Source organism: Pristiophorus japonicus, chromosome 4 (genome assembly GCF_044704955.1).
Source record: "Pristiophorus japonicus isolate sPriJap1 chromosome 4, sPriJap1.hap1, whole genome shotgun sequence".
Classification (NCBI taxonomy): Eukaryota; Metazoa; Chordata; class Chondrichthyes; family Pristiophoridae; genus Pristiophorus; species Pristiophorus japonicus.
The window spans coordinates 10,079,907-10,368,264 of NC_091980.1; the positions used below are offsets into that span (position 1 = coordinate 10,079,907).

Consider the following 288,358-nt stretch of genomic DNA (forward strand, 5'->3'; position numbering starts at 1 on the left):
GCAGAATTCCACCATATTATGGTCACTCTTCCCCAAGGAGCCTCACACAATGAGATTGCTAATTAATCCTCTCTCATTACATAACACCCAGTCTAAGATGGCCTCCCCCCTAGTTGGTTCCTCGACATATTGGTCTAAAAAACCATCCCTTATGCACTCCAGGAAATCCTCCTCCACCGTATTGCTTCCAGTTTGGTTAGCCCAATCTATGTGCATATTAAAGTCACCCATTATAACTGCTGCACCTTTATTGCACGCACCCCTAATTTCCTGTTTGATGCCCTCCCCAACATCACTACTACTGTTTGGAGGTCTGTACACCACTCCCACTAACGTTTTTTGCCCTTTGGTGTTCTGCAGCTCTACCCATATAGATTCCACATCATCCAAGCTAATGTCCTTCCTAACTATTGCCTTAATCTCCTCCTTACCCAGCAATGCTACCCCATCTCCTTTTCCTTTTATTCTATCCTTCCTGAATGTTGAATACCCCTGGATGTTGAGTTCCCAGCCCTGATCATCCTGGAGCCACGTCTCCGTAATCCCAATCACATCATATTTGTTAACATCTATTTGCACAGTTAATTCATCCACCTTATTGCGGATACTCCTTGCATTAAGACACAAAGCCTTTAGGCTTGTTTTTTTAACACCCTCTGTCCTTTTAGAATTTTGCTGTACAATGGCCCTTTTTGTTCTTTGCCTTGGGTTTCTCTGCCCTCCACTTTTCCTCAACTCCTTTCTGTCTTTTGTTTTTGCCTCCTTTTTGTTTCCCTCTATCTCCCTGCATTGGTTCCCATCCCCCTGCCATATTAGTTTAACTCCTCCCCAACAGCACTAGCAAACACTCCCCCAAGGACATTGGTTCCGATTCTGCCCAGGTGCAGACCGTCCGGATTGTACTGGTCCCACCTCCCCCAGAACCGGTTCCAATGCCCCAGTAATTTGAATCCCTCCCTGCTGCACCATTGCTCAAGCCACGTATTCATCTGAGCTATCCTGCGATTCCTACTCTGACTAGCACGTGGTACTGGTAGCAATCCCGAGATTACTACTTTTGAGGTCCTACTTTTTAATTTAGCTCCTAGCTCCTTGAATTCATTTCGTAGGAACTCATCCCTTTTTTTACCTATGTCATTGGTACCAACGTGCACCACGACAACTGGCTGTTCTCCCTCCCTTTTTAGAATGTCTTGCACCCGCTCCGAGACATCCTTGACCCTTGCACCAGGGAGGCAACATACCATCCTGGAGTCTCGGTTGCGGCCGCAGAAACGCCTATCTATTCCCCTTACAATTGAATCCCCTATCACTATCGCTCGCCCACTCTTTTTCCTGCCCTCCTGTGCAACAGAGCCAGCCACGGTGGCATGAACTTGGCTGCTGCTGCCCTCTCCTGATGAGTCATCCCCCTCAACAGCACTCAAAGCAGTGTATCTGTTTTGCAGTGGGATGACCACAGGGGACCCCTGCACTACCTTCCTTGACTACTCTTCCTGCTGGTCTTCCATTCCCTCGCTGGCTGTGGACCCTTCTCCTGCGGTAAGACCAACTCGCTACACGTGATACTCACGTCATTCTCAGCATCGTGGATGCTCCAGAGTGAATCCACCCTCAGCTCCAACTCCGCAACGCGGACCGTCAGGAGCCGGAGGTGGACACACTTCCCGCACATGTAGTCATCAGGGACACTGGTGTTGTCCCCGTGTTCCCACATGGTACAGGAGGAGCATATCACGTGACCGAGCTGTCCTGCCATGACTTAACCCTTAGATACACTTAAATTGCCGACAATGTTAAAAGTTACTGACTAATAAAGAAAAAGAAAAACTACTCACCAATCAGCAGCCAATCACTTACCACGTTGGCTGTGACGTCACCTTTTGATTTCTTTCTACTTCTTTTTTGACTTCTCTCAGCTGGAGCTGCACAAGTACGTCTTTTATAGGCCGCTGCCTCTCTCGACTCCCGCCTCTCTCGATGCTCCCCGGACTGCTGAGCCTTTTATAGGCCGCTGCCTCTCTCGACGCTCCCCGGACTGCTGAGCCTTTTATAGGCCGCTGCCTCTCTCGACTCCCGCCTCTCTCGACGCTCCCCGGACTGCTGAGCCTTTTATAGGGTAAAATGATGGAATCAATTATTAAGGATGTCATAGCAGTGCATCTGGAAAATGGTGACATGATAGGTCCAAGTCAGCATGGATTTGTGAAAGGGAAATCATGCTTGACAAATCTTCTGGAATTTTTTGAGGATGTTTCCAGTAAAGTGGACAAAGGAGAACCAGTTGATGTGGTATATTTGGACTTTCAGAAGGCTTTCGACAAGGTCCCACACAAGAGATTAATGTGCAAAGTTAAAGCACATGGGATTGGGGGTAGTGTGCTGACATGGATTGAGAACTGGTTGTCAGACAGGAAGCAAAGAGTAGGAGTAAACGGGTACTTTTCAGAATGGCAGGCAGTGACTAGTGGGGTGCCGCAAGGTTCTGTGCTGGGGCCCCAGCTGTTTACATTGTACATTAATGATTTAGACGAGGGGAATAAATGCAGTATCTCCAAATTTGCGGATGACACTAAGTTGGGTGGCAGTGTGAGCTGCGAGGAGGATGCTATTAGGCTGCAGAGTGACTTGGATAGGTTAGGTGAGTGGGCAAATGCATGGCAGATGAAGTATAATGTGGATAAATGTGAGGTTATCCACTTTGGTGGTAAAAACAGAGAGACAGACTATTATCTGAATGGTGACAGATTAGGAAAAGGGAAGGTGCAACGAGACCTGGGTGTCATGATACATCAGTCATTGAAGGTTAGCATGCAGGTACAGCAGGCGGTTAAGAAAGCAAATGGCATGTTGGCCTTCATAGCGAGGAGATTTGAATACAGGGGCAGGGAGGTGTTGCTACAGTTGTACAGGGCCTTGGTGAGGCCACACCTGGAGTATTGTGTACAGTTTTGGTCTCCTAACTTGAGGAAGGACATTCTTGCTATTGAGGGAGTGCAGCGAAGATTCACCAGACTGATTCCCGGGATGGCGGGACTGACCTATCAAGAAAGACTGGATCAACTGGGCTTGTATTCACTGGAGTTCAGAAGAATGAGAGGGGACCTCATAGAAACGTTTAAAATTCTGACGGGTTTAGACAGGTTAGATGCAGGAAGAATGTTCCCAATGTTGGGGAAGTCCAGAACCAGGGGTCACAGTCTGAGGATAAGGGGTAAGCCATTTAGAACCGAGATGAGGAGAAGGGGATTTGAGTACAGGGGCAGGGAGGTGTTGCTACAGTTGTACAGGGCATTGGTGAGGCCACACCTGGAGTATTGTGTACAGTTTTGGTCTCCTAACCTGAGGAAGGACATTCTTGCTATTGAGGGAGTGCAGCGAAGGTTCACCAGACTGATTCCCGGGATGGCGGGACTGACCTATCAAGAAAGACTGGATCAACTGGGCTTGTATTCACTGGAGTTCAGAAGAATGAGAGGGGACCTCATAGAAACATTTAAAATTCTGACGAGGTTAGACAGGTTAGATGCAGGAAGAATGTTCCCAATGTTGGGGAAGTCCAGAACCAGAGGTCACAATCTAAGGATAAGGGGTAAGCCATTTAGGACCGAGATGCGGAGGAACTTCTTCACCCAGAGAGTGGTGAACCTGTGGAATTCTCTACCACAGAAAGTTGTTGAGGCCAATTCACTAAATATATTCAAAAAGGAGTTAGATGAGGTCCTTACTACTAGGGGGATCAAGGGGTATGGCGAGAAAGCAGGAATGGGGTACTGAAGTTGAATGTTCAGCCATGAACTCATTGAATGGCGGTGCAGGCTAGAAGGGCCGAATGGCCTACTCCTGCACCTATTTTCTATGTTTCTATGTTTCTAAACTTCTTCACCCAGAGAGTGGTGAACCTGTGGAATTTTCTACCACAGAAAGTAGTTGAGGCCAATTCACTAAATATATTCAAAAGGGAGTTAGATGAAGTCCTTACTACTCGGGGGATCAAGGGTTATGGCGAGAAAGCAGGAAGGGGGTACTGAAGTTTCATGTTCAGCCATGAACTCATTGAATGGCGGTGCAGGCTAGAAGGGCTGAATGGCCTGCTCCTGCACCTATTTTCTATGTTTCTATGTTTCCATGTTGCCTCCTGACCATATGGATGGTCCATGGGCCCACCATCGTGACCACTGCCGGTAACTGCTGAATGCGGCAGACCGCACTCCTGCAAGAACAGCAGGTCTGCTTTGACCTTGGCGAGGTACCCCAAGGTAGAAACACATCACGTAGATGATTTTACGCTACACACGTTAATAGATGCAATTTTTAAATCCATTTTAAAGTTACTGGTTACAGTTCAAAACATTACATTACAAATAAACCGTCCTTTAAGTCGGAGACCTGCACAGTGGCCAGTTCCTGCATACATAGATTAACACTATAAAAGTCTACTTCACCTGGGCTGGGATACAGGTCATCCTCTGCGGTGGGGGTGCTGCGACAGGGGACTGGTGCAGTGTTGTCAGAAAGTCCGATATGTCCTCTGCACTGTCCTCGCCTGGTGGTGGTGGTTCCGTCTTTTCATCACTCACAATGTTCTCGAGCTGGGGTGCTTCGATCGCTGTGTCGCTCCCGGTATTCCGGAGGTGGGGTGTGCTGGGCACTTCGCTGCTCCCGTTGTCCCGGAGCTGGGCTGCGCTGGTCACTTCTTCGCTCCCAGTATTCCGGAGCTCGTGTGCGCTGAGAGCTTCGCTGCTCCCGGGTTCCCGGAGCGAGGCTGTGCCGGTCACTTCACTGCTCCCGGTCGCCTGTGGCTGTGGGTTGGCGTATTGACTCTTGTTTTGATGGCGGTATTGAGGGGCTTTGTCTCGCCTTTCCTCATCAGACGAGCTGCCGTCGCTGCTGTCTGTCGTGGACGTTAGCCGCCTCTTCCCTGTCGTTCCCGCAGGGGCCCTTGCTCGCCTGTTCCCCTTACGCTTGCGGGCCTTTTTCTTGACGGTCTCCCATCCCGCTTCATCGTCCGCTGTCTCCTCGTTCCTGGACTCGGTGCGATGGGGGAGAGCTTCGCTGCTGGCTGCTGGTGTCTCGCAGCTCGCCATGGCCGGCTTCTCTCCCTCCCTGACCTGTTCCGAGTCCACGAGGGCGGTTGCTTCTTTGCCCAGGGCGTTGGTCGGGGGGAGGGTGTGGGTCTCCTCTGGAGCGTTGTGTTCCCCAGCTTCCTCCTCCTCTGGTGCAATGTTCTTTGCTGCCTGCACATAGCTGAAGTTGCGTTTGGGGCAGTTCTTGTAAAGATGCCCAGCCTGACCACAGAGGTTGCAGCACTTGGTCTCCTTACAGTCCTTTGCCTGATGGCCTTCGGTCTTGCAGTTGCGGTAGATGACAGTTTTGCAGCTTGCCGCCACATGGCCTGCCTTCCCGCAGGTCCGGCACACGTTGGGTTGGCCAGCGTACACCATGTAGCCCCGACTTCCTCCGATGGCGAAGCTGGAGGGGGGGGGTGCAAGATGGTTCCGCTGGCGTCCACCTTCGTGGTGACCTGGATCTGGCGCTTGCTGGTCCAAATCCCGTGGAAGTCTTTCAAGTCGCTGCTGTTTCCTGCCCCATCGACATACCTGGCGAGGAAAGTCAGCACATCAATGACCAGGATGTGGGGGTTGTACACGTGCACTGTGATAGTGAGTCTTCCCTGTAATAGGAGGGTGAACAGTGGCTCCCAAGTCAGCATTGACCGCAGTGGTTCACTCCTTCAATCCCGTCAGGAACTTCAGGCATAGCGTGACATTTCTCAAGGTTACATCAAAGTAACCTCTCTTCGGGAGGTCCTGCAAGGCGAAGGCATCCGCGACTTTCATGCCATAGGTTTCGAGCAGGATTTTCTTCACCAAGAGGTCCCAGTTGATTGTCGTCTGTCCTTCCACTTTCTTTACAGTCACTCGGATGGTGTTTCTGACGCCCTGGTTTGCCGCTCGGTTGGCCGCCATCCGGGTTGCACATTCCTCCTTTGGGCTAATGTTTTGGCCGAAGCCTTCAATCTTTCGTGGTGCCAGCCCGGCACCTTGGCGGACCTCCTGGTCTGCCCAATGGTCGGTCGACATGCAGATTTCTTCTTCTCTCCAATTGGTGCTTGGCTCAAGCCAAAAGGCCAGACCCAGCGAAACTGGAAAGACGAGTTTCTGCAATTAGTCAATTAGCATATGAATGGGAGAACGATCTTCTTGATCAGGGTTACTCCACTGCCACACGAGAGCGAGAGAGAGAGAGAGAGCTCTCTCTAGATACAAACTGCAAGCTCCAAGCTATAAGCTACAAACTTCACTCAAAGTAAAGTGGAAAGACCCTGTCTTTATGGGAGTCGTGCTACCCCCTATCTTTCCCGCCAATCTTTAAAATCCTTTTGTTTCTAAGCACGGGTACTGAGTCAGTGATGAGCCATCTAACCCATGTGTATTGGCCCTTAGTCTGGGCATCTGTCTCGGTCTTTGTGTTGGGAAAGACTTGGCTCCACTTTGGCTGGCCAGGCTGGTGGGTTCATTGTTCTGCTCTTCATCTGAGGTGGAGGTGAGAGGTACTTTTGCATATTAGAGTGGCTTTGTTAATGGCTCCCCTTCCTGGCCGACAGCTCTTTTGTCAATATTCACGGTCCCCTTCCTTTAGCTGGGACTGGTGGGCGAACCCGTTCTGGATGACTGACAGGTCTTTTGTCACAGCTAACTGCCACGCGGTCCCTGGAGTTTTAACAAAACCAGCTTTTTCACATATCTGCACAGATTGATCCCATCACAGGGGAAAATACCCTCAGAAAAATAAAATCCACAACATATTCTCGACTCAGTTCATTCTTTAAACAGAAACATTGCAATCTATTCACTTCCCTGCTTTTATACTCCATCACCTTTGCAATAAAGGCCAAGATACCATTGGCCTTCCTGATCACTTGCTGTACCTGCATACTATCTTTTTGTGTTTCATGCACAAGTACCCCCAGGTCCCGCTTTACTGCAACACTTCGCAATTTTTCTCCATTTAAATAATAACTTGCTCTTCGATTTTTTTCTGCCAAAGTGCATAACCTCACACTTTCCAACATTATACTCCAACTGCCAACTTTTTGCCCACTCACTTAGCCTGTTTATGTCCTTTAGCAGATTTTTCGTGTCCTCCTCACACATTGCTTTTCCTCCCATCTTTGTATCATGGCTACGTTATACTCGGTCCCTTCATCCAAGTTGTTAATAGACTGTTTTGTGGCGGAGGAGTGGCGAGTGATCGTGGCGGAGTTGTGGTGAATGAGGGTACGGGGCCCAGGAGAGGCGAGGGCCCAGGGGCAGCACGGGCCAGCCCACACTGCGATATGTGTGCGCACTCGATCCGTGCAGCAGAGCAGGTCTCCGGTCATCCTGGTTAACCCTAGCCACTTGATAAAGGACTAGCTCTGTCAAGCCCGTGTGGTGGCTGATGTGCAACGGTCACCACGTAGAAACATAGAAATTTACAGCGCAAAAGGAGGCCATTCTGGCCCATCGTGTCCACGCCGGCCGACAAAGAGCCGCACGGCCCTTGGTCAGCAGCCCTAAAGTTTACATATAAACCTATGAACAATGACCGAAAGGCAAAGAGCACCCAGCCCAACCAGTCCGTCTTATCACAACTGCGACACCCCTTATACTAAAACATTCTACACTCCACCCCAACCGGAACCATGTGATCTCCTGGGAGAGGCAAAAACCAGATAAATTTAGGGAGAAAAAATCCGTGAAAATTCGTCTCCGACCCATCCAGGCGATCGAAACTAGTTCAGGAGATCACCCTGGCCATATTGTATTCCCTGCAGTACTTACCATGTTAAAAAATCCACGCACAGGCATCTTCCACCCCCTCAATTGGAGTTCAGGACTGGAACATCGGGTCCTTCATTGAAACATCTGTGAATTCGTGTGGAAGCAAGTCATCCTCGTTCGAGGGACAGCCTATGATGATGATCAAGTCGCCCATCGCCCCTTTTGTCTCTCTAATCTCTCCTGCCTTCCACCCTATCACAGACCTTCCCTTTTGCTCTTTCTTCCCCTCCCCCTATCAGTGCTCCTTGAGAATTTGTTCATTTAGAACATTCGCCAGTTCTGACGAAGGGTCATCGACCCGAAACATTAACTCTGTTTCTCTCTCCACAGGTGCTGCCCGACCCGCTGAGATTTCCAGCATTTTCTGTTTTTAGTCCAGATTCCAGCATCCGCAGTATTTTGGTTTTGTATCAGATCAGCCATGATCTTATTGAATGGCGGAGCAGGCTCGAGAGGCCGAATGGCCTACTCCTGATTCTAATTCTTACGTTATGTTGTTTAGATTTTGTCCCCTCTTTGCTGATTGCCCCACCAGAGGTTATAGTCTCTCCGTATCTATCCTATCAAATCCTTTTCAGAATTTAAATCTTGGTGCAACCTATCCACTTCTTCTTCAGCAGAACCAAAGAGTCAGGACTGAAGCCAAACACGTAAACTTCCCACTAAGCCTTCTTGGTGGGACATCTGGAGGTTTACCGCAATTAGCCTTGCATGGCAAGCACCCAGCACAAATTTAAAGGGATGCAGCCACTTAACGTCAGCCTTGGATAGTGTCATGTATTCAACCATCATTGTAACCCATGTATAATCTGACCTAAGTTGTACACCGTGAGAACAATGACCACTAGGTGGTGAACTTGTGGGAAACACTCCTAACCTGGACCTTCAGGTATAAAAGGGGAAGCTCCACCCACTTCCATCACTTGAGTGCTAAGGAATAAAGGACAGGTCACAGACTGACCTTCTCTCAAGCATGGTCCTCGTGTGCATTTATACTGTGTAGTAAGGACGTATCAATGGGACGAGAAACTGGGATTTAAACCACGTGAGCATGGCCACTAGCAGAACAGGCGAGAGGTACTGTGTTAAGGAATGGTTGGGACAGAGATTCAACATTGTTAAAGCAGCACACAGTTCTCCAGGCAGACAAGGGCAGTCAGGCATGCCTCAACATGTAGTCGAACCCAGAGGGGGAGTTCGACAGAGACAATGGCAAGCTGAACAGCGATTCACGCCATTGCAAGGGACAATGCGGTCAGTAATGGGGCCATCAACACCTGTTAATGGTGCACTCAAGGACAGTCACAGGGGCAGTCAGGGACGATCGACTGGTAAGGGACCTTTTGTTTCCAACAACAGCTCATGTTGGAGGCATGGAGGCACACACTCAGCCGGAGTTTGCAGAGATGAGCAAAATACCTGCAGAAATTGCAGAAATGATCGCTGGGGGAAATCGCTGGAAGCTGAAGTTCAGCGAGTTCATGTGGAGCACATATACAGTTCATACACCAGGACGCCACCGATAATGATGAAAGTGCTCCTCAGTGGCATCCCAGTATCAATGGAGCTAGACACGGGGGCCAGCCAGTCCCTGATGGGTATCAAACAGTTCAAAAAGTTGTGGGCGTCCAAGGCCAGGAGGCCAAAATTATCGCCGATTGACGCACAGCTACGGACATACACAAAGGAGATCATTCCGGTGCTAGGCAGTGCCACGGTAGTCGTGACCCACAAAGATTCGGAGAACAGGTTGCCACTCTGGGTTGTCCCGGGGGACAGTCCCGTACTACTGGGGAGGATTTGGCTTGCTGTCATGAACTGGAAATGGGGCGATGTCAATGCAATTTCCTCTGTGGAGCGAATATCATGCTCACAGGTCCTGGACAAATTTAACTTATTATTTCAACCCCGCATTGGCACTTTCATGGGGGCCAAGGTAATAATTCACATAAACCCGGCCGCCAGGCCAGTACACCACAAGGCCAGAGCAGTGCCGTACGTGATGCGGGAAAAGATTGAAGGCGAATTGGACCACCTGCTGAGGGAAGGCATCATCTCACCAGTTGAATTCAGTGACTGGGCGAGCCCGATTGTGCCGGTGCTCAAGGCGGATGGGTCAGTCAGGATATGTGATGATTACCAAGTCACCACCACTGAGGGGGCTACCGAGCATGCTGCTGAGATGGTCATGGCTGTTGAAGTTTTCGGAAGCGAAGGCTCACCCGTGACAGCCCGTCAGATTAAAGTCTGGACAAATAGAGACCCGCTATTGTCTCTAGTCAAGAAATGTGTCCTGAATGGGGACTGGGCAGCCATGTACAGGGCATGCCCTGAGGAATTTAAACTATTTCACAGGCGCAGGGATGAACTCTCGATTCAGGCCGATTGCCTACTGTGGGGAAACCGCGTAGTCATGCCCCAGATGGGCAGAGAGGTGTTCATCAGCGAACTCCACAATGAGCACCCAGGCATTGACATGATGAAGGCAATTGCCAGGTCACACGTTTGGTGGCCAGGGATAGACGCAGATCTGGAACTTTGTGTTCGCAGGTGCAACACGTGTGCCCAGCTGGGCAATGCGCCCAGGGAAGCCCCCCTTAGCCCTTGGCCATGGCCCGCCAAGCCTTGGTCACGCATCCATGTGGACTACGCAGGTCCTTTCATGGGAAAAATGTTTTTGGTTGTAGTAGGCGCCTACTCCAAATGGATCGAGTGTGACATTTTAAATTCAAGCACATCCTCTGCCACGGTAGAAAGTCTACGGGCAATGTTCGCCGCCCACGGTCTACCGGACATGAATTCCAGGACTTCATGGCAGGCAATGGAATTAACCATGTCAGAACGGCACCATTCAAGCCGGCTTCAAAGGACCAGGCAGAACGAACAGTGCAGATAATCAAATAGGGGATGCTCAGAATCCAAGGGGGTTCCCTACAAAGCCGCTTATCACGCTTCCTGTTGGCCTACAGATCCCGACCACACTCCTCACAGGGGTTCCACCAACAGAGCTACTAATGAAAAGGGTGCTCAAAACCCGGTTATCCCTTATACACCCCACCATGAAAGAAATTGTCGAGAGCAGGCGCCAGTCACAATATCACTACCATGACAGGAATGCGAGGGCGCAATGTATTGATGTAAATGATCCTGTTTTTGTCCTCAACTACGCTGTAGGGCCCAAATGGCTCGCAGGCACAGTGGTTGCCAAAGAGGGAAATAGGATTCTGGTAGTTAAACTTACCAACGGACAAACATGTGGATCAAACAAAAAGGAGGTTCAGCAACCCCATAGAAGAAGCAGAGGAAGAACACGATATAGCGTTCACTCCACCACAGGTGACCGAACATCGGAACCAAAGGGAGGAGAGCCCAGTCACTGTGGGCAGTCCGGACAGGCCTGAGGCACTGCAAACAGCAGACACTCAGGCCAGCGCCCAACAACCGGAGCCCCAACTCAGGCGCTCTACAAGGGAGTGTAAACCACCAGAGAGACTCAACCTGTGATCCCAATAAGACTTTGGGGGGGAGGTGATGTCATGTATTCAACCAGCATTGTAACCCGTGTATAATCTGACCTAAGTTGTACACTGTGAGAACATTGACCACTAGGTGGTGAACTTGTGGGAGACACCCCTAACCTGGACCTTCAGGTATAAAAGAGGAAGCTCCACCCACTTCCATTACTTGAGTGCTAAGGAATAAAGGACAGGTCACAGACTGACCTTCTCTCAAGCATGGGCCTCGTGTGCATTTATACTGTATAGTAAGGACGTATCAGATAGAACTCCCGCCTCTGAGTCAGGAGGTTACTGGTTTAAGTCCTACTCCAGAGACTTGACCGCATAATCTAGGCTGACGCTTCAGTGCAGTGCTGAGGGAGCGCTGCACTGTCGGAGGTGCTATCTTTTGGATGAGATGTTAAAGCGAGGCCCCGTCTGCTCTCAGGTGGAAGTAAAAGATCCCACGGCACTATTTCGAAGAAGAGCAGGGGGGTTCTCCCCAGTCTTTTGGCCATTGTTTATCCCTCAAGCAACATCACTGCGACAGATTATCTGGTCATTATCATATTGTTGTTTGTGGGAGCTTGCTGTGTGCAAATTGGCTGCTGCGTTTCCCACATTACAACAGTGACTGCACTTCAAAAGTACTTCATTGGGAGATAATGACTGGGAGATCCTGAGTTCATGAAAGGTGCTATATAAATACTTTCTTTCCCTTCTCCACGCCAGAGTGGGTTCATCGTGCTCCCGTGGAATCTGGGCCTGACCGACATGTCTGTTGCCACTGCATCACACACGTTTACAAGCCATACCATAAATGAAGCATGAACTATGGATGGGAGAGAGTTCATTACAAAGCTCAGGCTGAAAACAGAGACCTTAATGGTGAGACATCAGGAGCACTGGAGGAGCAACGGGATTTATTCAGGTGTCCGTGTGCACAAACCATCAGAAGCTGTGCTACAGTTGCAAACGGTCATCTTAAAGGCCGACGGAATGTTGGTTTTTATCTCAAAGCGATTGGGATTCAAAAGTGAGGAAGTACTGCTTCAGATGTACAGAGCCTTGGTCAGATCACATCTGGAGCACGGCGTTCAGTTCTGGGTACCACACCCTTAGGCAGCATGTATTGGTCTGGAAAGGGGTCTTCATCACAGGCAGTCCCTCGAAGCGAGGATGACTTGCTTCCAGGCCAAAAAGGGATGAGTTCACAGGTGTTTCAATGAAGGACCTAATAATCCAGGTCCCGAACTACATGTTGAAGGGTGGGAGATGCCTGTGTGTGGATTTTTTAACATGGGGTGGCCGTTGCACACCAGCCACCACACGGGCTTGACAGAGCTAGGTCTTGGTCCAGTGGCAAGGGTTAACCAAGACTAACTGGAGACCAGCTCTGCTGCACGGGCCTAGTGCGCACATATATCGCAGTGTGGGCTGGGCCCGTGCTGCCCCAGGGCCCTCGCCTCTTCTGGGCCCCAGATTCACGCCTCTCCTGGGCCCCGATCACTTCCCTCCACGGACTCTTGCCGCTCCTTCGCCCCTCCTGCTGTGCCTGCCCGCACTGCAATCAGTGACCTGGCTTCGCAGCTGTCGCCCTCCTGCAGCAGCACGCGCTGCTCCCTGCAGTGGTATGCCACCGCACGCTGCTCCCTCCAATGGCCCCGGCCTGTTGATGGGCTACAGTAAACATAAGCATAAGGGCATAAGAAATAGGAGCAGGAGTCGACCATTTGGCCCCTCGAGCCTGCTCCGTCATTCAATAAGATCATGGCTGATCTGATCATGGACTCGGCTCCACTTCCCTGCCCGCTCCCCATAACCCTTTACTCCCTTATCGCTCAAAAATCTGTCTATCTCCACCTTAAATATATTCAATGACCCAGCCTCCACAGCTCTCTGGGCCAGAGAATTCCAAAGATTCACGACCCTCTGAGAAAAGAAATTCCTCTTCATCTCCGTTTTAAATGGGTGACCCCTTATTCTGAAACTATGCCCCCTAGTTTTAGTTTCCCCCACGAGGGGAAACATCCTCTCTGCACTCACCCTGTCAAGCTCCCTCCGAATCTTATATGTTTCGATAAGATCACCTCTCATTGTTCTAAACTCCAATGAGTATAGACCCAACCTGCTCAACCGTTCCTCATATGTCAACCCCTTCATCTCTGGAATCTACCTAGTGAACCTTCTCTGAACAGCCTCCATAGCAAGTATATCCTTCCTTAAATATGGAGAACAAAACTGTACACAATACTCCAGGTGTGGTCTCACCAATACCCTTTACAGGTGCAGCAGGACTTCCCTACTTTTATACTCTGTCCTCCTTGCAATAAAGGCCAACGTTTGCCTTCCTAATTACTTGCTGTACCTGCATGCTAACCTTTTGTGTTTCACGCACAATGCAGATGAACTAGAATTATACCGGGCCTTAAAGGGTTAAATGATGAGGACAGGTTGCATCATCTTGGCTTGTATTCTCTCTGAACAGTGACCTGATCGAGGTGTTTAAAATAATTAAAGAATTTGAAAGTGTTGAGATAGAGAAACTATTTCCTCTAGTGGGGGGAGTCCAAAACAAGGGGGCAGAACCTTAAAATTAGAGCCAGGACGTTCAGGGTGATGAAGTAGACCGCATGGATGAAGTACAACAATTGTACATTCCTGTCTGGCGTAAAAATAAAAAGGGGAAGGTGGCTCAACCGTGGCTATCTAGGGAAATCAGGGATAGTATTAAAGCCAAGGAAGTGGCATACAAATTGGCCAGAAATAGCAGCGAACCTGGGGACTGGGAGAAATTTAGAACTCAGCAGAGGAGGACAAAGGGTTTGATTAGGACAGGGAAAATGGAGTACGAGAAGAAGCTTGCAGGGAACATTAAGGCGGATTGCAAAAGTTTCTATAGGTATGTAAAGAGAAAAAGGTTGGTGAAGACAAACGTAGGTCCCCTGCAGTCAGAATCAGGGGAAGTCATAACGGGGAACAAAGAAATGGCGGATCAATTGAACAAGTACTTTGGTTCGGTATTCACTAAGGAGGATACAAACAACCTTCCGGATATAAAAGGGGTCAGAGGGTCTAGTAAGGAAGAGGAACTGAGGGAAATCTTTATTAGTCGGGAAATTGTGTTGGGGAAATTGATGGGATTGAAGGCAGATAAATCCCCAGGGCCTGATGGCCTGCATCCTAGAGTACTTAAGGAGGTGGCCTTGGAAATAGCGGATGCATTGACAGTCATTTTCCAACATTCCATTGACTCTGGATCAGTTCCTATGGAGTGGAGGGTAGCCAATGTAACCCCACTTTTTAAAAAAGGAGGGAGAGAGAAAACAGGGAATTATAGACCGGTCAGCCTGACCTCAGTAGTGGGTAAAATGATGGAATCAATTATTAAGGATGTCATAGCAGTGCATCTGGAAAATGGTGACATGATAGGTCCAAGTCAGCATGGATTTGTGAAAGGGAAATCATGCTTGACAAATCTTCTGGAATTTTTTGAGGATGTTTCCAGTAAAGTGGACAAAGGAGAACCAGTTGATGTGGTATATTTGGACTTTCAGAAGGCTTTCGACAAGGTCCCACACAAGAGATTAATGTGCAAAGTTAAAGCACATGGGATTGGGGGTAGTGTGCTGACGTGGATTGAGAACTGGTTGTCAGACAGGAAGCAAAGAGTAGGAGTAAACGGGTACTTTTCAGAATGGCAGGCAGTGACTAGTGGAGTGCCGCAAGGTTCTGTGCTGGGGCCCCAGCTGTTTACATTGTACATTAATGATTTAGACGAGGGGATTAAATGCAGTATCTCCAAATTTGCGGATGATACTAAGTTGGGTGGCAGTGTGAGCTGCGAGGAGGATGCTATTAGGCTGCAGAGTGACTTGGATAGGTTAGGTGAGTGGGCAAATGCATGGCAGATGAAGTATAATGTGGATAAATGTGAGGTTATCCACTTTGGTGGTAAAAACAGAGAGACAGACTATTATCTGAATGGTGACAGATTAGGAAAAGGGAAGGTGCAACGAGACCTGGGTGTCATGGTACATCAGTCATTGAAGGTTGGCATGCAGGTACAGCAGGCGGTTAAGAAAGCAAATGGCATGTTGGCCTTCATAGCGAGGGGATTTGAATACAGGGGCAGGGAGGTGTTGCTACAGTTGTACAGGGCCTTGGTGAGGCCACACCTGGAGTATTGTGTACAGTTTTGGTCTCCTAACTTGAGGAAGGACATTCTTGCTATTGAGGGAGTGCAGCGAAGGTTCACCAGACTGATTCCCGGGATGGCGGGACTGACCTATCAAGAAAGATTGGATCAATTGGGCTTGTATTCACTGGAGTTCAGAAGAATGAGAGGGGACCTCATAGAAACGTTTAAAATTCTGACGGGTTTAGACAGGTTAGATGCAGAAAGAATGTTCCCAATGTTGGGGAAGTCCAGAACCAGGGGTCACAGTCTGAGGATAAGGGGTAAGCCATTTAGGACCGAGATGAGGAGAAACTTCTTCACCCAGAGAGTGGTGAACCTGTGGAATTCTCTACCACAGAAAGTAGTTGAGGCCAATTCACTAAATATATTCAAAAGGGAGTTAGATGAAGTCCTTACTACTCGGGGGATCAAGGGTTATGGCGAGAAAGCAGGAAGGGGGTACTGAAGTTTCATGTTCAGCCATGAACTCATTGAATGGCGGTGCAGGCTAGAAGGGCTGAATGGCCTGCTCCTGCACCTATTTTCTATGTTTCTATGTTTCTATGTTTCTATGTCAGGAAGCACTTCTTAACATAGAAACATAGAAAATAAGTGCAGGAGTAGGCCATTTGGTCCTTCGAGCCTGCACCAACATTCAATATGATCATGGCTGATCATGCACTTCAGTACCCCATTCCTGCTTTCTCTCCATACCCCTTGATTCCTTTAGAGGTAAGGGCCACATCTAATTCTCTTTTGAATATATCTAACGAATTGGCCTCAACAACTTTCTGTGGTAGAGAATTCCACAGGTTCACCACTCTCTGAGTGAAGTTTCTCTTCATCTCGGTCCTAAATGGCTTACCCCTTATCCTTAGACTGTGACTCCTGGTTCTGGACTTCCCCAACATTGGGAACGTTCTTCCTGCATCTAACCTGTCCAATCCTGTCAGAATTTTATATGTTTCTATGAGATCTCCTCTCATTCTTCTAAATTCCAGTGAATATAAGCCTAGTCGATCCAGTATTTCTTCGTATGTCAGTCCTGCCTTCCCGGGAATCAGTCTGGTGAACCTTCGCTGCACTCCCTCAATAGCAAGAATGTCCTTCCTCGGATTAGGAGACCAAAACTGTGCACAATATTCCAGGTGCAGCCCCACCAAGGCCCTGTACAACTGCAGTAAGACCTCACTGCTCCTATACTCAAATCCTCTCGCTATGAAGGCCAACATGCCATTTGCCTTCTTCATCACCTGCTGTACCTGCATGTCAACTTTCAATGACTGATGTACCATGACACCCAGGTCTCGTTGCACCTCCCCTTTTACTACTCTGTCACCATTCAGATAATGGTTGGTGGGAATCTGGAACTCTCTCCCCCAAAAGGCTGTGGGTGCTGGGGGTCAATTCAAATGACCAAGACTGATATTGATAGACTTTAATTGGGTAAGGGTATTGGGGGATATGGAACAAAGGCGGGTAAATGGAGTTGAGATACAGATCAGCAATGATTTAATTAAATGGCGGAACAGGCTCGAGGGGTGGATTCACCTAGCTCTGCTCCTATGATCTCTAATGCAAAGTTATTTCACACAACTGGAGCTTTATTATGTATTTAACATATTCATGGCAGTCACACTATAGGGGGAGGCTAGGCTAATGGCAACAATGATTGGACGAGACATTAAACCGGGGCTCCATCTGCCCTCTCACGAGGACGTAAAAGATCCCAGGGCTCTATTTTGAAGAAGAGCAGGGGAGTTACCCCGATGTCCCTCAGTCAACATCAGTAAAAACCGGATAATCTGGTTATTATCACATTGCTGTTTGTGGGAGCTTGCTGTGCGCAAAATGGCTGCCGCGTTTCCTCCATTACAACAGTGACTACGCTTCAAAAAGTACTTCATTGGCTGTAAAGCGCTTTGGGATGTCCTGAGGTTGTGAGAAATGCTATAGAATAAGAACATAAGAAATAGGAGCAGGAGTAGGCCATTCGGCCCCTCGAGCCTGCTCCACCATTCAATAAGATCATGGCTGATCTGATCTTGGCCTCAACTCCACTTTCCTCCCCGATCCCCAAAACCCTTGACTCCCCTGTTGTTCAAGAACCTATCTATCTCAGCCTTGAATATATTCAATGACCGAGCTTCCACAGTTCTCTGGGGCGGAGAATTCCACAGATTTACGACTCTCTGAGAGAAGAAATTCCTCCTCATCTCAGTCCTAAATGGGCGACCCCTTATTCTGAAAATATAGAAACATAGAAACATAGAAACATAGAAAATAGGTGCAGGAGTAGGCCATTCAGCCCTTCTAGCCTGCACCGCCATTCAATGAGTTAATGGCTGAACATGCAACTTCAGTACCCCCTGCCTGCTTTCTCGCCATACCCCTTGATCCCCCGAGTAGTAAGGACTTCATCTAACTCCCTTTTGAATGTATTTAGTGAATTGGCCTTAACTACTTTCTGTGGTAGAGAATTCCACAGGTTCACCACTCTCTGGGTGAAGAAGTTTCTCCTCATCTCGGTCCTAAATGGCTTATCCCTTATCCTTAGACTGTGACCCCTGGTTCTGGACTTCCCCAACATCGGGAACATTCTTCCTGCATCTAACCTGTCTAAACCCGTCAGAATTTTAAACGTTTCTATGAGGTCCCCTCTTATTCTTCTGAACTCCAGTGAATACAAGCCCAGTTGATCCAATCTTTCTTGATAGGTCAGTCCCACCATCCCGGGAATCAGTCTGGTGAATCTTCGCTACACTCCCTCAATAGCAAGAATGTCCTTCCTCAAGTTAGGAGACCAAAACTGTATACAATACTCCAGGTGTGGCCTCACCAAGGCCCTGTACAACTGTAGCAACACCTCCCTGCCCCCTAGTTCCTGATTCCCCCATGAATGCAAGTTCTCTCTTGAATTAGTAACCCATAGGTTAGGAATTCAAATCCCAACCTAGCATGTTGGGAGATAAAAATGTTATTAAAGATGCTAATTTGTGGATTTAAAACCCTTACATTTCATGGACTTTACAGGTCCCGGAAATCAACATTTTGAAACCACAGAAAACGATGAAACAAATTGATATTTCAGCCGTAAAGTCATAACTCCACTCACTTATGAATCAAATCCTGTAAAATCATTAATAAACTGCTGATTCTGTGGGGGTGGGGGGGCATCTTGTATCAAGTTGCGACTCCATATTTTTCTCTAACCCCGCTCTGCTTGGCAGCAGATACTCTGCCTCAAGCCCTGGCGTCCCCTGGGTCCTGCAGTTGCTCTGGTTGCCTGGGAAACAAGGCCCATTAGCGGCGCCCATGATTCAACAGGATACGGTAACATCTGGGAACGATTTACAGCTCACAAAGTGGTGGTAGGAGAAGAAGATTTGCAGCTTGCCAATTAGCATGAACTTTGACAAGTCTTGTGCCAGCGTCCTTTGGGGCCCTCTTCGAACTGGGTGGAGTTACTCAGAAACTGGCTGGATTTAGGCCTGTGCTCGGCGCCTCAACACTAAAGAATTAGAGCAGTGCTTATTGCCAAATTTTACGCCAGAAACCATTGCATCGAACGTCTGTTGGTCATGATCGTTTTTGTTAGAATGGCACAGAATTTACAGCAGGTACAGAAACATGACATTCGGGCCACCAGGCTTCTGTTTAACGCAAAAGCAAATACCGCGGATACTGGAATCTGAAATAAAAACAGAGAATGCTGGAAATCTCAGCGGGTCAGGCAGCATCTGTGGAGAGAGAAACAGAGTTAACGTTTCAGGCCGATGACCCTTCGTCAGAACTGGAGAATGTTCGTAAAGAACACCTTCTTAAGCACTGAAAGGGGGAGAGGAGGAAAGAACAAAAGGGAAGGCAGGAGAGATTAGAGAGACAAAAGGGATGATGGGCCGAATTGAGATGGTAATGGCAGGAGTTAGAAAATGGTTAGCCTGGAATAGGGTGTGAATGGCGGGGTAATGACCAGCTGCCATTGGAGACAAAGAGGAAAAAAACATAAGCTCGAGGGGGAAAAGGGAGCCAAAGACGGCCAGAGGTTAGTTTCTGAAATTGTTGAACTCGATGTTGAGCCCAGAAGGCTGTAATGTGCCTAAACGAAAGATGAGGTGCTGTTCCTCGAGCTTGTGTTGAGGAGCGTTGGAACAGTGTAGAAGTCCGAGGATGGAGGTCAGAGAGGGAGTGGAGCAGGGAATTAAAGTGACAGGCGACCAGAAGCTCAGGGTCACACTGACGGACTGAACGGAGGTGCTCCACAAAGCGGTCACCCAATCAACGTTTGGCCTCCCCAATGTGAGCAGTGTGAGCAGCGAATACACTATACTAAATTGCAAGACGGCAAGTAAATCAGTGCTTCACCTGGAAGGAGTGTTTGGGGCCCTGGATAGTGGGAAGGGAGGAGGTAAAAGGGCAGGTGTTGCATCTCCTGCACTTGCACGGGAAGGTGCCGTGGGAAGAAACCTACGTTTAAAACCTGTACAGAACCTTGGTCAGACCACACTTGTGCACAGTTCTGGTCTCCATTTTATAAAAAGGATTATCATCATCATAGGTGGTCCCTTGTATCGAGGATGGCCTGCTTCCACGCCAAAAAAAAAGGAGGAGTTCACAGATGTTTCAATGAAGGACCTAATATTCCAGATCCCGAACTATATGTTGAAGGGTGGAAGATGCCTGTGCGTGGATTTTTTTTAACGTGTGGTGGCCTTTGCACACCAGCCACCACATGGGCTTGACAGAGCGAGGTCTCGGTCCAGTGGCAAGAGTTAACCAGGACGACTGGAGACCTGCTCTGCTGCATGGACCTAGTGCACACACACATATCGCAGTGTGGGCTGGGCCCGTGCTGCCCCTGGGCCCTCGCCTCTCCCGATGACATCGCTCCACGATCACTCACCGTTCCTACGCCCTGACCTCGCCGCTCCTGCTGTACCTGCCCACGCTCCAATCAGCGACCTGGACCTTGGTGACGTCCAATTCAGTCGCCCTCTTCACGGCCGTCGCGCTCCAGCATGCACTGCACCATGAAGTGGTATGTTCCTTTGAAGGCCCAGACCCGCTGATGGTCCTTGCAGGTCGGGGCCGCCACTCTGGATGCCGGGTCGGGTCGCGTGCTGCACGGGCCTAGTGCGCACACACATATCGCTGTGTGGGCTGCCCCGTGCTGCCCCTGGGTCCTCGCCTCTCCTGGGCCCCGATCGCGTCCCTCTACGAACTCTCGCCGCTCCTTCGCCTCGACCTCCCCGCTCCTGCTGTACCTGCCCACGCTCCAATCAGCAACTTGGATTTGGGTGACATCCAGTCCAGTTGCTCTCTTCGAAGCCATCGCCCTCCTGCAGCAGCAAGTGCTGCTCCCTGCAGTGGTATACCGCCGCACGCTACTCCCTGTAATCGCCCCGGCTTGCCGATGGTCTTGCAGGCCGGGATCACACCGATTTCCGGGCCGGGCTGCCGCACATTGCTCCCTGTAATCGCCCCGGCCTGCCGATGGTCTTGCAGGCCGGGATCACACCGATTTCCGGGCCGGGCTGCCGCACATTGCTCCCTGTAATCGCCCCGGCCTGCCGATGGTCTTGCAGGCCGGGATCACACCGATTTCCGGGCCGGGCTGCCGCACATTGCTCCCTCTAAGGATATAGAGGCACTGGGGAAGGTGCAAAAAAGTTTTACTTAGAAGGATACCAGAACTGAGAGGTTATACCGATCAGGAGAGATTGAACAGGCTGAGGCTCTTGTCTCTGGAAAAGAGAAAGCTGAGGGATGACCTGATAGAGGTATTTAAAATGATTGAAGAGTTTACTAGGGTAGATGTAGAGAAGATGTTTCCACTTGTGGCAGAGACCAGAACTCGGGGGTCACAAATATAAGATAGTCACTGATAAATCCAATAGGGCTGCATCTATCGGTCACTAATTTCACTGAGAAGATCATTCCTCTCGCACTTTTTTGCCAAAAGTCGACACTCGCCCAGCACACTGACAGACCTGGAAGCACATTAGTGAAAAGTCCCCGAATAAAGCCAGTCTGTTCGTGGCTCCTGTTGCCCTCACCTCCCTCTGTTTGTTTTGGCTGCTGGACCCAAACAGTGAACAGTAACTGGAGACGAGAGGCCAAACAAGAGAGTGTTTGAGGAGGACCAGTTAGCAGACGTAGACCAGGCTGCAGCTCACCGAAGAGGTTCTGCCTCTCACCATTTTATAGAATCCCATTATCGATTCGAAACCAGCATGAATTAATATTCCTCCTTTTTATTTCCCCCGTCCCGTTGCTATTTCATTTCAGCCGTGGTTCAGCAAGCATCACTCTTTTGCCCCGAGTCAAAGTCGTGGGTTCAAGTCCCACTCCAGAGACTTGATCTAGGCTGACACTCCAGTGCAGTGCCGAGCGAGTGCTGCACTGTCGGAGGTGCCGTCTTTCGGAGGAGACGTTAAACCGAGGCCCCGTCTGCTCGCTCAGGTGGGCGTAAAAGATCTCACGGTGCTTTTCCGAGGATGTGCAGGGGAATTCTCCCTGGTGCCCTGACCAATATTTATCCCTCAACCAATACCTTAAAAAAACAGATTACCTGGGTCATTATCATATTGCTGATTGTGGGAGCTTGCTGTGCGCACATTGGCTGCTGCGTTTCCCACATTACAACAGTGACTGCACTTGGAAAGTAATTAAGTGTCCGTAAAGCGCTTTGGAATGTCCTACTGAAACCCTCATCCATGCCTTTGTTACCTCCAGACTCGAGTATTCCTGGCCGGCCTCCCACAAATCACCCTCCGTAAACTCCATGTAAACTCCCCAACACGTATTCACAGCCATCCCCTCGACCTTGCCATCTCTTGTGGCCTCGCTGCCCCCATCATGTCAATCGCAGATAAGGCCATCTCTGACCACTTCCTCAATTCGCTCTCCCCCACATCCCCCTTCCAACTCCTCCCCTCCAACCCTACCTCCTTCTGTGTCCGCCCCTGGAAAAAAACTCTCCCCCGACTCATACAACTGTACTGATGAATTCCTAACTGTCCAGCCTTTCACCGTGACATTTCTTCAGCTACCGATCAAGAAAGACTGGACCAACTGGGCTTGTATTCACTGGAGTTCAGAAGAATGAGAGGTGATCTCATAGAAATGTTTAAAATTCTGACGGGTTTAGACAGGTTAGATGCAGGAAGAATGTTCCCAATGTTGGGGAAGTCCAGAACCAGGGGTCACAGTCTAAGGATAAGGGGTAAGCCATTTAGGACTGAGATGAGGAGAAACTTCTTCACCCAGAGAGTGGTGAACCTGTGGAATTCTCTACCACAGAAAGTTGTTGAGGCCAATTCACTAAATATATTCAAAAAAGAGTTAGATGTAGTCCTTACTACTAGGGGGATCAAGGGATATGGAGAGAAAGCAGGAATGGGGTACTGAAGTTGCATGTTCAGCCATGAACTCATTGAATGGTGGTGCAGGCTCGAAGGACCGAATGGCCTCCTCCTGCACCTATTTTCTATGTTTCTATGTTTCTATGCTCAATCACACCCTCAACACCACCTTTGATGCCCTAGTCCCTGTTGAAACAATTACTCTGGTACAGCCTTGATCTTCATTCCCTTAACTCCGAGGGCCGCAGACTTGAATGGCTATGGCGGGCAACTGGTTTAGCAATTCACCGCCAGTTATGGCTGCACCACATAAAGCATGTACGACTCTCGTCTGCCAAAATCGCTCACTATTCCGAAATCATTTTGGAATGTAAAGATAAACCCTATTCTCCACTGCTAACAGTCCCCAGTCCCCACCCTCACCTCCGACAATAAGTGTGAGGAGCTCATGGACTTTTTTGTCTCTAAGATTGAGACCATCCGTTCGGCCAACTCTGCCTCTTCCTTTCCTCCCCCTAGCCCACCAGACCAAACCTCCTCTGAAACTCCCCCCTGCCCTAGCCCTGGCCTCACATCTTTCTCCAGTTTTTCTCCGATCTCTCCTCATGCCCTTTCCAAGCTCACCCTGTTCATGAGAACCACTTCCTGCTATTCCCACCAAACTGCTGACCAAACAACTTTCTTTCCTGACTCCCACGTTAGCCGACATTGTTAACGGTTCTCTCTCCTCGGGTACTGTCCTCCTCTCCCTCAAATCTGCCGTCATCACCCCTCTCCTCAAAAAGCTAACCCTCGACCCCTCCGTCCTTACAAACTACCGCCCCATCTCCAACCTGCCTTTCCTCTCCAAAGTCCTTGAACGTGTTGTCATCTCCCAAATCCGTGCCCATCTTTCCCGGAATTCCATGTTTGTATCCCTCCAATCCGGTTTCCGCCCCTGCCACAGGACCGAAACGGCTCTCATCAAAGTTCTCAAATGTTATCCTTTATGACTGTTACAAAGGCAAACTATCCCTCCTCGTCCTTCTTGACTTGTCTGCAGCCTTTGACACAGATGACCATGCTATCCTTCTCCAACGCGTCTCGACCATCGTCCAGCTGGGTGGGACTGCACTCGCCTGGCTCCATTCTCATCCATCTAATCGTAGCAAGAGAATCACCTGCAACGGATTCTCTTCCCGCCCCCGCATCATTACCTCTGGTGTCTCCCAAGCATCTGTCCTTGGCCCCCTCCTATTTCTCATCTACATACTGCCCCTTGGCGACATCATCCGAAAACACAGCATCAGTTTCCACATATACGCTGATGACACCCAGCTCTACCTCACTACTACTTCTCTCGACCCCTCCACGGTCTCTAAATTGTCAGACTGCTTGTCCGACATCCAGTTGTGGATGAGCAGAAATTTTCTCCAATTGAAGCCATTGTTTTCGGTCCCCGCCACAAACTCCATTCCCCAGCCACTGGCTCCATCCCCCTCCCTAACTCCTGTCTGAGGCTGAACCAGACTGTTCGCAACCTTGGTGTCATATTTGACCCCGAAAGGAACTTTCGACTACATATCCGCAGCATAACTAAAATCACCTATTTCCACCTCCGTAACATCGCCCATCTCCGCCCTTGCCTCAGCTCATCCGCTGCCGAAGCCCTCATCCATGCCTTTGTTACCTCTAGACTTGACTATTCCAAAGGTCCTGGTGTTTCCCACCACGTCGGGAAACACCGGAACAGAGCGCGAGCCATTCTGAGAAAGCGCCGAAATTAAAGAGGGAGACAAAACCGGCGTCACGGGAACCAAGGTAACTTGGAGCAAGTTGAGCCCAGCAGCGGGGTCGGCAAGGAGTGGAGGTCGGGACCGTCAAGGTCGAGGTCCAGGAGCGGCGAGGTCAGTGAGGAGCGGGAGGTCGGTGAGGAGCGGGAGGTCAGTGAGCGGGAGGTCGGTGAGGAGCGGGAGGTCAGTGAGGAGCGGGAGGTCGAGGCCCAGGAGCGGGAGGTCGGTGAGGAGCAGGAGGTCAGTGAGGAGCGGGAGGTCAATGAGGAGCAGGAGGTCGGTGAGGAGCGGGAGGTCGGTGAGGAGCAGGAGGTCAGTGAGCGGGAGGTCAGTGAGGAGCGGGTGGTCAGCGAGCGGGAGGTCAGTGAGGAGCGGGAGGTCAGTGAGCGGGAGGTCAGTGAGGAGCGGGAGGTCGGTGAGGAGCAGGAGGTCAGTGAGCGGGAGGTCAGTGAGGAGCGGGAGGTCAGCGAGCGGGAGGTCAGTGAGAAGCGGGAGGTCAGTGAGCGGAAGGTCAGTGAGGAGCGGGAGGTCAGTGAGCGGGAGGTCAGTGAGGAGCGGCGAGGTCAGTGAGGAGCAGGAGGTCAGTGAGGAGCGGGAGGTCAAGGCCCAGGAGCGGGAGGTCGGTGAGGAGCAGGAGGTCAGTGAGGAGCGGGAGGTCAGTGAGGAGCGGGAGGTCGAGGCCCAGGAGCGGGAGGTCAGTGAGGAGCAGGAGGTCAGTGAGGAGCGGGAGGTCAATGAGGAGCAGGAGGTCGGTGAGGAGCGGAAGGTCGGTGAGGAGCAGGAGGTCAGTGAGCGGGAGTTCAGTGAGGAGCGGGAGGTCAGCGAGCGGGAGGTCAGTGAGGAGCGGGAGGTCAGCGAGCGGGAGGTCGGTGAGGAGCGGGAGGTCGGTGAGGAGCGGGAGGTCAGTGAGCGGGAGGTCGGTGAGGCGCGGGAGGTCGGTGAGGAGCGGGAGGTCGGTGAGGAGCGGGAGGTCGGTGAGGAGCGGGAGGTCAGCGAGCGGGAGGTCGGTGAGGAGCGGGAGGTCGGTGAGGAGCGGGAGGTCAGTGAGGAGCGGGAGGTCAGCGAGTGGGAGGTCAGTGAGCGGGAGGTCGGTGAGGAGCGGGAGGTCGGTGAGGAGCGGGAGTTCGGTGAGGAGCAGGAGGTCGGTGAGGAGCGGAAGGTCAGTGAGGAGCGGGAGGTCAGTGAGCGGGAGGTCAGTGAGGAGCGGGAGGTCGGTGAGGAGCGGGAGGTCAGTGAGGAGCGGGAGGTCAGTGAGCGGGAGGTCAGTGAGGAGCGGGAGGTCAGTGAGGAGCGGGAGGTCAGTGAGCGGGAGGTCAGTGAGCGGGAGGTCGGTGAGGAGCGGGAGGTCAGTGAGCGGGAGGTCAGTGAGCGGGAGGTCGGTGAGGAGCGGGAGGTCGGTGAGGAGCGGGAGGTCAGTGAGCGGGAGGTCAGTGAGGAGCGGGAGGTCAGTGAGCGGGAGGTCAGTGAGGAGCGGGAGGTCGGTGAGGAGCGGGAGTTCGGTGAGGAGCGGGAGGTCGGTGAGGAGCGGGAGGTCAGTGAGGAGCGGGAGGTCAGTGAGCGGGAGGTCAGTGAGGAGCGGGAGGTCGGTGAGGAGCGGGAGGTCAGTGAGGAGCGGGAGGTCAGTGAGCGGGAGGTCAGTGAGGAGCGGGAGGTCAGTGAGGAGCGGGAGGTCAGTGAGGAGCGGGAGGTCAGTGAGCGGGAGGTCAGTGAGGAGCGGGAGGTCGGTGAGGAGCGGGAGGTCGGTGAGGAGCGGGAGGTCGGTGAGGAGCAGGAGGTCGGTGAGGAGCGGAAGGTCAGTGAGGAGCGGGAGGTCAGTGAGCGGGAGGTCGGTGAGGAGCGGGAGGTCGGTGAGGAGCGGGAGGTCAGTGAGGAGCGGGAGGTCAGTGAGCGGGAAGTCGGTGAGGAGCGGGAGGTCGGTGAGGAGCGGGAGGTCAGTGAGGAGCGGGAGGTCAGTGAGCGGGAGGTCAGTGAGCGGGAGGTCAGTGAGGAGCGGGAGGTCAGTGAGGAGCGGGAGGTCAGTGAGCGGGAGGTCAGTGAGCGGGAGGTCAGTGAGGAGCGGGAGGTCAGTGAGGAGCGGGAGGTCAGTGAGCGGGAGGTCAGTGAGGAATGGGAGGTCAGTGAGGAGCGGGAGGTCAGTGAGCGGGAGGTCAGTGAGGAGCGGGAGGTCAGTGAGGAGCGGGAGGTCAGTGAGCGGGAGGTCAGTGAGCGGGAGGTCGGTGAGGAGCGGGAGGTCAGTGAGCGGGAGGTCAGTGAGCGGGAGGTCGGTGAGGAGCGGGAGGTCGGTGAGGAGCGGGAGGTCAGTGAGCGGGAGGTCAGTGAGGAGCGGGAGGTCAGTGAGCGGGAGGTCAGTGAGCGGGAGGTCAGTGAGGAGCGGGAGGTCAGTGAGGAGCGGGAGGTCAGTGAGGAGCGGGAGGTTAGTGAGTGGGAGGTCAGTGAGGAGCGGGAGGTCAGTGAGGAGCGGGAGGTCGGTGAGCGGGAGGTCAGTGAGGAGCGGGAGTTCAGTGAGCGGGAGGTCAGTGAGGAGCGGGAGTTCAGTGAGCGGGAGGTCAGTGAGGAGCGGGAGTTCAGTGAGCGGGAGGTCAGTGAGGAGCGGGAGGTCAGTGAGGAGCGGGAGGTCGGTGAGGAGCGGGAGGTCAGTGAGGAGCGGGAGGTCAGTGAGGAGCGGGCGGTCAGTGAGCGGGAGGTCAGTGAGCGGGAGGTCAGTGAGGAGCGGGAGGTCGGTGAGGAGCGGGAGGTCAGTGAGCGGGAGGTCAGTGAGGAATGGGAGGTCAGTGAGGAGCGGGCGGTCAGTGAGCGGGAGGTCAGTGAGGAGCGGGAGGTCGGTGAGGAGCGGGAGGTCGGTGAGCGGGAGGTCGGTGAGGAGCGGGAGGTCAGTGAGCGGGAGGTCAGTGAGGAGCGGGAGGTCAGTGAGCGGGAGGTCAGTGAGGAGCGGGAGGTCAGTGAGGAGCGGGAGGTCAGTGAGGAGCGGGAGGTCAGTGAGCGGGAGGTCAGTGAGGAGCGGGAGGTCAGTGAGGAGCGGGAGGTCAGTGAGCGGGAGGTCAGTGAGGAGCGGGAGGTCAGTGAGCGGGAGGTCAGTGAGGAGCGGGAGGTCAGTGAGGAGCGGGAGGTCAGTGAGCGGGAGGTCAGTGAGGAGCGGGAGGTCAGTGAGGAGCGGGAGGTCAGTGAGCGGGAGGTCAGTGAGGAGCGGGAGGTCGGTGAGGAGCGGGAGGTCAGTGAGCGGGAGGTCAGTGAGGAGCGGGAGGTCGGTGAGGAGCGGGAGGTCAGTGAGCAGGAGGTCAGTGAGGAGCGGGAGGTCAGTGAGCGGGAGGTCAGTGAGGAGCGGGAGGTCGGTGAGGAGCGGGAGGTCGGTGAGGAGCGGAAGGTCGGTGAGGAGCGGGAGGTCAGTGAGCGGGAGGTTGTGAGGAGCGGGAGGTCGTTGAGGAGCGGGAGGTCGGTGAGGAGCGGGAGGTCAGTGAGGAGCGGGAGGTCGGTGAGGAGCGGGAGGTCAGTGAGCGGGAGGTCAGTGAGGAGCGGGAGGTCGGTGAGGAGCGGGAGGTCGGTGAGGAGCGGGAGGTCAGTGAGGAGCGGGCGGTCAGTGAGCGGGAGGTCAGTGAGGAGCGGGAGGTCGGTGAGGAGCGGGAGGTCGGTGAGCGGGAGGTCAGTGAGGAGCGGGAGGTCGGTGAGCGGGAGGTCAGTGAGCGGGAGGTCAGTGAGGAGCGGGAGGTCAGTGAGGAGCGGGAGGTCAGTGAGGAGCGGGAGGTCAGTGAGGAGCGGAAGGTCGGTGAGGAGCGGGAGGTCAGTGAGGAGCGGGAGGTCAGTGAGGAGCGGGAGGTCGGTGAGGAGCGGGAGGTCAGTGAGGAGCGGGAGGTCGGTGAGGAGTGGGAGGTCGATGAGGAGCGGGAGGTCAGTGAGAAGCGGGAGATCGGTGAGGAGCGGGAGGTCGGTGAGGAGCGGGAAGTCAGTGAGCGGGAAGTCAGTGAGGAGCGGGAGGTCAGTGAGGAGCGGGAGGTCGGTGAGGAGCGGGAGGTCAGTGAGCGGGAGGTCAGCGAGGAGCGGGAGGTCAGTGAGGAGCGGGAGGTCGGTGAGGAGCGGGAGGTCGGTGAGGAGCGGGAAGTCAGTGAGCGGGAGGTCGGTGAGGAGCGGGAGGTCGGTGAGGAGCGGGAGGTCAGTGAGCGGGAGGTCAGTGAGGAGCGGGAGGTCAGTGAGGAGCGGGAGGTCGGTGAGGAGCGGGAGGTCAGTGAGCGGGAGGTCAGCGAGGAGCGGGAGGTCAGTGAGGAGCGGGAGGTCGGCGAGGAGCGGGAGGTCAGTGAGGAGCGGGAGGTCGGTGAGGAGCGGGAGGTCGGTGAGGAGCGGGAGGTCGGCGAGGAGCGGGAGGTCAGTGAGCGGGAGGTCGGTGAGGAGCGGGAGGTCAGTGAGCGGGAGGTCAGTGAGGAGCGGGAGGTCGGTGAGGAGCGGGAGGTCGGTGAGGAGCGGGAGGTCAGTGAGGAGCGGGAGGTCAGTGAGCGGGATGTCAGTGAGGAGCGGGAGGTCAGTGAGGAGCGGGAGGTCGGTGAGGAGCGGGAGGTCAGCGAGGAGCGGGAGGTCAGTGAGCGGGAGGTCGGTGAGGAGCGGGAGGTCAGTGAGGAGCGGGAGGTCGAGGCCCAGGAGCGGGAGGCCGAGGTCCAGGACTGGAGCAGCGAGGACCAGCAGTGGGGTCAGGGCCCAGCGAAGGTCGTGAGGCCACCAATGCTTCCTATGAATCCCATGGAGAGAGGACCTGTGGGAAGGAGAAAGGAGGACAGTAAGAGTATGTGTGTGTGTATGTACTGCACCCATACAGCAGAGCCTGGCCTCCAGTCATCTTGGATCCCCTTGCCATTGGACCAAGACCTTGCTCTGTCAAACCCATGTGGTAGCTGTAGTGTATGAATAAAGAGTCTGACCAGATACTGTGAGCTCAAAGTAAAGTGTGACCTTAGTCTTTTATTGCAGCTCTCCAAAGGGCCTTTCCAGCCTGTGAAGCCTCCTTAAGAACAGGTGCTCCCAAGGGATTGTGGGATCCATAGTTCAACACAAATACAGGATCATTGATCTCAATTTCAGATGACACATTTGCGCGATCATGATATGTACTTTTGTTGAAGCCGCCTGCTCTCTACCTTTTCGTGTAGATCAGGGTGGACTAACGAGAGCCTTGTCTTAAGTGCCCTTTTCATGAGCAGTTCAGCGGGTGGAATCCCAGTGAGCGAGTGGGGTCTCATGCGGTAACTAAGCAGGACTCCGGATAGGCGAGTCTGCAGGGAGCCTTCAGTTACCCTCTTCAAGCCTTGCTTGATTGTTTGCACTGCTCTCTCTGCCTGACCGTTGGATGCTGGTTTGAATGGGGCAGATGTGACATGTTTGATCCCATTGCGGGTCATGAACTCTTTGAACACGGCACTGGTGAAACACGGCCCGTTGTCACTCACAAGGACATCAGGCAGGCCGTGCGTGGCAAACATGGCCCGCAGGCTTTCAGTGGTGGCAGCGGACGTGCTTGCCGACATTATCTCACATTCAAGCCATTTGGAGTACGCATCTACAACCACGAGGAACATTAGGCTAGACTTTCCACTTCACATCGCCCATCTAAGGCCCATCTATCGCCCAAAATGGACCTCTATCGCCCATTTTGAGCAAAAAGTGGAAACTAGGCCTGAAACATCACCGGAAAAATAGGCCCCCAAGTTTCCACTTTGATCGCCGAGATGATCGCCCAAATGATCATCCACACAAGGCCCATCCCAACTTTCGGCACCTAACATGCACTTCGCTGGGCCGATGCAAGGCCCAATAGAGTGCTCAAAAATAGTTGCTTTTTCAGGGCCTTAGAGAGGGAAATGGGCACTACGGACGCCATTTTTAGCTTCTGAGGAAGGGTGGAGAATTGTTCTGAGTTATTTAGAGAGTAAAATTGAAGCAAATTGTCCTCAGAAATTTGGGACAGGGAATATAAATAGGTATTATCACCTTATTTATGCTAAATAGATCTCATATATTGGTAATTATTTAGTAAATAGCTTTTACGTAGTGAAGTTATTTAATGATATTCCGTGGGGAAACAGAATAAACAAACAAATCTGCATGCAGAACTGTACGTTGTAAAACTTATGAAAGTAAGAGAGAAGGTACAAAAGTTATAGAAAACATTTTTTTTATTAAGAAACAACATTTTTTTTAAGAACTAATGAACAACACCCTCCCTCCAACCCCCCACCCCTGCACCAACCCACCCTTCCCTCAAAACGTTAGAAGAAGAAGAAATTGAACATTTTAAAGATCAAGTGGTCATTTAAGTCATGATAACAAGTGACCATTTCAGTCACGCTAACAAGTGACCATTTCAGTGATGACAACAAGTGACCATTTCAGTCACGCTAACAAGTGACCATTTCAGTGATGATAACAAGTGACCATTTCAGAAAGAATGGAAAGTGAACAGTTAAGTAATGATAACAAATGAACATTTAACTATTGAATACAATTGGGCAATTTAGTAACAATAACAAGGGAATAATAAAGTGATAATAACAAGTGAACATTTTAAAACAAGTGAACTATTGAGAAGTACTCCCCCCTCCCTACCTGCAGCCACGTTTCCCTCCAGATCTTGTCCCACACTGTGTTCGCACCCCACCCGCCCGTTTTGGTCTACGCAGACCGTTGTGCAGAGTGGGATGTCAAGACTTCCTGCCGTGGTGGAGGTGACAGAGAGGAAGTGGAAGCCTGAGGCTCTACTTCCGAGTCCGGAGGAACTGTGTCCTCTGTACTCGCTTGCGTGCTCGGGGTCTCGCTGCGAGCAGACACGACACCTTGGGGTGCAGCGCCGTGTCCAGCCAGCAACGCATGCCGTAGGGCATTGGTTGCGGCTGTCTGCTGCCGAATAGCCTCCAAGGTCTCCCTTGCAGTCTGTGACTGCTCAGAAGACCAGTTGGAGAAGTTCTGGCAGAACTCGCTCCAGGATGCTGGGAACTGGCTCCAGTTCGCAGAGAATCCGGCGAACCCCTGGATAAGGTCGCGACCAATCGCGACCCTCTCCCTGCACAGGGAAATCAAGCTCTCTGCCTGGCCCTCCAAGGCAGGCGATTGCTCACTACGCTGACCAGATCTCCGTGGGGGCGGCGTTTGCAATATGACGTGCCTTGGCGTCGCCACCTGCACACCGCTTGGCCCCGGTGTTTCTTCCATCTCAACTGAGATGGCCGCAGGTTGTTTCCCCCCCCCGCAAAAAAAATCTCTTCTTCTTCCGTCTCCGTCTCCTCCTCCTCCTCCTGCTGAAGCACAGCAGCAGGAGTCTGCAGTGGCTCCTCTTCTTCAGGCTCCTGCGATGTTGGAGATGGTTCAGTGGTAGTGGACTCCAATGACTCGATGACCACTTCACCTTTAATTTGATAAACAACGATTAACTATTCAAATCATTGCATTACAATTTTTCTCGAACTCAAAACATTGCAATGCTTTCCATTACCCCATATGCACAAGTGATCACAAGGTTTAACATGACCTAACATAGAAACATAGAAACATAGAAAATAGGTGCAGGAGTAGGCCATTCGGCCCTTCTAGCCTGCACCGCCATTCAATGAGTTCATGGCTGAACATTCAACTTCAGTACCCCATTCCTGCTTTCTCACCATACCCCTTGATTCCCCTAGTAGTAAGGACTTCATCTAACTCCTTTTTGAATATATTTAGTGAATTGGCCTCAACAACTTTCTGTGGTAGAGAATTCCACAGGTTCACCACTCTCTGGGTGAAGAAGTTCCTCCGCATCTCGGTTCTAAATGGCTTACTCCTTATCCTTAGACTGTGACCTCTGGTTCTGGACTTCCCCAACATTGGGAACATTCTTCCTGCATCTAACCTGTCTAACCCCGTCAGAATTTTAAATGTTTCTATGAGGTCCCCTCTCATTCTTCTGAACTCCAGTGAATACAAGCCCAGTTGATCCAGTCTTTCTTGATAGGTCGGTCCCGCCATCCCGGGAATCAGTCTGGTGAACCTTCGCTGCACTCCCTCAATAGCAAGAATGTCCTTCCTCAGGTTAGGAGACCAAAACTGTACACAATACTCCAGGTGTGGCCTCACCAAGGCCCTGTACAACTGTAGCAACACCTCCCTGCCCCTGTACTCAAATCCCCTTGCTATGAAGGCCAACATGCCATTTGCTTTCTTAACCGCCTGCTGCACCTGCATGCCAACCTTCAATGACTGATGTACCATGACACCCAGGTCTCTTTGCACCTCCCCTTTTCCTAATCTGTCACCATTCAGATAATAGTCTGTCTCTCTGTTTTTACCACCAAAGTGGATAACCTCACATTTATCCACATTATACTTCATCTGCCATGCATTTGCCCACTCACCTAACCTATCCAAGTCGCTCTGCAGCCTCACAGCATCCTCCTCGCAGCTCACACTGCCACCCAACTTAGTGTCATCCGCAAATTTGGAGATACTACATTTAATCCCCTCATCTAAATCATTAATGTACAATGTAAACAGCTGGGGCCCCAGCACAGAACCTTGCGGTACCCCACTAGTCACTGCCTGCCATTCTGAAAAGTACCCATTTACTCCTACTCTTTGCTTCCTGTCTGACAACCAGTTCTCAATCCATGTCAGCACACTACCCCCAATCCCATGTGCTCTAACTTTGCACATCAATCTCTTGTGTGGGACCTTGTCGAACGCCTTCTGAAAGTCCAAATATACCACATCAACTGGTTCTCCCTTGTCCACTCTACTGGAAACATCCTCAAAAAATTCCAGAAGATTTGTCAAGCATGATTTCCCTTTCACAAATCCATGCTGACTTGGACCTATCATGTCACCTCTTTCCAAATGCACTGCTATGACATCCTTAATAATTGATTCCATCATTTTACCCACTACCGATGTCAGGCTGACCGGTCTATAATTCCCTGTTTTCTCTCTCCCTCCTTTTTTAAAAAGTGGGGTTACATTGGCTACCCTCCACTCTATAGGAACTGATCCAGAGTCAATGGAATGTTGGAAAATGACTGTCAATGCATCCACTATTTCCAAGGCCACCTCCTTAAGTACTCTGGGATGCAGTCCATCAGGCCCTGGGGATTTATCGGCCTTCAATCCCATCAATTTCCCCAACACAATTTCCCGGCCTGACCTCATTCGAAGATCCATAGTACATCACAATTATATATCAGATTATATTATAATTGCATAACATTACATTGTAATTGCATAACATTGCATAACATCAAATTACAATTTAACTGCATAACATTACATGTGTAACTACGATATTTTCAGTATTTACTAATGATTCACACATTGCACAATGCACATTTCTCATTACTCACATGTCTCAAGGGTGGGTTCGGCCACACCACGGAATGTCACCGAACGGCTTTCTGGACTCACCAAGGCCACCGCAAGCTCCTCGTAAGCACTTAAACATGGCAGAGCCCCTGCCCGTCCTGCGTTGTACACGATTATTGATCGAGATCTTCTTCTGTAAATGATACGATAACATTGCATGGCATAAGCAAATGGATCAGGCAATTTGAAGACATTGAAGACTGACAGATTTAAATGTTCTATTACAAATTAGCATTTATGCTGGGTTGCATAAATTTATTCATAATTTAGTTATGTTTAAATGTAACCAAATAACATTGCAGATTCTAGTTACTATTTAGATCATTAAATAATACATAAATATAAATTTCAACTTACTCTCGCAGCTACCAGTAGGCTGTTCCACCGTTTGCGGCACTGGTCCGGTGTGCGCGTTTCATTAGAGGCCGACGTGACCATGTCGGCAATGTCAGACCAAATCCTCCGATATGCACAGGGTGGAGGTTTCCCCTGCCCACCCCGTGTCAGATCCTCCCACCTGGTGCTGACAGCATTCACGAGGGCCTCATTGGCCTCCTCGCTGAAGGGCTTGGCCCTACGCCTCTCAACTGATCCCTCCATGTCGATTAATATCAGATAAATCAGACCACAAAATGCTTTCTCCGCTCTCTCTCTCTCTCTCTCTCTCTTTCTCCCCGACCCTCACAGAGCTTCTGAGCATGTGTGATGACCCCTGACCTCCCAAAACGCGGGAAGGAGCATCAACCTGAAAAAAAAAATCAAGTTACACATGCGCAGTATAGCTTTGCTAGGGAAGCTTTTTTTTTACATTCACTTCTGTTTTCTTTGGGCGAGCGTGAGATCACCGAGAAATCACATCGCCCATTTGACATTGCCGGGGTAAGGCCGAGTGGAAAATCGCTTAAAAAAAATGGCCGTTGTGCCAGCGATCAGCACGGACAATACGTCCTAGATCGCTGCAACAAGCTCCATTTTTTTGGGGCCTTAGCCACCAAGTGGAAAGTCGAGCCCATTTTTCCCAAGAACGGGCCTGCATAGTCGACATGGACCCTAGACCACGGTTTGGAGGGCCAAGACCATAAACTTAGCGGCGCCTCCCTGGGTGCATTGCTTAACTGTGAACATGTGTTACATTTGTGCAAGCAGGACTCTAAGTCCGCATTGATACCGGGCCACCACATGTGGGATCTGGCTATCGCTTTCATCGTTACAATGCCTGGGTGGGTACTGTGGAGATCACTAATGAAAGTGTCCCTGCCCTTTTTTGGGTACCACTACCCGATTATCCCACAGAAGGCAGTCTGCCTGTAGAGACATTTCATCTTTGCACCGCTGGTACGGCTTTATTTCTTCCTGCATTTCTAATGGGACACTGGACCGGCTCCCGTGAAGCACACAGTTTTTTACTAAGGGCAGTAAGGAGTCCTGACTCGTCCAGGTTCTAATCTGTCGGGCGGTAACAGGTGATTGCTCACTCTCAAATGCTTCCATTACCATGACTAAATCTGCAGGCTGTGCCATCTCCACCCCCGTGGTGGGCAATGGCAGTCTACTGAGAGCATCGGCACAGTTTTCTGTGCCAGGCCTGTGGCGGATGGCGTAGTTGTATGCGGACAACGTGAGTGGCCATCTCTGGATGCGGGCCGATGCATTCGTATTTATCCCCTTACTTTCAGAAAAGAGGGCTATCAGTGGCTTATGGACAGTTTCCAATTCAATTTTGAGCCCAAACAGATATTCATACATTTTCTTTACCCCGTAAGCACACACTAACGCTTCTTTTTCAATCATGCTGTCGGCCTTCTCAGCCTTCGACAGACTTCTGGATGCAGATGCAGCCAGTTGCAATTTCCCAGATTCATTCGCTTGTTGCAACCCGACACCGTATGACGACGCATCACATGCTAGTACCAAAAACTTACATGGATCATACAACACAAGCAATTTGTTTGAGCTTAACAGTTTTCTAGTTTTTACTGTGGTGTCTCTGCACCTTACTACAAATTCACACGAGGCATGTATAGCAGACACGGTCACTCTGTGACCTTAACCTTTATTCCCAGGACCAAGGAGTGCTGACCCTGGGTGGAACTTCCCCTTTTATACCTGGAAACCCAGGTGAGGAGTGTCTCCCACAAGTTCACCCCCTGTGATCATTTCTAGGGTATAAGTACAATGTACAGGAGTTGCATGAAGGTTACAGTTACATGAAGGTTATCGTTGCATGATGGTTACATACATGACATCACCTCCCCCCTTAAGTCTTTTTGTCTCAAAGGTGAAGTCTTTCAGGTGGTCGACGCTCTCTCGTGGAGCGCCGCAGTTGTGGCTCTGGTGGCTGAGCCTCAGCACGCGTCTCTGTCACCTGAGGTGATTCCGGCCTGTCCGGGCTGGCCGCAGGGACCGTCAGTGCATGCCAGTGGATTGTCCTAGTTGCTCATGCACTGGCAGTGGTGTGGGTGCTATCTCATGCTCCTCTTCAGGTTCCTCCGTGTCCATGCTGAATCTTTTCTTTACTTGGCCCCAGTGTCTGCGGCATATCTGCCCATTGTTTAGTCGGACCACTATGACTCTATTCCCCTCTTTGCCAATTACAGTGCCCTCAAGCTACTTGGGTCTCAAAGCATGGTTCAGAACAAATACCGGGTCATCCATTTCTATACACCTCCTCCTTGAGTTTCGACCATGGAGCTCGGTTTGGGACTGGCGCTTGCCCTCAACAATGTCTGCCAGGGCTGGGTGAATGAGGGACAGCCGTGTCTTGAGCGTGCGTTTCATGAGTAGTTCCGCTGGCGGGACTCCCGTGAGCGAGTGCGGGCGGGACCTTTAGGCCAGCAGGAGGCGCGATAGGCGGTACTGAAGGGAGGGTCCTTGGATACGGAGCATGCCCTGTTTTATGACTTGGACCGCACGTTCCGCCTGGCCATTGGAAGCCGGCTTGAACGGCGCTGTCCGGACGTGCTTGATACCATTGCCCGACATAAACTCCTGGAATTCATGGCTGGTGAAACACGGGCCATTGTCGCTGACCAGGATGTCCGGCAAACCATGGATCGCGAAAACCGTACGCAGACTCTCCACGGCGATGGATGTCGTGCACAAGTTTAATATGATGCACTCAATCCATTTCGAGTATACATCGACAACGATCAGGAACATTTTTCCCATGAACGGGCCCGCATAGTCCACGTGAATACGTGACCATGGCCTGGTGGGCCAGGGCCACGGGCTGAGTGGGGCCGCCCTGGGGGCATTGCCCAGCTGGGCACACATCGTGCACCTGCGAACCCAGTGTTCCAGGTCTGAGTCAATCCCCGGCCACCATACATGTGACCGGGCAAAGGCCTTCATTAACACGATGCCAGGGTGCTCGCTGTGGAGTTCCCTGATGAACGCTTCCCTTCCTTTCTGGGGCATGACTACCCAGCTGCCCCATAGCAGACAGTCGGCTTGGATGGAGAGCTCATCTGAAACGGTCTGACCTCCTCGGGGCACGCCCTCTGTGCGGGCGCCCAATCCCCAGTCAGGACACATTTCTTTATCATGGATAGGAGGGGGTCGCTGTTGGTCCAGAATTTGGTCTGGCGGGCTGTGATGGGGGAGCCTGTGCTATCAAAAGCCTCAACGGCCATGACCATCTCAGCGCTCTGCTCCGACGCCCCCTCGGTGGTGACCAGTGGGAGCCTGCTGAGCGCGTCAGCGCAATTTTCGGTGCCTGGCCGGTGTCGTATGGTGTGGTCATACGCAGCCAGCGTGAGGGCCCACTGCTGTATGCGAGCTGACGCATTGGCATTGACAGTCTTGCTGTAGGACAACAAGGATGTTAACGGCTTGTGGTCCGTCTCTAACTCGAACTGTCTACCGAAAAGGTACTGGTGCATCTTTTTCACACCGTAAACACAAGCGAGTGCTTCCTTCTCGACCATGCCATTCCCACGCTCTGCCTGGGAGAGTGAGCTGGAGGCATAAACCACCGGTTGGAGTCAGCTGTTGTCATTACCCTGCTGCAACACACACCCAACCCCGTATGATGATGCATCACATGTTAAAACCAGTTTCTTACAGGGGTCATACAAAGTCAACAGTTTGTTAGAACACAGCAGGTTCCTCGCCTTACAGAAAGCCCGTTCTTGACAGTCCCCCCAAAGTCATTCACAACCTTTATGCAGGAGCATGTGTAACGGCTCCAACTATGTGCTTAAGTTCGGCAGCAATTTCCCAAAATAGTTCAAAAGTCCCGGGAATGATGCAACTCCGACGTGTTGCTGGGCCGGGGCACCCGGCAGATCGCCTCCGTTTTTGATTCGGTAGGCCGGATCCCGTCCTCGGCAACCCTCCTGCCCAAAAACTCGACCTCTGGGGCCAAAAACACACACGTGACCTTTTTCAGCCGCAAGCCTACCTGGTCCAGTCGGCGTAGCACCTCCTCCAGGTTGTGGAGGTGTTCCTCGGTGTCTCGACCCGTGATAAGGATGTTGTCTTAGAATACGATCCTCCCAGGAATGGATTTGAGCAAGCTTTCCATGTTTCTCTGAAAGATAGCTGCCGCCGAACGAATGCCAAATGGACACCTGTTGTAGATAAATAATCTCTTGTGCGTCGTGATGGTGGTCAGAAACTTGGATTCTTCAGCCAGTTCCTGAGTCATGTAGGCCGAAGTGAGGTCCAGCTTCGTGAACAGCTTGACACCTGCCAGCGTGGCAAAAAGGTCCTCCGCTTTCAGGAGCGGTTATTGGTCCTGTAGTGACACTCGGTTGATGATGGCTTTGTAGTCGCCACAAATCCTAACCGAGCCATCTGCTTTAAGGACAGGAACGATGGGACTTGCCCAGTCGCTGAATTCAATGGCCGAAATTATGCTCTCTCTGAGCAGCCTGTCCAATTCACTTTCAATTTTTTCACGCATCATATACGGCACCGCTCTGGCTTTGTGGTGCACTGGTCTGGCGTCCGGAGTGATGCAGATCACTACTTTAGTGCCCTTGAATGTTCCGACACCGGGTTGAAACAGTGATCCGAATTTTTGTAGGACCTGTGAGCATGAAATGGCGTGCACGTCTCCCCATTTCAAATTCATCTCAGCTAGCCAACTCCTCCCCAAGAGCGCAGGGCCATTTCCCGGGACAATCCAGAGTGGCAGCCGGTTCTGTTATCCATTATGTGTTACCACCAAGTTTGCACTGCCCAGCACTGAGATGATCTCTTTGGTGTCTGTCCGTAGCTGCATCTCAGTGCGTTCCAGTTTGGGCCTGCTAGCTCTGTGTGGCCATAGTCTCTCAAATTGTTGGGCGCTCATAAGTGACTGGCTAGCTCCAATATCCAGCTCCATGAGCCCCGGGATGCCATTCAATAAGATTTTCATCATCATGGGTGGCGGTATGAGCTGTGGACGTCAGCCACATGAACCCGCTGAGCTTCAGCATCCATGGCTTTTCCCCAGGCCTCATCCTGCATTGCAGACCCCTCGTCTGGTTCCTCTGTCTCGCAGATTAACTTCGCTGCAGCCTTTTTGCACATCCTGGCCAAGTGTCCACTGACGTTACAAATCCTACAGGTATATTGCTGGAACCTACAGCTTTTCGCAGTGTGTCTACCCCCGCACCTTCAGCATGAGCTGAGATTGAGATTGTTGTTAACAAAAGGACTGTTACCAGGCATTCCTCTCTGAGCCCATTTGGTTGTGTCTAAGCACTCTGATGGAGGGTGTTAATGGTCCCATCGCGGGACGCATTGTTCCTTGTGATGGCGTGAATTGCCGATCCCCTTTCCATTGTCCCTGTTGCGGGCCCACCCTAGAGTCTGTTGCTGCCTGGGCGGTTTCGAAATGCCCTTGCCTGCCTGCGGGGTCCCGAGCCGTGTTCACCATGTTAACTCCCTGGTCCGTCGCCATGTTGGGACCAGGGCTGCGCGCGTAAATTAGCTTGGTCTCCTCTTCTCCTGCCATGAAGATCTGAGCTATCAATGCCGCCCCTTCTAAAGTCAAGTCCTTGGCCTCTATGAGCTTCCTGAAATTCCCGGCATGACTAATGCCCTCGATGAAAAAATCCCTTAACATTTCCCCCCTGCAGGCGTCTGTGAACTTACAGAGACTGGCCAAGTGCCGCAGGTCCGCAACGAAGTCCGAGATGTTTTGTCCCTCCCGACGCCGGTGTGTGTAGAACCGGTGCCGGGCCATGTGTACACTACTCGCCGGCTTGAGATGCTCACTGATCAGCTGGCTGAGCTCTTCAAAGGACTTGTCCGCTGGCTTTTGGGGTGCGAGCAGGTCTTTCATCGGCGCATATGTCTGTGTTCCGCAGCTGGTCAGTAGATGCGCCCTCCGCTTGTCAGCCGCTGTCGCTCCCAGCCAGTCCTTCGTGACAAAGCTTTGCTGGAGTCTTTCCACGAAGTTGTCCCAGTCCTCACCCACACAGTAACGTTCCTCTGTGCTACCGGTGGCCATCCTCGTGGTTCGGTGATTCCCGTTTCCTCATCGCCAAATGTGGTGTCCCTGCACCTCACTACAAATTCACACGAGGCATGTATAGCAGACACGGTCACTCTGTGACCTTAACCTTTATTCCCATGATCAAGGAGTGCTGACCATGGGTGGGACCTCCCCTTTTATACCTGGAAACCCAGGTGAGGAGTGTCTCCCACAAGTTCACCCCCTGTGGTCAGGGTGTACATTTCTAGGGTATAAGTACAGTGTACAGGAATTACATGAAGGTTACAGTTACATGAAGATTACCGTTGCATGATGGTTACATACATGACATTTACAAAGGCATTTTCTTAGATTTTATCCCATACCCATTTGTCTCCTTAACGCAGTAAAGCGTGCAGTGGTTCTAACAGTGTGCTGAGACCCGGTAAGAAGTTACCAAAGTAGTTCAGGAGTCCTAGAAATGACCGCAGCTCCATCACATTCTGTGGCCTCAGTGCGTTCTCGATTGCCTCCGTCTTCGAATCGGTGGGACTGATGCTGTCCGCCGCGATTCTTCTCCCCAGGAACTCCACTTCAGGTGCCAGGAAAACGCACTTCAAGCGTTTTAACCTGAGCCCCAAGCGATTAAACCGACTAAGAATGTCCTCCAGGTTCTGCAGATGCTCGACTGTGTCCCGACCTGTAACCAAGATGTTGTCCTGGAAGACCATGCTGCGCGGGACCGACTTCAGTAAGCTTTCCATGTTTCTCTAGAATATCGCCACGGCTGATCGAATCCCAAACGGGCATCTGTTGTAAATGAAGAGACCTTTGTGCGTGTTGATGCAGGTGAGGCCCTTCGATGATTCCTTCAGCTCCTGCGTCATGTAGGCTGAGGTCAAGTCCAGCTTCGTGAACTTCTTTCCTCCCGCCAGCTTCGCAAAAAGATCGTCTGCTTTTGGTAGTGGGCATTGATCCTGCAGGGAGAAATGATTGATAGTTACTTTGTAATCACCACAGATTCTGACGGTGCCATCTCCATTGAGGACTGGAATAATCGGACTGGCCCACTCGTTGAATTCGATCGGCGAAATGATGCCCTCGTGTTGCAGCCGGTCCAGCTCGATCTCTACCCTCTCTCTCATCATGTATGGTACTGCTCTCGCCTTGTGATGGATGGGTCACACCTCCGGAATTAGGTGGATCTGCACTTTTGCTCCTTGGAACTTCCCGATGCTTGGTTCGAACAGCAAGGGGACCTGGGCACACGAAGTGTCGTCGGCGGGCGAGAGCGCTCGGATGTTGTCCCAGTTCCAGCGTGTCTTCCCCAGCGAGCTCTTGCCAAGCAGTGTGGGGCCATTGCCCGGTACCACTCAGAGTGGTAACTTTTGCACCGCTCCATCGTCAGAGACCTTTATAGTAGCACTGCCAATTACGGGAATCAATTCCTTTGTGTAAGTTCTCAGTTTAGTGCGAATGGGAGTCAGAACTGGCCTTGAGGCCTTGCTGCACCACAATTTAGCGAAAGTCTTTTTGCTCATAATGGACTGGCGAGGGCCCGTGTCCAGCTCCATTGACACCGGGAGTCCATTTAATTCAACCTTCAGCATTATTGGGGGACACTTTGTGGTAAGTGTATGCACCCCATATACCTCTGCCTCCTCGGTCTGAGACTCTGGTTTGTCGTGATCCGCCGTGGATCTGTCCTCCTCTGCAACGTGGTGGTTTGCAGGATTAGCAGGGTTTGCAGCTCACCTGCACATACGTTGGAGATGTCCCATTGTTCCACAGCCCTTGCAAACGTATCCTTTGAAGCGGCATGAATGGAAAAGATGATCACCCCCGCAGCGCCAACAAGGTGTTAATGGCCTTGCATTCATCACCCTTGATGGTGGACTCTGAGACATCTGCGAACGTGCAGCTGCAGGTATGTGTGACCTGCCCTGTACGTTACGATTCAAAAACAACATCACTTTGTTCAAAGTACTTGTAGCAGCACTCATGTGCTGAGAGATTTGCTTCGTATTGTCACTGGTGGCGATGAACACCTGGGCTATCGCTATGGCTTTACTCAAGGTTGGGGTCGCTACAGTCAAAAGTTTGCAAAGTATTACTTCATGGCCAATGTCAAGTATAAAAAAGTCCCTGAGCATGTGCTCCAAATGTCATTCAAATTCGCAATGTCCTGCAAGGCGTCTTAGCTCGGCAACATAGCTCGCCAATTCCTAGCCTTCAGACCTCTTGCACGTGTAGAACCGGTACCTCGCCATCAGAACGCTTCCCTTCAGATTAAGATGCTCCCGGACCAGTGTGCACAAATCATCGTACGATTTCAGTGTGGGTTTCGCTGGAGCAAGCAGATTTTACATGAGGCCATACGTTGGTGCCCTGCAAATGGTGAGGAGGATCACCCTTCGTTTGGCAGCGTTCACTTCTCCTTCCAGCTCGTTGGCCATGAAGTATTGGTCGAGTCACTCCACAAAGGTTTCCCAATCATCTCCCTCCGAAAATTTCTCCAAGATGCCCATTGTTCTCTGCATTGTTGCGGTGGGATTCATCATCTCGTCGCCAGTTGTAGTGTATGAATAAAGAGTCTGCCAGATACTGTGAGCTCAAAGTAAAGTGTGACCTTAGTCTTTTATTGCAGATCTCCAGAGTGCCTCTCCAGCCTGTGAGGCCTCCTTAAGTACAAGTGCTCCCAAGGGATTGTGGGATCCCATGGGACTCCAGGGGATGAGCCCTCTGGTGGTTAAACAAGGTAGTTACAGGTTTACATACATAACAATAGCTGCTGTGCAATGGCCACCCCACGTTAAAAGAACTGACGCACAGGTATCTTCCACCCTTCAAAATGAAGTTCTGGACCTGGAACGTTAGGACCCTCATGGGCAACCCCAACAGCGACAGACCGGAATGCTGCACTGCTATTGTTGCCCGGGAACTCAGACGTTTCAACGTAGACATCGCCACCATAAGTGAGACCCGGCGGGCAGGGGAAGGCCAGCTCAAAGAACAAGGCGGTGGTTACACCTTCTTCTGGACCGGCAAACCAGAAGCAGAACACTGCCTCCATGGGATAGGTTGTGCCATAAAGAATGAGCTAGTTGGCCATCTCAGAAACTCCCGCTGCTGGATAAACAAACGTCTCATGACCCTTCGGCTCACTCTAGCCCGGAATCAGTGCGCCACGGTCATCAGTGTGTAAGCCCCAACACTGGATGCTACAGACGAGACCAAAGCGGAATTCTACTCCAGCCTTGAACAATCCCTGTCCCGAGTCCCAACGGGCGACAAGCTGATCCTCCTTGGTGACATTAACGCCAGAGTCGGAAAGTACACAGACCTCTGGGGAGGTGTGACCGGCAGAGAGGGAGTAAGGAAAGCCATCTCCAATGGCACCTTCCTCCTGACGAAATGCTTAGAACACGGCTTCATCATAACCGATACCCTGTTCCATCAGAAAGGCAAATACAAGTCTTCATGGCAACTTCGCTCCAAGCACTGGCATCTGTTAGACTACATCATTGTCCGAGCGAGGGACCGCAAGAACGTGCGCATCACCCGTGCCATGACAGGAGCTGACAACTACTGGACGGGCCACTGCCTAATTTGCTCCGTCATCACCATCAACATTGCCCCAACATTGCGACGGCAACAGCAATAATGCCGCAGGAAAATCAACGTCGGTGCACTCAAAGATCCTGCTAAGAAAGCCCTATTCAGCCAGCGCCTCGCTACCAACCTGACGACTCCCAGTGACCCAGAGATGCAGAGTGTCCACGGTACCTGGTCTGCCCTCAAGGCTTCCATAACCAGCACCTACCTGAGAAGAGACACTCGGTCACTCTATCAGGAAACACCAAGACTGGTTCGACGAGAATGACCAAGAGATCCAGGAGCTAATAAGCCGCAAACATAAGGCATTCTTGGACTGGAAACAGCAACACAACTCGAGAGCAAGAAAGCAGCTCTACAGACGTCTGAAGGCCGAGGTCCAACATAAAACTCACAACCTAAAGAACAGATGGTGGGTGGAGAAAGCGCAGGAGATCCAGCAACTAGCCGACAACCACGCAAGGTTCTTTAGCGCTGTCAAGACCACCTACGGCCCAAGCACCCAAGGCCCTACCCCACTGTTGGCCAAGAACGGAGAGGTGCTCATCAAGGACAGAGAAGCAATCAGTTCCCGCTGGAAGGAGCACTTTGAAGATCTCCTAAATCGAGACTCTGTCTTCGATGTGAGTGTCCTCAACGCTATCCTACAGCATCCCATCCGCCACCATCTCAGCATCGAAGCATTGACCATGTTCCAACAGCTCCATTAGATGGGCCACATCGCCTGCATGCCCGATATGGCTCTTATGGCTAAAGGGATCAAGGGGTATGGAGAGAAAGCAGGAAAGGGGTACTGAGGGAATGATCAGCCATGATCTTATCGAATGGTGGTGCAGGCTCGAAGGGCCTACTCCTGCACCTATTTTCTATGTTTCTATGTTTCTGTGATACGAGATTCCCAAAGCAAGCGCTCTACTCAGAGCTTCGACACGGCAAGCGAGCCCCAGGTGGGCAGAGGAAATGCTTCAAGGACACCCTCAAAGCCTCCTTTAAAAAATGCAACATCCCCACCGACACCTGGGAGTCCCTGGCCCAAGACCGCTCAAAGTGGAGGAAAAGCATCCGGGAGGGCGCTGAGCACCTCGAGTCTCATCGCCAGGAGCAAGCTGAAGCCAAGCGTAGAGAGCGGAAGGAGCGCACGGCAAACCAGGCACCTCACCCACCTTTTCCCTCAACCACCATCTGCCCCACCTGTGACAGAGACTGTAGGTCCCGCATTGGACTCTTCAGTCACCCGGGAACTCACTTTTAGTGTGGAAGCAAGTCATCCCCGACTCGGAGGGACCGCCGAAGAGAAGAGGAGAAGATTCCAACGCACTCCTGGCTGGCCTCCCACATTCTACCCTACGTAAACTAGAGGAGATCGAAAACTCGGCTGCCCGTGCCCTAACTCACACTAAGTTCCGTTCACCCATCACCCCTGTGCTCACTGACCTACATTGGCTCCCGGTTAAGTAACGCGTCGATTTCAAAATTCTCATCCTTGTTTACAAATCCCTCCATGGCCCTCGCCCCTCCCTATCTCTGTAATCTCCTCCAGCCCCACAAACCCTCGAGATGTCTGCGCTCCTCTAATTCTGCCCTCCTGAGCATCCCTGATTATAATCACTCCACCATCGGTGGCCGTGCCTTCTGTTGCCTGGGCTCCAAGCTCTGGAACTCCCTCCCTAAGCCTCTCCGCCTCGCTACCTCTCTTTCCTCTTTAAAACCTACGTCTGTGACCAAGCTTTTGGTCACCTGCCCCAATTCCTCCTGATGCAGCTCGGTGTCAATTTTTAAATCTCATCATACTCCTGTGAAGCACCTTGGGACATTTCACTATATTAAAGGCATTATATAAATATAAGTTGTTGTTGTTGTTGCTGAGTCAGAAGGTTGTGGGTTGAAGTCCCACTCCAGAGACTTGAGCACAAAAATCTAGGCTGACTCTCCAGAGGGAGTGCTGCATTGTCGGAGATGTCGTCTTTTGGATGAGATGTTACAGAGGTCTGCTCCCTCAGGTGGGTGTAAAAGATCCCATGATGCTTTTCCGAAGATGTGCAGGGGAGTTTTCCCTGGTGCCCTGACCAATATTTATCCCTCAACCAATACCTAAAAAAACTGATTATTTGGTCATGATCACATTGCTGTTTGTGGGAGCTTGCTGTGCACAAATTGGCTGCTGTGTTTCCTACATTACAACAGTGACTACACTTACACTTTGGGATGTCACACTGAAACCCTCATCCATGCCTTTGTTACCTCCACACTCGAGGATTCCTGGCCGGCCTCCCACCTTGCACCCTCCGTAAACTTGAGCTCATCCAAAACTCTGCTGTCCGGGTCCTAACTCAAACCAAGTCCCGTTCACCCATCACCCCTGTGTTCGCTGACCTCCATTGGCTCCACTCCACGAACGCCTCGATTTGAAAATTCTCATCCTCGTGTTCAAATCCCTCCCTTGCCTCCTCGCCCCTCCCTATCTCTGTAACCTCAGGATACGGGGTAGGAAATGTAGGGCCGAGATGAGGAGAAATGTTTTCACTCAGAGGGTGGTGAACCTGTGGAATTCTCTACCACAGAAGGCTGTGGAGGCCAAGTCACTGAATATATTTAAGAGGGTAATAGATAGATTTCTAGAAACAAAAGGCATCAAGAGGTATGGGGAAAAAGCGGGAATATGGTGTTGAGACAGAGGATCAGCCACGATCATATTGAATGGTGGTGCAGGCTCGAAGGGCCGAATGGCCTACTACTGCTCCTATTTTCTATCTTTCTATGTTTCTAACCTCCTCTCACCTTACAACCCTCTGAGATCTCTGCGATACTCCAACTCTGCCCTCTTGTGTGTCCCCCACTTCCTTCGCCCCACCATTGGTGGCTGTGCCTTCGCGCGCCCCAAACTCTGCAATTCCCTCCTTAAACCTCTGCGTTCCTCTAATTCTGCTCTCTTGAGCATCCCTGATAATAATCGTTCAACCATTGGTGGGCATGCCTTCTGCTGCCTAGGCCCCAAGCTCTGGAATACCCTCCCTAAACCTCTCTGCCTCTCCACCTCTCTCTCTCTCAGCCACGATCATATTGAATGGCGGTGCAGGCTCGAAGGGCCGAATGGCCTACTCCTGCACCTATTTTCTAGATTTCTATGTTTAAGGTGCTCCTTAAAACCTACCTCTTTGACCAAGCTTTTGGTCACCTGTCTCTAATATCTCTTCCTTTAGCTCGATGTCAATTTCTACACTCCTGTGAAGTTTTTTGGGACATTTTACTGCATTAAAGGTGCTATATAAACGTGCGGTGTTCATGCTGTTCGGGTAGTTTGAGAAGTACCACTATGAGTTGCACCTAATCTCCCGAACATGAATGTTGCTTGTTTAACCCAATCATCATAGACAGTCCCTCGAAATCGAGGAAGACTTGCTTCCACTCTTAAAATGAGTCCTTAGGTGACTGAACAGTCCAATACGGGAATTACAGTCTCTGTCACAGGTGGGACAGATGGTCACTGAGGGAAGGGGCGGGTGGGACTGGTTTGCCGCACGCTCCTTCTGCTGCCTGCGCTTGATTTCTGCACGCTCTCGGTGATGAGACTCGAGGTGCTCAGCGCCCTCCCGGATGCACTTCCTCCACTTAGGGCAGTCTTTGGCCAGGGACTCCCAGGTGTCAGTGGGGAAGTTGCACTTTATCAGGGAGGCTTTGAGGGTGTCCCTGTAAGGTTTCCTTTGCCCACCTTTGGCTCGTTTGCTGTGAAGGAGTTCCAAGTAGATACCGTCCGCTATGAAAACAGGACAGATGTGCTTGGGAGTAAAGTGAGCTGGTTTGTGGGGACCTTGTTTATACTTTGGTTCCTCTGTTGCTATGGGTAACTGGTTGATCTCCCGGACAAACATACATTTCACATTAACATTTATCTAAAACTAATCCAGTTAGATGATCCCACTTAGCTTGTGTTAAAGGTTCTCCACATTCTTTACAAGGTTTTTTTTATAAACTGCTGCCAAACTCCACATAACCAGTAGGGAAGGGATTGGGAAGGGGAAGAGGTGGAGGGGAGGGGGTTGAGGGAGGGGAGGGGGAGGGGATGGGAGGAGGTGAGGGGAGGGGGGGAGGGGAGGGGGAGGGGAGAGGAGGGGATGGGAGGAGGGGAGGGGAGGGGAGGGGAGAGGGGAGGGGCAATGGGGAGGATGGCAGAGGGAGGGGAGGGTGGAAGGGGAGGGGGAGGAGGGGAGGGAAGGAGGAGGGGAGGGGGAGGGAGAGGGAGAGGGAAGGGAGGGGGAGGGGAGAGGGAAGGGAGGGGAGGGGAGGGGAAAGGAGAGAAGGGGATTGGTGGGAGAGGGAGGAGCGGCTGGAAGGAGGAGGGGAGGAGGAGGGGAGGGGGAGGAGGGCGGGAAGGGAGAAGAGGGAGGGGGAGGAGAGGGGAGAATGGAGGGGAAGGAAGGGGAGGGGAAGGAAAGGAAAGGGATTGGGACGAGAGGGGAGGGGGGAAGGGGAAAGAGGGGAGGAGAGGGGAAGGGAGGGGAGGGCGAGGGGAGGTGAAAAGGGAGGAGGGAAGGGGAGAGGAGAGGAGGGGGAGGGGAGGGCGGAATGTGAGGGGAGATGGTGCAAAGGGGAGGAGGGTGCGAGTTGGAGGGGGAGAGGGAGGGGGAGGGGAGGGGTGTGGTAGGGGAAGGGGGAGGGGAAGGGGAGGGAAGGGGATTGGGAGCAGAGGGCGAGGGGAGGGGGAGGGGGATTGGGAGGGGGGGGAGTGGACGAAAGATCGGCTGACTTGCATTTAAATAGTGCCTAGTACAACCTCAGGACGTCTCAAAGCACTTCACAGCCAATTGATCATTTTGAAGTGAAGTCACTGTAGTAATGTAAGGAAACACGGCAGACCATTTGCGCACAGCAAGCTCCCACCTTGTGGTACTGCATTTCAGAGCTTCATAAAGCTCTGTGTAAAAAAGTTCCTCTATTGCTCTCTGTTGGAACGATCGCTATCAAGTCACCCCATAACGAAAGCAGGCCCTATTTGAAGTCTTTATTCACATTTCCTTATAACAGGCAGCATCCCAGTGAATCTGTGCTGTACCCTCTCCTTTACCTCAGCATCCTTCCTATAGTGTGGAGTCTAAAACTGTGCACAGTCCTCCAACTGTGGCCTTACCAAGGTTTTATATTGGTTCGCCATTACATCGTGATTTTAGATTCTATACCGCTAGCCATAAAACCCAACATTCCCTTCAAACAAAAGCAAGATACTGCGGATGCTGGAAATCTGAAATAAAAACCAAAAATGCTGGAAATACTCAGCAGGTCAGGCAGTGACTGTGGAGAGAGAAACTGCGTTAATGTTTTGGGTTGATGACCCTTCGTCAGAACGGGAAGATGTTAAGAGATGAGCAGCTTTTAAGCAAGTACCGCGCCAGGGGGAATGGGGCCTGTGATCGAAGGGAGGACAGAAGCTATCAAATGAGGTATGTGATGATGGTGCAAGGCAAAAGGAGGTGATAATGAGAAGAAGTAAAGAAACAAAAACTGGGTCCTGAAGAGGTGTAAATGGTTGCAGTAGAATAGCAGAATTATGGAAAATCTGACAAAGAGAAAGCTTCCATAGCAAGGGAAGAAAGGCAGGGATCCAAGGTTGTTCCAAGCTCTGTCATTGAATTACAATATTCAGATGACGCTTGTGTTTGTGCACACTCGGAGGCCGAACTCCAAACCATCGTTGACACCTTCACTGAAGCCTACGAGAGTCTGGGCCTCACATTAAACATCAGCAAGACAAAGGTTCTCTACCAACCTGCCCCTGCCACACCGTACTGCTGCCCGATTATGAAGATTCATGACGAGGCCTTGGACAATGTGGACCACTTCCCATACCTCGGGAGCCTACTATCAGCAAGGACAGACAGCGATGACAAAGTCCAACAGCGCCTTCAGTGTGCCAGCGCAGCATTCGGCTGCCTGAGGAAAAGAGTGTTTGAAGACCAGGATCTCAAACCCGGCTCTGAGCTCATGGTCAACAGAACAGTACTGATACCCGCCGTTCTATATGGCTCAGAGACATGGACTATGTACAGCAGGCACCTCAAAGCACTGGAGAAGTAACACCAACGCTGCCTCCGCAAAATCCTGCAAATTCACTGGCAGGATAGGCGCACCAACATCAGCTTTCCCTCTCAGGCTCAACATTCCCAGCATTGAGGCATTGACCACGCTCGACCAGCTCCGATAGATGGGCCACATTGTCCGTGTTGTGTTCATAATAAGGTAACGTAACTGAGTACTGTAGACATGAGTAAGTGTGACCTTAGCTCCTTTATTCAAACTCCAGAGTGTTGGTACAGCATGGGAGGCGTGCTTATATACAGTGCTCCCAAGGAATGCTGGAATTCCATGGGACTCCAACAGGTATGCCCTCTGGTGGCGGTATGATACAGGTTACCTAGGGTTGCATACATAACAGTCCGCATGCCCGATGCTAGACTCCTGCAACAAGCGCTCTACTCTGAGCTACGTCACGGCAGGCGAGCCCCAGGAGGGCAGAGAAAATGTGTCAAAGACACCCTCAAAGCCTCCTTGAAAAAATGTGACATCTCCACCGACTCTTGGGAATCCCTGTGTAACTTTGTCACTGGTCAGCACAAAGTGGAGGAGGAGCAGCTGGGAAGGCGCCGAACACCTCGAGCCTATTCGCCGGGAGCACGCGGAAGCCAAGTACAAACAGCGGACGGAGCGCACGGCAAACCAAGCCCCCCCCACCCACCCGCCCCTCCAACCACCGTCTGCCCCACCTGTGACAGAGACTGTAGGTCCCGTGTTGGTCTCATCCGTCACCAGAGAACTGATCTTAGTGAGGAAGCAAGTCTTCCTCGACTCCGGGGATCTGCCTGCGAAGAAGAAATATTTGCAGCAGAATATCAGAAATGTGGAAAATCTCACAAACGGAAGGCTTCCATAGCAAAGGGAAGAAAGGCAGGGAGACCACACGGTGGGAGTGTTGCCACTGAGCCACGGAAAGGACCACAAAAGCAGGTAGGTAATTTTTAATTTATATCGAACCTGGGTCAGAGCACACTCAGAGTACTGAGTGCAGTTCTGGTCTCCGTATTACAAAGCAGGGTATTGAAGCAAGTGTCGGAAAGCTTTCTAAGGAGGGTACCAGATTTTACGAGTAAGCAACTATCAGCAAAGATGGAGCTGGCTGGGGCATTTTTCCTCTGGAAAAGAGGTGGTTGGAGGGGCGGGTGGGTGGGGGGCTTGGTTTGTTTACGCTCCTTCCGGTGTTTGTACTTAGCTTCCGCATGCTCCCAGCGAAGACAGTCGAAGTGTTTGTCGTCTTCCCGGAGGCTTCTCCTCCACTTGGAGCGGTCTTGGGCCTGGGATTCCCAAGAGTGGGTGGAAATGTTGCATTTTTTTTGAAGGAGGCTTTGAGGGTGTCCTTGAAGCATTTTCTCTGCCTTCCTGGGGCTCGCTTGCCATGATGTAGTTCAGAGTAGAGCGTTTGTTTTGGGAGTCTAGTATCGGGCATGCGGACAATATGGCCCGCCCACCGGAGCTGGTCGAGCGTGGTCAATGCCTCGATGCTGGGGATGTTGGCCTGAAAGAGAACGCTGACGTATCCCGCCAATGGATTTGCAGGATGTTGCGGAGGCAGCGTTAGTGGTGCTTCTCCAGTGCTGTGAGATGCCTACTGTACATACTGTACTGGTCCTCGACCTAGCCAACATCCCCAGCATCGAAGAACTGACCACACTCGACCAGCTCCGCTGGGCGGGCCACATTGTTCGCATGCCTGACACAAGACTCCCAAAGCAAGCGCTCTACTCGGAACTCCTGCACAGCAAGCGAGCCCAAGGTGGGCAGGGGAAACGCTTCATGGACATCCTCAAAGCCTCCTTGATAAAATGCAACATCCTCACTGTTGTGCATGCAATAACTGTTAGACTGAGTACTGTTTAACTCCAAGAGATATAACCTTGGCTCTGCTTCATTAAGGCCCAAAGTAACTAATATACAAAATGGCTGGCCTTTTATACTTGGGCTGCACACACGTGCGTGCAGCCCAATGGCCTCCAACAGTGACGTCATCTAGTGGCTAGTGATCCCAAAAGTACATACATGACACCCACCGACACCTGGGAGTCCCTGGCCAAAGACCGCCCTAAGTGGAGGAAGTGCATCCGGGAGGGCGCTGAGCACCTCGAGTCTCGTCGCCGAGAGCATGCAGAAACCAAGCTCAGGCAGAGGAAGGAGCGTGCGGCTAACCAGTCCCACACACCCTTTCCTTCAACCACTGTCTGTCCCACCTATGACAGGGACTGTGGTTCTCGTATTTGGGACTGTTCAGTCATCTAAGGACTCATTTTTAGAGTGGAAGCAAGTCTTCCTCGATTTCAAGGGATTGTTTTAGGAGAATCGACTGGGCTTATACTCACTGGAATTTAGAAGGATGAGAGGGGATCTCATAGAAACCTATAAGATTCTGACAGGACTGGACAGGTTAGGTGCAGGAAGAATGTTCCCGATGTTGGGGAAGTCCAGAACCAGGGGTCACAGTCTAAGAATAAGGGGTAAGCCATTTAGGACCAAGATGAGGAGAAACTTCTTCACCCAGAGAATTGTGAACCTGTGGAATTCTCTGCCACAGAAAGTTGTTGAGGCCAGTTCATTGGATATATTCAAGAGGGAGTTAGATGTGGCCCTTACGGCTAAAGGGATCAAGGGGTGTGGAGAGAAACATAGAAACATAGAAACATAGAAAATAGGTGCAGGAGTAGGCCATTCGGCCCTTCTAGCCTGCACCGCCATTCAATGAGTTCATGGCTGAACATTCAACTTCAGTACCCCATTCCTGCTTTCTCGCCATACCCCTTGATCCCCCTAGCAGTAAGGACCTCATCTAACTCCTTTTTTGAATATATTTAGTGAATTGGCCTCAACAACTTTCTGTGGTAGAGAATTCCACAGGTTCACCACTCTCTGGGTGAAGAAGTTCCTCCGCATCTCGGTCCTAAATGGCTTACCCCTTATCCTTAGACTGTGACCCCTGGTTCTGGACTTCCCCAACATTGGGAACATTCTTCCTGCATCTAACCTGTCTAACCCCGTCAGAATTTTATATGTTTCTATGAGGTCCCCTCTCATTCTTCTGAACTCCAGTGAATACAATCCCAGTTGATCCAGTCTTTCTTGATAGGTCAGTCCCGCCATCCCGGGAATCAGTCTGGTGAACCTTCGCTGCACTCCCTCAATAGCAAGAATGTCCTTCCTCAGGTTAGGAGACCAAAACTGTACACAATACTCCAGGTGTGGCCTCACCAATGCCCTGTACAACTGTAGCAACACCTCCCTGCCCCTGTACTCAAATCCCCTTGCTATGAAGGCCAACATGCCATTTGCTTTCTTAACCGCCTGCTGCACCTGCATGCCAACCTTCAATGACTGATGTACCATGACACCCAGGTCTCTTTGCACCTCCCCTTTTCCTAATCTGTCACCATTCAGATAATAGTCTGTCTCTCTGTTTTTACCACCAAAGTGGATAACCTCACATTTATCCACATTATACTTCATCTGCCATGCATTTGCCCACTCACCTAACCTATCCAAGTCGCTCTGCAGCCTCACAGCATCCTCCTCGCAGCTCACACTGCCACCCAACTTAGTGTCATCCGCAAATTTGGAGATACTACATTTAATCCCCTCATCTAAATCATTAATGTACAGTGTAAACAGCTGGGGCCCCAGCACAGAACCTTGCGGTACCCCACTAGTCACTGCCTGCCATTCTGAAAAGTACCCATTTACTCCTACTCTTTGCTTCCTGTCTGACAACCAGTTCTCAATCCATGTCAGTACACTACCCCCAATCCCATGTGCTCTAACTTTGCACATCAATCTCTTGTGTGGGACCTTGTCGAACGCCTTCTGAAAGTCCAAATATACCACATCAACTGGTTCTCCCTTATCCACTCTACTGGAAACATCCTCAAGGCGGGAGTGGGGTACTGAAGTTGCATGATCAGCCATGATCTTATTGAATGGCGGTGCAGGCTCGAAGGACCGAATAGCCTGCACCTATTTTCTATGTTCCTCTATTTCTAAGTCTGTCTGTGATTTTATGTCAGGGGAGGAGTCTTTTGCTGGCCAGCTGACACAGCAGGCGGGGTGAATGATGGGCACAATCCCTCCCACCCTGCAGTGTAGCAGCAAGGTGACGCGGCTGAGCTCCCGGGTTATAAACCGACGCTTGCGTGGCTATTGCGAGGGGGGACGGACTAAACGCTTGGGAGTCAGTTTCAGTGTCAGGCAATTGGGAGAAATTAACAAGATATTAAACCAGCGCCGCCCCCTAGTCTCAGTCTGCCATTCATCCGACTGAGAATTTGAGCAATCAGTTGCTCGTCTTGGGTAAGAATTTTTCGTGATTTTTATTTTCCAATGCATTATTTTTTTTAACTTGTGTTTATTAGGGATTTGGGTTTCGCTCTTTTGGGGAAAGGGACGTCAGGAATTGCTGCTTTTATTCTATATTTTTAATCCGCTCTTTTAAGAAATTGCAGTCGAGTTTAAGAATTGACCAGAAGCTCTGGCCTGGGTTCTCATGAGCTCGGCTCCGCTCTCATTCATTGGGTTTCGCGGCGCTCCTGTTCATCATCCAGGGCAAGGCTCGATCACCGAGAGTGCAGACTGCTTCCAGCTTGGCCCCTGCTCCCGAAATCCCCCCAAATCCAGCCCCTCATCAATCTCCCCACTCTCCTTGTTGGGAGTTATCTATTGAGTGGATAGGGAAGGGGAGTTCGGAGCCCCTTTGCCGTAAATAACTCAACTTGTTAAACCTACAGACAATGGCCTCTGCTGTAAGACGAACTATCTGTGGGTTTGAAGGAAAGGGGGAGGGAGGGAAGGAAGGAAGGGAGGGAGGGAAGGAAGGAAGGAAGGGAGGGTGGAATTGAGTGAGGAGGAGGAGGAGGAGGAGGGGGGGGAGGGAGTTGAGTGAGAGAGGGACTGTATCTACCAAAACTCTTCTATTTAAAAAAAAAACATTCTGAAGTTGGACTTGACTTCTGGGGCCTAACGTTTGAATCCAGCACTCATTGAAATAATGCATTTGTATAGCATCTTTCATCACCCTCGGGAGGTTCCGAAGTGCTTTACAGCCAATGAAGCACTTTTTGAAGTGTAGTCACTGTTGTAATGTGGGAAACATGGCAGTTAATTTGCGCACAGCAAGCTCCCACAAACAACAGTGACCCGATAATCTGTTTTTAGTGATCATAAGAACATAAGAAATAGGAGCAAGAGTAGGCCATACGGCCCCTCGAGTCTGTTCCACCATTCAATAAGATCATGGCTGATCTGATCATGGACTTAGCTCCACTTCTCTGCCCGCTTCCCATAACCCTTTACTCCCTTATTGCTCAAAAACCTGTCAAGCTCCGCCTTAACTATATCCAGTGATCCTGGTTGAGGAATGAATATTGACCTGGATACCAGGGAGAATTCCCGTGCTTTTGTTGGAATAGTGCCCTGGGATCTTTTGGGCCTCAGATTAACGACCCATCTGAAAGACGGCACCTCTGACTGTGTGGCGCTCCCTCAGTACTGCACTTGATGTGGTCCCGGCCTGCAAGACCATCGGCAGGCCGGGGCCATTGGAGGGAGCAGCGTACGGTGGCATACCACTGCAGGGAGCAGCGCGTGCTGCTGCAGGAGGGCGACGGCTGCGAAGCCAGGTCACTGATTGCAGTGCAGGCAGGCGCAGCAGGAGGGGCAAGAGTTTGTAGGGGGAAGTGACTGGGGCCCAAGAGTGGCGTGAATCTGGGGCCCAGAAGAGGCGAGGGCCCAGGGGCAGCACGAGCCAGCCCACACTGCGATATGTGTGCGCGCTGGGTCTGTGCAGCAGAGCTGGTCTCCAGACGACTTGGGTAACCCTTGCCACTGGACTAAGACCTATCTCTGTCAAGCCCGTGTGGTGGCTGGTGTGCAACGGCCACCAAACGTTTAAAAAAATCCACGCACAGGCACCTTCCACCCTTCATTGAAACATAAGAACATAAGAATTAGGAACAGGAGTAGGCCATCTAGCCCCTCGAGCCTGCTCTGCCATTCAACAAGATCATGGCTGATCTGGCCGTGGACTCAGCTCCACTTACCCGCCCGCTCCCCATAACCCTTAATTCCCTTATTGGTTCAAAATCTATCTATCTGTGATTTGAATACATTCAATGAGCTAGCCTCAACTGCTTCCTTGGGCAGAGAATTTCACAGATTCACAACCCTCTGGGAGAAGAAATTCCTTCTCAACTCGGTTTTAAATTGGCTCCCCCGTATTTTGAGGCTGTGCCCCCTAGTTCTAGTCTCCCCGACCAGTGGAAACAACCTCTCTGCCTCTATCTTGTCTATCCCTTTCATTATTTTAAATGTTTCTATAAGATCACCCCTCATCCTTCTGAACTCCAACGAGTAAAGACCCAGTCTACTCAATCTATCATCATAAGGTAACCCCCTCATCTCCGGAATCAGTCTAGTGAATCGTCTCTGTACCCCCTCCAAAGCTAGTATATCCTTCCTTAAGTAAGGTGACCAAAACTGCACGCAGTACTCCAGATGCGGCCTCACCAATACCCTAGACAGTTGCAGCAGGACCTCCCTGCTTTTGTACTCCATCCCTCTCGCAATGAAGGCCAACATATCATTTGCCTTCCTGATTACCTGCTGCACCTGCAAACTAACTGTGAACTCATCCCTTTTGGTGTGGAAGTAAGTAATCCTCGCATCGAGGGACTGCCTATGATGATGACGACTGCATTGGAAGTGTCAGCCTAGATTATATGATAGAATCTTCTGACTCGGGTGAGGGTGCTACCCACAGAGCCATGGCCAACACTACGTGATTTAATGATGAAAGTCTATAATTAATTTTGCTGGCTGTAAGTATTGTGAGTAGGCATGCTCTGTCCGGTCCCTAGTCCCTCCATTCGGTGTCTAATTTGAGACAGTCACTCAGTGTCAGCGTTTGGAGTGGCCAGTTTAGGAAATGTGGGGTCCTCTTAAAATTAGAACAAACTGGAGAGAGCTTCACTCTAGCTAGCCATTCCCTAACGGAACTGGGAGTACTTCATAGCAACGTTCAGTGTTGCAAACAGAGATTGTTTTATTCCCCAGCACTGATACCTTTTCCTAAAACAGATTATCGGGTCATTATCACATCGCTGTTTGTGGGAGCTTGCTGTATGCAAATTGGCTGCCGCGTTTCCCACATTACAACAGTGACTACACTTCAAAAAGTATTTTGTTGGCTGTAAAGCACTTTGGCACACCCTGAGCTTGTGAAAGGCGCTATAGAAATGCAAGTCTTTTGTTTTGCAGCAATCAAAAATAAATTCCCAGTCCCACAACAGAAGTTAAAGTACAACATAATAACAATTATGATGACACTTGGTAACTTGACTGACCAATATGTCAGTTCAGTAATGTGAATGTTGTTACTTAATAACTCCATGGCTACTTCCGGATAAATTATATTCTTCAGTTTCATAGAATGAGCAGCTCAGAAACCGGCCATTCGGCCCAACCGATCCATGTTGACGTTTATGCTCCACATAAGCCTCCTCCCACCCATTTCATTAATACTTTTAATCCTGTTTCTTTCTCCCTCATACTCATCCAACCTCTCCTTGAATGCATCTATGCTATTCGCTTCAACCACTCCTTGTAACGAGTTCCACATTTTCGCCATTCTCTGGCATCGCCCCACAAGTGGAAGTATCTTCTCTACATCGATCATATCAAACCCTGTCATAATTTAAAGACTTCTAATCAGGTTACCCCTCCGCCTTCTCTTTTCTGGAGAAAAGAGCCCCAGCCGGTTCAGTCTTTCCTGACGGGTATAAACTCGTCTGGTATCCTCCACGTAAATCTTTTTGTACCTTCGACCGAAGGAGACCAGATCTGTGCACAATCATCCAAGGAAGAAAAGTCGTGTGACATTAACTCAGTGAAGCAAAGTTCATGGGGGAGGGGAGGAGAGGAGGGAGTAAGGGGAAGGGGAGGAGGAGGAGGAGGAGGAGGAGGTTGCGGGGAGAGTTAGCAATGCTCTGAATCAAACCGCACTGCTGCAGCAAGTGTTTGTTAAACTTGTTTACCAATGTTCAACACCGCCCAATTTTTTTTTGTCCACCTCTAAAACCAGGTTGCGAAGATGGTCGCCGTCAACAAGATTTGCTGTATCGGAGCCGGGTATGTCGGCGGTCCGACATGCAGTGTCATCGCACAGATGTGCAAGGACATCACCGTGACGGTGGTGGATGTAAATGCTGAGCGAATTAGGGCCTGGAATTCCAAGCATCTTCCTATCTTTGAGGTGAATCTATTGACTAAATTCCTTTTGCAGGAGCAATGTGCAAAGATGATCTTTGGACGTGGGAGGGATAAGTGCTCCTGTCTTTAATTTTTGATTCATGACTTGGAAACCAGTTTAATCTGGTGCTCCGTTCCTGTGGAGGTTGGGGGAGAGGGGGCAGCGTATAGGTGCAGATTCGTAGAAAACTAGTGATCTGTGAGGTCATTGTTGGCATATCATCATAGGCAGTCCCTCGGAATCGAGGAAGACTTGCTTCCACTCTTAATGTGAGTTCTTAGGTGGCTAAACAATCCAATACGAGAACCACAGTCCCTGTCACAGGTGGGACAGACATTCATTGAGGGAAAGGGTGGGTGGGACTGGTTTGCCGCACGCTCCTTCCGCTGCTTGCGCTTGGTTTCTGCATGCTCTCGGTGATGAGACTCGAGGTGCTCAGCGCCCTCCCGGATGCGCTTCCTCCACTTAGGGCGGTCTTTGGTCAGGTACTACCAGGTGTCGGTGGGGATGTTGCACTTTATCAGAGAGGCTTTGAGGATGTCCTTGTAATGTTTCCTCTGCCCACCTTTGGCTTGTTTGCCGTGAAGGAGTTCCGAGTAGAGCGCTTGCTTTGGGAGTCTCGTGCCTGGCATGCGGGCAATGTGGCCTGCCCAGCAGAGCAGGTCTGTGAGGTCGTTGTTGGGATAACAGAGCAATTTGTAGCAGTGTAAATGCTAATCTCTCCACATTCAAATTAAAATGGTGCCTGAATGAACAACAACAACTTGTATTTATATTGCATCTTTAACATGGTGAAATGTCCCAAGGCACTTGGCAGGAGTGTTATGAAACAAAACATTTGACACCGAGCCATATAAGGAGAAATTAGGGCAGGTGACCAAAAGCTTGGTCAAAGAGGTAGGTTTTAAGGAGCGCCTTGAAGGAGGAAAGAGAAGCAGGAATTCCAGAGCGTGGGACCCAGGCAGCTGAAGGCACGACCACCAATGGTTGAGCGATTACAATCCTGGATGCTCAAGAGGGCAGAATTGGAGGAACGCAGATATCTCGGAGGGATGGGTTGTGGGGCTGGAGGAGATTACAGAGATAGTGAGGGGCGAGGCCATGGAAGGATTTGGAAACCAGGATGAGAATTTTGAAATTGAGGCGTTGCCTCGAAAGCAAACCACCAAGTGTGAAGTAAAGGGAGAGTGGGAGGGTGGGGGATGGAGGAAAATGAAAATGAATGAGGGAGTGAGGAAAAGATGATGGGAACAAGAGGCGGGAATGTTTATACAGTGGGAACTTGGCAAAGATTTCTAGTTTCTGACGAAACTGAACCCCAGTAATATGTTTGGCAAACTGTAACCTGAGTGAGTTGAGAGCAAGCGGGAAGGTGAGTCCACAAGAATAAGGAGTAGGCCATTCGGCCCCTCGAGCCTGCTCTGCCATTCACTGAGATTATGGCTGACCTTCGACCTCAACTCCACTTTCCTGCACTGTCCCCATATCCCTTGATTCCCTTAATATCCAAAAATCTCTCGATCTCTGTCTTGAATATACTCAACGACTGAGCCTCCACAGCCCACTGGGGTAAAGAATTCCAAAGATTCACCACCCTCTGAGTGAAGACCCCTGGTTCTAGACTCCCCAGCCGGGGTAAACATCCTCCCTGCATCTACCCTGTCAATTGTATGTTTCGTTGAGATGAACTCGCATTCTTCTAAACTCGAGAGAATACATACGCACGCACATGCACCATCCAAGGTGCCACCCCTCGGGTGAGACACCAAACCCGGGGACCTGTCTGCTCCATCGGGTAAAGGCACAAAGTCCTGTGGCACCACCTCACAGAGCACCAATCGCTGAAACAGGCCATTCGGCCCATGTTGGGGCATTAGCCATCACCTGAGCATATAGTCCTCGCCTGTTTACTCACCCCATCCTATCCCTGCAACCCCTTTTCCTTCATCCACCTATCCAATCTAATCCAGAATGTTAACTAGGAACATGGGAATTGGTAGATTGAGAAAAGACCATGGTCCATCTATTTCGCCTTCCAACCAAAGGATTAAGAGCATAGAACATAAGAAATAGGAGCAGGAATAGGCTATAGGGCCCCTCGAGCCTGCTCCGCCATTTAATAAGATCGTGGCTGATCTGATCATGGACTCAGCTCCACTTCCCCGCCCGCTCCCCATAACCCTTTACTCCCTTATTGCTCAAAAATCTGTCTATCCCCGCCTTAAATATATTCAATGACCCAGCCTCCACAGCTCTCTGGGGCAGAGAATTCCACAGATTTCCAACCCTCTGAGAAGAAATTCCTTCTCATCTCAGTTTTAAATGGGCGACCCCTTTTTCTAAGACTATGTCCCCTAGTTTTAGTTTCCCCTATGAGTGGAAACATCCTCTCTGCATCCACCTTGTCGAGCCCACTCATTATCTTTATATTTTTCAATAAGATCACCTCTCATTCTTCTGAACTCCAATGTGTATCGGCCCAACCTACTTGACCTATTTTCATAAGTCAACCCCTCATCTCCAGAATCAACTAGTGAACCTTCTCTGAACAGCCTCCAGTGCAAGTATATCCTTCCTTAAATACGGAGACCAATACTATACGCAGTGCTCCAGGTGTGGCCTCAGCAATACCCTGTACATTTGTAGCACGACTGCTCTGCTTTTATACTCTATCCCCCTTGCAATAAAGGTCATCATTCCATTTGACTTCCTGATTACTTGCTGTATCTGTATACTAACTTTGTGTTTCATGCACAAGGAACCCAGGTCCCTCTCTACTGCAGCACTTTGCAATTTTTCTCCATTTAAATTATAATTTGCTTTTCTATTTTTCTGCCAAAGTGGATCACCTCACCTTTTCCCACATTGTACTCCACATGCCAAATCTTTACCCACTCACTTAACCTGATTATATCCCTTTGCAGATTTTTTGTGTCCTCACAATTTGCTTTCCCACCCATCTTTGTATCATCAGCAAACTTGGCTACATTACACTCGGTTCCTTCATCCAAGTCATTAATATAGATTGTAAATAGTTGAGGACCCAGCACCGATCCCTGCGGCACCTCACTAGTCACTGTTTGCCAACCGGAAAATTACCCGTTTATCCCGACTCTGTTATCTGTTAGTTAGTCAATCCTCTATCCATGCTAATATATTGCCCCCAACCCCATGAACTTTTATCTTGTGCAGTAACCTTTTACATGGCACCTTGTCAAATCCATCCTACTCATTACATCCTCAATGAACTCCAGCAAATTTGTCAAACATGATTTCCCTTTCATAAAACCATGCTGACACTGCTTGATTGAATTATGCTTTTCCGAATGTCCCGCAACTGCTTCCTTAATAATGGACTCCAGCATTTTCCCAACAACAGATGGGCTAACTGGTCTATAGTTTCCGGTTTTTGTCTGCCTCCTTTTTTAAATAGGGGCGTTAATAAATGGTATGGCACTGAAAAGTGTTGAGGAACAAAGGGACCTTGGAGTACAGATCCACAGATACCTGAAGGTAGCAGGCCAGGTAGATAAGGTGGTTAAGAAGGCATATGGAAAACTTGCCTTTATTAGTCTAGGCATGGAATATAAGAGCACGGAGGTTATGCTTGAACTGTATAAAACACTGGTTAGGCCAAGCTGGAGTACTGTGTGCAGTTCTGGTCACCACATTACAGGAAAGATGTGATTGCACTGGAAAGGGTGCAGAGGAGATTTACAAGAATGTTGCCTCGACTAGAGAATTTTGGGTATGAGGAAAGATTATTGATGCTGCGTTTGTTTTCTTTGGAACAGAGGAGGCTGAGTGGAGACTTTATTGAGGTGTATAAAATTGAGTCGATAGGAAGGACCTGTTTCCCCTTGGCAGAGGGGTCAACAACCAGGGGGCATAGATTTAAAGTAATTTAGGGGAGGTTTAGAGGAGATTTGAGGGGAAATTTCTTCACCCAGAGGGTGGTGGGGCTCTGGAACTCACGGCCTGAAAGGGTGGTAGAGGCAGAAACCCTCACCAAGTGCACATCCAAGTATTTTTTAAATGTGAAGTGCCGTAACCTACAGGGCTACGGACCAAGAGCTGGCAAGTGGGATTAGGCTGGATAGCTCTTGGTCGGCCGGCGTGGACACGATGGGCCGAATGGCCTCCTTCCATGCTGAAAATTTCGATGATTCTATGATCTCATTGAAGTCTATAAAATTCTTGGCAGGGCTTGACAGGGTAGATGCAGGGAGGATGTTTCCCCCAGGGAGTCCAGAACCAGGGGTCAAAGTCTTAGGATAAGGGGTCGGTCATTTAGGACTGAGACGAGGAGAAATTTCTTCACTGAGGGTGGTGAGTTCAGTCTTTGAGTATATTCAAGACAGAGATCGATTAGATTTTTTTGGATATTAAAGGAATCGAGGGATAGTGCGGGAAGGTGGATTTGAAGTAGAAGATCAGCCATGATCTTATTGAATGGCGGAGCAGGCTCAAGGGGTTGAGTGGCCTACTCCTGCTCCTATTTCTTATGCTCTTGTGTAAAAATGATTTATTTGGTTATAAAATGTCCTATTTCCTTTTGTGCTGACCGTGATCCAACCTCCCAGCACGAGGTTTACTCTTTCTGGTTTAACTATTGTGTGACTTGTGCTATCTTGCGTTAACCGGTGCAAGGTCTGACTTATCTGTTGTGTGGGAACTTGTTCCGAGTTATCTGTTGCTTAAATTCGGTGCCTCCATTAATAGAGACAGTCACCTTAACTTGGAGTGCCTGGGTGAGCTGCTGTTTAAATTCTAACAACAACAACTTGTAGATATATAGCGCCTTTAACGCAGTGAAGCATCCCATGGAGCTTCATAGGCGTATTGAGATAAAACTTTGACACCGAGCTGCGTAAGTAGAAATTAGCGCATGTGACTAAAAATTTGATGATGGTTAAAGAGGTAGGTGTTAAGGAGTGTTTTGAAGGAGGAAAGAGCAGTGGAGCGGTTCAGGCAGGGAGTTCCAGAGCTTGGGCGTAGGCAACAGAAGGCACGGCCACCGATGGTTGAGCAGTTATAATCAGGGATGTTCAAGAGGGCAGAATTAGAGGAGCACAGACATCTCGGTGGCGGTGGGGGGGGGGGGAGAGAGCTCTTTTGCTCTTCTTCGAAATAGCACCATGGGATCTTTTACGGCCACCTGAGAGGGCAGACAGGACCTCGGTTTAATGACTCATCTGAAAGACAGCACCTCCAACAGCAGCCTGGATTATGTGCTCAAATCTCTGGAGTGGGATTTGAACCCACGACCTGCTGACTCGGGAGGCAAGTGTGTTACCCACTGAGCCACGGGTGACACTTGAGTCAGTCATTAGGACATAGGAGGCGGCCATTCGGCCCGTCAGGTCCACGTCGGCTCTCTGCAGAGCAATCCAGCCAGTCCCATTCCCCCGCTCTGTCCCCGGAGCCCGATACTTTTACCACCCTCAAGTGCCTATCCATATATATATATTATATATATGTGTGTATATATATAATTAGTATCTCAGCAAATATACATCTAAGAGCAAGAGGATTTATTCAGCCCCCCTCTCTCCCCGAAACTCCATAAGGAGTTGTCTGTGATTTATCGCTCGGCCTGTGCCTAGATTGAATGTTGCCCTAGTTTGGTTCTCTAAACGCTCTTGTCGCCCAGTTTGAACCGAGTTCGCATCACCAACCCTCCCTGAGTATACCCACAAATGACTGAGTTTAGTGAAATAACCCTTTTTTGTCAAATCTTCAAAGAAGTCAGACAACAAGCCACGTGCTGCAAACTATTTATTGACTTTGGAATCCTGATTCACGATGGTCATTAATACATCTAGTAGGGAATTCAGGAGAAACATCTTTACCGAGATACTGGTGAGAATGTGGCACTCACCACCACAAGGAGTAGTTGAGGCGAATAGCATTGATGTACTTGAGGGGAAGCTGGAGACAGGAATAGAAGAATATGCTGATGAGGCGGGGAGGAAGCTCATGTAGAGCATAAAGAAAGGTAGACTTGGATTTATATCGTGCCTTTCAAGACCACCGGATGTCTCCAAGCACTTTACAGCTTTTGTACTTTTGGAGTGTAGTCACTGTTGTAATGTAGAAAATGCGGCAGCTAAATTGCGCACAAACAGCAATGTGATAATGACCAGATAAATGTTTACAGTCGTTTCAGTTTCCAGATGTTGTAATGAATCCAGCTGTTGCAATGGATAAGATAAGCGCCGACATAGACCATTGGGCCAAATGGCCTGTTTCTGTGCCATAGACTCTGATTAAACATTAAGTCTACCAATGAGTCGATATCATTAGCTGTAGATTGACAAATAATTAATAGACAGATGGTTAATGTGATTCTTGTACCCAATTTCCCTCGGTGGGGACAGGACTGGACCTGGGGCGGGCGAAAAGCCTATGGGTGAACCTTTTTTATGAAATCGCAAATGAGTTTAAAATGCTCATGATTGGATAATGCTCCATGGAATCTGTTATAGACAGTGTGATAACTCATTCGCTTTCTCCATTGCTGAGCTTGTTTCTGAGGTTCAAAAATAAAACGCAGAGCAAAACAGGGACAACTAAAGGGGCTTCCACACCTTGCATCCATCACTCTCGCTCTGTAGGGGGGGGGGAAGAAGGGGGGGGCACAGTCCCACTGTACTGGGTCCTGAGAGAACTGTGTCGAACTTCAAAGTTGCAAATCATTTTGAGGTTTGATTACTGACTGGTAAACATTTATTCAAGCGAGGGCTGGACTCGTTTCTGGCTGGGGCGGATATCGCCTCTTGCAGAAGGTAGTTACTACAGGGCATTCAGGGCCAGAGTGATCTCCAAGTTTGGATCGCCCAAGTGGGTTGGAGAGGAATTTCTATCTATCTATCTCGCTCTCGCTCTCGCTCTCCCACTGGGTCTATACGGAATGTGTACGGACCTGGTGAGGCCTCGCAAAAAGCTGGTTTTCGGCACGCAATGCACATGCGCCAAAAACCAGCTTTTCCGATCTGTCCAGTTTAGGCTTGACCGATTGAACGCGTCCCCGCAGACAGGTCATTCGTGCGGGAGAGATTGGGCTACTTGCCCAGCAAATGCCCTTGAAACTTTGACATCTGGTGAAAGCAGGCACATAGTCTACTTTTACCAGCATAAGAGTATTAAAACACACACAAATTAAATTTAAACACACATTTTTAGAATTAAAAATCCTGTCCATTAAGGTAAGTTTATTTTAAACCCTATTAAAACACAGTTTAAAAAATAAAATCCCCAAAAAATTTTTTATTCTCAAACATTTAATTAACTTTAATTTTAAATATGTGAGGTGTTTTTTTAAAAATGTATTATGTTGTGTTTGGGTGTTTTAGTGGGTTATTCTCATTGATAGTAATGGGAACTCGTAAAATCGGAGTTCCCATTACTATCAATGAGAATACTGTACCATGATTGGTTGTCCAGGCCCACGTAACTCCAGCTTCTCCGTCCGTGCCTCGAAGACGGGCGTGCTGCAATGCGCGGGAAAAGAAGACCTCCGACCGGAATCGAAGGTGCCTCTGGGACCGCCAGATACTTACGCAAAAAAATTTTGGGTCGGAGGTGTTCATCCGAAGGAAACCTCCGATGGGAATTTCAGGGCCAATAGTTATATACAAAAACATACAATAGTAACGGATAGTTGATACCGATCCCGATCCAACAAATGGCTGGTGCACATGAGCAGTTCTCTGGCTTGCAGTCTCTTTCCCTGTCTAGAGCTTCCTTCGGTAAAGCATGGAATCACTCGAAGAGTGTTCGACCAGGTAAACTTCTGTTTCTCTCTCTCCCCTCATACTGTTTGTGAGAACAATGTTGAGGAGGCTAGGCTACATTTATTCTCTTTTTTTTAGGGGGTGGGCCTGACATGGGACATTGACGAGACCTTTTGACCTAATCGAGGTTTCCCTAAAAAATGTGCTATCCAATAAGGCTCCTAATTCTCTGTCTCGATTTCTTGTTTCAAGAACCTGCCCTAAAGATGTCTCCTGATTTTCTTGGCCACATGTCTTTCTTGTTCACACTTCCCAGGGTTTGTTTTTTGAAATTTGTATCTTATCTCTTTCGTCCGTATCCTGCCTTTGATGCCATGAGGCCAAACCAGAAAACTGCTCACTTCAGAATGTTACCTGCTTTATGAAGTAGCAAATGTTTACATTAACTGTCACAACTTCCATCCATTCTAAATCTTTCTATAACAAATTGTCTTAAAGATACAAAAACAAAGTTGAAGTCTTAACTTGTCATCGTGCAGAATGCTATAACATCTCAGCAGGGTACCAAAACATTAGCATGTCTCAACATGTAACACCATTCTGAGGAGACATTTCGGCTCCAGTTCAGAACAATGATTTAAATACAGTATCTTCCGTGTTCGTTTTTATACTTTTTGAACCTCTGATTTCTGACACAAGGTATCACAATTGTGTGGGACAGGCTTGATGGATCAGATGGTCTTTACCTGCCCGTCATTGTTGGTATGTTCATGTTAAATGAAACTAGTCTTTTCCTTTTTTGTTTAAAAACAAATCTTCTCTCAAAAGTTTAATTTGAAAGATCCTGTTATCCTTGGATGCTCTAATAATGACTCCATGAGGCAGTGTGTTGTGCTTGAACTGTAGTGACCTTAGTCCATTTAATGTGACTCCAGAGTGAGGATCACACCTGGGGGCCTGCCTTTTATGCTAGGCCAGGCAAACCTGTACAGGTAACCTACAAGTCTCCCACTGCAGTGCCCTCTTGTAATAGTACAAGCAGTAACCATGTAGGATATATGACACATCCGATATTCGAGAATGCTGGAATTTGAATTGAACTGATCCAAGCCTTGACTAGATTTTGGTATGTCCACTGTCAGTTTGAGGGGTGTGTGCTTATATGGACGGTGCAGGCACGATAGGCCGAATGGCCTCCTTCTGGGCTGTATCATTCTATGATTCTTGAGGACGAAGGGAATTAATTTCTGTCTCCGCTGTTTTAACACTGGCGTTAACCGGGATAAATAAATAACAGAAAAACTATCCTGTGCTGTTTAAAGCAAGCTCCAGTTATGTGCTGTCTATTGTGAAAAATTGTCGTCTTTTATTCCAGCTAGGCTGCACGTAATGAGCCGCCTTGAAATATTCTCGGATTGTTTAAAAGGCTTTATTATTAACTCCATAACTGAACAAGATCCTGGCTGTATCCTGTCGGACTTTGTAATTGGGTTGCTCAACCAGAAGTTCTACAGTGGATTGGGCAGGTTCAGCTTGATAACGATGGGTTTTAAAGGCAACTATCCAAGCTGACAGTTGAAGCAGTGACTGTACATACTAATGTCAGCTGTGGCTCAGTGGGTAGCACCCTCGCCTTGGAGTCAGAAGGTTGTGGGTTCAAGTCCCACTCCAGAGACTTGAGCATGAAACTCTAGGCTGACACTCCCAGTGCAGTGCTGAGGGAGAGGTGCACTGTCGGAGGAGCAGTACTGAGGGAGCACCGCACTGTCTGAGGGACAGTACTGAGGGAGCACCGCACTGTCTGAGGGACAGTACTGAGGGAGCGCTGCAATGTCAGAGGGGCCGTACTGAGGGAGCGCTGCACTGTCGGAGGTGCTGTCTTTCAGATGAGACGATAAACTGAAGCCCTGTCTGCCCTTTCAGATGGACGTAAAAGATCCCATGGTAATATTTCGAAGACGAGCAGGGGAGTTATCCCTGGTGTACTGGGCTAATATTTATCCCTCAATCAACATACATCACAAAAAAAAGATTTTCTGGTTGTTGTCACATTGCTGATTATGGGAGCTTGCTGTGCACAAATTGGCCGCTGAATTTACTACATTACAACAGTGACTACACTTCATTGGATGTAAGGCACTTTGGGATGCCTGGTGGTTGTGAAAGACACTATTTAAATGCATGTTTTTCTTTCTCTCTCATTCTCGCACTCGCTCTTGCTCTGGTTCTCACTCTCGTTCGCTTTCTTTCCACATGTCTTGGCATTGGGACAGTTACTATACCAATCGAGTCACTGGGAGATATTGAGTGCTTATAATCACTAATGTAAAAATAACCCGTGATTTTTAGAATGCGAATTAATACGTGTGTCTTCCAATGTTACACGCAGCCAGGTCTTCAGGAAGTGGTGGAGTCCTGCCGTGGGAGGAATCTCTTCTTCTCCACTGACATCGACAGTGCAATTAAAGAGGCTGATCTGATCTTTATATCGGTGAGCACGTTTAATATTTTTAATGATTGTCCTTGGGCGTGTTTCCAGTTCCTGGCTCAGAGGTTCTGAACTTCCTCTCCTCGTGCTGCTGCTGCTCTCTCTCTTCCCCGTGAGCCAGGAGTGAAGTAATACTGGAGGTCCAATTACCTTTGTACTTGTTCTGGGGACAGTTAACCCTGTTTACTTCCTCTCACCCCATCAGCATATCTTTCTATTCCTTTCTCCCCTTAAATGCATCCATGCTGATCACCTCAACCACACCTTGCAGTAGGGAGTCTCGCCACTCTCTGGGTGAATTTCCCATTCGATTTATTAGCGACGACCTTATATAAGAACATAAGAAATATGAGTAGGCCATATGGCCCCTCGAGCCTGCTCCGCCATTCAATCAGATCGTGGCTGACCTTCGACCTCAACTCCACTTTCCTGCACAATCCCCATATCCCTTGATTGCCTTAATATACCAAAATCTATTGATCTTTGTCTTGAATATATTCACGGACTGAGCCTCCACAGCCCTCTGGGGCAGAGAATTCCAAAGATTCACCACCCTCTGAGTGACGAAGTTTCTCCTCATCTCAGTCCTAAATGGCCGACCCCTTATCCTGAGACTGTGACCCCTGGTTCTAGACTCCCCAGCCCAGAGGAAACATCCTCCCTGCATCTACCCTGTCAAGCCCTGTAAGAATTTTGTATGTTTCAATGAGATCACCTCTCATTCTTCTAAACTCTAGAGAATATGGTTCTAGTCTACTCAATCTCTCCTCCATAGGAACCCCCCCACGCCCCCCCATCCCAGGAATCAGTCTGGTGACCTTTGTTGCACTCCCTCTATGGCAAGTATATCCTTCCTTAGGTAAGGAGACCAAAACTGTACACAATACTCCAGGTGCGGTCTCACCAGGGCCCTTTATTTATTCCAGTTTTAGTCTCCCCCACGTCCTCTCTATGTCTACTCTTCACAATCTTGATCAGGTCACCTCTCTGGCTTCTCTCTCCCCATAGCCCTGTAAAATGTTTCCCCTTCAAGTATTTATCCAATTCCCTTTTGAAAATTACTATTGAATCTGCTTCTACCGCTCTTTCTTTCAGGCAGTGCATTCCTGATCACAACTCACTTTATAAGAAAATAGGTTGCCTCTGGTTCTTTTGCCAATCACCTTAAATCTTTGGTTACCCACCCAGCTGCCAATGGAAACCGTTTCCCCTTATTTAATCTTGGCAAAACCATTTGTGATTTTGAACACCTCTACCAAATCTGCTCCAAGGAGAACAACCCCAGCTTCTCCAGTCTCCACATAACTGAAGTCCCTCATCCCTGGTACCATTCTAGTAATTCTCTTCTGCACCCTCTCCAAGGCCATGACACCCTTCCTAAAGTGTGGTGCCCAGAATTGGACACAGCACACCAGCTAAGACTTAACCAATTGCTGAGGAAACGCACCTTCATTGGGAACATAGGAACAGGAGGAGGCCTTTGGGCCCCTTGAGCCTGTTCCTGCCATTCAATGAGATCATGGCCGATCCATGACCTACCTTTGGCTTTGCTCCATATCCCTTAATGCCTTTGTCCATGTCAATCATAGAAACATAGAAATTTACAGCGCAGAATGAGGCCAGTCCGGCCCATCGCGTCCGCGCTGGCCGACAAAGAGCCGCACGGCCCTCGGTCAGCAGCCCCGAAGGTTACATATAAACCTATGAATGATGGTGGAAAGGCAAAGAGCACCCAGCCCAACCAGCCCGCCCCCCACACCACTGCGACACCCCTTACACTAAAACATTCTACACTCCACCCCAACCGGAGCCATGTGAATTCTTGGGAGAGGCAAAAACCAGATATAAACCCAGGCCAATTGGGGGGAAAAAAATCTGGGAAAATTCCTCACCGACCCATCCAGGCGATCGAAACTAGTCCAGAAGAACGCCCTGGCCGTATTCGATTCCCTGCAGTACTTACCATTTGCGTCTGCGCCGGCCAACAAGTGGTTAACCCAATTACCAGCTCGAGGTCCGTAACCCTGCAGGTTACGACACTTCAAATGCCCATCCAAGCACCTTTTTTAAAGGTGCTTGTTAAATCGTCTGATCTTTTCCCTTCCCTCCTATGGTGGTTCCAAATAGGTAAATACTCCCACAAAGACCTTCGGGATTGGCAAGGGCCGTGCTGCGGACCTGAAGTACATCGAGGCTTGTGCCCGGCGGATAGCGGAGGTGGGCAACGGCGGCAAGATAGTGGTGGAAAAAAGCACGGTGCCGGTGAGGGCGGCCGAGAGCATCCGCAGGATATTCAACGCCAACACCAAGCCCAGCCTGAACCTTCAGGTAGGAGAGCACGTGCGGACAGGGTTTGTCTCGCGATTCACTGCCGCAGAAACTCCTGAGCCCTGGTCACCGGTTGCATTTTGACGCCCGATTTATTTTGTCCGTGTGTGTGTGTGTGTGTGTGTGTGTGTGTGTGAGGAAAAAGTCGTTTCATGGCCTCAGGATGTCCCAACGCGCTTTACAATCAGTGAAGCACGTTTTGAAGTGTCGTCCCCATTTGTTTATGATGTAGGAAACTCAGCAGCCAATTTGCGCACAGCAAGCTCCCACAAACCATCATCCATCATAGGCGGTCCCTGAAACGAGGATGACTTGCTTCCACACCAAAAGGGATCAGTTCACACATGTTTCAGTGAAGGACCCGATATTCCAGTCCTGAACTCCAGAGGTGGAAGATGCCTGTGCGATGATTTTTTTAACGTGTGGTGACCATTGCACACCAGCCACCACATGGACTTGGTCCAGTGGCAAGGGTTTACCAGGACGACTGGAGACCTGCTCTGCTGCACGGACCTAGTGCGCACACATATCGCAGTGTGGGCTGGGCCCGTGCTGCCCCTGGGCCCTTGGCTCTTCTGGGGCCCCCGTACCCTCATTCGCCGCTCCTCCGCCCGCGATCTCGCGAACAGCAATGTGATAAATAACACACAATCTCTTGGGTTTTTTTTTTTGGCTGAGGGATAATTATTGACCAGGACACTGGTGAGAACTCCCCCTCCTCCTCCTCTTCGAAATAGTTCCATGGTATCTCTTGCCTCCACCTGAGAGGGCAGGCGGAGCCTGGGTGTAACTTGTCATCCGAAAGACGGCACCTCCGACAGTGGCGCACTCCCTCAGCACTGCAGTGGGGTGCCGGCCTAGGTTTTGTGCTCCACTCTCTGGAGCGGGAGTTGAATCCACAACCTTCTGACTCCCGAGGCGAGAGCGCTGCCCACTGAAACTCTGATCACTGATTCTGTTCACCGGCTTCACTCTTGGGGATTATCAAGATGTATTGGCACCTCTTCCACACTAGAGTAAACTCTACTCCCAAACCTACAACTCCTCAGTGGCTCAGTGGGTAGCGCTCTTGCCTCTGAGTCAGAAGGTTGTGGGTTCAGGTCCCACTCCAGAGACTTGAGCACAAAAATCTAGACTAACACTCCCAGTGCAGTGCTGAGGGAGTGCCACACTGCCTCTTAGGTGCCAGGCCACTGGCCCGGCCGAAGCTTTTTTAAAAAAAAAAAATCCCCGATTCTTTCCCCTTTTAACGGAGGGGAGAGAGCGTGATGACGCACGCGTGCTGTGACGTCACCACCGCTGCGTGACAGCGGCGGACACTCGGTCCCGCCCCTCAGCAGGACTTGCCGCCGCATTTCCGCCCCCACGACAATCGACTTCCGGTCCGACATTTTTTTTAAAAAAAAAAGTACAAAGTCCCGAAAATCGCTCCTCGCTCCCGGCGGTGAAACCAGGCAGGAAAACATTGGTGCGCCAGCTTCCTGGCGTGCCTGAATTTCGGTCCCGTGGTCTCCGGAACTGAACACAGCACTTCCAGGTGTAGTCTATCCAGGGCTTTGTATCATCATCATCGTAGGCAGTCCCTCGGAATCGAGGAAGACTTGCTTCCACTCCTGAAGTGAGTTCTTTGGTGGCTGTACAGTTGTATAGCTGCAGCATAACCTCTACCCCCCCCCCCTTGTATTTCAGTCCTCTCGATAATAAAGCCCAGCTTCAGCTGGTCATCTCGGGAGAATTTATCCGGTTACAGTAGATTCTAGGCACCAGAACTTGTGTACAAAGTTCTCGGAGATGAAATTCCCTTGATGACGCCGGCGACGGACGGGCTGCAAAGGCCTCCGTGGAAATGGAGTTGTTGGAGGCACCAAGAGGTAACGCTGTGCCCTCTAACGCCACCCACGTGGTGATGTCATCCAACGCGCAACGCCCCCTCAGTGCCGCTGCCACAATATTTGCTTTGTGCGGTGGCCTAACGGGCAGGCGTTCGAGCTGCCTGCCAAGAGCAGTCATAACACCGGGGGGATCCCGGATCGTTCGGCGAGCAAGGTAAGTTTTTCTCTTTCTTTATCATGGCATGTATTTATTGGCCGCACCAGTGGGGCGTGTGGGCGTGGGACGGAGAAGTTTTTTTTTTTCTCCCCGTTTTTCCAGCTCGCATGCCGGCAGCCTTCCGTCGGGAAATTCGGTCTGCGTCCTGAGCGCCCACCCCGTTGGTGCCCAAGGATGAGTGTGCAATGTCACATTTTAGCGCTGCGCTCTCATTGGGCGTAAAAACTGAATTTGGCAGTTTGAGGTGGCACCCATCGCCCGGCGCTAAAATCAGCCCTCGGGCGGTGACACCACCTCAAAAACGGCCATAATGAACATACGGACAATGATGGACGGGTAAAGTGGACAAGTTAGATGCAGGATGAATGTTCCCGATGTTGGGGAAGTCCAGAACCAGGGGTCACAGTCTAAGGATAAGGGGTAAGCCATTTAGGACCGAGATGAGGAGAAACTTCTTCACCCAGAGAGTGGTGAACCTGTGGAATTCTCTACCACAGAAAGTTGTTGAGGCCAATTCACTAAATATATTCAAAAAGGAGTTAGATGTAATCCTTACTACTAGGGGGATCAAGGGGTATGGTGAGAAAGCAGGAATGGGGTACTGAAGTTGCATGTTCAGCCATGAACTCATTGAATGGTGGTGCAGGCTCGAAGGGCTGAAAGGCCTACTCCTGCACCTATTTTCTATGTTTCTATGGTTCTATGTTTCTATGAATGGTGGTGCAGGCTCGAAGGGCTGAAAGGCCTACTCCTGCACCTATTTTCTATGTTTCTATGAATGGTGATGCAGGCTCGAAGGGCCGAATGGCCTACTCCTACACCTATTTTCTATGTTTCCATCTCCTGGGAGAGGCAAAAAAAACAGATTTAAAAAAAAAAACCCAGGCCAGTTTGGGGAAAGAAATCTGGGAAATTCCTCTCCGACCCATCTCGGTGATCGAAACTAGTCCAGGAGATCACTCTGGTCATTAAATTCCCTGCAGTATCGACCTTCTGTAAGAGGTGATCTCTGCTGCAGCCAGAAACAAATCCAGCTTTCGTTCGAAGGAACTCAGTGAGTCTGCATCCACCACTTGGAACGGCAGCGTGTTCCAGAGGTCTACTGTTCTCTGGAAAAAGAACCACCTCCTGACCTCTAACCTAGATCAAGCCCCATACAACTTTCATTTGTGGCCCCTGGTCCTGCCCAACCTATTTCGACCCTGAGAGAGAGTTCAATGTTGCTCTGTGTACTGATGTGTGTGAATATTTGTACCTCAAGGTGCTCTCCAATCCAGAGTTTCTGGCTGAAGGAACGGCGATTGCTGATCTCAAAAATCCGGACAGAGTTTTGATTGGTGGAGACGAGACGCCTGAAGGTCAAAAGGCCATTCTGGCCCTCAAAAGTATCTATGAACATTGGGTCCCGGAGAACAAGATCATTACAACCAATACCTGGTCATCGGAGCTCTCGAAACTGGTACGTCGTCTGGTGCTAGGGCATATGTGGCTTTTAAACTGGGGTCCCCGAGGGATCGGACTGCTGTCTTGTCTTGGGGCTGGAATCTGAAACCCCATCATAGAATCTAGAAAGGGGCCATTCGTCCCATCGTGCCTATGCTGGCTCTTTGGTAGAGCTATCCAATTAATCTCTTTGCTCGTAGCCCTGTAAATTTCTTCCCTTCAAGTTTTTATCCAGTTCTCTTTCCGGAGCACAACAATCTATTTGTTGTCCTGTGTTCGCCAAATGATTTCGTAGGGTAGAAAAAGCAAAATTCGGTCAGGCAAAGTCAGCATGGATTTATGAAGGGGAAGTCATGTTTGACAAATTTGCTGGAGTTCTTTGAGGATGTAACGAACAGGGTGGATAAAGGGGAACCAGTGAATATGATGTATTTGGACTTCCAGAAGGCATTTGACAAGGTGCCACACAAAAGGTTACTGCACAAGATAAAAGTTCACGGGGTTGGGGGTAATATATCAGCATGGATAGAGGATTGGCTAACTAACAGAAAACAGAGAGTCGGGATAAATGGTTCATTCTCTGGTTGGCAATCAGTAACTAGTGGGGTGCCGCAGGGATCAGTGCTGGGACCCCAACTATTTACAATCTATATTAACGACTTGGAAGAAGTGGACTGAGTGTAACATAGCCAAGTTTGTCCTTCCTCCCATCTTTGTATTGTCAGCAATATGTGAGGAGGCTGCAGGAGGACACAGACAGGCTCAGTGAGTGGGCAAGAATTTGTCAGATGGAGCATAATGTTGGAAAGTGTGAGATTATGCACTTTGGCAGAAAAAAAATCAAAGAGCAAGTTATTATTTAAATGGAGAAAGATTGCAAAGTGCTGCAGTACAGCGGGACCTGGGGGTACTTTTGCATGAAACACAAAAGGATAGTATGCAGGTACAGCAAGTGATCAGGAAGGCCAATGGTATCTTGGTCTTTATTGCAAAGGGGATGGAGTATAAAAGCAGGGAAGTCTCATTACAGCTATATAGGGTATTGGTGAGGCCACACCTGGAATACTGCATACAGTTTTGGTTTCCATATTTACGAAAGGATATACTTGCTGTGAAGGCAGTTCAGAGAAGGTTCACTAGGTTGATTCCGGGGATGAGGGGGTTGACTTATGAGGAAAGGTTGAGTAGGTTGGGCCTCTACTCATTGGAATTCAGAAGAATGAGAGGTGATCTTATCGAAACATTGACAAGGTGGATGCAGAGAGGATGTTTCCACTGGTGAGGGAGACTAGAACTAAGGGGCATGATCTTGGAATAAGGGGCCGCCCATTTAGAACTGAGATGAGGACGAATTTCTTCTCTGAAGGTTTTAAATCTGTGGAATTCACTGCCTCAGAGAGCTGTGGAAGCTGGGTCATTGAATAAATTTAAGACAGAAATAGACAGTTTCTTGAGCGATAAAGGGTTATGGGGAGCGGGCGGGGAAGTGGACCTGAGTTTATGATCGGATCAGCCATGATCGTATTAAATGGCGGAGCAGGGTCGAGGAGCCTTATGGCCTACTCCTGCTCCTATTTCTTATGTTCTTACACGGGGCATGCGTGGGCGGGGTGGAGGGGCGACGGAATCCAGTAAAAGGAGGCACATCTTAAAACCGAGTCACTCCGTTGAGGAGTGAAATCAGGAAGCAAGGTACAAGGTAGTGTAAATCTCCCTCTTCCCCAAAGGCTGGGGGTCAATTGAAAATTTCAATACTGACATTGATAGATTGATTTGTTGGCGATGGCTATTGGGGGATATGCAGCAAAGGCAGGTAACTGGGGTTGAGAGAGCGCTCAGCCATGATCTAACTGAATAGCGGAGCAGGCTCAGAGGGGCCGAATGGCCTATTCCTATGTTCCTTGCGTTTCAAAACCATGCAGACTTGGACTTTACATCAACAACTTGTATTTATATAACGCCTTTAAAGTAGCGAAACATCCCAAAGCGCTTCACAGGAATATTATGAGATGAAAAAATTTGACACCGAGCCGCATAAGGAGAAATTAGGGCAGGTGACCAAAAGCTTGGTCACAAAGGCAGGTTTTAGGAGCGTCTTCAAGGAGGAGAGAGCGGTAGAGAAGTGGAAAGGTTAGAAAATAAGAACATAAGAAATAAGGAGCAGGAATCGGCCATTTGGCCCCTCGAGCCTGCTCCGCCATTCAATAAGAACATGGCTGATCTGATCTTGGCCTCAGCTCCACTTCCCTGCTCGCTCCCCATATCCCTCAACTCCCCTATCGTTCAAAAATCTGTCATCTCCACCTTAAATATATTCAATGACCCAGGTTTAGAGAGGAAATTCTGGAGCTAAGGGCCGAGGCGACAGAAGGCACGGCTACCAATGGTGGAGCGATTAAAATCAGGGATGCTCAAGGGGGCAGAATTAGAGGAGCACAGACACCTCGGAGGATTGTGGGGCTGGAGGAGATTATAGAGATAGGGAGGGGCAAGGCCATGGAGGGATTTGAAAACCAGGATGAGAATTTTGAAATCGAGGCATGGCTTAACCAGGAGCCAATGTAGGTCAGCGAGCTCAGGGGGTGATGGGTGAGCGGGACTTGGTGCGGGTTAGGACACGAGGCAGCGAGCACGGGGTGATGGGTGAGCGGGATGCAGTGCGAGTTAGGACAGGGGGTGATGGGTGAGCGGGACTTGGTGCGAGTTAGGACACGGGGCAGCGAGCACAGTGGGTGATGGGTGAACGGGACTCGGTGCAAGTTAGGACACAGGGCAGCGAGCACAGGGGGTGATGGGTGAACGGGACTCGGTGCAAGTTAGGACACGGGGCAGCGAGCACAGGGGGTGATGGGTGAACGGGACTAGGTGCAAGTTAGGACACAGGGCAGCGAGCACAGGGGGTGATGGGTGAACGGGACTAGGTGCAAGTTAGGACACAGGGCAGCGAGCACAGGGGGTGATGGGTGAACGGGACTAGGTGCAAGTTAGGACACAGGGCAGCGAGCACAGGGGGTGATGGGTTTACAGATGGGATGAAGCTTGGTATTCAAGGTGGAATTGCATTTGGGTGTCGGAGTACGTTGAGTTGGGGTATTGTAGGCCTTGTTTGCTGGATGTGTCAAATGATCAGCAGCGAGGTCCAATCCCCTCGAGATAAAGGCCAACATTCCATTCTCCCTCTTGATTAATTGTTGAATCTGCGCACTAGCTGTTATTTATCGAGACCAACTCGCTGTGCGAAATGTCACGTTTAATCAAAGATCCTTGTGTTTCCTCCTCCCCTCCCAACCCAACCCCCGACCATTACCCGCCCCCTTCCCTAGGCTGCCAATGCGTTCCTCGCCCAGCGAATCAGCAGCATTAACTCCATCAGTGCCCTCTGCGAGGCGACGGGTGCCGACGTGGAGGAAGTGGCCCATGCTATCGGCACCGACCAAAGGATTGGAAGCAAGTTCCTTAAGGCCAGCGTCGGTAAGAATCTGGTTACACGCCATCTACAACACAGAAACGGGCCATCCGGCCCAATCGCTCGGTGCCGGTGTTTATACTCCACTTGACCCTCCCTCACACTCCTCTTCATCTCGCCCTTGACGTCTAGTTCTATTCCTTTCTCCTCCATGTGTTTACCTCCTCCATCATGGGTAGTCCCTCGGAATCGAGGAAGACTTGCTTCCACTCCAGAAGTGAGTTTTCAGGTGGCTGAACAGTCCAATACAGGAAATGCAGTCCCTGTCACCGGTGGGACAGACAGTGGTTGAAGCCTCCCCTTGAATGTATCTATGTTGTTCATCTCAACCACTCCCTGTGGCAGCGAGTTCCACATTCTCACCACTCTCTGGGTAAAGAAATTTCTCCTGGGTTCCTTATTGGTGACTATCTTATATTGATTGGTCCTAGTTTAGCATGCCCCACAAGTGGGAACATCTTTTCTCTGTCTACACTATCAAACCCTTTCATAATTTTAACAACCTGTATCAGGTCACCCCTCAGCCTTCTCTTTTCTAGGGAAAAGACCCTCCAGCCTGTTCAAATTTTCCTGATTGGTTATTACCTCTCTGTTTTGGTATCATCTTTGTAAATCTTTTTTGCACCCAGTGTGTCTCTCCTTTTTATATAAGCATAAACAAATTTGAAGCAACTTAACTGAATTTCTATAGCGCCTTTCATGACCTCAGGCCATCCCAAAGTGCTTCACGGACAATGATGTACTTTTAAAAAATGTAGTGTCGGAAACGTAACCATTTATGTTCAGCAAGATCCTATGAACATCAATCAGCAATGCCATTTTAGCCCATGGACACATTTTTAGTAGCAAACGCCTTGCAAGCAATGCTTCAGGAGCAGTTACCCTGCTCTTCTAGTAGTGGCCACGGGATCTTTTACGTCCACCTGAGAGAGCAGACGGAGTGTCTGTTTAACGTCTCATCCGAAAGACAGCACCTCCAACAGTGCAGCATTCCCTCGGTACTGCAGTGTCGGCCTGGATTTCTGTGCTCAAACTCTGGAGTGGGACTTAAACCCCACGACTTTCTGACGTGGAGGCGAGAGGGTGCTACCCACTCATCATCACAGGCAGTCCCTCGGAGTCGAGGAAGACTTGCTTCCACTCTAAAACTGAGTTCTCCGGTGACTGAGGAATCCAATGCGGGACCTACAGTCTCTGTCACAGGCGGGACAGACAGTGGTTGAAGGAAAGGGTTGGTGGGGAGTCTGGATTGCCGCACGCTCCTTCCGGTGTCTACACTTGATTTCTGCATGCTCTCGGCGATGGGACTCGAGGTACTCGGCGTCCTCCCGGATGCTCTTCCTCCACTTTGGGTGGTCTTGGGCCAGGGATTCCCAGGTGCCGGTGGGGATGTTGCACTCTGTCAAGGAGGCTTTGAGAATGTCCTTGAAGCCTTTCCTCTGCCCTCCTGTGGCTCGCTTGACATGTTGGAGCTCTGTGTAGAGCATTTGCTTTGGGAGTCTCGTGTCGGGCATGTGGATGATGTGGCCCGCCCAACGCAGCTGATCGAGTGTGGTCAGTGCTTCGATGCTGGGGATGTTAACCTGGTCGAGAACACTGATGTTGGTGCGTCTGTCCTCCCAGTGGATTTACAGGATCTTCTGGAGACAGCGCTGGTGGTACTTCTCCAGCGCTTTTGAGGTGTCTGCTGTATATGGTCCATGTCTCTGAGCCATATAGGAGGGCGGGTATCACTACTGCCCTGTTGAGACCATAAGCTTGATGCTGGATTTGAGGTCCTGGTCTTCAAACACACTCTTCCTCAGGCGACTGAAGGCTGCGCTGGTGCACTGAAGGCGGTGTTGGACCTAGTTGTCCATGTCTGCCCTTGTTGACCATAGGCTCCCGAGGTATGGGAAATGAGCCAGGGCTGGCGCTGGGATTGATTTTTGTATCAATCTACTAACTTTTAACTTGTGTACTTGGACTCCCAAGTCTCTGTGTTCCTCTACAATTCAGTTCCTAGTTTCTCACCATATAGAAAATACTCCGATTGTATCTTTCTTGGGTCCGCAGTGGATGACGTCATACTTGGCCACATTGAACTCCATTTGCTACAGTTGTGCCCACTCACGTGATCCGCCTCAGCCCCTTCAACTTCCTGCTCTCACCTACACTACTTGCTGTCACTCCTAACCTGGTGTCATCTGCAAGCTTTCTATCAAATTCTATTCCTTCATCGAAGTCATTAATAAATGTGGTGTAAATTTGAGGTCTCTGAGCAGATCCCTGGGGGAGCACTATTCATCACATCCTGTCAATCAGACTGTCTGCCCTTTAACCCCACTCTCCATCACCTAGCTCCCAACCCAAGTCAAAAGGTATTTTGTTTGCCAACAATTCCTTGTGTGAAATCTTATCGAATGTCTTTTGCAAAGCCATATCACTAATTTCCACAGATATACTCCCTTAACTATCTTAGAGACCTCCTCAAAAAATTCAGCTGGATTAGTCAGTCGTAACTTGTCTCTAACAATGCCATGCTGGCTTTCTCCAATCAGCTCATATTTGTTCACGTGCTCAGTTGCTCTGTCCCTAATGACTGATTATAGCAGTTTCCCCACAACTGACATTAAACTGAAAAGCCTGTAGTTACATAAGAACATGATAGGAGCAGGAGTAGGCCATTTGGCCCCTCGAACCTGCTCCGCCATTCAATAAGATAATGGCTGATCTGATCTTGGCCTCAACTCCACTTCCCTGCCCGCTCCCCATAACCCTTGACTCGCTTAGTGTTCAAAAATCTGTGTATCTCCCCCTTACATATATTCAAATTTATTCAGTTACCTGATTTCCCCTCTCTCCTACCCTTTTATTCCAAAAAATATATATATATTGTACTGATATTAGCAAATTTACAATCAAATGGCTCAACTCCTGAATCAAGAGAGCTTGGAAAGATTATGACTAGCATTTCTGCAATTTCCTCACCTATATTTAATACCTTGGGATGGAAACCATCATGTACTAGAGATTTATCTATCCTATGTCCCATTGTTGTCGCCATTAACATTTTGTTACTTGTTTTGAATCACGCAAGTTCCTCCCCATTGAAGTACATTTAGTTTCAGTATTTTATGCTGTCACTTTTGATTCAGTCTTTGTGTCTTTCGATTGCAGGCTTTGGAGGCAGCTGCTTTCAGAAGGATGTCCTCAATCTGGTTTATCTCTGCGAGGCCCTGAATTTGCCAGAAGTGGCAAGGTACTGGCAGCAGGTGAGAGTTTGCTAACTGAATGAGATCACCACCGCAAAACTATTGGTGGAAGATTTCCGAAGAAGGCCGCGTGTAAATGAGGTGTCTCAGCGGTTTGACTCATTCAAACTTGAATGTTTCTCCACCACCTAGTCACATCCCCAGCACCGCACAAAGCATTTCACGTAATAATTCAATACGTTCCATGGGAACGCCATCGCCTCCAAGTTATGACTATCATAAGAGCATACCTAACATAAGAAATAGGAGTCGCCCATATGGCCCCTCGAGCCTGCTCCGCTATTCAATAAGACCATGGCCGATCTAATCATGGCCTCAACTCCACTTTCCTGCCTGTTCCTCATAACCCTTGACTATGTTCATCAATCTGTCTATCTCAGCCTTGAATATATTCAATGACTTGGCTTCCAAGCTCACTGGGGTAGAATTGTTGGTTTGTTTTATGAGGTGATAGAACTTTGTTATGGTGCTGTGAATCAATTGCTGAGCGATCTGTACAGACCATATTGGACGTGATAGTCCCCCTGTTGATTTAATTAAGTTGTGCTTGTCACTCCAAATCGTCTCGCCAATTCACACAATCTTAGCAGTTTGGAAAGTCTGTCAATGAAAAAGTTATTACAGTAATTGAACTCCAACTTATCATCATCATAGGCGGTCCCTCCTATCAAGGATGACTTGCTTCCACGCCAAAAAGGGATGAGTTCACAGGTGTTTCATAAGAACATAACATAAGAACATAAGAATTAGGAACATGAGTAGGCCATCTAGCCCCTCGAGCCTGCTCCGCCATTCAAAAAGATCATGGCTGATCTGGCCGTGGACTCAGCTCCACTTACCTGCCCGCTCCCCATAAACCTTAATTCCTTTATTGGTTAAAAATCTATCTATCTATCTGTGATTTGAATATATTCAATGAGCTAGCCTCAACTGCTTCCTTGGGCAGAGAATTCCACAGATTCACAATCCTCTGGGAGAAGAAATTCCTTCTCAACTCGGTTTTAAATTGGCTCCCCCGTATTTTGAGGCTGTGCCCCCTAGTTCTAGTCTCCCCGACCAGTGGAAACAACCTCTCTGCCTCTATCTTGTCTATCCCTTTCATTATCTTAAATGTTTCTATAAGATCACCCCTCATCCTTCTGAACTCCAACGAGTAAAGACCCAGTCTACTCAATCTATCATCATAAGGTAACCCCCTCATCTCCGGAATCAGCCGAGTGAATCGTCTCTGTACCCCCTCCAAAGCTAATGTATCCTTCCTTAAGTAAGGTGACCAAAACTGCACGCAGTACTCCAGGTGCGGCCTCACCAATACCCTGTACAGTTGCAGCAGGACCTCCCTGCTTTTGTACTCCATCCCTCTCGCAATGAAGGCCAACATTCCATTCGCCTTCCTGATTACCTGCTGCACCTGCAAACTAACATTTTGTGATTCATGCACAAGGACCCCCAGGTCCCTCTGCACCTCAGCATGTTGTAATTTCTCCCCATTCAAATAATATTCCCTTTTACTGTTTTTTTTCCCAAGGTGGATGACCTCACATTTTCCGACATTGTATTCCATCTGCCAAACCTTAGCCCATTCGCTTAATCTATCTAAATCTCTTTGCAGCCTCTCTGTGTCCTCTACACAACCCGCTTTCCCACTAATCTTTGTGTCATCTGCAAATTTTGTTACACTACATTCTGACCCCTCTTCCAGGTCATCTCTGTATATTGTAAACAGTTGTGGTCCCAGCACCAATCCCTGTGGCACACCACTAACCACCGATTTCCAACCCGAAAAGGACCCATTTATCCCGACTTTCTGCTTTCTGTTAGCCAGCTAATTCTTGATCCATGCTAATACATTTCCACTGACTCCACGTACCTTTATCTTCTGCAGTAACCTTTTGTGTGGCACCTTATCGAATGCCTTTTGGAAATCTAAATACACCACATCCATCGGTACACCTCTATCCACCATGCTCACTATATCCTCAAAGGATTCCAGTAAATTAGTTAAACATGATTTCCCCTTCATGAATCCATGTTGCGTCCGCTTGATTGCACTATTCCTATCTAGATGTCCCGCTATTTCTTCCTTAATGATAGCTTCAAGCATTTTCCCCACTACAGATGTTAAACTAACCGGCCGAGAGTTACCTGCCTTTTGTCTGCCCCCCTTTTTAAACAGAGGCATTACATTAGCTGCTTTCCAATCCGCTGGTACCTCCCCAGAGTCCAGAGAATTTTGGTAGATTAAAACGAATGAATCTGCTATAACTTCCGCCATCTCTTTTAATACTCTGGGATGCATTTCATCAGGACCAGGGGACTTGTCCACCTTGAGTCCCATTAGCCTGTCCAGCACTACCTCCCTAGTGATAGTGATTGTCTCAAGGTCCTCCCTTCCCACATTCCCGTGACCAGCAATTTTTGGCATGGTTTTTGTGTCTTCCACTGTGAAGACCGAAGCAAAATAATTGTTTAAGGTCTCAGCCATTTCCACATTTCCCATTATTAAATCCCCCTTCTCATCTTCTAAGGGACCAGCATTTACTTTAGTCACACTTTTCGGTTTTATATATCGGTAAAAGCGTTTACCATCTGTTTTTATGTTTTACGCAAGTTTACTTTCGTAATCTATCTTTCCTTTCTTTATTGCTTTCTTAGTCATTCTTTGCTGTCGTTTAAAATTTTCCCAATCTTCTAGTTTCCCACTAACCTTGGCCACCTTGTACGCATTGGTTTTTAATTTGATACTCTCCTTTGTTTCCTTGGTTATCCACGGCTGGTTATCCCTTCTCTTACCGCCCTTTTTCACTGGAATATATTTTTGTTGAGCACTTTAAAAGAGCTCCTTAAAAGTCCTCCACTGTTCCTCAATTGTACCACTGTTTAGTCTGTGTTCCCAGTCTACTTTAACCAACTCTGCCCTCATCCCACTGTAGTCCCCTTTGTTTAAGCATAATACGCTCGTTTGAGACACGACTTCCTCACCCTCAATCTGTATTACAAATTCAACCATACTGTGATCACTCATTCCGAGGATCTTTTACTTGGAGATCGTTTATTATTCCTGACTCATTACACAGGACCAGATCTAAGATAGCTTGCTCCCTTGTAGGTTCTGTAACATACTGATCTAAGAAACAATCCTGTATGCATTCTATGAATTCCTCCTCCAGGCTACCCCGTACGATTTGATTTGACCAATCGATATGTAGGTTAAAATCCCCCATGATTACTGCCGTTCTTTTTTCACATGCCTCCATTATTCCCTTGATTATTGTCCGCCCCACCGTGAAGTTATTATTCGGGGGCCTATAAACTACGCCCACCAGTGACTTTTTCCCCTTACTATCTCTAATCTCCACCCACAATGATTCAACATTTTGTTCATTAGAGCCAATATCATCTCTCACAACTGCCCTGATATCATCCTTTATTAACAGAGCTACCCCACCTCCTTTCCCTTCTTGCCTATCCTTCCGAATTGTCAGATACCCCTGTATGTTTAATTCCCAGACTTGGCCACCCTGCAACCACGTTTCTGTAATGGCCACCAAATCATACCCATTTGTAATGATTTGTGCCGTCAACTCATTTACTTTATTTCGAATGCTGCGTGCGTTTAGATAGAGTGTTTTAATACCAGTTTTTAAACCATGATTTTTAGTTTTGACCCCTCCTGCAGCCCCTTTATATTCATACATATTGTCCCTTCCTATCACCTTGTGGTTTACACTTACCCCAGTGCTACTCTGCTCTGTTGCCTCCTGCCTTTTGCATTCTTTCTTGGGGTCCTGTTCATCTGAGCTCTCACTCACTCTAAATAGCTCAGAGCCCTCTTCTGGGTTCTGAATACTCCTCGCATTGAGGCACAGAGCTTTCAGGTTTGCCTTTTTATTACACTTTGACCCTTTAGAATTTTGCTGTACAGTGGCCCTTTTTGTTTTTTGCCTTGGGTTTCTCTGCCCTCCACTTTTCCTCCTCTCCTTTCTGTCATTTGCTTCTGTCTCCATTTTGTTTCCCTCTGCCTTCCTGCATTGGTTCCCATCCCCCTGCCATATTAGTTTAACTCCTCCCCAACAGCACGAGCAAACACTCCCCCGAGGACATTGGTTCCAGTCCTGCCCAGGTGCAGACCGTCCGGTTTGTACTGGTCCCACCTCCCCCAGAACCGGTTCCAATGCCCCAGGAATTTGAATCCCTCCCTGCTGCACCACTGCTCAAGCCACGTATTCATCTGAGCTATCCTGCGATTCCTACTCTGACTAGCACGTGGCACTGGTAGCAATCCTGAGATTACTACTTTTGAGGTCCTACTTTTAAATTTAGCTCCTTAAATTCGTCTCGTAGGACCTCATCCCGTTTTTTACTATATATCGTTGGTACCTATATGCACCATGACAACTGGCTGTTCACCCTCCCTTTTCAGAATGTCCTGCACCCGCTCCGAGACATCCTTGACCATTGCACCAGGGAAGCAACATACCATCCTGGAGTCTTGGTTGCGGCCACAGAAACACCTATCTGTTCCCCTTACAATCGAATCCCCTATCATTATTGCTCTCCCACTCTTTTTCCTGCACTCCTTTGCAGCAGAGCCAGCCACGGTGCCATGAACCTGGCTGCTGCTGCTCTCCCCTGATGAGTCATCCCCCTCAACAGTACCCAAAGCGGTGTATCTGTTTTGCAAAGGGATGACCGCAGGGGACCCCTGCACTACCTTCCTTGCACTGCTCTTCCTGTTGGCCTTCCATTCCCTATCTAGCTGTGTACCCTTTACCTGCGGTAAGACCAACTCGCTAAACGTGCTATTCACGTCATTCAATGAAGGACCTAATATTCCAGGTCCGAACTACATGTTGAAGGGTGGAAGATGCCTGTGCGTGGATTTTTTTAACATGTGGCTGTTGCACACCAGCCACCACACGGGCTTGACTGAGCTAGGTCTTGGTCCAGTGGCAAGGATTAACCAAGACGAGTGGAGACCAGCTCTGCTGCACGGACCTAGTGCGCACATATATCGCAGTGTGGGCTGGCCCGTGCTGCCCCTGGGCCCTCGCCTCTCCTGGGCCGAGATCAAGTCACTCTACAATCTCTCGCCGCTCCTTCGCCCCGACCTCGCCGCTCCTGCTGTACCTGCCCACGCTCCAATCAGCGACCTGGACCTTGGTGATGTCCATTCTAGTCACCCTCTTCAAAGCCGTCACTCTCCAGCACGTGCTGTACCTTGAAGTGGTATGCTCCTTTAAAGGCCCCGAACTGCAAGGACCATCAGCCAGTTGAGGGCTGCCTTAACACCAAGACCCTAGCATCGGTCGAGCAGATGGGATTTAAAAAAAAAAAATTCATTCATGGGATGTGGGCGTCGCTGACAAGGCCGGCATTTATTGCACATCCCTAATTGACCTTGCAAAGGTAGCAGTGAGCCACTGCCTTCACAACCTGGAGTATTGTGTACAATTTTGGTATCCTTACCTAAGGAAGGATGTACTTGCCATTGAGGGAGTACAAGGAAGGTTCACCAGACTGACTCCTGGGATGGGGGGATTGTCCTATGAGGAGAGATTGAGCAGACTAGGCCTATATTCTCTAGAGTTTAGAAGAATGAGAGGTGATCCCATTGAAACTTACAAAATTCTTACAGGGCTTGACAGGGTAGATGCAGGGAGGATGTTTTCCCCGGGCTGGGGAGTCTGGAGCCAGGGGTCACAGTCTCAGGATAAGGGGTCAGCCATTTAGGACTGAGATGAGGAGAAATTTCTTCACTCAGAGGGTGGTGAATCTTTGGAATTTTTTACTCCAGGAGGTTCAGTCTTTCTGAGATATTAGACAGAGATCAATAGATTTTTGAATATTAAGGTAATCAAGAGTTTTGGGGATAGTGCAGAAAAGTGGAGAAGATCAACCTTTATCTCATTGAATGACAGAGCAGGCTCGAGGAGCCACATGGTCTACTCCTCTTATTATGTTCTTATGCACTTGAACTGCTGTAGCCCGTGTGGTGAAGGTAGTTCCACAGTGCTGTTGGGGAGGGAGTTCCAGGATTTTTGACCGTGTCGATGAAGGAACGGCCTATATATTTCCAAGTCAGGATGGTGTGCGACCTGGAGGGAAACTTGGAGTGGTGGTGTTCCCATGCGCCTGCTGCCCTTGTCCTTCTCGGGGTAGAGGTCGCGGGTTTGGGTGGTGCTGCCGAAGAAGCCTTGGCGAGTTGCTGCAGTGCATCTTGTTGATGGTACACACTCCGAATACTCCTCGCATTGAGGCTTGTTTTTTTAACACACTTTGCCCCTTTAGAATTTTGCTGTAATGTGGCCCTTTTTTCTTTTTGCCCTGGGTTTCTCTGCCCTCCACTTTTACTTTTCTTCTTTCTATCTTTTGCTTCTGCCCCCATTCTACTTCCCTCTGTTTCTATAGATGAAGTCCTTACTACTAGGGGAATCAAGGGGTATGGTGAGAAAGCAGAAATGGGGTACTGAAGTTGCATGTTCAGCCATGAACTCATTGAATGACGGTGCAGGCTAGAAGGGCCGAATGGCCTACTCCTGCACCTAGTTTCTATGTTTCTATGTTTCTATGTCTCCCTGCATAGGTTCCCATCCCCCTACCATATTAGTTTAACCCCTTCCTAACAGCACTAGCAAACACTCCCCCTAGGACATTGGTTCCGGTCCTGCCCAGGTGCAGACTGTCCAGTTTGTACTGGTCCCACCTGCCCCAGAACTGGTTCCAATGTCCCAGGAATTTGAATCCCTCCCTTCTGCACCACTCCTCAAGCCACGTATTCATCTGAGCTATCCTGTGATTCCTACCCTGACTAGCACGTGGCACTGGTAGCAATCCTGAGATTACTACTTTTGAGTTCCTACTTTTTAATTTAGCTCCTAGCTCCCCAAGTTCATCTTGTAGGAACTTATCCCGTTTTTTTACCCATATCATTGGTACCTATATGCACCACGACAACTGGCTGTTCACCCTCCCCCTTCAAAATGTCCTGCAGCCGCTCCGAGACATCCTTGACCCTTGCACCAGGGAGGCAACATACCATCCTGGAGTCTCGATTGCGGCCGCAGAAACATCTATCTATTCCCCTTACAATAGAATCCCCTACCACTATAGCTCTCCCACTCTGTTTCCTGCCCTCCTGTGCAGCAGAGCCACCCATGGTGCCATGAACTTGGCTGCTGCTGCTCTCCCCTGTTGAGTATCCCCCTCAACACTACCCAAAGCGGTGTATCTGTTTTGCAGGGGGATGGCCGCAGGGGATCCCTGCACTACCTTCCTTCCACTGCTCTTCCAGTTGGTCACCCATCCCCTATCTGGCTGTGTAACCTTTACCTGCGGTGTGACCAACTCACTAAACGTGCTAGCCACGACATCCTCAGCATCGCGGATGCTCCAGAGTAAATCCACCCACAGCTCCAGTGCTGCAATGCGGTCTGTCAGGTGCTGCAGCCGGATACACTTCCCGCACATCATGTCGTCAGGGACACTGGAAGCGTCCCTGACTTCCCACATAGCACAGGAGGAGCATAACACGTGTCCGAGCTCTCCTGCCATGACTTAACCCTTAGATTAATTTATGTTGGCAACAACAACAACAACAACAATGCTAAAGGTTACCTACTGATAAAGAAAAATAAAAACTCCTCACCAATCACTTACCTCCTTGGCTGTGACGTCACCCTTCGATTTCTTTCTACTTTTTTGCTTTCTCTCCCTGCAGCTGGCCTATTGTAGGCCTCCCCATGCTGCCGCTCCGCCGCCTCGAATTCCCGCTGGCTCCCGACAACTATCAGTTCCTATGGACTGGAGGGTAGCTAATGTAACACCACTTTTTAAGAAAGGAGGGAGAGAGAAAACGGGGAATTATAGACCGGTTAGCCTGACATCTGTAGTGAGGAAAATGTTGGAATCAATTATAAAAGATGAAATAGCAGCGCATTTGGAAAGCAGTGACAAGATCGGTCCAAGTCAGCATGGATTTATGAAAGGGAAATCATGCTGGACAAATCTTCTGGAATTTTTTGAGGATGTAACTAGTAGAGTGGACAAGGGAGAACCAGTGGATGTGGTGTATTTGGACTTTCAAAAGGCTTTTGACAAGGTCCCACACAAGAGATTAGTGTGCAAAATTAAAGCACATGATATTGGGGGTAATGTACTGACGTGGATAGAGAACTGGTTAGCAGACAGGAAGCAGAGAGTCTGGATAAACGGGTCCTTTTCAGAATGGCAGGCAATGACTAGTGGGGTGCCGCAGGGCTCAGTGCTGGGACCTCAGCTATTTACAATATACATTAATGATTTAGATGAAGGAAGTGAGTGTAATATCTCCAAGTTTGCAGATGACACTAAGCTGGGTGGCGGTGTGAGCTGTGAGGACGACGCTAAGAGGCTGCAGGGCGACTTGGACAGGTTAGGTGAGTGGGCAAATGCATGGCAGATGCAGTATAATGTGGGTAAATGTGAGGTTATCCACTTTGGTGACAAAAACAGGAAGGCAGAATATTATCTGAAATGGCAGCAGATTAGGAAAAGGGGAGGTGCAACGAGACCTGGGCGTCATGGTACATCAGTCATTGAAAGTTGACATGCAGGTACAGCAGGCGGTGAAGAAGGCAAATGGTATGTTGGCCTTCATAGCTAGGGGATTTGAGTATAAGAGTAGGGAGGTCTTACTGCAGTTGCACAGGGCCTTAGTGAGGCCTCACCTGGAATATTGTGTTCAGTTTTGGTCTCCTAATCTGAGAAAGGACATTCTTGCTATTGAGGGAGTGCAGCGAAGGTTCACCAGACTGATTCCCGGGATGGCCGGACTGACATATGAGGAGAGACTGGATTGACTGGACCTTTATTCACTGGAGTTTAGAAGGATGAGAGGGGATCTCATAGAAACATATAAAATTCTGATGGGACTGGACAGGTTAGATGCAGGAAGAATGTTCCTGATGTTGGGGAAGTCCAGAATCAGGGGACACAGTCTAAGGATAAGGGTTAAGCCATTTAGGACTGAAATGAGGAGAGTTGTTAACCTGTGGAATTCCCTACCGCAGAGAGTTGTTGATGCCAGTGAATATATTCAAGAGGGAGTTGGATATGGCCCTTATGGCTAAAGGGATCAAGGGGTATAGAGAGAAAGCAGGAAAAGGTGACGGTGGTGAATGATCAGCCATGATCTTATTGAATAGTGGTGCAGGCTCGAAGGGCCGAATGGCCTACTTCACCTATTTTCTATGTTTCTATGCAGCCACGTTGCGCCGGTGGTGGAGGGAGTGGATGTTTAAGGTGGTGGATGGGGTTGCCGATCAAGCGGGCATGTCTATGTATTTAAGCTTGACACTCCACTTGACATCCATGTGTGAATTGCCTGAATTCAGGGCTGTGCTTTCTTTAATGAATTGTGGGGTGGATGGAGTACAAATCTAGAGGTCGTAAATATGAGATCGTCGCCAATAGGGAATTCAGGAGAAACTTCTTTACCCAGAGAGTGATGAGAATGTAGAACTCACTACCACAGGGAGCATTTAAGGGAAAGCCAGAAGAGAAATAGAAGGATATGTTGATTGGGTGAGATGAAGTAGGGGTGGAAGGAGGCTCGAGTGGAGCATAAACACCAGTATGGACCTGTTGGGCCGAATGGCCTGTTTCTGAGCTGTACATTGTGTCATTCCGTGTAATTTTGCTACCAGGTGATCGAGATTAACGACTACCAGCGGCGAAGGTTTGCGGCGCGTGTCATCGGCTGCCTGTTCAATACCGTCACCGATAAGAAGATCGGATTGTTGGGATTTGCCTTCAAGAAGGACACTGGAGACACGAGGTACTGTTTTGTGAGATGCTGTAGCGTTCGTACTGCTCTGCCACTGTGAGAGGGCCGACTCGTCCTGTTGTGTTGATGCTTTCCTTCACTCTGGCAGCGGGAGGCATGGAAAACCAGGCAACATCTGGCCATTGTGTGTTTGTTTGTCTTTTCTCTGTGGTAACTGGGGCAGTCACCACAGCGAGCGATTTTGTATTTTTTAATTTTTTATTTTTTTTTATTTTTTTATTTTAATTTTTTTTATATATATATATTTGATGCTGTCCAATATCCCAGAGCAAGTCCTGTGAATTTCTACAACTAGTGCAATTTGCTGTCTCTGGAGTTCAGCGTTGTTAGCGCGAATGTTTTCCTGCAAGAATCACTCGACACTCTGGGGTCGGTTCCAACGCCAAAACGGCTTTTATTACGCCGGCGGGGAGAGAGCCTCTGGTCCAACTCCAGGCACTCCACTCCACCGAACAAAGAAATTCATCGATATTTATATGTTTTACAATAGTTCATTACAGTTACTCAGCCCACTTCGGCTGGACACAATCCAATCATAATGATTATAAATTACATATAGGTTTCTTTAACCCAATAGAATTCCCCTGATACCTCAGGGGCTATATGTTCGGTTCTTGTCAGCTCAGGCTGATTCATGACCCTGTTATGTGATGCAGGCCCCCCTTATCTCTGTTCCTCGGAGCTCTGCTGTGTGGAGTCATTGATTAAGGACATTCCAAACCAGGCACTATAATGGTTTGTTATAGTTATCTTGTCTCGAGCTGTTGATCCAAGGCATTCCTGGTAGTGGGCCTCGCAGGGTCATTGCTTGGTCAGCCTCAGTCAGCAGTTCATTGCTTGACTAACTGAGTTCCCATCATGCTTTGGGGGGGGGGGGGAGCCCTCCTGACAGCCATTTTATATTTGGCCATTTTAAACATATACGTGTATAGATATATTCAGCAGGTGCCAAATGCCCTACAACAGGCATATTTACACCTGGTCCCACAGGTAGAGTCAATGCGTTGGCTTCGGAGGAGCAGGAGGCCATTGAGCCCTGTTCGGCCTGCTATGACCTTCACTGAGATCATAACATAAGAATTTTGAGTAGGGTATTCGGCCCCTCAAGCCTGCTCTGCCATTCAATAAGATCATGGCTGATTATCAACCTCAAATCCACTTTCCTGCCCGATTCCCATATCCCCTTCATTCCCTTAATATCCAAACATCTATCGATCTCAGCCTTGAATATACTCCAAGACTGAGCCTCCACAGCTCTCTGGGGCAGAGAATTCCAAAGATTCACCACCCTCCGAGTGAAGAAATTTCTCCTTGTCTCAGTCCTAAATGGCCAACCCCTTATTCTGAGACTGTGACCCCTGATTCTACATTCCTCAGCCAAGGGGAAACATCCTCCCTGCATCTACCCTGTCAAGCCCTGTAAGAATTTTGTATGTTTCAAAGAGATCACCTCTCATTCTTCTAAACTCTAGAGAATGTAGGCCTAGATCCAAGATCATGGCTGATCCGTACCTCAAGGCAATTTACCCACCTTGCCTCCATTTTCTTTCATACCCTTATCCAACAAAAATCTTATCGATCTCTGCCTTGAAAGCTTCAGTTTACCTCCAGAATCCACAGCCTGTTAGGGGAGTGTGTTCCCGATTTCCACTACTAGTGGTGTGCAGGAGTGTACTTTTGTCTTTCACTCCCCTGGCCGTGGAGTCTAGAACCAGCAGTCACGGTCTCGGGATAAGGGATCAGCCATTTTGGGACTGAGATGAGAAATGTCTTCACTCAGAGGGTGGTGATTCTTTGGAATTCTCTGCCTCCGAGAGCTGTGAATGCTGAGTTGTTGAGTATATTCAAGACTGAGATCGCTCATTTTTGAGGAACTAAGGGATATGGGGATAATGCGGGAAGGCGGAGCTGAGGTAGAAGATCAGCTATGACCTTGTTGAATGGGGGAGCAGGCCTCAATGGCCTATTCCTGCTCCTGTTATGTTCTCGGTGGCCTAGCTCCAATCTTGTGATTGCACCCCTTGTTCTGGATTTCCCCACCAGTGGAAATAGTTTTTCTGTATCTACTCTTGTCAAATCCCTTCATCTTTTTAAGCACCTAGATCAGATGACCTTTGCACCTTATAAACTCGAAGGAAGACAAATTTATGCAACCCGTTCTCGTAATTTAACCCTTTGAGCCCCAATACAATTCTAGTGAATCTGCGCTACAACCCCACCAAGGCCAGTATATCCTCCGAGGGGCTGGGTCCAGAGCTGGACGCAGTTACTCCAGATGGGGTCTGACCAACTACAACTTTACAGCTGGAACATCACTACTTCACTTTTGTATTCCAGCTCCCCTTGAGATAAAGGCCAACACTTAATTAGCCTTTTTAGTTACTTTTGTACCTTTGCACTAGTTTCTCGTGATCTAGGCACAGGAACGCCTAAATCCCTTCGCTTCTCCACAGCTCATAGCGCCTCTCCACCAATATTGGTCTCTTTTGGTTGCAAGAGTGGATTATCGAACACTTTTTTTTTTAAAGCATAAGGTTCTGAGTGGGGTTGACAGGGTAGATGCTGAGGGGTTGTTTCCCCTGACTGGAGAGTCTAGAAGCAGGGGTCACAGTCTCGGGATCAGGTCGGCCATTTAAAAGAAAGTAAGACTTGGATATGTATAGCGTCTTTCGCGACCACTGGACGCCTCAAAGGGCTTTGCAGCCAATGAAGTTCTTTCGGAATGTAGTCACTGTTATAATGTCAGAAACGCAGCAGCCAATTTAGAACTGAACTGAGGAATTTCTTCACTCCGAGTTGTGAATCTTTAGAATTCTCTGCACCAAAGGACTGTGGATACTCAGTCGTTGAGTATATTTAAGGCTGAGATCGATAGATTTTTGCCCTCTAGGGGAATCGAGGGTTATGGAGATAGTTTGACAACATGTTTGACAAAGTTGTTGGAATTCTTTTGAGGATGTAAAGAGCAGGGTGGATAAGGGGGAACCAGTAGATGTCATGTATTTGGATTTACAGAAAGCATTCGATAAGCACATAAAAGGTTACTGCACAAGATAAAAGCTCATGGGATTGGGGGTAATATATTAGTGTGGATAGAGGATTGGCTAACCAACAGAAAACAGAGAGTCAGGATAAATGGGTCATTTTCTGGTTGGCAACCAGTAACTAGTGGGTTACCACAGGGATCAGTGCTGGGGCCTCAACTATTTACAATCTATATTAATGACTTGGATGAAGGGACCGAGTGTAATGTAGCCAAGTTTGCTGAGGATACAAAGATAGGTAGGAAAGCAAGTTGTGAGGAGGATGCAAAGAATCTACAAAGGGATTAGACAGGCTCAGCGAGTGGGCAAAAATTTGGCAAATGGAGTATAATGTGGGAAAATGTGAAGTTATCCACTTTGGTAGGAAAAATAAAAAAGAAAATTATTATTTAAACGGGGAGCGATTACAAAATGCTGCAGTACAGGAGGATCTGGGGGTTCTTGTATATGAAACGCAATAAGTTAGCATGCAGGTACAGCAAATAATCAAGGTGGCAAATGGAAGGGGATGGAGTATAAAAGTAGGGAAGTCCTGCTCCAACTGTACAGGGTATTGTGAGGCCACACCTGGAGTACTGCGTACAGTTTTGGTCTCCTTATTTAAGGAAAGATATACTTGCATTGGAGGCAATTCAGAGCAGGTTCACTCGGTTGATTCCTGAGATGAAGAGATTGTCATATGAAGAAAGGTTGAGCAGGTTGGGCCTATACCCATTGGAGTTTAGAAGGATGAGAGGTGATCTTATTAAAACATAAGATTCTGAGCGGGCTTGTCAGGGTAGATGCAGAGAGGATGTTTCAACCTCGTGGGGGAATCTAGAACTAGGGGGCACAGTTTCAGAATAAGGGGTCGCATATTTAAAACAGAAATGAAGAGGAATTTCTTCTCGGAGGTCGTGAATCTTTGGAATTCTCTGCCCCAGAGAGCTGTGGAGGCTGGGTCATTGAATATGTTTAATGGATGATAGACAGATTTTTGAATGATAAGTGGGTGAAGGGTTAGCGGGTGGGGAAGTGGAGCGGAGTCCATGATCAGATCAGCCATGATGTTGAATGGCGGAGCAGGCTCGAGGGGCCAAATGGCCTACTCCTGCTCCTAGTTCTTATGTTCTGTGTTGTCACCAGATGGATTTTTTTTTTAAATGAAAGCATTTGCAAAAAGAAAGCCAATCATTTCATGCTGGTTTCTTGTTGCCTTGTGGAGAAGTAATGCATTCTCAGGAAGAAGATGATAAGGAACCGTCTCTTAGCAATATTGATAAGCTTCTAATTGATCTAGAGAAGGGCCTAATTACAGGAATTAGACTTGGTAGGCATTAATTTAAGGTGATTAGGCGACATGAAAAATATTTTTACGCAACAAATGGTTAGGATTTGCAATTAGGGTGGTGGCTGTACTGCAGCAACTCGCCAAGGCATCTTCAGCAGCACCTCCCAAACCCGCGACCTCCACCACCTAGATCATCATCAAAGGCAATCCCTCGAAATTGAGGAAGACTTGCTTCCATTCTAACAGTGAGTTATCAGGTGGCTGTATAGTCCAATATGGGAATTACAGTCTCTGTCACAGGTGGGGCAGACGGTGGCTGAAGGAAAGGGAGGGCGGGACTGGTTTGCCGCACGCTCCTCCTTCTGTCTGCGCTTGTTTTCTGCATGCTCTCGGCGACGAGACTCGAGGTGCTCAGTGACCTCCCGGATGCTCTTCCTCCACTTTGGGTGGTCTTGGGTCAGGGATTCATGTGTGTGCCGGTGGGGCTGTTGCACTTTATCAGGGAGGCTTTGAGGGTGTCCTTGAAACGTTTCGTTTCCTCTGCCCACCTGGGGCTCGCTTGCCGTGTAGGAGTTCCGAGTAGAGCGCTTGCTTCGGGAGTCTCGTGTCGGGCATGCGGACAATGTGGCCCGCCCAGTGGAGCTGGTCGAGTGTGGTCAGTGCTTCGATGCTGGGGATGTTGGCCTGAGTGAGAACACTGACGTTGGTGCGACTGTCCTCCCAGGCGCTTTGCAGGATCTTGCAGAGGCAGTGCTGGTGGTATTTCTCCAGCACTTTGAGGTGTCTTCTGTATATGGTCCACGTCTCTGAGCCATATAGGAGGACGGGTATCACTATTGCCCTGTAGACCATAAGCTTGGTGCCAGATTTGAGGTCCTGGTCTTCAAACACACTCACTCTTCCTCAGGCGACCGAAGGCTGCGCTGGCACACTGGAGGTGGTGTTGGACCTCGTCATCGATGTCTGCCCTTGCTGACAGTAGATCCCCCTCCCCCCCCACCACCCCACCCATCACCTAGAAGGACAAGGGCAGCAAGCACATGGGAACACCATCACCTCCACATTCCCCTCCCAGTCACACACCATTCTGACTTGGAAATATATCGGCCGTTCCTTCATCGTCGCTGGGTCACAATCCCGGAACTCCCTCCCTAACAGCACTGTGGGAGCACCTTCACCACACGGACTGCAGCGGTTCAAGGCGGCGGCTCACCACCACCTTCTCAAGGGGCAATTAGGGATGGGCAATAAATGCCAGCCGAGCCAGCGATGCCCACACTCCAAGAATGATAAGGAAATTGGATAAATAATTGGAGATAAAATTTGCAGGGATATGGGGAAAGGGCGGGGGAGTGGGACTAACTGGATTGCTCTTCGAAAGAGCTGTCGCAGGCTCGATGGGCCGAGTGGCCTCCTTCTGTTCTGCATTGTTGTATGATTTCTACAAATGGATGAGTCAGTTAAACCTGGTTCCACCATGGCAGCATTATGCGGTGTCATTTTAAACCCGTAATGTCACAAGAGATCAATCAGTAATTTTAAAATGTGGGCGTCGCTGACAAGGCCGGCCTTTATAGCCCATCCCAATTTGAGTATCTTGCTGGGCCACTTCAGAGGGTAGTTAAGTATCAAACACATTGGTGCGGGACTGACCCCACACGTAGGCCCAGATCGGGTAAGGGTGGCAGGGTTCCCTCACTGAACGGACATTGGTGAACCGGTTGGGTTTTTATGATCTACATAAACACCAGGAAAACTCTTGGTGCGAAAAGTGGTCTGATAGGTTACCTTCTCCTGTTAAAGTCAAATATTTTGTGGGAATCCTTTTATTACAAGAATAGAGGAAAATTAGACTTTTTTTTTAAAAAAAAAAGGTTGGACAAGTAGCATTTGGTAAACAAGATAATAAATCTTCTCCTGTAAATTAAGCAAATCAAGGGATGGGGTAAGGGAAAGTGGAGTTGAGGTTTAAGATCAGGCTCAAGGGGCTGTGTGGCCTACTCCTAATTCTTGTCTGTTTTATGTTCTCATCAATGCAGAAACTGGCCTTGTAGCAGAAGGTTAAGGGGAGATTTAATAGAGGTGTTCAAAATCACGAAGGGCAAGAGTAAATAAGGAGCAACCGTTTCCAGTGGCAGGAGGGTCGGTAACCAGGGGACACAGATTTAAGGTCATTGACTAAAGACCCAGAGAGGGGATGAGAACAATTGTTTTATGAAGCGATCACAGATTCACTGCCTGAAAGGGCGGTGGGAGCAGATTCAATAGTAACTTTCGAAAGGAAATTGGATAAATACTTGAGGGCAAGATTTGCAGGGATGTGGGGGAAAGAGCCGGGGTGGGGTGGAGTGGGACTAATTCGATATCTCTTTCAAAGTGCCCGCACAGATGGGCTGTATGATTTTATGAATTCTACTACTGATTCTTTAACCACATTGCAGGCAGGGCTTTGAACCAACTGGCCTCCTGTTTTACAGGTACAGAGAGACCTGGGGGTCCTTGTGCATGAAACACAAGTTAGTATGCAGGTACAGCAAGTGATCGGGAAGGCAGATGCAATGTTGGCCTTTATTGCGAGGGGGATAGAGTATAAAAGCAGAGCAGTCCTGCTACAACTGTACAGGGTATTGGTGAGGCCACACCTGGAGTACAGTGTACAGTTTTGGTCTCTGTATTTAAGGAAGGATATACTTGCATTGGAAGCTGTTCAGAGAAGGTTCACTAGTTTAATTCCGGAGATGAGGGGGTTGACTTATGAGGATAGGTTGAGTAGGTTGGGCCTCTACACATTGGAGTTCAGAAAAATGAGAGGTGACCTTTTCGAAACATATAAGATAATGAGGGGGCTCGACAAGGTGGATGCAAAGAGGATATTTCCACTCATAGGGGAAACTAAAACTAGGGGACATAGTCTTAGTATAAGAGGCTGCCCATTTAAAACTGAGATTGAGGAGAAATTTCTTCTCTCTGAGGGTTGTAATTCTATGGAATTCTCTGCCCCAGAGAGCTGTGGAGGCTGGGTCATTGAATATATTTAAGGCGGAGATAGACAGATTTTTGAGCAACAAGGGAGTAAAGGGTTATGGGCAGCGGGCAGGGAAGTGGAGCTGAGTCCATGATCAGATCAGCCATGATCTTATTGAATGGCAGAGCAGGCTCGAAGGGCCAGGTGGCCTTCTCCTGCTCCTATTTCTTGTGTTCTTGTGTTTAACATTGCTTTCTGTTACAGAGAGTCTTCCAGTATCTACATATCCAGATATCTCCTGGATGAGGGGGCCAAGCTGTACATCTTTGATCCAAAAGTGAAGAAGGAACAGATTATTCAAGACTTGTCCCACACCAGTGTTTCTAATGATGATCCCGACAGGGGTATGTATTCAAGGCGATGGAGAACTTGAGAATTTTACACCAGATAAGCTATGGATGAGGAAGGCCATTCGGCCCATCTTGGCTCATCCATCCTGAAAAGCCTAGCGTCCCCCTATCGCACTGTTTCTTACACTACACGGGATAAACGGCACAGCAACAGGCCATTCGGCCCAACCAGTCCATGCCGGCGTTTAGGCTCCACTCGAAGGATGTGAAGGCCTTCGGGAGGGTGCAGAGGAGAATTACTAGAATGGTTCCAGGGTTGAGGGACTTCAGTTACGTGGAGAAGCTGTGGTGGTTCTCCTTAGAGCAGGGAAGATTTGAGACGAGATTTGATCGAGGTGTTCAAAATCATGAGGGGTGTCCAGACAGAGTAGATAGAGAGAAACTGTTCCCATTGGTGGAAGGGTCGAGAACCAGAGGGCACAGATTTAAGGTGATTGGCAGAAGAACCAAAGGTAACATAAGGAAAAACTCTTGCGCACGAGTGGACCAAGAGCTGGAAAGTGGGATTAGGCTGGATAGCTCTTTCTCAGCCAGCACAAACATGATGGGCCAGTCGGCCTCATTCTATGTTGCATTATTCTGAGACTTGCTTTTGTGCCTCCATCTTGATACAGAGTCCTCATTTTTGGTGACTACTAAAATTGTTGGGATGAGGGAGCTTACAAGGTAGTGGCATAGGAATCTCCTGCCCACCGAGACCAACTTGTAAGGATTGCTCTTGGGTTCAGACCTCATATAATGGGCCAGAAAAAGGCAATTGCACCAATATTTATTCAGCTTGTTGGTTAACAGGCAAATTGACGATGTCTTCAGACAATGCTTTTGTTTGTACTTCATTGGCTGCACTCCTGAGGTTGCAAAAATCACTAGATGAATGGCTTAGTGGGCAGCACCCTTGCTTCTGAGATAGGAGATTGTGGGTTCAAGTCCCACTCCAGGGACTTGAGCAAAAATCTAGGCTGATGCTCCACTGCAGTGCTGAGGGAGTGCTGCACTGTTGGAGATCTGTCTTTCAGATGAGATATTAAACCGAGGCCCCGTCTGCCCTCTGGGGTGGAAGTAAAAGATTCCATGGCAGTATTTTGAAGAAGAGTTTACCCTGGTGTTCTGACCAATATTTACCCCTTAATCAACATCACTAAAGCAGATTATCTGGTCATTATTACATTGCTGTTTGTGGGAGCTTGCTGTGTGCAAGTTGGCTGCTGTGTTTCACAAGAAAATCAGGAGTAGGCCATTTGGCCCCTCGAGCCTGCTCCACCATTCAATAAGATCATGGACTCAGCTCTTTGCAATTTTTCTCCATTTAAATTATAATTTGCTTTTCTATTATTTCTGCCAAAATGGATAACCTCCCATTTTCCACATTATACTCCATCTGCCAAATATTTTGCCACTCACTTAGCCTGTCTATATCCCTTTGCAGATTTTTTTGTGTCCTCCTCACAATTTGCTTTCCCACCCATCTTTGTATCATCAGCAAACTTGGCTACATTACACTCGGTCCCTTCATCCAAGTCATTGATATAGATTGTAAATAGTTGAGGGACCCAGCACCGATCCCTGTGGCACCCCACTAGTCACTGTTTGCCAACCGGAAAATGACCCATTTATTCCGACTCTCTGTTCTCTGTTCGTTAGCCAATTCTTTATCCATGCTAATATATTACCCCCAACCCCGTGAGCTTTTATCTTGTGTAGTAACCTCTCATGTGGCACCTTATTGAATGCCTTCTGGAAATCCAAATACACCACATCCACTGGTTCCCCCTTATCCACCCTACTCGTTACATCCTCAAAGAACTCCAGTAAATTTGTCAAACGTGATTTCCCTTTCATAAAACATACACTACAGCACTTCAAAAAGTACTTCATTGGCTGCAAAGTGTTTTGGGATGTCCTGATGTCCTGAGGTCATGAAAGCTGCTATATAAGTACAAGTCTTTCTTTATTGGGAGGGGCTCTACTTGAACCGGGCTGCAATCAGTGTCCTGGCAAATGAATAACTGGGGCAGTAGACAGTGCTTTAAACTAATGGAGTGTGGGAGGATTCAGGGAAGAGTAAATTTAAATACAGCAAGAGAAATGTCAAGGCTCTCGAGCAGAGCAGAGTTTTGGGTAAAAATAAGCCGAGTGGGTCAGGAAGGGATAGAGAGAGGAACAAAGGTCATAGGGCATCCGTGACTAAGGTGACATCAGGGAAAAATACAAAAAAGTCAAATCTAAAAGCACTATGTCTGAATACGGGAAGTATTCGCAACAAAATAAATAAAAATGAATAGGTTTGATCTAATAGGCATTACGGAGACGTGGTTGCAAAGTGACCAAGATTGGGAACTAAATATGCCAGGATACTTAACTTTTAGAGGAGATAGGCAAAATGGAAAAGGAGGAGGGGGATAAAGAAAGTAGAGGGAAAGGATCTTTAGCTCGGAAAACCAAGACATAGAATCAGTTTGGGTGGAGCTAAGAAACAGCAAGGGGCAGAAAACATCGGTGGGAGTTGTTTATAAGCCCCCAAACAGCAGTGTTAATGTAGGGTAGAGTGTAAATCAGGAAATGGGAGGTGCATGTAACATGGGTAATACAGTAATCATGGGGGACTTTAATCGACATATAGACTGGGCAAACCACATATGCAGTGGAGGACGAATTCCTGGAATGCATTCAAGATGGTTTTCTAGATCAATATGTTGAGGAACCAACTAGAGAACGTGCTATTTTACATCTAGTATTGTACAACGAGAATGGGTTAATTAATAACCTTGTTGTAAAGGGGCATTTAGGGAAAAGGGACCATAATATGATAGAATTTTAGATAAATCCAAAACTAGGTTCTTAAATCTAAACAAAGCAAACTATGTAGGTATGGGGGGCGAGTTGGCTAAGGTAGATTGGGAAATTACATTAAAAGATATGACGGTAGACAAGCAATGGCTAGCATTTACAGAATTAATACATAATTTACAACAAACATACATTTCTTTTTGAGGCACAAAAACCCAACAGGAAACATGAACCAACCGTGACCAACAAGAGAAGTAAAAAATAGTAATGGATCAAAGGAACAGGTTTATAATGTCGCCTAAAGGTTCAGTTAAGCCTGAGAATTGGGAGGATTTTTGAACTCAGCAAAGGCGGACTAAGAAATTAATAAACAAAAGGAAAATAGAGTATGAAAATAAATTAGCAAGAGACATGAAAACACGCTGTAAAAGCTTCTATAGGTATGTAAAAAGGAAAATATTAGCAAAAGGAAATGTGGGTCCCTTACAGGCTGAGACAGGAGAAATTATAATGGGGAAATGGCAGAGAAATTAAACACATACTTTTTGTCTATCTTCACAGAAGACGACACAAAATATCTCCTGGAAACAGTGGAGAACCAAGGGTCTTGCGAGAATGAGAAACTGACATAAATTAATAGTTTTTTTAAAAAAAAGCAAGTACTGGAGAAATGAATGGGACTGAAAGCCAATAAATCCCCTGGACTTGGTGGCCTATATCCTAGGGTTATGAAAGAGGTTGCTATAGAGATAGTGGATGCATTGGTTGTCATCTTCCAAAATTCCATAGATTCTAGAACGGTTTCCACATATTGGAAGGTAGCTAATGTAACCCCGCTATTTAAGAAAGGAGGGAAGAGAGAAAACTGGGAACTACAGACCAGTTAGCCTCACATCAGTAGTAGGGAAAATACTAGAATCGATTATTAAGGTTGTGGTAATAGGGCACTTAGAAAATAATAATCTGATAGGGCAGAGTCAACACGGAATTATGAAAGGGAAATCATGTTTGACAAATCTGTTAGTTTTTTTGAGGTTGTAACACGCAGAATAGATAAGGGGGAACCAGTGGATGTGGTGTATTTAGATTTTCAGAAGGCATTCAATAAGGTGCCGCACAAGAGATTATTAAACAAAATTAGGGCTCATGGGATTGGGGATAATGGACAGAAAGCAGAGAGTAGAAATAAACGGGTAATTTTTGGGTTGGCAGACTGTAACTAGTGGGGTGTCGCAAGGATCGCTGCTTGGGCCCCAGCTATTCACAATCTATATCAATGATTTGGATGAGGGGAGCAAAATGTACTACATTCAAGTTTTCTGATGATCCAAAGCTAGGTGGGAATGTGAGTTGTGAGGAGGATGCAAGGAGGCATCACGGGGATATGGACTGGCGAAGTGAATGGAGAAGAACATGGTAAATGGAAAGCAGAGTATTTTTTAAACAGTGGGAGATTGGGAAATGTTGGTGTTCAGAGGGACCTGGGTGTCCTTGTACACCAATCACTGAAAGTTAACATGCAGCTACAGCAAGCCATGTACGGCAAGGTACAAGAGTAAAGATTCTTATTCTCTGTCTCCATTTCTGGGGATAGACTATAAGCCCATTGACTCCCACAGCTACCTGGACTATACTTCCTCCCAACCCACATCCTATAAGGCCTCCATTCCGTGCTCCCAGTTTCTCCATCTCTGTCGCATCTGCTCTGACGACACCACCTTTCACACAAGTGCCTCTGACATGTCTTCCTTTTTCCTCAACCGAGGATTCCCCTCTACCGTGGTTAACATGGCCCTCAACCGTGTCCATTTTATTTCCCGCACTTCTGCTCTCATCCCCTTCCCCTCCTCTCAGAACCATGACAGGGTTCCCCTTGTCCTCGCCTTTCACCCCAATAGCCTCCACGTTCAACGGATTATTTTCTGCCACCTCCAGCGTGATCCCACCACCAATCACATCTTCCCCTCCCCTCTCAGCATTCCGAAGGGACCGCTCCCTCCGCGACACCCTGGTCCATTCCGCAGTCACCCCCAGCAGCCCCTCCCCTTCCCACGGCACCTTCCTGTGCAAGTGCAGGAGATGCAACACCTGCCCTTTTACCTCCTCCCTTCCCCCTGTCCAGGGCCCCAAATACTCCTTCCAGGTGAAACAGCGATTTACTTGTACTTCTTTCAATTTAGTTTACTGTATTCGCTGCTCACGATGTGGTCTCCTTCCTCTACATTGGGGAGACCAAACACAGATTGGGCGACCACTCCGTTCAGTCCGCAAGTGTGACCCTGGGCTTCCGGTCGCCTGTCACTTTAATTCTCCATTCCATTCCCACTCTGACCTCTCCATCCCCGGCCTCCTACACTGTTCCAGTGAAGCTCAACGCAAGCTCGAGGAACAACACCTCATCTTTCGTTTTGGCACTTTACAGCCTTCCGGTCTCAATGTTGAGTTCAACAATTTCACGCCATAACCCCTTTCCTCTCTCTTATTTTTATTTTCTCTCTCCGTTCCCCACGGCAGCGGGTAATTATTCTCCCATTCACGCCCTCTCTCGACTCATCTTTTGTCTCCTAACTTGTGCCATTACCATCTCAATTTGGCCCATCATTCCTTTTGTCTCTCAAATCTCTCCTGCCATCCATCCTATCACAGACCTTCTCTTTTGTTCTTTCCTCCCCTCCCCCTTTCAGTGCCCTTTGCACTTACTTAAAAATCAGTTACATTTTGAACTTTTTCCAGTTCTGACGAAGAGTCATCGACCCGAAACGTTAACTCTGTTTCTCTCTCCACAGATGCTGCCTGACCCGCTGAGATTTCCAGCATTTTCTGTTTTAAGTTCATATTCTAGCATCCACAGTATTTTGCTTTTGTATAAGAGTAAAGACATCTTCCTGCAATTATTATATCGGGCCCTGGTGAGACTGCACCTGGAGTATTGTGTACAGTTTTGGTCTCCTTACCTAAGGAAGGATATACTTGCCATAGAGGGAGTGCAACAAAGGTTCATCAGACTGATTCCTGGGATGGGGGGATTGTCCTATGAGGAGAGATTGAGCAGACTAGGCTTATATTCTCTAGATTTTAGAAGAATGAGAGGTGATCTCATTAAAACATATAAAATTCTTACAGAGCTTGACAGGGTAGATGCAGGGAGGATGTTTCCTCGGCTGGGGAGTCTAGAACCAGGGGGTCACAGTCTCAGGATAAGGGGTTGGCCATTTAGGACTGAGATGAGGAGAAACTTCTTCACTCAGAGGGTGGTGAACCTTTGGCATTCTCTGCCCCAGAGGCTTGTGGAGGCTCAGTCGTTGAGTATATTCAAGACAGATCGATAGAGTTTTGGATATTAAGGAAATTGAGGGATATGGCAGGGAAGTGGAGTTGAGGAGAATATCAGCCATGATCAGATTGAATGGCGGAGCAGACTCGAGGGGCCGAATGGCCTACTCCTGCACCTAATTCATATGTTCTTGTGTTCTTTATTTATTAATACAAATAATTTTCTTTCTTGCAGTGTCACGTTTGGTCACCGTCTCCCTGGACCCATACGATGCGTGTAAGAATGCCCATGCTATTGTGATCTGCACAGAATGGGATATGTTCAAGGTATTGAAAATAACTCGACCCTTCCAGTGTGGCTAGTTTATTTTCTTTGCTTTCTCTCACTCTGCTCCTGAAGGTAAGCGGTCATTGGGTAGCATGGCCCTCTGCTGGCCCCAATGTTGGCTCTTCCCACGTAAATCAATTTCTTTCACCACTAATACTTCTGAGGCTGATGCCGATGCAGAGCAACAACTATCCTTTTACATTAGGTTAAGCTAGATAATTGCAGCAGGAGTAGTGGAGTGGCGTCTGATCCTTCGATCGTATTTGTGAATGGGGCATTGGGCCGTTGTACGTTCCACGGTCTGATCTGGTCGACCACAGTCGCACACTGGAGAGTGTGTAATTCCCCATTTGTGCTTCAAGTATCCGCCTGTGCCGCGGTTTGTGGTTGCCGATGAGTTTCGCGTGGCGTTTGTTTGTGACATCTAGTGAACTCTGTTCGACTTTTCATCGGGGTAGACTATTATTTGACTGTCGGTGTCAGCCGTGGATTAGTGAGCAGCGCTCTCGCCTCGGAGTCAGAAGGTTGTGGGTTCAGGTCCCACTCCAGAGTCTTGAGCACCAAAATCCAGGCTGACCCTCCAGTGCAGTGCTGAGGGAGAAAGACAGACTTGGATTTAGACAGCGCCTTTCACGACCACCGGACGTCCCCAAGCGCTTTACAGCCAATGAAGTACTTTTGGAGTGTAGTTACTATTATGTGTTGCACTGTTGGATAAACCGAGATGTACTACTCGAAGAAGAGCAGGAGTGTTCTCCCTGGTGTCCTGGCCAATATTTATCCCTCAACCAACATCCATCACTTATGCAGATCAATATCACATTGCTATTTGTGGGAGCTTGCTGTGCGCAAATAGGCTGCTGGATTTCCTACACTTCAAAAATACTTCGTTGGCTGAAAAGCACTTTGGGATATCCCGAGGTTGTGAAAGGTGTTTTATAAAGGCAAGATTTTCTTTATCAGGGGCTGCATATAGTGACAACACTATTCGCGGCCTGAATGGAGATTATTAGATAATTCCCCCGTCAATCGCACACATCTATCGGTGACCCCCTAGGATCAATTTTTCACACGCAATTTGTATTCTGTAACTATCCTCCACTCTGAGTTTTGCTGGAGATTACCCTGCTTTTATCGGAAACGTTGCTGTAGTTTTGGTCATGAGTTCGGTTTGCTGTAGTTCGCCGAGGCGCTCCTTAAATTGACTGTTTGCTGAGTAATTCGAGCCTGCATGCACTGACGCCACAATTCCCGGCCAGAATGCAGAGGGTTGGGTTCGGCAAGGTCTGTGGCCAGCGTGGGAACGTCCTGATTTTCGGGTAACTGTGTGCAAATCTGATGCATGGGCTCTTGTTCCAGATTCCGGTCTGTCCTGCAGTCTTGAGTAGGATAAGTTTGGAACACTTGCAGCTAGGCCATCTTGCGTGCATAAATGGGATATCGATGCAGATCTTGCCCGTGTCTCAGTTGAAGTTTGTCACTTTTCAGGAGCTGGACTACGAGAGGATCTACAAGGCGATGCTGAAGCCAGCGTTTATCTTTGATGGAAGGCGCATTTTGGATAGTCTTCACGAAAAGCTCCAGCACATGGGTTTCCAGGTAAGGGCAGGAGTGGCAGAAAAGCATGCATCCCAGCTCTGGGAGTGATGCCTTTGGTCACGTCCATAATTGGGTCCGGTGGTCAGGGGAGGTGATGGGTGCTAATTGTGAGAGGTGGACAGGGGGATGATGGGTGCTAATTGTGAGAGGTGGACAGGGGGGGGGGGGGTGATAGGCGCTAGACTTCTGATGTTCTGCTCTGCTGCTGAATATTCACTTGAAAGCCTTAACTCTACCTAATGTCTTCACACCCGAAAACACATGAATAAAAGACTTTTTAAACGGCCTCAATGGGGCTGATTTCTGTCTACTGGTGTGACGTCAGGTCTGAACGATTAAGAATTGGTGTGACTCTTGCCAGAATTATGCATGAATAAGGAGTCTGACTAGATACTATGAGCTCAAAGTAAATTGTGACAGTAGTCCTTCATTACAGATCTCGGAGGGCCTCTTCAGCCTTTGAGGCCTCCTTTATATACAGGTGCTCCCAAGGGATTGTGGGATCCCTTGGGACTCCAGGGGATGAGCCCTCTGGTGGCTACACAAGGTATATACAGGTTTACATATATAACAAGAATGATGTGCTAATTTAATTTAAGGCGTGAGCTCATTTGCCGGAATGTTCACTGCTGCCAGCGTAAAGAGTGGTGGACCTTGGAATTGTGTGTTCCTTAAGGGATGTGGATAATTAAAGGGGAGGCTATCCATAGCGCAGCAAAACTTATACAAGTCTTTGCAAATACTCATGTGGAAATACTCGCATTGCATTCCAACCCACTTGCAGCCTGAAGGACCAGGAGATGAATAAGTGATTGGCTAAATTGAGAAGGAAAACCAAGTGACAAGAGACACCCAGTATCCGAACCCCAATGCAATGACTGCTGTAGTGAAGATGGTCCTTCAAGTTGTTTGTTAGGAGAAGGGTGGCCGCCTTTGGCACTCCCGTGTTACCATTTTCATGAGCATAGAATGACCGTGTAGAATGAGACCATTCCGCCCATTGTGTCTGTGCTGACTCTTTGAAAGTGCTATTCAATTAGTTCCACTCCCCCACTCTCTTCCCATAGCCCTACAAATGTTTCCTTTTTCAAGTACAAGTATACTTCCAATTCCCTTTTCAGCGTTACTGTGGAATTTGCTTCCACCGCCCTTCCAGGCAGCGCCTTCCTGATCATCATAACTCGTGTGAAAAATGTTTCATCCTGCCGCTTCTGGTTCTTTAGCCAATTATCTTAAATTTGTGTCCTCTGGTTACCGACACTGGAAACCGTTTCTCTTTTTAAAAACCTTTCATGATTTGAAACAGCTCTATCAAATCTCCTCAACCTCTGCTCTAAGGAGAACAACCCAAACTTTTCTAGTCTCTCCACGTAACTGAAGTCTCGGCATCCCCTGGTACCAGTCTAGTAAATTGCTATTGAATTATTTGTTACTTACGACGTTGAATGAAGCGTGGGTCGCCAGAGTTTCCTTGTTCCGCCTTTATTAAGAGAACTTGCACAAACCGAATACAATTGAGCGTAGCCACACGCTCTTCAGATTCAGATACCCTTCAAGTATTGCACCAGGCAGCTCTTCGGGTATTCTGCTACTTTAAAAACTAAACATCACAGCCTATATACACGTTAATGATTTCCGCCCAAGTTCCTCATTCTCCCCTATTGGCTCCCTTTTGCCACATGACCTCACATGGTGCTTCCCCTTCAGTGACTTTTCCTTCATGGCTCAACTTGCCTTTCATCATGAGCCACCACCTGTCTTTGCGCCGCAATTAGGCTAACTCTCTCCAACCTTCTTCCGGCCTTCCATGTTTCAACCATCTCCGCTGCACCCTCCCCAAGGCCTTCACGCCCTTCCTGAAGTGTGGTGCCCAGAGTTGGTCCGCATTTGTTCTCGTACGAGGGAAGACAAAAGAGACCGGTTTGTCACGTTGTCGCTCGTAAAATGCTAAGGGGTTCTAATTTTTGTTTGTCACCACTTGCTCATTTGGAAGTGTTGCGCTGGTGGAGATGGAGAGAATGTGGCTGTTGGACAATGGAACACCTTCCCAATTCACGCACGCCACATTAGCTCGGTATCCAGCACTCCTGGGTCGGAGTTAGAGGCAGAGTTGGGCTCCCTCTATATTCTGCCCCAACCACAGCACTTGCACCAGTGTGACCCTTTCCACTCTTCACTGGTGTTGTCCCGTGGCCTGTCGAAGGTTAGGATCAGTCTTCTACTTTGCCTCAAACTTCGTTCCAATAGCGACCCTCAACACTAGCTTTCGGAGAGGACTTTAATCCCATCAGTCTTGGCTGGATTTTAACCCAGCTCCTGGAGGTGAAAGGCCACTGCCCAGCCCATAATATCTTCCAACTATCAAGTCCGACCTTTTTAAAGCACTTTTCTTGCTTTTGAATCGCGATTCTACAGTCAACAATACTGGTCAACCTACCTCATTCCTATGGCAAAGGAGTCCCTGTTACTTAACATAAGAACATAAGAAATAGGAGCAGGAGTCGGCCATTTGGCCCCTCGAGCCTGCTCCGCCATTCAATAAGATCATGGCTGATTTGACCATGGACTCAGCTCCACTTCCCTACCCGCTCCCCATAACCCTTAACTCCCTTATCGTTCAAAGATCTGTCGAGCTCCATCTTAAATTTATTCAATGACCCAGCCTCCACAGCTATCTGGGGTAGAGAATTCGACAATTTACAACCCTCAGAGAAGAAATTCTTCCTCATCTCAGTTCTAAATGGGTGACCCCCTTATTCTTAAACTATGCTGCCTAGTTCTAGATTCCCCCTCAAGGGGAAACATCCTCTCTGCATCCATCTATTGAGCCCACTCAGAATCTTTGTTTCAATAAGATCACCCCTCAGTCTTCTAAACTTCAATGAGTATAAGGCCCAACCTGCTCAACCTTTCTTCATAAGTCAACCCCTTCATTTCAGGAATCAACCTCGTGAACCTTCTCTGAACTGCCTCTAATGCAAGTATATACCTTCTTAAATAAAGAGACCAAAACTGTACGCAGTACTCCAGGTGTGGCCTCACCAATACCCTGTACAATTGTAGCAGGACTTCTCTGCTTTTAAACTCTCTTCCCCCTTGCAATAAAGGCCAACATTCCATTTGCCTTCCTGATTATTTGCTGTACCTGCATACTAACTTTTTGTGTTTCATGCACAAGGACCCCCAGGTCCCTCATTTTGTAATCTCTCTCTATTTAAATATTTTTTTATTTTTCCTGCCAAAGCAGATAACTTCACATTTTCTCACATTATACTTCTGCCAAATTTTTGCCCAGTCACCTAGCCTGTCTATATCCCTTTGGTGATTCTTTGTGTCCTCCTCGCAACTTGCTTTGCAACCCATCTTTATATCATCAGCAAACTTGGCTACATTACATTCGGTCCCTTCATCCAAGTCATTAATATAGATTGTAAATAGTTGAGGCCCCAGCACCGATCCCTGTGGCACCCCACTGTTTGCCAACCAGAAACTGACCCATTTCTCCCGACTTTGTTTTTTGTTAGTTAACCAATCCTCTATCATCATATATTACCCCCAACCCTGTGAACTTTTATCTTGTGCAGTAACCTTTTATGTGGCACCTTATCAAATGCCTTCTGGAAATCCAAATACTCTGTTGTATTTATTTTGTGTGTGGGCTACTGAATCTGCCTATAATAAAACCAGGAAATGCTGGAAACACTCAGTGGATGTTGGTAAAAAGACGCGCAGCTAGTTTTACTAAAGTAGTGATGAGACGAAGAGATGCTTCAGATTTAACACCTTTAGTCCTTCCTTCAGCATACAAAGGAACTCCTCATCATAGGCAGTCCCTCGGATCGAGGAAGACTTGCTTCCACTCTAAAAGTGAGTTCTCAGGTGGCTGTACAGTCCAATATGGGAATTACAATCTCTGTCACAGGTGGGACAGATAGTCGTTGAGGGAAAGGGTGGGTGGGGAGACTGGTTTGCCGCACGCTCCTTCCGCTGCCTGCGCTTGTTTTCTGCATGCTCTTGGCGACAAGACTCGAGGTGCTCAGCGCCCTCCCGGATGCTCTTCCTCCACTTAGGGCGGTCTTGGGCCAGGGATTCCCAGGTGTCTGTGGGAATGTTGCACTTTATCAAGGAGACTTTGAGGGTGTCCTTGTAACGTTTCCTCTGCCCACCTGGGGCTCGTTTGCCGTGTAGGAGTTCCGAGTAGAGCGCTTGTTTTGGGAGTCTCGTGTCGGGCATGTGGACAATGTGGCCCTGCCCAGCGGAGCTGGTCGAGTGTGGTCAGTGCTTCGATGCTGGGGATGTTGGCCTGAGCGAGAACACTGATGTTGGTGCGTCTGTCCTCCCAGGGGATTTGCAGGATCTTGCGGAGGCAGCGCTGGTGGTACCTCACCAGCACTTTGACATGTCTGCTGTATATCATAGGCAGTCCCTCGGAATCGAGGAAGACTTGCTTCCACTCCCAAAGTGAGTTCTTTGGTGGCTGAACAGGCTGATACGAGAGCCACAGACCCTGTTGCAGGTGGGACAGACATTCGTCGAGGGAAGAGGTCGGTGGGGCTGGTTTGCCGCGCTCTTCTTCCACTGTCTGCACTTGGCCTCTTCATGCTCTTTGCGTTGAGACTCGAAGAGCTCGACGCCCTCCCGGATGCACTTTCTCCACCTCGGGTGGTCTTCGGCCAGGGTCTCCCAGGTGTCAGTGGTGATGTCGCACTTTGCCAGGGAGGTTTTGAGGGTGTCTTTCTAAAGTTTCCACTGTCCTCCTTTGGCTTGTTTACTATGAAGGAGCTCCACATAAAGCATTTGCTTAGGGAGTCTCGTATCTGGCATGCAAACTATGCGGCCTGCCCAGCGAAGCTGATCGAGTGTGGTCAGTGCTTCAATACTGGGGATGTTAGCCTGGTCAGAGGACACTGATGTTGGTGTGCCTGTCCTCCCAGGGGATTTGCAGGATCTTGCGGAGACATCGTTGGTGATATATCTCCAGCGACTTGAGGTGCCTTCTGTACATGGTCCATGCCTCAGATCCATACAGGAGGGCAGGTATTACTACAGCCCTGTAGACCATGAGCTTGGTGGTAGATTTCAGGGCCTGGTCTTCAAACACTCTTTTCCTCAGACGGCCGAAGGCTGCACTGGCGCACTGGAGGCGATGCTGAATCTCCGCATCAATGTCTGCCTTTGTTGATAAGAGGCTCCCGAGATATGGGAAATGGTCCACATTGTCCAGGGCCGCGCCGTGGATCTTGATGATTGGAGGGCAGTGCTGTGCGGTGGTGACAGGCTGGTGGAGGATCTTTGTCTTACGGATGTTAAGCATAAGGCCACAGTGAATACATTGACTTTTTCCTGGAGTTCAGCCTCTGAATGTGTGTAGACGCAGGCGTTGTCCGCATACTGCAGCTCAATGACAGAGGTTAGGGTGATCGTGGACCTGGCCTGGAGGCAGCGTCGGTTAAACAGCTTCCCACTGGTTCTGTAGTTAATTCCACTCCAGCGGGGAGCTTGTTGATTGTGAGGTGGAGCATGGCGGCGAGGAAGATTGAGAAGAGGGTTGGAGCGATGACGCAGCCCTGTTTGACCCCGGTCCGGATGTGGATTGGGCCTGTAATGGATCCATTGGTAAGGATCACTGCTTGCATGTCATCGTGAAACAGGCAAAGGATGTTGACAAACTTTTGGGGGCATCCGAAACGGAGGAGGACGCTCCATAGACCCTCACGGTTGACCGTGTCAAAGGCCTTTGTAAGATCGAACAAGGCCATGTATAAGGGCTGCCGCTGCTCCCTGCATTTTTCCTGCAACTGTCGTGCTGCAAAGATCATGTCTGTTATGCCCCGTAGGGGCACAAAATCCGCATTGTGATTCCGGGCGGAGCTCCTCGGCCAGAGGGAGAAGATGGTTGAGGAGAACTCTAGCGACAACTTTCCCAGTGGCTGATAGCAGGGAGATTCCCCTGTAATTGCCGCAGGCGGCCTTGTCCCCTTTTCAAAAAAAAAAATGGTCACAATCACCGCATCTCTGAGATCTTCCGCCGTGCTCTCCTCCCTCCAGATGAGAGAGATGAGGCCGTGTATCCGCGCCAACAGCACCTCTCCGCCATACTTTAGCGCCTCAGCAGGGATTCCATCTGCACCCGTAGCCTTGTTGCTCTTGAGCTGTTTTATGGCTTTGCCTACCTCGTATAGCGTTGGGGTTTCACTGAGGTGGTGGCGGGTCGCGTGCTGCGGGATGGGGTCGAGAACATTCGAGTCAAAGGCAGAATCTCTATTGACGAGATCTTCAAAGTGCTCCTTCCATCGGGCCCTGACTGCCATGGTGTCCTTGATGATGAGTATTTCCCCATTCTTGGCCAGGAGTTGGGTGGGGCCTTCGGAGTTTGGACCGTAGGTGGCCTTGACTGCAGCGAAGAATCCTCGCATATTGTGGCCGTCAGCCAGTTGTTGTATCTCCTGTGCTTTCTCCATTCACCACCTGTTCTTTGGGTCCCGGGTTTTTTGTTGGACCTGAGCCTTGAGCCGTCTGTAATGTTGTTTTGCAGCTCCCGAGTTAGGTTGCTGCTTGAGGCTCAGAAATGCTTTGCGCTTGTGATCTATTCGTTCTTCGATCTCCTGATCATTTTCATCAAACCAGTCCTGGTGTTTTCTGGTTGAGTGACCAAGTGTCTCTTCACCAGCACTGGTTATAGAGGCCTGGAGGGCAGACCAAGCGCTGTGGGCATTCTGCATCTCAGGGTCATCAAGAAACTCCAGATTGGCTGTGAGGCGCTGGCTGTATAGGGCTCTCTTAGCTGGGTCTCTAAGTGCCCCGGCATTAACTATTTTGCGGAACTGCTTCTGCTGTCCCCTCTGCTTTGGGGCAATGTTAATGTTGATGATGGATTGGATTAGGCGGTGGTCAGTCCAGCAGTCATCGACTCCTGTCATGACACGGGTGATGCGCACATCCTTGTGATCCCTGGCTCAGACGATGACATAGTCAAGCAAGTGCTGTATATTGTCCACGTTTGAGTCATATAGGAGGGCAGGTATCACTACAAGTAGACCATAAGTTTTGTGCCAGATTTGAGATCCTAGTTTTCAAACACTCTCTTCCTCAGGCGACCGGAGGCTGTGCTGGCACACTGGAGTCAGTGTTGGATCTCGTCGTCGATGTCTGCCCTTGCTGATAGTAGGCTCCCGATGTATGGAAAATGGTCCACGTTGTCCAAGGCCGCACCATGGATCTTGATGACTGGGGGGGAGGGGGGCAGTGCTGTGTGGTGGGGTCAGGTTGGTGGAGGGCCTTTGTCTTACGGATGTTTAGTGTAAGGCCCATGCTTTCGTACGCCTCGGTGAAGGTGTTGATTATGGCTTGGAGTTCGGCCTCTGCGCAGATGAAAACGTCATCTGCGTACTGTTGTTCGATAGATGACTACCTTGGATTAGCCTGGAGGCAGCGAAGGTTGAACAGGTTCCCACTGGTTCTGTAGTTTTGTTCTCACAGCGGGGACCATTTCACTTACCTCGACAGCCTCTTCTCAACAAGAGCAGACATTGATGACGAGATCCAATACCACCTCCAGTGCGCCAATGCAGCCTTCGGCCGCCTGAGGTAAAGAGTGTTCGAAGACCAGACCCTCAAATCTGTCACCAAGCTCATGGTCTACAGGGCTGTAGTGATACCCGCCCTCCTGTATGGCTCAGAGACATGGACCATGTACAGTAGACACCTCAAGTCGCTGGAGAAATACCACCAACGTATCTCCGCAAGATCCTGCAAATCCTCTGGGAGGACTGACACACCAACATTAGCGTCCTTGACCAAGGCCAACATCCCCATCGTTGAAGCACTGCCCACACTTGATCAGCTCCGCTGGGCGGGCCTCATTGTTCGCATGCAAGAGACGAGACTCCCAAAGCAAGCGCCCTTCTCGGAACTCCTTCACGGCAAACGAGCCCCAGGTGGGCAGAGGAAACGTTACAGGGACACCCTCAAAGCCTCCCTGATAAAGTGCAACATCCCCACAGACACCTGGGAGTCCCTGGCCAAAGACCGCCCTAAGTGGAGGAAGTGCATCCGGGAGAGCGCTGAGCACCTCGAGTCGCATCGCCGAGGGCATGCAGAAAACAAGCGCAGGCAGCGGAAGGAGCGTGCGGCAAACCAGTCCCACCCTCCTCTTCCCTCAACCACTGTCTGTCCCACCTGTGACAGAGACTGTGGCTCTCGTATTGGACTGTTCAGCCACCTAAGGACTCCTCTTTAGAGTGGAAGCAAATCTTCCTTGATTTTGAGGGACTGCCTAATGATGAGTTTAGTTCCACTCCAGCGGGGAGCTTGTTGAGTGAGATAAAACATTGCAGCAAGCAAAATCAAGAGCAGCATTGGTGCGATGACGTAGCCCTGCTTGACTCCAGCCCAGATGTGAATGGGTCTGTGGTGGATCCGTTGGTCAAGATCACGGCTTGCATGTCATCATGGAGCAGGCGGAGGATGGTGACAAACTTTTGGGGGTAGCCGAAATGGAGGAGGACGCCCCATAGTCCCTCACGGTTTAATCTGTAAAAGGCCTTTGAGAGGTCAAAGAAGGCCATGTACAAGGGGTGATGTTGTTACCTGCATTTCTCTTGTAATTGTCACGCGGTGAAGATCATGTCCGTTGTACCCTTAGTGAATGGAATCCACGTTGCGACTCTGGGATGAGCTCTTCAGCTACAGGGAGAAGACAATTGAGGAGAAGTTTTGCAGTGACTTTCCCTGTGGCCAACAGCTGAGAGATTCCTCTAGTTACAGCCGGACTTTCCCCTTTTTTGAAGATGGTCACGATTACGGCATCTCTGAGATCTCCCGGCATGCTCTCCTCCTTCCAGATGAGAGAGATGAGGTCACGCATTCGTGTTGATAGTGATACTTTAGTGCCTCGGCGGAGATTCCATCTGCTCCTGATGCCTTGTTCTTCAGTTGTCGGATAGCATTTTCTACCTCGTGCAGTGCCGGGGTTTTGCTGAGATGGTGGTGGGTCACATGCTGCGGGATAGAGTTGAGGACATTCGCGTCAAAGGCAGAGTCTCGGTTAAGGAGATCTTTGAAGTGCTTCTTCCAGCGGGCCCTGACTGCCTCGGTGTCCTTGATGTGAGTGCCTCTCCGTTCTTGGCCAGCAGTGGGGTGCGGCTTTGGGTGCTTGGGCCGTAGGTGGTCTTGACTGCGCTGAAGAATCCTGGCTCGTCGTGGTTGTCGGCTAACTGCTATATCTCCTGTGCTTTCTCCACCCACCATCTATTCTTTAGGTAGTGGGTTTTTTGTTGGACCTTGGCCTTCAGCCACCTGTAGAGCTGCTTTGCTGCTCCCGAATTGGGTTGCTGCTTTAAGTTCAGAAATGCCCTGCACTTGCAGCTTATTAGCTCCTGGATCTCCTGGTCGTTCTCATCAAACCAGTCTTGGTGTTTCCTGGTTGAGTAACTGAGCGTCTCTTCGCAGGCGCTGGGTATGGAGACCTTAAAGGCAGACCAGGCGCTGTGGGCACTCTGTGTCTCGGGGTCATCGAGGGTCATCAGGTTGGCAGTGAGGCGCTGACTGTATAGGGTTTTCTTAACTGGGTCTTTGAGTGCCCCAGCGTTGATTTTCCTGTGGCATTGTTCCTGTTGCCGTCGCTGTTTTGGGGCTATATTTATAATGATGGAGCGGATTAGGCTGTGGTCCGTCCAGCAGTCGTTGGCTCCTGTCATGGCGCACATCCTTGCGGTCCCTCCCTCGGATGATGACGTCGTCAAGCAGATGCCAGTGCTTGGAGCGAGGGTGTTGCCACGATGCCTTGTATTTGTTCCTCTGACGGAACAAAGTGTTGCTGGTAATAAGGTCATGCTCTGGGCATTTTGTCAGGAGCACGGTACAGCTGGAGTTGGCTTTCCCTACCCCCTCTCTGCTGATCACGTCTCCCCAGAGGTCTGTCCTTTTCGACTCTGGCATTGAAGTCGCCAAGGAGGATCAGCTTGTCGCTCGTTGGGACTCGGGACAGGGATTGTTCGAGGCTGGAGTAGAATTCCTCTTTGGCCTCGTCTGTTGCCTCGAGTGTTGGTGCGTACTTGCTGATGACTGTGGCGCACTGGTTCCGGGGTTAGGGTGAGCCGAAGAGTCATGAGACATTCACTAATCCTGCAAGGGGAGTCTTTGAGGCGGTCGACCAGCTCGTTCATGATGGCGAAACCAACTCCATGGAGGCAGCGTTCTTCTGGTTTGCCTGTCTAGAAGAAGGTGTAACCTCCACCTTGTTCTTTTGAGCTGGACTTCCCCTGCCCGACGGGTGTCGCTTAGGGCGGCGACGTTTATGTCGAAGCGTCTGAGTTCCCGGACAACCATGGCGGTGCGGCGTTCCGGTCTGTTGCTGTTGGGGTTGTCCATGAAGGTCCTGACGTTCCAGGTCCCGGACTTCATTTTGAAGGTGTGGAAGATGCCTGTGCGTGAGTTCTTTTAACGTGGGGTGGCCGTTGCACGCTGGCTACCACACGGGTTTGGCAGAGCGAGGTCATGGTCCAGTGGCAAGGGGAGCCAAGACGATTGGAGACCAGGCTCCTCTGTATGGGCGCAGTTGCCTATGGTGGGATGTGAGCCGTAAGCTCGGCGCTGAGCAGCGCCTTTAGGAGAGGTGTTGGGAGATGACGGGTGGGGATGAGCGATGTGGGGCCCTGCTCCATTTTAGCTTCTCGAAGGGTCGTGAAGGCAGCTCGAGCCTGGAGCAGCTGAAGGAAGTTTTAAACATAAGCTAGCTTATTACAGGTGCTGTCAAGCCTCTGAGCTGACCAAAGAGAATGGCGGCAGCCAAGGCACCGCCTAAGCAGCCAGAAAACCACGCCTGCGCGGTATTGTGAATGGGCTGCGCGGCCCAAAATAACATTACAGGGAACATTGATCACAGCTGCAATCTCTGCTCTCTTGTTTTGCAAACCGCTACAGTCAGAGGCCTCTTCTTGGCACATGTGAAGGTCCAGCCACAATGCCTTATCTAATACACTGTTCAATCTCTAGCACACACTATCTTATTTCTGTGATAAGCATGGAGGGCATGAACTAACTGAGAGTGCAGTAAATATCATTATAGGCGGTCCCTCGTATCGAGGATGACTTGCTTCCACGCCAAAAAGGGATGAGTTCACAGGTGTTTCAATGAAGGAGCTAATATTCCAGGTCCTGAACTACAACTTGAAGGGTGGAAGATGCCTGTGTGTGAGTTTTTTTAACGTGGGGTGGCCGTTGCACACCAGCCACCACACGGGCTTGACTGAGCTAGGTCTCGGTCCAGTGGCAAAGGTTATCCAGTACGACTGGAGACCAGCTCTGCTGCACGGACCTAGTGCGCACAAATCACAGTGTGGGCTGGCCCGTGCTGCCCTTGGGTTCCGAGGGCTCTGCGACCACATGCACTCTCTCTCGCTGGACTACTTTTCGGAGCACAAACTCCTCTTGCACTACTTTTTCCTCAGCAAGCTTGAATTTACCTCCTTTCTCTTGATTTGACTCCCTTCTGCCACCTGACCTTGCATGGTGCGTCCCCTTCAGTAATTCTCCATCATGCCCAGAATGATCCAACTTAATAAGAACATAAGAAATGGGAGCAGGAGTAGGCCATACGGCCCCTTGAGCCTGCTCCGCCATTCAATAAGATCATGGCTGATCTGATCATGGACTCAGCTCCACTTCCCCGCCCGCTCCCCATGACCCCTTATCCCTTTATCGTTTAAGAAACTGTCTATTTCTGTCTTAAATTTATTCAATGTCCCAGCTTCCACATCTCTCTGAGGCAGTGATTTCCACAAATTTACAACTCTCAGAAGAAATTTCTCCTCATCTGTTTTAAATGGGCGGTCCCTTATTTTAAGATCATGCCCTCTAGTTCTAGTCTCTCTCATCAGGGGAAACATCCTCTCTGCATCTACCTTGTCAAGCTCCCTTATAATCTTATATGTTTCAATACCTCTCATTCTTCTGAATTCCAATGAGTAGAGGCCCAACCTCCTCAGCCTTTACTCATAAGTCAACTCCCTCATCTCCAGAATCAACCGAGAACTTTCTCTGAACTGCCTCCAAAGCAAGTATATCCTATCGTAAATATGGAAACCAAAACTGCATGCAGTATTCCAAGTGTGGCCTTACAAATACCTTTATATAACTGTAACAAGACTTCCCTGCTTTTATACTCCATCCCCTTTGCAATAAAGGCCAAGATACCATTGGCCTTCGTGATCACTTGCTGTACCTGCATACTATCCTTTTGTGTTTCATGCACAAGTACCCCCAGGTCCCGCTGTACTGCGGCACTTTGCAATCTTTCTCCATTTAAATAATAACTTGCTCTTTGATTTTTTTTCTGTCAAAGTGCATGACCTCACACTTTGCAACATTATACTCCATCTGCCGTGTGTGGGAGTTTGTGAACTTCTTGGACTTTAGCTCATGTTATCCTGCACGTAGCCTTTTCCCTTACCTGTCTGCTGTTCACTGCGAAAATGACCCGATCACAGCCAACGTTCCCTGTAAGCTGCGAGGCCGCGCAGGGGTCAGAGAGGGTCCCGCGCAGCCAGTTTGCCAGAAAACCACACCTGCGCGGTTTGTGAATGGGCTGCATGGCCCAAAATAACATTACATGGAACATTGATCACAGCTGCAATCTCTGCTCTCTTGTTTTGCAAACAGCTACAGTCAGAGGCCTCTTCTTGGCACATGCCAGTCAGTCAGAATCGGGGGAAGTCATAACGGGGAACAAAGAAATGGCGGACCAATTGAACAAGTACTTTGGTTCGCTATTCACTAAGGAGGACACAAACAACCTTCTGGATATAAAAGGGGTCGGAGGGTCTAGTAAGGAGGAGGAACTGAGGGAAATCCTTATTAGTCGGGAAATTGTGTTGGGGAAATTGATGGGATTGAAGGCCGATAAATCCCCAGGGCCTGATGGACTGCATCCCAGAGTACTTAAGGAGGTGGCCGTGAAAATAGTGGAAGCATTGACAGTCATTTTCCAACATTCCATTGACTCTGGATCAGTTCCTATCGAGTGGAGGGTAGCCAATGTAACCCACTTTTTAAAAAAGGAGGGAGACAGATAACAGGGAATTATAGACCGGTCAGCCTGACATCGGTAGTGGGTAAAATGATGGAATCAATTATTAAGGATGTCATAGCAATGCATTTGGAAAGAGGTGACATGATAGGTCCAAGTCAGCATGGATTTGTGAAAGGGAAATCATGCTTGACAAATCTTCTGGAATTTTTTGAGGATGTTTCCAGTAGAGTGGACTAGGGAGATGTGGTATATTTGGACTTTCAGAAGGCTTTCGACAAGGTCCCACACAAGAGATTAATGTGCAAAGTTAAAGCACATGGGATTGGGGGTAGTGTGTTGACATGGATTGAGAATTGGTTGTCAGACAGGAAGCAAAGAGTAGGAGTAAATGGGTACTTTTCAGAATGGCAGGCAGTGACTAGTGGGGTACCGCAAGGTTCTGTGCTGGGGCCCCAGCTGTTTACACTGCACATTAATGATTTAGACGAGGGGATTAAATGTAGTATCTCCAAATTTGCGGATGACACTAAGTTGGGTGGCAGTGTGAGCTGCGAGGAGATGCTATGAGGCTGCAGAGCGACTTGGATAGGTTAGGTGAGTGGGCAAATGCATGGCAGATGAAGTATAATGTGGATAAATGTGAGGTTATCCACTTTGGTGGTAAAAACAGAGAGACAGACTATTATCTGAATGGTGACAGATTAGGAAAAGGGGAGGTGCAACGAGACCTGGGTGTCATGGTACATCAGTCATTGAAGGTTGGCATGCAGGTACAGCAGGCGGTTAAGAAAGCAAATGGCATGTTGGCCTTCATAGCGAGGGGATTTGAGTACAGGGGCAGGGAGGTGTTGCTACAGTTGTACAGGGCCTTGGTGAGGCCACACCTTGAGTATTGTGTACAGTTTTGTTCTCCTAACCTGAGGAAGGACATTCTTGCTATTGAGGGAGTGCAGCGAAGGTTCACCAGACTGATTCCCGGGATGGCGGGACTGACCTATCAAGAAAGACTGGATCAACTGGGCTTGTATTCACTGGAGTTCAGAAGAATGAGAGGGGACCTCATAGAAACGTTTAAAATTCTGACTGGGTTAGACAGGTTAGATGCAAGAAGAATGTTCCCAATGTTGGGGAAGTCCAGAACCAGGGGACACAGTCTAAGGATAAGGGGTAAGCCATTTAGGACCGAGATGAGGAGAAACTTCTTCACCCAGAGAGTGGTGAACCTGTGGAATTCTCTACTACAGAAAGTTGTTGAGGCCAATTCACTAAATATATTCAAAAAGGAGTTAGATTAAGTCCTTACTACTAGGGGGATCAAGGGGTATGGCGAGAAAGCAGGAATGGGGTACTGAAGTTGCATGTTCAGCCATGAACTCATTGAATGGCGGTGCAGGCTCGAAGGGCCGAATGGCCTACTCCTGCATGTATTTTCTATGTTTCTATGTCAAGGTCCAGCCACAATGCCTTATCTAACACACTGTTCAATCTCTAGCACACACTATCTTATTTCTGTGATAAGCATGGAGAGCATGAATGATTAAATGACAAAAGGGATGATGGTGCAAGGCGAAAGTAGGTAATAATGAGAAGTATAGACTTTATCTAATTAAGTAAATAAAATGAGGCTAGACTACAATATGGCAGAGCAGGTAGTATGTCTGGACTGCAGTATGTGGGAGTTTGTGAACAGCGAGACTGACCCGAGCAAACACGTCTGCAGGAGATGTCTCTGTCTCGAATCTCTTGGCTCAGAATCATTGAGCCGGAGTGCGAGTTGGAGACACCCTGACACACGAGAGGGAGAGGAATTTCTGGACAGTTTTATCCAGAACACGGTCACGCCCCAGAGGAAAGCACAGGTTCAGGAAAGGGAGGGTGTGACTGTTGGGGAGCTGGGTAGCGGGGATTTAGGAGAGGTTGAGAAGGAGATCCTGCAGACACTAATCCTGTCCAACAGATAAGATGTAGCCGAGAACGAGAATCCCGAAGGGTATATTGCCTTTGGTAAGGGCTATCTCTCGATGGCTGGGGAGGAACTTGGAGAGGGAGGGGGTAAATCCAGTTGTTGTGGTCCATGTTGGAACAAACGACATAGGTAGGAACAGGGAGGGTGTCCTGCTGAAAGAATATCGGAGTTAAAAAGTAGGACCTCGAAGGTATTAATCTCTGGATTGTTGCCCGAGCCACGTGCAAATTGGCATAGAAACAGATAAATCAGGAGAGTTAACACATGGCTAAAGGGCTGGTGTGAGAAAGAGGGCTTCCTTTACATGGGACTCTGGCACCAGTTCTGGGACACGAAGGATCTGTATTGATGGGACCAGCTCCACCTGAACCGGGATGGGTAAATAAGGAGGTGCAAAGGCTTTAAACTAGTAAAATGGGCGGAGGGATGTACAAGAAACATAACCAGCCTAAATATAAACAAAACACGAGGAGAGAGCATAGGAAAGAATAAAGTAAGGGAGGACATTGATGGCAAGGGAAATAGTTATAGAACAAGAGTCTAAAAAGATGGTCAAACATAAAGTGAGAGGAAATCCGATTAATAATGAGTTAAACTGTCTGTACAGCAATGCACACAGTGTCTGTAATAAAACAGGGGAGCTGGAGGCAATCGTGCGTTGCGAGGAAGTAGACATGGGGATTACTGACACATGGCTGCAGAAAAATCAGGACTGGAAATTAAACATTGCAGGGTATAACATATTTAGAAAAGATAGAGAGGGAAAAAGGGGAGGTGGAGTCGCTATAATTATTGGGGATAATATAATGGCAATAGAAAAAAGTGACGCAGCTATCCGCAAGACATAAATAGAATCCATATGGATAGAGATAAAAGCTAATAAAGGATCAATCCTACTAATATGTGTAGTCTACACACCACCTAATGATGGAAGGGAGGTGGAAGAAATATGCAGATAAATTGGGGAAATGAGTAAAGAACGTAGAATAATAATCATGGGGGCGTTTCAACTACCCTGACAATTGGACAGAAGAGGTAGGTAAAGGGGCTAAGGGAATGGAGTTCCTACAATGTGTACAGGACTCTTTTCTAACCCCATGTGTAAAAATCTCAAGGGAGGATCTAGTAATGGGGAATGAACCAGAGGAAATAAGAGAATTAAATTAGGGGGAGCATCTAGGCAATAGTGATCATAATATAATACGCTTAATGATAATTGAGAAGGACATAAGTATGATGAAAACCAGAGTAATAGATTGGAGAAAAGCAGATTTTGAGAGGTTGAGAATAGAATTTGAGGGAATAAAATGGACAACAATATTGGTAAACAACGATATAGAACAGCAATGGAAACATTAAAAATGGTGTTCAACAGAGTGCAGGAACAATATATTCCGCTATAAGGAAAAAACAAACGTAAGACTCCATGGATGACTAAAGCCATAAGGGAGAAATTGAGGGTAAGGATAGAGGCATGCATTAAGCGCATGGACAGCAGGGGAATGCATAATAAGGGAGAATATAACGAGATTAGGAGAGAAGTAAAAAAAAAAATACAATTAGGAAGGCAAAGAGAAACTGAAATTAAATTATCAAGGAAGATTTTTTTTAAAGTAATGTTTTACAGGCACATCAATTATAAAAGGAAGGTTGGGATGGGAATAAGGCCATTAAGGAATAGACAGGATAATACCACAGGTAACAATAGACAGAGGGCAGAAATATCAAATAATTATTTTGCTTCAGTTTTTAGCAGGGAAATAAAACGTGGACAAAACATTGGATGATGTGATTAGTAATAAGTGCATTTAAAATAAAAAGAGGGGCTACATTAAATAAACTAATCAAAGTCAGAGGATAAAACCCCTGGTCTGGATGGATTACATCCACACATTTTAAAAGAATCTAGGGAAGAGATAGTAGTGGCATTATTACACATATTTAATAATTCGTTAGAAAAAAGTGTAGTGCCAGAGGACTGACGGACAGCTATATTTATGAAGGGAGATAGAACCTGTCCAGGGAATTATAGACCAGTAAGTTTAACATCGGTGATAGGAAAAATAATGGAATCCCTACTAAAGAAGAAAATAGAAGAACATCTAGAAACCAAAAAATATAATGAATAGTCAGCATGGATTTCAAAAGGGCAAGTCTTGCTTGACCAACCTCATTGAATTTGTTGAAGAGGTAACAGAGAGAGTAGACAATGTTAAGCCAGTAGATTAATTCACCTAGATTTTCAAATGTCCTTCAATAAGGACCCCCCTAATAGACTGATGAACAAGGTCAGAGAATGCAGAATCAGGGGACAAGTAGCAGAATGGATTTCTAACTGGCTTCAAGACATAAAGCAGAGAGTAGGGGAAGAGGGCAGCTATTCACAGTGGCAGAAGGTGTTCTGTGCTGGGACCACTGTTCACAATTTATATTAATAATTTAGACTTTGGAATCAAAAACATAATTCCTAATTTGTGGATTACACCAAATTGGGGGGGGGCAGAGGGGGGGGAATAGTCGATACTGAGGAGAACTGCAACAAAGTACAGAAGGAAATTAATAAACTTGCAGAATGGGCCAATAATTGGCAAATGAAGTTCAACACAGATAAATGTGAGGTATTACATTTTGGTAGGAAGAATACGGAGGTCACGTATGACTTGCAGGGTGCCAGTTGAGGTGAGGTAGAGGAACAAAGGGATGTCGGAATACAAATACACAAATCACTAAACGTTGTGACACAGGTTAGCAAGGCCATAAAAAGCAAACCAAGCACTAGGGTTTATTTCTAGAGGTAAAGAATTGAAAAGTAGGGAAGTTCCACTAAACCTGTATCGAACCTTGGTTAGACCATACTTGGAGTTCTGCGTACAGTTCTGGTTGCCATATTATAAAAAGGATATAGAGGCACTGGAGAGGGTGCAGAGAAGATTTACAAGGATGATACCAGAAATGTGAGGGTATACATATTAGGAAAGGATGAACAGGCTGGGTCTCTTTTCTCTTGAAAGAAGGCGGAGGGGTGACCTAATAGAGGTGTTTAAAATTATGAAAGGTTTTGATAGAGTGGATACAGAAAGAATGTTTCCACTTGTGGGGAAGAGCATAACTAGAGGCCATCAATATAAGATAGTCAGCAAGAAATCCAACAGGGAATTCAGAAGAAATTTCTTTATCCACAGAGTGGTGAGAATGTGGAACTTGTTACCACAGAGAGGGGTTGAGGTGAATAGTATCGATGCATTTAAGGGGAGGCTAGACAAGCATATGAGGGAGAAGGGAATAGAGGGTTATGTAGATCGAGTTAGATGAGGAAAGACTGGAGGAGGCTCGAGTGGAGCATAAACACTGGCATGGACTGGTTGGGCCGAATGGCGGTTTCTGTGCCGTATATCCTACGTATAACAAAGGATGCATCCAGAGGAGATGTAAATAGTTACATGCCTGCACATGCTTAAAAGCTTGTCCCCCTCATAACATAATTTCCAGTTCTGACGGAAGGGTCATCGACCTGAAACATTAACTGTTTCTCTCTCTGCAGATGCTGCCTGACCTGCTGCACACTTCCAGCATTTTCTTCGCTGTCGCTTTCACTCTCGCATGCACAAGCGGAAAGATCAACAGAAGGCACAGCCACCGATGGTTGAGCGATTTAGAATCAGGGATGCTCAGGAGGGCAGAATTAGAGGAGCGCAGACATCTTGTGGGACAGGCGATTACAGAGATAGGGAGGGGTGCAGCCATGGAGGGATTTGAAAATGAGGATGAGAATTTTAAAGTAGAGGCGTTGATTAACCAGAAGCCAATGTAGGTCAGCGAGCACAGGGCTGATGGGTGAGCGGGACTTGGTGTGAGTTAGGACACGTTGGGGCTGAGTTTTGGTTCACCTGTAGTTTACACAGGGTAGAATGTGGGAGACCAGCCTGGAGTGCGTTGGAGTGGTCAAGTCTAGCGGTAACAAAGGCCTGGATGAGGGCTTCAGTTTAAATGCGCTGTATAAATGCAAGTTGTTTTGCTGAGAGTGCCTGTTGGAAATACCTCCTCTGGTCCCAGTTGGCCCTACGGGAGAAACAAGCATGTAGAATCATTGAATCCTCGAAAATTACGACACAGAAGGAGGCCACTCGGCTCGCCCTGTCTGTGTCAGTCGAAAAAGAGTTACCCAGCTTAATCCCACTTTCCAGCTCTCCAGTATGTAGCCCTGCAGATTACGGCTCTTCAAGTGCACATCCAAGCACCTTTTAAATGTGATGAGGGTTTCTGTCTCTCCCACACTTTCAAGCAGTGAGTTCCAGACTCTCAACCACTCTCTGGGTGAAGAAATATTTCCTCCTCCCCCCCTAATCCTTCGACCAACTACTTTAAATCTTTGCCCTCTCTCTGCTAAGGGAAACGGGTCCTTCCTATCCACTCTATCTAGGCCCCTCATAATTTTAGACACCTCCATTGAATCTCCCCTCAGCTTCCTCCTATTCCAAGGAAAACAACCCCAACTTCTCCAATCTTTCCTCCTAGCTAAAGTTTTCCAGTCCTGGTAACTTCGCATGTTTCGGACTGCACTGAGCTGCGATGTAATGAGGCCTCTAATTTTAATTTTAGTTGCATTTTTAAACTGGCTGAGCGGCCCATTCAAATTTTAGTGCCTGCGCAGGTTTCTACCACGTAGAAACCGGTGAGCGGCCAAGCGTGGGACCGTGTGGCTCAGCGGGAACCATGCCTCTAATGCAAATTTCCATTTCTCAAATTCCCGTCAACAGGTTGAAACCATCGGAAAGAAGGTGACCGAGCGGGTACCATTCACGGCCAACAAAGATATCTCCAGGATCGAATTGCAAGGTCCTCAGGCCAAGAAGCTAAAGATCTAATGTGTCTATCTATCGTGGCGTTTTATACACTCAGTATTCGTTACTTTTTATAAACGAGGAAAATTTACAAGCTATATCCATTTATGCTTAATGACACTACACTAGAGTTTTTAGGTACTTTTTATAAAAAAAAAATGTTGCAGGGGCCTCAACAATCAACGTTTCTTATCCTTTTTGGTTCAGATGGGGCCTGTACACAAGGTCCCATCGAACTGGACGAGTTTGCACTGGTTATGCCGAGGCCCAGTGTCTAACCTGCGAGGTCGTTGCTGACTAAGTTGTTCTGAATTTTTAATCATACCTTGTAGGGGTGGGAGGGGGAGGAAGGAGTAGAATTGAAGTCCTTTTTAACGCGTCTTCCTGGCACTTTCCTCGCAGACCGAGTCGGGTTGCCAAGGCTGTTGCTGGAGGTGTCGTCACATGACCTCCAACTGCCCCGCCCCCTCACTCCCGCCATTGGTTGCCCAACATCGCCACGCTTGCGGGCAACATTCCCTCGAAGTCTAGCAGATTTCTCCTGGCCCCGCGCAGCCCGGGACCTGCTTTCCAATGTTAAATTTTGCGCACCCGAAAATAAACAAATTAGGGGGGGAAACCTTGCTCACTGGGCTTCGCCTTCCAGCGACCAATTGGAAGTCGGATAGACTCTTCCATTACTCCATTGGATGATTCGCGAATGTCCGTCAGAGAGCCATTTTTCCCCATGAAGAAAAGTGGCTCAAAGAAATGTGTTTTTTTAATAAAAGAAACACAATTCTGTTTAACGCCCCAAATGATTTTTCTCACTGGTATTTTGCTCACAGAAGTATCCTGCCGATTAATCTTTAATTCCTGGTGGCTTGGCAACCTTGGGCAACAAGTGGTTCGAACCTTGCTGCTTTCGTAACTGCCTCCCTTCTCACTTTTCAAGAGAGGGGCAGAGAGACTCTCTGGTCTTTAAGCAAGAAGTGACGTTGTCCTTTTTTTTTTTAAACATCTGTATTTTAAGATCCCTACTCTGTTGGTGCCCTCTGTTGCTTCATTTAGGATTATCACCTTGGGACAAGCCCAAAACTAGAAAAGGGGGGGACAGGAGAGGTGCAGGGCTTGGAGGGGGTATTGGTGGGGTAGGAGAAAATCCTAGGCTTTTATTCTGACTTTTACTTTGCTTGAAGTTTCATTGCTTTTTTTTATAATTCTTCCATATTATTATAAGGCACAGTAGTGAGTGAGGGTTGTGGGCGGTGCAATGTTCCCTCTAAGTCGCGCAGTAATGGGAAAAGTCCCGCGCAGGCCACTCACCGGCCGGTATATTGTAAATAACGCGCATGCGCAGAAATTTAAAGGGACAGCGCGTTGAGAAACTGGCCACACACATCAAAGCGCAGGGAACAGGGAGAAGAAAGGACAAAATGGAAGGTCTGTGATAGGGTGGAAGGCAGGAGTGATTAAATGACAAAAGGGATGATGCAGAACAGAAAAGGGTCATGAGACATTAATCCCAAGTTTGTAACCATCATTACTGATGTCGGGCATCTATTGATACTGTTTTTAAAAAAAAACTGTACATTGTCTACACTCCTGATCTGATCATACCGGGTTCACCAATTTTTAAAGAAAATACTTCTGTACAAACCTTTGTTTCTGTTATTCATGTCAGTCTGTGATCATATTTGAATCTTCTGTAGGCCGCCTCATCGGAGTCCTGTGCAGTTGAACACGTGCGCGACCTCACCATCCGGCAAATTGGCACTGTACCACACTTTTTTTTTCGTGCCCGGTGACTCACCGCGGGCAGATGCTGCATCGGTGCTCTCCCCGAAATGACGCGCAGTGTTTAGTATCTGAGCTTGGTGGCTGTGAGGGTGAAATCGAGCGATGGCCATGATGCTGAAGACACAGCGCCCTCTTCCTCTGGCGGTTCCCGCTTCTCCTCCATCTGCCTGGCCAGGTTGCACTTCTGAGCTATCTGAAAGGCCCAGGGGGTATGTGTGCATAAATCGTTGAAGGTGGCAGGGCAGGTTGAGAAATCAGTTTTTAAAAAGTCTTGCGGGATCCTGGGCTTCGTAAATAGAGCTGTAGGTTACAAAAGTGCGGAAATTATGTTGAACCTGTATAAAACACTGGTTCGGCCCCAACTGGAGCACTGTGTCCAATTCTGGGCACAGCGTTTTAGGAAGGATGTGAAGGCCTTAGAGAGGGCGCAGAAAAGATTTACGAGAATGGTACCAGGGATAAGGGACTTCAGTGACATGGATAGACTGGAGAAGCTGGGTGTTGTGGAAAAATATTTCCGAGGCTGTATTTAAAGAGAGGTTTAAATCGGAGACAAAGCTTTGGGAGAAGTGTTAGAGACCCGCGCCTGCTGAACCACCTTCTCAATTTGAAATCGCCTGCGAGGTTCCTTTATTTTACAAATTACATCACTTTACATCACGTGCCTTAGCAACAGTCCTTATATCCAGTTATCACATTACTAGGTTTACAAAGCTTTTCATACAATTACCGTTCAAGGCTGGGCTCTTGACATCAGCCAGCCTCGCATTGTGACAGGCCATTATAAACAAAGAAGAGGACTAATTCCCCTGTTATCACAGAGAGGGAAAAAAGTGTCAGGCTTCCTACAACCAGTAAAGGCAAGCATACAATAATGCATCAGTATTGTCTCTTACAAAATTCATTCGAGGGGGTCAAATGTTTGGTATACTAGTCAAGTATCCTCCTAGGCTTTATTATGTCCAAAAATCTGCTCCAACACGGGTTATTCTTGGAGCAGAGAAGGTTGAGAGGAGATTTGATTGAGGTGCTCAAAATCATGAGGGGTCTGGACAGAGTAGACAGAGAGATACTGTGCCCATTGGTGGAAGGGTCGAGAACCAGAGGACACAGATTGAAGGTGATTGGTTCTTTTGCCAAAGGCGACATAAGTAACAAATCTTTTTTAGGTAGCGAGTGGTTAGGATCTGGAATGCACGGCCTGAAAGGGTGGTGGTGGCAGATTCAATTTTATCTTTCAAAAGGGAGTTAGCTTAGGTATCTGAAGGAAAAAAAATTGCAGGATTTATGGGGAAAGAGCGGGGGAGTGGGACTAGCTGAGAGTTGGCATGGCTCGACGGGCTGAAAGGCCTTCTTCCGTGCTGTAACCATTCTATGATCTGCAGTTGTAAATCAGAAGAGATTGTGGAATGAGGGGGAAGTGGGATGTGAGGAAGAGGATCAGGTATGAGGATGCCCTCGAATTGCGTTGTTTTTGGCCACACGCTGACCACGCGCTCAGCGATGGCCTCCAGTGCCGTCTCCTCCATTGGGGTTCGATCATGCAGGGGTGCCTGTCTCCCTGCCGCTAGCTCCTGCTCTCTCCCGTTATGAGGCATCTTTGTGCTGCGAGAGAGGGAAGTGTTAGTGAGTGTGATGCAATGTGTTTGGGTGCTGTGGCTGCCATGGTTGAATAGCTGGCAGTGTGTGCAAGCTGTGAGATATGGGTGTGAGTCTCACAGCAGTGCTGTGTGAGGGTGAGGTGAAGCTACGATTTGAGCAGTACGAGTCAGAGTGGATGCTCAGTCGTTGAGTATATTCAAGACCGAGATCGATAGATTTTTGGATACGAAGGGACTCTGGGGATATGAGGATCGGGCGGGAAAGTGGAGTTGAGGTAGCGGATCAGCCATGATCTTATTGAATGGCGGAGCAGGCTTGAGGGGCTGGATGGCCTACTCCTGCTCCTATTTCTTATGTTCTTTAAATGCAAGGAGGAGTTGAATGTGATTAAATACCCATGGACACTGATGGTTGAATTAAAGCAATGATGGATACAAACAGTGGAATCATAGAATCATACAGCACAGAGAGACCATTTGGCCCATTTTGCCTGTGCCAAAAGCTATCCAATTAGGCCCACTCTCTTACTCTTTCTCCTTCCACCACTCTTTCCTTATTGCTCTGTCATTTTCTCCCCAATTTATCCAAGTATACATCCAGCTCCCTTTTTTTTTTGAAAGTTTCTATTGAATCTGTTTCCACTGCCCTTTCAGGCAGAGCATTCCGGATCATCATAACTCGCTCTTCAAAAAGATTTCTCCTCATCTCCCCTCGGGTCTTTTGCCTGCTCTGCCTGATGTTCCTTGTGAGATATCTTCTTGCGTCATCATAGGCAGTCCCTCGGAATCGAGGAAGACTTGCTTCCACTCTTAAAATGAGTCCTTAGGTGGCTGAACAGTCCAATACGAGAACCACAGTCCCTGTCACAGGTGGGACAGACAGTGGTTGAGGGAAGGGGTGAGTGGGACTGGTTTGCCGCACGCTCTTTCCACTGCCTGCGCTTGATTTCTGCATGCTCTCGGCGACGAGACTCCAGGTGCTCAGCGCCCTCCCAGATGCACTTCCTCCACTTAGGGCGGTCTTTGGCTCGGGACTCCCAGGTGTCAGTGGGGATGTTGCACTTTTTCAGGGAGGCTTTGAGGGTCTCCCTGTAACGTTTCCTCTGCCCACCTTTGGCTCGTTTGCCGTGAAGGAGTTCCAAATAGAGCCCTTACTTTGGGAGTCTCGTGTATGGCATGCGGACAATGTGGCCCGCCCAGCGGAGCTGATCAAGTGTGGTCAGTGCTTCAATGCTGGGGATGTTGGCCTGGTCAAGGACACAAATGTTGGTGTGTTTGTCCTCTCAGGGGATTTGTAGGATCTTGCGGATGCATCGTTGGTGATATTTCTCCAGCGACTTGAGGTGTCTACTGAGCCATGTCTCTGATCCATACAGGAGGGCTAGAATTACTACAGCCCTGTAGACCATGAGTTTGATGACCGTTTTGAGGGCCTGATCTTCAAAGACTCTTTTCCTCAGGCGGCCGAAGGCTGCACTGGCGCACTGGAGGCAGTGATGAATCTCATCGTCAATGTCTGCTCTTCTTGATAAGAGGCTCCCGAGGTATGGGAAATGGTCCACGTTGTCCAGGGCCGCGCCGTGGATCTTGATGACTAGGGGGCAGTGCTGTGTGGTGAGGACAGGCTGGTGGAGGATCTTTGTCTTACGGATGTTTAGCGTAAGGCCCATGCTTTCATACGCCTCAATAAATACGTTGACTATGACTTGGAGTTCAGCCTCTGTGTGTGCACAGACGCAGGTGTCGTCCGCGTACTGTAGCTCGACGACAGAGGTTGGGGTGGTCTTGGACCTGGCCTGGAGACGGCGAAGGTTGAACAGCTTCCCACTGGTTCTGTAGTTTAGTTCCATTCCAGCGGGGAGCTTGTTGATTGTGAAGTGGAGCATGGCAGTGAGGAAGATTGAGAAGAGGGTTGGGGTGATGACTCAGCCCTGTTTGACCGCTCTTGATGCAGAAACTGTCATCATGTGACACTGTCACATGACCCTTTTGTTTACATCAGTAGTTGCAGTAATATACTGATGTGGATAGAGAACTGGTTGGCAGACTGGAAGCAGAGAGTCGGGATAAACGGGTCCTTTTCAGAATGGCAGGCAGTGACTAGTGGGGTGCCGCAGGGCTCAGTGCTGGGGCCCCAGCTATTTACAATATACATTAATGATTCAGATGAAGGAATTGAGTGTAATATCTCCAAGTTTGCAGATGACACTAAGCTGGGTGATGGTGTGAGCTGTGAGGAGGACGCTAAGAGGCTGCAGGGTGACATGGACAGGTTAGGTGAGTGGGCAAATGTATGGCAGATGCAGTATAATGTGGATAAATGTGAGGTTATCCACTTTGGGGGCAAAAACAGGAAGGCAGAATATTATCTGAATGGCAGCAGATTATGAAAAGGGGAGATGCAACGAGACCTGTTTGTCATGGTACATCAGTCATTGAAAGTTGGCATGCAGGTACAGCAGGCGGTGAAGAAGGCAAATGGTATGTTGGCCTTCAGAGCTAAGGGATTTGAGTATAGGAGCAGGGAGGTCTTACTGCAGTTGTATAGGGCCTGGGTGAGACCTCACCTGGAACATTATGTTTTGGTCTCCTAATCTGAGGAAGGACGTTCTTGTTATTGAGGGAGTGCAGCAAAGGTTCACCAGACTGATTCCTGAGATGGCAGGTCTGACATATGAGGAGAGACTGGATCGACTGGGCCTGTATTCACTGGAGTTTAGAAGGATGAGAGGGGATCTCATAGAAGCATCTAAAATTCTTACGGGACTGGACAGGTTAGATGCAGGAAGAATGTTCCCGATGTTGGGGAAGTCCAGAACCGGGGGTCACAGTCTAAGGATAAGGAGTAAGCTATTTAGGACTGAGATGAGGAGAAACTTCTTCACTCAGAGAGTTGTTAACCTGTGGAATTCCCTGCCGCAGAGAGTCGTTGATGCCAGTTCTTTGGATATATTCAAGAGGGAGTTACATATGGCCCTTACAGCTAAAGGGATCAAGGGGTATGGAGAGAAAGCAGGAAAGGGGTACTGAGGGAATGATCAGCCATGATCTTATTGAATGGTGGTACAGTCTTGAATGGCCTACTCCTGCACCTATTTTCTGTGTTTTTATGTTTCTATCAGTCGTCCTATAGGTGGAGCATTGGTCCACTAGGGGGAGCTCTCTTACACTCCTGAAAACTAATGTCACAATCCTGCAGAAAGAATCCTGGTGCAATCTTCCAACACATTTCGACTCGTGCCTTTCCAACTCAGAGTTCTGGCCCATCTCTCAGAAATGGCACCAGTTCATCTCTGTTACTTTGCTCCAGGCATAGCTGTTGTGTGAGCTGGGAGAATGACCATTAGGGGGTCCACAGACCCCTCACCCTGACCTGTTTACGTTCAACTTTCCAATAGAGCTCGACGGATAGCAATCGGGGACAAGCACCCTGGCTGAATTTGTTATCCCTCTCTCATTCAGGAGTACTGAGGCTAATGGCAGTGTCCAAACTGTTTGTTTGTATGGCTCATTAATGATGTAGGGCAGTACCTTTTATGCAATGATGACATTCAATGGCATTACCGTCGCCAAATCCCTCACCATCAACATCCTAGGGGTCACCACATAAATGCTGTGCCTATAAGAGCAGGTCAGAGGCTGGGTATTCTGCGGCGAGTGTCTCACCTCCTGACTCCCTAAAGCCTTTCCACCATCTACACGGCACAAGTCAGGAGTGTGATGGAATACTCCCCACTTGCCTGGATGAGTGCAGCTCCAACAACACTTAAGAAGCTTGACACCATCCAGGACAAAGCAGCCCGCTTGATTGGCACCATATCAGCCTCTTAACATTCACTCCCTCCACCACCGACGCACCGTGGCTGCAGTATGCACCATCTACAAGATGCACTGCAGCAACTCGCCAAGGCTTCTCCGACAGCACCTCCCAAACCCACCACCTCTAGAAGGGCAAGGGCAGCAGGCGCATGGGAACACCACCACCTCCGCGTTCCCCTCCAAGTCACACACCATCCCGACTTGGAAGGTGCTCCTACAGTGCTGTTAGGAAGGGAGCTCTGTTAAATAGGCTGCCATCCTGGGGGGGGATCAGCTCTGATAATCTGCCAATTACACATTTGGTAAAGCCAATTGCAAAACTGAGGCTTAGGCTGGAGTTGTGTCGAATACTTCGTGCAGCGATGGAGGTATCGCTCTGGCAATCACAGGACACCGATTTAAGGTCATTGGCAAAAGAACCAGAGGGGGAGAGATGAGGAGAATTTTTTTTCATGCAGTGAGTGTTCATGATCTGGAATGCGCTGCCTGAAAGTATGGTGGAAGCAGATTCAATTGTAACTTTCAAAAGGGAATTGGATAAATACTTGAAAAGAGGAAAGAAGGTGGGGGTGGGGGAATAATCGGATCGCTCTTTCAAAGAGTCAGCAGAGGTATGATGCGGTCTTTTGTGCTGCATCATTTTATTCTATTACAAACATACGAACAATGACGGACAGGTAAAGACCCTCTGGTCCATCGAGCCTGTCCCACACAATTGCAATACCTTGTGTATCACAACATATACACTCCACCCCACCCCAAACCGTGTGATCTCCTAGGAGAGGCAAAAAAAACAGGTAAATAACCCAGGCAATTTGGGGGAAAAAATCTGGGAAATTCCTCTCTGACCCATCCAGGCGATTGAAACTAGTCCAGGAGATCACTCTGGCCATTAAATTACCTGCAGTACCGACCTTCTGTAAGAGGTCATCTCCGCCGCAGCCAGAAACAAATCCAGCTTTCGCTCGAAGGGATTCAGTGAGTCTGCATCCACCACATGGAACGGCAGCGTGTTCCAGAGGTCGACTGATCTCTAGGAAAAGAACCACCTCCTGACCTCTAACCTAGATCTAGCCCCATACAACTTAAATGTGTGCCCCCTGGTCCTGCCTAACCTATTTAATTGAAATAAACGGTCAGCTGGAACACTGTCTATTCCCTTCATTATCTTATAAACCTCAATCATATCCGGCCTAAATCTACGCTCCTCTAAAGTTTAGAGTCCCAACTCTTTTAACCTATCTTGATAATGAAGATGATTTAGACTTGGAATTAGTCTAGTGGTCCTCTGCACCCTTTCCAGAGCCTCTTTTAGTGACGTCGATGTGATATTGCCGCATGGAATTATTATGCTCAATGGGTTCTCTTTCTGCTGCAATGGATAATTAACTAATTAGTGCCCGAAACCAAAAAAGCAAAACAAACTAAAGGCAAAAATGTCAAACTTTATTTTTAAAATGTACAGTAATCTTTTAAAACGTATTGTGTAAGCAGGGTTGTGAATCTCCAACTTCACTATTTTGAGCAATGTTAACTTATGCACAATCGAATCTTTTGCGTTTTCAGAGCGCACATGGTCACTGAAACAGATTCCTGGGTAAAACCTCCGGTCTAATGTACTCTGCTAATTGTTCCGGCCGAGCGATGAAGACTACTTTCTTGGCAGTGTTCTCATCCAGCCTGAAAGAGAGTGGAGTTCAGAAATGTTTATATTCCAGTTCCAAAAATTAAAATTCAGCTAAATGCTAAAATTTGGCCGTGGCTCAGTGAGCAGCACTCTCTCGCCTCGCAGTCAGAAGGTGTGTCGGTTCAAGTTCCACTCCAGAGACTTGAGCACATAATCCAGGCTGAGACTCCCAGTGCAGTACTGAGGGAGCACTGCACTGTCGGAGGGGCAGTACTGAGGGAGCGCCGCACTGTTGGAGGGGCAGTACTGAGGGAGTGCCGCACTGTCGGAGGAGCAGTACTGAGGGAGCGCTGCACTGTCGGAGGGGCAGTGCTGAGGGAGCGCTGCACTGTCGGAGGGGCAATACTGAGGGAGTGCCACTCTGTCGGAGGCGCAGTACTGAGGGAGTGCCGCACTGTCGGAGGAGCAGTACTGAGGGAGCACTGCACTGTCGGAGGGGCAGTACTGAGGGAGCGCTGCACTGTCGGAGGGGCAGTACTGAGGGAGCGCTGCACTGTCGGAGGGGCAGTACTGAGGGAGTGCTGCACTGTCGGAGGGGCAGTACTGAGGGAGCGCTGCACTGTCGGAGGGGCAGTACTGAGGGAGCGCTGCACTGTCGGAGGGGCAGTACTGAGGGAGTGCTGCACTGTCGGAGGGGCAGTACTGAGGGAGTGCTGCACTGTCGGAGGGGCAGTACTGAGGGAGTGCTGCACTGTCGGAGGGGCAGTACTGAGGGAGTGCTGCACTGTCAGAGGAGCCGTCTTCTGGATGAGACTTTAAACTGATGAGTCTGTCCAGATAATGCTGCTATTTGAAGATGAAGGGGTGCATGAACAGAGAGACCTGGTGGTATATCTGCACAAATTGTTGAAGGTGGCAGGGCAGGATGAGAAAGCGGTTTTAAAAAAAAAAACATGGAATACTGGGCTTCATGAATAGAGGCATAGAATACAAAAACAAGGAAGTTATGATGAACCTTTAGAAAATGCTGGTTCGCCACAACTGGTTCTGGGGCCCCGCACTTTAGGAAGGATGTGAAGGCCTTAGATAGGGTGCAGAAAAGATTTACAAGAATGATTCCAAAGATGAGGGACTTCAGTTACATGGTTAGATTGGAGAAGCTGGGATTGTTCTCCCTAGAATGGAAAAGATTGAGAGGAGATTTGATCGAGGTGCTCAAAATCATGAGGGGTCTGGACAGAGTAGATGGAGAGAAACTGTTCTCATTGGCAGAAGGGTCGAGAACCAGAGGTCACAGATTTAAGGCGATTGGCAGAAGAACCAAAGGTGACATGAGGGAAATCTTTTTTACGCAGCGAGTGGTTAGGATCTGGAATGCGCGGCCTGAGAGGGTGGTGGAGGCAGACTCAATCGTGGCGTCCATAAGGGAGTTGGATAAGTGTCTGAAGGAAAAAAAATTGCAGGGCTATGGGGAAAGGGCGGGGGAGTGGGACTGGCTGAAGTGCTCTTGCAGAGAGTCGGCACGGGATCGATGGGCCGAATGGCCCCCTTCTGATCTGTACCCATTCGATGATTCTAAGAGCAGGAGGGTTCTCCTGGATTTCTGTATCGCCAAAAATAGATTCACCGGTCTATGATGTAATTTTCTATCTGAGGGATTACACTCACCTCTGATGCTGTCTGACCCGCTAAAGTTTGATTCTTAACTGCCCTCTGAAATGGTGGCCAATCACCGCCTTCTCGAGGGCAGTTATGGATGTGCAATAAGAACATAAGAAATAGGAGCAGGAGTCGGCCATTTGGCCCCTCGAGCCTGCTCCGCCATTCAATACGATCTTGGCTGATCTGATCTTGGCCTCAACTCCACTTCCCTGCCCACTCCCCCATAACCCTTTACTCCCTTATCATCCAAAAATCTGTCTATCTCCAGCTTGAATATATTCAATGACCCAGTCTCCACAGCTCCACGCAACTGCGCTACCCCATTCATCGCAACATTTTACACTCAACCCCACCCAGAGCCATGCGATCTCCTGGGAGAGGCAAAAAAAAAACCAGATAAAAACCCAGGTCAATTGGGGGAAAAATCTTCTCCGACCCATCCAGGCAATCGAAATTACTCCAGGAGATCTCCGTTTTAAATGGGCGACCCATTATTGTGAAACTATGTTCCCTAGTTCTAGATTTCCCCACGAGGGGAAACATCCTCTCTGCATCTACCTTGTCAAGCCCCCTCGGTATCTTATATGTTTCAATAAGATCACCTCTCCTTCTAAACTGCAATGAGTACAGGCCCAACCTGCTCAATCATAAGTCAACCCCTTCATCTCAGGAATCAACCCAGTGAACCTTCTCTGACCTGCCTCCAATGCAAGTATATCCTTCCTTAAATACGGAGACCAAAACTGTACGCAGTACACCCGGTCTGCTCTCACCAACGCCCTGTACATGTTGGCCTTGGCAGCGACGCCCACATCCCAGGAATGGATAAATAAATCTCCCACCGTCCCCAGCCATGGAATCTCAGCCCCTGAGATAGTTTTATTTAGAAAAATAAGACATACCAACTGCGTATAATTACCCAGCAGCCGCTGAAGAGCACTGGGGGATTAACGATGAGCCAAATGCCCAGTCGCTCTGGGTAATAATTGGAGAGCAACCAGATTAAATTCTTAACAAATTGGTAATCCATGCTGTTCATCGAAAAGTCTTTCATGTCAAACACAATGCAAAAGTTGTCGCACACATCGTCGTCACACATCTTGCCCGCTGATTCCTGCGGAGTACAGAGCAGATTAAAAGGCACAAAATATATTTCAGTGTTGCAGGTTCTTGTGCATGGGTGGCAGCATTTAACCATCCCAAAATTATTGGTACAGTAATGGAAGAACCCCTCTGGTGCTACTTGTCCGACCTCACATTCAGACAGTATTAAGCTTATTGTCAGCCATAATCAGCAACTTTTCCCACCCTCCTGGCTCATCCGTCCTCTCTTGAAGGCACAGACGATAGCTGTTATGTCTTGAATAAAGAGTCAGACGAGATACTGCAAGCTCAAAGTAAGGTGTGACCGAAGTTCTTTATTACAGATCTCAGAGTGCCTCTCCAGCCTGTGAGGCCTCCTTATGTGCAGGTGCTCCCACGGGATTGTGGGATCCCTTGGGACTCCAGGGGATAAGCCCTCTGGTGGTTAGGCATGGTATTTACAGCTTTACATACATAACAATAGCCTTCCACCCTCCAATGCCTCGTTCAAGTGGGGTGTCAGCACGCTGAGTCAGATAGAAGGAAAGACTTGCATTCATGTAGCGCCTTTCACGACCACTGGACATCCCAAAATGCTTTACAGAGGTACTTTTTGGAGTGTAGTCACTGTTGTAATGTAGGAAACGTGGCAGCCGATTTGCGCACAGCAATGTGATAATAACCAGATAATCTGTAGTTTTCAGTGATGTTGACTGAGAGATAAATATTGGCCAGGACACCGGGGAATAACATTCCTGCTCTTTTTGGAAGTAGTGCCGTAGCTTTTTTTACATAAACCGACACCCCGCCTGCTCTCTCAGGTGTAACGTCTCATCTGAAAGACAGCACCTCCGACAGTGCAGTGCTCCCACAGTACTGCGCTGGAGTGCCAGCCTAGATTTTTGTGCTCATGTCTCTGGGGATGGGACTTCAACTCAGAAGCGAGAGAGAGTATGCTACCCACTGAGCCACAGCTGACACTACAAAAGGTCACAGGTTCAAGTCTCACTCCAGAGACTTGTGAACATTTCTCCAGTGCCAGTACTGAAGGATGAGACGTTAAACCTCGGCCCCATCTGCTCGTGGACGTAAAAGATTCCATGGCACTATTTCGAAGAAGAGCAGGGGAGTTCTCCCTCAAACATCACTGGAACAGATTATCTGGTCATTGTCACATAAATTTTGTTCTTAAATATGCACACTGCTATCCCCACTCCCACCCATGCCCTATCCCCTTCCTCCCACCCAAATCTAACCCGATGTTAGGGGACTGGCTGTGTGGGAGCTTGCTGTGCGCAAATTGGCTGCTGCGTTTCCTACATTACAACAGTGACTAAAGTTTAAAAGTACTTGATTGGCTGTAAAGTGCTTTTAGGCTGTCCTGAGGTTGAGAAAGGCGCTATATAAATGCAAGTTCTTTCTTTCCTTGTGGGAAGGCAAGAGTGTTCCTGATCCTGACTCTCATTCAACGGCCCTCACTTTCAGTACAGCTCACTGGGTAACAGTCTGGGGTGGTAGGAACCCTGGCTAATTACCATCATTTTTCCCTCAAACAATTGAAAATAAAGAAAGCGGGAATCAGTGGCAGTATTCTACAAAGGATACATAAATGGTTGACCAACGGAACCAACGGGATGGTGGCACTGGGATTGTCATCAGACCTGGAGAATACTACCAGGGGTCCTGGTAGCTCTGGGACCTCTTCTACAGGGACATCTTTTGCTTAATATCTTCATAATTGATTTGGAACTAGGAGTCACGAGTACAGTGGCTGAATTTTTTTAACGTTAAGTGGCCATTGCACACCAGTCTATGTTCTACCAGGATGGTAGAAGGCGAACTAGACAGACTTTGGTCTTTTTTCATCTAGCAATTCCCTAAGGCCACGCCAGCGGAAATCGACTTGCCCAACATAGTCTGGGGACTAATTTGCAGGGTTCTGGGGGGGACAAAGCTGGGGTTGTGGCACTGAATTGGACAGTTCTTTTAAAGAGCCAGCACAGGCAAGATGGGACGAGTGGCCTTCTGCGCTGTATGATTCTATGAAAAAAGTCCTCCATTTTACAAAATGGCGTCCATACCGCTGGTTACGGTCAGGTGAGTGCAGTTTTTTTTGAGCGATTTTTAAAAAAAAAAAAAAAAAAATTTTTTTTTGGACGAGCGATCTTTTAGGCGATATGGGCGAGATGCCGAAAGTAACGCTCGGCGATATTCTGGGCGGTTTCTGGGCGTTAGTTTCCATCATAAACAGTCTTCTGGGCGGTGCACGACTGATGACGGCATAATTTAAAAAAAATATATGGGCGGGCAGTTCAGCTAATTCTTGGCGTTAACTTTATGCTGAAACTAACGCTGGTGATAAATGGGTGATAATTGGGGGTTAGTTTCCATTGTTAATCAAATATGCGCGTTAAATGGGCGGTAGCGGAGCGAACCCAATGGAAAGTCTAGCCCTATGACTCTACCTGGCAACTTCCTGTAGACTGGGCAAACTCACAGGGGGTATAAATTCACCTTGGTCGGCAGGGCAAAGTGGGCGATAGTTTTGCACTCCACCCAATGGAAAATAAAATCGGGCAGGGTGTAAAACGGGCACCGATTGATTCGCTGTTTTCCGATTTGCACCGCCGTCCCATGGTGAATTTATACCTCTCGGAGTCATGGGAGAAGCCGAAGGAGCTTAGGAAGGTTAATGTAGTGATATTTAAAATAAAACTGAGATTCTCAATTTTCAACCTTGAACGACAATGGCCCCGAACCTGGTGGAAGCGAAGTTCTTCCCAAGTGCCGCTGAGATCCTGACGGTACTTTGTGCGGAAGTTTCATGAAAAAGTTCAGGAAACGCCGCCCGGTGGCAAAAAAAGCGACTTACGCCCCGAAATCTGGGCTTCAGCGGGCGGGAGCGCCCAATCTCGGCGGCAAATGCGGTCCTCGGCAAAGTACCGCTGAGGTTTGAGTCGGGCCCAGGGAGGGGAGGGGGGGGGGAACAGATAAAAATTAACATTTCCAAAAAATAAAAAAAAAAACACTGGAAAACTTTCAGGGGACCCCCATCCACCTGAAGCGCTGGGAAAAAAATTAAGAAAAGAAGATTACTAACCTTTTTTTTTGCAGGTCGTCTTACTTACTGCAGCGGTCCTTCACCTGCTGCAGCGGACTCCCGCCCGGACCAAACTGGCGGCTCGGCGGGCGGGAGGACACTTGCACGCATTGCGTGCCAGCGGATGGTCCTCAGTAGTCTTCCCTCCCCGCTGGAGGGAGGCCTCCACCAAACTCGCTCGGAGGGGAGACCGGCCAGAAAACTCAGCGGCAGCGGACGGTGAGTCCACCAAGTTCGGCCCCAATACTTTTAACTCGTGCTCGTTATAAGGGGTAAGGTCATCGGTCCTTATTAAACTAATGTTTCATCATTAATTGGAGAAGCTAGGGTTGTTCTCCTTGGAGCAGAGAAGGCTAAGGGGAGATTTGACGGAGGTGTTTAAAATCATGAGCGGGTCTAGATAGAGTAACTAAAGATAAACCGTTTCCAATAGCTGAAGGGTCGATAACCAGGGGGCACAGATTTAAGGTGATTGGCAAAAGAACCAGAGGCGACATGAGGGGAAACTTTTTTATGCAACGAGTGGTTAGGATTTGGAATGCTCTGCCTGATAGGGCGGTGGACACAGATTCAATAGTAGCCTTCAAAAAGGAATAGGATAAATACTTGAAGGAGAAAAGATTGCAGGGATGTGGGGAAAGACTGGGGGAGTGGGACTGACTGGATTGTTCTTCGGAAGAGCCGGCACACACTCGATGGGCCGAATGGCCACCTCCTGTGCTGTACTATTCTATGATTCTATGACTATGCGCATAAAGTTTGCTGACGTGCAGCTAAACTCACCAGAAGATACACAATGAATTTCATAAGACCTTGCCGGTTCCGATCCTTTGAATGATGGAGTTTGGCTGTTACCAGTAAGATGGGCCTGAGGGAATAAGAACAAAAGAACATAAGAACTAGGAGCAGGAGTTGGCCATTTGGCCCCTCAGCCTGCCCCGCCATTTAATACGATCATGGCTGAACTGATCTTGGCCTCAACTCCACTTTCCTGCCTGTTCCCCATAACCCTTGACTCCCCTATAGTTCAACAATCTCTCTATTTCAGCCTTAAATATATTCAATGACTCAGCCTGCACAGCTAGAATCATAGAATCATAAAAACTTACAGCACAGGAGGCCATTTCGGCCCATCATGTCCAAGCCGGCCGACCAAGTGCTACCCAGCCTAATCCCACTTTCCAGCTCTTGGTCCGTAGCCCTGTAGGTTACGACACTTCAAGTGCACATCCAAGTATTTTTTAAATGTGGTGAGGGTTTCTGCCTCTACCATCCTTTCAGGCCGTGAGTTCCAGACCCCCACCACCCTCTGGGTGAAGAAATTTCCCCTCATATATCTCCTCTAAACCTCTCCCCAATTACTTTAAATCTATGCCCCCTGGTTGTTGACCCCTCTGCCAAGGGAAACAGGTCCTTCCTATCCACTCTATCCAGACCCCTCATAATTTTATACACCTCAATCAGGTCTCCCCTTCAGCCTCCTCTTTCCAGGAAAACAGACCCAGCATCTCCAATCTTTCCTCATAGCCAAAATTCTCCAGTCCAGGCAACATTCTTGTAAATCTCCTCTGCACCCTTTCCAGTGCAATTGCATCTTTTCTGTAATGTGGTGACCAGTACTGCACACATTACTCCAGCTGCAGCCTAACTAGTGTTTTATACAGTTCAAGCATAACGTCCTTGCTCTTGTATTCTATGCCTCGACTAATAATTTCATAAGCTTTTTTAACCTTCGTATCTACCTGGTGTGCTACGTCGAGGGATCTGTGGACTGCACTCAAAGGCCCCTTTGTTCCTCTACACTTTTCAGTGTCGTACCATTTAATGGGACCAAATTTCCCAAGGAGTTGCTCCATTTTTTTTTGGAGCAACTTGATTTTTCTGGAGTGTCTTAAAAATCCCCATTCTGCACATTTAATTTGCGCCAGTGTAAGTGAGTTAGATATGTTTTTTTTTTAAGTTGAGTTTTTTTTCAAAAGGGGGCATTACTAGCCACCTACGCCTGTTTTGGCCATTTCAGCCGGTTTGGACAGCTAATAGTTGCTCCAAACTAACTTAGGCCAGAGTATGTGGCCACTTGTGGCCGCACAGAAAACCCTTGCGGAGAGTTAAGAAATCAGCGCAGGTAGGTTTCAAATCACAGTGTTATGATAGATAGGAATGCTAGTTTTTTTTTAAATCCCAAGCAGCGGGACTGGACAGGGTGTAGGTGCTATCAGCCTGATTAAACTGAGTGTGGGGTTTTTACAAGAATAAAAAATAATAGATCAAGATCACCGATGCTCTCGCCTAATGGATTTGTGTGCGGCATCACACCACACTGGATTTGATTTCTACAGCACCAAAGAATTGCCCTGACTAGGTTTAGAAATTTAAAACGTTAGACTTAACAAATAAAGCATGTCAAAATGTAAACTTAAATTTTGGTGTTCAACATTGCGTAGTGTGATTCTGATAATTAAAAATATTTTAGAATTCTACGCAGTCGTGGGTGAGCTGTAAGATACTGCTGATAGGGAATTTTTAGTAAAGATAGCTCGATATTAAAGTACTGGAAAATCTTTGAAGATTCTTTCTCTCCCCCCCCACCCCCGATCAAAACTCTTCTCCCCCCCCACCAACCTGTTTCTTGTAGCCCTCAGCGCGGGAAGGTAGCGGCCGGCTTGTGCGGCAGGCCACTCGGCCGGGATAGGCGCGGGAGGCGTTGGGCCCCACGCTACAGGCATCATCATCACAATCATGGGAGGAGCTACTGCACATGCTCCAATGCACATGCGCAATGCTGCCAGCACTCTTACAGACACCAGGCCCTAGCCCTGCCTCCCTGCCAGCTCTGTTTCAGCAGCACAGCCCTAGCTCCGACCCCCCACTGCTTTTGCCACGCCACGCCACGCCAAGGCCCATGACAGTCCACGGAGCGGGGAGAATATGGAGCTACATTTTCGGCACCGTTTTGGGAGCAGAAAGTCGGCACACCTCAGGTAAGTGTGCCAAAAAAACTGGAGGGGAAAATTTAGGCCCAATGTGTATTACCTTGCCTTGTTGGACCTTCCCAAATGCATTACCTGACACTTATCCAATTGAATTCCATTTGCCACTGCTCTGCCCATCTGACCACCATTTGCCACTGCTCTGCCCATCTGACCACCATTTGCCATTGCTCTGCCCATCTGACCAGTACATTGATATCTGCCTGCAGTCCGCAGCTTTCTTCTTCATTATCAACCACACAGCCAATCTTTGTATCATATGAAAACTTCTTAATCATACCCCCAACATTCAAATCCAGGTCATTGATATATAACCACAAAAAGCAGGGGACCCAGCACTGAGCCCTGCGGAACCCCACTGGAAACCGCCTTCAAGTCACGAAAACACCCGTCAACCATTACCGTTTGCTTCCTGCCTCTGAGCCAATTTTGGAAGCAACTTGCCACTTTGCCCTGGATCCCATGAGCTTTTACTTTCGTGTCCAATCTGCCATGTGGGACCTTATCAAAAATTTGCTAAAATCCATCATGGGCACTGCCCTCATCGATCCTCCTGGTTACCTCCTCAAAAAATTAAATCAAGTTAGTCAGACATGACCTTCCCTTAACAAATCCATGCTGATTGTCCTTGACTAATCCATGTCTTTCTAAATGTAAATTTATCCTGTCCCTCAGGACTTTTTCCAATAATTTTCCCACCACCGAGGTTAGGCTGACTGGCCTGAAATTACTCAGTCTATCCCTTTCTCTCTTTTTAAACAAAGGTACAACATTAGCTGTCCTCCAGTCCTTTGGCATCACAACTGTAGCCAGAGAGGACTGGAAAATGATAGTTAGAGTCTCTGCTATTTCTTCTTTTGCTTCTCTTAATAGCCTGGGATACATTTCATCTGGGCCTGGGGATTTATCCACTTTCAAAGCTGCTAAGCCCCTTAATACTTCCTCTCTCACTATTTATCTCGTCTAATATTTCACATTCCTCCTCCCTCATTGCAAAGTCTGCATTGCCCCCCTCTTTTGTGAAAACAGATACAAGGTACTCATCAAGAATCATACCCACATCTTCCGCCTCCACACACAGATTTCTTTTATAATCTCTGATAGGCCCCACTCTTTCTCTAGTTATCCTCTTGCTCTTAATGTATTTATAAAACATCTTTGGGTTTTCCCTGATTTTAATTGCCAACATTCTCTCATACTCACTCTTTGCTTTTCCTGATATCTTTTTTAATTGCACCCCTGCACTTCTTGTACTCCTCTAGAGTTTCTGCAGTATTGAGTTCTCGATATCTATCATAAACTTCCCTTTTTATCTTACTCTGAATGTCCCTTTACATCTAGGGGGCTCTGGATTTGTTAGCCCCATCCTTTTTTTAAGGGAACATACTTGCTCTCTACCCTCAGGATCTCCTCCTTGAATGCCTCCCACTGCTCTGACACTGATTTACCATCAAGTAGCCGTTTCCAGTCACTTTGGCCAAATCCCATCTCGGCTCAGCAAAATTGGCTTTACCCCAATTGAGAACCTTTATTCCTCGTCCACCTTTGTCCTTTTCCATAACTACCCTAAATCTTATTGAATTATGATCACAAGCACCAAAATGCTCCCCCACTGATACCCCTTCCACCTGCCCCTCTTCATTCCCAAAACCACATCCAGAAACACCCCCTCGGAGCTTGAGCGAGGACTGGAGGCACTGAGGAGCATCCAAGAGAACGAGAGATACGTGGATAGCACGTTTCAGGCGTTGGTCACCCCACAGATTAAAAGGGTACAGGAGGATAGGGAATGGGTGACCGTCACACACAAGAGTATGGCGAGGCAGGTAGTGCAGGAGTCCCCTGAGGCTATCCCGCTCTCCAACCGGTACTCTATTCTGACTACTGGTGAGGGCGGTGATGCCTCTGGGGAGTGCAGCCAGGGCCATGTCCACAGCACTGTGGGTGGCTCGGCTGCACAGGGGGGCAGGAAGAAGACGGGAAGGGCTATAGTGATAGGAGATTCAATAGTTAGGGGAGCAGATGGGCGCTTCTGCGGCAGCAAAAGTGGCATCAGGATGGTGTGTTGTCTCCCTGGTGCAAGGGTTAATGATGTCACTGAGCGACTGCAGGGCATTCTGGGGAGGGAAGGGGAACAGCCAGTGGTTGTGGTCCACATTGGTACCAATGACATAGGTAGAAAGAGGGGTGAAGTCCTGAAAGCTGAGTTTAGGGAGCTAGGAGTAAGATTGAAAGCCAGGACCTCAAAGGTGGTAATCTCGGGATTACTGCCAGTGCTACGTACCAGTGAGGGTAGAAATTGGAAGGCTAGTCATATAAATACGTGGCTGGGGCATTGTTGTAGGAGGGAGGGCTTTAGTTTCCTGAATAATTGGGACCACTTCTGGGGAAGGTGGGACCTGTACAAGTCGAACAGGTTACACCTCAACAGAGACGGGACCAATGTTCTCGCGGGTGGTTTTGATAGTGCGGTTGGGAGGGCTTTAAACTAGCTTGGCAGGGGGATGGGAACCCAGGAGAGGGCTCTGAGCTAGTTAGAGTGGGTGAGAGCTCAGATGAACAGAACTCCAAGAAAGAATGCAAAAGGCAGGAGGCAACAGAGCAGAGTAGCACTGGGGTAAGTGTAAACCACAACGTGATAGGAAGGGACAATATGTATGAATATAAAGGGGCTGCAGGAGGGGTCAAAACTAAAAATTATGGTTTTAAAAACTAATATTAAAAAACTTTACCTAAACGCACGCAGCATTCGAAACAAAGTAAATGAGTTGACAGCACAAATCATTACAAATGGGTATGATTTGGTGGCCATTACAGAAACGTGGTTGCAGAGTGGCCAAGACTGGGAATTAAACATACAGGGGTATCTGACAATTCGGAAAGATAGACAAGAAGGGAAAGGAGGTGGGATAGCTTTGTTAATAAAGGATGATATCAGGGCAGTTGTGAGAGACGATATTGGCTCTAATGAACAAAATGTTGAATCATTGTGGGTGGAGATTAGAGATAGTAAGGGGAAAAAGTCACTGGTGGGCGTAGTTTATAGGCCCCCAAATAATAACTTCACGGTGGGGCGGACAATAATCAAGGGAATAATAGAGGCATGTGAAAAAGGAACGGCAGTAATCATGGGGGATTTTAACCTACATATCGATTGGTCAAATCAAATTGCACGGGGTAGCCTTGAGGAGGAATTCATAGAATGTTTCTTAGAACAGTATGTTACAGAACCTACAAGGGAGCAAGCTATCTTAGATCTGGTCCTGTGTAATGAGACAGGAATAATAAAGGATCTAATAAAAGATCCTCTCGGAATGAGTGATCACAGTATGGTTGAATTTGTAATACAGATTGAGGGTGAGGAAGTAGTGTCTCAAACGAGCGTACTATGCTTAAACAAAGGGGACTACAGTGGGATGAGGGCAGAGTTGGCTAAAGTAGACTGGGAACACAGACTAAACGGTGGCACAATTGAGGAATAGTGGAGGACTTTTAAGGAGCTCTTTCATAGTGCTCAACAAAAATATATTCCAGTGAAAAAGAAGGGTGGTAAAAGAAGAGATAACCAGCCGTGGATAACCAAGGAAATAAAGGAGAGTATCAAATTAAAAACCAATGCGTACAAGGTGGCCAAGGTTAGTGGGAAACTAGAAGATTGGGAAAATTTTAAACGACAGCAAAGAATGACTAAGAAAGCAATAAAGAAAGGAAAGATAGATTACGAAAGTAAACTTGCGCAAAACATAAAAACAGATAGTAAAAGCTTTTACCGATATATAAAATGGAAAAGAGTGACTAAATTAAATGTTGGTCCCTTAGAAGATAAGGGGGATTTAATAATGGGAAATGTGGAAATGGCTGAGACCTTAAACAATTATTTTGCTTCGGTCTTCACAGTGGAAGACACAAAAACCATGCCAAAAATTGCTGGTCACGGGAATGTGGGAAGGGAGGACCTTGAGACAATCACTATCACTAGGGAGGTAGTGCTGGACAGGCTAATGGGACTCAAGGTAGACAAGTCCCCTGGTCCTGATTAAATGCATCCCAGGGTATTAAAAGAGATGGCGGAAGTTATAGCAGATGCATTCATTATAATCTTCCAAAATTCTCTGGACTCTGGGGAGGTACCATCGAATTGGAAAGCAGCTAATGTAACGCCTCTGTTTAAAAAAGGGGGCAGACAAAAGGCAGGTAACTATAGGCCAGTTAGTTTAACATCTGTAGTGGGGAAAATGCTTGAAGCTATCATTAAGGAAGAAATAGCAGGACATCTAGATAGGAATAGTGCAATCAAGCAGACGCAACATGGATTCATGAAGGGGAAATCATGTTTAACTAATTTACTGGAATTCTTTGAGGATATAATGAGCTTGGTGGATAGAGGTGTACTGATGGATGTGGTGTATTTGGATTTCCAAAAAGCATTCGATAAGGTGCCACACAAAAGGTTACTGCAGAAGATAAAGGTACGCGGAGTCAGAGGAAATGTATTAGCATGGATAGAGAATTGGCTAACTAACAGAAAGCAGAGAGTCGGGATAAATGTGTCCTTTTCAAGTTGTCAATCGGCGGTTAGTGGTGTGCCACAGGGATCGGTGCTGGGACCACAACTGTTTACAATATACATAGATGACCTGGAAGAGGGGACGGAGTGTAGTGTAACAAAATTTGATGATGACACAAAGATTAGTGGGAAAGCGGGTTGTGTAGAGGACACAGAGAGGCTGCAAAGAGATTCAGTTAGGTTAAGCGAATGGGCTAAGGTTTGGCAGATGGAATACAATGTCGGAAAATGTGAGGTCATCCACCTTGGGGGAAAAAAAACAGTAAAAGGGAATATTATTTGAATGGGGAGAAATTACAACATGTTGCGGTGCAGAGGGACCTGGGGGTCCTTGTGCATGAATCCCAAAAAGTTAGTTTGCAGGTGCAGCAGGTAATCAGGAAGGTGAATGGAATGTTGGCCTTTATTGTGAGAGGGATGGAGTACAAAAGCAGGGAGGTCCTGCTGCAACTGTATAGGGTATTAGCGAGGCCGTACCTGGAGTACTGCATGCAGTTTTGGTCACCTTACTTAAGGAAGGATATACTAGCTTTGGAGGGGGTACAGAGACGATTCACTCGGCTGATTCCGGAGATGAGGGGGTTACCTTATGATGATAGATTGAGTAGACTGGGTCTTTACTTGTTGGAGTTCAGAAGGGTGAGGGGTGATCTTATAGAAACATTTAAAACAATGAAAGGGATAGACAAGATAGAGGCAGAGAGGTTGTTTCCACTGGTCGAGGAGACTAGAACTAGGGGGCACAGCCTCAAAATATGGGGGAGCCAATTTAAAACCGAGTTGAGAAGGAATTTCTTCTCCCAGAGTGTTGTGAATCTGTGGAATTCTCTGCCCAAGGAAGCAGTTGAGGCTAGCTTATTGAATGTATTCAAGTCACAGATAGATAGATTTTTAACCAATAAGGGAATTAAGGGTTACGGGGAGCGGGCGGGTAAGTGGAGCTGAGTCCACGGCCAGATCAGCCATGATCCTGTTGAATGACGGAGCAGGTTCGAGGGGCTAGATGGCCTACTCTTGTTCCTAATTCTTATGTTCTTATGTTCTTATGTTCTTGTTGGGATTGTTACATACTGGCTAAAGAGGTTCTCCTGTATGCGTTTTAGGAATTCCGCATCCTCTGTATTATTCACACTACCTTTTTCCCAGTTAATATTGGAGTAGTTGAAATCCCCCACTATTGCAGCTCTATAGTTTTTGCACGTTGCAGTAATTTGCCCAAATATTTATTCTTCTATCTCCTTCGGACTGCTTGGGCTCTATAGTGTGAACGACCCTTTTTTGTTCTTCAATCCAACCCATATATCCTTGTTTGATGACACCTCTAACATATCATCCCTTCTTACAGCTGTAATTGTTTCTTTAATCAATACCGCGACACCCCCCCACTCCTTTTTTACCCCCCTCTATTCCATCTGAAAATCCTGTAGCCAGGAATGTTGAGCTGCCATACCTGCCATTCTTTCAGCCATGTCTCAGTAATAGCTATAATATCATACCCCTAAGTGTCTATCTGTGTTCTCAGCTCATCTGCATTATTCCTTACATTCCTTGCACTGAAGTATATACCATTTAGTGGTGCTAAACAGCCCTGTTGTCTGTTTTCCAGCCCTTGTTTCCTCTGTTTTCCAAATTCTACTTTCTACTTTTCTGCTGCCCAATTCCAGCTTTGCTTCTCTCCTGACTGAATCTATTCTCCGGCGCTCTGTAAATGGGCGTTCTTGCTTTTACCACAATGCCTCCCTTGTGGCTTTGACAAGTAGCAGCAGGGCAATGCAAGCTGAGAGCAGAGGGTGGTGGAGGCCTGGAACTCACTGCCTGAAAGGGTGGTAGAGGCAGAAACCCTCACCGCATTTAAAAAGTACTTTGATGTGCATCTAAAGTGCCGTAACCTGCAGGGCTACGGATCAAGAGCCGATCAGCGGGGAGTACAGAAGGAGCGGGCTGCAGCAGCACCAACAGACTTGGGAAGGTAAGAAGTAAAAAGATTCAAAGTTTAACGTCACAGGAGAGCAGGGAAGTGATTGGTTGGTCGGTGAATTTTTCTCTCTTTTCTTGTGCATTGGTTTAAATTAAGAGCTGTGCTTATAAATCAAACGTTCAAAACTTCAAAACTTAATTAATTAAATACATTAGGGATGGCAGGGCAGGCGATGTGTCACTGCTGCAACATGTGGGAGCTGGTTGACCCCATTGAGGTTAACGGCAAGTGTCTGTAGCTCGAGGAACTTCGGCTCCGCGTTGATGAGCTGGAGTCCGAGCTTCAGACACTGCGACACATCAGGGAGGGGGAGAGTTACCTGGACGCTGTGCTCCAGGAGGCAGCCGCACCCCTTAGATTAATTAATTCAGATTTGGTCCGTGGTCAGGGACAGCAGGGTGTGACTACGAGCGAGGCAGGTATGGGGACCCAAGAGGTAGTGATCGAGGAGCCTCAGCCCTTGCTCTTGTCCAACAGGTTCGAGATTCTTGCTCCCTGTGTGAACAAGAGAAGGGACAGCAGGGAGGATGAGCAAACTGACCACAGCACTGTGGTACAGGGGGCCATTCAAGTTGGGAGAGCAAAAAGGAACATTGTAGTGGTTGGGGACAGCATCATCTGGGGGATAGATAATGTTCTCTGCAGCCGAGAGCATGAGTCCCGAAGGCTGTGTTGCCTGCCCCGGTGCCAGGGTTAAGGATATCTCCTCTGGGCTGGAGAGGAACTTGGAATGGGAGGGGGACGATCCAGTTGTCGTGGTCCATGTGGGTACCAACGACATAGGTAGGACAAAGAAATTCTGCTGAGGGAGTATGAACAGCTCGGGGCTAAATTAAAAAGCACAACCACAAAGGTAATAATCTCTGGATTACTACCTGAGCCATGAGCAAATTTGCATAAAGTAAATAAGATCAGGGAGATGAACGAGTGGCTCAAAGATTGGTGTGGGAGAAATGGGTTTCAATTCATAAGGCACTGGCACAAGTGTTGGAGAAAGAGGGAGCTGTTATATTGGGATGGACTTCCCTTGAACCAGGTTGGGACTAGTGTCCTGACGAATTGAATAACTAGGGCTGTAGATAGGACTTTAAACTAAATAGTGGGGGGGGGGGAGGGATCCGACGAGAAGAAATGTTAAAAGAGAAAGGAGAAGGCAAAAGTGCAGGGTAGTGAAAGGGGTCATGTTAACCAGCCTGTGACAGGAAAGGACAGAGCATATACACGAGACAGAATAAAAAGCTCTGTATCTGAATGCACGCAGTATTCGTAACAAGATAGATGAGTTGACAGCACAAACAGAAATAAATGGGTATGATCTGATTGCCATTACAGAGACGTGGTTGCAAGGTGACCCAGGGGTATTTGCCACTTTGTAAGGATAGGCAGAAAGGAAAAGGAGGTGGGGTAGCTCTGTTAATAAAGGATGAGATCAGTGCAGTAGTGAGAAATTATATTGGCTCAGAAGATCAAGCTGTAGAATCAGTTTGGGTGGTGATAAATAATAAGGGAAATAAGTCACTGGTGGGAGTGGTCTACAGGCCCCCAAACAGTAGCCATACTGTAGGACAGAATATAAATCAAGAAATAATGGAGGCTTGTAAGAAAGGTACGGCAATAATCATGGCCGATTTTACTCTAAGCAAATTGGCCAGGTAGTCTTGAGGAAGAGTTCATAGAGTATACCCGGGATAGTTTCCTTGATCAGAACGTTGCGAAACCAACCAGGAAGCAGGCTATCTTAGATCTGGTACTGTGTAATGAAACAGGATTAATAAACAATCTCCTAGTAAAGGATCCTCTCGGAATGAGTGACCATAGCACGGTTCAATTTCAAATTCAGTTGGAGGGTGAGAAAGTTGGATCTCTAACCAGTGTCCTAGCTTAAATAAAGGAGACTACAAAGGTATGAGGCAGAGTTGGCTAAAGTGGAAAATAGATTAAAGAGTGGGACGGTTGATGAGCAGTGGCAGACATTTAAGGAAATATTACATAACTCTCAACAAAAATATATTCCAATGAGAAGGAAAGACTAAGAGAAGGGACAACCATCCGCGGCTAACTAAGGAAATAAGGGATGGTATCAAATTGAAAACAAGGGCATACAATAGGGCCAAGACTAGTGGGAGGCCAGAGGATTGGGAAACTTTTAAATGCCAGCAAAGAACGACTAAAAAAATAATAGAGAGGGAAGATAGATTATGAAAGCAAACTAGCACGAAATATAAAAACAGATAGTAAGAGTTTCTACAGATACATAAAAAAGAGTGGCTAAGTAAATGTTGGTCCCTTAGAGATTGACGCTGCGGAATTAACAATGGGGATCAGGGAAATGGCAAAGACTTTGAACATATATTTTGCATTGGTCATCACGATAGAAGACACTAAAAACATCCCAATAGTGGATAATCAAGGGGCTATAGTGAGGAACTTAATATAATCACTGTCACTAAAGTAGTAGTACACGATAAAATAATGGGACTAAAGGCAGACAAATCCCCTGGACCTGATGGCGTGCACCTAGCATCTTAAAATAAGTGGATGCATTGGTTGTAAGCTACCAAAATTCCCTGGATTCTGGGGAGGTCCCAGCAGATTGAAAAACCGCAAATGTTATGCCCCTATTTAAAAAAGGAGGCAGACAGAAAGCAGGAAACTACAGACCGGTTAGCCTAACATCTATCATTGGGAAAATGCTGGAGTCCATTATTAAGGAAGCAATAGCAGGACATTTGGAAAAGCATGATTCAATCAAGTGGTCAACATGGTTTTATGAAAGGTAAATCATGTTTGACAAATTTGCTGGAGTTCTTTGAGGATGTAACGGACTGGGTGGATAAGGGGGAACCAGTGGATGGGGTGTATTTGGATTTCCAGAAGGCATTCGATAAGGTTCCACATAAAAGGTTACTGCACACGATAAAAGTTCATGGGATTGGGGGTAGTATATTCGCATGGATAGAGGATTGGCTAACTAACAGAAAATAGAGAGTCGGGATAAATAGGTCATTTTCCGGTTGGCAAACAGTAACTAGTGGGGTGCCACAAGGATCGGTGCTGGAGCCTCAATTATTTACAGTCTATACTAATGACATGGATGAAGGGCCTGAGTATAATGTAGCCAAGTTTGCTGATGATACAAAGATGGGTGGGAGAGCAAATTGTGGGGAAGACGCAAAGAATCTACAAAGGGATATAGACAGGCTAAGTGAGTGGGCAAACATTTGGCAGATGGGGCATAATGTGGGAAAATATGAGGTTATCAACTTTGGTAGGAAAAATAAAAAAGCTAGTTATCATTTAAGTGCGGAGAGATTACAAAATACAGTGGTACAGAGGGATCTGGGGGTCATTGTACATGAAACACAAGACATGGCATGCAGGTACAGCAAGTAATTAGGAAGGTAATTGGAATGTTGGCCTTTATTGCAAGGGGTATGAAGTATAAAAGTAGGAAGGTCCTGTTACAACTGTACAGGGTATTGGTAAGACCATACCTGGAGTACTGCGTACAGTTTTGGTATCCTTATTTAAAGAAGGATATACTTGCACTGGAGGCAGTTCACAGAAGGTTAATGAGTTGATTCCTGAGATGAAGGGGTTGTCATATGAAGAAAGGTTGAGCTTAGAAGACTTAGAGGTGATCTTATAGAAATGTATAAGATTCTGAGGGGGCCAGACAGAGTACATGCAGAGAGGATGTTTTCTCTTGTGGGAGAATCTAGAACTAGGGGACATAGTTTCAGAATAAGTGGTCGCCCATTTAACACAGAAATGAGGAGGAATTTCTTCTCTCAGAGAGTCATGAATCTTTGGAATTCTCTACCCCAGAAAGCTGTGGAGGCTGGTCTTTGAATATATTTAAGGTGGAGATAGGCAGATTTTTGAATGATAAGGGAATCAAGGGTTATGGGGAGCGGGCAGTGAAGTGGAGTTGAGGCCAGGATCAGATCAGCCATGATCTTATTGAATGGCGGAGCATGTTCGAGGGGCCAAATGGCCTACTCCTGCTCCTATTTCTTATGTTCTGATGAAAGTGGGATTAGGCTGGATAGCTCTTTGTCGGCCGGCATGGAAACGATGGGCTGAAATGGCCTCCCTCCGTGCTGTAAAGCTCTATGATTCTAGGAGACAGGAATGGTTACTCCTCTTCAATCGTCTGATGGTTGCCTTATTTTTTAAAAGATGTATTTCCCTCCCCTTTTTGAATAAATTTTTGTATTTTTGTATTTTGTATTTTTTTTATTCGTAGCCAATCTTTCCAATTCTTTGTCAGATCACAAACGCCAGAGGTCACCTTGCACCTGTCAAGGATCACCCTGCGCCAATGCTCTTAGCCAAAAGGCCTAGAGCCCAAGCACCGTTCCTGGAAGTACTGCAATACTTCCGGGGTCGGCGAGAGGCGTGCCGGTGCAGCTACAGGGAGAAGGCAAAGAAAGAAACAAAGGTGACATCACAGCCTAGGGGGTAAGTGATTGGCTGGTGATTGGTGAGTAGTTTTTCTTTTTCTTCTTATATCAGTGAGTAACTTTTAGCATTGTTGTTGCCAATTTAAGGGTATCTAAGGGTTAAGGCATGGCAGGAGAGCTCGGTCGGGTGTTATGCTCCTCCTGTACCATGTGGGAACTCAGGGACACTTCCGGTGTCCCTGACGACTACGTGTGCAGGAAGTGTATCCACCTCCAGCTCCTGACGGTCCGCGTTACGGAATTGGAGCTGAGGGTGGATTCACTCTGGAGCATCCACGATGCTGAGAATGACGTGAGTATCACGTGTAGTGAGTTGGTCTTACCGCAGGGAAAGGGTCCACAGCCAGCTAGGGAATGGAAGACCAGCAGGAAGAGTAGTGCAAGGAAGGTAGTGCAGGGGCCCCTGTGGTCATCCCCCTGCAAAACAGATACACTGTTTTGAGTACTGTTGAGGGGGATGACTCATCAGGGGAGGGCAGCAGCAGCCAAGTTCATGGCACCGTGGCTGACTCTGCTGCACAGGAGGGCAAGAAAAAGAGTGGGACAGCAATAGTGATAGGGGATTCAATGGTGAGGGGAATAGATAGACGTTTCTGCGGCCGCGACCGAGACTCCAGGATGGTATGTTGCCTCCCTGGTGCAAGGGTCAAGGATGTCTCGGAGCAGGTGCAGGACATTCTGAAATGGGAGGGAGAACAGCCAGTTGTCGTGGTGCACATTGGTACCAACGACATAGGTAAAAAAAAGGGATGAGGTCCTACGAAACGAATTTAAGGAGCTAGGAGCTAAATTAGAAAGTAGGACCTCAAAAGTAGTAATCTCGGGATTGCTACCAGTGCCACGTGATAGTCAGAGTAGGAATCGCAGGATAGCGCAGATGAATACGTGGCTTGAGCAGTGGTGCAGCAGGGAGGGATTCAAATTCCTGGGGCATTGGGACCGTTTTTCTGGGGGAGGTGGGACCAGTACAAACCGGACGGTCTGCACCTGGGCAGGACCGGAACCAATGTCCTAGGGGGAGTGTTTGCTAGTGCTGTTGGGGAGGATTTAAACTAATATGGCAGGGGGATGGGAACCAATGCAGGGAGACAGAGGGAAACAAAAAGGAGGCAAAAGCAAAAGACAGAAAGGAGATGAGGAAAAGTGGAGGGCGGAGAAACCCAAGGCGAAGAACAAAAAGGGCCACTGTACAGCAAAATTCTAAAAGGACAAAGGGTGTTAAAAAAACAAGCCTGAAGGCTTTGTGTCTTAATGCAAGGAGTATCCGCAATAAGCTGGATGAACTAATTGTGCAAATAGATGTTAATAAATATGATGTGATTGGGATTACGGAGACGTGGCTCCAGGATGATCAGGGCTGGGAACTCAACATTCAGGGGTATTCAACATTCAGGAAGGATAGAATAAAAGGAAAAGGAGGTGGGGTAGCATTGTTGGTTAAAGAGGAGATTAATGCAATAGTTAGGAAAGACATTAGCTTGGATGATGTGGAATCTATATGGGTAGAGCTGCAGAACACCAAAGGGCAAAAAACATTAGTAGGAGTTGTGTACAGACCTCCAAACAGTAATAGGGATGTTGGGGAGAGCATCAAACAGGAAATTAGGGGTGCATGCAATAAAGGTGTAGCAGTTATAATGGGTGACTTTAATATGCACATAGATTGGGCTAGCCAAACTGGAAGCAATACGGTGGAGGAGGATTTCCTGGAGTGCATAAGGGATGGTTTTCTAGACCAATATGTTGAGGAACCAACTAGGGGGGAGGCCATCTTAGACTGGGTGTTGTGTAATGAGAGAGGATTAATTAGCAATCTCATTGTGCGAGGCCCCTTGGGGAAGAGTGACCATAATATGGTGGAATTCTGCATTAGGATGGAGAATGAAACAGTAAATTCAGAGACCATGGTCCAGAACTTAAAGAAGGGTAACTTTGAAGGTATGAGGCGTGAATTGGCTAGGATAGATTTGCGAATGATACTTAGGGGGTTGACTGTGGATGGGCAATGGCAGACATTTGGAGACCGCATGGATGAATTACAACAATTGTACATTCCTGTCTGGCGTAAAAATAAAAAAGGGAAGGTGGCTCAACCGTGGCTATCAAGGGAAATCAGGAATAGTATTAAAGCCAAGGAAGTGGCATACAAATTGGCCAGAAATAGCAGCGAACCTGGGGACTGGGAGAAATTCAGAACTCAGCAGAGGAGGACAAAGGGTTTGATTAGGGCAGGGAAAATGGAGTACGAGAAGAAGCTTGCAGGGAACATTAAGGTGGATTGCAAAAGTTTCTATAGGTATGTAAAGAGAAAAAGGTTAGTAAAGACAAACGTAGGTCCCCTGCAGTCAGAATCAGGGGAAGTCATAACGGGGAACAAAGAAATGGCAGACCAATTGAACAAGTACTTTGGTTCGGTATTCACTAAGGAGGATACAAACAACCTTCCGGATATAAAAGGGGTCAGAGGGTCTAGTAAGGAGGGGGAACTGAAAGAAATCTTTATTAGTCGGGAAATTGTGTTGGGGAAATTGATGGGATTGAAGGCCGATAAATCCCCAGGGCCTGATGGACTGCATCCCAGAGTACTTAAGGAGGTGGCCTTGGAAATAACGGATGCATTGACAGTCATTTTCCAACATTCCATTGACTCTGGATCAGTTCCTATGGAGTGGAGGGTAGCCAATGTAACCCTACTTTTTAAAAAAGGAGGGAGAGAGAAAACAGGGAATTATAGACCGGTCAGCCTGACCTCAGTAGTGGGTAAAATGATGGAATCAATTATTAAGGATGTCATAGCAGTGCATCTGGAAAATGGTGACATGATAGGTCCAAGTCAGCATGGATTTGTGAAAGGGAAATCATGCTTGACAAATCTTCTGGAATTTTTTGAGGATGTTTCTAGTAAAGTGGACAAAGGAGAACCAGTTGATGTGGTATATTTGGACTTTCAGAAGGCTTTCGACAAGGTCCCACACAAGAGATTAATGTGCAAAGTTAAAGCACATGGGATTGGGGGTAGTGTGCTGACGTGGATTGAGAACTGGTTGTCAGACAGGAAGCAAAGAGTAGGAGTAAACGGGTACTTTTCAGAATGGCAGGCAGTGACTAGTGGGGTGCCGCAAGGTTCTGTGCTGGGGCCCCAGCTGTTTACATTGTACATTAATGATTTAGACGAGGGGATTAAATGCAGTATCTCCAAATTTGCGGATGACACTCAGTTGGGTGGCAGTGTGAGCTGCGAGGAGGATGCTATTAGGCTGCAGAGTGACTTGGATAGGTTAGGTGAGTGGGCAAATGCATGGCAGATGAAGTATAATGTGGATAAATGTGAGGTTATCCACTTTGGTGGTAAAAACAGAGAGACAGACTATTATCTGAATGGTGACAGATTAGGAAAAGGGAAGGTGCAACGAGACCTGGGTGTCATGGTACATCAGTCATTGAAGGTTAGCATGCAGGTACAGCAGGCAGTTAAGAAAGCAAATGGCATGTTGGCCTTCATAGCGAGGGGATTTGAATATAGGGGCAGGGAGGTGTTGCTACAGTTGTACAGGGCCTTGGTGAGGCCACACCTGGAGTATTGTGTACAGTTTTGGTCTCCTAACTTGAGGAAGGACATTCTTGCTATTGAGGGAGTGCAGCGAAGATTCACCAGACTGATTCCCGGGATGGCGGGACTGACCTATCAAGAAAGACTGGATCAACTGGGCTTGTATTCACTGGAGTTCAGAAGAATGAGAGGGGACCTCATAGAAACGTTTAAAATTCTGACGGGTTTAGACAGGTTAGATACAGGAAGAATGTTCCCAATGTTGGGGAAGTCCAGAACCAGGGGTCACAGTCTGAGGATAAGGGGTAAGCCATTTAGGACCGAGATGAGGAGAAACTTCTTCACCCAGAGAGTGGTGAACCTGTGGAATTCTCTACCACAGAAAGTAGTTGAGGCCAATTCACTAAATATATTCAAAAGGGAGTTAGATGAAGTCCTTACTACTCGGGGGATCAAGGGTTATGGCGAGAAAGCAGGAAGGGGGTACTGAAGTTTCATGTTCAGCCATGAACTCATTGAATGGCGGTGCAGGCTAGAAGGGCTGAATGGCCTGCTCCTGCACCTATTTTCTATGTTTCTATGTTTCTAATACCAGGTTCGTGCCATGGAGGTGGACGGGTCAGGCCCCCCACCCACCTCCTATTTCCAAAAAGCATAGGAGAACCACCTTCCTGATCCAGGGAGAACCACTTTCTGGTCATGGTTACTCCCCTGTCAGGTCAGTTACGCATGATCTTAGCCAAAAGGCCGAGAAGATGGTTAATAAAGTGTGAAGGTACCTGCCTGCCAGTATTGTCTTTCTCCTCCAGCAACACTGCTTTACCACTTCTCTGTTCACTGCAGATGTCTGGGTCCTCAACTGTGATCAAGTCAACGCCAAAATCCTTCCGCCACTTCAAGTAACGGATGATCGCGTTGAAGGCCTGATCGACTGAGCGGAAAGCTCGCAGGAACCTGGCAAAGGCCTTGTCATTCAGCTCCTGCAAAACACCAGTCTACTCTCAGACATTGTGCACTGATTGGCTCTTTGACGCAGCTCGTTATTCTCCTCCCCTGCAGCAGCTCCAGAGGGCACGGGCTGCTCTCCAAGTGGCCTTCCCCATGGGTAGGTTCAGACTGTGCGCACCAACAGGATGTTTAACACTCGGGAGGGGTCGCAGACTAGCCCGATCCTGTTCATAGAATCATAGAAATTTACAGCACGGAAGGGGGGCCATTTTGGCCCATCGTGTGCGCGCCGGCTGACCAAGAGCTACCCAGCCTAATCCCACTTTCGAGCTCTCGGTCCGTAGCCCTATGGGTTACATCACTTCAAGTGCACATCCAAGTATTTTTTAAATGTGGTGAGGGTTTCTGCCTCCATCATCCTTTCTGGCAGTGATTTCCATACACCACCACTCTCTGGGTGAAAGAATTTTCCCTCAAATCCTCTCTAAACCTCCTACCAATTACTTTAAATTGATGCCCCCTGGTTGCTGAGCCCTCTACTAAGGAAACTAGGTCCTTCCTCTCCAATCTATCTCAACCCTTCATAATTTTATACACCTCAATAAGGTCCCCCTTCAGCCTCCTCTGTTCCAAAGAAAACAACCCCAGCCTATCCAATCTTTCCTCATAGCTAAAATTCTCCAGTCCAGTCAACATCCTCGTAAATCTCCTCTGTATCCTCTCCAGTGCAATCACATCTTTCCTGTAATGTGGTGACCAGAACTGCAAGCAGTGCTCTAGCTGTGGCCTAACTAGTGTTTTGTACAGTTCAAGCATAACCTCTCTGCTCTTGTATTCTATACCTTGGCTAATAAAGGCAAGTATTCCTTATGCCTTCTTAACCACCTTATATACCTGGCCAACTACCTTCAGGGATCTGTGGACACGCACTACAAGGTCCCTTTGTTTCTCTACATTTCTCAATGTCCTAACATTTAATGTATATTCCTTTACCAACGACATAGGTAAAAAAAGGGATGAGGTCCTACGAGAAGAATTTAAGGAGCTAGGAGCTAAATTAAAAAGTAGGACCTCAAAAGTAGTAATCTCGGGATTGCTACCAGTGCCACATGCTAGTCAGAGCAGGAATCGTAGGATAGCTCAGATGAATACATGGCTTGAGCAGTGGTATTGGAACCGGTTCTGGGGGAGGTGGGACCAGTACAAACCGGACGGTCTGCACCTGGACAGGACCAGAACCAATGTCCTAGGGAGAGTGTTTGCTAGTGCTGTTGGGGAGGATTTAAACTAATATGGCAGGGGGATGGGAACCAATGCAGGGAGACAGAGGGAAACAAAATGGAGACAGAAGCAAAAGACAGAAAGGAGATGAGTAAAAGTGGAGGGCAGAGAAACCCAAGGTAAAAAACAAAAAGGGCCACTGTACAGCAAAATTCTAAAGGGTGAAAGTGTAATAAAAAGGCAAGCCTGAAAGCTTGGTGCCTCAGTGCAAGGAGTATTCGGAACCCAGGAGAGGGCTCTGAGCTAGTTAGAGTGGGTGAGAGCGCAGATGAACAGGACCCCAAGAAAGAATGCAAAAGGCAGGAGGCAACAGAGCAGAGTAGCACTGGGGTAAGTGTAAACCACAAGGTGATAGGAAGGGACAATATGTATGAAAATAAAGGGGCTGCAGGAGGGGTCAAAACTAAAAATCCTGGTTTAAAAACTAGTATTAAAACACTCTACCTAAACGCATGCAGCATTCGAAATAAAGTAAATGAGTTGACAGCACAAATCATTACAAATGGGTATGATTTGGTGGCCATTACAGAAACATGGTTGCAGGGTGGCCAAGACTGGGAATTAAACATACAGGGGTATCTGACAATTCGGAAGGATAGACAAGAAGGGAAAAGAGGTGGGGTAGCTCTGTTAATAAAGGATGATATCAGGGCAGTTGTGAGAGATGATATTGGCTCCAATGAACAAAATGTTGAATCATTGTGGGTGGAGATTAGAGATAGTAAGGGGAAAAGGTCACTGGTGGGCGTAGTTTATAGGCCCCCAAATAATAACTTCACGGTGGGGCGGACAATAATCAAGGGAATAATAGAGGCATGTGAAAAAGGAACGGCAGTAATCATGGGGGATTTTAACCTACATATCGATTAGTCAAATCAAATCGCACGGGGTAGCCTGGAGGAGGAATTCATAGAATGCATACGGTATTGTTTCTTAGAACAGTATGTTACAGAACCTACAAGGGAGCAAGCTATCTTAGATCTGGTCCTGTGTAATGAGACAGGAATAATAAACGATCTAGTAAAAGATCCTCTCAGAATGAGTGATCACAGTATGGTTGAATTTGTAATACAGATTGAGGGTGAGGAAGTAGTGTCTCAAACGAGCGTACTATGCTTAAACAAAGGGGACTACAGTGGGATGAGGGCAGAGTTAGCTAAAGTTGACTGGGAACACAGACTAAACGGTGGCACAATTGAGGAACAGTGGAGGACTTTTAAGGAGCTCTTTCATAATGCTCAACAAAAATATATTCATGTGAAAAAGAAGGGCGGTAAGAGAAGGGATAACCAGCCGTGGATAACCAAGGAAATAAAGGAGATTATCAAATTAAAAAATTATCAAAGTATAAGGTGGCCAAGGTTAGTGGGAAACTAGAAGATTGGGAAAATTTTAAACGACAGCAAAGAATGACTAAGAAAGCAATAAAGAAAGGAAAGATAGATTACGAAAGTAAACTTGCGCAAAACATAAAAACAGATGGTAAAAGCTTTTACTGATATATAAAACGGAAGAGAGTGACTAAAGTAAATGTTGGTCCCTTAGAAGATGAGAAGGGGGATTTAATAATGGGAAATGTGGAAATGGCTGAGACTGTAAACGATTATTTTGCTTCGGTCTTCACAGTGGAAGACACAAAAACCATGCCAAAAATTGTTGGTCACGGGAATGTGGGAAGGGAGGACCTTGAGACAATCACTATCACTCGGGAGGTAGTGCTGGACAGGCTAATGGGACTCGAGGTAGACAAGTCCCCTGGTCCTGACTAAATGCATCCCAGGGTATTAAAAGAGATGGCGGAAGTTATAGCAGATGCCTTCGTTATAATCTACCAAAATTCTCTGGACTCTGGGGAGGTACCAGCGGATTGTAAAGCAGCTAATGTAACGCCTGTTTAAAAAAAGGGGGCAGACAAAAGGCAGGTAACTATAGGCCAGTTAGTTTAACATCTGTAGTGGGGAAAATGCTTGAAGCTATCATTAAGGAAGAAATAGCAGGACATCTCGATAGGAATAGTGCAATCAAGCAGACGCAACATGAATTCATGAAGGGGAAATCATGTTTAACTAATTTACTGGAATTCTTTGAGGATATAACGAGCATGGTGGATAGAGGTGTACCGATGGATGTGGTGTATTTAGATTTCCAAAAGGCATTCGATAAGGTGCCACACAAAAGGTTACTGCAGAAGATAAAGGTATGCGGAGTCAGAGGAAATGTATTAGCATGGATAGAGAATTGGCTGGCTAACAGAGAGCAGAGAGTCGGGATAAATGGGTCCTTTTCAAGTTGGCAATCGGTGGTTAGTGGGTGTGCCACAGGGATCGGTGCTGGGACCACAACTGTTTACAATATACATAGATGACCTGGAAGAGGGGACGGAGTGTAGTGTAACAAAATTTGCAGATGACACAAAGATTAGTGGGAAAGCGGGTTGTGTAGAGGACACAGAGAGGCTGCAAAGAGATTTAGATAGGTTAAGCGAATGGGCTAAGGTTTGGCAGATGGAAAATGTGAGGTCATCCACCTTGAGAAAAAAAAAGCAAAAGGGAATATTATTTGAATGGGGAGAAATTACAACATGCTGCGGTGCAGAGGGACCTGGGGGTCCTTGTGCATGAATCCCAAAAAGTTAGTTTTCAGGTGCAGCAGGTAATCAGGAAGGCGAATGGAATGTTGGCCTTCATTGCGAGTGGGATGGAGTACAAAAGGAGGGAAGTCCTGCTGCAACTGTACAGGGTATTGGTGAGGCCGCACCTGGAGTACTGCGTGCAGTTTTAGTCACCTTACTTAAGGAAGGATATACTAGCCTTGGAGTGGGTACAGAGATGATTCACGAGGCTGATTCCGGAGATGACGGGGTTACCTTATGATGATAGATTGAGTAGACTGGGTCTTTACTCGTTGGAGTTCAGAAGGATGAGGGGTGATCTTATAGAAACATTTAAAATAATGAAATGGATAGACAAGATAGAGGCAGAGAGGTTGTTTCCACTGGTCGGGGAGACTAGAACTAGGGGCACAGCCTCAAAATACGGGGGAACCAATTTAAAACTGAGTTGAGAAGGAATTTCTTCTCCCAGAGGGTTGTGAATCTGTGGAATTCTCTGCCCAAGGAAGCAGTTGAGGCTAGCTCATTGAATGTATTCAAATCACAGATAGATAGATTTTTAACCAATAAGGGAATTAAGGGTTACGGGGAGCGGGCGGGTAAGTGGAGCTGAGTCCACGGCCAGATCAGCCATGATCTTGTTGAATGGCGGAGCAGGCTCGAGGGGCTAGATGGCCTACTCCTGTTCCTAATTCTTATGTTCTCTTGTTAGCCCTCACCAAATGCATTACCTCACACTTCTCCGGATTCAAGTTCATTTGCCACTGTTCTGCCCACCTGACCAGTGATTAATATCTTCCTGCAGTCTGCAGCTTTCTTCATTATCAAACGCACAGCCAATCTTTGTATCATATAAAAACATAAGAACATAAGAAATAGGAGCAGGAGTAGGCCATACGGCCCCTCGAGCCTGCTCTGCCATTTAATAAGATCATGGCTGATCTGATCATGAACTCAGCTCCACTTCCCCGCCCACTCCCCATAACCACTTATCCCCTTATCGTTTAAGAACTGTCTATTTCTGTCTTAAATTTATTCAATGTCCCAGCTTCCACAGCTCTCAGCGAATTCCACAGATTTACAACCCTCTGAGAGAAGAAATTTCTCCTCCTCTCTGTTTTAAATGGGCAGCCCCTTATTCCAAGATCATGCCCCCTAGTTCTAGTCTCCCCCATCAGTGGAAACATCCTCTCTGCATCCACCTTGTCAAGCCCCCTCATAATCTTATACGTTTCTATCATATGTATATTTTTGGAATCACTGGCCACTAGATGGCGTCACTGTTGCATGCACGTGTGTGTAGCTCAAGTATAAAAGGCCAGCCACCTTGTATATTCGTCACTTTGGGCCTTAATAAAGCAGAGCCAAGGTTATACCTCTTGGAGTTAAACAGTACTCAGTCTAACAGTTATTGCATACACAACATTTGGCGACGAGGCAACAAGAATGTTTGTATGCAAAAATGAGCACATTTGGATTGTTGGAGCGATTTGTGGAAGGAGAAGATTGGGAAGATTTGTGAGCCGTTTGAGCCAGTTTTGCGTGGCCAACAAAATGGAGGAGGTCAGCGACGCAGATTGGCGCCGGGCGGTGTTCCTCACGATTTGCGGTCCAAAACTTTATGGTCTAATAAAGAATCTACTCCTGCCTGTGAGTCCAACAGAGAACACGTATGAAGAATTGTGTACACTGGTACAGGACCACCTTAAGCCAGATGAAGGCATCATCATCTCGAGATACAGATTTTACACGCACGCTTGCTCCGAGGGCCAGAATGCGGCGGAATTCATTGCCGACCTGAGACGTCCAGCGGGACCGTGTAAGTTCGGGGCTGTGCTGGCAGACATGCTGCGGGACTTCTTTGTAATCGGTATCAACCATGAGTTGATCCTGCGTAAACTGCGGTGGAGACGTTGGACATGAACAGGGCCATCACGATCGCTCAGTCACGTGGTAAGGCCACACCTTGAATATTGTGTGCAGTTTTGGTCTCCTCATCTGAGGAAGGACATTCTTGCCATTGAGGGAGTGCAGCAAAGGTTCACCAGACTGATTCCCGGGATGACAGGACAAGACTGATATATGAAGAAAGACTGGATCGACTAGGCTTGTAGTCAATGGAATTTAGAAGAATGAGAGGGGATCTCATAGTAACATATCAAATTCTGATGGGATTGGACAGGTTAGATGCAGGAAGAATGTTCCCGATGTTGAGGAAGTCCAAAACCAGGGGTCACAGCCTAAGGATAAGGGGTAAGCCATTTAGGACCGAGATGAGGAGAAACTTCTTCACTCAGAGTGTTCTGGGCATGTGGAATTCTCTACCACAGAAAGTTGTTGGGGCCAGTTCGTTAGATATATTCAAAAGGGAGTTAGATGTGGCCCTCGTGGCTAAAGGGATCAAGGGGTATGGAGAGAAAGCAGGAATGGGGTACTGAAATGCATGATCAGCCATGATCATATTGACTGGTTGGTGGTGCAGGCTCGAAGGGCCGAATGGCCTACTCCTGCACCTATTTTCTATGTTTCTATGTCATGCATGACGATGGATAGAAGTCTAAAGCAGATATCAGTGAAAAATCGAAACTCGGCAAGTACTGTAAATATGATTGATTTGGCATTTGGCAGAGAGGCACAGGGCAAGGCCTACCCGACTGCGTACGCAAAACCTGTGACTGCCCAAAGTCCGCCAGCGGGAATGCATCCGATTTCTCCGTGTTGGTGTTGTGGAGGAAATCACTGGCACCAGCAGTGCCGACTTAAGCAATATAGTTGCAAAGGCTGTCTGCGAGTGGGGCATCTCCAGTGTAAGTGTCTGCAGATGAGTAAGCGTGCTGCGACACACCACGTTGAGGATAATGGTCAGACTAGCACGGATCCGGATACGCAATCCGGGATACCAGATGAGGACTGTATATGTTCCTAACTAAGAGCAAACTGATAATGATCAACGTGAAATTTAATGGGGTGCTGGTATCGATGGAACGGGACACGGGGGTGAGTCAATCGATAATGAGCCAGAGGGCATTCGACAAGCTGTGGGATACTAAGGCTGTGAGGCCCAGGCTGAGTCCAGTCAATGCCAAGTTGTGCACTTACATCAAAGAACTCATAACGGTGATTGGTAGTGCCACAATTAAAGTGTCGTATGATGGTGCAGTTCACGAGTTACCGCTATGTATTGTCCCAGACAATGGCCCAATGCTGTTCGGCAGGAACTGGCTTAAAAAAATCAGATTCGACTGGAACGACATCAAGGCGTTGTTGGAGGAGGAATATACATGTGCCCAAGTACTAAGCAAGTTCCCCTCGCTGTTCGAACCAGGCATCGGCAACTTCACAGGAGCCAAGGTGCAGATCCACGTGGACTCAGATGCAAGACCCATCCATCATAAAGCTCGGGCAGTTCTGTATATGATGAGGGAGAAGGTCGAAATCGTACTAGACAGACTCCAGCGTGAAGGGATCATATCACCGGTTGAATTTAATGAATGGGCCAGCCCCATTGTTCCTGTGCTGAAAAGTGATGGCACAGTCAGAATCTGTGGAGACTACAAGGCTACGATCAACACGGTTTCGAAACAGGATCAGTACCCGTTACCGAAGGCTGATGACTTGTTTGCAAAGCTAGCCGGGGAGAGGGAGTCGTTCACCAAACTGGACTTGATGTCGGCCTACATGACACAGGAGCTGGTTGAGACGTCGAAGAGACTTACGTGCATTAACACGCATAAAGGACTGTTTATTTATCACAGGTGCCCTTTTGGAATTCGCTCGGCTGCAGCAATATTTCAGAGGAACATGGAGAGTCTACTTAAGTCCGTTCCCAGACCCGTCGTGTTCCAAGATGACATCCTGATCACAGGTCATGACTCCGAGGAACATTTGAACAACTTGGAAGAGGTTCTACATCGTCTGGACAAAGTGGGACTCGGACTGAAACGCTCGAAGTGCGTCTTCATGGCACCAGAGGTTGAATTCCTGGAGAGGAAAATTGCTGCTGACGCCATCCAAGGCCATCAAGAATGCACCCAAGCCGCAGAATGTGACGGAGCTGCGTTCGTTCCTGGGTCTACTCAACTACTTTGGTAACTTCCTACTTAAATTGAGCACCTTATTAGAACTACTGCACATGCTGCTAAGAAAAGGCGACAACTGGGTATGGGGTGCATCTCAAGACAGAGCTTTTGAGAAAGCCCCTAATCTGCTTTGATCTAACATGCTGCTGGTACATTATGACCCATGAAAACGTTTAGTATTGGCCTGCGATGCTTCGTCCTATGGAATTGGTTGCGTACTCCAAAAAGCTAATGAGTCAGGTAAACTTCAACCAGTCGCATATGCTTCAAAAAGTTTGTCTAAAGCGGAAAGAGCCTACAGCATGGATGAGAAAGAAGTACTAGCCTGTGTGTATGGGGTTAAAAAGATGCATCAGTACCTGTTTGGTCTTCGGTTTGAACTGGAGACAGATCGCAAGCCGCTCATTTCACTGTTGTCTGAAAACAAAGGTATCAATACCAATGCTTTATCCCGCATCCAGAGGTGGGCGTTGAATTTAAATAATAACTAGCTCTTTGATTTTTTCTGCCAAGGTGCATGACCTCACACTTTCCAACATTATACTCCACCTGCCAAATTTTTGCCCACTCACTTAGCCTGCCTATGTCCTTTTGCAGATTGTTTGTGTCCTCCTCACACATTGCTTTTCCTCCCATCTTTGTATCGTCAGCAAACTTGGCTACATCACACTAAGTCCCTTGTTCCAAGTCATTAATATAGATTGTAAATAGTTGGGGTCCCAGCACTGATCCCTGTGGCACCCCACTACTTACTGGTTGCCAACCAGAGAATGAACCATTTATCCTGACTCTCTGTTCTCTGTTAGTTAGCCAATCCTCTATCCATGCTAATATATTATCCCCAACCCCGTGAACTTTTATCTTGTGCAGTAACCTTTTATGTGGCACCTTGTCAAATGTCTTTTGGAAGTTCAAATACACTACATCCACTGGTTCCCCTTTATCCACCCTGTTCGTTGCATCCTCAAAGAACTCCAGCAAATTTGTCAAACATGACTTCCCCTTCATAAATCCATGCTTACTCTGCCTGACCGAATTTTGCTTTCCCAAATGTCCTGCTATTGCTTCTTTAATAATGGAGTCCAACATTTTCCCAACCACAAATGTTATGCTACCTGGCTTATAGTTTCCTGCTTTTTGTCTGCCTCCTTTTTTAAATAGGGGTATTACAATTGCAGTTTTCCAATCTGCTGGGACCTCCCCAGAATCCAGGGAATTTTGGTAAATTACAACCAATGCATCCACAATCCCTGCCGCTACTTCTCTTAAGACCCTAGGATGCAAGCCATCAGGTCCAGGGGATTTATCTGCCTTTAGTCCCATTATCTTACTGAGTACCATCTCCTTAGTGATTGTGATTGTGTTAAGTTCCTCCTGCACCACCCCCCCAATTAGCCCCTTGACTATCCACTGTCGGAATATTGTTAGTGTCCTCTACCGTAAAGACTGATACAAAATATTTGTTCATAGTTTCTGCCATCTCCATGTTCCTCATTACTAATTCTTCCCCAGTCTCATCCTCTAAGGGACCAACATTTACTTTAGCCACACTTTTCCTTTTTATATACCTATAGAAACTCTTGCTATCTGTTTTTATACTTTGTGCTAGTTTACTTTCATAGTCGATCATCCCTTAATCTTTTTTAGTCGTTATTTGCTGGCTTTTAAAAACTTCCCAGTCTTCTGTCCTCCCATTAGTTTTGGCCACTTTGTATGCCCTTGTTTTTAATTGGATACCGTCCTTTATTTCTTTAGTTAGCCGCGGATGGCTCTCTTTTCTCTTATACCCTTTCCTCCTCACTGGAATATATTTTTCTTGAGAGTTGTGAAATATCTCCTTAAATATACGTCACTGTTCATCAACCGTCCTACACTTTAATCTATTTTCCCAATCCACTTTACCCAATTCTGCCCTCATACCTTCATAGTCTTTATTTAAGCTTAGTACGCTGGTTAGAGATCCAACTTTCTCACCCTCCATCTGAATTTGAAATTCTATCATGCTATGATCACTCATTCCGAGGGGATCCTTTACTAGGAGATTGTTTATTAATCCTGTCTCATTACACAGGACCAGATCTAAGATAGCCTGCCCCCTGCAAACTTCTGAATCATACCCCCTACATTCAAGTCTAAATCATTGATATACACGACAAAAAGCAAGGGACCCAATACTGAGCCCTGCAAAACCCCACTGGAAACAGCCTTCCAGTCACAATAGCACCCATCAACCATTATCCTTTGCTTCCTGTCACTGAGCCAATTTTGGATCCAATTTGCCACTTTGCCCTGGATCCATTGTGCTTTTACTTTCGTAATCAGTCTGCCATGTGGGACCTTGTCGAAAGCCTTGCTAAAATCCACATACACTACATCAAACGCACTACCCTCATTGACCCTCCTTGTTACCTCCTCAAAAAATTCAATCAAGTTAGTCACATATGAATTTCTCCATACTGACTGTCCCCGATTGATCCGTGTCTTTCTAAATGAAGATCTATCCTGTCCCTCAGAATTTTCTCCAATAACTTTCCCACCACTGAGGTTAGGTTGACTGATCTATAATTACTCAGTCTATCCCTTTCTCCCTTTTTAAAGAAAGGTACAATGTCAGCAGTCCACCAGTCCTCTGGCACCACACCTCTAGCCAGAGAGGATTGGAAAATGATGGTCAGAGCCTCTGCGATTTCCTCTTTTGCTTCTCTTAACAGCCTGGGATTCATTTTGTTATGTATGTAAACATTGTAACTCTGTAAGACTTGCCACCAGAGGGCCCAACTGTTGGAGGCCCAAGGGTCACCTACACACCTCATGCAAGGGAGTATAAAAAGTTGTCTGCCATGCTGCTTAGGCACTCTGGAGTTGTATTAAAGAGACTAAGGTCACATCAGTTTTAGCTCACAGTACTCAGTCTTGTGGAGTTCTTCCATACTTAAAAATTGGCAATGAGTAACAGATTACGAACTTTCACACGGTCATGGTATTTTAGAGAGATTTGGAGAGGGTGATGATTGGGAAGCCTTCGTTGAGTGTTTCGACCAGTACTTCGTGGCCAACGAGCTGGATGGGGATGATACAGCGATCAAGCACTGGGCGATTCTTCTCACCGTTTGCGGGACAACGATATATGGCCTCATCAAGAATCTGCTACCACCGGAGAAACCAACGGAGAAGACATGTACAGAGTTGTGTATACTCAACCCGAAGGAGAGCGTCTTAATGGCCAGGTATCGCTTCTACATGCACCACTGCTCCAAGGACCAGGATGTGGCAAGTTATGTCACCGACCTGAGAGATCTTGCGGGAACTTGCGAATTTGCTGGATTTTTGTGGGAAATGCTGCGGTACTTGGGCATCAGCCATGAGGTCATTATTTGCTGTCCGTCGAATCACTAGACCTGAGCAAGGCTATCACGATAGCCCAGGCATTCATATTCACGAGCGATAATACCAGACAGATATCTTCCCAGCATCGAAGCTCACCGGCAAGTACTGTGCATAAAATAACGTCCCTAGCAGCCAGAACTGCATATGGCAGGGCCTACACGTCTGGAGCTGCAAGACCTAGAATGACTCACAGTCCGCTATTGGGCATGAATGCTAATCCATTAGCACCATGTTACTGCTGCGGGGGTAATCATCGAGCCTATCAATGTCGATTCAAGCACTGTGTGTAAAGGCTGCGAAACAATGGGGCACCTCCAGCGAATGTGCAAGAGTGCTGCGACTCACCACGTGGCAGAGTCGGCAGAGGATGATCGATCTGTCGCAGATCACACAGAACAAACAAGAGAGGCAACTCAACCCGAGGAAGAAGTGTATGGGGTACACACCTTCACCACCAAGAGCCCTCCTATTATGCTGAAAGTCAAACTGAACAGTATTCTGGTATCAGTGGACTTGGACACAGGGGAGAGTCAGTCAATTATGAGCCAGAAGGTTTTTGAGAAACTGTGGGGCAACAAGGCACAAAGGCAAGGCGCAAACTGAGCCCGATTCAGACAAAGCTGCTCACCTATACCATAGAGCGCATACCAGTCATTGGCAGTGCGGCAGTTAAGATATCGTATGATGGAGCTGTGCATGATTTATCGCTGTGGATTGTACCAGGCGATGGCCCAACGCTATTCGGCAGAAGCTGGCTGGGAAAGATTCAATGGAACTGGGACGACATCAAAGCACTATCTTCAGTGGATGATGCCTCATGCGCCCAAGTGCTGAGCAAGTTTCCGTCACTATTTGAACCAGGCATCGGCAATGTCATGTATCTCTCATTACTGTATATAACTGTACCTTACCATGCTATACATGACTGCAACTGGATATGACCAACAATAAGCATACCTTACCACCAGGGGTGCACTTGCAGGAGATACTCCATACCTGTCCCACTATGGTGTATATAAAGGGAGGTTTCAGGCAAGTGCAGCACTGGAGAGCTGGAATTAAAGGTGCAGATCCAGCGTGACCTTGACTTCAGCATGTGTCTCGTGTAAGTCAGTACATTAGAGTCAGGACTTAACAGTGGCGACGAGTTACGGGATCACAGAATCCACAGAATGGCTACCAACAGCTCATGTGAAATACAATGCTGGGGACAATTGGGATGACTTTATAGAAAGGCTCCAGCAAAGCTTTGTAGCCAAAGACTGGCTGGGCGACGATAAGGCAGACAAGAGAAGAGCCCTCTTGACCAGCTGTGGGTCGAAAACATACGCTTTAATGAAAGACCTGCAGGCACCCGAGAAACCAGCAAGCAAGTCGTTTGAGGAGTTGAGCACACTGGTGAGAGACCACCTGAAGCCAGTGAGCAGCCTACACATGGCCAGACACAGGTTCTACAACTACAGACACTGTGTGGGCCAAATCATACCCGACTTCGTGGCGGAACCTCGGAGGCTGGCTAGTTCATGTGAGTCCCCCGATGAACTAAGGAGAGAAGTACTGAGACTTTTTTATTGAAGGAATAGGTCACGCAGGCATATTCCGAAAGCTGATAGAGACTAAGAACTTGACTCTAGAGGCAGCAGCACTGGTCGCACAGACGTTCTTGGCAGGCGAAGGAGAAACGAGGCTGATCTATACTTCGGGTATGACAACCAACGAGGCATCGGAACAAGGGGTTCACATTGTGAAACAAACCGCTACCCCCACACTCAGACAAAGGCAGGAAAGCAGGCCTTCAACAGCAGACAGTGGCACCAGAAGCCATCAAAATCAAGGGCCACATGAACGGCCGATCACACCTCATCAACCCACAATGCGAGCAATCAACAACAGATTGAGAGAAGCTCAAGGGAGATCAGCCAGACGCAGCTCATCCTTCGGAAACAATGAAAACGGTCTGTGTTGGAGATGTGGGGGAAGGCACTCAACCAGGGTGTGTCGATTTCAGCATGCCGTTTGCAGGAACTGCAACTACACAGGGCATCTGGCTCGCATGTGCAGAAAAACAGCAGCTCGGCTGATATACGAATCGGAAGGGTCGGAAAGCGAACCAGAAGACGGTTGGAACAGTGCACGGGACGCCGAGGTACAGCGGGTTAACACGATCAATGTCCACTGTTCTTACACCAAGACGCCTCCAATTATGATGAGGGTTCTACTCAACGGGATACCCATCAACATGGAACTGGACACGGGGGCCAGTCATCCCTCATGATCGTTCAACAATTTGAACAGCTATGGCCGCACAAAAGCAACAGACCAAAACTCACAAAGATCGACACCAAACTAAGGACCTATAGTAAAGAAATCGTCTCAGTCCTTGGCAGCGCCATGCTCTCAGTCACACACAAAGGGATGGTACACCGACTTTCCTTGTAGATTGTTCCCGGAGATCTCCCAGCCCTTTTGGGGAGAAGCTGGCTAGCAGAACTTAATTGGAAATGGGATGATGTTCACGCCATGTCGTCAGAGGAACGGACCTCCTGCTCAACAGTTCTAAGCCGTTTTGAACATCTCTTTCAGCCAGGTGTGGGCACCTTCAAAGGGGCTAAAGTTAGAATCTACATCACACAGAATGCCAGACCGGTCCATCACAAGGCTAGAGCTGTGCCTTTTGTGATGAGGGAAAAGATTGAAAACGAACTGAACTGGCTTCTGCGGGAAGGCATTATCTCACCCGTGAAATTCAGCGACTGGGCAAACCCCATTGTCCCCGTCATGAAGCCTGATGGATCCGTGCGAATCTGTGGGGATTACAAGTCTACCATAAACAGAGTCTCCCTACAGGACCAATACGCGCCGCCCAGAGCGGAGGACCTATTTGCCACGTTGACTGGAGGAAAACTTTTCTCGAAATTTGACCTCACATCTGCATATATGATGCAAGAACTGACCAAAGAGTCTAAGCTACTCACCACCAACAACACAGATCGAGGCCTTTTTGTGTACAATCGATGTCCATTCGGCATCAGGTCGACAGCTGCTATATGCCAGCGCAACATGGAAAGTCTGCTCTAGTCCATCCTGGGGACGGTTGTGTTTCAAGATGACATACTCATCACGGGCAGGGACACCGACTCTCATCTCCGCAATCTTGAGGAAGTACTAAGTCAATTGGATCGGGTAGGCCTAAGAGTTAAGAAATCCAAGTGTCTGTTTCTCGCGCCTGAGGTTGAATTTTTGGGCAGAAGGATTGCCGCTGATGGAATCCGCCCAACAGAATCCAAAACCGAAGCAATTCGTCTGGCACCCAGGCTCCAGAATGTCTCGGAACTGCGAGCCTTTCTCGGGCTACTCAATTACTTTGGGAACTTTATGCAGAACTTGAGCACGCTGCTGGAGCCTCTCCATGTGCTACTCAGAAAGGGGTGCGATTGGTTTTGGGGGGACGCCCAAGAACGCGCCTTCAATAAGGCACGCAACCTTCTGTGTTCCAAGAGTGTTTTAGCCTTTTTTGACCCAGGTAAAAAGTTAGTCCTTACGTGTGATGCGTCAGCATACGGGGTCGGGTGCGTTTTACAGCACGTCAATGATGCAGGTAAATTGCAACCTGTTGCTTATGCCACCAGGTCACTTTCGCGGGTGGAGCGCGGGTACGGTATGGTTGAGAAGGATGCACGTGTGCATGTACGGTGTCAAAAAGATGCACCAATACCTTTTCAGGGCCAAGTTTGCGTTAGAAACTGACCACAAACCCCTCACGTCCCTACTATCCGAGTACAAGGCAATCAACGCCAACGCCTCGGCGCGCATTCAGCGGTGAGCACTCATGCTGGCGGCTTACGACTACACGATAAGGCACAGACAACTGTGCCGACGCGCTTAGCAGGCTACCCCTGGCGACCACAGAAGGGTCCGACGAACAGGACTGTGAGATGGTCATGGCAATCAATGCCTTTGAATCCACAGGTTCGCCCATGGCGGCTCGCCAAATCAGAGCCTGGACGACCAGCGACCCCACGTTATCTCTAGTTAAAAGATGCGTTTTAACCGGTGACTAGGCAGAGGCTCGCGATGCCTGCCCCTTCCATAGGCGCATGCATGAACTCTCACTACAGGCAGACTGCCTGATGTGGGGCAGCCAAGTAGTTATGCCCTTACGAGGCAGGGAGGCGTTTGTCCGGGAGCTCCATCGCGAGCACCCAGGGATCGACTTATGAAGGCCATAGCCAGATCTCATGTCTGGTGGCCTGGCATTGACGTGGACTTGGTGGCCTGGCATTGACGTGGACTTGGAGCTCTGCGTCCGTCGATGCACCATTTGTGCCCAACTCAGTAATGCCCCCAGGGAGGCCCTCCTAAGCCCCTGGCCCTGGCCCACCAAAACATGGTCGCGGGTGCATGTAGACTATGCCGCCCATTCATGGGCAAAATGTTCCTCGTAGTCCTTGATGCATTTTCAAAATGGATCGAGTGCACCATTTTAAACTCGAGCACCACCTCCACCACTGTGGAGAGCCTGAGAACCATGTTTGCAACGCACGGCATTCCTGACATATTGGTCAGTGATAATGGTCCGTGCTTCACCAGCGCAGAATTTCACCATTTTATAGTTGACCACGGTATAAATCACGTTAAGACGGCACCTTGCAAGCCGGCCTCCAATGGCCAGGCGGAGTGAGCAGTGCAGATCATTAAACAAGGCATGCTCAGAATCCAAGGTCCCACGCTGCAGAGCTGCCTGTCGCAACTGCTGCTGGCATACAGATCTCGTCCGCATTCGTTGACTGGGGTTCCCCCTGCGCAACTATTGATGAAACAAACCTTAAAGACCAGGCTCTTGTTAATCCTCCCAGACATGCATGAAATTGTTGAGGCTAAGCGTCAAAAGCTAACTGAGTACCATGACCGAAATTTGAGGGGAGGTGGAATGAGATAGGGGACAAAGTGTTTGTGCTAAACTATGGCCGGGGTCCCAAATGGCTTTCAGGGACAGTAACAGACAAAGAGGGAAACAGGCTACTGGTTGTACAAATGGACAATGACCAAATCTGCCGGAGGCATGTAGACCAAGTAAAAAGTAGATTCGCTGATAACACTGAAGAACCAGAGGCAGACTACAATGTGGAACTCACACCACACCTGGTGGACAGACAGGTGGAACAACCTGAGGAAAGGGCAGTCTCAACAGACAGCCCAGGCGAGATACCAGCAATCACAACAGGCACCAAGGCAAACAACTGAACCACAACTAAGACGCTCCATGCGAGAGCGCAGACCACCTGAGAGACTGAATCTATAAAGGCAATAAGTCCTTGGGGGAGGGTGATGTCATGTATCTCACATTACTGTATTTAACTGTATCTTACATGACTGTAACTGGATATGACCTGTAACAATAAGCATACCTTACCACCAGGGGTGCACTTGCAGGAGACACTCCATACATGTCCCACTGTGGTATATAAAGTGAGGTCTCAGGCAAGTGCAGCACTGGAGAGCTGGAATTAAAGGTGCAGGTCCTGAGTGACCTTGACTTCAGCATGTGTCTCGTGTAAGTCAGTACATTAGAGTCAGGACTTAACAGGCAACTTCACAGGTGCCAAGGTGCAGATCCATCTAGTCCCTGATGCAAGGCCCGTTCATCACAAGGCTCGAACAGTTCCATGTATGATGAGGGAGAAAGTCAAGATCGAACTGGCCGGTCGAGTTCAATGAGTGGGCCAGTCCGATTGTTCCGGTGTTGAAAAGCGATGGGACGGTCAGAATCTGCGGAGACTACAAGGTAGCGGTCAACCGAGTATCGTTACAAGACCAGTACCCGCTACCCAAGGCGGATGACCTGTTCGCAATGTTAACAGGGGGGAAGTCGTTCACTAAGTTGGATCTAACCTCCGCCTACATGACAAAGGAGCTGACTGAATCTTTGAAAAGATTGACATGCATCAACATGCACACAGGACTGTTTATATACCACAAGTGCCCTTTTGGGATTCGCTTGGCTGCTGCCATCTTCCAGAGGAACATGGAGAGTCTGCTGAAATAGGTTCCGCGCACCGTTGTGTTTCAAGACGACATCCTGATCACCGGTCGTGACACCACCGAACACCTGCACAACCTGGAAGAGGTTCTATGTCGACTAGACAGAGTGGGACTCAGGCTAAAATGCTCCGTGTATTTTCCTGGCGCCAGAGGTCGAATTTTTGGGGAGAAAGATTGCGGCAGACAGAATCAGACCCACGGACTCAAAGACAGAGGCCATCAAGAATGCACCCAGACCACAGAATGTGATGGAGCTGCGTTCATTCCTGGGACTCCTCAACTATTTTGGTAACTTTCTATCTGGTTTAAGCACTTTGCTGGAACCGTTGCACATGTTGCTACGTAAGGGTGACAACCAGGTTTGGGGTAAATCTCAAGAGACAGCCTTTGAGAAGGCCAGAAACCTACTTTGTTCTAATAAGTTACTTGTACTGTATGACCCGTGTAAACCATTAGTGCTAGCTTGTGATGTATCTTCGTGTGGGGTCAGCTGTGTGTTACAGCAAACCAATGTATCGGGCAAACTTCAACCAGTTGCATTCACGTCTAGAAGTCTGTCTAAGGCTGAAAGAGCCTACAGTATGGTCGAGAAAGAGGCATTAGCATGTGTATATGTGGTTAAGAAAATGCACCAATGCCTATTTGAACTTCGGTTTGAGCTTGAAACCGACCACAAACTGCTCACTTTGCTGTTTTCAGAAAGGAAATGTATAAACGCCACTGCTTCGTCCCGCATCCAAAGATGGGCACTAACATTATCCGCCTGTGACTATGTAATCTGCCACAGACCAGGCACGGAGAACTGTGCTGATGCCCTCAGTCGGCTACCATTGCCCACTACCGGGGTGGAAATGGCGTAGCCCTCAGACTTGCTTCTGGCCATGGATGCTTTTTAGAGCGAGGGGTCACCCGTCACTGCTCACCAGATCAGGACCTGGACCAGCCAGGATCCTGTGCTATCACTTGTAAAAAGTTATGTCCTCAATGGGAGCTGGTCGGCCGTTCCCGGGGAAATGCAAGATGAAATTAAGCCGTTTCACCGATGCAAAGATGAAATGTTCATCCAGTTGGATTGTCTCTTTTGGGGTAATCGTGTGGTTTTGCTTAAAAAAAAGGCAGGGAAACACTTATACGCGACCTACACAATACCCACCCAGGCATAGTCATACTGAAGGCTATAGCCAGGCCCCCATGTTTGGTGGCCCGGCATTGACTCGGACTTAGAGTCATGCGTACACCGGTGCAACACATGCTCACAACTGAGCAATGCACCAAGGGAGGCTCCATTGAGTCTGTGGTCATGGTCCTCCAAATTGTGGTCCAGGATCCACGTAGATTTTGCTGGCCCCTTTCTCAGAAAGATGTTTTTAGTTGTAGTGGACGCTTACTCTAAATGGATTGAATGCGTAATCATGTCATCCAGCACATCCACTGCCACCATTGAAAGCCTCCGGGCTATGTTCGCCACCCATGGCTTGCCCGGCGTCCTTGTCAGTGACAATGGACGGTGTTTCACCAGCTCGGAATTCAACGAGTTTATGACCCACAAAGGCATCAAGCATGTCAGGTCTGCCCCGTTTAAACCCGCATTCAATGGTCAAGCAGAACGGGCAGACCAAGCTATCAAGCAGAGCTTGAAACGCGTGATGAAAGGCTCCTTGCAGACCCGCTTATCTCGGGTTCTGCTCAGCTACCGGACGCAGCCCACTCACTCACTGGGGTTCCCCCTGCAGAATTATTAATGAAGAGAGCACTCAAAACCAGGCTCTCCCTAGTCCACCCGGATCTAAATGATCATGTGGAAACCTGGCGTCACCGGAAAAACATGTACCACGATCGCGCGGTTGTATCGCGTGACATTGATGTTAACAACCATGTTTGTCCTTAATTACGGTCATGGTCCTAAATGGGTTGCTGGCACTGTCTTGGCCAAGGAGGGGAATAGAGTGTTTATAGTCAAACTATTGAATGGACAAACGTGCAGAAAGCATTTGGATCAGACCAAACTGCGGTTCATACCAGGAACAACCAGGAACAACCTGAAGAGGACATCACCATCATCGATCGACCAACACACACCCAACAAGCAATCAACCTCGCTGTCAATCAAGAAGATGAACCCACCATTCCCAACAGTCCTGTCAGACCAGCCCCGCCACAGTGCAGCAATGGTCCGACCAACTCACCTATGCCAGAGTTTGAACTCCGACGATAAACCAGGGAGTGTAGGGCCCCGGATCATCTCAACTTGTAAATCATTTGTATCAAAGATTTTGAGAGGGAGTGATGTTATGTATGTAAACATTGTAACTGTGTAAGACTTAACACCAGAGGGCACAACTGTTGAAGGCCCAGGGGTCACCTGCACACCTTGTGCAAGGGAGTATAAAAGGTTGTCTGCCATGCTGCTTAGGCACTCTGGAGTTGTATTAAAGAGACTAAGGTCACATCAGTTTTAGCTCACAGTACTCAGTCTTGTGGAGTTCTTCCATACTTAACACATTTCATCTGGACCTGATTATTTATCCACTTTCAACGCTACTAAACCCCTTAATACTTCCTCTCACTATGTTTATTTAATCTAATATTTCACACTCCTCCTCCATGATTGCAATGTCTGCATTGCCCCTCTGAAAACAGATGCAAAGTATTCATTAAGAATCCTACCCACTTCTTCTGCCTCCACACACAGATTACCTATAAGGTCTCTAATAGGCCCTACTCTTTCTTTAGTTATCCTCTTGCTCCTAATGTATTTATAAAAATATCTTTGGCTTTTCCTTGATTTTACTTGCCAAAATTGTTTCATGCTCTCTCTTTACTTTCCTAATTTCCTTTTTAATTTCACCCCTACACTTTCTATACTCTTCTCGGGTTTCTACAGTATTGAGCCATCGGTATCTGTCACAAGCCTCCTTTTTTTTCTTTATACTACCATGTACGCCTCTTGACAGCAGGGGGCTTTAGATGTGTTAGTCCTATCCTTTTTCTTTAAGGGAACATACTTGCCAAATTGTCCCATTTTGATATTTAATAAAATAAAATCCAGAATTATTGTCCAAAACCCGGCGGGCCGGACTAGTTAGCGACTTCGTCGCTATGTTTTAAGTGATCGGTCTGAGCCTTGCCGAATGACCCTCGACCCGGCCTGACCCGACCTGACCCACACCACCATTAGTACTTTGTCTGCCTCGGTGGCATATGTACGCTCTTGATTTTCTTGTCCGAAATCCGGAAAAATCCATAGGTGTTTCCAGTCCACCTTGGCTAAATCAACTCGCAGCTTAGTAAAATTGGCTTTCCCCCAATTGAGAACCTTTATTCCTTTGTCCCTTTCCATATCTCCCCTAATATCAAAATGGGACAATTCAGATTTTTGGACAGCTGTATTTGAGACGTTGTACTTGTATTGGAAGGTACATCAGCGACACGGCAGTGGGAGACATTCAAGGAGGAGGTCCTGAGGGTTCAGAGCAAGTATGTTCCCTTAAAGAAAAGGATAGGACTAACACATCTAGAGCCCCTTGATGTCAAGAGGCATACATGGTCACTAGCCAAAATGCTCTCCCACTGCTCTTCCACCTGCCCAGCTTCATTCCCAGTCCAGAACCGCCCCCTCCCTTGTTGGGCTTGCTACATTATGGGTAAAAAAGTTCTCCTGAATGCATTTTAGGAATTCTGCACCCTCTAGACCTTTCACGCTACTTCTATCCCAGCCTATATTAGGGTAGCTGAAATCCCCCATTGTTGGTGCATGTATATTGATCACATGATCGCGTTTTCGTCAGCTGAGGCTCGGCAGGCAGCATTCTTCCCTCTCAGTCATGAAGGTCGTGAGTTCGTAGAAACATAGAAAATAGGTGCAGGAGTAGGCCATTCGGCCCTTCGCGCCTGCACCACCATTCAATATGATCATGGCTGATCATTCAACTTCAGTACCCCATTCCTGCTTTCTCTCCATATCCCTTTAGCCGTAAGGGCCACATCTAACTCCCTTTTGAATATATCTAACGAACTGGCCTCAACAACTTTCTGTGGTAGAGAATTCCACAGGTTCACCACTCTCTGAGTGAAGAAGTTTCTCCTCATCTCGGTCCTAAATGGCTTACCCCTTATCCTTAGACTGTGACCCCTGGTTCTGGAACTCCCCAGCAACGGGAACATTCTTCCTGCATCTAACCTGTCCAATCCCGTCAGAATTTTATATGTTTCTATGAGATCCCCTCTCATTCTTCTAAATTCCAGTGAATATAAGCCTAGTCGATCCAGTCTTTCTTCATATATCAGTCCTGCCATCCCGGGAACCAATTCCCCCACTCCAGAGGCTTGAGCACAAAATCTAAGCTGGAACTCCCAGTGCAGTACTGAGGGAGCGCTGCACTGTCGGAGTGGCCGCCTTTTGGATGAGATGTTAAACCGAGCCTCCGTCTGCTCTCTCAGATGTATCTAAAAGATCCCATGGCCACAATTCGAAGAAGAGCAGGGGAGTTCTCCTGCTACCTTAGCCAATATTTACCGCTTAACCAACACCTAAAATAGATTATCTGCAATGTTCCCTTTAATTATTTTTGGGTGGGGGGCTCCTTTAACAGTTTGCATAGTCCAGTTAAATTTCCGTGAGCCGGCTGCGTGGGACCTCCTGAGAGCCGCGGGGCCACACAGCTTAACGGGAACGCTGATTATCTGGTCATTTATTTTATTGCTGTTCGTGGGAGCTTGCTGTGCGCTAATTTGCATTTCCTACATTACAACAGTGACTACACTTCAAGAAGTACTTCATTGGCTGCAAAAGCACTTTGGGACGTCCGGAGGTCGTGAAAGAGGCTGTGGAAATGTAAGTTTTTCTGTAAATCCATGGGACTCCAGGCATAACACACCTTCCAGTGTACAGTCTACCTCCCTTGACATCACACAATATTTAGCCCCGATAGACTTGTACCTAAACTTCACATGAGATACTTTAGCGAGTCAAATGTTGTAATTTACGAACCTAGTCCCTACCTTTGGAAAAGTATTGCACAGACCCTGGAAAGGAAAATAAACAAAATATAAAAATTGTGATTATTTTTGTTAATTAAAATCATTATTCGAAGAGAGGTAAAACATTCATACCTTTGCCTTCTCTTCTAGCAGGACTTTATTTTCCTCTGAATCTGATGCATTTGGAGAAACTGTCACTTGTGATGTGAGGCTTTCATTTTCCATAAAAAATAAGACATGTAAATATTATAATTATATATATATGCAGTGGATATATAATATGCAACAGAGAGGTACAAGTTTTATTCCGCAAGTTTTGCATTTATTTCATACAGAACTAAAATTCCTCTGGAATTGACATGATGCATGAAGCCTGGCTTTACACTGAACCAATAAATCCAGTCAAGAAGGAAAGAAAGACTTGCATTTATATAGCGCCTTTCACGACCACCGGATGTCCCAAAGTGCATTACAGGCAATGAAGTACTTTTTGAAGTGTAGTCGTTGTTGTAAGAAAGGAAACGAGCCAGCCAATTTGCGCCCAGCAGGCTTTCACAAACAGAAATGTGATAATCTGTTTTAGTGATGTTGATTGAGGGATAAATATTGGCCAGGACACCGTAGATAACACCCCTGCTCTTCTTCAAAATGGTGCCATGGAATCTTTTACATCCACCTGAGAGAGCAGACGGGTTTAACGTCTCATCTGAAAGATGGCAACTCCGACAGTGCAGCACTTCCTCAGCACTGCACTGCGAATATTAGCCTAGATTTATGTGCTCAAGTCTCTGGAGTGGGACTTGAGGCGAGGGTTCTGAGCCACAGCTGATTCCAATTCTAATGCACCACTCCTCTAGTTCTATTTGAAGACCCCTTCTGCCGATCTTTGAATGCTTGATGCCGGAGCCTAATAGAAGCCTGTATTTATATGCATTTATATAGCGCCTTTAATGTAACAAATTGTCCCAAGATGCTTCACAGGAGCGATTATCAATCAAAATTTGACACTGAGCCAAAGGAGGAGATATTAGGACAGGTGACCAAAAGCTTGGTCAAAGAGGTTGGTCTTAAGGAGTGTCTTAAATGAGAAGAGCGAGGTAGCGAGGTGGAAAGGTTTAGAGAGGTAATTCCCGAGACGACTGAAGGCATGGCAGCCAATGGTGAGGCGAAGGAAGTGGGGGATGCACAAGAGACCAGAATTGGGGGGATACAGAGTTCCCCAAGCGTTGTAAGACTGGAGAAGGTAAACATAGAAACATAGAAAGTAGGTGCAGGAGTAGGCCATTCGGCCCTTTGAGCCCGCACCACCATTCAATATGATCATGGCTGATCATGCAACTTCAGTACCCCATTCCTGTTTTCTCTCCATACCCCTTGATCCCTTTAGCTGTAAGGGCCACATCTAACTCCCTTTTGAATATATCTAACGAACTGGCCTCAACAACTTTCTGTGGTAGAGAATTCCACAGGTTCACAATTCTCTGAGTGAAGAAGTTTCTCCTCATTTCGGTCCTAAATAGCTTACCCCTTATCCTTAGACTGTGACCCCTGGTTCTGGACTTCCCCAACATCGGGAACATTCTTCCTGCATCTAACCTGTCCAATCCCATCAGAATTTTATATGTTTCTATGAGATCTCCTCTCATTCTTCTAAATTCCAGTGAATATAAGCCTAGTCGATCCACTCTTTCTTCATATGACAGTCCTGCCATCCTGGGAATCAGTTTGGTGAACCTTGGCTGCACTCCCTCAATAGTCCTTCCTCAGATTAGGAGACCAAAACTATACACAATATTCAAGATCTGGCCTCACCAAGGCCCTGTACAACTGCAGTATGACCTCCCTGCTTCTATACTCAAATCCTCTTGCTATGAAGGCCAACATGCCATTTGCCTTCTTCACCGCCTGCTGTACCTGCATGCCAACTTTCAATGACTAATGTACCATGACACCCAGGTCTCGTTGCACCTCCCCTTTTCCTAATCTGTCACCATTCAGATAATATTCTGCCTTCCTGTTTTTGCCACCAAAGTGGATAACCTCACATTTATCTTCATTATACTGCATCTGCCATGCATTTTCCCACTCACCTAACCTGCAGCCTCTTAGCATTCTCCTCACAGCTCACACTGCCACCCAGCTTAGTGTCATCTGCAAACTTGGAGATATTACATTCAATTCCTCCGTCATAATCAATAATATATATTGTAAATAGTTGGGGTCCCAGCACTGAACCTTGCAGCACCCCAGTAATCACCGCCCGCCATTATGAAAAGGACCTGTTTATTCCTACTCTTTGGGTCCTGTCTGCCAACCAGTTCTCGATCCACGTCAATACATTACCCCCAATATCATGTGCTTTAATTTTGCACACTAATCTCTTGTGTGGGACTTTGTCAAAAGTCTTTTGAAATTCCAAATACACCACATCCACTGGTTCTCCCTTGTCCACTCTACCAGTTACATCCTCAAAAAATCTAGAAGATTTGCTAAGCATGATTTCCCTTTGATAAATCCATGCTGACTCGGACCGATCCAGTCACTGCTCTCCAAATGCGCAGATATTTCATCTTTAATAATTGATTCCAACATTTTCCCCACCACCGATGTCAGGCTAACCGGTCTATAATTCCCTGTTTTCTCTCTCCCTCCTTTTTTAAACAGTGGGGTTTTATTAGGTTGCAGAGATAGGGTGGTCCGAGACCATGGAGAGATTCAAACACGTAGATGAGAATTTTAAAATCAAGATGTTGTTTTTAATGTAAAGAAACATCCCAAGAGGCATAGGGAAGTTGATGTCGAGCCCCTCAGGTGAGTTTCGAAAAGGTGGCCAGAAGCTTGGTTGAACAGATGGGTATAAGAAGGTCTTAGAAACATAGAAATATAGAAACATAGAAATTAGGTGCAGGAGCAGGCCATTCGGCCCCTCGAGCTTTCACCGCCATTCAATAAGATCATTCAACCTCAGTACCCCTTTCCTGCTTTCTCTCCATACTACTTGATCCCTTTGGCCGTCAAGGCCATATCTAACTCCCTTTTGAATATATCTAATGAACTGGCCTCAACAACTTTCTGTGGTAGAGAATTCCACAGGTTAACCACTCTCTGAGTGAAGAAGTTTCTCCTCATCTCGGTCCTAAATGGTTTACCCCTTATTCGTAAACTGTGACCCCTGGTTCTGGAACTCCCCAGCAACAGGAACATTCTTCGTGCATCTAACCTGTCCAATCCTGTCAGAATTTTATATGTTTCTATGAGATCCCCTCTCATTCTTCTAAACTCCAGTGGATACAAGCACAGTTGATCCAGTCTCTCCTCATATGTCAGTCCTGCCATCCCAGGAATCAATCTGATGAACCTTCGCTGTGCTCCCTCAATAGCAAGAATGTCCTTCATCAGATTAGGGGACCAAAATTGAACACAATATTCCAGGTGGGGCCTCACCAAGCTCGAAGGAAAAATGTAGGGAAGGTCGACAGGAAAAATGTAGGGAAGGAATTCCCGCATGTTGAATCAATCGACTGAAGACTTTGCAACTAATGGTAGGATAAAGGGAGGGAGGAGGTACACAGAAGGAGAGCATTTAGGAGGGGATAACAGGCTAGGTGATCCTTAGTCTCAAAGCATTAAATTATGAGAAAAGACTGGGACATAAAAGTAGATAGATAGAACTTGCATTTATATAGCACCTTTCACAACTGCAGGACGTCCCAAAGTGGTTTACAGCCAATGAAGTACTTTTGAAGTGTAGTCACTGTTGTAATGTTGGAAACGCGGCAAACGCGGCAGCCAATTTGCACACAGCAAGCTCCCACAAACAGCAATGCGATAATGATCAGATAATCTGTTTTAGTAATGTTGGTGGAGGGATAAATATTGACCAGGATAATGAATGAATGCAGTACTAAATGTATATTTACTTTTCAAAATCCAACAGACTACTGTGCTACAGTGATTGCCGATCAGATATCCCAGTTTAAGCAGTCTATTCCTGATAATTCAGCTAATGTGTGCTAAAAATGTAGTTGTCCAGTTATATGAATTGGGCATTGGAGGTGGCACACTAAAGTGGAAGTTTGAATTAAGAATAGACTGTATATGAAATAGCATCTTTATGTGATCCTAACCACGCACCCGTATGTGTTACAGTAAAGCTGTGACACATTGGGATTTATGTGATTATAGCAGCCTTTTCATTCAAGGTTACGGTGCGACTGTATTCAATAACCTACTGGCTACCTGTCGGAAGAAGCTACTCCATTCTGCCCCCGATGGTTTCTGGAAGTCATGCTATCCCCCCGGTGTTGGACTGCGAGCTCAGTTTGACTTTACTCAGAATCTTGTCACAGAATCAGTGCCATTGTGGCGTCAGTCGCCCCTCGTCGCTCACAATGGCAACAAGCCCAGAACCAGCTCGGGCAATGCCCAGCGAACTCCCTCTGCACCCCACTGTGAATGCAGAGAATGAATGCAGGCTTACACCAGGGAGCGGGGTGGTGAGTGCCCGCAGGGTTCACCGCTGGGCTCCCAAAAACTCAACATTTGTTTTTGGCTTACATTTATTTTTTAATAAGCAAAAAGAACCATTGTTGCAAAAAAAATTGGACATGGGAAGACTTTGCAACTTTTAAAACAGAGTGCAATGCACCGTAAATCAACCACCCACAACTTTGTTTAGTCCAAGTTGCACTATTTTTGCAACATTCTGCCGCATTACGGGCGACACGCATGCGCGGCTTTTCCGAGGGGGCGGGGCCTGTGACTGGTGGGTTCGCACGTGACGCTGAGGGGCGGGGCTCCGACGTCAACCACCGCGGGCCGAGCGACGGTTGGATGACGGTCGCAAGGGGTGGGCGGGGCTTCGATGACAGACGTGAGGATGGGCGGGGCTTCTGCGATCGAATCGAGCGTGGGCGGCGCGCTTGGGTCCAACGTGGGCGGGTCTTGGGTGACAGACGCTGCGGATGCGCGGGGCTTGGGTGACAGACGTGCGAATGGGCGGGGCTTGGGTGACAGACGTGAGCGGAAGGGTGTGGATTGGGTGACAGACGTGCGAATGGGCGGGGCTTGGGTGACAGACGTGAGCGGAAGGGTGTGGATTGGGTGAGGGGCGCGAGGATGGGCGGGGCCCGAGCTGTTGGATAAGCTCTGTGCGCGGCGCGAGCCGGCTAACGGTCACTTTCCTTTCAGCGGCGGCAATGGCGGAAAAAGCGCAGCTTGAGCTGGCGGTGAGGGAGCAAAGCGAGCGGGTGCGGCAGATGAAGGACAAGAATGCCCCTCATGATCAGGTCAGTGTCCGCAGCAATGGCGGCGGGGGGGAAAGAGGATTAAAACTAACTATATCTGTTTTATAACAAAAAGGCCATGCTGCTGTGACGGGTGAAGCCGCGGCCTCGAGTGGTGGTGGCGGCGGTGGCGGCCGGGAATCGTGGCCTCAGTCCCGGGCGGAGCAGGGAGCTGACCTGATGACTCAGTAGGCCGCAGGTTTGATCCCCGGCCTGTGTTGTGGAAGCAGCTGGGCGGGGGAGAGGAGGAGCTGCAGTGCTGGTTTAGCTGTGAAACCCCCATGGTCGAGCAGCCGGCTGACACTGTCCCCCTCCTCCCCCCCCCCCCCCATGGTCGAGCAGCCGGCTGACACTGTCCCCCTCTCTTTTCCCCCCCCCCCCCCCCATGGTCGAGCAGCCGGCTGACACTGTCCCCCTCTCTTTCCCCCCCCCCCATGGTCGAGCAGCCGGCTGACACTGTCTCACTCTCCCCATGGTCGAGCAGCCCACTATCTCGGCTCACATATTATGAATGGCCAAGTGCACAAGTTGCAGAATGGCTGCTAATGTCTCTGAAACTCTATGGATCAGTGGGAATCCTGGAAGAAGTGTCCCTATTGTACCTTTTGTCAGTGCAGTAAACATTGTTAATGTCTAACAGCACTGCGGGAGCACCTTCACCACACGGACTGCAGCGGTTAAAGAAGGTGGCTCATCACCACCACCTCGAGGGCAAACCCCTCGACCACCCAGAAGGACAAGGGCAGCAGTTCATGGCAACACCATCGTCTGCAAGTTCTCCTCCAAGTTCACACACCATCTTGACTTGGAAATATATCGCCGTTCCTTCATTGTCGCTGGGTCAAAATCTTGGCTTGCACTCCCTCCCTAACAGCCCTGTGGGAGCACCTTCACCACATGAACTGCAGCGGTTCAAGAAGGCAGCTCACCACCAGCTTCTCAAGCAATTAGGGATGGGCAATAAATGCTGGCCATGCCGGTGCTGCCCACATCCCGGAATGAATTAAAAAAAAATACAATGAATAAAATTATTTCACTTAATTAAATCTAAATTTGCCTAATTCATCCTGTTGTATGTACAATTGCCTGGTCTTCAAATATAAGAATACTTCTTCTACATCACTGTACTGTAATTTGCATGCATTTGGGATTTACATAAGAAAAACGAGTAGGCCATTTGGCCCCTCGAGCCTGCTCTGCCATTAAATAAGATCATGGCTGATTTGATCTTGGTCTCAACTTCACTTACTTCCCTGCCTGCTCCCTATAACCTTGATTCCTCCATCGTTTAAAAATCTGTATCACACCTTAAATATATTCAATGACCCAGCCTCCACTGTTCTCTGGGGTAGAGAATTCCAAAGATTCATGATTCTCTGAGAAGAAATTTCTCCCCATCTCTATTTTAAATGGGCGACCCCTTATTCTGAAACTATGCCCCCTAGTTCTAGATAACACCTAGAGGGTGGTGGGGGTCTGGAACTCATTGCCTGAACGGGTGGTAGAGGCGTAAACTCATCGCATTTAAAAAGTACTTGGATATGCACTTGAGGACCTAGTGTTGAAAGATGGGATTAGGCTGGATAGCTCTTTGTCAGCCGGCATGGACACGATGGGCCGTATGGCCTCCTTCTGCGCTGTAAATTTCTATGATTGTATGTGATGATTGAAGTTCGATATAAGTAGATTTCACTCACTGCTCAGAGTGGAGACAATGAGACAAGAGAAAGGAAGGGGCATGTAATGAGCAACATGAGCATCGCAGAACTGCTTCCTGAAATTAAACTTCGTGTGCAAATACAGCATTAAACTCCCGAATGTCTCCTGTGTTAAACATAGAAACATAGAAAATAGGTTAACAACTCTCTGAGTGAAGACGTTTCTCCGCATCTCAGTCCTAAATGGCTTACCCCTTATCCTAAGACTGTGTCGCCTGGTTCTGGACTTCTCCAACATTGGGAACATTCTACCCACATCTGACCTGTCCTGTCCCGTCAGAATCTTATAAGTTTCTATGAGATCCCCTCTCATCCTTCTAAACTCCAGTCTATAAAGGCCCAGCTTACCCCTTATCCTTAGACTGTGACCCCTGGTTCTGCACTTCCATTTTCTGACATTTTTGTGTTTTCCAGCGAGATAGGAACAAGCGTAGGCCATTCAGCCCCTTGGAACTGCTCCACCATTCAAATATATTCGCTCCATTTTGCTGCCTTTGTTCCATATTCCTTGATATCCTTGCCCAACAAAAATCCATGAAACTCGGTCTTCAAAGCTTCAATTGACTCATGGCATCCACAACCACTTGAGGGAGAGAGTTCCAGATTTTCACTATTCTTTGTGTGGAGAGGCCTGGCTGGCCTCCCACATTCTATCTTGCATAAACTGGAGGTCATCCAAAACTCAGCTGCCCGTGTCCTAACTCGCACCAAATCCCACTCGCCCATTACCCCAGCATTTTCTGACCTACATTGGCTCCCAGTTAAGCAGTGCCTCGATTTCAAAATGAGCATATTTTCAAATCCCTCCATGGCCTCGCTCCTCGCTATCTCTCAACTGCTTCAGACACCCGCCCCTCCCCCCCCCCCCCCCCCAGAGATGTCTGCGTTCCTCTAATTCTGCCCTGTTGAGCATCCCTGATTATAATCTCTCCATCATCCATCATTGGTGGCCGTGCCTTCAGCTGCCTGGGCCCTAAGCTCTGGAATTCCCTCCCTAAACCTCTCCGCCTCTCTACTTCTCTTTCCTCCTTTAAGACGCTCCTTAAAACCTACCTCTTTGACCAAGCTTTTGGTCATCTGACCTAACTTCTCCTTGTGGCTCTGTGTGAAATTTTTTGTCTCGTAATACTGTGAAGTGCTGTGGTACGTTTCACTATGGTAAAGGCGCTGTATAAATACCAGTATGTTCTGTCATCTCGGTTTCATTTACACCAGGACAGCAGTTGAACTGCTAACTATTTCAGCTGAACTGAGAGACAGCTGTATAAATTCTGCAGGACTACAATCATTTTGAATCATTCCTATCCAAACTCAGTAAAATCTTTTTAAGCCACTAAAACTGAGGAAAACTCCATTGGAGCGAGACAGTGACCTGAAATGAAATTGCATCAGTTATTTCCCTGAAATTCATCCTGATACTATTTGTTCAAAGGGTGGAGCTATAACTGGATGATGTAATGCTGGCTGAAATTGCCTCAGAGAGCACTTGCAAGGGGAAATTATCACAGAAATATTTCTTTTAAGACTGGTTTCTGTAGATTCATTTATGTTCAATTTAGGCATTTATTTGGTCCAGAATTCTTCCAGATTATCATTAAAATTCAAAAATCTATACATCGTTCTGTAGTACAGAATCAATCTTCAACACAAAACTAACATCTTCATGCCAGTAAAGTTCTACCCAACATTAGCCACATTTTTTAACTGACTTGATCAATGCCTTTTTAATTGCAATCGTTTTCTGATAGTCTGGCTATTGTAAATGTCCACATCCTTTGAACTATTGGAACTAGAAATAAGAGGAGAAAATGCTGGAAATATTCAGCAGGTCAGGCAGCATCTGTGGGGAAAGGAACAGAATAAAGTTTCAGGTCGATGACCGTACATCAGAACTGTTCTGAGGAAAGGTCATCGACATGAAACGTTACTCTGTTTCTCCACTGATGCTGCCTGACCTGCCGAGTATTTCCTACATATTTTCTCTTTATTTCAGATTTCCAGCATTCACAGTATTTTATTTTTGTACTATAACTAGAACACATTTTCTAAATTGTGAAAAATATATAATGTTAGAATTTCATAATTGCTGATATACTATGGTCCTTGGGTAAATTCTGTCCTGTCTTCCCCACTGAGAACTGTGTAATGCTAACAGTCATTATCATACCTGAAATGTGTTTTATTGGTGAATAGGTGAATTGCTGGCATCCTTGGGACACTCGACTACAGAGAGGGTTTATCGTTGTATTGTTTGAGAAAAGTGGGAAACTATGAACATGAACTCCTCTGGCTGAGGAGTCCAGAACCAGGGTCATAGTCGCAGAATTAGGGGTTGGCCATTTAGGACTGAGATGAGCAGAAATTTCTTCACTTAGAGGGTGGTGAATCTTTGGAATTCTCTACCCGAGAGAGCCGTGGAGGCTCAGTCTGAGTATATTTAAGTCCGAGATCGATAGATTTTTAAATATTTAGGAAATCAAGGGATATGGGGATAGTGCCGGAATGTGTTGTGGTAGAAGATCAATGAGATGATCTCATTGAATGGTGGAACAGGGTCAAGGGGCCGAATGGCCGACTCCTGCTCCAATTCTTATGTTCTTGTGTTCTTATGAATGTCAGTATCCACTCCACACTAAGTTTTTCACTATCATTTCTGAACAAACTTTTTATCAACTGTTACAATTGATAAGAACCTTGCCAAGCAATAGAGTATGGGCATAATAAAAACAGAGCACATGTTCAGTAACAGTTCAAGGAAACGTGAAATCCCGAAATGGGTGGGATATTTGTATTGAAATACAAGGGTGTACACCAGCTAATCTTAAAATTCATGTAGAATATTTACAAATTGAAATGAATTAATTGCTTGTACCCCCCTCCAATGCCAAGTTGATGGTTGTAACATATTAGTACTGTAGTTAGAGAAATAGTTAGCACCTAAATACCACATGCTGTTGTTTCTTGGCTTTAGTAACTAAGGAAATAGGCTCAGCTGTAATGATCAATAGGTTACAACGATCCAGTGACTTGCAAAAATATTCTTCCAGAACTGTGTAATTTGAAATCTGTTTTTCGGTTTAGTTAATGACCATTGTTACTCCTCCCCACCATGCTTTGCTGCCACACTGTACCACTGGGTTAGTGGTAGTTGCTGACCAGTTTTCTCCTGTTCCTCCATGCGCAATCCATCTGGCAAATCCTTCCCCGTGTGCTGTGTAATTTTGGGACCCGGTGGATTCTGGATGCAATCTGCGGGAATGAACATTGTGATGGGTGGACTTCAATGGGACTTGATTCTTAACGTTGCTTAATGGGACTTTTGTGATTATTGGATGCGTGGGGCACGTTGCACCTAACTTGAAACCAAAATGAACAAATTTGGAACAATTGCTGGGAAATACTGGTCTGGATTCGCCTGCTACCGGATTGGGCACTGCAACATGGCTGCACGTGTGATGTGCTCTCTGCCGAATGAACAGGTGCGTTTACAACAAAGTTTTCCTCTACTAGCAGGTCTGGCATTTTAATTTTGTAGTCAATTTATCTCGAATATTAAACCATTTTAGTGCTTGGGTGAACCATAATAAAATGTAGACACTAGAAATTTCAACCCAAGAATGTACCTGTGCAGATTTAACTTTTTATTTTAATTGTACAAAAAAAAAACCTCTGCTAAGTGTACCTTGTCATCTGATGAAGAGCAACGTTGAAGGCTTCTGAAAAGAAATCTGTGGCTCGGATATTTGCATTTCTTTGCTAAAAGAAGACCTGAATGGAAGTAGAAAGACTACTGGCAGCTTCAGGGAGCTCTCTATTCCATGAGCCAGTCTGTTTTTCTCAAGTGATTCATAGAAACATAGAAAATAGGTGCAGGAGTAGGCGATTCGGCCCTTCGAGCCTGCACCACCATTCAATAAGATCATGGCTTATCAGTAACCTCAGTACCCCTTTCCTGCCTTCTCTCCATACCCCACATGCTATGAATGAAAAAACCCCACAAATATTATAATAATGTTACTGAAATGTCAAGGGTAGCTTCTTCGACACCTCAAACCCACAACGTCTACCACCTAGAAGAACAAGGGTAGCAGGGGCACACCACCACTTTCAAGTTCCCCTCCAAGCCACACGCCATTCTGACTTAGAAATATATCGACCGTTCCTTCAGCGTTGCTGGGTCAAAATCCTGGAACTCCCTCCCAAACAGCACTTTGGGAGTTCCTTCACCATGCTATTCAAGAAGGCGGCTCACCACCACCTTCTCAAGGCCAATTAGGAATGGGCAATAAATGCCAGCACGCCCACATCACAGGAATGAATTTTTAAAAATTATAATAAAGTCACACTAAGAATCTGTACAATTAAATGCCTTGCATCTAACAAGCAATCAAAGCACCACCCCTTTCAGAGCTCTCATCTTGAGAACAAAGCATCACCATCAGCTGAAATGACCACTTGTCTGCTTAAATTACCAGTCAAATGTCTGGTATGGTTTTTTTTGCTACTTTTGATTAGCCAATGAGGAATGAGTAGACAGCAGAAGCAAGGCAATCGGATCTGCATTTCTTTTCAAACCTGCTATTCACAAACCACGAAGTACCACAAAACAGGACAATTGTATAGTTTTAAAAGGGGCGATCACACTACTGGGAATGTACTATACACCCCCAAACAGTCAGATGGAGATAGAAGAACCAATATGTGGGAAATGTGCAAAAGCTACAAAGCTGTAATACTGGGGGATTTCAACTATCCTAATATTTAATGGGGGGGGAAAGTATTGTAAATGGTACAGGGGGAACAGAATTCCTCAAATGCATTCAGGAGAACTTCTTCGGCCAGTATGTAACAAGCCCAACAATGGAGGAGGCGGTTCTGGACTTGGTTTTGGGGAATGAAAAGGGGCAGATGGAAGGGGTGTCAGTGGGAGAGCATTTTGGTGCTAGTGATCATAATTCAGTAACATTTAGGGTAGCTATGGAAAAGGACAAAGGTGGACCAGGAGTAGAGGTTCTCAATTGGGGTAAAGCCAATTTTGCTGAGCTGAGATAGGATTTGACCAAAGTGACTGGAAACGGCTACTTGCTGGTACAGCACTGGGAGGCATTCAAGGAGATCCTGAGGGTACAGAGCAAGTATGTTCCCTTAAGAAAAAAAATAAGGGTGGGGTGAACAAATCTAGAACTCCCTGGATATCAAGGGACATGCAGGGTAAGATAAAGGGAAACTTATGACAGATACCGAGAACTCTAATGCAGAAACTCTAAAGGAGTATAAGAAGTGCAGGGGTGCAATTAAAGATCAGGAAAGCAAAGAGGGTATGAAAGAATGTTGGCAAGTAAAATCAGGGAAAACCCAAAGATGTTTTACAAATACATTAAGAGTAAAAAGATAACTAGAGAAAGAGTGAAGCCTATTAGAAACCACAAAGGAAATGTGTGTGTGTGGAGGCAAAGACATGGGTATGATTCTTAATGAATACTTTGAATCTGTTTTCACAAGAGGGGGGCAATGCAGATTTTGCAATGAGGGAGCAGAAGTGTGAAATCTTAGACAAGGTAAACATAGTGAGAGATGAAGTATTAAGGGGCTTAGCAGCTTTAAAAGTAGATAAATCTCCAGGCCCAGATGAAATGTATCCCAGGCTGTTGAGAAGCAAAAGAGGTAATTGCAGAGGCTCTGTCCATCATTTTCCAGTCCTCTCTGGCTACAGGTGTGATGCCAGAGGACTGCTAATGTTGTATCTTTGTTTAAAAAGGGATAGACTGAGTAATTTCAGGCCAGTCAGCCTAACCTCAGTGGTAGGAAAATTATTGGAAAAATTCCTGAGGGATAGGATAATCTTCATTTGGAAAGACATGGATTAATCAAGGGCAGTCAGCATGGACTTGTTAAGGGTAGGTCGTGTCTGACTAACTTAATTGACCCTCCTGGTTACCTCCTCGAAAAATTAAATGAGGATAGTGCGTATGATGTAGTCTATATGTATTTTACAAGGCTTTTGTTGAGGTCCCACATGGCAGACTGGTCACAAAAGTAAAAGTCCATAGGATCCAGGGCAAGTGGCAAGTTCGATACAAAATTCGCTCCAAGGCAGGAAGCAAAGAGTAATGATGGTTGATTGTTTTTGTGATTGGAAGGCGGTATCCCAACGGGATTCTGCAGGGCTCAGTGCTGAGTCCCTTGATTTTTGTGGTATATATCAATAATTTAGACTTGAATGTAGGGGGTATGATTCAGAAATTTGCAGATGGTACTAAAATCGGCTGTGTGGTTGATGATGATGATGAAGAAGAAAGCTGCGGACTGCAGGAAGATATCAATGTACTGGTCAGATGGGCAGAACAGTGGCAACTGGAATTAAATCCGGATAAGTGTGAGGTTTGGGGAGGTCAAACAAGGCAAGGAAGTACACATTAAATGGTACGACACTGAAAAGTGTAGAGGAACAAAGGGATTTTGGAGTGCAGGTCCACAGATCCCTGAAGGTAGCAAGCCAGGTAGATAAGGTGGTTAAGAAGGCATATGGAATACTTGTCTTTATTAGCCGAGGCATGGAATACAAGAACAAGGAGGTTATGCTTGAACTGTACAAAACATTGGTTAGGCCACAGCTGGAGTACTGCATGCAGTTCTGGTCACTACATTACAGGAGACTTGCAAGAATGTTGCCTGGGCTGGAGAATTTTGGCTATGAGGAAAGATTGGAGATGTTGGGTTTGTTTTCTTTTGAGTGAGGAGGCTGAGGGGAGACCTGATTGAGGGAAAATTTCTTCACCTAGAGTGGTTTGCATCTGGAACTCACGCCTGAAAGGGTGGTAGAGGCAGAAACCCTCACCACACTTAAAAAAAAATAATTGAATGTGCACTAAGTGCCGTAAGCTACAGGGCTACGGACCAAGAGCTGGAAAATGTGATTAGACTGGATAGCTCTTGGTTGGCCGGCATGGACACGATGGGCCGAAGTGACCACCTTCCATGCTGTAAATTTCTATGATTCTATGAAATCATTTCTTCACACTGCTGTCAGCTGCCATTTTCCGTCTTCACACAGGTGTACTCAAAGTTACACAATTCAGCATGCACTCCATGATTGAATAGCCGTAGCACTTGTTGTAAAGGCTCACACTTGGGGAAGGTACCTTAGCCACTGCAAATCTTTTTTCTAATTTCGGCAGCATGTTGCTTTTCTGTTGCTGACATCAGTGAGACATGCTAACTTGACTCCTGCCGTTCTCTTTTGAAATGCTGGCCGCCTGCAGAGGCACTAAATACTTTTGAGTATGCAGGTTCGACTATCTCTTAACTGCATTGTTCCACGTGAGCAGAATCTGTGTTCCAATTTTCTGTCACTTTGATCAGTGCTGGATCTATGGAAAGCTGATGGGAATTGAGTGTATGGATAGCTCCTGCATCCATTAATGTCGCTGCACTATTTTGGGTTCTGGAAATACACGGGAATGAGTAGTTTTGAAATGACTGCAATTTGCAAAACATTTCCCCCCAAAGAGGCTTGATAACATGCTTTACTGTTAATTTCTGCCAAATGAAAGCAAATTCTCAGCTTCCTCTTTACAGACTTTAAATTGCAAAGATAGCGTAGAACATTTTTTTTTAATGAAATTGTCCATTGGTTGAAGGGGGGAGATTTTATTCACTGCATTTTTTTAAATGTTTTTATTACTTTATTCAGATTTCAGAGGAATTGTCAAAGTTGATGGAACTGAAAGCTCAGCTTGAAACAAATGATGGGAAACATCAGTTTATACTCAAAACACCTAAGGTATGTTCAGTGTCTATGCGGGCTGTGTTAGAAATTGCCTGTTTATGTTACAGGGTACTTTCGATAGCCAGTTGGACTTTAAAGCAGCTATGTTTGTCTGCACAGAGGTGGCTGGGAGTGCTCCAGCCAACACAGTCATGGTTATCCGCCATCTTTGCCTTCAACACCGATGGTATTTGCATCTATTTGATTTAAAAAATATTACGGTGTGCTACTTTTCTAAGCAAGCTTTCAATGTTGCAGGGAACCAAAGACTACAACCCGAAGCAAATGGCCATCCGCGCGCAAGCCTTCAACACCATCATTAACTGCTTTAAACGCCACGGAGCTGAGACCATTGACACCCCAGTGTTTGAGCTCAAGGTAAGGCATTCAGTGGGGCTGTGCGCTACCTGCATATTTCTCTCTCTCTCGATTGGGGCGGGGTGGGGGTTCTCCGATAGAATGGTGCTGTCGTCTGGGTCACTTAGCATCTTGGTACGAGTACATTGTGGGGAAATTCACACCTGAGCCAATAGGCTTTAACACGCTATATAGGCTTTTGTGTAATACTGCTACTTCATCACCTGAAATTTCACCCATTGTTGCCAAAATCAGCTGTGGCTCAGTGGGTAGCACACTCTCGCCTCTGAGTCAGAAGGTTGTGGGATCAAGCCCCACTCTAGGGACTTCAGCGCATAAATCTAGGCTGACTGTGCAGTGCTGAGGGAGTGTTGCACTGTCGGAGATGGCGTCTTTCAGATGAGACGTTAACTGCTTTAAACGCCACGGAGCTGAGACCATTGACACCCCAGTGTTTGAGCTCAAGGTAAGGCATTCAGTGGGGCTGTGCTCTACCTGCATATTTCTCTCGATTGGGGCGACACCTCCCTCTCTGAGCTCTCTTCATATTCTCCGTGTCTGTCTCTCTTTTCTCTTTCTCTGTATCTACTCCCTCTCTCCAACTCTTCCTCTGGCAATGTCTTCTCTCCCTCTCCAGGACTTCTACACACTCTCGCTCTGCTGGCTCAGTCTGTTTTATTACAATACTTAGAATCGCTTTCACAATTGGGAGAATTAATTTTGAGTTTTATAGCTCAGGAAATTCGGTTGAGGCTGCCGTGTGGCCAGGCTGGGATTCTGTAGCTGTGGAATTGTGGTTTCCGTTCCCACTGCTTGTTCCCTGCTCGAGTTACAAAGTCCAGTTCTGGTCCACCTTTCTCTGAGACCCTGATCGGTACTTCTCGCATCTCAAACCTTCAGGTGGACGTAAAAAAATCCCATGGCACTATTTTGAAGAGCAGGGGAGATATCTCTGGTGCCCTGGCCAATATCTATCCCTCAATCAACATAACAAAGCAGATTATCTGGTCATTATCACATTGCTGTTTGTGGGAGCTTGCTGTGCGCAAGTTGGCTGCTGCGTTTCCCACATTACAGCAGTGATTACACTCCAAAACTACTTCATTGGCTGCAAAGTGCTTTTGAGACGTCCGGTGGTCGTGAAAGGCGCTATATCAATCCAAATCTTTTTAATGTTCCCATTAAGCTGCATGGCTGCACACTGGTTTGGAGGTCCCGCACAGGCCACTCGCCGGCTTTTAAATAAAGAAATGCACATGCGAAGTAATTTGAATGAGCCATGCACCCAAAAATAATTAGCAGGAACATTGGTAGTTACCACCACCAGTGCTGGATCTGTAACCATCTGTATTTTCCCCAACATCTCTGAATTTGCTTTCAATCAAAGATCAGAAGCACAACATTTATAATGCCAAGGCAGTATTTATTACCCATCCCTGGTTGTCTGCATTAAGAGTCAACCACATAGTGTGCAACTGCAGTTTTGTGTAGGCAAGACCGGGCAGGCGTAGGAGGTTTTTTCTCTGCGCCTATTGGGTTTTTAACAAGTCTGGCAGTTTCCATGGGCACTTCCCCCCCCGGCCCCCCGACAAACTGCTGAGTTTAATTTCACAACTTGCTATGGGGCATCTTTCTGCTCTCTAGCACCATAACCAGTAGGCTACCATACCTCTGTGCTGATGGGTGTTGCTCCCAAATCAAGAGGATGTAATGTAGTTGGCTTGCTACCATCAATGTTATGATTTACTGCAATCCTAGTGCAATGCAATAGCAGCTCCATTGAGTGCTTAGTTCTTGCAGTGCATTCTGATTTTCCCGTTACCCTGTCTTCACTGCATCCCCAGCATTGAAGCACTGACCGCATTCAATCAGCTTCGCTGGGCAGGCCAGATAGTTCGCATGCCAGACACGAGCCAAAGGTGGGCAGCGGAAATGTTAAAAGGACATCCTCAAAGCCTCCCTGATAAAGTGAGACATCACCACTGACACCTGGGAGTCCCCGGCCAAAGACCGCCCTAAGTGGAAAGAGTGCATCCGGGAGGGTGTTGAGCACTTCGAGTCTCAGCGCCGAAAGTGTGCAGAGATCAAGCGCAGGCAGCGGAAAGAGCGTGCGGCAAACCGGTCCCACCCACCCACCCACCCCTTCCCTCAACCACTGTCTGTCCCACCTGTGACAGAGTCTGTGGCTCTCGTATTGGACTGTTCAGCCACCAAAGAACTCATTTCAGGAGTGGAAACAAGTCTTCCTTGATTCTGAGGGACTGCCTATGATGATGATGAGGACTATATACATGGAGCTCGAATAAGAACATAAGGAAAAGGAGCAGAAGTAGGCCATTTGGCCCCTCGAGCTTGCTCTGCCATTCAATAACATCTTGGCTTCAACTCCACTTCCCTGTCCATTCCCCATAACCCTTGACTCCCATATCGTTCAAAAATCTGTTTATCCTACACCTTTAAATATATAAGAAATTGCTCCTCCTCTCCGTTCTAAATGGGCGACCCCTTATTCTGAAACGATGTCCCCCCCTAGTTCTAGATTCCTCCATGAGGGGAAACATCCTCTCTGCATCTACCCTGTCAAGCCCCCTCAGAATCTTCTACGTTTCAATAAGATCACCTCATTTTTTGAAACTCCATTGAATATAGACCCATCCTTTCTTCATAAGACAACCCCTTCATCTCCGGTATCAACCACGTCCAAAACTGTTAAGTTGGCTAACAGAAACACATTATCGAACATGATTGAATTATTCCTGTGTGTGCTGAGATACTCCATTGCTATTGCATCATAAGGGGGTGTTCAGGAGTGCCTCTTACTTTCTGCTTTAACCAGTGGACTATATGCAGAGTGGTATGTAATAAAATTACTGGAGGAGTTCAAACAATTTATGCTATTGGCTCATTGATTTTAATGATGAAGGATTGTATCCCTATCACAGTGCCTGTATTTGATTTGTGATTGTTCAAACTTTATTGCCCATAATTTCCATGTTACCTCTGATCTACTCAGATAACATTTGTAGATAATTGGGTATATAGCTAATTGGGTGCGTGGATGATAGAAGTCATACTGTAATTGCTGCACATTGGTTGAAAATCCACGGTTGATACCAGAAAAAGACAATATTGCATAGGTAAGTGTTACATTGATCTTTCACTCAAGACCCATATAATTTATTAATGAAAATATATTAATCTTTTGTGGAATCACAGTATATTTCTGTTCCTTAGGAAACTCTGATGGGAAAATATGGTGAAGACTCAAAACTTATCTATGATTTAAAGGACCAGGGTGGTGAGCTGTTGTCATTGCGTTACGACCTAACCGTATCCTTGATCTGCTGTATGTGAACTAAATTCAACGGTAACAACAATTTGCACCTTTAACATAGTAAAACGTCCCAAGGTGCTTCACAAGAGCAGTTATCAAACAAAATTTGACGCCGAACTATGTAAGGAGATATTAGGACAGATGATTAAAAGCTTGGTCAAAGAGAGAGGTTTTAAGGAGCGTCTTAAAGGAGAAAAGAGGGGTTTCGGGAGGGAATTCCAGAGCTTGGAGCCCAGACAGCTGAAGGGACGACCGCCCATGGTGAAGCGATTGAAATATAGGATGCTCAAGAGGCCAGCATTAGAGGAGCTCAGAGGGTTTGTAGGCAATGTTTCCTCTTATTTTTCATTACATTGGTGTAGGGCTGGAGGAGATTACAGAGCTAGGGAGGGGCCCATTGCCCAGTCCCCATCCGCTTGTCCCACACTGTAATGTAATGGGGTCGGAGACTGAGTAACGCAGTGGATTTATTGCATTGGCCTTTCATTTTTGGGAGCTGGGCTGAAATCTAGGTAAGACTAATGGGATGAAAGGCTTCTCTTTCCACTGAGCTAAGTGAATTGAGCTTGGGGACATCTCGATCGAGTTCCTAATAAATCTATGCTGACACCCCAGTGCAATGCTGAGGGAGTGCTGCACTGTTGGAGGTGCCTTCTTTTGGTTGAGGTGCTAAACCGAGGCCCCGTCTGCGCTCTCAGGTGGACGTAAAAGATCCCACGGGCACTCTTTCGAAGAAGAACAGGGGAGATATCCTGGGGCCACTATTTATTCCTCAATCAACATCACTAAAACCTGATTTATCTGGTCATTATCACATTGCTGTTTGTGGGAGCTTGCTGTGTGTAAATTGGCTGCTGTGTTTCTGACATTACAACTATGACTGCACTTCAAAAAGTGCTTCATTTGGCTGTTAAGTGCTTTGGGGACATCCTGAGGTTGTGAAAGGTGCTATATAAATGCAAGTCTTTCTTTGTGGACGTTCTAAACAGGATTTTTCCCCATGGTGCCTGAATTGGATGTTTATCTTTCTCCATCCGCCCAGTGGCTTTAACTATCACTGGGGTAGAACATGGTAACTTTGTGATTGCGATAACTTGAAGAGGAGAACCAAGACTAGGTGGCAGTTAAAACGGCCCTTAAGCAACTTTATTAGCAAGACTTTGATTACGGAGCGCAACTAAATTTAAGCCCTTGTCTGATATGCCTAGTTCAACCAAGTCGACTTAATCTGAAGTCATGCACTCTGTCCTGTGCAATATTGTCCACATCTGTGTGACCTGAATTTTACATTTTTATTAGATTTGTTATAAGTCATAGCTTATTCAAATAATACCGATACAAGCAGAGCATACCTTCAGTAAACAACTCAATACATTCAACTTAACCAAATACCTGATTTATGAGGCAGCTTTCTGTATGTCTCTGTCACAGTGAAACTAAAAGCAGTATTCGATTTCAGAAAATCTGGCTCCAATATATCACTTGAAGTCCAAGGTGCTACTTAAAAGGGCTACACTGCACTTCATTCCGTCATCAATGTACATCAAGCAGGATTCCATTTTTCCTGAAAGTAATCTATATCTTGCACAGCATATAATAGCGTAGACAATCGCTTACAAAACAAAGATCAAGTTGTGTGGTCTGCACGTATTCACTGATCTTGAGTAATCCTTCGTCAAAGTTATCCATTTTTCCTTCAGAAAGTAGAACGCCCCTTCATAGATCAATACAGCACAGAAGGAGGCCATTTGGCCCATCGTGCCTGTGCCGTCTCTTTGAAAGCTATCCAATTAGTCCCACACTTTGCCCTATAGCCCCGTATTTTTTTCCCAAGTATTTGTCCAATTTTCTTCTGAAAGTTAAGATTGAATCTACTTCCAGATCCTAACAACTCTCCACGTTTAAAAAAAAAAAAAAAAAAAAATTTCATGATGCCACTAGTTCTTTTCCAATCACCTTAAATCTGTGTCCTCTAGTTACTGATCTTTCTGCCACGAGAAACAGTTTCTCCTTATTTGCTCTATCAAAACCTTTCATGATTTTGAATACCTGTGTCAAACCTATCCTTAACTTTTTCTGCTCTGAGGAGAACAATCTCAGCTTCTCTAGTCATTCCACATAACTGAAGTTCCGCTTCCCTGGTACCATTCTAGTAAATCTCCTTTGTACCCTCTCTGTGACATCCTTAAAGTGCGGTACCCAGAATTGGACACCATACTCCAGCTGGGGCCTAACCAGTGTTTTATAATAGTGTAGCTTTATAATATGCTTGTTTTTAATTGATGGAAAGCAGAGTAATGTTACTGCCAGTGCCACCGTTCAACTTTTGTGACTGCTGCATGTTCTCACCCACTAACAGTCTGACCCGGTCTCCCAAGAAGTACAGTTACAGTTACCAGACTTAGGGAAAATCCCATCTTTCACTGCACCTAACCCGAAGACATCATCGGAAGGCAGTGGGACTGGTTTGGTTGAAGATGTACTGTTTTAAACATTGAAAATGCTGAGATCTGCTCAATACCCAGCAGGTAGTGCAACTACTTGCTTTTGTACTGAGCCACATGCATAAAAATGTAGCAGACCTGATGCCCAGCCTGTGCTCAGTAAGCTGGGGCAGTAATGCAGACACGACATTTTACCTTGATGTCCACAGAATAGGGAAAGGAAAAAAATCATGGGTTCCCATTCCTGATTGCTAATCATTTATCCCTGCTGGAAAGTGCAAATTTTTTTTTGTTTGTGGAATGTGGGCATCACTGGCAAGGCCGGCATTTATTGTCCATCCTTAATTGCCCCTTGAGAAGGTGGTGGTGCGCCGCTGCCTTGAACCGCTGCAGTCCGTGTGGTGAAGGTGCTCCCACAGTGCTGTTGGGGAGGGAGTTGCAGGATTTTGACCAGCGATGATGAAGGAACGGCCGATATATTTCCAAGTCAGGATTGTGTCTTGGGGGGGGAACTTGCAGAGGTGGTGGTGTTCCCATGCGTCTGCAGCCCTTGTCCTTTTAGGTGGTAGAGGTCGCAGGTTTGGGAGGTGCTGCTGAAGAAACCTTGGCGAGTTGCTGCAGTTCTTGTTGATGGTGCACACTGCAGCCACGGTGCGCGGTTGGTGGAGGAAGTGAATGTTTAAGGTGCGTACAGATGTCAGGTGAGAGCAGATGGGACCCTATTGAATAACCACCTGACATTTTGTCAAGGCTCAAAATGAGAACTAGTCAATTGGGTGAAATACTGGAGGACAACTAGCAGGCAAGGAACCAGACCTCAAGCAGCGTCGGTCTTCTGGTGGTAGATAAGAGAGATTTCTGGGAAGGATTTTAAAATGAAGGCATGATGGTAATTACTTTCCATCATTGTAATCTCCTGATTTATGTGACCAACATACAAAGCATAAGATTTCAAGTAGAGCTGTGCAGCCAGTACTGTCATTATTACTATATTTGTCCTTGACTTCCTTTTCTCGGGTGCCCTTTGCCCGTTACTTAGCAATGAATAAAATTACTAATATTAAGAGATATCACATTGCCAAAGTTTACCGAAGAGACAATCCAGCCATGACCAGGGGCCGTTACAGGGAGTTCTATCAGTGTGTGAGTATATGCTGGTCATATGTTTTTGGCGAAACATTCTACTTGGGAATAATTTAAGTTGCAGAAGTGGAACCATTTTGGAATAGCTGAATAATAATGACCATAATCCAAAAAGCATGAAATGCTGCAAGCATATTTACAGACAGTTGCACTGTAAAAATCCAGTGTATAAGTTGCACTCAGTCATATTGCCCCATTTTGTCATCCATGATATGCTGATCCATACATGGTATTTAACTGGGGTCCCTGGAGGGATTATTCAACGGGATCCTAGGAGTCCACAGAGTCATTGCTTTCTCGATATTTGATGACTTACCAGCACATTTCTATTGCTGTCTACTAATAAAAATGTTTCCTGCTGCGAGTGAACTATTTTCCTTTGCGCAGTTGATAATTACCTTTTGGAATTTAGGAGAGTGGTTCCTGGCAGTACATCATTTATTGGTAGGAGGTCCTCAGAAGTATGTCAGTATAGATGGAGTCTGTGGGAGTGATCAATACTGGAAGGGATTGTGAAATTGACTAAGAATTCAAAAAGCTTAAGGTTTTGGCAAACAGTTTAGAGAATGAATTAAAGTTAACAACTGTAATCTTATTTATTTCATTTCTATATAAATCTATGTTTCAATAAAAATATTTTGTAGTTTAACCTGAAAAATATAGATTGTGAATTTGACTTTTTTGCCCATTGGAGAGGTTGAGCGTATACTTTAGGTATCCCATACAAAAGTAGATTGTTAATCCCAAAGCATGCTATCCCACTCATTTTGTAACATTCAGTTTCATTTCATGTAGCATGGGCCTGCCTGAGGAAGTTTCATTTTCAATTAGCGTGAGTGAAGATGATCCAAATTGTAAAACTGAGTCTGGCTACCTGTTGCATTTTCTCTTTAGCCTGTTTTCAGTGTTGCAATGCAAAATGTATTTATGCTGCCACTTCCAATTTAAAAATGTTTAATAAAAAAACCAAATTGTTTCCTCGCTCAGGATTTTGATATTGCTGGCCAGCACGATGCAATGATACCAGACGCCGAATGCCTGAAAATTGTCCATGAGATCTTGAGCGAGCTGCAGTTGGGAGAGTTTCTAATTAAGGTAAAATGGAGGAAATTTCAGTAAGACCAATGAGAGAATGGAGAGCCGGTGAAATGTTTGAGTTACCACAGCAGGGCACCACAAATGTTCTCCCTAATTTTCTTAAGGTGCGCAGCCCCTTTAATAGACTGCGGACCATTCAAAGTTTTGCGCATGCATGAAATTTCTCATCGGAGAAATCGATCCCAGGTTGTGGGGGACCGGCGCAGCTTAGAGGGAAGGTTAGGTGCCGCCGTTTTAATTTAAATCTTTTCTCATTGAGAAACCTAGGTGGAGATGTGATGGATTAATTGGTCATGTCATTATGTGAAGGCAGATAGAAGTGAGACTGGCTGTATGTGTTCTCTATAAATGTAAAGCTGAGGCACAGGCAGTCTTGGGATGGTTGCCATAGATATTTTTTGTCCTTGACCTTCAGGCAGGTTTGAGGCACTAATTAAGCCAGGTAGATGTTGGTTCAGGGACCTGGGCAACCTCATTCTGTGAACCATTCAATTTCGAACTGAGATTGTCTCTGGGAGCTTGATCCAATTAAAGTAGTTTAAAACAAAAATACATTTTCTGTTTGCATGAAATTCCCCGTGAGCTCCAGGCAAATAAAAGACAAACTAGAACAGTTAATTCCTGTCGGAGAGTACTGGGCAATAAATTAGTTTGTGCTTGGAGGAAGAGGAGTGTGAGATGGGGGAATAATATTGCAAGTTTGTTGAGACAGATACACAGGTGGTGTAAAAAGACCATTTACATTCGCTGCTGAAGCAGCAGAGTGTGACTTCAAAAGTAGAGGCAGTTTAATGTATTCATTGTTGAGCTGCCCTGTATGTGCTTTACTTGATATCATTCCAAATAAAGCTGGTCACTCAATTTGGAGCTCGAAATGAACTCACGGGTGATATGTTGATACTTCCGTTGACAGGAGTGGCTTGGGGTGAAACAAAACTATAGAGGGCTCTGGCGAAGTAAAGTTTGTGCAAGTTCTATCGGTACGAGATCCCTGTAGGGCAGAAATCTGAGTGGCTTCATCTTTTGGACAGTAGGATACAGTGTGTTCATTGGCAGAGGGAATAACTTGTCAAAAAATAGCTTTGATCACAGAAGGGCTGAAGTCCTTAGATCAGGACTTCACCAAGGGTGAAATGAGTAGGAGATTGAGTACAAGAACTAATTGTTACGTGATACCAGGGTTGGGTTTTGAAAGCCTGTAGATTGTAAGAGGATAGAAAGACTGAGGTAGGTGGGGTGTTTCATGCTTCTCAAACCCTGTACAACATCTTGTATTTATATAGCGCCATTAACATAGTAAAACGTCTCAAGGTGCTTCACAGAAGTATTTTTTTTTAAATTGACACCAAGCCGCATAAGGAGATATTGGAGCAGGAGGTAGGTTTTGAGGAGCGTCTTAAAGGAGGATAGAGGGGCAGAGAGGTTTATAGGAAATAGGAGTTTAGAGGGAGTTCCAGAGATTAGGGCCTAGGCAGCTGAAGGCACAGCCTCCAATGGTTGAGTGATTAAAATGAAGGATACTCAAGAGGCCAGAATTAGAAGAGCGCAGATATCTAAGGGTTGTGGGGCTGGAACAGGTTAGGGAGGGGGTGAGGCTATCAAAGGATTTGAAAACCAGGCTGAGAATTTAAAATGGAAGTGTTGCTTAACTGGACGGAGCTAATGTAGGTCAGTGAGCACAGGGGTGATGACTGAAGGGGACTTGGTGTAAAAAAAAAAATGAGTTAAAATAGGAGATGCTGAGAAGGAATACAGCTTTTGAAGGCCAATGTAGAATGGGTTTTTCTGCTGGCCTGTGGCTAATGACTGAAAAGGAACTCTGTTTAGATGACTGCAAATATGAAATCTTCATTGTGGAATTGAAATTAAATTCTTCCAATGTTCTTAAACTTCCATACAATCAGATGCTAAGGAAGCATGGTCCTATCTTTCAAATATCCAGATTTTGTACTTCCATTTAGATGCTACAGTGCAATAATAATCCAGTACAATCTTTGCAATGTAATTGTTGATCATCTGCAGCCTCTTGTTCTTGTGCTGTAGGTCATGACATTGGAACTTTCCAAATATTGTAGTATAAACAATGCACGTAAGCCTCAATCGGAAATCCACTCTTTATCATCAACATAGGCAGTCCCTTGAATGAGGATGACTTGCTTCCACATGAGTTAACAGATGTTTCAATGAAGGACCCGATATTCCAATCGTGAACTCTAATTGAGGGGGTGGAAGATGCCTGTGTGTGGATTATTTTAACGTGTGGTGACCGTTGCACACCAGCCACCCACACGGGCTTGACAGAGGTAGGCCTTTATCCAGTGGCAAGGGTAAACCAGGACAACTGGAGACCTGCTCTGCTGCACGGATCGAGTGTGCGCACATCGCAGTGTGGGCTGGCCTCCGCTCTTTTACAACGTTGGCAGTGCACATTCTTCAAGTTTTACTGCAGACTTATGACACCAAAGCAGGCAGCATGATTCAGTACATACAAGGTACTTGGGTCAAAGCTGAAATTTTCTATCTGCTGTCAGTGAGGTTGATCCAGTGACAGCGCCACACCTGCAGGCGATTTTAGTGAGAATAAATAAAACCATTTAACCCCTTGACATCTGCTTTCTGCATCAATGTGCATGATGTATCCAGGATTAAAAAAGATGCGGAATGGCGTAGCAGATTATTTACACTCCCACGGGGCATGGGGGTATGGCCTGAATTCCCTGCATTGTGTTCCAATGTTATCTGTATTATGAAGGGAGACTAAACGCGAAGTATTTCCAATAGAGGAGATGGGCAGCTCTTTCGCAGCGGTTGGCTTTTTGTCTGCAAATGGTGCACGGGACAAGTTACAAATTTAGCACTCAGCCATCCTAAGGCTTTGTTTGCTCTTGGCTTGGCTGCATATATATTATACAAGTAGTGTTCAGCAATGCACTAGACTCTCGGTTCCACAAAGCCTCTCTTTATATTGCAGGCAAGATTGCACAGAATGGAACAACGAACAAACAGTGGTGTATACAGATGTTTGAACAGTTGTTTGAAACTTTTGCGCCTCTTCTCACCACAAGGACTCCCTGATGTTTGGCGAAAGTCCTTGTAGATCATTAATCGGGCAACAGTGTTACTGGCCTGTACATCTCTGGCCAGAATAGGCATTGGGCAGGGTTTACATTAGTTGCTACTGACTTCAGAGGGGCCAGTTGAAACCATCTCTTCCAACCTCGGGAGACCAAAATATGGCAACGGGATGAGAAGGTTTTGAATTCCATCTTCTGATTTGTAATCGAAACTTGTTGATTCACGTTGATTTCTCAGCAAATTAGAACAATGAAGGTCTGGTTTTACACCAATTAGTGACTTGTCCATAAGATTGGAACTGTGTATTGCGAAAAATCTGTTCTGATGTAAAGATTTTGTAACTATCCGTTTCTCTGTATTCAGGTTAATGACAGGCGTGTCCTGGATGGGATGTTTGAAGTGTGCGGAGTCCCAGTTGATAAATTTCGGACAATCTGTTCCTCGGTCGATAAAATGGATAAGGTAATGGGCTCGTGGGCCAGATTTGCTGCCCTTTCGTAGAGAATGGGTGGAAAACCTAGCCCATTCTTTATCACAGACTGTTCTGAGTCCTTGTCCAAAACCATTTGTTTTGAGGAGTTTCTGGTTGATAAAATCAACACCAGTTCAGAGCACAAAATGCTGGTCGCGCTCAGCAGGTCAGGCAGTGTCTGTGGAGAGAGAAACAGAACCTTTGGTCAGCTATGTTCAGTTAATGAGTTCAGCAAGGGGTGTCTAAACTTGGCCTCAATGCCTCCACAACAACTTTTACTTGTATAGCACCTTTATCATGGTAAATTATTGCTTCACAGGAGCGATTATCAAACAAAATTTGACATCAAGCCACATAAGAAAATATTTGGGCAGGTGACCAAAAGCTTGGTCAAAGAAGTAAGTTTTAAGGAGCATCTTAAAGGAGGGTAGAGAGGCAGAGAGGTTTAGGAAGGGAATTTCAGAGCTTGGGGTCTAGGCAGCTGTCGGTGCAGCTGCCAATTGTGGAGTAATTAAAATCAGGGATGCTCAAGAGGCCAGAATTAGAGGAGTGCAGAAGTGGGGGCTGGAGGACATTAGAGGTAGGGTGAAGTGAGCCAGGCCATGGAGCAATTTGAAAACCAGGATGACAATTTTAAAATCAAGGCGTTGCTTAACTGGGAGCCAATGTAGGTCAGCGAGCATAGGAGTGGTGGGTAAGTGGGACTTGGTGCGAGTTAGGGCACGGGCAGCCGAGTTTTGAATGACCAAGTTTACGTAGGGTAGAATGTGGAAGGCCGGCTTGGAGTATGTTGGCATAGTCAAGTCTAGAGGTAACAAAGTTGGGACATTGAATAAATTTAAGACAGAAATAGACAGTTTCTTAAACGATAACGGAATAAGGGGTTATGGGGAGCGGGCAGGAAAGTGGAGCTGAGTCCATGATTAGATCAGCCATGATCTTATTGAATGGCGGAGTAGGCTTGAGGGTCCGTATGGCCTACTTCTGCTCCTAGTTCTTATGTTCTAAAGCCATGGATGATGGTTTCAGCGGCGGATGATCTGAAAACCGGCCAGTGTTCCCACCATTGCTGACAATAACCCAGTGATCTGCTGCTGGAAATGCGTGGACCTGGGGGTGAGGAGAGGATCTGGCTTGGCTCCCAGTTCAACAGTCTGCCAGCACATACTGTTGGAACTCTCGAAGAATTGGTACTTGAGCCATGGATCCACATCCTAGCGAGGAGTCATTGCCTTTGAAAGGGGAGGGAAGAAAAAGCCGATGTCTGTGGAGTATCACAAACAGAACAGTTGTCAGCTGAACAGCACAATCAACTTGCAGAATTCTAGTAATGACCAATTGAAACTTAACAGAACAATATCAACACAACGAGTTATATATTTTGATAGCATCTCTTCAATCTGACAAAAGATGAATTTGTTGAACAAGGTGGGAGAATTGAGAGCATACCGCCTTATGTTAATGATTCAAAAGCTTTTACTTGACCTGAAACGTGAACTCTTTCTCTCTCCACAGGTGTTGCATGACCTGCTGAGTATTTCCAGCATTTTCTCGGTTTATTTCAGATTTCCAGTAACCCCAGTATGCAGTAGGGTACAGAACAATGTTTTAAAGCTGATAATGCTTAGTATAGCTACCTCATTATTTTTGTACGAATCGTGCTTTATCTGTGATGATTTACTCCAAGATTTCAAAGGGGGAGAGAGAGCTGTTTGTTCAGATGCAGTTTCTTGAGGTGTAATTTCATAATGCTCTCCAGTGCTGATGATGATTAGAGACAGTCTCCTGAACTGTGTCCCTCGAGATTGTTCCCACCATTCAGTGAGATCTGTGACCTAACTCCATATGTCCGCTATTGCCCCATATCCCTTAATGCCTTTGGTCAACAAAAATCGATCAATTTTGGATTTAAAATTAACAATTGACCTAGCATCAATTGCCTTTCGTGGAAGAGAATTTCAAACTGCTTGTTTATATACTTGTGCTTCAGTAACAAGAATGAAGATAATGGAACAACTGGCCATCCCAGTTAGAATGTTTTCCAAGTTTTGTGAAAATGTGTTTGTTTTAATTGCAATAATAGTGACTAGCCTTTCCTTCTGGGCTTTTTGTTATTTACATTAAACTAGTTTGCAGGATTCATTAGAGGTTTAAGTGCCACTTTGTCTGGGTGAAAGGCATCTCCAGCGTTTTCAAGTGCCCTTGGTAGCAATTCAATTGGTCTTAATGGTCACCTTAAGTGTTCTGCCAGTTGCAAACAGCTCCTTATCTTTCCCAATTTCCATTTTATGACCTGGTCACTCTCGAATTTCTCTGCAACATTAACCTTCCAAATTGGATTGTCTTTGTGAACTGTGTTGTGTTGTTAACCCTTTTAACTGCAGTAGAGGTTTGTGTGCTTTCATAGACTCAAAGAACATTACAGCACAGAAGGAGGGCAATCGGCTCATCGTGTCTGTGTCAGCTCTTTCGAAGAGCAATCCAGTTAGTCCCACTCCCCTGCTCTTTTCCATATCCCTGCAATTTTTCCTTCAAATATTTATCCAATTCCCATTTGAAGGCTATTACTGAATCTGTATTCACTACCCTATCAGGCCGTGAGTTCCAGCTCCTAATCACTCGTTGCGTAAAAAGTTTTTCCTCGTGTCGCCTCTGGTATCGACCCTTCAGTCATTTGAAGTGGAATGCTTTCAGACAGCGCCTTAATTAAGCATCTCCCCTACTCTGCATATATTAAATCAAAAAGAAGCCTTCAAAAACATGATTGACTAAGTGATCCAAATTCAAATCTTGGCACTGATCATGGTGGTGGTTTTATATTTTTTCTTCAATTCTCTGCATCCCCTTTCCTGAAGGTGCTGACTCTCACTGGGATACAATTCCTTGGTGGCCAGTATCCCACCCAATTGGGCATTGTCTATACCGGCCTGGATGGCAAGGTCTGGCTGGCCATTCCCTGTGGTAATTGATCCTGTCTGTTCTTGCTTTGTGTGTGCACTTTGCATTAGCTGTTGGGTAGGGGTCAGCTTGGCTGATTTTGTTCCCTGGTACTCCCACCATGACCCCAAGCGACTCGGATGCCAGTTGCAGTGGCCCTAACACCATCCAAAACTAAAGTCAGCGAGCTCAGCGCAAAATGACAAATACCATATTAAACACGAAAAACATTCATAAAATCCAGATCCTAAATTGTACCGAGCTTTGCATTGCAGCCCAACATTTAGAGAGCATAGAAATAATGTAGAATTTATTCGTAAGGAATTGACAAGCAAAATCATCAATGCAACCAAAATATATGTAACCTTCCTGACCTACACAGCCAGCTCGGCACTATATGGGTGTCGAGGGTTATGGAGAGCGGGCAGGGAAGTGGAGTTGAGGCCAAGCCCAGATCAGCCATGATCTTGTTGAGTAGCGGAGCAGGCTCAAGGGGCCAAATGGCCTACTCCTACTTCTTATGTTTTATGTCCCAGTCACCATGTGAGTATGTATTGGTGGGTCGTGTTCACTCCTGACCATGTTTTCCATACACTTGACCATTGTGAAACATCTTTAATAAAATGGCACCATTTCCCATTAAGCATGTGAGCCGCCTTTTAATTTTTCATGACATTAATGGTGATATTACACTTCCTGTATATCTTAGCTGGGCTAAGGCTTGAGGCTGTGGTTCCTGATGGTGCCCAGTGATTTTCTGTAAAATATTGCATTTTTTCATTGGCACTTGCCAATAATTTAGTGTGCAAAATAAATCATGTATTTATTATATTATATACACGCATTACTATTATGCATGTATATTTTTATTTATATATTCCCTGCTCCATGTGCATCCATTTCTTTAACAATCCCAGCTGATGCACTTCTGTTCCGGTCACTGTGTGAAGCTTACGTGGACTCACTTCATGACTTCTTATGCTTTTGTTGTCTTCCTGTAGATGGCGTGGGAAGAAGTCAAGAATGAGATGGTTGCAGAAAAGGGACTGGCTCCAGAGACTGCTGACAAGATTGGAGAATATGTTCAGCTGAATGGTATGCTATCTTTTTTTAAAAAAGGGGTGTTTGTGACCAAAGCCAACAGAGCCCTTAGCAGAGTGGTCAACAACCAGGGGACATAGATTTAAAGTCATTTGTAGAAGGTTTAGAAGATAAAAGGAGTAGGCCATCTGGCCCCTCGAGCCTGCTCCGCCTTTCAATAAGATCATGGCTGATCTGATCATGGCCTCAACTCCACTTCCCTGGCCTCAACTCCACTTCCCTACCCTCTCCCCATAACCCTTGACTCCCTAGAGGGAATTTGAGGGGAAATGTCTTCACCCAGAGGTGGGGTGGAGGTCTGGAACTCATTGCCTGAAAGGGTGGTGGAGCAGAAACCCTCATTGCATTTAAAAAGCCCTTGACTATGCACTTGAAGTGCTGTATCCTACAGGGCTATGGACCAAAAGCTGGAAAGTGGGATTAGGCTGCGTAGCTTCTGGTCGGCAGGCACGGACGTGATGGCCCGAAATGGCCTCCTACCGTGCTGTAAATTTCTGATTGCATGAGAGCCTTCTCAATTTTTTCACTAGTTTATGCTAAGTATGTATGTTAGATGATGATTTCACGACTGTTTTTAATGTTTCTTTATACATAAAGCAGAAGGAACAAAATTATAAGATCGTTCATCTTCTCAGGATGTCCCAATGTGCTATGCAGCCAATTTATTACTTTGTGAAGTGTAGCCCCACCTGGAATATTGTGTTCAGTTTTGGTCTCCTAATCTGAGAAAGGACGTTCTTGCTATTGAGGGAGTGCAGCAAAGGTTCACCAGACTGATTCCTGGGATGGCAGGACTGACGTATGAGGAGAGACTGGATCGACTGGGCCTGTATTCACTGAAGTTTAGAAGGTTGAGAGGGAATCTCATAGAAACATATAAAATTCTGTCAGGACTGGACAGGTTAGATGCAGGATGAGTGTTCCGATGTTGGGGAAATCCAGAACCAGGGGACACAGTTTAAGGATAAGGGGTAAGCCATTTAGGACTGAGATGAGCAAGAACTTCTTTACTCAGAGTTGTTGACATGTGGCATTCCCTATCGCAGAGAGTTGTTGATGCCGGTTCATTGGATATATTCAAGAGGGAGTTAGATATGGCCCTTGTGGCTAAAGGGACTAAGGGGTACTGAAGGAATGATCAGCCATGATATTGAATGGTGGTGCAGGCTCGAAAGACCAGATGGCCTACTTCTGCACCTATTTTCTGTGAGAAATATGGCTGAGATTTGGTGTGGGACATCTCCACTTGCTGCATAAGTCTCCCTCCTAAAGGAGATGTGCCCCAGTCAAGGAGATATGGAAAGCCCAGGCCACAGTATGAATGCAGCCTAACTGCTTACATTTAAAATGCAACTATATATGGCGCTATATCAGTTAGTTAATTCTGATTGTGATGTAAGCCAGCAGTAAAGTGGTTATCTTGCATCTATCGGTCTTGTTATGTACTCCTTTGCGAAGCATAGACAATAATCCAGTGTCTTTTACAGGTAGGACAGAGTTGATTAACAAGTTGGTACAGGATGTCAAGCTGTCCCAGAACAAGATGGCTTTGGAAGGACTGAATGACATGAAGCTGCTCTTTGAGTATTTAACACTTTTTGGTGTTGAGGAGAGGGTAAGCAGCTCAGATACAAAATTTAAAGAGTTTTCTGATCTAATTGCATGCTCTGGGCAACACTTCTGGTTCCAGCAAGATAGAGTTTAACCATCTCCCCATGACATTCAATGAAATGACCATCGTTGTATCCCCCACCATCAACATTCTTGAGGGGGGTCACCATTGACCAGAAACTTAACTGGACCAGCCACATATATACTGTGGCTACAAGAGCAGGCCAGAGGCTGGGTATTCTGCAGCAAGTGTCTCACCTCCTGACTACCCAAAGCCTTTCCACCATCTACAAGGCACAAGTCAGGAGTGCGATGGAATAGTCACCACTTGCCTGGATGAGTGCAGTTCCAACAACACAAGAAGCTCGACACCATCCAGGACAAAGCAGCCTGCTTGATTGGCACCCCATCCCCCATCTTAAACATTCCACTCCCTCCACCACCGGCGCAGTGTGTACCATCTACAAGATGCACTGCAGTAACTTGCCAAGGCTTCTTCGGCAGCACCTCCCAAACCCGCGACCTTCACCACCTAGAAGGACCAGAACAACAGCAGCAGGCACATGGGAACACCATCACCTCCAAGTTCCCTTCCTAAGTCACCTACTATCGTGACCTGGAAATATATCTGTGTTCCTTCATTGTCACTGGGTAAAAATCCTGGAACTCCCTCCCTAACAGCACTGTGGGAGCACCTTCACCACACGCACTGCAGCGGTTCAAGAAGGCTGCTCACCACCACCTTCTCAAGGGGCAATTAGGGATGGGCAATAAATGCCGGCCTTGCCAGCGACGCTCACATCCCAAGAATGAATTCATTTTATTTTAAGTCCTATTGGGATGATGAGAATATCATTTGTGGAATGCATCCTGTTGGGGCTGACTAATAGAGGTTTTTACTGAAGTCCATTTGGCAGTTGGGATATATGTAGTAATTTTCTTTATCGTGAAGGATATATATAAATTATATAAACTAGAGTGTCCCTCATTGTTACAAATTGTAATCGTTTCCTGGAAGGAGTTGTCTTGATGGTGTTAATCTTGTTTGTGCCAATTTCATTCTCATGAATTCACAGTTCAACTCTCGAATTCTTCTCCTACAGCAAGTGGGATATAAAGTATTAAAGTCCAGTTTATGTATTTCTGTAATATACTTAATGGCCCATTGTCATTCTGCTTCTGCCATGGTACTTTGAAAATGAATGTAGGAATGGAATGATGGCTGTTTGCTAATCAATAATACATTAAGAGTCTTGCGTATATCCTCGCCTTCTGTAAATAACCCGTTTAGTTCCTGTAACACCACCGACTTCACACTTTGATACTCCTGTTGATTATAAAGGAACTGTTCAGTGAATAATGCCATGAGTACTCTGAACAATAAACTTCACACGAGAAATTCATAAGCTCACACTTTTTAAAAAAAAAAAAAAAATTCAAGGATTGGTAGATGGGAAAGGTTCAAATGTTTTTGGGAGCCTTTGTTGAAAAAATCATTTCAGCGGATATAGTTTGCCTGTAATTTTCATTAAGATTATTTTGTTTTCAGATTCTCTTTGACCTGAGTTTAGCTCGAGGTTTGGACTACTACACTGGTGCCATCTACGAGGCTGTGCTCATCCAGAGTCAGGCCGACATGCAGACACAGCAGAATGAAAACTGTGAGCCAGTCAGTGTCGGCAGCATAGCAGCTGGAGGGCGGTACGATGGTCTTGTTGGAATGTTTGATCCCAAAGGTCGGAAAGTGCCATGTGTGGGGCTCAGCTTTGGGATTGAAAGAATATTCTCCATAATGGAACAGAAAATGGAGGTACCACAGCTGATTCCTTGCATTGTTTTGGAGTAAAAACAAGTATAAAGACATATAGACGAATTAGGAGCAGTGGTAGGCCATTGGGCCCCTCGAGCCTGCTCCACCATTCAATCAGATCATGGTTGATCTACCTCAACTCCACTTTCCTGCACTATCCCCATATCCCTTGATTCCCTTAATATCCAAAAATCTATCGATCTCTGTCTTCAATATACTCAACGAGCCTCCACAGCCCTCTGGGGTAGAGAATTCCAATGATTCACCACCCTCCTGAGTGAAGAAGTTTCTCCTCATCTCAGTCCTAAATGGCTGACCTCTTATTCTGAGACTGTGACCCCTGGTTCTAGACTCCCCAGCCAGAGGAAACATCCTCCTTGCATCTATCCTGTCAAGAATTTTGTATGTTTCAATGAGATCACCTTTCATTCATCTAAACTCTAGGGAATTATAGGCCTGGTCTACTCAATCTCATTTCATGGGACCATCCCCCTATCCCAGGAATCAGTCTCGTAAACCCTTGTTGCACTCCCTCTATGGCAAGTATATTCTTACTATGTTTAAGAAAAGAAATGTTGAGTAGCACTTGACACCTGCAGCAGTTCTGTTCTTCAGCCAAGGCTACTGATTGCGACATGTGTTATCCCTCTCGTTCCCTTAATCCACTGTGCCCATTGTATGAGGTCCTTGTCACATCAAATTTCATCCATTAGATTGAATTGCACCTTCAAATAAAGTGCGAGTTGGGTGTGGGCCTTGGGGTCACAGATGGTGCTGCATTCTGGTGCATTCACCACCTGCAAGGTAAATATTTTGGTTGATTGATGCTAGGTTTGACATTCTAATGTCTGATCAGTTTGATGTCTAGCTCTTTGGTATCCTTCAAGGTAGAGCAGACATGAGGTTCCTCAAGGTTTGTCATTTTTCCTTTGATTTTTTTCCCTTGTCTGTCAGCTGTGGCTCAGTGGGCAGCATCCTCGCCTGAGTCAGAAGGTTGTGGGTTCACATGCCACTCCAGGGACTTGAGCACAAAAATCTAGGCTGGTACTCCAGTGCAGTCCTGAGGGAGCGCTGCATTTTCGGAGGTGCTGTCTTTCGGATGAGACGTTAAACCTAGTCCCCGTCTGCTCTCTCAGGTGGACATAAAAGATCCCGTGGCACTATTTCGAAGAAGAGCAGGGGAGTTATCCCCGGTGTCCTGGCCAATAGTTATCCCTCAATCAATATCACTTTTAAAAAAAAATTTACTGGTCATTATCACATTGCTGTTTGTGGGAGCTTGCTGTGTGTAAAGTGACTACCGCGTTTCCCACATTACAACAGTTTTTTTTAAAGTACTTAATTGGCTGTCATGCACTTTGAGGTGCCCGGAGGTCGTGAAAGGTGCTATATAAATGCAAGTCTTTTTACCATTCAATGGTACTGCAATGGTTATGTTAGTGTACTAGTAATTGAGAAACCTGCACTAATAATCTAGAAAACATGAAATCAAACCCTACAGTGGCAGTTTTAGAATATGAATTCTGTTTCTTTTTGATCTGGAAATAAAAAGCTGGCATCTGTAAAAAGTGACCATGAAACTATTCTATTGTTTTTAAGAAAACAACTGGTTCACTAATGTCCGTCAGGAAAGGAGCACTGCCATCCTTACCCGGTCTGGTCTTTGACTCCAGACCCACAGCAATGTAGTTAACGCAATACTGCCCTCTAAAGTTGCCGAGCAAGCCACTTAGTTGTGTCAAATCAGGGAAACTAAGGATGGACAATTAATGCCGGCCTTGCCAGTGATGCCCACATCCTGAGAGAGGACATCGCTGATGGTGTTAACTGCTCTTCTTCAGGGAAGCTGTTCCAATTTTTATACTCAACAAATAATTCCACTCAGACTTTCTGGAGTCTCCTTCCTTTTGACCTGTTTCAATGTTTCTTTAATTCAACTTTCTATGTTAATTGATTCTTTTCCTCCCATACTGTCCGTGAGAAGGACTTTCTAGTTGGGGCTGTCAATGGTCCTTGTCTGATACCAAAAAGTACTCTGCGTATGTTTTTTAAGTGATCCTGTTTACAAATCATCAGCGCAGCACACAAGCATTTGTTCTCACATTTGCATTTGTTATCGCAGCTTATAATTAGCTGTATGAATAAGCAAATATCAAGTGCAACTACTTTGGATGATATAATCTGAAATATAAGATGAATAAAACATCACTACTGTTTGCCGTGTCCTGCAACAGATTTGGTTTGCTGTATGATAGTGAAACCGTTCAAAATCCTGTAGTCTGCCAGCATCCATAATGAGAAAGACGGATATACATGCCATGGGCACTGCTGGCAGGGAGACTCTGGCTGTAGTAGTGCATGTCAGACATTGGGTAAATGATTCTGAAACTATGCGCAGTGCGTGCCTGAATTTCGCTGATACACTGGTGAGAGAGTGTCCTGCCTGTAGTGCAAAGTGAGAACATTCTCTCTCAATGTACCAATGAGAAGGAAACCGCCTCAATACGAGGACTAATGGGATAGCTCATGCAAGTGAGTTGGCACAGGCACAGTGGACCGAATGGCCTCCTTCGGAGCTGTTCTTAGAGTTTGACATGGTAGATGCAGGGAGGATGTTTCCTCCGGCTGGGGAGTCTAGAACCAGGGATCACAGTCTCAGAATAAGGGGTCGGCCATTTAGGACTGAGACGAGGAGAAACTTCTTCATTTGGAGGGTGGTGAATCTCCCAGAGGGCTGTGGAGGATCAGTCTTTCAGTTTATTCAAGACTGAGATCGATAGATTTTTGGATGTTAAGGGAATCGAGGGTAATTGGGCTCGTGCAGGAAAGTAGAGTTGAGGTAGAAGATCAGCCATGATCTTATTGAATGGCCTACTGCTGCTCAGAATTCTTATGTTCCTCATGACGCGCTGGTCATTACGTGCTGCAAAGTGTGCGTTCACTGTCGGTCCATCTATTTGTAATTTCTTGTTTTCATGTTGCAGTATGGCCGGTATGTTCAGGGTATAGACTGATCACTGATTTCTGTTCCCTTTCGCCAGGCTGCAAATCAGAAAATCCGTACGACGGAGACTCAGGTTCTTGTCGCTGCCGCGCAGAAGAAGCTTCTGGAACCGCGGATGAAGTTGGTGGCAGAGCTCTGGAAGTCTGGGATCAAGGTCTCTGTTGCGCTGTAATGCGTACAGTATATATAGCAAGCTTCAGTTATATGGAGAGATTGCAAAAGCCGGAATTGTTCTCCTTAGAACAGTGAAGGTTAAGGGGAGACCGAATAGAGGTATTCAAAATTGAGGGGTTTTGATGGTGTTAGCTGTGGTTCATTCATTCATGGGATGTGGGCGTCGCTGGCACGGTTGGCATTTATTCCCGTCCCTAATTGCCCCTTGAGAAGGTGGTGGTGAGCCGCCACCTTGAACCGCTGCAGTCCGTGTGGTGAAGGTGCTCCCACAGGGAGGGAGTTGCAGGATTTTAACCCAGTGACAATGAAGGAATGGCCGATATATTTCCAAGACCGGATGGAGTCACTCGGAGGGAAACTTGGAGGTGGTGGTGTTCCCAGGCGCCTGCTGCCTTTGTCCTTCTGGGTGGTAGAGGTGGCAGGTTTGGGAGATGCTGTCGAAGAAGCCTCGACAAGTTTCTGCAGTGCATCTTGTAGATGGTACACACTGCAGCCACGTGGGGAAGGTGCTGTCGGGTTCTTGGTGCCTGTGAAACTATTTGTCAGTGAGGATCCAGGTCTTTGTGGGCGGGGTGGGGGGGGGTGGGTACTTGTGGTAGAGGAGATAAAAAATTAAAGTGCGATTGTTCGCCTGCAGCTGCTGCCAGCGTCCCCTGGATCAGTGCAAGCTTATTACATTTGTGACTGTTGCACACTAGCAGGGAATGGGGTTTTGTTGTAATGGTCATAAACTGGAATCTGCAGACGCCTTGCTTACAAAATGCTAGTCCTGGTGGTTAATATCACTTTAAGCAAACATTAGATATTATTTGAATCTCGATGTTTAATGGAGTGCTGAAATGACACAAAAGTCCATCAAACTTGTTGACCGTGTCAACTTGGAGTGGCTTATTGACAGTGCTGTTAACCCATTCCATGGTATTTACAGTGGTTGGAATGTACGCACGTGTGAGCATGCTCACTGATTGGTAGAGCTGTTGAGTTGGGAGTGGCTTAGCCAGTCACGTGATGTTCACCAGACTCCATAAAACCCCAGCCAGTTGAGTTCAGGGGATCCACGAGGCAGGTGGTTGTTAGCCTGGTGGATGAACTGGTAATGTGTAGTGTGATAAACCTTTGCTAATAAACCAATTAGTTCTTCATAGCAATGTGTTACTATGAATTCTTAAGCAAAGAACCCACGAGGCAAATACATTACAATGGTATTTTTATTGTGCAATTCTACAGGCAGAAATCATGTACAAGAAGAACCCAAAACTCCTGAACCAGTTGCAGTACTGTGAGGAGACGGGAATTCCCCTGGTGGCTATAATTGGAGAGCAGGAACTGAAGGATGGAGTTGTCAAACTTCGAGTTGTTTCCACAAGAGAAGAGGTTTTTTATTTATTTACAAGTTCTATAAAATTCATACATGCTTCAAGATTCAGTGTATAAAACCCTTTAATGCAGTTGAACCTGTATAAAGGACACTCCAAATAATGGACACTTATTGAGAGACCCACATAACTTGCATGGTAAAATATACAAGAGGCACTCTGCCACCAAGGGTACTCTCAAATTACAAACTACAGACAGCCTTCAATGCAGCAGACCTTTTTATGACTTAAAACACAGGACACACAGATCAGCGCGAGTCAGCAACAGGTTTTGTGAAAGAACCGGCTTTTGTGGAATGAGGCGCTCTACCCAGCATGCACAGCGGCAGAGAAACTGCTCTATCTCTGGGATTGCTGTGGGTCGCACCCTCACCTCTTCGTTAGAAGGTTGTGGGTTCAGGTCTTGAGCACACAAATCTAGGCTGACACTCCCAGTGCAATACTGTGGGAGTGCTGCACTGTCGGTGGTGTCGTCTTTCAGATGAGACGTTCAACCGAGGCCTTGTCCGCCCCCTCAGTTGGATGTAAAAGATCACATGGCACTATTTCAAAGAAGAGCAGGGGAATTATTCCCGATGTCCTGGCCAATATTTGTCCCTCAATCAATGTCACTAAAACAGATTATCTGGTCATTATCACATTGCTGTTTGAGAGCTTGCTGTGCGCAATTTGGCTGCCACGTTTCTCACATTACAAGTGACTACACTTCAAAAAGTACTTCATGGCCTTGTTCCTTCCTATCTCTGTAATCGCCTCCAGCCTCTCAACCCCCTGAGATGTCTGCGTTCCTCTAATTCTGCCCTCTTTAGTATCCCTGATTATAATCACTCAACCATTGGTGGCTGTGTCTTCTGTTGCCTAGGCCCCAAGCTCTGGAACTCCCTGCCTAAACCTCTTCTTCTCTACCTCTCTTTCCTCATTCAAGACACTCCTCAACCTACCTCTTTGACCATGCTTTTGGTCGCCTGCACTAATTTCTACTTATGCAGTTTGGTGGCAAATTTTTAACTTATTAGTACGTTAAAGGTGTTGTATAAATACAAGTTGTTGTAAAGCGCTTTGGGACATCCTGAGGCTGTGCAAGGTGCTATATTTCTTTGAACACTTGCACGGCTTGTCCCAGGGATAGAGGGCTTTCACTGTCGTGATGGATGCTGGGTAAAGAACTCTCATTCTACTGAGTTTGCAATATACTGAATCACCATTTGGAAAATAAGAACACCTGCAAAACAAAAAGGACACCTGATGGCAGTCTCCAAGATGTATGTAATTTACAGGTTTCCCTATATATTTAAAAATTGACAATTTATGGTGCACAGTATTTCATAAATGTAAATCCTTTGTAAATTTACCGTAGTTGCTTTGAAAAAGTGTGCAAGCAGCTAAGATCATTGGATGGTGTTGCTTTTTACATGTGGATAAATACAATTAATATAGACAGTGTTAAAAATATCTCCTCCAGTAATTCCGATTTTGTCTGAATCGATTTTTTTGGGTTATCTTTTGCAGATTGATGTTACAAGAGAAAACCTCATAGAAGAAATCAAGAAGAGGACCTGTCAGTCCTAACCTCTTCAGAAAGATGTATACTGTCTGCCTTTCTAAGGCATGTCTTAGAATCACTTTTAGATAATTGACACCATTGCATGATAACATGCTACATAATTCTGATCAACCACTGCTTGTTAATAAGCAGCCATGAATAAGAAAGTTACCGATATATTCACAACATGGGGCTAGAAGGACTTTTTGTTTCTAATTGGATCGTAAATTTGGGTTTAAATGTGTGCTGTGTCTCGATTTTTATGTTTGACAAGATTACCCTGTCTTGAACAAAGGCGGAGGAGGGGGCTAGAATTTGCTGACCCAGCCAAATCAGTAAAAAAAAAAACATGCTGACAAAGTTGCTTTGTTTGTTGACTCAGTATTTGATCAACCTCTGTTAGCAGCCAAAAGCAGGTAAAAACTCTTGCTGCAAATAAACCACAGCTGTTACAAAAATATTTCAAATCACTTTAAACATTAGAACAAACCGAAATAAAACCAGATTTCCTCTAACCATTCCCACACTGCTAATCTAGTTCTAACCATTTTTTGTCCAACCACCGCCCCCCCCACCCACGCACACATTAATCATGTATGCACAATGTGGCTCAGTGGGTAGTGCTCTTGCCCCTGAGTCAGAAGATTGTTCCAGTTATACTCCAGAAACATGAGCACAATAATCTGGGCTGACACTCCCAGTGCAGTACAGTGTGTGCCGCACTGTCAGAGGTGCCATCTTTCGGATGAGACGTTAAACCGAAGCCCTGTCTGCGCTCTCGGGTGAATGTAAAAGATCCCATAGCCACTGTCAAAGAGCCGGGGAGTTCTCCCTGGTGTCCTGGCCAATATTTATCCTTCAGTCAACATCACAAACAGATTATCTGGTCATTATCACATTGCTGTGTGTGGGAGCTTGCTGTGTGCATATTGACAGCTGCGTTTCCCACATTTCAACAGTGACTGCACTCCAAAAGCACTTAATCGGCTGTAAAGCACTTTGAGATGTCCCGAGGTCATGAAAGGCGCTAAATAAATGCAAGTCTTCCTCAATAAGGTTATTTCATGAATGAGACATTTTCTATATTCAGGTATTCTCCTGTGCTGATTGTAAAACATGAACGAACAAGGAATGCAAAGGATCAGAATCTTCTTTCATTGTTTCTTTCAGAAGTAACAGTTCTAAACATAGAAAATAGGTGGAGTAGTAGGCCATTCGGCCCTTTGAGCCTGCACCACCATTCAGTATGATCATGCAACTTCAGTACCCCACTCCTGCTTTCTCTCCATACCCCTTGATCCCTTTAGCCGTAAGGACCACATCTAACTCCCTTTTGAATATATCTAATGAACTGGCCTCAACAACTTTGTGGTAGAGAATTCCACAGGTTTACAATTCTCTGATTTGAAGAAGTTTCTCCTCATCTCAGTCCTAAATGGCTTGCCCCTTATCCTTAGACTATGACCCTTGGTTTTGGACTTCTCCAACATTGGGAACATTCTTCCTGCATCTAACCTGTCCAATCCCATCAGAATTTTATGTTTCTATGAGATCCCCTCTCATTCTTCTAAATTCCAGTGAATATAAGCCCAGTCGATCTTCATATGACAGTCCAGCCATCCCGGGAATCAGTCTGGTGAACCTTCGCTGCACTCCCTCAATAGTGAGAATGTCCTTCCTCAGATCAGGAGACCAAAACTGTGCACAATATTCAAGGTGTGGCCTCACCAAGGCCCTGTACAACTGTAGCAACACCTCCCTGTTCCTATACTCCAATCCTCTCGCTACGAATGCCAACATGCCATTTGCCCTCACTGCCTGCTGTACCTGTATGCCAACTTTCAATAACTGATGTACCATGACACCCAGGTCTCGTTGCACCGCCCCTTTTCCTAATCTGTCACCATTCAGATAATAATCTGCCTTCCTATTTTTGGTATTAAGCGTGGCCTTTTACAACAGGCCTGATGACTGAGGCTCCTAAATGCTGGTGTGCAAGATTTTATACAGCTTCAAACCTGATATTTTTGTGTAAAGATTTTTTTTCCTCACATTGTAAATCAGGCTAGCGCTGCGTTTACAGGGAGCCTTTGCATTTAAAAACATAACATAAGAAATAGGAGCAGGAGTAGGCCATACAGCCCCTCGAGCCTGCTGCGCCATTCCATAAGATCATGGCTGATCTTCGACCTCAACTCCACTTTCCTGCCCGACCTCTATATCCCTTGATTCCCCATGAGTCCAAAAATCTATCTCAACCTTGAATATACTCAATGATTCAGCATCCATCGCCCTTTAGGGGTAGAGAATTCCAAAGATTCCCAACCCTCTGAGTGAAGAAATTCCTCTTCATCTCCGTCTTCAATGGCTGACCCCTTATCCTGAGACTATGCCCGCTAGTTTTAGACTTTCCAGGCAAGGGAAACCACCTCTCTGTAACTACCCTGTCAATCCCCCTGAGGATCTTGCATGTTTCAGTGAGATCACCTCTCATTCTTCTAAACTCCAGAGAGTATAGGCCCAATCTATTCAATCACTCCTCATAGGACAACTCTCTCATCCCAGGGATCAATCTAGTGAACCTTCATTGCACCCCTTCTAAGGCAAGTCTATACTTCCTCAGATAAGGAGACAAACAGTGCACAGTACTCCAGGTATGGTCTCACCAAAATCCTGTACAATTGTCACAAGACTTCCTTACTCTCATACTCCAACCCACTTGCAATGAAGGCCAACATGCCATTTGCCTTCCTAATTGATGGCAATACCTGCATGCTAACTTTGTGTTTCCTGTATGAGGACACCTAACTCTCTGAACACCAACATTTTATAGTTTCTCACCATTTTAAAAAATAGTCTGTTTTCTATTCTTCCTGTCAAAGTGAAAAACCTAACATTTCCCTACATTATACTCCCATCTGCTGCCACCTTGCCCAATCGCTTAACCTGTTTATATCCCTTTACAGGTTCTTTGTGTTCTTACCACTTCCGACATAGCTTTGTAACATTTGAAAATTTGGATACATTGCACTCGGTCCCTTCATCAAAGTCATTTCCTACATTGCAACAGCGAATACACTTCAAAAAGCACTTTACTGGCTGCAAAGCGCTTTGGGACGTCTGGTGGTAATGAAAGGCAAGTCTTTCTATTAATATAGATTGTAAATAGTTGAAACCCAAGCATTGATCCTTGCGGCACCCCACTACTTGCAGCCTGCCAACCGGGAAATCATGCGTTTATCCCCGCCCTCTGTTCTGTCCATTAACCAATCTTCTATCCATGCTAATATATTATCCCCAACCCCATGTGCCCTTACATAGCAACTATTTATGTGGCATCTTATTGAATGTCTTTTGTAATCTAAAAATACTACTTCCACTGGTTCCCCTTTATCTGCCCTGCTAGTTACATCCTCAAAAAACTCTAATAAATTTGTTAAACACGATTTCCCTTTCATCAAACCATGTTGACTCTGCCTAATCATGTTATGATTATCTAAGCGTCCTGTTACCACTTACTTAATAATCGATTCCAGCATTTTCCCCGACGACTGATGTCAGGCCAACTGGCCTGCAATTCCCTGTTTTCTCTCTCCCTCCTTTCTTGAATAGCGGGGTTGCATTTGCTACTTTCCAATCCACTGAGACTGTTCTAGAATTTAGGGAATTTTAGAAGCTCACAATTAATGCATTCACTATCTCTGCTGCCACCTTTTTTAGAACCCTAGGATTCCCCTCCCAGCGTGATGTTCCAAGTAATATGGGGTCAGGGAAGGCTACAACCGAATCCCGGCCCTAACAATTGGCGCCTGCCCACTGGCTACACTGCTACCTATAAATGACACTGGGTCTTGGGATTTCAGCCAATTTCCCTTCCCACCTCAGGTGCCATTTCACAAGAAGGAAGACGACATGAGGCTATACATATCAGTAAAAGATGAACAGGCTGTGCCTCGTTTCTCTTGAAAGAAGGCCGAGGGGTGACCTAATAGAGGTCTTTAAAATTCTGAAAGGTTTTGATAAGAGTGGATGCAGAGAGAATGATTCCACTTGTGGGGAAGAGCATTTCTAAAAGCCATGAATGTAAGATGGTCACTAAGAAATCCAATAGGGAATTTAGAAGAAACTTCTTTACCCAGAGAGTGGTGAGAATGTGGAACTCGCTACCACAGGGAATAGTTGAGGCGAATACTATAGATGCTATTTAAGGGGAGGCTCGACAAGCATACGAGGGAGAAGGGAATAGAGGGTTATGCTGATAGATTTAGATGAGGAAAGACTGGAGGAGGCTCGAGTGGAGCATAAACACCAGCATAGACTTGTTGAGCCAAATGGCCTGTTTCTGTGCCGTATATCCTATGTAATCCTTTTGAGATGATAATAGAAGCAGGAGGACTGGATGACCGCTAAACAATGGTTCCCTCTTTATGGCCCGTACCCAGTGAGTCTTTTGGCGCTGAAGCCCAGTTCAAAGATTCACCAGTGTTGGGGCGCCAGCGTGTACTACCAGCACCAGAATGTTTGGTGCCATACATTCTGGCGCTAGTCTAACTGTAAAGAAGGTTCCTGCACCATTTCTGGGCTTAAGGCCAAGTTTCCTCCCGAACGAAAAGCCATTGAGGACTGAGATGAGAAACTTCTTCACTCAGAGAGTGGTGAACCTGTGGAATTCCCTGCCGCAGAGAGTTGTTGATGCCAGTTCATTAGATATATTCAAGAGGGAGTTAGATATGGCCCTTACGGCTAAAGGGATCAAGAGGTATGGAGAGAAAGCAGGAAAGGGATACTGAGGTGAATGATCAGCCATGATCTTATTGAATGGTGGTGCAGGCTCGAAGGGCCGAATGGCCTACTCCTGCACCTATTTTCTATGTTTAAACCGTCACACAGACCCTAGAATCACCGTAGGAAAAAGTCTTGCCTTCAGTTGGAGAAATCGGCACTGGCCCGCTCCTATCCCCGGCCAAATGGACTCCCTCGCTAATAACTTTTAACACAATTAAAAATACTACATTACCTATAAGTATAAAAGTAAAAATATTAAATGAAAACTTAACAATAATGCTGCTCCTGCGATGTCAAACTACATTCAGGCCCTAAAATCAAAAACTTTAAAACTTTTTCCATCGATGTTTCTGGGTCCCCAAAACCATCCAAAATCTTCAAAGATAATCCACCAGGCTCCATCTTCCGAGACATCCACCAGGTTTTTCAAAGAAGCTGGAAAAGTGAAGTTTTCTTCTGTGAACAGCAAGGGCAACCTTCAGCCGTTTCTCCTCGTCGACTGCAGCCGCTGCTAGCGCCAGGCGCTTGTGCAATTACTTGCCCGTTTGTTTTTTCTCTGGAGTGCATGCACTGTGCGGTTCCGGCACACGCTGGAAGCCCCGCCCTGCCAGCTTAGCTCGGGTAGTGCCGGCACCAGAAGGTGCGCGTGGTGGGACAAAACTTTGTTTTTTTATTTTCAGCGCTGAGGGGCCAAATTAAACGGACGTCCAGGTAAGTGTGCGCCATTATTTTTTATTGGTGAAACTTGGGCCCTATGTACCTCAGTATCAGAAGGTTTTTCACCTGTATCTGGGCTCATTCCAAGCCACTTTGACCTGTTATGTAGCAGCCTTGAGTGGCGTTCACCCTCTTAAACAATAGCTGTGTGCCTTTGAGGCACTGCTTGAATCCACATTCCCAGATAGAAGATAATTTGTATTTATATAGTACCTTTAACAGAATGAAACATCCCCAGGGGTGTAACAAGACCAAAAATTTGACACTGAGCCAAAGAAGGAGACATTAGTACAGGTAACCAAAATCTTGGTCAGAGAGGTAGGTTTTAAGCAGAGTCTGGGAGGTGGGGATGTTTCAGGAGGGGATTCCAGAGCTTGGAGCCTTGACGGCTGAAGGCATGACCCACAATAGTGGGGTGAAGGAAGTGGGGGATGCCCAAGAGAACAGGAGCAGGAGTAGGCCATTCAGCCCCTTGAGCCTGCTCTGTCATTCAATAAGATCATGGCTGATCATCTACCTCAACTCCCCTTTCCTGCACTATCCTCATATCCCTTAATTCCCCTAGAGTCCAAAAATCTATCCATCTTCATCTTAAATATACTTAACGAGTGAGCATCTATAGCTCTCTGGGGTAGAGAATTCCAAAGCTGCTTCACCCTCTGAGTGAAGAAATTTCTCCTCATCTCAGTCTTAAATGGCCGACCCCTTAACCTGAGACGGTGACCCCTGGTTCTAGACTTTCCAGCCAAGGGAAATAACCTCCCTGCATCCACCCTGTCAAGCCCTGTTAGAATTTTGTATATTTCAATGAGATCGCCTCTCATTTTTCTAAACTATAGAGAACATGGGTCAATCTCCCCTCGTAGGACAATCCTCCCATCCCAGGAATCAGTCTGGTGAGCCTTTGTTGAACTCTGTGTGGCAAGTATATCCTTCCTGAGGTAAGGAGATCAAAACTGTACCAGAGTTGGAGGAATGTTGAGATCTTGGTAAGTTGTGGAACAGAGGAGGTTACAGAGATAGGGAGGGGTGTGGTCATGGATGAACATTATAAAATTGAGGCATCGATGAACCGGTAGTCAATGTAGGTCAGTGAGCATGGGTTTTTAGGTAAATGGAACTTGGTGAGAGTTAGGTTACAGGCAGTAAACTAACAAAGTCCCACAATTTAGTTGAATTTCATTGTGCATGAGCTATGAGCTTTGCGGAGTTGGTAACACTTTAGGTCAGAAGCAGATTCGAGCCCCATACTGCAATTTATTCAAAAAGACTGAGACTCCAGAAGCGGTCTCCAAACAGATCCAAATCCATCTATAACTATTTGTTTGCCTGCGTCCTGCCAGCCAGTTCTGAATTCAATTCAATAGATTAGCACTAATACCAAAGGCGCCGATCTTATAGAGAAGCCTCTTATGAAAATAAGCCCCTTATCAAAAGCTTTTTGGAAATCTAAGTAGAAAATGTCTGCTGGGCTTCCCTCATCCACCAACATTGTAACTTCTTCAAAAAATACAATTAGATTTATTTTTAAAGCCATTGATTAATCAAGGACCGTCAGCTTGGATCTGTCAAGGGAAGTTCAGGTCTGACTAATTTGATTGAAGTTTTCAAGGAGGTAATCAGGAGGGTCGATGAGGGCAGTGTGTATGATGTAGTCTATATGGATTTTAGCAAAGCTTTTGATAAGGTCCCACATGGCACACTGGTCACAATTAATAGCCCATGGGATTCAAAATTGGCTCAGAAGCAAAGAGTAATGATTGATGGGTGTTTTTGCGACTGGAAGGCTGTATCCAGTGGGGTTCCGTAGGGCTCAGTGCTGGGTCCCTTGCTTTTTGTGGTATATATCAAAGCCTTGGACTTAAATGTTGGGGTATGATTAAGAAGTTTGCTGATGACACTAACATAGGCTGTGTGGTTGATAATGAAGAAAGCTGTGAACTGCAGGAAGATATCAATGTACTGGTCAGGTGGGCAGAACTGTAGCAAATGGAATTCAATCCAGATAAGTGTGAGGTAATGCATTTGGGGAGGTCTAACAAGGCAAAGGAATACACATTAAGTGATATGATACTGAAAAATGTAGAGGAACTAAGGGATCTTGGAGTGCAGATCCACAGATCCTTGAAGGTAACAGGCCAGGTGGATAAGGTGGTTAAGAAGGCATATGAAATACTTGCCTTTATTAGTCGAGGCATGGAATACAAGAGCAAGGAGGTTATGTTTACCCTGTATAAAACACTGGTTAGGCCGCAGCTGGAGTACTGTGTGCAGTTCTGGTCACCACATTACAGGAAAGATGTGATAGTACTGGAAAGGGTGCAGAGGAGATTTACAGGAATGTTGCCTGGACTGGAGAATTTTGGCTATGAGGAAAGATTAGAGATGCTGGGTCTGTTTTCTTTGGAACAGCAGAGGCTGAGGGGAGACCTGTTGAGGTGCATAAAATTATGAGGGGCCTGGATAGAGTGGATAGGAAGGATCTGCTTCTCTTGGCAGCGGGGTTAAGAACCAAGGGGGCCATAGATTTAAAGTAAATGATGGGAGGTTTAGAAGAGATATGAGGGGAAACAACTTCTTGCAGAGGGTGGTGGGGGTCTGGAACTCACTGCCTGAAAGGGTGGTAAAGGCAGGAACCCTCACCACATTTAAAAAGTACTTGGATGTACACTTGAAGTGCCGTAACCTGCAGGGCTACGGACCAAGAGCTGGAAAGTGGGATTAGGCTGGGTAGCTCTTGGTTGGCTGGTGCGGACACGATGGGCCGAAATGACCTCCTTCCGTGCTGTAAATTTCTATGATTCTATGATTTGCAAGACATGACCTCTCTTTTTATGAAGCCATGTTGAGTATCCCTGTCCAAGTATTCATATATGCATCCCTTATGATTCCCTCTAGTATCTTGCCTATTACTGATGTTAAACTGATGGGCCTATAGTTACCCGGGTCTGTCTTGTCACCTTTTTAAAAAATGGGGACTGCATTAGCCTCCTTCAATCTGTAGGAACCATTCCAAAGTGCATGAGCTATTAAATATACAGGCCAGGGGCTCGCACAGCACATGTCCCATCTCCCGGAGGAGCTCGCACAGCACATGTCCCATCTCCCGGAGGACCCTCTCACAGCACATGCCCCATCTCCCGGAGGGGCTCGCACAGCACATGCCCCATCTCCCGGAGGACCCTCACACAGCACATGCCCCATCTCCCGGAGGGGCTCGCACAGCACATGTCCCATCTCCCGGAGGGGTTCACACAGCACATGTCCGGACTCGCACAGGACATGTCCCATCTCCCGGAGGACCCTCACATAGCACATGTCCCATCTCCCGGGGGACCCTCACACAGCACATGTCCCATCTCCCGGAGGGGCTCGCACAACACATGACCCATCTCCCGGAGGGGCTCGCACAGCACATGTCCCATCTCCCGGAGGACCCTCACACAGCACGTCCCATCTCCCGGAGGACCCTCACACAGCACATGTCCCATCTCCCGGAGGGGCTCACACAGTACATGTCCCATCTCCCGGAGGGGCTCACACAGCACATGTCCCATCTCCCGGAGGACCCTCGCACAGCACATGTCCCATCTCCCGGAGGGGCTCACACAGCACATGTCCCATCTCCCGGAGGAGCTCACACAGCACATGTCCCATCTCCTGGAGGGGTTTGCACAGCACATGCCCCATCTCCCGGAGGGGCTCGCACAGCACATGTCCCATCTCCCGGAGGACACTCGGGTGGATATCATCTGGCCCTGCTGCTCTATTTTCAAGTTCTTAATTATTTCTAAAACAATATGTTTATCTGTGTTAATGTTACTAACAAAACTAGTATTAAATTTGAATATTCGAGCATCATATTCAAGGGTGAAAACTGATGCAAAATATTCATATAATATTTCCGCCATACCTAGTGAATCCTTTGTAACTTGTCCTTGAACAACTTTCAGTGGCCCAATACAGTCTTTGATAGTTCTCTTGACTTCACATAACTCAAGAACATAAGAACATAAGAAATAGGAACAGGAGTAGGCCATACGGCCCTTCGAGCCTGCTCCGCCATTTAATACGATCATGGCTGATCTGATCATAGACTCAGCTCCACATCCCCACCCGCTCCCCATAACCCCTTATCCCCTTATCATATAAGAATGTCTATTCCACAGATTCCACAGATTTACAACCCTCTGAGAGAAGAAATTTTTCCTCATCTCTGTTTTAAATGGGCGTGCCCTCTAGTTCTAGTCTCCCCCATCGGTGGAACCATCCTCTCTGCATCCACCTTGTCAAGCCCCCTCATAATCTTATATGTTTCGATAAGATCACCTCTCATTCTTCTGAATTCCAATGAGTAGAGGCCCAACCTACTCAACCTTTCCTCATAAGTCAACTCCCTCATTCCCGGAATCAACCTAGTGAACCTTCTCTGAACTGCCTCCAAAGCAAATATATCCTTTCATTAATATGGAAACCAAAACTGCATGCAGTATTCCAGGTGTGGCCTCACCAATACCTTATATAGCTGTAGTAAGACTTCCCTGCTTTTATACTCAATCCCCTTTGCAATAAAGACCAAGATACAATTGGCCTTTCTGATCACTTGCTGTACCTACATACTATCCTTTTGTGTTTCATGCACAAGTACCCCCAGGTCCCGCTGTACTGCGGCACTTTGCAATCTTTTTCCATTTAAATAATAACTTGCTCTTTGATTTTTTTTCTGCCAAAGTGCATAATCTCACATTTTCCAACATTGTACTCCATTCTGCCAAATTTTTGCCCACTCACTTAGCCTGTCCTATGTCCTTTTGCAGCTTTTGCCTCCTCACACATTGCTTTTCCTCCCATCTTTGGATCATCAGCAACTTGGCTACGTTACACTCAGTCCCTTCTTTGAAGTCGTTAATATAGATTGTAAATAGTTGGGGCCACAGCACTGATCCCTGCGGCACCCCACTAGTTACTGGTTGCCAACCACAGAATGAATCATTTATCCCGAGTCTCTGTTCTCTGTTAGTTAGCCAATCCTCTATCCATGCTAATATATTACCCCCAACCCCGTGAGCTTTTATCTTGTGCAGTAACCTTTTATGTGGCACCTTGTCAAATGTCTTTTGGAAGTCCAAATACACCACATCCACTGGTTCCCCTTTATCCACCCTGTTCTTTACATCCTCAAAGAACTCCAGCAAATTTGTCAAACATGACTTCCCCTTCATAAATCCATGCTGACTCTGACCAAATTTTGCTTTTCCAAATGTCCTGCTACTGCTTTTTTAATAATGGACTCCAACATTTTCCCAACCACAGATGTTAGGCTAACTGGTCTATAGTTTCCTGCTTTTTGTCTGCCTCCTTTTTTAAATAGGAACTCTTCCCATTACTGCCACAGTTGTCTACAATCCTTTTTTCCATTTGCCTTTTTGCTGATGAAATAGCAGCCTTCGTTTTCTTTAGCCATTCCTTGTATTTATTTGAGTATTAAATGGAAGCATTTCTGTTTACATCTTATTTGTCTTTGTGCAGAGCCAGTCAGCCACCGTGGCTTTTTGTTACCACGTTTCCTCCTTTTGATTTTGGGTACATGTTTTTTTCCACATTTTTTATCTTGTTCTTAAAAAGTTTCCATTTATCTTCAACATCAGTCTCCTCACCAATGAGGAGGGTTACTCAATTTACCCATTCCAAATCATCTGCCATTTTGGAGAAGTTTGCTTTTCTGAAATGCGGTATGAGTTGCAGGATGAGGTCCTACAAGACGAATTTAAGGAGCTAGGAGCTAAATTAAAATGTAGGACCTCAAAAATAGTAATCTCAGGATTGCTACCAGTGCCACGTGCTACTCAGAGTAGGAATCGCAGGATAGCTCAGATGAATACGTGGCTTGAGCAGTGGTGCAGCAGGGAAGGATTCAAATTCCTGGCGCATTGGAACCGGTTCTGGGGGAGGTGGGACCAGTACAAACCGGACGGTCTGCACCTGGGCAGGACCGGAACCAATGTCCTAGGGGGAAGTGTTTGCTAGTGCTGTTGGGGAGGGGTTAAACTAATATGGCAGGGGGATGGGAACCAATGCAGGGAGACAGAGGGAAACAAAAAGGAGACAAAAGCAAAAGACAGAAAGGAGATGAGTAAAAGTGGAGGGCAGAGAAACCCAAGGCAAAAAACAAAAAGGGCCACTGAATATAAAGGGGCTGCAGGAGGGGTCAAAACTAAAAATCATGGTTTAAAAACTAGTATTAAAACACTCTACCTAAACGCACGCAGCATTCGAAATAAAGTAAATGAGTTGACGGCACAAATCATTACAAATAGGTATGATTTGGTGGCCATTACAGAAACATGGTTGCAGAGTGGCCAAGACTGGGAATTAAACATACAGGGTATCTGATGATTCGGAAAGATAGACAAGAAGGGAAAGGAGGTTAATAAAGGATGATATCGGGGCAGTTGTGAGAGACGATATTAGCTCTAATGAACAAAATGTTGAATCATTGTGGGTGGAGATTAGAGATCGTAAGGGGAAAAAGTCACTGGTGGGTGTAGTTTATAGGCCCCCAAATAATAACTTTATGGTGGGGAGGGCAATAATCAAGGGAATAATGGAGGCATGTGAAAAAGGAACGTCAGTAATCATGGGGGATTTTAACCTACATATCGATTGGTCAAATCAAATCGCATGGGGTAGCCTGGAGGAGGAATTCATAGAATGCATATGGGATTGTTTCTTAGAACAGTATGTTACAGAACCTACAAGGGAGCAAGCTATCTTAGATCTGGTCCTGTGTAATGAGACAGGAATAATAAACGATCTAGTAAAAGATCCTCTCAGAATGAGTGATCACAGTATGGTTGAATTTGTAATACAGATTGAGGATGAGGAAGTAGTGTCTCACACGAGCGTACTATGCTTAAACAAAAGGGACTACAGTGGGATGAGGGCAGAGTTGGCTAAAGTAGACTGGAAACGCAGACTAAATGGTGGCACAATTGAGGAACAGTGGAGGATTTTTAAGGAGTTCTTTCATAGTGCTCAACAAAAATATATTCCAGTGAAAAAGAAGGGCGGTAAGAGAAGGGATAACCAGCCGTGGATAACCAAGGAAATTAAAGGAGAGTATCAAATTAAAAACCAATGCGTATAAGGTGGCCAAGGTTAGTGGGAAACTAGAGGATTGGGAAAATTTTAAACGACAGCAAGGAATGACTAAGAAAGCAATAAAGAAAGGAAAGATAGATTACGAAGGTAAACTTGCGCAAAACATAAAAATTGATAGTAAAAGCTTTTACAGATATATAAAACGGAAGAGAGTGACTAAAGTAAATGTTGGTCCCTTAGAAGATGAGAAGGGGGATTTAATAATGGGAAATGTGGAAATGGCTGAGACCTTAAACAATTATTTTGCTTCGGTCTTCACAGTGGAAGACACAAAAACCATGCCAAAAATTGCTGGTCACAGGAATGTGGGAAGGGAGGACCTTGAGACAATCACTATCACTAGGGAGGTAGTGCTGGACAGGCTAATGGGACTCGATGTAGACAAGTCCCCTGGTCCTGATGAAATGCATCCCAGGGTATTAAAAGAGATGGCGGAAGTTATAGCAGATGCAATCGTTATAATCTACCAAAATTCTCTGGACTCTGGGGAGGTACCAGCGGATTGAAAAGCAGCTAATGTAACGCCTCTGTTTAAAAAAAGGGGGCAGACAAAAGGCAGGTAACCATAGGCCGGTTAGTTTAACATCTGTAGTGGGGAAAATGCTTGATACTATCATTAAGGAAGAAATAGCGGAACATCTAGATAGGAATAGTGCAATCAAGCAGACGCAGCATGGATTCATGAAGGGGAAATCATGTTTAACTAATTTACTGGAATTCTTTGAGGATATAACGAGCATGGTGGATAGAGGTGTACCGATGGATGTGGTGTATTTAGATTTTCAAAAGGCATTCGATAAGGTGCCACACAAAAGGTTACTGCAGAAGATAAAGGTACGTGGAGTCAGAGGAAATGTATTAGCATGGATAGAGAATTGGCTGGCGAACAGAAAGCAGAGAGTCGGGATAAATGGGTCCTTTTCGGGTTGGAAATCGGTGGTTAGTGGTGTGCCACAGGGATCGGTGCTGGGACCACAACTGTTTACAATATACATAATGACCTGGAAGAGGGGACAGAGTGTAGTGTAACAAAATTTGCAGATGACACAAAGATTAGTGGGAAAGCGGGTTGTGTAGAGGACACAGAGAGGCTGCAAAAAGATTTAGATAGGTTAAGCGAATGGGCGAAGGTTTGGCAGATGGAATACAATGTCGGAAAGTGTGAGGTCATCCACCTTGGGGAAAAAAAAACAGTAAAAGGGAATATTATCTGAATGGGGAGAAATTACAACATGCTGCGGTGCAGAGGGACCTGGGGGTCCTTGAGCATGAATCCCAAAAAGTTAGTTTGCAGGTGCAGCAGGTAATCAGGAAGGCGAATGGAATGTTGGCCTTCATTGCGAGAGGGATGGAGTACAAAAGCAGGGAGGTCCTTCTGCAACTGTATAGGGTATTGGTGAGGCCGCACCTGGAGTACTGCGTGCAGTTTTGGTCACCTTACTTAAGGATATACTAGCTTTGGAGGGGGTACAGAGACGATTCACTAGGCTGATTCCGGAGATGAGAGGTTTACCTTATGATGATAGATTGAGTAGACTGCGTCTTTACTCGTTGGAGTTCAGAAGGATGAGGGGTGATCTTATGGAAACATTTAAAATAATGAAAGGGATAGACAAGATAAAGGCAGAGAGGTTGTTTCCACTAGTCAGGGAGACTAGAACTAAGGGGCACAGCCTCAAAATACGGGGGGAGCCAATTTAAAACCGAGTTGAGAAGGAATTTCTTCTCCCAGAGGGTTGTGAATCTGTGGAATTCTCTGCCCAAGGAAGCAGTTGAGGCTAGCTCATTGAATGTATTCAATTAACAGAGAGATAGATTTTTAACCATTAAGGGTTACGGGGAGCGGGCGGGTAAGTGGAGCTGAGTCCACGACCAGATCAGCCATGATCTTGTTAAATGGCGGAGCAGGTTCGAGGGGCTAGATGGCCTACTCCTGTTCCTAATTCTTATGTTCTTATGTTCTGAGTACCTTTAGTTCTACTAGCCAATTGGAACTGTATAATGTGATCACCGTTGCCCAGATGTTCACCGATATGGAGGCCTGATACGAGGTCAGGTTCACTACTAAACACCAGATGCAATATATGATTTTCTCTAGTTACTTCATTAATATGTTGAGTTAGGAAACAGTCTTGTATATTTTCAATACATTTTTCAGCTGCACTTCCCACCACACCAGCAGGTAAACCATTGTGCCACTCAATGCCAGGAAAATTAAAATCATCCAACAGACAGGTGGCATTTTATATTAAGAGCATTAGTGATCTGTTTCCATAATAGCTCATTACATTCAGGTGTCTGACCCGAGGCCCTATAACAATTGCTGATAATTAATCCCTGCCCGTGAGCTTGGTCCACTTGAATCCAGATAGCTTCAGCTGTACCTGATGTGGCAATATCAAGTCTCTTGCTAGCTGTTAGATTCTCACTGATTAAAAAATAGCAACCCCACCTCCCCTTTGACCGACCTTGTATCCTTTCTGAAACCCTTGTAGCCCTTTGGGTGAATTTCTGTCTGATCACTTTCATCTAGCCATGTCTCAGAAATACACTGTCAAAATTCTCCAACACAGGATAGAATTGCAATTCTAACAATTTGCTCCACCCACCCCTTGCATTTACATAAAAGCAATTTAGAAGTCTTCCCATCTAATTTCTTAAAGTTATTAATTCTTCTTTGTTTTGTACCAGGTTTGTCTTCATGCTTAGCATCTATGTAATTATCACATGCAGTAAGGCTAACTTTGAACTTATCTGCACTATCGCCTTGCTGAATTAGTTTAAATGTTTCTGAAAGTATGCTCAACACCCTATGCCAGCCTTTGAGCTCCTAAGAAATTAAAATGGAGGCCGTCCTTCCGAAACAACTTACCTTTTCCAGCGAACACCTCCCAATTATCGATGAAGTGAAGCTGCATCTTTTTGCAGAGAACATGACTGGTAATAGCCCGGAGACTACTGCGGAATGACATCTTTGAGGCTTTTGTAGGAATCCCGCAAAACAAATGGACTTCTATCCATGATATTTAGTTCCAATATGTAAACTTGCTACAGTATCTTGACACTCACCTTTCATCAGATCATCCACATGATCCTGGAGATCAGCTACCTTGGCCCCTGGAAAACAGCAGACTGTTCTTGCCAGAGTCTTATCTCTACATAGGGTGCTGTCTGTGTGCCTGATGATTGAGTCCCCTATGAGGATTACCCGCTGCCTCTTGCTCTTTTTTGGCTCTTCAAATACTGTCCCCATGGACTTGGCAGCCTTCCCCTTACCTTTTCCAAGATACTGATATGAGTATTGAGGTTCAGTGTCACTGGTGCTGGCTCCAAATCACAAAGCGGGGGGCATACCTGTTCGAGCACCTAAAGAATCCAAAGTGAATTCACGTCCTGCTCCAGTGACTTGAGTATATAATCTTAGCTGACACTTCAGTGCTGCACTGTCAGAGGTGCCATCTTTCATTAAACTGAGGTGTGGTCTGCACTCTGAGGTGGAGGGTAAAAGTCCCACGGCACTATTTTGAAGAAGAGATGGAGGAGTGCTCCCCGGTGTCCTGGCCAATATTTATCCCTCAACCAACATCACAAAAACAGATTATTTGGTCATTGTCACATTGCTGGTTGTGGGACCTTGCTGTGTGCAAAATGGCTGCTGTGTTTCCGACATTACAACAGTGACCACACTTCAATAGGACTTCATTAGACACAAAGTGCTTTGGGACCATCCTGAGGGTATGAATGTTCTTACCTCTGCTGGACATTAAAAATTCCCTGGCACGTTCAGCTGGATTTCCAGGTAGTTTGCGACCGGGTTTTTTGCAGCATTTTGATCCTCTGCAGCGAAATCCCTGCTAAGCCCGGTCGCGATCCTCGGTTCCTTTTTTGCAGCGGCGCTTGGAAACACCGCCAGGGAGAGCTGCGCCGGGGGTGGAACGCTTCGCATTGCGACAACGCCAGAGTTTCAGCACTCACCTGACCCGTACGCCTCACCCCGAAGACCGGCAGGTAAAACGTAACATAAGAACATAAGAAATAGGAGCAGGAGTAGACCATACGGCCCTTTGAGCCTGCTCCGCCATTCAATAAGATCATGGCTGATCTGATCATGCACTCAGCTCCACTTCCCTGCTCGCTCCCCATAACCCCTTATTCACTTATCATTTAAGAAATTGTCTATCTCTGTCTTAAATTTATTCAATGTCCCAGCTTCCACAGCTCCATGAGGCAGCGAATTCCACAGATTTACAACCCTCTGAAAGAAGAAATTTCTCCTCATCTCTGTTCTAAATGGGCGGCCCCTTATTCTAAGATCATGCCCTCTAGTTCTAGTCTCCCCTATCAGTGGGAACATCCTCTCTGCATCGACCTTGTCAAGCCCCCTTATAATCTATACGTTTTGATAAGATCACTTCTCATTCTTCTGAATTCCAATGAGTATAGGCCCAACCAACTCAACCTTTCCTCATAAGTCAACCCCCTCATCCATCTCATAGAAACATATAAAATTATGACGGGACTGGACAGGTTAGATGCAGGAAGAATGTTCCCGATGTTGGGGAAGTCCAGAACCAGGGGACACAGTTTAAGGATAAGGGGTAAGCCATTTAGGACTGAGATGTGGAGGAACTTCTTCACTCAGAGAGTTGTTAACCTGTGGAATTCCCTACCGCAGAGAGTTGTTGAGGCCAGTTCATTGGATATATTCAAGAGAGAGTTAGATATGGCCCTTACAGCTAAAGGGATCAAGGGGTATGGAGAGAAAGCAGGAAAGGGGTACTGAGGTGAATGATCAGCCATGATCTTATTGAATGGTGGTGCAGGCTCGAAGGGCCGAATGGGCTACTCCTGCACCTATTTTTTATGTTTCTATGTTTCTATCCCTGGAATCAATCGAGTGAATCATCTCTGAACTGCCTCCAAAGCAAATACATCCTTTTGTAAATATGGAAACCAAAACTGCACGCAGTATTCCAGGTGTGGCCTCATCAATACCTTATATAGCTGCAGCAAGACTTTCCTGCTTTTTTGCTCCATCCCCTTTGCAATATAGGCCAAGATACTATTGGCCTTCCAGATCACTTGCTGTACCTGCATACTATTCTTTTGTGCTTCATGCACAAGTACCCCCAGGTCCCGCTGTACTGCGGCACTTTGCAATCTTTCTCCGTTTAAATAATAACTTGCTCTTTGATTTTTTTCCTGCCAAAGTGCATGACCTCACACTTTCCAACATTATACTCCATCTGCCAAATTTTTGCCCACTCACCTAGCCTGTCTATATCCCTTTGCAGATTTTTGTGTCCTCCTCATACATTGCTTTTCCTCCCATCTTTGTATCATCAGCAAACTTGGCTGCGTTACACTCAGTCCCTTCTTCCAAGTTGTTCATATAGATTGTAAATAGTTGGGGTCCAAGCACTGATCCCTGTGGCACCCCACTAGTTACTGGTTGCCAACTAGAGAATGAACCATTTATCCCAACTCTGTTTTCTGTTAGTTAGCCAATCCTCTATCCATGCTAATATATTACCCCCAACCCTGTGAACTTTTATCTTGTGCAGTAACCTTTTATGTGGCACCTTGTCAAATGCCTTCTGGAAGTCCAAATACATCGCATACAGTGCAGTCCTGTCAGCAGCGGTAAGTTGGAAACCTGAAAAAAAGATAAGTTAAAGGTTTTATTTTTTTGCAGCGATTTGTTAGGTAAGGAGGTAAGGGTCTTGGTAATGTCTTTTGAATTTTTTTTTCCCCCTTCGAAGGCCTTTTTCGCAGCACTCCCGGCCCTGCATTGAAGTGGACAAGGATCCCGTTTTTGTGCCCCGAGTAAGAGTGCACCGCCTCCCTTTGCCCTGGCACAGACCCCAAGTGCTGAAAGTTAGGCCTTAAATCAGTAACGCAGCGAAAACGGTAATTTTCTCGAAACGCTCACGTTATCGCCCAAAAACGGAGAAAACCGAAAATCTAGCCCGTTGTAGTGAGGAGAATGGAGCTGATCTTTGCCCTACCCAACATCCAGACAATGACAAAGACAAAATTGAGATTACCTGACCGCTCAGTTATTAAAGATGTAATATCAGCGCCTTTGGAAAGCAGTGACAGGATCGGTCCAAGTCAGCATGGATTTATGAAAGGGAAATCATGCTTGACAAATCTTCTAGAATTTTTTGAGGATGTAACTAGTAGAGTGGACAAGGGAGAACCAGTGGATGTGGCGTATTTAGACTTTCAAAAGGCTTTTGACAAGGTCCCACACAAGAGATTAGTGTGCAAAATTAAAGCACATGGTATTGGGGGTAATTTATTGACGTGGATAGAGAACTGGTTGGCAGACAGGAAGCAAAGAGTAGGAATAAATGGGTCCTTTTCAGAATGGCAGGCAGTGACTAGTGGGGTACCGCCAGGTTCAGTGCTCGGACCCCAGCTATTTACAATATACATTATTGATTTAGACAAAGGAATTGAATGTAATATCTCCAAGTTTGCAGATGACACAGCTGGGTGGCAGTGTGAGCTGTGAGGAGGATGCTAAGAGGCTGCAGGGTGACTTGGACAGGTTAGGTGCGTGGGCAAATGCATGGCAGATGCGGTATAATGTAGATAAATGTGAGGTTATCCACTTTGGTGGCAAAAACAGGAAGGCAGAATATTATCTGAATTGTGACAGATTAGGAAAAGGGGAGGTGCAGCGAGACCTGGGTGTCATGGTACATCAATCATTGAAAGTTGGCATGCAGGTACAGCAGGCGGTGAAGAAGGCAAATGGCATGTTGGCCTTCATAGCGAGAGGATTTGAGTATAGGAGCAGGGAGGTCTTACTGCAGTTGTACAGGGCCTTCCTTGGTAAGGCCACACCTTGAATATTGTGTCGCGTTTTGGTCTCCAAATCTGAGGAAGGACATTCTTGCTATTGAGGGAGTGCAGCGAAGGTTCACCAGACTGATGCCCGGGATGACAGGACTGACATATGAAGAAAGACTGGGTCGACTAGGCTTATATTCAATGGAATTTAGAAGGATGAGAGGAGATCTCATAGAAACATATAAAATTCTGACGGGATTGGACAGGTTAGATGCAGGAAGAATGTTCCCGATGTTGGGGAAGTCCAGAACCAGGGGTTACAGTCTAAGGATAAGGGGTATCAATTTAGGACTGAGATGAGGAGAAACTTCTTCACTGAGAGTTGTGAGCATGTCGAATTCTCTGCCATAGAAAGTTGTTGAGACCAGTTCGTTAGATATATTCAAAAGGGAGTTAGATGCGGCCCTTACGGCTAAAGGGATCAAGGGGTATGGAGAGAAAGCAGAAATGGGGTATTGAAGTTGCATGATCAGCCATGATCATATTGAATGGAGGTGCAGGTTCGAAGGGCCGAATGGCCTACTCCTGCATCCACTTTCTATGTTTCTTTGTTTCTATGTTCACTCATCTCATTTCTGTTCTTGGAGCCTGATCTCCAGTTGTCTTGGATCCCCTTGCCACTGGACCAAGACCTTGCTCCGTCAAGCCCGTGTAGTGGCTGGTGTGCAACGGCCACCCCACGTTAAAAGAATTCATGCACAGGCATATTCCACCATTTAAAATGAGTTCACCAGTCACCTGACTACTCATTTTTAGTGTGAAAGCAAGTCATCCTCGACCCCGAGGGACTGCCTGTGATAATGATGATCTCTGAAATGTCTCTGACATTTCAAATGTAATTCACTGCATGAAACACTTTAAGCTGTTTAGATGTGTTAAGATGCTACATAAATTATAATTACTATCGGTATTGCCAGGTATGAAGGGCTCACAGTGTGATGGTTGCTGCTTCCAGTGGATGTCGAGCCCATGCATGTGTACCCAAGCCCAGCAATTAACAGGAAAAAGGCTGGCTCCGGGAAGTTTTATTTGATTCTACCAACACCTTCACCCTTTGGACACTTGACGTCAGGGGTGGGAGATAAGAGGTACAGGCAGCATCTGGAGACAATAAACCTATTTAACACAGGAGCAGGTGCAACTTTTAAATTGAGCCAAAAAGATAAGACGGCATCAAATACAATAGCCTTTCCTCTCTGAAATACCGCTGATCTTTTTCCACTCTCTTCTGCATCGTTATGTGGCCTTTGATGGGAGCAATTGGACTGTGGGTACTTGAATTCAAAGTAGTATTGTCGGCATGCTTTCTTTAAACTGCAAAATACCAGTCCACCTTGAGGGTATGTGAAACTTGGCACAAAGTGTGACTTCTGCAAGCATATTAAAGCACCATAGGGGATTGTTTTAACTAAATCCATTGGACCAAACTGTCCTTGGTCATGTAATGTTAATATAAGACTTGCACAAACTCTTAGTTGAGAATCTTCATTCTTGAAGTATTTTAGCTTCATGCTTAAACATTTGGGTTAGGGGATCCTGTCTCAGGAGTGTAGAATCCTTTAACCGCCCCTCCATTCACTGTTCTGAGCCAGCCTGCTTAATCACGCTGGGCTTCATGGTATATTGTAGCGAGCAAACATTTAGGCCCAGCCTTCCACGTTTATGGAGACTGGCGCAGCCTTAACCTGCTAGCACAATCGGACCGACTGCAGCTAGTGGCAGGTGCAACGTTCTCCATCCCCGAGTACCCCTGGAAAGGGTGAACTGATCGCTGAGGGAGCCGATGCACTGTCAGAGGCGGCGTCTTTCAGATGAGGCATTAAACCGAGGCCACCGCCTACCCTCGGGACTATTCCGAAGAAGAGCAGAGGAGGTGGCCAATATTTCTACCTCAATCAACATCGCTAATAGAACAGATTATCTGGTCATTATCACGGTTGTTTGTGGTGGGAGCTTGCTGTGCGCAAGTTGGCTGCCACATTATCTACATTACAACAGTGACTGCACTTCGAAAAGTACTTCATTTGGCTGTAAAGCACTTTGAGACGTCCTGAGGTTGTGAAAGGCGCTATATAAATGCAAATCTTTTTACCTCCCATTATCTACATTGTAGTGTGATGTCTTTAGATTAGCAGAACCAACCGAACACTGACACTACCCAGCCTAACTGCACTCTGGGTTCTATATAAATAGATCCAGTTTACAGTTAGCTAACCCCAGTAGATATTCAGTTGACACTTAATACACTCTTCATAGGTGTTTACGGCACAGAAGGAGGCCATTCGGCCCATCGTGTATGTGCTGGCCGAAAAAGATCTATGCAGCCTAATCCCACTTTCCAGCTCTTGCTCCGTAGCCCTGTAGGTTACGGCACTTCAAGTGCACATCCAAGTACTATTTAAATGTGGTGAGGGTTTCTGCCTCTACCACCCTTTCAGGCAGTGAGTTCCAGACCCCCCACCACCCTCTGGGTGAAAAAAGCCAGTGAGGAGATGGGAATTTTGGTTCCACAGTGAGTTGTTACGATCTGAAAATGCACTGCCTGAAAGGGTGGTGGGAGCTAGTTCAAAAGTAACTTTCAAAAGGGAATTGGATGTATACTCAAAAAGAAAAAATCTACAGGGCTATGGGGACTGAACAGGGAAATGGGACTAACTGGATAGCTCCTCCAAAGAGCCAATACAGGCATGATGGGTTGAATGGCCTCCTTCTGTGGCTCTATGGTTCTGTGAGAGGCTGCAGTTGTGAAGAGTCACTTGAAGCTAGGGATTTTTTTTTTTGTTAGAGCTGGGAAGCTTATGGGATGACCTGATCTGCAAAATTATGAAGGGTTAAGATTGGTTGAATGATGAGAGATTGTTTCCACTGATTGGCAAAAGGATAATGAGAGCGCACAGATCATAAGGTTTAAAAGGGAAATTAGAAAAAAATTATTTACACAGAGGGTGGATAGAATTTGGAATTCTCTGCCACACACTGTCATTAGCAGATTCGCTAAATACTTTAAACATGGAATTCGGATAGTTGCTTGAAAAGGAGAGATATTAAGAGGTGCGGGGAGTGAGCAGGTCAGTGGGATTAGACTAGGCGGCTCATGGAGAAAATCGACTACCAGGATGGTAGAAGGTGAACTAGATGGATCCACCATGTAGCTCACCGTGCCTTCAGCTGCCTGGGCCCTAAACTCTGGAATTTCCCCCCCTCAACCTCTCCACCTCTCTCTCCTCCTTTTAAGATGTTCCTTAAAACCGACCTCTTTGACCAAGCTTTGTGTCATGTGTCCTAATATCTCCTTATGTGGCTCGGTTTCAAACTTTGTTTGACAACGCTCCGTGGGACGTTTTACTGCGTTAAATGTGCAATATAAATGCACAATGTTGTGGTTGGGTCTTTTCTTCATTGAGCAATTCCAATGTTCCTATTTAACAGAATTGCGGGGCCAACTGGTTGGTTTCTGCACTGCAATATCTTATAATTTGATTCGATGGCACAACATAAAATCACTGAGGGCAGCTTCGACTTTGATAAGAAGAAACTCATCCATTCTCTGCCTTCTATGTCAGCTGGGGCTCAGTGGGTAGCACCCTCGCCTCCGAGTCAGAAGGTTGGGGTTCTGAGCACAAAAATCTAGGCTGACGCTCCCAGTGCAGTGCTGAGGGAGTGCTGCACTGTCGGAGGTGCCTAGGTCCTGTCTACCCTCTCGGGTGGTGTAAAAGATCCTGTGGCACTATTTCGAAAAAGAGCAGGTGAGTTATCCCCGGTGTCCTGGCCAATATTTATCCCTCAATCAATATAGCAAAAAACGATTATCTGGTCATTATCACACTGCTGTTTGTGGGAGTTAGCTGTGTACAAGTTGGCTGCTGTGTTTCCCACATTACAACAGTGACTGCACTTCATCGGCTGTAAAGCACTTTACGACGTCCGGTGGTTGTGAAAGGTGTTATATAAATACAAGTCTTTCTTCTTTCTAGGCAACTCCTCATTGACATCATAGAGCTCTCTACAAGCCACCATGGTCCCTCCAACATAACACACTGTCAGATACATGTTACAGTGCTACTTTCGTTCATATCCCCTTTCACATTTACACCAGCAAAGTTTGGCCTGTGAGATAAATTTACAACTAACTTGTAAACTATTCACCGTGACTAACCCTGATCCCTCCTCCAAAATAAAAACTGATGGGCAATGATCCCGGGTCCTTGGTATTTATATGAAGTTAACTGAAGGACTTTCTCTTTTTAAAGGTAATTGTTTAGCTCACAGTAACTGATAGAATTTGGAGCTTCTGCTCTTTGTGTTCCGATTTCCTCAAACTTTCTGTGTGTATTGGATCATCTAACAAATCCAACAGTCACCGGTAACAGAGAGGGAGGGACCAGAGAGGTCCCACCCTGTGAGAGTAAGGGTCCCACCCTCCCCGCCAAGAGAGAGAGAGTGTCCCATCCTGAGAGAGGGTCCCATCCTCTTCACCAAAAGAGAGAGGGTCCCACCCTGAGAGAGTAAGGGTCTCACCCTTCCCACCGAGAGAAAGAGAGAGGGTCCCACCCTGAGAGAGTAAGGGTCTCACCCTCCCCACCGAGAGAGAGAGAGAGTCCCACCCTGAGAGTAAGGGTCCCACCCTCCCCACCGAGAGAGAGAGAGAGAGAGAGAGGGTCACACCCTGAGAGAGTAAGGGTCTCACCCTCCCCACCGAGAGAGAGAGGGTCACACCCTGACAGAGAGGGTCCCACCTTGAGAGAGTAAGAGTCTCACCCTCCCCACCGAGAGAGAGAGAGAGTCCCACCCTGAGAGTAAGGGTCCCACCCTCCCCACCGAGAGAGAGAGAGAGAGAGGGTCACACCCTGAGAGAGTAAGGGTCTCACCCTCCCCACCGAGAGAGAGAGTGAGAGAGGGTCCTACCCTGAGAGAGTAAGGGTCTCACCCTCCCCACTGAGAGAGGGTCCCACCCTGAGAGGGTCCCATCCTATGAGAGTAAGGGTCTCACCCTCCCCACCAAGAGAGAGAGGGTCACACCCTGGAGAAACCCTACCCACCCTGAGAGGGGCCCACCCTGAGAGAAAGGGGGGTCCCATCCTGAGAGAGAAAGAGGAGAGCCCCACCCTGAGAGAGAGAGAGAGGGGGTGGTCCCACTTTGAGAGAGAGGAAAGCCCCACTCAGAGAGAGGGGGGGGGGGTCCCACTTTGAGAGAGAGGAAAGCCCCACCCTGAGAGAGAAAGGGTCCCACCCTGAGAGACAGACCCTCCCCACCCTGACAGAGTGGGATGGGGGGAGGGGGGTCCCTGAGCCAGGACCTCAGTCCTCTCCCAGCACAGGTTGGAGAAGTGACTGCAGCGCTGACCAATGGCGCGGCGGCCCGGGGCAGCGTGAGGCTGGGGGCTATAAAAAGGCGCCAGGGGGGCGGGCGGAGACCCTCCGGAGCAGCAGGGACCCTGGGCAGGGAGTGTGACGCACCGGGACAGGTCGGGCTTTTAATGTTTGGCACTTGCATTCTTGTAACATATTTCTATATTTAGATACAGTGCACGGTCTCCAGTTTATAAAGTGCGTGCACTGCCGTTTAAATAGCACGCGGTCTGCATGTGTGCTACGTTTTAATCTTTGGCAATCTTTTAAAGTGTAACTGTGTCGAGCAAGTGGGCACCCAGCCAGTTTTGTTATTCACTGTCCTGTTTTCATTGGTGTAAAGGGACTTTCTTTTTTCACTTGGGAGGAACTTCAGTTTGAGAGTCTCTGCCAACGCAGAGTAAACTTTCGACGCCCAGTTTTTTTGTGTCCGGGCGGTGGCCCCCTCTCTCCCTCCCTGTGTGTCTTTGTGTTGGGGGCTACAGGCCCACAGGATCTAGCTGCCCCTCAGGTACTTTACCCAACTCACCATTGCACTGTTAGCCGGCTGTTGGTGTGTGAGGGAAAAAAAAAAGAAAGACTTGCATTTATATAGCGCCTTTCACGACCACCGGATGTCCCAAAGCGCTTTGCAGCCAATGAAGTACTTTTCGAAGTGCAGTCACTTTTGTAATGGCAGTCAGTTTGTGCACAGCAAGCTCCCACACACAGCAATGTGATAACAACACGATAATAGTACGATAATCAGTTTTAGTGATGCTGATTTGAGGGATAAATGTTGGCCAGGACACCGGGGATAATTCACCGTGCTCTTCTTTGAAATAGTGCCGTAGGATCATTTCCGTCCACGTGAGAGAGCATGTTTTATGTCTGATCCAAAAGACAGCACTTCTGACAGTGCAACACTCCCTCAGTATTGCACTGGAGCATCAGCCTGGAGTGGGACTTGAACCCACAAACTTCTGATTCCAAGGCAAGGGAGCGACCTACCCAGTGAACCACGCTGACACTTGGCCTGATTCCCAGTGTGTCTGCCCTTACAGTGTGGGACATCATACCATTCAGGAGCGAGAACCCTGGCTGGTTTGAATTTCCTTACAAATGCTGTAGGTGTGACTCAGTAGGCAGCACTCTCTCTCTCTCTCTCGCCTCTGAGTCAGAAATTTGTGCTCCAGGGACTTGAGCACCAAAAATCTAGGCTGACTCTCCAGTGCAGTGCTGAGGGAGCGCTGCGATGTCGGAGGTGCCGTCTTTTCGGATGAGACGTTAAACTGAGGCTCCGTCTGCTCGCTCACATGGACATAAAAGATCCCATTGGACCATTTCGAAGAAGAGCAGGGGCGTTCTCTCCGGTGGCCTGGCCAATATTTATCCCTCAATCAATATAACGAAAACAAATTCTCTGGCTGTTTGTGGGAGCTTGCTGTGTGCAAATTGGCTGCCGCGTTTCCCACATTACAACAGTGACTACACTTCAAAAAGTACTTCATTGGCTGTAAAGCGCTTGGAGACATCCAGTGATCGTGAAAGGTGCTATATAAATGCAAGTCTTTTTTTCTCTCCCTCCCTCCTTCCCTATTCCTGCAACGTGGCATAGAATCGTATAAATTGCTGCACAGTTGGAGGCCATTTTGTCTGTGTGAGCTGTTCTGGTGGTATTTCAACTGTTTGTAAATTTGTACCTACCCCAAAACTCAAAAAGCATTCACAGTGTAGTCTGAACTCAAAGCAATGTTTGAAGTTTCTATACTGATACAGAAGCACTACACTTCTAAAGTTTATACAGCGAGCAATCTACTTTTTATAGAGTATTTGAAAAGGCTACTTTACCTACCCTAAAACTCAAAGCATTGTTGACATCGTTTGGCTAATCTGAAAGCAATACTTGTGTTTGACATCTTATACAGAAAGGCTACACCTCTGCGTTTTGTAGAGTGGTCTTCGGATTCAGAAACAAAGGACTTTCTCCTTGCCTTAAGAATGGTGTGTAGCAGAATTTCTGTTGTAAAATTCTAAATGTGCTGCATTACTGTCGTGCACAGATGATGGCAAGCATCGTGTTGAACACTGGGAATAAGCTGGCGTTCGAAGCATGGGTCGAAGCAACCGGCATCAGTCTGGTCCAAGTCAATGGCCAAAGGAAGTTTGGTGGTCCTCCTCCAGGTTAGTCACAAGGCGTATTCTCCTAACCCCTGCACTGCCTGCTGCCAGTGTCCTTTTCCATCCTTTGTACAATCCCAATCCCAGTCCCAATCTGGTGAAGATGACTGCCGTAGCATCGTTCAATTTATTTTTTGAGTTTGAAGGTATCGTGTAGAACAGCCATTGCTTTGGAACAGGAGGAGGCCATTCAGCTCCTCGAGCCTGTTCCGCCATACGTTTAGGTCATGACTGATCAGTATCTTAACTTACTTTAACTGTCTCGGTTCCAGCTCTCGTAATACCTTAAGCTAACAAAAATCTATCCATCTTAGTTTTGAAATTTTCAATTGACCCTCAGCCTCAACAGCTTTTCTGAGTGGGGGGTGGGGGGGGGGGCAGTGTTCCAGATTTACACCACCCTTTGCATGAAGAATGAGCCAAAGCTGGGCAGAGGAAACGTTACAAGGGCACCCTCAAAGCCTCCCTGATAAAATGCGACATCGCCACTGGCACCTGGGAGCCCTTGGCCAAAGACCGCCCGAAGTGGAGGAAGTGCATCTCATGCGAAGAGTGGAAGCAAGTCTTCCTCGATTCCGAGGGACTGCCTATGATGATGATGGATGACCCTTTGCATGAAGAAGTGCTTCCTGACACCACCCTTGAGTGGCATAGCTCTAATTTTAAGATTATGTCAATTGTTCTGGATTAAAACATCGCCCCGCATGGAAATAATTTCTCTGTACCTTGTCAACTCCTTCAATCATCTTAAAACACCAGAATCAGATCACCCCTTAGTCTTCTATCTTCAAGGGAATATAAGCCTAATCTTTAGCCCCAGAAAAAGGTTTGGATTGATCGAGTGATATTGTTCTGCTACCACTTTTGCATCAATGCAAAATATTTTTAGGTACCCGTCATCATATCATAGACAGTCTGTCGAAATCGAGGAAGACTTGCTTCAACTCTAAAAGTGAGTTCTCAGGTGACTGAACAGTCCAATACGAGAATCACAGTCTCTGTCACAGGTGGGACAGACAGTGGTTGAAGGAAAGGGTGGGTGGGGCGTCTGGTTTGCCGCACGCTCCTTCCGCTGTCTGCGCTTGGTTTCTGCATGCTCTCGGCGACGAGACTCGAGGTGCTCAGCGCCCTCCCGGATGCTCTTCCTCCACTTAGGGCGGTCTTTGGCCAGGGACTCCCAGGTGTCGGTGGGGATGTTGCACTTTATCAGGGAGGCTTTGAGGGTGTCCTTGAACTGTTTCCTCTGCCCAGCTGGGGCTCGCTTGCCGTGTAGGAGTTCCAAGTAGAGCGCTTGCTTTGGGAGTCTTGTGTCGGGCATGCGGACAGTGTGGCCCGCCCAGCGGAGCTGGTCGAGTGTGGTCAGTGCTTCGATGCTGGGGATGTTGGACTGATCGAGAACACTGACATTGGTGCGTCTGTCCTCCCGGGGGATTTGCCCGATCTTGCGGAGACATTGTTGGTGGTATTTCTCCAGCGATTTGAGGTGTCTACTGTACATGGCCCATGTCTCTGTGCCATACAGGAGGGCGGGTATCACTACAGCCCTTCAAAAGAAAAGTGGCAACATGACTTTTGGAGTGAGGACCCCATCTGATTTTGGAATGCAGCATGGCTTCTTGGAGATGGTGGGGGATTGTCTTGTTAAAATAAAGCCAATGCTGTAAAGACCACTTTCAGTAGATCATCTTGTACCGTTTGGGCTTGGCATTGGGTCGATGGACGGAGTATAATCTCAGTGTGTTGCGAAGCTAGCTTTAGAAAGTCTCCAAGTAGATGGTATAAGAGAAAAGATGTCTTACTGCAATTATTTAGGGCCCTGGTGAGACCGCACCTGGAGTATTGTGTACAGTTTTGGTCTCCTTACCTAAGGAAGAATATTCTTCCCATTGAGGGAGTGCAACAAAGGTTCACCAGACTGATTCCTGGGATGGGGGGATTGTCCTATGAGGAGAGATTGAGCAGACTAGGCCTGTAGAGTTTAGAAGAATGAGAGGTGATCTCATTGAAACATACACAATTTCTTACAGGGCTTGACAGGGTAGATGCAGGGAGGATGTTTCCCCCAGGCTGGGGAGTCTAGAACCAGGGCTCACAGTCTCAGGATAAGGGGTCAGCCATTTAGGACTGAAATGAGGAGAAACTTCTTCACTCAGAGGATGGTGAATCTTTGGAATTCTCTACCCCAGAGGACCATGGGGGCTCAGTCCTTCTGAGACATTAAAGACTGAGATCGATAGATTGTTGGATATTAAGGGAATCAAGGGATATGGGGATAGTGCAGGAAAGTGGAGTTGAGGTAGAAGATCAGCCATGATCTCTTTGAATGGCTCGAGGGGCCGAATGGCCTACTGCTGCTCCTAATTCTTATGTTCTTCTGGTTAGATCTGGAAATCTCCAAAAAGCTGTTGAGGCTGGAGGTCAATTGAAAATGTCAAAACTGAGATTGATCGATTTCAGTTCGGAAAGATTATTGATGGATATGGAATCATGGCGGCTAAATGGAGTTGAGATTACTGATCAGCAGTGATCAGATTGAACTGAAAGTCCATATATATAACATCAACCACACTACCCCCATCAACCACCTCTGTAACTTCATCAAAGAACTCGGGTCAATTTAGTCAAGCACTATTTGCCTTTAACAAGTCCGTGCTGACTTTGATTTATTAGCCCATACTTTTCCAAATGCCAGTTAATTTTGCCCTGGATTATAGTTGCCTCACCCACTGACGCTAGGCTAACTGGCCTGGGTTTATCCCTCTTGCCTTTTTTAAACAGGGGTGTGACATTTGCAATCCTCCAGTCCTCTGGCATTACCCCCATAATCAAAGGAGGATTGGAAGATTGTGGCCAGTTTCCACCCTTCCCTCAGAAACCTAGGATGCATCCCATCTGGACCAGGTGACTCTTCTACTTTGAACACTGCTAACCATTTAAATGCTACCTCTTTATCTATTTTATCGATATCACTACTGTTTCCTCCTATACTGCTACATTGGCAGCATCCTCCTCGCTACTGAAGACAGATACAAAGTATTCATTTAGTACCTCACCACAAGAAGATCTCCGTTTTGGTCGCTAATGGTCTCCACACTTCCTTTGACTACTCTTTTACTATTTATAAAATACTTTTGGGTTCTCTTTTATGTTAACCACTAATCTACTCTCGTACTATCTTGTACAGGTGCAGCGTCAAGAATCCGGAATGTTCCGGACCGCGGACCGATGGGTGGCAGGGTCGTTCGGAATCTATAAAATATTCCGGAATCCGGACCCACCGGCCCTGCCGACCTCGGGGCCCCGCTGCCCGACCTTGGGTCTCGCCGCTGACCTCTCGCCTCGCAGCCGCTGCCCTTACCTCGGGGCCTCCACGCCGGCCCGCCCGAACACCGCCTCTTCGGTGGGGCCCACCCGAACACTTTCTCCTCGGTGGGGCCTGCCCGAACACCTCCTCTTCGGTGGGGCCCACCCGAACACCTCCTCTTCAGTGGGGCCCGCCCGCCCGAACACCACCTCTTCAGTGGGGCCCACCCGAACACCACCTCTTTGGTGGGGCCCGCCCGAACACCACCTCTTCGGTGGGGCCCGCCCGAACACCTCCTCTTTGGTGGGGCCCGCCCGAACACCTCTTTGGTGGGGCCCGCCCGAACACCTCCTCTTCGGTGGGGCCCGCCCGAACACCTCCTCTTCGGTGGGGTCCGCCCGAACACCTCCTCTTCGGTGGGGCCCGCCCGAACACCTCCTCTTCGGTGGGGCCCGCCCGAACACCTCCTCTTCGGTGGGGCCCGCCCGAACACCTCCTCTTCGGTGGGGCCTGCCCGAACACCTCCTCTTCGGTGGGGCCCACCCGCCCGAACACCTCCTCTTCGGTGGGGCCCGACCGAACACCTCCTCTTTGGTGGGGCCCGCCCGAACACCTCCTCTTTGGTGGGGCCTGCCCGCCCAAACACCTCCTCTTTGGTGGGGCCTGCCCGCCCGAACACCTCCTCTTCGGTGGGGCCCGCCCGAACACCTCCTCTTTGGTGGGGCCCGTCCGAACACCTCCTCTTTGGTGGGGCCCGTCCGAACACCTCCTCTTTGGTGGGGCCCGTCCGAACACCTCCTCTTTGGTGGGGCCCGCCCGAACACCTCCTCTTTGGTGGGGCCCGTCCGAACACCTCCTCTTTAGTGGGGCCCGCCCGAACACCTCCTCTTTGGTGGGGCCCACCCGAACACCTCCTCTTTGGTGGGGCCCGCACGAACACCTCCTCTTTGGTGGTGCCCACCCGAACACCTCTTTGGTGGGGCCCACCCGAACACCTCTTTGGTGGGGCCCACCCAAACACCTCCTCTTTGGTGGGGCCCACCCGAACACCTCCTCTTTGGTGGTGCCCACCCGAACACCTCTTTGGTGGGGCCCGCCCGAACACCTCCTCTTTGGTGGGGCCCGCCCGAACACCTCCTCTTTGGTGGGGCCCGTCCGAACACCTCCTCTTTGGTGGGGCCCGCCCGAACACCTCCTCTTTGGTGGGGCCCGCCCGAACACCTCCTCTTTGGTGGGGCCCGCCCGAACACCTCCTCTTTGGTGGGGCCCGTCCGAACACCTCCTCTTTGGTGGGGCCCGCCCGAACACCTCCTCTTTGGTGGGGCCCGTCCGAACACCTCCTCTTCGGTTGGGCCCGCCCGAACACCGCTTCTTTGGTGGGGCCCGCCCGAACACCTCCTCTTTGGTGGGGCCCGCCCGAACACCGCTTCTTTGGTGGGGCCCGCCCGAACACCTCCTCTTTGGTGGGGCCCGCCCGAACACCTCCTCTTTGGTGTGGCCCGCCCGAACACCTCCTCTTTGGTGGGGCCCGCCCGAACACCTCCTCTTTGGTGGGGCCCGCCCGAACACCTCCTCTTTGGTGGGGCCCGTCCGAACACCTCCTCTTTGGTGGGGCCCGTCCGAACACCTCCTCTTTGGTGGGGCCCACCCGAACACCTCCTCTTTGGTGGGGCCCGCCCGAACACCTCCTCTTTGGTGGGGCCCGTCCGAACACCTCCTCTTTGGTGGGGCCCGTCCGAACACCTCCTCTTCGGTGGGGCCCGCCCGAACACCGCTTCTTTGGTGGGGCCCGCCCGAACACCTCCTTTGGTGGGGCCCGCCCGAACACCTCCTCTTTGTGGGGCCCACCCGAACACCTCCTCTTTGGTGGGGCCCGTCCGAACACCTCCTCTTTAGTGGGGCCCGCCCGAACACCGCCTGTTTGGTGGGGCCCGTCCGAACACCTCCTCTTTGGTGGGGCCCACCCGAACACCTCCTCTTTGGTGGGGCCCGTCCGAACACCTCCTCTTTAGTGGGGCCCGCCCGAACACCTCCTCTTTGGTGGGGCCCGTCCGAACACCTCCTCTTTAGTGGGGCCCACCCGAACACCTCATCTTTGGTGGTGCCCACCCGAACACCTCTTTGGTGGGGCCCACCCGAACACCTCTTTGGTGGGGCCCACCCGAACACCTCCTCTTTGGTGGTGCCCACCCGAACACCTCTTTGGTGGGGCCCGCCCGAACACCTCCTCTTTGGTGGGGCCCGTCCGAACACCTCCTCTTTGGTTGGGCCCGTCCGAACACCTCCTCTTCTGTGGGGCCCGCCCGAACACCGCCTCTTTGGTGGGGCCCGCCCGAACACCTCCTTTGGTGGGGCCCGCCCGAACACCTCCTCTTTGGTGGGGCCCACCCGAACACCACCTCTTTAGTGGGGCCCGCCCGAACACCTCCTCTTTGGTGGGGCCTGTCCAAACACCTCCTCTTTAGTGGGGCCCGCCCGAACACCGCTTCTTTGGTGGGGCCCGCCTGAACACCTCCTCTTTGGTGGGGCCCGCCCGAACACCGCTTCTTTGGTGGGGCCCGCCCGAACACCTCCTCTTTGGTGGGGCCCGCCCGAACACCTCCTCTTTGGTGGGGCCCGCCCGAACACCTCCTCTTTGGTGGGGCCCGCCCGAAAACCTCCTCTTTGGTGGGGCCCACCCGCCCGAACACCTCCTCTTTGGTGGGGCCCTCCCGAACACCTCCTCTTTGGTGGGGCCCGCCCGAACACCTCCTCTTTGGTGGGGCCCACCCGCCGGAACATCTCCTCTTCGGTGGGACCCGCCCGAACACCTCTTTGGTGGGGCCCGCCCGAACACCTCCTCTTTGTTGGGGCCCGCCCGCCCGAACACCTCCTCTTTGGTGGGGCCCACCCGCCCGAACACCTCCTCTTTAGTGGGGCCCATCCGAACACCTCCTCTTTGGTGGGGCCCGCCCGAACACCTCCTCTTTGCTGGGGCCCGCCCGAACACCTCCTCTTTGGTGGGGCCCACCCGCCGGAACATCTCCTCTTCGGTGGGACCCGCCCGAACACCTCTTTGGTGGGGCCCGCCCGAACACCTCCTCTTTGTTGGGGCCCGCCCGCCCGAACACCTCCTCTTTGGTGGGGCCCACCCGCCCGAACACCTCCTCTTTGGTGGGGCCCGCCCGAACACCTCCTCTTTAGTGGGGCCCATCCGAACACCTCCTCTTTGGTGGGGCCCGCCCGAACACCTCCTCTTTGCTGGGGCCCGCCCGAACACCTCCTCTTTGGTGGGGCCCGCCCGCCCGAACACCTCCTCTTTGGTGGGGCCCACCCGCCCGAACACCTCCTCTTTAGTGGGGCCCATCCGAACACCTCCTCTTTGGTGGGGCCCGCTCGAACACCTCCTCTTTGGTGGGGCCCGCCCGAACACCTCCTCTTTGGTGGGGCCCACCCGAACACCTCTTTGGTGGTGCCCACCCGAACACCTCTTTGGTGGGGCCCGCCCGAACACCTCCTCTTTGGTGGGGCCCGCCCGAACACCTCCTCTTTGGTGGGGCCCGCCCGAACACCTCCTCTTTGGTGGGGCCCGTCCGAACACCTCCTCTTTGGTGGGGCCCGCCCGAACACCTCCTCTTTGGTGGGGCCCGTCCGAACACCTCCTCTTTGGTGGGGCCCGCCCGAACACCTCCTCTTTGGTGGGGCCCGCCCGAACACCTCCTCTTTGGTGGGGCCCGCCCGAACACCTCCTCTTTGGTGGGGCCCGCCCGAACACCTCCTCTTTGGTGGGGCCCGCCCGAACACCTCCTCTTTGGTGGGGCCCGCCCGAACACCTCCTCTTTGGTGGGGCCCGTCCGAACACCTCCTCTTTGGTGGGGCCCGCCCGAACACCTCCTCTTTGGTGGGGCCCGTCCGAACACCTCCTCTTTGGTGGGGCCCGTCCGAACACCTCCTCTTCAGTGGGGCCCGCCCGAACACCTCCTCTTTGGTGGTGCCCACCCGAACACCTCTTTGGTGGGGCCCGCCCGAACACCTCCTCTTTGGTGGGGCCCGCCCGAACACCTCCTCTTTGGTGGGGCCCGTCCGAACACCTCCTCTTTGTTGGGGCCCGTCCGAACACCTCCTCTTTGGTGGGGCCCGTCCGAACACCTCCTCTTCGGTGGGGCCCGCCCGAACACCGCTTCTTTGGTGGGGCCCGCCCGAACACCTCCTTTGGTGGGGCCCGCCCGAACACCTCCTCTTTGGTGGGGCCCACCCGAACACCTCCTCTTTGGTGGGGCCCGTCCGAACACCTCCTCTTTAGTGGGGCCCGCCCGAACACCTCCTCTTTGGTGGGGCCCATCCGAACACCTCCTCTTTAGTGGGGCCCGCCCGAACACCTCCTCTTTGGTGGGGCCCACCCGAACACCTCATCTTTGGTGGTGCCCACCCGAACACCTCTTTGGTGGGGCCCACCCGAACACCTCTTTGGTGGGGCCCACCCGAACACCTCCTCTTTGGTGGGGCCCACCCGCCGGAACACCTCCTCTTCGGTGGGGCCCGCCCGAACACCTCCTCTTCGGTGGGGCCCGCCCGAACACCTCTTTGGTGGGGCCCGCCCGCCCGAACACCTCCTCTTTGGTGGGGCCCACCCGCCCGAACACCTCCTCTTTAGTGGGGCCCATCCGAACACCTCCTCTTTGGTGGGGCCCGCCCGAACACCTCCTCTTTGGTGGGGCCCGTCCGAACACCTCCTCTTTGGTGGGGCCCGTCCGAACACCTCCTCTTTGGTGGTGCCCACCCGAACACCTCTTTGGTGGGGCCCGCCCGAACACCTCCTCTTTGGTGGGGCCCGCCCGAACACCTCCTCTTTGGTGGGGCCTGTCCGAACACCTCCTCTTTGGTGGGGCCCGCCCGAACACCTCCTCTTTGGTGGGGCCCGTCCGAACACCTCCTCTTTGGTGGGGCCCGTCCGAACACCTCCTCTTCGGTGGGGCCCACCCGAACACCTCCTCTTTGGTGGTGTCCACCCGAACACCTCTTTGGTGGGGCCCGCCCGAACACCTCCTCTTTGGTGGGGCCCGCCAAAACACCTCCTCTTTGGTGGGGCCCGCCCGAACACCTCCTCTTCGGTGGGGCCCGCCCGAACACCTCCTTTTCGGTGGGGTCCGCCCGAACACCTCCTCTTCGGTGGGGCCCGCCCGAACACCTCCTCTTCGGTGGGGTCCGCCCGAACACCTCCTCTTCGGTGGGGCCCGCCCGAACACCTCCTCTTCGGTGGGGCCCGCCCGAACACCTCCTCTTTGGTGGGGCCCGCCCGAACACCGCTTCTTTGGTGGGGCCCGCCCGAACACCTCCTTTGGTGGGACCCGCCCGAACACCTCCTCTTTGGTGGGGCCCACCCGAACACCTCCTCTTTGGTGGGGCCCGTCCGAACACCTCCTCTTTAGTGGGGCCCGCCCGAACACCTCCTCTTTGGTGGGGCCCGTCCGAGCACCTCCTCTTTAGTGGGGCCCGCCCGAACACCTCCTCTTTGGTGGGGCCCGTCCGAACACCTCCTCTTTGGTGGGGCCCGTCCGAACACCTCCTCTTTGGTGGGGCCCGCCCGAACACCTCCTCTTTGGTGGGGCCCGCCCGAACACCTCCTCTTTGGTGGGGCCCACCCGAACACCTCCTCTTTAGTGGGGCCGGCCGGAACACCTCCTCTTTGGTGGGGCCCGCCCGAACACCTCCTCTTTGGTGGGGCCCACCCGAACACCTCCTCTTTGGTGGGGCCCGTCCGAACACCTCCTCTTTGGTGGGGCCCACCCGAACACCTCCTCTTTAGTGGGGCCCGCCGGAACACCTCCTCTTTGGTGGGGCCCGCCCGAACACCTCCTCTTTGGTGGGGCCCGCCGGAACACCTCCTCTTTGGTGGGGCCCACCCGCCGGAACACCTCCTCTTCGGTGGGGCCCGCCCGAACACCTCCTCTTCGGTGGGGCCCGCCCGAACACCTCCTCTTTGGTGGGGCCCGCCCGCCCGAAGACCTCCTCTTTGGTGGGGCCACCCGCCCGAACACCTCCTCTTTAGTGGGGCCCATCCGAACACCTCCTCTTTGGTGGGGTCCGCCAGAACACCTCCTCTTTGGTGGGGCCCGCCCGAACACCTCCTCTTTGGTGGGGCCCACCCGAACACCTCCTCTTTGGTGGTGCCCACCCGAACACCTCTTTGGTGGGGCCCGCCCGAACACCTCCTCTTTGGTGGGGCCCGCCCGAACACCTCCTCTTTGGTGGGGCTCGCCCGAACACCTCCTTTGGTGGGGCCCGTCCGAACACCTCCTCTTTGGTGGGGCCCGCCCGAACACCTCCTCTTTAGTGGGGCCCGTCCGAACACCTCCTCTTTGGTGGGGCCCGTCCGAACACCGCCTCTTCGGTGGGGCCCACCCGAACACCTCCTCTTTGGTGGTGCCCACCCGAACACCTCTTTGGTGGGGCCCGCCCGAACACCTCCTCTTTGGTGGGCCCCGCCCGAACACCTCCTCTTTGGTGGGGCCCGCCCGAACACCTCCTCTTTGGTGGGGCCCGCCCAAACACCTCCTCTTTGGTGGGGCCCGTCCGAACACCTCCTCTTTGGTGGGGCCCGCCCGAACACCTCCTCTTCGGTGGGGCCCGTCCGAACACCTCCTCTTCGGTGGGGCCCGCCCGAACACCGCTTCTTTGGTGGGGCCCGCCCGAACACCTCCTTTGGTGGGGCCCGCCCGAACACTTCCTCTTTGGTGGGGCCCACCCGATCACCTCCTCTTTGGTGGGGCCCGTCCGAACACCTCCTCTTTAGTGGGGCCCGCCCGAACACCTCCTCTTTGGTGGGGCCCGTCCGAGCACCTCCTCTTTAGTGGGGCCCGCCCGAACACCTCCTCTTTGGTGGGGCCCACCCGAACACCTCCTCTTTGGTGGGGCCCGCCCGAACACCTCCTCTTTGGTGGGGCCCGTCCGAACACCTCCTCTTTGGTGAGGCCCGTCCGAACACCTCCTCTTTGGTGGGGCCCGCCCGAACACCTCCTCTTTGGTGGGGCCCGCCCGAACACCTCCTCTTTGGTGGGGCCCGTCCGAGCACCTCCTCTTTGGTGGGGCCCGTCCGAACACCTCCTCTTTGGTGGGGCCCGCCCGAACACCTCCTCTTTGGTGGGGCCCGTCCGAACACCTCCTCTTCTGTGGGGCCCGCCCGAACACCGCCTCTTTGGTGGGGCCCGCCCGAACACCTCCTTTGGTGGGGCCCGCCCGAACACCTCCTCTTTGGTGGGGCCCGCCCGAACACCTCCTCTTTGGTGGGGCCTGTCCAAACACCTCCTCTTTAGTGGGGCCCGCCCGAACACCGCTTCTTTGCTGGGGCCCGCCCGAACACCTCCTCTTTGGTGGGGCCGGTCCAAACACCTCCTCTTTAGTGGGGCCCGCCCGAACACCGCTTCTTTGGTGGGGCCCGCCCGAACACCTCCTCTTTGGTGGGGCCCGCCCGAACACCGCTTCTTTGGTGGGGCCCGCCCGAACACCACCTCTTTGGTGGGGCCCGCCCGAACACCGCTTCTTTGGTGGGGCCCGCCCGAACACCTCCTCTTTGGTGGGACCCGCCCGAACACCTCCTCTTTGGTGGGGCCCGCCCGAACACCTCCTCTTTGGTGGGGCCCGCTCGAACACCTCCTCTTTGGTGGGGCCCACCCGCCCGAACACCTTCTCTTTGGTGGGGCCCGCCCGAACACCTCCTCTTTGGTGGGGCCCACCCGAACACCTCCTCTTTGGTGGGGCCCACCCGCCCGAACACCTCCTCTTCGGTGGGGCCCGACCGAACACCTCCTCTTCGGTGGGGCCCGCCCGAACACCTCCTCTTTGGTGGTGCCCACCCGAACACCTCTTTGGTGGGGCCCACCCGAACACCTCTTTGGTGGGGCCCACCCGAACACCTCCTCTTTGGTGGGGCCCACCCGAACACCTCCTCTTTGGTGGTGCCCACCCGAACACCTCTTTGGTGGGGCCCGCCCGAACACCTCCTCTTTGGTGGGGCCCGCCCGAACACCTCCTCTTTGGTGGGCCCGCCCGAACACCTCCTCTTTGGTGGGGCCCGTCCGAACACCTCCTCTTTGGTGGGGCCCGTCCGAACACCTCCTCTTCTGTGGGGCCCGCCCGAACACTGCCTCTCTGGTGGGGCCCGCCCGAACACCTCCTCTTTGTTGGGGCCCGCCCGAACACCTCCTCTTTGGTGGGGCCCACCTCCTCTTTAGTGGGGCCCGCCCGAACACCGCTTCTTTGGTGGGGCCCGCCCGAACACCTCCTCTTTGGTGGGGCCCGCCCGAACACCGCATCTTTGGTGGGGCCCGCCCGAACACCTCCTCTTTGGTGGGGCCCGCCCGAACACCTCCTCTTTGGTGGGGCCCGCCCGAACACCTCCTCTTTGGTGGGGCCCACTCGCCCGAACACCTCCTCTTTGGTGGGGCCTGCCCGAACACCTCTTTGGTGGGGCCAACCCGCCGGAACACCTCCTCTTCGGTGGGGCCCGCCCGAACACCTCCTCTTCGGTGGGGCCCGCCCGAACACCTCCTCTTTGGTGGGGCCCGCCCGCCCGAACACCTCCTCTTTGGTGGGGCCCACCCGCCCGAACACCTCCTCTTTGGTGGGGCCCACCCGCCCGAACACCTCCTCTTCGGTGGGGCCCGCCCGAACACCTCCTCTTTGGTGGGGCCCGCCCGCCCGAACACCTCCTCTTTGGTGGGGCCCGCCCGCCCGAACACCTCCTCTTTGGTGGGGCCCACCCGCCCGAACACCTCCTCTTTAGTGGGGCCCGCCCGAACACCTCCTCTTTGGTGGGGCCAGCCCGAACACCTCCTCTTTGGTGGGGCCCACCCGCCCGAACACCTCCTCTTTAGTGGGGCCCGCCCGAACACCTCCTCTTTAGTGGGGCCCGCCCGAACACCTCCTCTTTGGTGGGGCCCACCCGCCCGAACACCTCCTCTTTGGTGGGGCCCACCCGCCCGAACACCTCCTCTTTGGTGGGGCCCGCCCGAACACCTCCTCTTTGGTGGGGCCCGTCCGAACACCTCCTCTTTGGTGGGGCCCGTCCGAACACCTCCTCTTCGGTGGGGCCCGCCCGAACACTGCTTCTTTGGTGGGGCCCACCCGAACACCTCCTCTTTGGTGGTGCCCACCCGAACACCTCCTCTTTAGTGGGGCCCGCCCGAACACCTCCTCTTTGGTGGGGCCCGTCCGAACACCTCCTCTTTAGTGGGGCCCGCCCGAACACCTCCTCTTTGGTGGGGCCCGCCCGAACACCTCCTCTTTGGTGGGGCCCGCCCGAACACCTCCTCTTTGGTGGGGCCCGCCCGAACACCTCCTCTTTGGTGGGGCCCGCCCGAACACCTCCTCTTTGGTGGGGCCCGTCCGAACACCTCCTCTTTGGTGGAGCCCGTCCGAACACCTCCTCTTCTGTGGGGCCCGCCCGAACACCGCCTCTTTGGTGGGGCCCGCCCGAACACCTCCTTTGGTGGGGCCCGCCCGAACACCTCCTCTTTAGTGGGGCCCGCCCGAACACCTCCTCTTTGGTGGGGCCCGCCCGAACACCTCCTCTTTGGTGGAGCCCGCCCGAACACCGCTTCTTTGGTGGGGCCCGCCCGAACACCTCCTCTTTGGTGGGGCCCGCCCGAACACCTCCTCTTTGGTGGGGCCCGCCCGAACACTTCTTTGGTGGGGCCCGCCCGAACACCTCCTCTTTGGTGGGGCCCACCCGCCCGAACACCTCCTCTTTGGTGGGGCCCGCCCGAACACCTCCTCTTTTGTGGGGCCCGCCCGAACACCTCCTCTTTGGTGGGGCCCGCCCGAACACCTCCTCTTTGGTGGGGCCCACCCGCCGGAACACCTCCTCTTCGGTGGGGCCCGCCCGAACACCACCTCTTCGGTGGGGCCCGCCCGAACACCTCCTCTTTGGTGGGGCCCGCCCGCCCGAACACCTCCTCTTTGGTGGGGCCCACCCGCCCGAACACCTCCTCTTTAGTGGGGCCCATCCGAACACCTCTTTGGTGGGGCCCGCCCGAACACCTCCTCTTTGGTGGGGCCCGCCCGAACACCTCCTCTTTGGTGGTGCCCACCCGAACACCTCTTTGGTGGGGCCCGCCCGAACACCTCCTCTTTGGTGGGGCCCGCCCGAACACCTCCTCTTTGGTGGGGCCCGCCCGAACACCTCCTCTTTGGTGGGGCCCGTCTGAACACCTCCTCTTTGGTGGGGCCCGCCCGAACACCTCCTCTTTGGTGGGGCCCGTCCGAACACCTCCTCTTTGGTGGGGCCCGTCCGAACACCTCCTCTTCGGTGGTTCCCGCCCGAACACCTCCTCTTTGGTGGGGCCCGCCCGAACACCTCCTCTTTGGTGGGGCCCGTCTGAACACCTCCTCTTTGGTGGGGCCCGCCCGAACACCTCTTTGGTGGGGCCCGCCCGAACACCGCCTCTTTGGTGGGGCCCGCCCGAACACCTCCTTTGGTGGGGCCCGCCCGAACACCTCCTCTTTGGTGGGGCCCACCCGAACACCTCCTCTTTAGTGGGGCCCGCCCGAACACCTCCTCTTTGGTGGGGCCTGTCCAAACACCTCCTCTTTAGTGGGGCCCGCCCGAACACCGCTTCTTTGGTGGGGCCCGCCCGAACACCTCCTCTTTGGTCAGGCCCGCCCGAACACCGCTTCTTTAGTGGGGCCCGCCCGAACACCTCCTCTTTGGTGGGGCCCGCCCGAACACCTCCTCTTTGGTGAGGCCCGCCCGAACACCTCCTCTTTGATGGGGCCCGCCCGAACACCTCCTCTTTGGTGGGGCCCACCCGCTCGAACACCTCCTCTTTGGTGGGGCCCGCCCGAACACCTCCTCTTTGGTGGGGCCCGCCCGCCCGAACACCTCTTCTTTGGTGGGGCCCGCCCGCCCGAACACCTCCTCTTCGGTGGGGCCCGCCCGCCCGAACACCTCCTCTTTGGTGGGGCCCGCCCGCCCGAACACCTCCTCTTCGGTGGGGCCCGCCCGCCCGAACACCTCTTTGGTGGGGCCCACCCGAACACCTCCTCTTTGGTGGGGCCTACCCGTCCGAACACCTCCTCTTCGGTGGGGCCCACCCGAACACCTCCTCTTTGGTGGGGCCCACCCGCCCGAACACCTCCTCTTCGGTGGGGCCCGCCCGCCCCAACACCCCCTTCGGTGGGGCCCGCCCGCCCCAACACCTCCTCTTCGGTGGGGCCCGCCCCAACACCTCCTCTTCGGTGGGGCCCGCCCTCCCCAACACCTCCTCTTTGGTGGGGCCCGCCCGAACACCTCCTCTTTGATGGGGCCCGCCCGCCCGAACACCTCCTCTTCGGTGGGGCCCGCCCGCCCGAACACCACCTCTTCGGTGGGGCCCGCCCGAACACCTCCTCTTCGGTGGGGCCCACCCGCCCGAACACCTCCTCTTCGGTGGGGCCCGCCCCCCGCCCGAACACCTCCTCTTCGGTGGGGCCTACCCGCCCGAACACCTCCTCTTTGGTGGGGCCCAACGGGCCCGAACACCTCCTCTTGACCAGAAGAAGAAGAATTGATTGCTGTCCTTGCTACGATGGATGTGGAGTGAGAGGAGAGCTAACGTCCTTAAGGCAGGTTTGCCAGCAGTGATAAAGATCTGGCCACAGCTTGCAAACCCTTCATGATAATATGCCTCTGGTGTTAAACCAACATGATATCTTTATTTCTGGGATCTGCATCTGTGTGCATTATGTCTCAGATATGACCAGTTCAGCAACTTCTCTGCTGCAGAGGTTCGCAAAACTTTCTTGCTGTGCTTCCCCTTCAGAGAATCATGTCCAATTGGTACGTTTGGAGTGTAGCGAGCTCGGGAGGAACAGGTGACTGTGGACTTGTGGTTCCCGAAGCTCTCCATCACTGGGGGTTTTCCTCGCCTTGTGTCTGGGTCTGTTGTAGACGCATTAATGGAAATTGATTGCCGTGAATGGTCAACAACTCCGTTATCGTTGTACCATGCGTGGAGGCCCCGACCTGCGAGAGACCATCAGCGGCAGGTCGGGGCCATAAATGGAGCGGCGAGCGGTGGCCATGGGCAGCGTGGCGGTGTACCGCGGCAAGGTACAGTGCGAGCTGGTGCAGGAGGGCGACAGCAGCGAAGAGTGACGTCATCAAGATCCAGGTCGGTGATTGGAGCGTGGGCAGGTACAGCAGGAGGCGAAGGAGCGGCGAGAGATTGTAGAGAGACATGATCGGGGCCCAGGAGAGGCGAGAGTTCGGTGCCCAGAAGATGCAAGGGTTCTGGGGCAGCACGGGCCCAGCCCACAGTGCGATATGTGCGCGCACTGGGTCCGTGCAGCAGAGCAGGTCTCCAGTCGTCCTGGTTAATCCTTGCCACTGGACCAAGACCTCGCTCTGTCAAACCCGTGTGGTGGCTGGTGTGCAACGGTCACCCCACATTTTTAAAAAAATCCATGCACAGGCATCTTCCATGCTACACTATGTAGTTCAGGATCTGGAATATTAGGTCCTTCATTGAAACACCTGTAAACTCATCTTTTTTTGGCGTGGAAGCAAGTCATTCTCGTTTGAGGGACCGCCTATGAATGACCATGCGACTACCAGGATGGTAGAAGGCGAACTAGATGTACTGTGGTCTTTTTCCATCTAGCAATTCATTTGATTCACAGCCCCCTCCCCTTTTAGAGTCATAGAAATTTACAGCGCAGAAGGAGTACATTCGGCCCATCGTGTCCATGCCGGCCGACCAAGAGCTATCCAGCCTAATCCCACTTTCCAGCTCTTGGTCTGTAGCCCTGTAGATTACGGCACTTCAAGTGCATATCCAAGTACTTTTTAAATGTGATGAAGGTTTCTGCCTCTACCACCCTTCCGGGCAGTGAGTTCCAGACCCCCACCACCCTCTGCATGAAACATTTCCCCTCAAATCCCCTTTAATCCTTCTACCAGCTACTTTAAATCTATGCCCCCTGGTTATTGACCCCTCTGCTAAGGGGAACAGGTCCTTCCTATCCACTCCCTGTGGGCCCTTCATAATTTTATAGGACTCAATTAAGTCTCCCCTCGGCCTCCTCTGTAGAAAACAATCCCATCTTATCCGATCTTTCTTCATAGCTGAAGTTCTCCAGTCCAGGCAACATTCTCGTAAATCTCCTCTGAGCCTTCTCTAGTGCAATCACATCTTTCCTGTAATGTGGTGATCAGAACTGCACGCAGTACTTTGTGGTCCACAAGCAGATAGAGTTCAGTTCTGTTGATTTCACAAAACCGGGTTGGGGTGGGAGAAATTGAGAGATGTTCAGAATGCTCACCCTGCTTTCAGTCATGTCGAGGCTGTGAGTCGTAAACACTCGACTGCTTCAAGGATCTCGGCTTTCATGCTGGAATCAGAACTGTCTCTTAATTTAACTGATGCAGCCTCGCGTAGGCAGATGTGGTGCATTACAGGGCGATCTCAGCACAGTTTGAACCCCTGCTGATTTCTAGAAGTGGACAGTGGACATTGAACGTATCAGGACTGCTTCTAAACCATAGAATTATGGAATAATACCGCACAGCAGGAGGCCATTCGGCCCATCACGTCTGCGCCGGCTCTTTCAAAGAGCAATCCAGTTAGTCCCACTGCCCCCGCTCTTTCTCCATATCCCTGCAATTTTTTCTCCTTCAAATATTTATCTAATTCCCTTTTGAAGGCTGCTATTGAATCTGCACTTATATTCAGGCAGTGCATTCCAAATCCTAACCACTTGTTGCATAATTATTGTTTTCCTCATGTTGGCTCTGGTTCTTTTGCCAAGCACCTTAAATCTGTGCCCTCTGGTTATCGACCCTTCCGCCATTGCAAACAGTTTATCTTTGATTACTCTATCTAAACCCTTCATGATTTTAAAGACCTCCATCAAATCTCCTCTTGGCCTTCTCTGCTCCAAGGAGAATGACCCCAGCTTCTCCAGTCTCTCCACCTAACCATAATCCCTCATTCCTGGAACCATTCTGGTAAATCTCTTGTGTACCCTCTCCAAAATCTTCACGTCCAAAGTGTGGTGCCCAGAATTGGACACCGTACTCCACCTGAGGCTGAACTAGTGTTTTATACAGGTTTAACATAACTTCCTGGATCTTGTACTCTATGCCTCTATTTATAAAGCCCAGGATCCCATATGCGTTATTAATTGCTTTGTTAACCTGTCCTGCCACCTTCAAAGGCCCGTGCACAAACACCCATGTATATTGCATCAGATGTAGAATGTAGTAACCCATGTATGTTGCATCAGATGTAGAATGTAGTAACCAATGTATGTTGAATCAGAAGCAGCCCTGATAGGTCCCTTGATAGGGGTTGGAGTATAAAAGCAGGGAAGTCTTGCTACAGTTATACAGGGTATTGGTGAGGCCACACCTGGAATACTGCGTGCAGTTTTGGTTTCCATATTTACGAAAGAATATACTTGCTGTGGAGGCAGTTCAGAGAAGGTTCACTAGGTTGATTCTGGGGGTGAGGGGGTTGACTTATGAGGAAAGGTTGAGTAGGTTGGGCCTCTACTCATTGGAGTTCAGAAAATTGAGAGGTGATCTTATCGAAATGTATAAGATCGAAGGGGCTTGACAAGATGTTTCCACTGATGGGGGAGACTAGACTAGAGGGCATAATCTTAGAATAAGGGGCCGCCCATTTAAAACAGAGATGAGAAGTAATTTCTTCTCTCAGAGGGTTGTAAATCTGTGGAATTCGTTGCCTCAGAGAGCTGTGGAAGTTGGGACATTGAATAAATTTAAGACAGAAATAGATAGTTTCTTGAGCGACAAGGGAATAAGGGGTTATGGGGAGCGGGCAGGGAAGTGGAGCTGAGTCCATGATCAGATCGGCCATGATCTTATTGAATGGCGGAGCAGGCTCGAGGGGCCATATGGCCTACTCATGTTCTTATGTCCAGCGTACATTATGATGAGGTGAGTGGAGGGGGAGGAGGGCGCGAGGAACAAGGTAGAACTGGCAGGATTTCTGATGATGCAATTCTTCCATTCCTGGCGCTTTCTGAAGGCTAGCAGCAATTGCAAATAATTATCAAATCATAAAAACTCCTTGCCCATTATGTCGGTGCGAGCTCTCCCCGGAGCTATCCTCTCTAATCCCATTTTCCTGCTGTTTCCTTGCACCCTTCAGTATATTCCTTCGAATATTTTATCTAATCCTCCAGATCCTGTGACTGTCTATATCAGTTGCCTCATGTGATGATGCATTCCATATCCGAATAGCCCTTTGCATGGAAAAACTCCTACCAACAACAACAACTTGCATATATATACTGCCTTTAATGTAGTAAAACATCCCAAGGCGCTTCAATTTGACACAAACAACATTTGATACCGAGTCTCATAAGGGGATATTAGAACATGTGACTAAAAGCTTGGTCAAAGAGGTAGGTTTTAAGGAGCGTCTTAAAGGAGGGGAGAGAGAGGTAGAAAGGCCGCGAGGTTTAGGGAGGGAATTCCAGAACTTGAGGCCTAGGCAGCTAAAGGCAAGGCCACCCCTCCCTCTTTATGACCTTTCCCTACATTACAACAGTGACTACACTTTGAAAAGTACTTCATTGGCTGTGAAGCACTTTGTGATGCTCTGAGGTCATGAATGGTGCTACCTTCCGAAAGTTCTTTCGTTCCGTTTTGTTCACTTTCTACTATTTATTCTGGTTTCTCCTGACTGTTCCTTGACATTTTCTTCTTATTCTTTTTAGCCGACATTAGATATCATTTAAATCTGTCCTCTCATCTTCTTTTAGCTGCCTTGGTTCCATAACCCTTGCCTAACCAAAATCTTAGCAATCTCAGTTTTGAAATTTTTAGTTGATTCCCAGCCCCAGCAGCTTTTTGGAGGAGTGAGTTCCAGATCTAACCATCTGCTTGGAGACTTTATAAACCTAGCGTTTCAACACACTGAGATAATTAGATGCCTTTCTGAACGTGCACACGAGACCGGATATTGGTCTGTCTCCAAGAAGTGATCTGGGGGGCTTGGGGGAGGAGGGGGGAGGGGGCACAGGATAGAATATTGATTAGAGTCTCAGCTGGGCAGTCCCAGGTGGAAATGGTAAGCCGGTTGTGGCCCCAGCAATCTTGCAAGGTCAAGCTGCAACGTCAAGCCAGAAGACAAAAATTAAAAAATTAGAGGCTCTCGGCTCGATGGCAAAATCTGTGAGGTGGGGGCGTGGGTGATGCTTACTTTCATGTGATAAGTAACTGAGCTGATCCCTTGACGAATGGGAGATGTATGTCGAATCATAAGAGAACATAAGAAATAGGAGCAGGAGTCGGCCATTTGGCCCCTCGAGCCTGCTCCGCCATTCAATAAGATCATGGCTGATCTGATCATGGACTCGGCTCCACTTCCCCGCCCACTCCCCATAACCCTTTATTCCCTTATCGCTCAAAAATCTGTCTATCTCCGCCTTAAATATATTCAGACCCAGCCTCCACAGCTCTGGGGCAGAGAATTCCACAGATTTACAACCCTCTGAGAAGAAATTCCTCCTCATCTCAGTTTTAAATTGGCGGCCCCTTATTTGGAGACTATGTCCCCTAGTTTTAGTTTCCTCTGAGCGTAAATATACTCTGCATCCACCATGTCGAGCCCCCTCATTGTGTTGTATGTTTCAATGAGATCATCTCTCATTCTTCTAAACTGCGAACAATTGAAAAATCAGGCGCAGACATGAGGGAATGCCCCATGACGTTTAAAAAAAAAAAAAATTGGTCTAGAAAAATCGTAACTAAGTTAGTTTCGCCGGTGCAGATCGCAGGGGGAAAGTTTGAAAAAAATAAATACGCCAAAAATTTGACTCAATATGCCAAAAAAAGCCGCCTACTCCAAAAAAACGGCGCAAATCACTGGGGAAAATTGAGCCCATAGAGTCAGAAAGTTATGGGTTTAAATTCCACTCCAGAGACTTGAGAAAGCAGGAATGGGGTACTGAAGTGCATGTTCAGCCATGAACTCATTGAATGGCGGTGCAGGCTAGAAGGGCCGAATGGCCTACTCCTGCACCTATTTCCTATGTTTCTAATCTAGGCTGACACTCCAGTGTCGTGCTGAGGGAGCGCTGTGCTGTCGGAGGTGCCATTTTACGGATGAGACATTAAACCGAGGCTCTGTCTGCGCTCTCGGGCGGATGTAAAAGATCCCACGGCGCTATTTTGAAGAAGAGCAGGGGAGTTCTTATAGAAACATAGAAACATAGAAGGCCATTCAGCCCTTCTAGCCTGCACCGCCATTCAATGAGTTCATGGCTGAACATGAAACTTCAGTACCCACTACCTGCTTTCTCGCCATACCCCTTGATCCCCCGAGTAATAAGGACTTCATCTAACTCCCTTTTGAATATATTTAGTGAATTGGCCTCAACTACTTTCTGTGGTAGAGAATTCCACAGGTTCACCACTCTCTGGGTGAAGAAGTTTCTCCTCATCTCGGTCCTAAATGGCTTACCCCTTATCCTTAGACTGTGACCCCTGGTTCTGGACTTCCCCAACATTGGGAACATTCTTCCTGCATCCAACCTGTCCAAACCCGTCAGAATTTTAAACGTTTCCATGAGGTCCCCTCTCACTCTTCTGAACTCCAGTGAATACAAGCCCAGTTGATCCAGTCTTTCTTGATAGGTCAGTCCCACCATCCCGGGAATCAGTCTGGTGAATCTTCGCTGCATTCCCTCAATAGCAAGAACGTCCTTCCTCAAGTTAGGAGACCAAAACTGTACACAATACTCCAGGTGTGGCCTCACCAAGGCCCTATACAACTGTAGCAACACCTCCCTGCCCCTGTACTCAAATCCCCTCGCTATGAAGGCCAACATGCCATTTGCTTTCTTAACCGCCTGCTGTACCTGCATGCCAACCTTCAATGACTGATGTACCATGACACCCAGGTCTCGCTGCACCTTCCCCCTTCCCCTGTCACCATTCAGATAATAGTCTGTCTCTCTGTTTTTACGACCAAAGTGGATAACCTCACATTAATCCACATTATACTTCATCTGCCACGCATTTGCCCACTCACCTAACCTATCCAAGTCACTCTGCAGCCTCATAGCATCCTCCTCGCAGCTCACACTGCCACCCAAATTAGTGTCATCCGCAAATTTGGAGATACTACATTTAATCCCCTTGTCTAAATCATTAATGTACAATGTAAACAGCTGGGGCCCCAGCACAGAACCTTGCAGTACCCCACTAGTCACTGCCTGCCATTCTGAAAAGTACCCATTTACTCCTACTCTTTGCTTCCTGTCTGACAACCAGTTCTCAATCCACGTCAGCACACTACCCCCAATCCCATCTGCTTTAACTTTGCACATTAATCTCCTGTGTGGGACCTTGTCGAAAGCCTTCTGAAAGTCCAAATATACCACATCAACTGGTTCTCCTTTGTCCACTTTACTGGAAACATCCTCAAAAAATTCCAGAAGATTTGTCAAGCATGATCTCCCTTTCACAAATCCATGCTGACTTGGACCTATCATGTCACCATTTTCCAAATGCGCTGCTATGACATCCTTAATAATTGATTCCATCATTTTACCCACTACTGAGGTCAGGCTGACCGGTCTATAATTCCCTGCTTTCTCTCTCCTTCCTTGGCTACCCTCCACTCGATAGGAACTGATCCAGAGTCAATGGAATGTTGGAAAATGACTGTCAATGCATCCGCTATTTCCAAGGCCACCTCCTTAAGTACTCTGGGATGCAGTCCATCAGGCTCTGGGGATTTATCGGCCTTCAATCCCATCAATTTCCCCAACACAATTTCCCGACTAATAAAGATTTCCCTCAGTTCCTCCTCCTTACTAGACCCTCTGACCCCTTTTATATCCGGAAGGTTGTTTGTGTCCTCCTTAGTGAATACTGAACCAAAGTACTTGTTCAATTGGTCTGCCATTTCTTTGTTCCCCGTTATGACTTCCCCTGATTCTGACTGCAGGGGACCTACGTTTGTCTTTACTAACCTTTTTCTCTTTACATACCTATAGAAACTTTTGCAATCCGCCTTAATGTTCCCTGCAAGCTTCTTCTCGTACTCCATTTTCCCTGCCCTAATCAAACCCTTTGTCCTCCTCTGCTGAGTTCTAAATTTCTCCCAGTCCCCAGGTTCGCTGCTATTTCTGGCCAATTTGTATGCCACTTCCTTGGCTTTAATACCATCCCTGATTTCCCTAGATAGCCACGGTTGAGCCACCTTCCCTTTTTTATTTTTACGCCAGACAGGAATGTACAATTGTTGTAATTCATCCATGCGGTCTCTAAATGTCTGCCATTGCCCATCCACAGTCAACCCCTTAAGTATCATTCGCCAATCTATCTTAGCCAATTCACGCCTCATACCTTAAAAGTTACCCTTCTTTAAGTTCTGGACCATGGTCTCTGAATTAACTGTTTCATTCTCCATCCTAATGCAGAATTCCACCATATTATGGTCACTCTTCCCCAAGGGGCCTCGCACAATGAGATTGTTAATTAATCCTCTCCCATTACACAACACCCAGTCTAAGATGGCCTCCCCCCTAGTTGTTTCCTCGACATATTGGTCTAGAAAACCATCCCTTATGCACTCCAGGAAATCCTCCTCCACCGTATTGCTTCCAGTTTGGCTAGCCCAATCTATGTGCATATTAAAGTCACCCATTCTTCCCAGTGTCCTCGGGCCAATATTCATACTCAATCAACATCACCAAAACAGATTATCTGGTCGTTATCACATTGCTGTTTGTGAGATCTTGCAGTGTGCCATTTTGGCTGCTGCGTTTCCTGCATGACTACATTTCCAAAAGAACTTCATTGGTTGTAAAGTGCTTTGGACATCCTGAAGCCGAAAGAAACCGCGATCGTTTTTTCAGTGTATATTTACCAATGGTTCTTTGAACAAGTTGTCCCCATTTATTCTGCAGGTTGGAATGGCCCTCCGCCTCTGACCGGGTCCGAGGTCTTCATCGGCAAGATCGCCCAGGACCTCTACGAGGACAAGCTAATTCCGTTGTTTCAGTCGGCCGGTAAACTCTACGAGTTCCGGCTCATGATGACGTTCAGCGGTGAGAACCGCGGCTTTGCCTACGCCAAGTACGCCAACCGCTGGTATGCCCAGTGCGCCATCGCAATGTTCAATGGCTACCAAATCCGCGACGGCTACCCCATCGTCGTGTGCCGGAGCACCGAGAAAAACGAGCTGTGCGTGGGAGGCATCCCGTGGGGCAGGCAGAGGTTGGAGGTACTGGAGGTGCTGAAGGAGCTGACGGAGGGCGTGACGGACCTGTCACTCCACCTCAGCACCGACCGGAAGAAGACGATGGCGATGTTTGCCGTGGTTAAATACGAGAATCATCGGGCGGCAGCAATGGCAAAGAAAAAACTGGTCGAAGGTATAGTTCAATGGCTACCAAATCCCAAAGGGTTCAACGGCAACTTGGGTTTATATAGCGCCTTTAATGTAGGAAAGTGTGTCTGTTGTGGCTTAGTGCGTAGCACTCTTGCCTCTGAGCCAGAAGGTTGTGGGTTTGAGTCCCACTCCAGGAACTTGAGTGCAGAATTCTAGGCTGACACTCGCAGCGCAGTACTGAGGGAGTGCTGTACTGTTGGAGGTGCCGTCTTCTGGATAAAACGTCAACCTGACCCTCAGGTGGACCTTAAAGATCCCATGGCACCACTTTGTAGAAGAGCAGGGGAGTTATCCCCAGTGTCCTGGCCAATATTTATCCCTCAACCAACATTGCTAAAACAGACGATCTGGTCATTATCACATCGCTGTTAGTGCGAGCTTGCTGTGCGCAAATTGGCTGCCACGTTTCCCACATTGCATCAGTGACTACACTTCAAAAAGTAATTCATTGGCCGTAAAGCGCTTTGGGACGTCTGGTATTTGTGAAAGGCGCTACATAAATGCAAGTCTTTCCTTTTTTTAAACGTCCCAAGGCGCTTCACAGGAGTGTTATCAAACAAAACTGACATAATAGTTGCAGGGAGGATGTTTCCTCTGGCTGGAGAGTCCAGAACCAGGGGTCACTCTCAGAATAAGGGGTCGGCCATTTAGGACTGTGATGAGGAGAAATTTCTTCACTCAGAGGGTGGTGAATCTTTGGAATTCTCTGCCCCAGAGAGCTGTGGAGGCTCAGTCTTTGTGTTATTCAAGACGGAGATCGTTCGAGTTTTGGCAATTAAATCTGGGGATAGTGCAGGAAAGTGGAGTTGATGTTGAAGATCAGCCATGATCTTATTGCAGGCTCGAGGGGCCGAATGGCCTACTCCCGCTCCTATTTCTTATTTCTTTTGTACTTACAATTTGACACCGAGCCACTTGAGGAGATATTAGGACAGGTGACCAAATGCTCGGTCAAAGAGGTAGGTTTTAAAGGAGCATCGTAAAGGAAGAAAGAGAGGTAGAGAGCAACGTTCCCTGTAAACTGCGCCGCCAGCAATGGGAAACATCCCGCACAGGCAGCTCACCGACTTCTTTACTGACTTCTTTACTTATTATAAATACGCGGAAATTTAAAGGGGTCAACACACAAAAAGAAACAGGCTGCGCAGAACAAGGCACAGATTACAGGGAACATTGGTCGAGAGGCGGAGATGTATGGGAGGGATTTCCAGAGCTTATGGCCTTGACGGCTGAAGGCACAGCTGTTTATGGTAGAGCGATTCAAATCGAGGATGCTCAAGAAGCCAGAATTGGAGGAGCGCTGGTGTCTGAGGATTGTAGCACTGGAGGGGTGATGCCATGGAGGGATTTGAACCCAGGATGAGAATTTTTAAATTGAGGCATTGCTTAACCAGGAGCACTGTGATAATGACCAGATAATCATTTTTCGTGATGTCTGAGGGATAAATATTGGCCCAGGACCTCGAGAATAACTCCCCTGCTCTTCTTCGAAATAGTGGCCATGGGATCTTTGACATCCACCTGAGAGAGCAGACGGGGCCTCGGTTTAACATCTCATCCAAAAGATGTCACTGCTGACCGTGCAGCGCTCCCTCAGCACGGCACTGGAGTGTCAGCCTGGATTTCTGTGCTCGAGTCGCTGGAGTTGCTCCTGACTCCGAGTGAGCTGTCCACTGAGCCTTGGCTGACACTGCTAAATAGGTGTAAAAATAAGGTGAGGGAGGTTGGACTCTTGAACGGTGACATTGCTCTCCGCTCCAAACGAGTTGCACCGACCATTTTCCGAACCGTTCCGCCCGCCCCAATGCGTGGAGCAGACAACCCGGAGAAATTCAGGTGGTTGTGGCTTTTTTTGGGAACGGGGCGGCAGAGTGGTCTCCTCATCGGGGCGGAAGTGGGGGCGGGGCAGAGTTATTAACGCCACCCCGATGACCTCATCGCGCCGGCGTGTCACAACGCCCCTCCCCTTCAGTTTCGGGGCAACTGCCGCTGCGAACTCTGCAGCCACTTCAGCGGCAAACACTGGGCCACCAGGGGAGGGTTTCGGCCAAGGGGCGGGGGCGGCGGGGGGGGTGGGGGGAGGTGCCAGGCTGCCTGTTGGCGGCCCGGCCTAGCAGTCGGCCGACAAAAAAAAAAAGAAGATGGAGTCGCCGGCTGCTCCACTTCCGCTTGCTTTAAGGACGGCCGCGCCGCCCAGCCGCAGAGAGTGTACCGGCAGCAAAAGCCGCCAGTGGCACCAACCGGCGGCAGTGCCATTCCCACGGGGCAATTTCCCACGGGGCAAGTTCGGGAAGGGGTTGCAGCTGCGGCGGGAAAACGGCGGAGCGGTCCCAGACACCGCTCCAAACTTGAAGGTGGGCAATGTTTAAAATGGCGGCCCCTCCGTGGCGACTCGAACAGTCAGCCCCGACCCGTGACCGCTGCTTTCAGGCGGCTACGGGCCTTATAGAAAGGGGCAATTTGGGTCCCTTTTGATGCTGCTGATGGGGAGGTTAAGCATCTTTGTTTCCTCCAATTTGTATCAAAGTGCAGAATGCATTTGCTAGGATTACGGAGGTATCGTTGAATTGATAAATTACATGTTTCTACCCTGATCTTTCAAATTTGCTTGGGGGCAAATCTGCTTGACCTAGTTATTTTGTGGGATGAGGTTGGGTGCCGTGTGCTGTGGTTAATGCACTGGCGCACTGGAGGTGGTGTTGGATCTCGTCGTCAATGCCTGCTCTTGTTGATGGGAAGCTCCCGAGATAAGGGAAGTGGTCCATGTTGTCCAGGGCCGTGCTGTGGATCTTGGTGACTGGGGCGGGGAACCAGGCCCTCAAAACTGCCACTAAGTTCATGGTCTACAGGGCTGTATGGCTCAGAGACGTGGACCATGTACAGTAGACATCTCAAGTCGCTGGAGAAATGCCACCATCGATGTCTCCGCAAGATCCTACAAATCCCCTGGGAGGACAGACGCACCAACGTTAGCGTCCTCGACCAGGCCAACATCCCCAGCATTGAAGCACTGACCACATAGTTCGCATGCCAGACACGAGACTCCCAAAGCAAGCTCAGAACTCCTTCACGGCAAACGAGCCAAAGGTGGGCAGCAGAAGCGTTACAAGGACACCCTCAAAGCCTCCCTGATAAAGTACAACATCCCCACCGACACCTGGGAGTCCCTGGCCAAAGACCGCCCCCAAGTGGAGGAAGTGCATCCGGGAGGGCGCTGAGCACCTCGAGTCTCATCGCCGAGAGCATGCAGAAATCAAGCGCAGGCAGCGGAAAGAGCATGCAGCAAACCAGTCCCACCCACCCCTTCCCTCAACGACTATCTGTCCCACCTGTGACAGACACTGTGGTTCTCATATTGGACTGTTCAGTCACCTAAGAACTCATGCTAAAAATGGAAGCAAGTCTTTCTCGATTCCGAGGGACTGCCTATGATGATTAATTCAATAGTCATAAAATGTCGGTTGCCGGTTAATTCAACAGCCATCAATTCCCCTAGCTTGGAGAGTCTAATACTAGGTGTCTTATAGTCTCCAGATAAAGGGGTTGGCCATTTAAGACTGAGATGAGGAGTAATTTCTTCAGTGAAAGGGTGGTGAATCTTTGGAATTCTCTACCCCAGAGAGCTGTGGAGGCTCAGTCGTTGAGTATATTCAAGGCTGAGATCGATAGATTTTTGGATTCTAGGGGGATCAAGGAATTATGGAAATCGGGCGAGAAAGTGGAGTTGAGGTGGAAGATCAGCCATGATCTCATAAGAACATAAGAAATAGGAGCAGGAGTAGGCCATACGGCCCCTCGAGCCTGCTCCGCCATTCAATACGATCATGGCTGATCTGATCATGGACTCGGGTCCACTTCCCGCCCGCTCCCCATAACCCCTTATCCCCTTATCGTTTAAGAAACTGTCTATCTCTGTCTTAAATTTATTTAATGACCCAGCTTCCACAGCTTTCTGAGGCAGCGAATTCCACAAATTTACAACCCTCAGAGAAGAAATTTATCCGCATATCAGTTTTAAATGGGCGGCCCCTTATTCTAAGACTATGCCCTCTAGTTCTAGTCTCCCCCATCAGTGGAAACATCCTCTCTGCATCCACCTTGTCAAGCACCCTCATAATCTTATACATTTCGATAAGATCACCTCATTCTTCTGAATTCCAATGAGTAGAGGCCCAACCTACTCAACCTTTCCTCATAAGTCAACCCCCTCATATCCGGAATCAACCTAGTGAACCTTCTCTGAACTGCCTCCACAGCAAGTATATCCTTTCTTAAATATGGAAACCAAAACTGCATGCAGTATTCCAGATGTGGCCTCACCAATACCTTATATAGCTTTAGCAAGACTTCCCTGCTTTTATACTCCATTCCCTTTGCAATAAAGGCCAAGATACCATTGGCCTTCCTGATCACTTGTTGTACTTGCATACTATCCTTTGTGTTTCATGCACAAGTACCCCCAGGTCCCGCTGTACTGCAGCACTTAAATGGCGGAACAGGCTCGAGGGGCCGAATGGCCGACTCCTGCTCCTATTTCTTATGTTCTTAAGAATTTAAATTGTGGTTACGGTTGACCCAAGTTTGTTTTGGTTTTGGTTCCTTTCCAGGCTGCATTGAACTCTGGGGCCAAGCCATTGAAGTCGACTGGATAAAACCAGACGGAAAGCAAAAGAATCACCAGAGGCTTCTCTCCGAAGTCCAGCCCAGCTTGCCCATGGAACCGTGGCCGGTGATGACCCGCAGGCTCTCCTTGCCGCCCATAGGGGGCGCCGCCGCCAGGTGCTCCGTGCCCAACCTCGACGTCTCCCCCGACTGCGGCCAAAGCGTAGTGCTGGTGGGGCTGGGTGGCCAGCTGACCCAGCCATTCCTGCGCCCGGAGGAAGGCCTGGACCTGCTGCACGCGGGCTACGACGTGGTCCGACTCCTCGACGCATACTGTTCGAGGAAGCGGCTGGGGACCCCGATTTACAGCATCCAGTCTCGCAGATCCGACGAGCGGTGCTTTTTGTTCAAGGTGTTCTTGCCGGGACTCGCGGCCTACTTCAGCGGGACGGTGACCCTGGCTCCGGAGGACCTGGCTTCGGGGAAGGACATACCAAAGCAAGAAGCGGCACATCAGGTGCTGATGTACCTAGGTGAATAAACTGGCACTTTCTGCAGTGTTTGTGTTACTAACCTGTACACAATAGGTCATCCACTCTGGACCCAAGAAAGATCGATAAGATAGTATTTTCTAAATGGCGAGAAGCGGGAACTGTGGAGGAGCAGAGAGATTTAGGGGTCCCAAGTATAGAAATCACTAAACGTTAGAGGATAGTGTAATGCATTTGCTTCATGGGTTCTTTGCTTAAGAATTTGTAGCAACATATCCCTCCCTCCCTCTCTCCCCCTCCCTCTCCCCCCCTCCCTCGCTCCCTCTCTCCCTTCCTCCCTCTCTCCCTCTCCCTCCCTCCCACACTCTCCCTCCCTCCCACACTCTCCCTCCCTCCCACACTCTCCCTCCCTCCCACACTCTCCCTCCCTCCCACACTCTCCCTCCCTCCCACACTCTCCCTCCCTCCCACACTCTCCCTCCCTCCCACACTCCCTCCCTCCCACACTCTCCCTCCCTCCCTCTCTTCTTCCCTCCCTCCCTCTCCTCTTCCCTCCCTCCCTCTCCTCTTCCCTCCCTCTCCTCTTCCCTCTCCTCTTCCCTCTCCTCTTCCCTCCCTCCCTCCCTCTCCTCTTCCCTCCCTCCCTCTCCTCCTCCCTCCTGCTCTCCCCCTCCATCTCCCTCTTCCCCCTCACTCCCTCTCTCTCCCCCACCCCTCCCTCCCATACTCTCCCTCCCTCCCGCACTCTTCTTCCCTCCCTCCCTACCTTTCCATCCCTCCCTCTCTCACTCTCTCCCTCCCTCTCTCACTCTCTCCCTCCCATTCAATGACCCAGCCTCCACAGCTCTCTGGGGCAGAGAATTCCACAGATTCACGACCCTCTGAGAGAAGAAATTTCTCCTCATCTCAGTTTTAAATGGGCAGCCCCTTATCCCTTATTCTGATACTATGTCCCCTAGTTTTAATCTCCCCTATGAGTGGAAACATCCTCTCTGCATACACCTTGACAAGCCTCCTCATTATCTTATGTTTCAGTAAGATCACCTCTCATTCTTCCGAACTCCAGTGTGTATAGGCCCAACCTACTCACCCTATCTTCATAAGTCAACCTCCTCATCTCCGGAATCAACCTAGTGAACCTTCTTTGAACAGCCTCCAATGCAAGTATATCCTTCCTTAAATACGGAGACCAAAACTGTACGCAGTACTCCAGGTGTGGCCTCACCAATACCCTGTACAGTTCTGGCAGGGCTTCTCTGCTTTTATACTTTATCCCCCTTGCAATAAAGGCCAACATTCCATTTGCCTTCCTGATTACTTGCTGTACCTGCATCCTAACCTTGTGTGTTTCAAGTATAAGGACTCCCAGGTTCCCTGTACTGCAGCACTTTGCAATTTTTCTACATTTAAATTATAATTTGCTTTTCTATTATTTCTGCCAAAGTGGATAACCTCACATTTTCCCACATTATACTCCATCTGCCAAATTTTTGCCCACTCACTTGGCCTATTTTTGCAAATCTTTTTGCAGATTTTTTGTGTCCTCCTCACAATTTGCTTTCCCACCCATCTTTGTATCGTCAGCAAACTTGGCTACATTACACTAGGTCCTTTCATCCAAGTCATTAATATAGATTGTAAATTTGTTGAGGACTCAGCACCGATCCCTGCGGCACCCCACTGGTTACTGGTTGCCAACTGGAAAATGACCCATTTATCGCGACTCTCTGTTCTCTGTTAGCTAGCCAATCCTCTATCCATGCTAATATATTACCCCCAACTCCGGATAGACAGATACAAAACATAATTTAAAGCCCAGTGGAATGTTGGCCTTTATCTCGGGGGAGCTTGGATACAAAAGGGTTGGAGTTATGTTCTAGTTGTATAAAGCTCTGGTCAGGACCTCCATTGGGAGTAACAGTGTTCAGTTCCGGGCCCTGCACCTCGGGAAGGCCACCTCCGTGGCCTTGGAGTGCTGGCAGTGCAGACTTGCCAGGATGATACTCGGGGACAAAAGGGTTAAATTGCGAGGCGAGGTGGCATAGTCGAGGCTTGTATTCCCCGAGTTTAGCAGATTGAGGGGTGATTGAATTGAGGTGTTTTAAGATAATTATTTGAGGCAGGTAGACAGCAAGAAAGTATTCCCTCTGGTGGTAGAGGTCAGAATAAACGGGCATAACCTTAAAATTGGAGCTTAGGCCGTTCAGGAGTGATTTCAGGAAGCACTTCTTCACACAAAGGGTAGTGCAAATCTGGAACTCTCCCCCCCCAAAAAAAGATGTTGAGGCTGGGGGTCAATTGAACATTTAAAAGATGGATAGATTTGCTAGGAAAGGGTATTAAGGGTTACAGATCCAAGGCGGGCGGATGGAGTTGATATACAGATCAGCCATGATCTAACGGAATGGCAGAACAGTTTCGAGGGGCTGAATGGCCTCCTCGTGTTCCTGTGTTCCGCCTGGGGAAGCATGTCTGAATTAGTTTGGCGTTTTTGATTGCTGTGCACAGTACTGATGATAAGTCTGATGTACAAGTTGCACCTTCATGTGGGGTTCTTGCTCTGGAAAACCAAGGATTTGAATTGTGCACCATTGATCCAATTTGAATTTTCTGTCTGGCAAAAAATTATACTTTCGGTCCACCCCCTTAATGGTCTAGGAAGGGGGAGAAAATCGAATAGACAATGAAGAAGTCTTTAAACCTCTTGAGTCAATGAGGGACATCAGTGACGGGGAGAGACTGGAGAAGCTGGAGTTGTTCTCCTTGGAGCAGAGAAGGCTAAGAGGAGATTTGATCGAGGTGTCCAAAATCATGAGGGGTCTGGCCAGAGTAGATAGAGAGAAATTGTTCCCATTTGTGGAAGGGACGAGAACCAGAGGACACAGATTTAAGGTGATTGGGAAAAGAACCAAAGGCGACATGAGGAAAAACTTTTTTTTTTTACGCACCGAGTGGTTAGGATCTGGAATGCACTGCCTGAAAGGGTGGTGGAGGCAGACTCAATCGTGACTTTCAAAAGGATTTTTGGATATGTACCTGAAGGAAAAAAATTGCAGGGCTACGGGGAAAGGGCGGGAATGGGACTGGCTGAGGTGCTCTTGCAGAGAGCCGGCACGGGCTCGACGGGCCGAATGGCCTCGTTCTGTGCTGTAACTTTCTATGATTCTAAATAAGAAACTGTTTCCACTGGCGTGTGGGTGGTAATCAAGAGGGCACCGATTTAAGATAATGATATGATCCTATCATTCTGGAATTCTACGACTTGGAAGAAGGGACTGAGTGTAACGTAGCCAAGTTTGCTGACGATACAAAGATGGGAGGAAAAGCAATGTGTGAGGAAGACATAAAAAATCTGCCAAAGGACATAGACAGGCTAACTGAGTGGGCAAAAATTTGGCAGCTGGAGTATAATGTTGGAAAGTGTGAGGTCATGCACTTTGGCAGCAAAAAAATCAAAGAGCAAGTTATTATTTAAATGGAGAAATATTGCAAAGTGCCGCAGTACAGCGGGACCTGGGGTACTTGTGTATGAAACACAGAAGGATAGTATGCAGGTACAGCAAGTGATCAGGAAGGCCAATGGTACCTTGGCCTTTATTGCAAAGGAGATGGAGTATAAAAGCAGGGAAGTCTTGTTATAGCTAAACAAGGGATTGGTGAGGCCACACCTGGAATACTGCGTGCAGTTTTGGTTTCCATATCTATGAAGGATGTGCTTGCTTTGGAGGCAGTTCAGAGAAGGTTCACTAGGTTGATTCCGGGATGAGGGGGTTGACTTATGAGGAAAGGTTGAGTAGGTTGGGCCTCTACTCATTGGAATTCAGAATGAGAGATGATCTTATCGAAACGTATAATCTTTTATGAGGGGCTTGACAAGGTGGATGCAAGAGAAGATGTTTCCACTGGTGGGGGAGACTAGAACTAGAGGGCATGATCTTAGAATAAGGGGCCGCCCATTTAGAACTGAGATGAGGAGAAATTTCTTCTCCTAGAGGGTTGTGAATCTGTGGAATTCGCTGCCTCAGAGAGCTGTGGAAGCTGGGATATTAAATAAATTTAAGACAGAAATAGACAGTTTCTTAAACGATAAGGGGATAAGGGGTTATGGGGAGCGGGCAGGGAAGTGGAACTGAGTCCATGATCAGATCAGCCATGATCTTGGCCTCAACTCCACTTTTCTGCCTGTTCCCCATAACCCTTGACTCCCCTATAGTTCAAGAGTCTGTCTATCTCAGACTTGAATATATTCAATGACTCGGCCTCAACAGCTCTCTGGGGTAGAGAATTCAATAGATTCACACCCCTCTGAAAGAAGAAATTCCTCCTCATCTCCGTCTTAAATGGGCGACCCTTTATTCTGAAACTATGCCCCCTAGCTCTAGATTCCCCCATGAGGGGAAACATCCTCTCTGCATCTACCCTGTCAAGGCCACTCAGAATATTATATGTTTCAATAAAATCACCTCTCATTCTTCTAAACTCCAATGAGTATAGGCCCAAGCTGCTCAACCTTTCTGCATAAGACAACTCCTTGATCTCAGGAATCAACCTCGCGAACCTTCTCTGAACTGTCCCCAATGCAAGTAAATGCCTCCTTAACTAAGAAGACCAATGGCTGATCTGATCTTGGCCTCAACTCCACGTTCCTGCTTGTTCCTCATAATCCTCGACTCCCCTGTAGTTCAAAAATCTTGTCTATCTGCACCTTGAATATATTTAATGCCTCAGCCTTCACGACTGAAGAAATTCTTCCTCAACTCCATCATAAATCTACTATTAAATCCATTTATAATTTTAAACACCTCAACACCCCTTAACCTTCTCAAGGGGGCTGAAATACAACGGTGGTGGAAGTTGTGCTTCAGTTGCATAGCTATGCCTTGGGTCAGACTTCCTCTGGTGTATGTGTTCAGTTTTTGGATATATCAGGAAAGGATATATTGGCCTCGGAGGGAGTTCAGCACAGATTCACCAAAATTATACCGGGGATTAGACGGTTAAATTATGAGGAGCAGTTGCATAACTAATGGTGTAACATTTGCAATTTTCCAATCCAAAGGTACAATTCCTGAGAGAGATTTGGAAATTGGACTAATGCACCTGAAATTCCCCCACCTATTTGTTTAAATACCCAGGGGAAGAATCCCGTTGGGTCCTGGAGATTTGTCTTGCCTTAAGTCCCATTATTTTCTCCATTGCCAGTTTTGTACTTGTATTAACTCCAATAAATACCTCCCCTTGATTGATTTTTAGGTTCCCTTGTATGGCTGGCATTTTGTCCTCCAACTGAAAACGGATAGAATGTATTCACTTAGCAAATCTATCATTTCCTTATTTTCCATTATAGTGCCGTCCACATCTATTGTTAATGGACCCTCGTTCCCCCTTACCACATAAAACTTTTACTGTTAGCCTTGAAATCCCTTTCAGGTTTTGCATCTCTTGTGACTCCCTTTGTTGCTTTTTATATCTCTTCCATTCTGCTGGATTTCCAGTGGTCCCTGCATCGTACAAACGCTTTTAGTCCAAGTTGCTGTTGAAAGCTATGAGGATCTTTATAATGTTGCTGTTGTAACCAGGGAGTAAATAATTTTCCAGTAAAATCAGTATGATTCATTTGTGTGAATTTGGGTCGACACTGGTTTTATGAACATATTGGAGCAGGAGCAGGCCAATGTTCCCCCTTAATTTTATTTGGGTGCGGGGTCCCTTTAACGGGCTGTGTGGCCCATTCAAAGTTTTGCGCATGCGCAGAATTGCATATTTGAAAAGCCGGCCCCGGGCTGCACGGGACTGGCAGACATCTGTGTGGCCGGGTAGCTTGAGGGAATGTTGGAGTAGGCCATTCGGCCCCTCGAGCCTGCTCTGACAGTCTATCTCAACTTCACCTTCCTGAACTATCCCCATATCCCTTGATTCCCTTAGTTCCCAAAATTCTAGCGACCTCTGACTTGACGACTGAACATCCACAGCCCTCTGGGGTAGAGAATTCCAAAGATTCCTTTGAGTGAAGAAATTTCTCCTCATCTCAGTTCTAAATGGCCGACCCCTTATTCTGAGACTGTGACCCCTGGTTCCGGACACCCCAGCCCGGGGGAAACATCCTCCCTGCATCTACCCTGTCAAGACCTGTAAGAGTTTTATACTTTTCAATGAGATCACCTCTCATTCTTCTAACCTTGTACACCTAATACACTCGGGATAGAATAAATAATGCATCCTTCGACATGCTAGTAATGGTTTTTATTTCCATTATAGGTCATTCCATGGGTTTTGATGGCTTTAACCTCCCGACTGCTTCGACTCTGGAGAACCAATTCTGAATGATGGGTTTTACTGTTAACTACATCTGCACTTTTGTTTTTGAAATTTTTCACAAGTTTTATTTATCACTGTTTTAAAAGTATTTAAAGTTTGTATTTGGTAAGGTTACCGACTCATTATGAGCTCTTCCGGGATACTTTTCTTTGAACGCTTAACCGGAATTGAGCGAATTTTCAGTTCTAGGTTTTGTACTGGCCTCTGAGCTGATCCCATGATGTGTTTGCAGTTTTATAAGATAAAATGAAAGGAGAAGAAAAGTTCACCTGCAATGTGCCTTTAAGAGTCTTTGACAATTTAGGCAACGCTTTAGAACGCAAGAAAGAGACTTTGATGCAGGATTAATCAAAGAACTTTTCATTGAAGTCTCCCGACATGTCAAAGTTCTTGTTCCTAACTCGTTTTGACAGTGCCCGTCATTTACAAAATCCGACTGAACTGCTAGCAATGGAGGATCTGAAGTATTTATAAATACCTCGAGTGCCTTTTCCTCCCCGTGTATAGAATGTTCCTAATTATAATTTGCAGGGGGTTTTTTTGCATGGAAAATACAGAATCATTATCCAGTAATTCGTACTGACCGACTGAATTGAGCAGTAATATTGTGCTTATTTCCAGTTTTAGAATGTAGTTTTTGTTTTGCCAAAAGTGTAACATTTAGAAGGGTTTCTTTTCGCTTGTGTTTAGGGATCTGCTGTATTTTATGTGTTCACTCTAAGTGCAACATAGTTAATATTGCAGAGCCGTCCAGCCACTGTTTGTAAAAAAAAACCTTTTATTTTTGTCTTGGAGCTGTGCACTGTCCGATGGGACCCAGACTGGGCTCTCGCGTGTGAGAACTGAAAGGTAGTGAGAATGGATTAATGTTTTGCTCCCGAGGTACACGTTATATTGTTCCGTGTCTGACTGAGGAGCTCGAGAAATGGGTCAAGCTTCCTAATGACTACGTCTCTGGGCTGTTCCAGAATTGCGGAATCTCAAAAAAGATTTTCATGAGATGCTCTTTATGGTACAGTGCTGACGAATCGATGGTTACGTTTTATGGCTTGATTACCAGATTTAACATGTCTACCTACTGCCAGCTTGCCAATTAATGGCTTTGATGTGATGGACTTTAACCTGTGGAGAGGGGTAATCTCCAGTTGATAACTTGGTATTTGTTGAAATGCCAAAGGATGCAGCCTAGAATAACCGCATCGAGGCTATAAAGATTAAAGGAAGATTGCCTCAAAGCTTCAGCAGGTTTACTGTCCGGTTCTCATCAGTTCTACTGCCATTTGATACACGGCCATTACTCATGTTTATAGTTCTGTACAGCCAAGAGCTCATAAACCTAAGGTTTCAGTGGGTGTCTGTTGTGGTTTACAGCATTCATTTTTGCTGTTCAGTCATTTATTGCCGTATAATTTCTCTTCCAACCCAACCGCACAGTACCCACCGCACCAACATCCCTTAAATGTTCAGAAAGATGATGGATCCTTGATCATTTGACACAGACCCGTTGAGTTGCACATTAGAAATGCATCGAATCTCGTCCCAATGAGATGCTGTTCTGGCTACTGCCTGTGCTGGTCTTGTGAAAGCGAGACTTGACTTAAAAAGTTTTATTCGTAAATTGAGGTTTGGTCACTTTTGTTTGGCGCAAGGTTTTTTTTTTGTTCCGTTTAATTTTGCAATGTGGGAAAAGCGGTTCTGGTTTAAGGTTGGCTGTGGGGTTTTTTTCTTCCCGTTCTGATTATTTCCTCTTTTTTTTGAAAAAATTCTGTTGGAAGAAAATGTTGACTTTTAAGTTTATTAAAACGATGTGTTTCAAAAACAGCGTCTCTCGAGTTACAGGAACGCGTTGCCGTGTGACCCTCTTGCAGTATCCACGTGCGTCCTTCTGGCGCCAGATCGCGCTTCAAAATAAAAAGGAAACCGTGTTTGAAATACTGGGTCACAGAGCAGTCTAGCTCAGCAGGGAGTCTAGCTGTCATGACCCACCATTTCTCTTTAGAAGCTGACTGTCCTGCCGTGTATCTCCACCGTTTTTTTGTTTCTAGTAATTCATATTATTCGCTGTGGCCATCCGGTGGTCGTGAAAGTCGCTATATAAATCCACGTCTTTCGTTTTGAAAAAAAACTTGCATTTAAAACTGACCTCCTGAAACTTACAAGAATAATAATGAATAAAACTAAAGGGAGAGTGAGAAAATAAGAAAAGAGATTAAGAGCAGGATAAGGAACGTCAAGTAGGAGCACGAGAAAAAAAACTCCCCAAACCATCAAAGAAAAAGCAAAGAACTTTACCAGTCTAAAATAAAATCGATAAGGTGAGAGGATTGTCAATTTGTAGAATCACAGAATCTTGCAGCATAGAAGGGGCCTATTTTTCGATGAGACGTTAAACTGAGGCTCGGTTGACCTCTCAGGTGGATGTAAAAGATCCCGTGCCACTATTTTGAAGAAGAGCAGGGGAGTTATCCCTGGGTTCGTAGCCAATATTTATCCCTCAGTCAAGATCACTTTTTAAAAAAAAAAACATTATTTGGTCATTATCACATTGCTGTTTGTGGGAGCTTGCTGTGCGCACGTTGCCTGCCTCTTTTCCCACATTACAACACTTCACAAAGTACTTCATTGACTGTAAATTGCTTTGGGGCGTCCTGTGATCGTGAATCGTGGCTATGCCGGTTCTTTGAAAGAGCTGTTCAATTGGATGCACTCCTCTGCTCTGTCTCCATAGCCCTGCAAGTTTTTCCTTTGCAAGTTACTATTGAATCTGCTTCCACCGCCCTGAACAGTTTGGTTCAGCCTCAGATAGATGCTAGGGAGAGGGATGTGTTGTCAGTAGCTACGGAACGCAGTCTCTGGCGGGGACCAAAGACAATGGCTTCGGTCTTCCCAATATTTAATTGGAGAACATTTTTGCTCATCCAGTATTGGATGTCTGGCAATTTAGAGACCATGGAGGGGTCGAGAGAAGTGGTGGTGAGGTAGAGCTGGGTGTCATCAGCGTACATGTGGAAAATGACTCCCGTGTTTTCGGATGATATCGCCAAGGGGCAGCATATAGATGAGAAATAGGAGAGGGGCAAGGATAGATCCCTGGGGGACACCAGAGGTAACGATGGGGGAGTGGGAAGAGAAGCCATTGCAGGTGATCCTCTGACTACGGTTAGATAGATAAGACTGGAACCAGGCGAGTGCAGTCCCCCCTAGCTGGACAATGGTGGAGAGGTGTTGGAGGAGGATGGAGAAGGATCTCGGACAGGAGGTGAATCGGGAAATGGATGAGATGGTGGGTTGAGCGATATTTTGATGGATAAATGGAAAATTTTACAGAAGTTAGTTGAATTAAAGAAAGACGCCTGTCATCTGCTCCTCATCAAAAGCCTCCTCAAAAATGAGCTCTTTGCCCACCTCCACTAATTGGTCTCCTAGTGTTGCTCGGCACTTATTTCCACTTCTGGTGAAGGGCCTCGGGCTGTTTATTATGTTAAAGGCACTATCGACAAAGGACAACTTCTCATTTATCAGGACTTAAGTAGTCATGTCAAAGTGAACTACTTGTCAGCCATGGCTCAGTGGATAGCACACTCACCTCTGAGTCAGAAGGTTGTGGGAACAATTCCCACTCCATGGACTTGAGCACAAAAATCTAGCCTGACACTCCAGTGCAGAGCTGAGGGAGCGCTGCACTGTCAGAGGTGCCGTTGTTCAGATGAGATGTTAAACCGAGGCCCCGTTTGCTCTCTCAGGTGGATGTAAAAGATAACATGGTTCTTTTTTGAAGAAGTACAGGGGAGTTATCCCCGGTGTCCTGGACAATACTTGTATCTCAATTAACATCACTAAAACAGATTATCTGGTCATTATTACATTGCTGTTTGTGGGAGCTTACTGTGCACAGATCGGCTGCCACGTTTCCTACATTACAACAGTGACTACGCTCCAAAAGTACTTAATTGGCTGTAAAGCACTTTGGG

At 48.0% G+C, this 288,358-nt stretch overlaps 4 protein-coding genes across 6 annotated transcripts; 3 read left to right on the forward strand and 1 right to left on the reverse strand.

Moving 5' to 3' along the window:
* Positions 1-54,274: 54,274 nt before the first annotated feature.
* Positions 54,275-141,380, forward strand: LOC139262837 (UDP-glucose 6-dehydrogenase-like). Its single transcript, XM_070878011.1, has 13 exons — positions 54,275-54,394; positions 58,179-58,349; positions 68,472-68,573; positions 70,698-70,898; positions 74,209-74,406; positions 77,714-77,861; positions 81,016-81,110; positions 90,797-90,927; positions 98,480-98,619; positions 104,921-105,012; positions 106,502-106,612; positions 126,366-126,444; positions 141,135-141,380. Exons 2-13 carry the CDS (start codon positions 58,188-58,190, stop codon positions 141,341-141,343), a joined length of 1,668 nt encoding a protein of 555 aa, XP_070734112.1. The 5' UTR covers positions 54,275-54,394; positions 58,179-58,187; the 3' UTR covers positions 141,344-141,380.
* LOC139262838 (uncharacterized) lies at positions 135,118-186,515 on the reverse strand. 3 transcript variants are annotated; one of them, XM_070878012.1, is made up of 7 exons: positions 186,239-186,515; positions 182,132-182,210; positions 182,021-182,044; positions 159,455-159,651; positions 141,904-141,988; positions 137,840-138,051; positions 135,118-135,328 (listed from the first exon to the last, which is right to left on the reverse strand). In XM_070878012.1, the coding sequence occupies exons 1-7, from the start codon at positions 186,286-186,288 to the stop codon at positions 135,226-135,228; spliced, it is 750 nt and encodes a 249-aa protein (XP_070734113.1). In that variant the 5' UTR covers positions 186,289-186,515; the 3' UTR covers positions 135,118-135,225. The 3 variants fall into 3 exon arrangements, with proteins under 3 accessions (XP_070734113.1, XP_070734114.1, XP_070734116.1); XM_070878015.1 differs by having other exon boundaries at positions 135,243-135,328; positions 137,857-138,051; XM_070878013.1 differs by lacking the exon at positions 182,021-182,044.
* Positions 186,516-187,129: 614 nt separating this feature from the next.
* hars (histidyl-tRNA synthetase) lies at positions 187,130-222,609 on the forward strand. The gene is made up of 13 exons (XM_070878016.1): positions 187,130-187,287; positions 196,696-196,785; positions 197,029-197,148; positions 200,362-200,457; positions 203,923-204,048; positions 205,036-205,143; positions 208,585-208,683; positions 212,632-212,725; positions 214,219-214,346; positions 215,892-216,152; positions 219,194-219,310; positions 220,558-220,704; positions 222,216-222,609. The coding sequence occupies exons 1-13, from the start codon at positions 187,198-187,200 to the stop codon at positions 222,273-222,275; spliced, it is 1,536 nt and encodes a 511-aa protein (XP_070734117.1). The 5' UTR covers positions 187,130-187,197; the 3' UTR covers positions 222,276-222,609.
* A 24,590-nt stretch (positions 222,610-247,199) lies between these two features.
* dnd1 (DND microRNA-mediated repression inhibitor 1) lies at positions 247,200-286,087 on the forward strand. The gene is made up of 5 exons (XM_070877164.1): positions 247,200-247,238; positions 249,165-249,285; positions 272,492-272,959; positions 277,584-278,111; positions 284,328-286,087. Exons 2-5 carry the CDS (start codon positions 249,165-249,167, stop codon positions 284,390-284,392), a joined length of 1,182 nt encoding a protein of 393 aa, XP_070733265.1. The 5' UTR covers positions 247,200-247,238; the 3' UTR covers positions 284,393-286,087.
* The last annotated feature ends 2,271 nt before the right edge of the window (positions 286,088-288,358 follow it).

Bases quoted from the DNA above. Each gene is read 5' to 3' on its own strand.
- LOC139262837 (XM_070878011.1), top strand. From the start codon at position 58,188: ATGGTCGCCGTCAACAAGATTTGCTGTATCGGAGCCGGGTATGTCGGC. The intron at 58,350-68,471 runs GTGAATCTATTG...TGTTACACGCAG, and splicing joins AGCATCTTCCTATCTTTGAG to CCAGGTCTTCAGGAAGTGGT. The intron at 126,445-141,134 runs GTCCTCAGGCCA...TTTTTTTTGCAG, and splicing joins CTCCAGGATCGAATTGCAAG to GTCGTCTTACTTACTGCAGC.
- LOC139262838 (XM_070878012.1), bottom strand. From the start codon at position 186,288: ATGACTTCCAGAAACCATCGGGGGCAGAATGGAGTAGCTTCTTCCGAC. The intron at 182,211-186,238 runs GTAGCCAGTAGG...GGAAAATGAAAG, and splicing joins GGAGTAGCTTCTTCCGACAG to CCTCACATCACAAGTGACAG. The intron at 135,329-137,839 runs GTATGTCTTATT...ACTCTCTTTCAG, and splicing joins TGGGTAATTATACGCAGTTG to GCTGGATGAGAACACTGCCA.
- hars (XM_070878016.1), top strand. From the start codon at position 187,198: ATGGCGGAAAAAGCGCAGCTTGAGCTGGCGGTGAGGGAGCAAAGCGAG. The intron at 204,049-205,035 runs GTGAGTATATGC...TTCCTCGCTCAG, and splicing joins ACAGGGAGTTCTATCAGTGT to GATTTTGATATTGCTGGCCA. The intron at 212,726-214,218 runs GTATGCTATCTT...TGTCTTTTACAG, and splicing joins AGAATATGTTCAGCTGAATG to GTAGGACAGAGTTGATTAAC.
- dnd1 (XM_070877164.1), top strand. From the start codon at position 249,165: ATGATGGCAAGCATCGTGTTGAACACTGGGAATAAGCTGGCGTTCGAA. The intron at 249,286-272,491 runs GTTAGTCACAAG...TTTATTCTGCAG, and splicing joins GTTTGGTGGTCCTCCTCCAG to GTTGGAATGGCCCTCCGCCT. The intron at 272,960-277,583 runs GTATAGTTCAAT...GTTCCTTTCCAG, and splicing joins AAAGAAAAAACTGGTCGAAG to GCTGCATTGAACTCTGGGGC.